Source organism: Thalassophryne amazonica, chromosome 2 (genome assembly GCF_902500255.1).
Source record: "Thalassophryne amazonica chromosome 2, fThaAma1.1, whole genome shotgun sequence".
Taxonomy (NCBI): Eukaryota; Metazoa; Chordata; class Actinopteri; order Batrachoidiformes; family Batrachoididae; genus Thalassophryne; species Thalassophryne amazonica.
In genome coordinates, this window is record NC_047104.1 from 100,547,214 (window position 1) to 100,829,519 (window position 282,306).

Genomic DNA, 282,306 nt, shown 5'->3' on the forward strand with positions numbered 1-282,306 from the left:
TGCTCTTGACTGTGCTTCTATAGAAGTTCCTGAGTTCCAAAAGTATGCCATTTTAGAAAAGCAATCTGTGACGCAAGGAATGCAACTTTACCCCTCAGAGTTAGGCAACCTGTTGACAAAGTCCACTGACAGGTGGGACCAAGGGCAGTTCGGAACCGGGAGAGGGTGGAAGTTTGGAAGTTTTCGTTGTGGCAGAAACTGGACAGGCTTTGACATACTTGTCTACGTCCTTAGACAAGGTGGGGTCACTAAAATCTCTATAGGATAACGCTTTCTATTATGACAACTCCAGAGTGGAAAGTCAAATTGGCAGCAAGATCTGGGAGGGCTGGGCCCTGAGGATGAACAACCGCTGTGTGTCTCCCTAAGTAACCATTCCTTTGACAAAGTCATTTTAGCAGTATCCAAGTATCCTCCAGCGAGACTTATGCTAAAAAACCTCCAGTCATTGCCTTGGAACACTGGTTAGTATCCATGTCTCGCAACTATACACTAAGGTAGGAAGTACTAGGACTTTCATTGTTTTGCAAAGGTATCAGCTCACCAAACTCTCTGTTCAGCCACCTTGTGACTTCATGAACTCTTTCCAGGCATCAAAGGCTGAAGTTCTAGAGACATGAATTTCTTTACGGAGATAAGTAAATCTCTTAACACAACACTTTTACCACAAACAGGTACATTTCTGACGGCTGAGTCATAAAGCCTGAGTGTTAAGGAACTGGGACTGAATTCTGTGATGGATACAAATACACTCAAAAAAAATGGCTCTTTGGATGAACTCAATTCAAATATGTGCAGAATTTACATCTAATAAATATGTGTAGTCCCAACTAAATTAAATTACATTATCTTGCATGGATGTGTTTTATTTGAGTTGGGGCTACATATATTTATTAGGTGGAATCCAATCCAATGACTCAATTTTTTGAGTGCATCACTCAAACAAATGACTCATTGGATGAACTCGATTCAGTTATGAACAGGATTTCCGTTTAATAAATATTTAGCCCCAACTCAAATAAAGTGTATCCATGCAAGATAATTTAATTTAATTTAGTTGGGACTGTAAATACAGGAGAAAAGCATCATTACCTGCTTTGAGAACTTCAGCCCTGATACCACAGATCCCTGCAGCTTTACCCACCCTTTGCTGTTTCACCACATTTGCAATGCCATGAAGTTTTTATGGGTTGCAGCAGTAATCAGTCATTAGATCAGTCATGAGATCTCTGAAATCAGAGATGTCTGAAATCTTGGAAAGTTGATCTGCCTCATACCATTGCTCAAGGTAGCCAGGCCTGTCAGACAGAACAGCTGAGTCATCACTGGCCCATCTCTTGTCCTCTTGTCATAATTGCAAATGGACAAGATGTATGTTTGGAGGAACATTACTTTGATACCCCTCTAAACTAAACCATGTTACCAATTAATTTTTTTTAGAGTGGATCAGGGCTTGGAATTTAGTTTATGCTTTAACTTAAAGTGGATTGTGGGGCTTTTGTCAAGGCATGTCCTCTCTGAAAGTCCTTCTAATGAATAAATCTGATATTATCATCTGCACAATACCCATGGATGAGTGCACTCTAATATAACCATTCTCCAAAACAAAAATGTTTCCAGCTGGTCACATTAATGGTCACCACTGCAGGTCAGATATTTCTATCTGATGCTGTCCTTTGCATCTTCCTCTGTCATACCAACCACCTGCACGTCTTCCCTCACCACATCCATAAACCTCCTCTTTGGGCTCTGTCTTCTCCTCTTGCTTGGTGGCTCCATCCTTCTCCCTATATACCAGGGGTGACCAAGTTCGGTCCTCAAGAGCCACATTCCTGACACTCTTAGTTGTCTCCCTGCTCCAACACACCTGAATCCAATGAAAGACTCGTTAGCAGACTTTTAAATGAGTCTTTCATTGGATTCAGGTGTGTTGGAGCAGGGAGACAACTAAGAGTGTCAGGAATGTGGCTCTTGAGGACCGAACTTGGCCACCCCTGCTATATACAATGGGTCCCTCCTCTGTAACCTACTAAAATAGTTTGCTATTTTATATACTAATTTAATTTAATAACATCACTAAAATACATATTTCGTGCAGTGGTGGTGGTCATTAAGTAAACTTGTTTCCATGGTTCCTGGTTCAAATCCCACCTTTACCTGATCTCCATGTAATATGGAGTTACGTCAAGAAGGGTAAAGCTTGTGCCAAATCCCTGAGTAAAAACAAAGGAGCAACTGAAGGGTTTTAGTAAAACATTTCTTTTAGTGAATGATTTCTTGAATCATTAGCTTTTTTTAAAGCAGCAGGGAAAATACTAAAAAACATGTTCCAAGATCCTTCTAAATTATTTATACACTCAACAAAAATATAAATACAACACTTTTGGTTTTGCTCCCATTTTGTATGAGATGAACTCAAAGATCTAAAACTTTTTCCACATATACAATATCACCATTTCCCTCAAATATTGTTCACAAACCAGTCTAAATCTGTGATAGTGAACACTTCTCCTTTGCTGAGATAATCCATCCCACCTCACAGGTGTGCCATATCAAGATGCTGATTAGACACCATGATTAGTGCACAGGTGTGCCTTAGACTGCCCACAATAAAAGGCCACTCTGAAAGGTGCAGTTTTATCACACAGCACAATGCCACAAGATTTGAGGGAGCGTGCAATTGGCATGCTGACAGCAGGAATGTCAACCAGAGCTGTTGCTCGTGTATTGAATGTTCATTTCTCTACCATAAGCCGTCTCCAAAGGTGTTTCAGAGAATTTGGCAGTACATCCAACCAGCCTCACAACCGCAGACCACGTGTAACCACACCAGCCCAGGACCTCCACATCCAGCATGTTCACCTCCAAGATCGTCTGAGACCAGCCACTCGGACAGCTGCTGAAACAATCGGTTTGCATAACCAAAGAATTTCTGCACAAACTGTCAAAAACTGTCTCAGGGAAGCTCATCTGCATGCTCGTCGTCCTCATTGGGGTCTCGACCTGACTCCAGTTCGTCGTCGTAACCGACTTGAGTGGGCAAATGCTCACATTCGCTGGCATTTGGCACGTTGGAGAGGTGTTCTCTTCACGGATGATGCGAAGGAGATGTGTTACACTGCATGAGGCAAATGGTGGTCTCCCCCCCCCCCCCAATAAAACAAAACTGCACCTTTCAGAGTGGCCTTTTATTGTGGGCAGTCTAAGGCACACCTGTGCACTAATCATGGTGTCTAATCAGCATCTTGGTATGGCACACCTGTGAGGTGGGATGGATTATCTCAGCAAAGGAGAAGTGCTCACTATCACAGATTTAGACTGGTTTGTGAACAATATTTGAGGGAAATGGTGATATTGTGTATGTGGAAAAAGTTTTAGATCTTTGAGTTAATCTCATACAAAATGGGAGCAAAACCAAAAGTGTTGCATTTATATTTTTGTTGAGTATATTTAATCCAATTGTAATTCATAATTGGGAAATGCTCTTACTGGGTTGCAGCACTGTTTCCTTTGTTAGATAATATCTGTGCTAATTCTTTATTTTATGTTAGCTATCAAGTATTTGTCTGTGTTAGTTGTTTGGAAGTTCTGAGAAATCTAAGTTAAGTTTCACTTCCATTATATGTCCAAGTTTCAGACACAGGGACAGCTCCCCCTGTTGGTGAGAGACAGTAACATTAGAAATGTGAGACTAAACCACACCCATTGTTAACACCCACATTGTATAAAAATGTTGTACAAGTTACTTCGTGGGCCTTCACAAGATGGACACTGTCTGTGAAGGACACAGACCTGATTTTTGTCATGACCTTTAATAAACTAAAAATGAGGAATACAATAGTTTGGTTCTTGGTAAAGGGCAGTAAATTACATCAAAGAAGTGAGTAGAAATAATACTTTGTTATATCTTAAAATTACAGTCTTTATGTAACATGTTGTATAACTGGCTTGGTACTAGCTTGGCATTAGTTGCAATGTCAGTGCGTTCATATTGCACTGAACTTTAGAATGAGCTGAGCGCCTCCATTGTGAGCAACAGGATTTACAATGTGCTTAAAAATATATACATACACGCATAAAGACATACATGGTGTGATTCCTAGCATTGGCTAATGTTAGCATAAAATTTCAAAAACAGGCAAACGCTCACATGAAAACTCGCTAGAACCACATAATGGAGTGATAATGGGCTGACATTAACATGAAAATTCACTACCATCACATAACATGATACTAAGGAGCTGTTAGCGTGATTTGAGAGGTAGTGGGATTTATAATGTGCTTAAAAATACAACTACAGTTACAGCTTAGCGTTGAAAAAAAATTACTGCACATCTTCAGGTAATTTTACTTGTTGCTTGAAAAAATAAGATAATCTATCTTATATGTGATTTGGTGATGACACTAGCATATAACAAACACACAGATTTGGGCCATAGAGATTTAAGGTATCAATAAAAATAATAATTACAACATAATATTATCTACTACTTGGGAAAACTGACAAATAGCAAAAATGTAAAATTCATAGATTATATTCCTCTCTATAATCAACATATATGAATAGTAATGAAGGAGAAACTGACTTGTACTGATTGGCCAGGCAAAGGGACAGAGCTGGAAAGGATGTGCAGCAGGTTAGGGTGGTAAAAGATGCAGATGGTAATGTGCTGACAAGCAAGGAGTGTGTGTTGAGAAGGTGGAGGGAATATTTTGAGGAGCTGATGAAGAAAATGAGAGTTTGAGAAAAGGCTGGATGATGTGGCAAGAGTAAATCAGGAATTACAAGAGATTAGAAAGGATGAAGTGAGGGCAGCTAAGAAGAGGGTGAAGAATGGAAAGGCAGTTGGTCCAGATGACATTCTAGTGGAGGCATGGAAATGTCTAGAAGAAATGGCAGTGGAGTTTCTAACCAGATTGTTCATAAACATTACATAAATTATTCAAGTTTAATCCTTCAGTTGTTTTCAGGTTGGAAAAAGTGTTTCACCAGTTGTAGAATAAATGTTTATAATTACAATGTTTGGCACAGAATCACAACTATATTTGTTGAACCAAATATACACCAGATTACACACAGTTCCTCTGTGCAGCAATTATTATCTCCTACATGAAATGTGAATAGTCATTTATATAGACTAATAAGGACTCACAAAAACATTTAAGTCACCCATGACAAACAAAGCACAAGTATTAATGTACTTATTATTGTTATACTTGACTGTAGTACAGCATAATAACACATAACATGAACATATTAACCATCATTAATATTTCCAGGAGAAATCAGTCCATTACTGGAAGCAGCTGTTTTCTCACTGAGACTGTTGCCACCTTGATTTTTACATTTGATCCCAAACAAACAGCAGAGTTTCATCAGCATCAGGTCCACAATTTCATCTTCTTCTGATGGCTGTAAAACAGCATTTACATAAAAAAAAATGAATAACACACAAATATCACATCCACAACATAGTTGTGTAGTTTTTCCACATAGTACAGAAGTGACATCAGCAACATTTAGACAAGACATATCCTGTGTGTGCAGTCTACCTTGTGATGTATCTGCTCTTGACTGAATGCCACCAGGATGACAGAAATGAAGAGGTTCAGTACCACAAAGGTCATGAAGATAATGCAAGACCCAATGAGGAAAGCACCAAGTACTGGATTGTAGTTTAGAACCTGAAAAATCGAGAGGCACGCTGAAGAACAGCAAGCTGGTGTGTCTGCTGTGATCACAGAGTTATATTTCTCTCACACTAACCTCTTCGTAGTTAAAAATGCCAAGCTGCAAGCTGATCATAGTCTGAGCAGCATCCAGCAGAGTCCGATAGGAGTACAACTTCCACCCATACATCAGGTTAGACTGGAACATCAAATATCAGAAAATTATCTTTGTTAATAACCACTTATGTATTTAATCCATTGATGACAGTAGGATGATGCAGAGTATGGGAAATTCTCTCACAGCAATGGAGTAGGCCAGGAACATGATGGTCATGACCACCAGGAAGCCTGAAATATCTGTCCATGCTCGACGCAGTGTAGCTGTGATCATATGCAGTTTAGGGTTCAGTCTCAGCAGGTGCCACAGTTTGACTGTAGCCAGCAGCACAAGGAAGGCTATCAGATACCCCAGTACAGCATCTGCACGGGCTGTTTCATGGAAACTGGCATATCTGGACACAGCATGAGATAACATGCTCATGCTGTTAAAAAAGTCACTGAAATTTTAAGGTTGCATGTTACAATATTTTATTTCTGCTCATAGCAACATACATACAAAATGACTTCCCATTACTTATTGTTACTGACCACAGAGTGTATACGAGGTCTGTCCAAAAAGTAACAGACCTTTTTATTTTTTTCAAAAACTATATGGATTTGAATCACGTGTGATTGCATCAGCCAAGCTTGAACCTTTGTGCGCATGCGTGAGTTTTTTCACGCCTGTCGGTTGCGTCATTCGCCTGTGAGCAGGCTTTGTGTGAGCACTGGTCCACTCCTTTCGTCGGATTTTTATTGCGAATAAATGTCTGAACGATTTGGAGCTTTGCTGCATCAATTTTTTTTCCAGAAACTGTGAGAGACCTCCAGGTGGACACCATTCGGAAAATTAATATGGCTTTCAGGGACGATTTTATGGGGATTACACAGATTAAGGAGTGCTCCAGACGGTTTAAAGACCGCCCACAGCGTCTGAGAGCGCGCCGCGCTCCGAGCGCCGATCGACAGGCTCAAACCCAGCTGAAACAACCAGATCATTTTCAATGTGAAGGCTTTGTTGATCCGGGACGTCGTCTGACTTTCACAAAAAGGCAGAAGGCGTGGACATCAGCACTTTTTCAGCACATTCTACTGTTACAGGAGTTTTTTTCATGGAAAAAGAAGCGGAGGATTGCGCCACCGTGCCGCTCATGGCGCGGGACAAAACCACCTCCTTGTTGGTCTCACAGGATGGCTTTCAGGTGGCTTTCAGACGGCTTCCGGTTGCTTTTCAGTCGTGTGAATATCCGAGAAATTGAGCATGAGCTGGACATGCCCCAACATGTCCTGTGAGGCTTCATCACGGCGTTGCTTTGCACTATGCGGCTCCGCCGCAACATGCGGAATTCCTCCTCTCCTCTTTCCATGACAAAAACTCCTGTAACAATAGAATGTGCCGTTCATTTCTAAACTGGACGCTGTCTTGATCCGGTATGTCGTCTGACTAGCACAGGAATTGCGGAAGACGTGGACATCAGCGCATTTTCGGCACATCAGGATGGAGCCACATGGCGCAAAGCAACGCCGTGATGAAGCCTCACAGGACATGTTGGGGCATGTCCAGCTCATGCTCAATTTCTCGGATATTCACACGACTGAAAAGCAACCGGAAGCCGTCTGAAAGCCGACCTGTGAGACCAACATGGAGGTGGTTTTGTCCCGCGCCATGAGCGGCACGGTGGGGCAATCCTCCGCTTCTTTTTCCATGAAAAAAACTCCTGTAACAGTAGAATGTGCTGAAAAAGTGCTGATGTCCACGCCTTCTGCCTTTTTGTGAAAGTCAGACGACGTCCCGGATCAACAAAGCCTTCACGTTGGAAATGATCTGGTTGATTCAGCGGGGTTTGAGCCTGTCAATCAGCGCTCAGAGCGCGGCGCGCTCTCAGCAGCTGTGGGCGGTCTTTAAACCGGCTGGAGCACTCCTTAATCTGTGTAATCCCCATAAAAGCGTCCCTGAAAGCCATATTAATTTTCCGAATGGTGTCCACCTGGAGGTCTCTCACAGTTTCTGGAAAAAATTGATGCAGCAAAGCTCCAAATCGTTCAGACATTTATTCGCAATAAAAATCCGACGAGAGGGGTGGACCAGTGCTCACTCAAAGCCTGCTCACAGGCGAATGACGCAACCGACAGGCGTGAAAAAACTCACGCATGCGCACGAAGGTTCAAGCTTGGCTGATGCAATTACACGTGATTCAAATCCATATGGTTTTTGCAAAAATAAAAAGGTCCGATACTTTTTGGACAGAACCTCGGTATACTGGACAAAGCCTGTGTGACATCACCCATAGAGAGAAGCAGAATAGCCTATAGGAATCCCAGAATTTGCTGCTGTGGACGTTGCATTGTTGGCAGCGCCGCCATTACTTAAGCCTCCACTTAAGCCTCCACTTAAGCCTCCACGTAACCCCTTTCACACTTGGCCTGCGTAGAGTTGCATTGCGCTGTAAATCTGTTAGGAAGGCAAGGCTGTGTATGTTGCATGCAGGGGGAAGCTTTCTGTGGTTTTGGCCCGCCTCTTCTTCTTCTGTGGTTTTGAAGCTTCACTGCCAGCAAAGTTCAGCAGAGTCCAGCTAGTCCATGGGCCAAGCAGGTTTTCGGTACCACTTGAGGGGGAAAAAAATGATACTTAGAATCCAGCCTCAGTGTATCATGGCCTACACAAAAATGTATGATAGCCATCCCAGGGTTGTAGCTATAGCCAGGTAGGGGTCAATGAAAAATTACACAGAGGTCAAACTTTAAAAATGCGCTAATCATGTTGAAAACTATATCACATTACTTGTCTGATCATAAAGATTCCAAAAAGGTATAGTTTGGACTATTTATGATGGAATGTTCTGGAGTTATGGGGTCAAAACAGCAAAAATAGAGACAAAGGTCAATTTCACTTTGTACAGGGGTCAAATATTAAAATTGCTCCAATTTCAGTAAAAAATTATGCAAATGACTTCCGGTTATGGTGCGCCTCTCAGCAGACGTGGAACAGAGCCACTCTGAGAGACTTTGAATTAAACCACCGATACAATTCATATAACCTCCCAATTTCCAGTGTACTGCCTGTGCGAAACAAGACCTTATCATCATGCCAGCAAGAAGTTCGAAGCAAACACAAAAACATCAGAAGTCGGACCCTCCATGTGAGTCTGAACCGCCAGCTAGCGAGGGAGCTATAGCTATGCTATTGGAAGATGCTAGTGAAGCTAATGAGGCTAACCAGGCTGATGAAGATGCTGGAGTTGGGAAACCAGGTTTAGCTCCTCCTGACGTTATGTCGGCTATTAAGTCACTGCAGGTTGACTTGCTTCAAGATTTGATGGCCTACTTCACGCAATACAGGGCGTGCAGAATGAGATTCAATCAATTGCTACCCGCGTATCGCAGGCAGAGGACAGAATAGGGACCAATGAAGACGACATCGCGGTGCTAAAGGCTGATAATAGTACTTTTAAAAGTGAGCTGGAGGCAATAACATGTAAAGTTGACGACTTGGAGAATCGCAGCAGGCGCTCCAACCTGCGTCTGGTGGGCCTCCCTGAGAAGGCGGAGGGCGGCGATATGTGCACATTTCTGGCCAAATGGATACTGGAGGTGTTTGGGATGGGCATTTTTCCAGGACCGCTGATAATCGAGAGGGCACATAGAATGGGGAGGCCCCCTGGGGCGAATGCGGCTGCGACAGCTCGCCCCAGAGCAGTGGTGATGAAGTTTTTGAACTACGGGGACAAGACCCGCGTGATGAGGGCTGCCAGGGAGATGGGCACTGTGCTCTACAACAACAACACGAAAATCATGTTCTTTCCTGACGTCTCATCGGAACTCCTCAAGCAACGTAAGACCTACGACGCGGTCAAGAAGATGTTGGTGTCCCTCTCTATTCCGGATCTGCGTTTTGGTATTATCCACCCTGCAAAACTATTTGTAATATACCAAGGGAAACGACATGTGTTTGACAACGCGTTGCAGGCTAACAGGTTTGCTCAGCAACTGAAAGACGGTGGATGCCAGTGAGTATGGCAGGATTCGATAAATATTGCCACGTGAAATACTCCTCCTAAAACCTGACTGGTAATTAGAGTGTGTGGTTGTTACAAAATTTACTTTTTACTTTTATTTTTATTATAATTTGTTTTACTTTTTTCTATTACTTTCACTAAGGAGGTGACGTACAGTGAGTATTTATACTTATATATACATATACTTATTTTGACAAGAGTTTATTTTAATATTTTTCTAATTTGGTGGTTTAAGTTATTAATGTAGCGGGATGAAAGTCCCGGGTCCCAATTGAAAAGACGTTCCCGCTAGCTTGGCTAACGGGGAGTTCCCCTTTGGCTGACCTGGTAGAGGAACGTTCTTTTGTGCGAGCCGCGTGGGTTCGATCCCCCACCGTCGTCCCGGCCATGAAGGTCCTGCTGCTTCGATCTGGCGTCACGAACAGGATGTGGGTCACAGAGTATGCTAACATGCACCTGTGACTTCGAGACGAAGTCAAAAATGGTGGGGAGATGTGTAGCGGGATGAAAGTCCCGGGTCCCAATTGAAAAGACCGTTCCTCTACCAGGTCAGCCAAAGGGGAACTCCCCGTTAGCCAAGCTAGCGGGAACGTCTTTTCAATTGGGACCCGGGACTTTCATCCCGCTACATTGATAATAATATATAGGGCTCTGTTTGTTGACTGTTAGTTTTACGCTGTTCCTTGTAGGATGATAGTGGACCAGCTTAGCCCCATGGCTTGGCCCCCTTTTGGGTCTTTAGGAAGTGTGTATTTGGGATGGGGTAGGTGCATTTTAATGGGAGTTGTGAGTGCACCTTGGTTTACACTGTTCTATTGTTCTGATGTTATCTCTCGGTTACTGGTGTTGTTGTTGGGGTTTTTTTTTCTCTCTCCTCTTCTTTCTCTTCTTCCTCTCCCCCTTGTCAGGCGTGGCACAAACAGAGCAGGACACAAATGCAAAATGCTCACAAACAGACTGGTGTAAGAATTACAAGCTGGAATTTGGTACACAGGAGGTCCAGTAGCGATGGCAAAGGTACAGACAGACGTGAGGCTGAGGCTTGGGCCAAAAAACAGGCTGTGGTCAAAAAACACTGCGTGGAGGTAATCAGAGGCAAAGACAAGTACAAGGTCGAGGGCAAAACAAGGTCAGATACCGGCAGGCAAAACAAGACAAGGACGTGAGTGCTGGAAAGTGAAATCATTCAACAATCGAGCAAGGGACTGTGAGACTGTGAGGGCTTAAATAACTGGTGATGTAATTAGTGGAACAAGACAGAAGTGTCAGGGAAGATAAAGGTAAGTGCAAGAGAGCGAAGGCAGGAAAACACAGTGGAGTGATGAAAGTAACAAAGACACGTGAGCAAGTGCAAGAGCGGGAGTGAGTGAAAATACAAAGCAGACAAAGTGTGAGACAAAAACACAATGGCTGGTGCAGTGATATGGAGTGGGAACATATTTGGGCTGGCATGAAAGAAACAGAAGAATGAACAGAGCTAAAACAGAATCATATAAACCAGACCTGACGGAACTAAGATGGCAGTAAACAAAGAAATCAATTATCTTAACTATAACCGGAGTGAGATGGATCAAAATATAAAAGTGAATGCAATAAACAATGGTGAGATGACAGTATAAACTAAGACTGAATAATGAACAGAATGACAGCCAGTGACTATAAGATATAAATAAAAGGACTTAACAGATAAATAATAAATTGAACATAATCAGAGATAAATAATGACCAATACCTGTGACAAAAGCAAAATACCAAAAATGTGATAAACCGAACTGTAGACCAAAGCATAAATGAACAGAAACAAACTAGGACTGAAGTGACTAAGTGAACATGAATGACAAATACCAGGATAACAGAAACAAAACTATTGATAACATAAGCATGACAACCTGACATGAACATGAAACAAGACCAGACATAACCTAAGCGGGACTATACATGACTAAAAGACAAAAGGCTCAGAACATGAAAAAGGAAAAAACAAAGTCCAGAATCAGAACAGCTGGCCCAAATGGGCCAGATCATGACACCCCTTTGTATTCCCCAAGCAGACTTTACACTATGCACTTCTGACTTAGATGCCCTACTTGCCTGATCTTCAGTTAACTTCTTGGAATGTAAGAGGGTTGAATAGACTAGTTAAGCTGAAACAAGTTATGTCCCGGATTCGTCAATTGAAAGCTAAAGTGGTGTTTTTACAGGAGACACACTTGTCTATGGAAGATATTATTAAAATAAAAAGGAGATGGCCAGGCCAGGTGTTTCATGCTCCATACAACTCTCAATCTAGGGGAGTAGCCATACTTGTGCACAACTCTGTTCAGTTTCACCTAATTAACACATCTATAGATCGATCTGGTAGGTATATTGTTATTGAATGTGAGATTGCGTCAGTCCGATTCAATTTAGTCAACGTGTATGGATGTAACAATGATAACCCCTCATTTTTTAGGAATTTGTTTTTACAACTTGCACCACTTCCTGGTTACCTAATTTTGGGGGGCGACTTAAATTGTACGCTTCAGCCTGAAATTGACAGAGCATCAGGGGTGGACACCACACACCAGCATACAAGGAAGGAATTGTTGCAGTGCATGGCAGATTATAATTTGGTTGATGTATGGAGAAACATGCACAAAGATAAGGTGGCTTTCTCCTGTTACTCTAATACCTATCATACGTTCTCCAGAATTGACTATTTTTTGGTTTCTGTTATGTGTCGGACGCAACCCGGAGAACCGACCAGCGTTTGAAGTACCCAGTATAAAATAAGCAGAGCACGGTACAAAGGATAACAGAGTTTAATAAACATAACAGTGATGTGAAAAAATAGAAAAATGCGCGGTCTGGCGTGGTGGTTTTGCGGTGCGCTCCCAGCAGCGCCAACGGTCCGGAGCCAGAACCAATTCGGACCCAAGGACCCCGCCGACACCCCCCAGGTGGCCGCGACAAACCGAGTCTGTGAAAGAAGGAATCATTATGTGAGTCCACACTCAACACACAGAGAGAACGCTCAAAGGTGCACAAACAGCAAACACTTCCTGGCTTAATTACTAATCAGCTTCCCACCCTGCAGGCATGGAACATCCAGTTCACAAAACTCCACTGCAGAGGAAGCTGATTACACGACCAACATACAGCTCAATATAATAAAGGTGTGAGGGACACCGCATTTACTGACTGTATAAATGTTAGTCACAAAATCTAATGTACCTCAGGAAGTGTGCTGACGAGCGTGAGACCTCACCCCCTCCTCTTTCACAGACCATGCATCAAACCTGGACGTTCTCTGCATCCACTGATGATGAGATGGCTCCCGAGACGACGATCTCACCCGTCTGGTCACAAGGTCGAGTCTCTGGCAAATACACACTGTGTACTCCAGTCTTAAATGCCACCATGTTCCAATCCATGTAGATGCACCATAGCTGTGAGTCCTGACGAGCTGCAGGTGATCAGCCTCAGGTGATCAGGGTGAGGTCCTGATAAACTCAGCTACACAGCCACTCAGTCCCAAATGCAAGCCACCTGGAAGGAAAAACAAAAGACAGAAACAAAAAGGCAGCCAGGCCCCCCCAGCCATACAACAGTTTCTGCAGCTTTGACTCCTTTGATATCTAACTCCTGGTATGATGGCATAGTAATCTCAGATCATGCAAGTGTATCTTTCCAGTTAAATTGACCAAACCGCCCACCTCTCACCCCTAGATGGCGTCTTCAGTCCTTTTGGTTGAAGGACCCAGAATTTTTAGACTATGTAGGAAAGCAAATTGACTACTATTTTCAATATAACACTGACCAAACATCTGCAAGTATAAGGTGGGAGGCATTCAAAGTTTTTTTAAGGGGGCAGATGATTAGCTGTACTAACTTCAGATATAGGACATCTAGAACAGAAATGGAGCAACTGGAAATTAAAATTAAAGATGTGGAAGAGGAAATTCACAGGAGCCCTTCTGACTCACTATTTTCAGAACTTAATAGACTTAGAGCTAAATATAATATCTTGTCAGTTAACAAAGCCACATAAAGCTTGCTCAGGCTAAGGCAGTCATACTATGAGCAGGGTGAAAGAGCCAGTAAACTTTTAGCCTGGCGCATTAAGCAGACGCAAGCAATAAATTCAATTACCACAGATAATGGCTGTGTTACCACAGACTTAAAAGAAATTAATGACACTTTCTCATTTTTTTTATCAGAACTTATATAAATCGGATTATTCCAGTGTAACCCCATTACAACAAAATACATTCTTGGAACAATTAGACTTTCCCACTCTGAGTGAAGACTCCTTAGATAATCTTGATCTTAATATCACTACTGATGAAATTGCCCAAGCCATAAAGAGCATGCAAGGGGGTAGAACCCCAGGCCCTGACTCCCTCCCAATAGAAATATTCAAAATTTTCAAAGAGAAATTAGTTAAACCCCTTTTAGATATGTATCTGGAATCGTTTAGCCGCGGATCTCTCCCTCCTACACTCAATACTGCAACAATTATTTTACTACTCAAACCAGATATACCAGAATCTCACTGTAGCTCGTACAGACCAATTTCACTGTTAAATTATGATTTTAAGATACTCTGTAAACTTCTGGCGAGGAGGTTAGAACCTCTTCTACCTCTCATGGTTCACCCTGACCAAAATGGTTTTGTTAAGGGTAGGCAGGGTTTTCACAACATACGGAGGGTGTTGAACATAAGTCACGAGAAAGGTTGGCATATTGGTAATGCTTTACTGTCAATGGATGCAGAGAAAGCATTCGACAGGATAGAATGGCAATATGTATTTGAAGTTTTGAGGAAATTTGGTGTGAAGGAGACATTCCTAAAATGGATTCAACTGCTCTATTCCAACCCTCAAGCTGAGATATTGACTAACAGCCTTCTCTCAACACCAATCAGCCTTCATAGGGGGACCCATTAGGGGTGCCCCCTCTCCCCCCTCCTGTTTACTCTTGCAATCAAGCCGTTGGCTATGGCTGTTCGCACTCATGGTGGTATATCAGGCATTAAAATTGGCAGTACAGACCATCGTATTGCTTTGTATGCAGATGACGTGATTATGTTCTGCTCTTCTTTGGACACCTCGTTACCTTCTATATTGAACTTAATAGATGTTTTCAGTACATTTTCTGGTTATAAAATAAATTACAGTAAATCAGTTTTATTATTTTTAAATGAAAATGAAAGGCGAAACCCCCCAGTTCAAACACCCTTTTTAGTGTCGGACACGGGCTTGTTTATTTGGGAGTAAAAATTACCCCTTCTGTTGACAGACTTGTTGAAGCTAACTATGACCCTATGACAGAGACAGTAACACAGCTTATAACTAGATGGATGGAACTACCTATATCTTTGATTGGTCGTATTAGTATTTTAAAGATGTCTATCCTGCCTAAATATCTTTACCTTTTCCAGTCAATTCCTCTATCCCCACCAACTTCTCTTTTTCAGACCTTAAGGAAATTGTTTTCAAAATTTATTTGGAATGACAAAAGGCCCAGACTCAGACTTTCCTTATTGTATCTTCCATATGATAGAGGGGGATTAAAATTACCTAACCAAACTTGGTATTTTTGGGCTGCTCAAATCAGAGCTGCAATGTTCTACTTTGTTACAGACCAGACACCTGCATGGGTTTTATTGGAGCCTTCATCTGTCAACATTCCCTTAAATTTGTATTTTTACTCGGCCGATAAGAAACTTATTAAAAAGACTACAAACCCATTTCTAAAGAATACAATAAAGATCTGGTATGAGGCTCAAGCATATTTGGGAGACTCACAACAACTGTCCCATTTTACCCCAGTTTTTGGTAATGATAATTTTCCCCCTGGTAGGGCAGATCTGGGTTTTAAATTTTGGTTTAATCAAGGTATAACGAAGGTGTCTGATCTGTACAAAGATGGTACCTTTATGTCTTTTGAGCAGTTAAAAGAATCTTTTGGTATACCATCGAAACACTTTTTCAAATACCATAAAATAAGAGCTTATGTTGTGACCAAACAGGGGTCCAGCTTAAAAGCCCCTTTGTTATCCACTCTTGAAAGGATTATTATAAAGCATTCAAATGGAAGGGGTCAGGTGTCTGTATTATATAAACAATTTGTGGACAGTTATAATGAAACAACACAGTCAATATTGGAGGCTTGGAAAAGTGACTTAAAAGTGGATGTGTCAGAGGACGATTGGCGCAGGACGTGCTCTTTAGCTCAAACTCAAACTATAAATCCCCACTCTAAACTTTTGCAATATAAGTGGCTAACTAGACAATATATTACACCAGCTAAATTGCATCGCTTTAATCCAGATATTCCAGATACATGCATTAAAAGTGGGGTTCAGAAGGGCTCTTTCTACCACTGTGTGTGGGAGTGCCCCAAAATTGCTTTCTTTTGGAACAAAATATTGAAAGTGTTAAGTCAGGTTGTTGGGAAAATTGTACCGCTAGATCCTACTTTGTGCCTTCTTAATGGTTATCCTGATCAACTAGAATTTCCCGAAAAGACAAAAATGTTATTAAACATTGGGTTTCTTGAGGCAAAGCGCTGCATTGCAAGAGCCTGGAAGGACCAAAAAGTGTGTGGACTGTCACAGTGGTTGAGTGGACTAACATCAATATTGGATTTGGAAAAAATCACCTACATGGCAAGAAACAAACTTGATACGTTTTGGGACATTTCAATCAATCAATCAATTTTTTTATATAGCGCCAAATCACAACAAACAGTTGCCCCAAGGTGCTTTATATTGTAAGGCAAGGCCATACAATAATTATGTAAAACCCCAACGGTCAAAGCGACCCCCTGTGAGCAAGCACTTGGCTACAGTGGGAAGGAAAAACTCCCTTTTAACAGGAAGAAACCTCCAGCAGAACCAGGCTCAGGGAGGGGCAGTCTTCTGCTGGGACTGGTTGGGGCTGAGGGAGAGAACCAGGAAAAAGACATGCTGTGGAGGGGAGCAGAGATCGATCACTAATGATTAATGCAGAGTGGTGCATACAGAGCAAAAAGAGAAAGAAACAGTGCATCATGGGAACCCCCCAGCAGTCTACGTCTATAGCAGCATAAACTAAGGGATGGTTCAGGGTCACCTGATCCAGCCCCTAACTATAAGCTTTAGCAAAAAGGAAAGTTTTAAGCCTAATCTTAAAAGTAGAGAGGGTGTCTGTCTCCCTGATCTGAATTGGGAGCTGGTTCCACAGGAGAGGAGCTGAAAGCTGAAGGCTCTGCCTCCCAATTCTACTCTTACAAACCTAGGAACTACAAGTAAGCCTGCAGTCTGAGAGCGAAGCGCTCTATTGGGGTGATATGGTACCACGAGGTCCCTAAGACAAGATGGGACCTGATTATTCAAACCCTTATAAGTAAGAAGAAGAATTTTAAATTCTATTCTAGAATTAACAGGAAGCCAATGAAGAGAGGCCAATATGGGTGAGATATGCTCTCTCCTTCTAGTCCCCGTCAGTACTCTAGCTGCCAGCATTTTGAATTAACTGAAGGCTTTTAGGGAACTTTAGGACAACCTGATAATAATGAATTACAATAGTCCAGCCTAGAGGAAATAATGCATGAATTAGTTTTTCAGCATCACTCTGAGACAAGACCTTTCTGATTTAGAGATATTGCGTAAATGCAAAAAAGCAGTTCCTACATATTTGTTTAATATGCGCTTGAATGACATATCCTGATCAAAAATGACTCCAAGATTTCTCACAGTATTACTAGAGGTCAGGGTAATGCCATCCAGAGTAAGGATCTGGTTAGACACCATGTTTCTAAGATTTGTGGGGCCAAGTACAATAACTTCAGTTTTATCTGAGTTTAAAAGCAGGAAATTAGAGGTCATCCATGTCTTTATGTCTGTAAGACAATCCTGCAGTTTAGCTAATTGGTGTGTGTCCTCTGGCTTCATGGATAGATAAAGCTGGGTATCATCTGCGTAACAATGAAAATTTAAGCAATACCGTCTAATAATACTGCCTAAGGGAAGCATGTATAAAGTGAATAAAATTGGTCCTAGCACAGAACCTTGTGGAACTCCATAATTAACTTTAGTCTGTGAAGAAGATTCCCCATTTACATGAACAAATTGTAATCTATTAGACAAATATGATTCAAACCACCGCAGCGCAGTGCCTTTAATACCTATGGCATGCTCTAATCTCTGTAATAAAATTTTATGGTCAACAGTATCAAAAGCAGCACTGAGGTCTAACAGAACAAGCCCAGAGATGAGTCCACTGTCCCGAGGCCATAAGAAGATCATTTGTAACCTTCACTAATGCTGTTTCTGTACTATGATGAATTCTAAAACCTGACTGAAACTCTTCAAATAGACCATTCCTCTGCAGATGATCAGTTAGCTGTTTTACAACTACCCTTTCAAGAATTTTTGAGAGAAAAGGAAGGTTGGAGATTGGCCTATAATTAGCTAAGATAGCTGGGTCAAGTGATGGCTTTTTAAGTAATGGGTTAATTACTGCCACCTTAAAAGCCTGTGGTACATAGCCAACTAACAAAGATAGATTGATCATATTTAAGATCGAAGCATTAAATAATGGTAGGGCTTCCTTGAGCAGCCTGGTAGGAATGGGTCTAATAAACATGTTGATGGTTTGGATGAAGTAACTAATGAAAATAACTCAGACAGAACAATCGGAGAGAAAGAGTCTAACCAAATACCGGCATCACTGAAAGCAGCCAAAGATAACGATACGTCTTTGGGATGGTTATGAGTAATTTTTTCTCTAATAGTTAAAATTTTGTTAGCAAAGAAAGTCATGAAGTCATTACTAGTTAAAGTTAATGGAATACTCAGCTCAATAGAGCTCTGACTCTTGTCAGCCTGGCTACAGTGCTGAAAAGAAACCTGGGGGTTGTTCTTATTTTCTTCAATTAGTGATGAGTAGAAAGATGTCCTAGCATTATGGAGGGCTTTTTTTATAGTGCAACAGACTCTTTTTCCAGGCTAAGTGAAGATCTTCTAAATTAGTGAGACGCCATTTCCTCTCCAACTTACGGGTTATCTGCTTTAAGCTACGAGTTTGTGAGTTATACCACGGAGGTCAGACACTTCTGATTTAAAGCTCTCTTTTTCAGAGGAGCTACAGCATCCAAAGTTGTCTTCAATGAGGATGTAAAACTATTGACGAGATACTCTATCTCCCTTACAGAGTTTAGGTAGCTACTCTGCACTGTGTTGGTATATGGCATTAGAGAACATAAAGAAGGAATCATATCCTTAAACCTAGTTACAGCGCTTTCTGAAAGACTTCTAGTGTAATGAAACTTATTCCCCACTGCTGGGTAGTCCATCAGAGTAAATGTAAATGTTATTAAGAAATGATCAGACAGAAGGGAGTTTTCAGGGAATACTGTTAAGTCTTCTATTTCCATACCATAAGTCAGAACAAGATCTAAGATATGATTAAAGTGGTGGGTGGACTCATTTACTTTTTGAGCAAAGCCAATAGAGTCTAATAATAGATTAAATGCAGTGTTGAGGCTGTCATTCTCAGCATCTGTGTGGATGTTAAAATCGCCCACCTATAATTATCTTATCTGAGCTAAGCACTAAGTCAGACAAAAGGTCTGAAAATTCACAGAGAAACTCACAGTAACGACCAGGTGGACGATAGATAATAACAATAAAACTGTTTTTTGGGACTTCCAATTTGGATGGACAAGACTAAGAGACAAGCTTTCAAATGAATTAAAGCTCTGTCTGGGTTTTTGATTAATTAATAAGCTGGGATGGAAGACTGCTGCTAATCCTCCGCCCCGGCCCGTGCTACGAGCATTCTGACAGTTAGTGTGACTCGGGGGTGTTGACTCATTTAAACTAACATATTCATCCTGCTGTAACCAGGTTTCTGTTAGGCAGAATAAATCAATATGTTGATCAATTATTATATCATTTACTAACAGGGACTTAGAAGAGAGAGACCTAATGTTTAATAGACCACATTTAACTGTTTTAGTCTGTGGTGCAGTGAAGGTGCTATATTATTTTTTCTTTTTGAATTTTTATGCTTAAATAGATTTTTGCTGGTTATTGGTAGTCTGGGAGCAGGCACCGTCTCTACGGGGATGGGGTAATGAGGGGATGGCAGGGGGAGAGAAGCTGCAGAGAGGTGTGTAAGACTACAACTCTGCTTCCTGGTCCCAACCCTGGATAGTCACGGTTTGGAGGATTTAAGAAAATTGGCCAGATTTCTAGAAATGAGAGCTGCTCCATCCAAAGTGGGATGGATGCCCTCTCTCCTAACAAGACCAGGTTTTCCCCAGAAGCTTTGCCAATTATCTATGAAGCCCACCTCATTTTTTGCACACCACTCAGACAGCCAGCAATTCAAGGAGAACATGCGGCTAAACATGTCACTCCCGGTCCGATTGGGGAGGGGCCCAGAGAAAACTACAGAGTCCGACATTGTTTTTGCAAAGTTACACACCGATTTAATGTTAATTTTAGTGACCTCTGATTGGCGTAACGGGTGTCATTACTGCCGACGTGAATTACAATCTTACAAATTTACGCTTAGCCTTAGCCAGCAGTTTCAAATTTCCTTCAATGTCGCCTGCTCTGGCCCCCGGAAGACAATTGACTATGGTTGCTGGTGTCGCTAACTTCACATTTCTCAAAACAGAGTCGCCAATAACCAGAGTTTGATCCTCGGCGGGTGTGTCACCGAGTGGGGAAAAACGGTTAGAGATGTGAACGGGTTGGCGGTGTACACGGGGCTTCTGTTTAGGGCTACGCTTCCTCCTCACAGTCACCCAGTCGGCCTGCTTTCCCGGCTGCTCGGGATCTGCCAGGGGGTAACTAACGGCGGCTAAGCTACCTTGGTCCGCACCGACTACAGGGGCCTGGCTAGCTGTAGAATTTTCCACGGTGCGGAGCCGAGTCTCCAATTCGCCCAGCTTGGCCTCCAAAGCTACGAATAAGCTACACTTATTACAAGTACCATTACTGCTAAAGGAGGCCGAGGAATAACTAAACATTTCACACCCAGAGCAGAAAAGTGCGGGAGAGACAGGAGAAGCCGCCATGCTAAATCGGCTAAGAGCTAGTAGCTACGCTAAGCTAGCGGATTCCTAAAACACGCAAAGTGAATAATGTGTAAATAATTTAGAGGTGATTCAGCAGAAGGAGTGCTTTAGTTAAGGCACGTAAAGATTACACTGGGAAACAAATCGTAATCTAGATAACTAGATCAATCTAACTGCGCAGATTAAACAGCTAACAGATACAGAAAAACACCGCTGTGCTCCGGAACAGGAAGTGATACAATACCGCAGTGAGAGCCAACCACCAGTAGAGGCAAGCAAGAACCTTCATTTGGACAGCTTTCTACGCATTCCTTGATACTTATGACCTTACTGAAGATAATGTAAATGCTGAACAACTGTAATATACATTGATGTCAATATCTGCTGACCCCCCCCTTTCCCTTTTTTTTTTTTTTTGCCTATATGACACTGTTGATTTGTGTTAACTTGTTCACAAAACAATAAAAATATGTTTTAAAAAATTATGCAAATTATTGTTTGAGTTAATAGGGTTCTAAAAAGGAATAGTTTGCACCATCTGTCATGCTTAGTTATCACATGTCATAGAATTCAATGGATGTTGACCTTGTTTGACCTTCACGTAGGAGACAAAGCATTCAACACAGTCAAAACTATTCCATTTATTGATCCTTTTATTTCAACCAATAATTTGCATCATTTTTTGCTGACACTGGAGCAACTTTAACTTTTGACCCCTGTACAAACTGAAATTGACCTTTGTCACCATTTTTGCTGTTTTTACCCCATAACTTCAGAAAATTCCATCATAGATAGTGTCAGGGTGGGTCTTGGCTTGGCCAATGTTATGGGGTTGGACCCTATAGTCATCTGCCTCTCCAGATTTGATCCTTTGGTTGCCTTTTTGATCATTTTGTATTATGTTTTCTCTGGTTGTGTTTATTATGTATCTTTGGCATTTTATTATCTTGTTGTGTTCTTTTTGTTTTTGGTATTGTTTTCTGTGATCATTTGTTCTAGTCATTCCATTGTTTTGCTGTAGGTTCTGGTTTTGTTTCTGTTCTTTCTTTATTTTCTGTGATGTTATTAGTTATACTTCAGCCACATTCTGTTCTACTTCTAATCGGTTCTATCTTATTTACTGTGTCTGTGATGTCAGATTCAGATTTGGTTCAAGTGGTGTTTTTAGTCTTGTGCTATTTTTAGGTCTGTTACTCTGTTTCCTAGTTTACCCTTTATTTTATTCATGTTTCCTTTTGTTGGTCTGTGGGCACGTTATACTTTCACCATTGGTTTTCATTCACTGACTCCTTTTCTTTTGATCTGTGTCGTTTTCACTCACAGTCACTCTCTCTCTTGCTTTTCATCCCGTCTCTTTGTTTCACCAGACCACACCTCCTTCCAGAACCCTCGATCACATGTGCACCTTGTTACACCACCTGTTATTTAAGCTCTCTTTTCCCTCACTGCGGTGCCAGCTCATTGATTTTCATGTCTTCGTTCCAGCCCTGATCTTGCCTTGTTTGCCTCAGTGTTTTTTGACCTCGTTCTGTTTCTCTGGATTTTGCCTTCTGCCTTTGCCTCCGATATTGTGTCTCTCCGTGCCTTTGACCTCAGCCTGTTCCTGACCAGGTATTTTTGCCTTGCCCTCATCTGTGCCTTTGCTATGCTGCCTGCCTTTCTGTATACCAGACCCTGGACTGTTTGTGAGATAAAGTTTATTATTACATTGTACGTATTGTCTGAGAGTTTGCATTTGTGTCCACCCACCTTCTGTGCCACACGACCACGTATCTTGACAGATAGTCCAAACTATACCTTTTTGGAATTGTTATGATGAGACAAGTAATGTGATATAGTTTTCAACATGATTGGAGCATTTTTACAGGCTACAGCTACCACCCTGGGATGGCTATCATACATTTTTGTGTAGGCCATGATACACTGAGACTGGATTCTAAGTGTCGTTTTTTCCCCTTAAGTGGTACCGATTAGATCAAAATTCATGACCGGCTCATGGACTATATGTACTGATTAAAAAAACCTAAAAGGATTTTTCACCAGACTGGTGTACGGTAGCATACAATTGTGGCGGCAGCGTGTACAGTAGCACAGTGTTGCGGAGACTTGTATACAGTAGCGGAGTGTTGTATAGACTTGCAGTGCTCTATGCTGAATGTCTGCGAAAAAATTAAACGTTTAATTTTTTGCGTCCATTTTGCGGACCCCTTTGCATCCCTCAGTGTATTGCCACATAGGGCTGCATAAACTTGGTGTAGTCGGTACACTGCATTACGCAACTTGTTGGCCCGGTATGAAAGGGGAGCCCCGGGTGTACATGCTGTAATAAGGAGCAGTGAAAGATGGTCTGACAGGTTCTGATGTGGGAGAGATAGTGCTGTATCACCATGGTTTAAGCTGGAATAGACATGGTCTAGTGCTGGCGTGCCCAACCATTCGATCACAGGCGACAGGTCGATCGCCGGCCGACTTCCAGTCAATCGCATGGGGGGGGGGGATCTCACGTGGTTCTTTATATCTGTGCATGTGCAGAGTCAAGAGGTGGTGAGGAGTTACAGTGGAGAGCGAGGCGAGCGTACAATGGCGGAAGCCAAAAAATCCAAAATTTATCATTTTTCATTCCAGAGTGGGAGGAGGATTATTTGTTCATTTATTTGAACTGCAAATCCATCTGCCTTATCCTGCAATGCAAATGTGGCATTACCGAAGAAAGGGAATTTGGAGCGCCCATTTTAAGATGATCCACAAGAGCTACGATTGCTAGCTTCCCACTAAATCACCTCTTCTTTGCCTGAAAAGTGCAGGGATGAAAAGTAAGCTATCAGCACAACAGGCTGTTTTTACCCGGCCAAATAGCACAAATAAGGCTGCAACCATAGCTTCTTATCGTGTCAGTCAGTCCTGTTCTGCAAAGGAAAGAAATCTTTCAAGGATGGTGAGATTGTGAAAGAAGCACTTATGGAGCCACGATATGCTCTTTGCTGATTTTAAAAATCGAAAGGTGATTGATTGGTGTCTGCTATTCAAGTTGTGGATGTTGTGAAAGTGTAGGAACACGGACCCACAACAGGGGGCGCAAATGAACGGACAATGGAGTAAGTCAAAATAACAACGCTTTACTGTTGTGAATGTGCACAACGGAATACAACCAATCACGGAATGAACAACAGTCAATTCACAAAAGTGTCGTGTGTGCAGGCTCGAAGATAGGAGACGCCTCTCCAAGGTAAGACCGGAACCACACGGCTTCCTCCGCCACAGGACCCCGGGAATACTGGAGCCGCCACGTCCCGAACTCCCAGGTGGCCACTGCCTCCGCGTGTCGGACCTGGTACTGCTGGCGAGGAACAAAGGACAGTTAGATGGGGGCGCGTTGTACCCAGGACTCCGAACAGCAGGAAGTTACCTCCACCTCTCGTTGGAACAGTAATCCACAAACTAGCATAATCCAAAAAGATACCACTCCGTTAGCTTCGATACGTTACCTCTCCCGGTAGAAACGATATCTCGGCAATGAGGTGGAGGTGCCGTCCTGCTGATATACCCACTGATGATTGCCGTCAGCTGTCTCAGGTGATGGGTGACAGCTGTCACCGTAGCTGCTCCCGTGAGGCGGCGGCGCCTCTGGTGCCTGGAGCCCGCACTCCAGGCAGGGCGCCCTCTGGTGGTGGTGGGCCAGCAGGTACCTCCTCTTCAGCGGCCCAACAACAGTGGAGCTCTCAAGAAATTCTGCTACACTGCGATGCAAGGGAATGGCGGAGGATGTTGATGGCACCTGAAGAATGATACTGAGACGTGAGTGTTTTCTCTGCAATTCGATGAATCCACTGATGATGTCGATGTGGCTCAGTTATGTGTTTTTATTAGAATGGTTTTTGACAACATGAATGTAAAAGAACAGCTACGGACCATTTTGCCTTTGAAAGGGCACACGAGAGGCACAGACATTTTTCAAGTTTCTATGGAATTTGTTAAGAGCCAGTTGCCCCTCTTCAAATTCATTCATTTCATTCATTGTTATTGATGTGACCAACAAATTGCCTGTCTCTGTTCGAGCCAGGAGTCTGCAGAGGCAATTACTTCATGCACCGCTGGGGGAGACGGGTGCAGAACCACACAGATCTGCTTCCTGCACACAGATATTCGATGGCTCAGCCGAGGGAAATTTCTGGAACGGTTTTCTCAGTTGTTGCCCGAAATTGAAGAATTTCTGAAATGTTCAAACCGTGCTGAATATGCACAGCTAGAAGATGGATTTAGCCTTTCTTACTGATCTGACTGACAAGCTCAATAACTTGAATCTAGAGCTGCAGGGTAAAGACAAAACACATCATCAAACATGATCAGCTCCGTGAACACATTTAAAAACAAGCAACATCTGCTATCAAGCAGGTTACAGCAGTGTGATCTACGGACCTTTCCACACATGGACCTAGAAATTAAGCGCCAGAACAGAGACTGTGCTGAGCTTGAGAGTGCACGTTATGCTGAGCAAGTGCAGAGCATCTTGTCAGAATTTGACAGGCGCTTACTGACTTTGCTCAAGTCAAAATACAGAAACCAACTAGGACTGCAAGCAGTCATATACGCGGTCCTCGTTCCGCGCAAACCGCCTACCCAGGTCAGCGTGTCCCCTTGTGACCTGATGTGGGCATGTGCATACATGGGGGGCAACCACTCATCACACAGTTCAAATTTCAAGCAAATCACACAATGCATGAAGGAGTTATGACATGTTGATAGTTCATCCACTAGGGGGTGCTCAGTGTACAAACAGAGGGGCAAGGTGTGTTAATGGGCTGACCCTCATTACACATGTGAAGTTTCAAGTCAATCAGGTAAAGCATGGAGGAGTTATGACTAGTTGATGTTCATCACTAGGGGCACTCAGAGCACAAACAGAGGGGCAAGGTGTTAATGGGCTGACCCTCATTACACATGTGAAGTTTCAAGTCAATCAGGCAAAGCATGAAGGAGTTATCATGACTTGATGTTCCATGGCGAAGGGACAAAATGGTGGCGCCATAGCAGCCACACCCTTCGACATAGAGAAAAGCGTTTGATAACTTTTGATCAGTATCATCTCTGGATGCTGTGAAAGAAATTTGAAGTGCATTGGACAAAATCCCTCGCAGGACTTCGTTCAAATACAACTTGTGGAAATCACGCCAAAATGAAAAGAAAATTTGAAATGGCCGACTTCTCAGCTTTTTTTTTTTTTCTTTTTTGCTGTGCAGGACATATGCAGGACTTGCATCTTCTACGTCTATAAAACAAACACAGTGAAGCAGCTCCATGAATCATGCAGTGCAAAACATAAGATTAAAAATTATATATAAACTAGAAGTACTCAGAGAGTGCAAATCTCCGCCAAGGCCATGGGGTCACTGACGCCATAACATCTACACGCTGTGGAATCATTGAACCTAAAAAAGTCTAACAATGATGTTTGCTCAGTAGTAAAAAAGTTTCATCTGCTGTGACTGGATAGCATGTATCCTTAGCGCTTGGCATCACAGTTTATTGCAACTTGCACCTTTCCCAGAAGCTACTGTCATCTGAGCACTGATATTGATATTGCGTGTGCTTATAGACAAAAACAAATAGACAAAATTCAATTTATTATTCAACTAAACTGCAAATATATGATTTTTTTTAACATTTATGAAACACTTCTCTAAACAAGGCCATAGGGTCACTGACCCTAAAGAGATTCCCTCCTTGGCACAGTGATCTATTCAACAATTCAGTGTTACAACCAAAACTATGATACAACCCCTGGCAAAAATTATGGAATCACCGGCCTCGGAGGATGTTCATTCAGTTGTTTAATTTTGTAGAAAAAAAGCAGATCACAGACATGACACAAAACTAAAGTCATTACAAATGGCAACTTTCTGGCTTTAAGAAACACTATAAGAAATCAAGAAAAAAAGATTGTGGCAGTCAGTAACGGTTACTTTTTTAGACCAAGCAGAGGAAAAAAATATGGAATCACTCAATTCTGAGGAAAAAATTATGGAATCACCCTGTAAATTTTCATCCCCAAAACTAACACCTGCATCATATCAGATCTGCTCATTAGTCTGCATCTAAAAAGGAGTGATCACACCTTGGAGAGCTGTTGCACCAAGTGGACTGACATGAATCATGGCTCCAACACGAGAGATGTCAATTGAAACAAAGGAGAGGATTATCAAACTCTTAAAAGAGAGTAAATCATCACGCAATGTTGCAAAAGATGTTGGTTGTTCACAGTCAGTTGTGTCTAAACTCTGGACCAAATACAAACAACATGGAAGGTTGTAAAGGCAAACATACTGGTAGACCAAGGAAGACATCAAAGCGTCAAGACAGAAAACTTAAAGCAATATGTCTCAAAAATCGAAAAATGCACAACAAAACAAATGAGGAACGAATGGGAGGAAACAAGTCAATGTCTGTGACCAAACTGTAAGAAACCGCCTAATGGAAATGGGATTTACATACAGAAAAGCTAAACAAAAGCCATCATTAACACCTAAACAGAAAAAAACAAGGTTACAATGGGCTAAGGAAAAGCAATCGTGGACTGTGGATGACTGGATGAAAGTCATATTCAGTGATGAATCTCGAATCTGCATTGGGCAAGGTGATGATGCTGGAACTTTTGTTTGGTGCCGTTCCAATGAGATTTATAAAGATGACTGCCTGAAAAGAACATGTAAATTTCCACAGTCATTGATGATATGGGGCTGCATGTCAGGTAAAGGCACTGGGGAGATGGCTGTCATTACATCATCAATAAATGCACAAGTTTACGTTGATATTTTGGACAATTGAAAGGATGTTTGGGAATGATGAAATCATTTTTCAAAATGATAATGCATCTTGCCATAGAGCAAAAACTGTGAAAACATTCCTTGCAAAAAGACACATAGGGTCAATATCATGGTATAGGGTCAATGTCAACGAGCAAATCTGATTTGATGCAGGTGTTAGTTTGGGGGATGAAAATTTACAGGGTGATTCCATAATTTATTCCTCAGAATTGAGTGATTCCATATTTTTTTCCTCTGCTTGGTCTAAAAAAGTAACCGTTACTGTCACAATCTTTTTTTCTTGATTTCTTATAGTGTTTCTTAAAGCCAGAAAGTTGCCATTTGAAATGACTTTAGTTTTGTGTCATGTCTGTGATCTGCTTTTTTTCTACAAAATTAAACAACTGAATGAACATCATCAGAGGCCAGTGATTCCATAATTTTTGCCAGGGGTTGTACATACACTTTTCTTTCCTTTATATTTGACATCCTTGACCATGAAAACATACCACTAGAACTTGGAATCACTTTTATGTCTTTATTAGTTCAAAAGTTATTGTATAAAAACGATTTTTCGGTAATGGCGGTTTTCTTCTGGATCTAACTCCATAACATTTGAAGCTACATCAAATCTGATGACACCTTACTGAATCAGTACAGATTCAGCTACAATTTGGTGTTAGTTGTGCATCTCTAGCTTCATTTGTCACCCCACACTGACACATTTTCTATTTTCCCTATATTTTTGCATATTCTGGATCACCAGATCCGGGATCCGGATCCGATCATCACCAAACTTTGTTGTTTGATAGAACATTTGACTATGTTACACCCTAATTCTTTTCAAGCCTTTCTGCCTTGTTTTTTTGGAGTTAGAAACTAGAATGTCAAAATTCCCCCTATCCCGCAATGGTGAAGAATCCTTTAAAAAATTCCTGGATCCGGATCGTGATCCGGATCACCACTAAAATTGAATCACTTGTTCCTCTTGTCATTTCCAAACACTCCACAAAAGTTCATCAAAATCCGTTCAAAACTTTTTGAGTTATCCTGCTGACAAACAGACAGACAAACAAACAAATGCGACCGAAAACATAACCTCCTTGGTGGAGGTAAAAAGGAATAGCATCAAAAAAGTAGCTGTAACATATTTAAAACATATTTCAACTCTTAAACAATCAGTGTGTGCTAATCAGAAAAACATTACCGGTCTTTGTTACTCTGGTAGTAGGCCATGTCCCGCATCCCCAGAAAAGTCCTTTTGATGAAGACAGACAGTGCGCTCCAGCTTAGGATGATGATGGTCAGCTCCAGCAGGTTCCATTTACTCTTGAAATAGGCCCATCTCTGCTGTTTCATGAGCTTTCCCTGTCAGCACAAGCACTGGTTGTGACAGAGACACCTCACCTTCACTTTTACTCACAGTAACTCTGATGGGCCTGTCACACCATGACGATTTAGCCAGCGTATGCTGACAGTCCCAATTCCACCGATAGTCCGGGTCAGTACAGCACTGTATGGTACAGGTCAGAATGGTTAAGTCTGGCTTGGTTTACGTTTCCACCACCAGCAGTACCCTTTTGTTTGGTAGGCAGAGCATGTAAATGTCAACATGCACACCATCGAGCATGCGTATGCTTTTGTGCGGCCTCTCTCCTCCACACGGCCAAACAGGGTGATTTAACACTTTTTTAAATTTAATTTTATTTTACTTTATTTTATTTTTGTCTTTGGCTCATGAGATTTATTTTCATCTCGTGCAGAATGCTAAAGATAAACGCTGACGTGAATGAATGAATGTTGTGGCACAAAGCACCAGTGTTCTCTAGTTCAGGCTGAGAAACGCACAAAACACAGAGGGACTTCTTTTAAAATGCTACTTTTCTTCAGCTGTGACAAGGCCATTTTCAGACATCGTTTCCAAAATCAGGACGCTTTATGTGGATAAGTTTTTATCAGGCTGTGATGATGAATCCGACTAAAACGAACAGGCAAGATTAAGACTTTATATTTATTCAGTGTGTGGTTTTAATATTTGAAACAATCTGAAGTGTTCGCATGATGACTGCAGCTTTCAGTTGTTGAGCCAATCAATGGACAGCATCAATGGATATATTTTGAATTATGAGTAACTTACAAGAAACATGTGTCAACAATCGTATAACTTACTTATAACTTATAGCCCGCAAATGTGGGATGTATGAGACATATGCTGGCATGCTTTGAAAATACTGTGCATGCCCCAAATTTTTTTGATGAACTCGCCATACTACACCGTATACCAGCATGCTTCAACATGCTCTTAACTTATACAAAACTTGCCCATAGCTTATTAGACATACGCCAGCATATTCGGCATATTGTTCATAAATTGGCATAAGATGGCTAAATCATCAAGGTGTGACAGGCCTATAAGGTGTAATAAACATACACAGGTACCTGAACAAACATATAATAGATAATGAAGAGGAAGTAGATAGCTTCCGAGGCCACAACAAAGATGTGAAGACCACCAGTTGATTGGTAAAGTCGCACATTTTGAATCTCACTGCGGAATTGGAAGGCTCCTGTGAGGAACACGTTGTTACAGAATGCATTGTGTTTTTGAGATTTATGTGAAACTGAACATGGACAACATACCAACAGCTGTGGTCTCAAGCAGAAGTGTCACTATGCAGAAAAGGTTGACGTTGGCATTATATACTGTGAACTCAACGAAGAGTGCTTGAGTGTACATGTCAAGCCAGGTGTTATCATATAGGTACTGAAGAGCTCTAAAGGAACAAAAACATTGACACATTACCCACTTTACACAATTTAGACCGTGACATATTTCACTAAATCATCATTGTAATAAAAATGGTTGTTACCTATGTGGGTGCAATTTTCTGCTAATTGACTGTCAGAACTTTAATAATTTATGATGACTCATTGGTTAAAAGCCAGTGAAATCATGTTTACGAAATGAAAAAGTAGAGAAGACATGGTATTGAGCTCTCCGGACAGAGATGGTGCACGATGTGCAGCTGTGGTGCAATACCAACTGCTTATGCACCATCAGCAATTGTTCAGTTATCCAGCTTTTACAGTTGTATGTAAAAGTTTGAACACCCCTGATGGTTTGAATGATTTTCCTTTATAAATCATTGGTTGTGTGGATCAGCAATTTCAGTTAAATATATCATATAGCAGATGAACACACTGATATTTGAGAAGTGAAATGAAGTTTCTAGTATTTACAGAAAGTGTGCAATACTTATTTAAACAAAATTAGGCAGGTGCACAAATTTGGGCACCCCAACAGAAAAAATACATCAATATTTAGTAGATCCTCCTTTTGCAGAGATAACAGCCTCTAAATGCTTGCTATAGCTTCCAATGAGGGTCTGGATTCTGGTTGAAGGTATTTTGAATCATTCTTCTTTACAAAACATCTCAGGTTTGTTGGTTTCCGAGCATGGATAGCCCGCTTAAAATCACACCACAGATTTTCAATAATATTCAGGTCTGGGGACTGAGATGGCATTCCAGAACATTGTACTTGTTCCTCTGCATGAATGCCTTAGTAGATTTTGAGCAGTGTTTAGGGTTGTTGTCTTGTTGAAAGATCCAGCCCCGGCGCAACTTCAACTTTGTCACTGATTCATGAACATTTTTCTCAAGAATCTGCTGATATTGACTGGAATCCATGTGACCCTCAACTTTAACAAGATTCCCAATACCTGCACTGGCCACACAGCCACACATCATGGTGGAACCACCTCCAAGTTTTACTGTAGGTAGCAAGTGTTTTTCTTGAAATGCTGTGTTCTTTTTCAGCCATTCATACCGCCCCTTACGTCCAAATAACTCAATTTTAGATTCATCAGTCCACAGCACCTTATTCTAAAATGAAGCTGGCTTGTCCAAATGTGCTTTAGCATACCTCAAGTGACTCTGTTTGTGGCCTGTACACAGAAAAGTCTTCCTGTGCATTACAGCATGATACAGCATCTCCTTGTGCAAAGTGCGCTGTATAGTTGAATGATACACAGAGACACTATCTGCAGCAAGATCATGTTGTAGGTCTTTGGAGCAGGTCTGTGGGTTAACTATGACTGTTCTCATCATACTTCGCTTCAGCTTATCTGAGATTTTTCTTGGCCCGCCACTTCGGGCCTTAACTAGTACTGTACCTGTGGTATTCCATTTCCTCACTATGTTCCTCACAGTGGAAACTGATAGCTGAAATCTCTGAGATAGCTTTTTGTATCCTTCCCCTAAATCATGATGTTGAATAATCTTTGTTTTCAGGTCATTTGAGAGTTGTTTAGAGGTTTCCATGTTGCCACTCATTAGAAGCTATGCAAAGGGGGGAAACATTTATAAATGTCACCTTAAATACGCTTTTTTTTTTTTTTTTTTTTTTTTACGTTGGATTCACCTGTGTAAGGAGGTCAAAGGTCAGTGAGCTTACCAAACCAATTTTGTGTTCCAATAATTACTGCTAAATGTATTCAAATCAATACAATGACAAATTTATGCACCTGCCTAATTTGTTTAAATAATTATTGCAAACGTTCTGTAAATACTAGAAACTTAATTTCATTTCTCAAATATCAGTGTGTTCATCTGCTATATGATATATTTAACTGAAATTTCTGATCCAGACAACTAATGATTTATAAACAAAAATCATGAAAATTATCAGGGGTGCCCAAACATTTGCATACAACTGTATTTAATCTCGTTGTTAACAGGCTTAGGAGAAGGTGATTCGGTGTGTGATGTGTGTTTGATGACCAGCTGAACCAAAACATACCAGTACGAAGCTCTTAAAGTGATATTTTGATTTATTCAGCCAGCCATTTTCTAAACTGTTTGCTCCAGTTAAGAAATTGTGTCGGGGACTGTGTTGGATTTATTCTGTGTATGTTAATAAACCTTGACATGCCTCGTGTAATTTGTCTGTGTCTGCTTCAACCCCAATTGTGAGCTAAGCATCATCATCATAATAAGGGGCTCATGGTGGTTTAGTGGTAGCACTGTTGCCTCACAGCAAGAAACTCATGGGATTGCTTCCTGCCTGGCTGGGCATTTCTGTGTGGAGTTTGCATGTCCTCCCCTGTTTGTGTGGGCTCCCTCTGGGTGCTCAGGCTTCCTCCCACTTCCAAAGACATGCTAAGGTGAATAGGTAAGTCTAAATAGACTGTAGGTGTGAGTGAGAGTATGTTTGTCTCTTTATATATGTGGGCATGTAGTAGACTGTCCAGGTGGACAGGATGCCTCTCGCCCCATGTTGCTGGGATAGGCTCCAGACCCCTTGTGACTCTTGATTGGAGTAATTGTGTACAGAAAAAGAATGAATGAAATAATAATAATAACTTGAGTGTTGCCCGTGGGATCCATGGGCTCTAGATTGGGTAGTGTTTATAAAATAGGTAGCTGACATTTTCAAGGATGATAAAAACTATTATAAGTTTCTATAAAGAGTTGGACTGGAGTGTGTCCAGAATGTTTTTAGACCTTAGACTTCAACAGTTTTTAGAATAAGAACTCAACCTTTTTATTTCTTGTTACTGACATAATTTTGTTAAAAACAAAAAAGTTAATTCACTATATTTATAAATTGTTTAGGTTCTTGTTATCATCCATCCATCCATCCATTTTCTTCCGCTTTAGCCGGAGTCGGGTCGTGGGGGCAGCAGCTCAAGCAAAGCCGCCCAGACCTCCCGATCCACACACACCTCCCCCAGCTCCTCCGGGGGAACGCCGAGGCATTCCCAAGCCAGCCAATACACGTAGTCCCTCCAGCGTGTCCTGGGTCTTCCCCAGAGCCTCCTCCCAATGGAACGTGCTCAGAACACCTCTCCAGCGAGGCGTCCAGGGGGCATCTGGAAAAGATGCCCAAGTCACCTCAGCTGGCTCCTTTTGACGAGGAGGAGCAGCGGCCCGACTCCGAGCTCCTCCCGAGTGACCGAGCTCCTCACCCAATCTCTAAGGGAGCGCCCAGCCACCATGCGGAGGAAACTCATCTCGGCCACTTGTACTTGCGGTGTTCACACTGTTCTTGTTATCATATACACATTATTATTATTATTATTATTATTTTTATTTTATTACTACATCCTTTGATTTTTAAATGGACCACAATGGAAATAAGTGTTTCAGTTTCTTGTGTCATCCATGTATTTTTAACATATTTACAATTATATTGTGTACTTACATTGAATTTACTAAATAAAATCATGCATGCATGCACACTTTTAATATATAGATGATTTACTGGATTTACACGCTGGAATGGCGTGTGAGTCCAGAATATAATTATCAACATCCATTGTTCAGTGTTGTGAGCTAATATCTGTAGTTTCTCCAAAAAATAAATCCTATCAATGTTCTGTTTAGATGGCATTCATCCTTCACCCAAAAAACATGAGCATACCAAACGGAAAATGCCAGCTCTCCCCAGTTTCTCTGTGATTGAAGTTACACACATGTACACACACACACGCAAAACATTTTGTCTTTCCTGCATTCTGCTGCAAGCAGGTACTTTTATTTTTACACACCCACAAACAGAGACTGTGGGGGAAGACATCAAACGCACTACACTTCTTACTCATGGTATGGCAACATGACACTGAACTAAACTGACTAAACCAATTAAACTACAAAGAAACTAATAACACGGACAACACTGTTAAACTAACATGATTCCCAATAACATTTAAAACTCCAAAATACTGAACTCCCATGGTGCATTGCAGCACAAAGTCCATTGTTCACTGCTGTTAGCTAATATCACTAATGACTCCAAAAAATATTTGTCCTATCAGCTTTCTGTTTTTTGCAGTGTTCATCCTTGATCAAAAATACATAAGCATACCACATGGGAAATGTCAGCTCTCCCCAATTTCTTTGTGATTGAAGACATACCCACTCACGCACACAGAGGCCACTTGGCTACTATAATATGATTAATAATAATAATAATAATAATACGAGTGAAGCGCCGCACAGTGGCATAAAGCTCACTCATGGTACAGGCAGTCCCAAGCAGGAAGTGTCAAATTTTGAGCCCACAGTGAAACAGGAAATGTCAAATGTCAAACACTTCTTGGATCGACACTTCCGGAATCTCGCAGGAACTCAGTGGCAAGTTCACACTGAAACAGGAAGTGCCAAATTTTGAGTTAACAGTGAACAGGAAATGTCAAATGTTGAATACTTCCTGGCACGGGTGGAGCTAGAGCAGAGGCCAGAGTGACACACATTACGGCATCGCATGTCTGGTTGAAAAGAGCTGCATTTTGAAATCAGTGAGTCACACTGACTGCTGGGTTCCTCTTTTCCAGTAGTTGGTGCTGTGTACCACAAAAGTTCTAATCCACCTTAGAAGAAGAAGAAAAATGTTTGCCGCAGATGCTTTTGATACTGTTGACCATAAAATTTTATTACAGAGATTAGAGCATGCCATAGGTATTAAAGGCACTGCGCTGCGGTGGTTTGAATCATATTTATCTAATAGATTACAATTTGTTCATGTAAATGGGGAATCTTCTTCACAGACTAAGGTTAATTATGGAGTTCCACAAGGTTCTGTGTTAGGACCAATTTTATTCACTTTATACATGCTTCCCTTAGGCAGTATTATTAGACGGCATTGCTTAAATTTTCATTGTTACACAGATGATACCCAGCTTTATCTATCCATGAAGCCAGAGGACACACACCAATTAGCTAAACTGCAGGATTATCTTACAGACATAAAGACATGGATGACCTCTAATTTCCTGCTTTTAAACTCAGATAAAACTGAAGTTATTGTACTTGGCCCCACAAATCTTAGAAACATGGTGTCTAACCAGATCCTTACTCTGGATGGCATTACCCTGACCTCTAGTAATACTGTGAGAAATCTTGGAGTCATTTTTGATCAGGATATGTCATTCAGTGTGCATATTAAACAAATATGTAGGACTGCTTTTTTTGCATTTGCGCAATATCTCTAAAATTAGAAAGGTCTTGTCTCGGAGTGATGCTGAAAAACTAATTCATGCATTTATTTCCTCTAGGCTGGACTATTGTAATTCATTATTATCAGGTTGTCCTAAAAGTTCCCTGAAAAGCCTTCAGTTAATTCAAAATGCTGCAGCTAGAGTACTAACGGGGACTAGAAGGAGAGAGCATATCTCACCCATATTGGCCTCTCTTCATTGGCTTCCTGTTAATTCTAGAATAGAATTTAAAATTATTCTTCTTACTTATAAGGTTTTGAATAATCAGGTCCCATCTTATCTTAGGGACCTCATAGTACCATATCACTCCAACAGAGCACTTCGCTCTCAGACTGCAGGCTTACTTGTAGTTCCTAGGGTTTGTAAGAGTAGAATGGGAGGCAGAGTCTTCAGCTTTCAGGCTCCTCTCCTGTGGAACCAGCTCCCAATTCAGATCAGGGAGACAGACACCCTCTCTACTTTTAAGATTAGGCTTAAAACTTTCCTTTTTGCTAAAGCTTATAGTTAGGGCTGGATCAGGTGACCCTGAACCATCCCTTAGTTATGCTGCTATAGACTTAGACTGCTGGGGGGTTCCCATGATGCACTGAGTGTTTCTTTCTCTTTTTGCTCTGTATGCACCACTCTGTATTTAATCATTAGTGATTGATCTCTGCTCCCCTCCACAGCATGTCTTTTTCCTGGTTCTCTCCCTCAGCCCCAACCAGTCCCAGCAGAAGACTGCCCCTCCCTGAGCCTGGTTCTGCTGGAGGTTTCTTCCTGTTAAAAGGGAGTTTTTCCTTCCCACTGTCGCCAAGTGCTTGCTCACAGGGGGTTGTTTTGACCGTTGGGGTTTTTACGTAATTATTGTATGGCCTTGCCTTACAATATAAAGCGCCTTGGGGCAACTGTTTGTTGTGATTTGGCGCTATATAAATAAAATTGATTGATTGATGTTTGCCTGGCTTCCCTCCTGGTGCTCAAGCTTCCTTCTATTTCCCAAGACATGCAGGGTGTGTCCTGCCTCTCACCCAATAGCTGCTGGGATAGGGTCCAGCACCCCCTTTGACATTTAACATTGAGTCAGGGGGTTTAGAAAATAAATGAATGTAATTAAACTGAACAACGCTGGATTTTTTGTTAGTTTGTTAGTTTGTTTTGTTTTAATTGCTTTACCTAAAATATATTACACAATTAACAATACATGTTCAATAGAAGTTGATTAACTGAAAAGTGAAATTTGTAATTAATATCGCTAATCATGAGATGAAGAGAATTTGTGATTCCTCATTCCACAAACATTTTGCATTTTTATTTTTGCTTTGGAGGTTAAGTATATTTTCTCTGGAATTTGGCTGTCTGTCTATTTGTTATTTGCTCGTACATTATGTAGCTCAGTGGGATAAGTTAAACTGCTAATATGACAACCGGTGCTTGATTCCTGGTCATTCTACCTGCCTGTACAAGTCATTTGTACTGTTGGTCCACCCAGCTGTAAAGGGGTAAGGTTTTCTGAATGCTTTGACACTGTTTTGGCAAATCAGATGAATGAAAATATAAAAAAAATATATCCTGGACTTGGATTTAAACTTCACGTCTTCACATACAGTCACAGAAGTCTATCCTTATTTTTTGAGACGTCTTTCTGGCAAAGTTTGTGTATTGGCAGACATATGTATGCATGGGAAACTACTGACAAAACTATTAATGAGGTTGATACAATTTGAGCAAGTTCAAGTATTAAAATACCTACCTGCTGGAATTTTGTAAATCTGGCCCCAGATCAACAACAAAACCACCTCCTCTGTAGAGGACCACACTGCCCCAGATGGGATAAGACTTGAGTTTGGCCTGGGACTGGTACATCCATGCACTGTGAGGGTTCTGTGTGCTTCTATTGCCCACAGAAGCACTCCAGCCAACACCGTAGGTGCCCGTGTCCTCCACCTCCCATGAGTACGTAGCATGACAGTCTGGTACAGACTGCTGCATGGACCGTGCAATGCTGCAAGACTTTCTCTGCACCCTCAGCTGACGAAGATGAGCGTTACCCACAAGCTTGGAGTTTCCATCAGTGATGAATCCTGTTGCAAATATTTACATCAAAACAAAACACAGATGAAAATGGAAATCTTTATAACTACACTGAACAAAAATATAAATCCAACACTTTTGTTTTTGCTCCCATTTTTCATGAGCTGAACTCAAAGATCTAAAACATTTTCAATATTCACAAAACACCTGTTTTTCTCAAATTTTGTTCATAAATCTGTCTAAATCTGTATTAGTGAGCACTTCTCCTTTGCCGAGATAATCCGTCCGACCTCACAGGTGTGGCATATCAAGATACTGATTAGACAGCAGGATTATTAGGATTGAGGGAAATATGAATGCAGCAATGTACAGACACATCCTGGATGAAAACCTGCTTCAGAGTGCTCTTGACCTCAGACTGGGGTCAAGTTTTATAAATTTGCAAAAAAAAAAAAACCCACAACAACCTTTTTTTCACATTGTCATTATGGGGTGTTGTGAGTAGAATGTCAAGGGAAAAAATGAATTTGCTCCATTTTGGAATAAGGCTGTAATATACCAAAATGTGGAAAAAGTGAAGCTCTGTGAATACTTTATGGATGCACTGTAAATCCTTGAAAAAAACGTTCACAGCCATTTAACGCATAAATTTAGAATGGTTTGAGTCAATTTTCCAATTTTACTGCATGTGGGTTAAGGAGGAGATAAAACTGATCAAAGCTGATACTGTATGATTAACAAAACTATTTTTAAACCTAATAGGAAATAACATCAGATACATGACATTGTGACATATGGAGTCTACATTTAAAGAGTTTCTTTTTTGGGGGAAGTTGCACAGCTCATAGTCATCTATCTGCTGCAGTCAGGTGAAATGTGGGCATGTCATTGCCATTTTTTAGTAGCTGGGGTACTCAACACTGAGGCAACTGCGTGCTGGATCGTATATGTAAGAAATATTAGCTAGCCTTACTGTATTGCAATAGTTTCAGGATAATGACAACACAACATACAAACCAACCTGGGTGTTCTCCGAAGAGGCTGCTCAGCAGAGTTGTGTTTGCCCAGGAGAATACATCTTGAATGGTCATGCTGTCTGAAATCCCTTTGCTGAAGCTCTGACGAATATGTTGGGTCAAGAAAAAAGCATTTGGGTCTCTCTGGCCATATGCCACCAGGAGCAACATCCACATGAATCCCATGTACGCTGCAATACAAGTAAGTATATGCTGGCATGAAAAAGTGAATTGCAATACAACCCAAAATGATATTGTATGTCAATATGCACCCCCCCCCCCCCCCCCCACACACACACACACAAAAAGAATAATAATTGAAAACATACACTGCCATTTAAAAGAGGAAAGAGCGAAGGACTGATGGTATGAACAGTGTGAATCGGATATGTGCGATGGGGAAAGTTTGGGGTGGAGGTCTGTGCTAAGAGATGAGGTGTGTGTGCTGCTGTGCTCCATTGGTGATGGAGCAAAATGCCTGGTACCCTGACAGGATATTGGCAATGGGTGCCTTTGATTCAGTCGGTCCTGCTAGTGTGCATTTCTGGCACCTTTGCTGGATACAGGTTTGTGTAGTTGCTTTGGGGAATATGTTGGGCCAAATTACTGCATAAACACAACACTGCTGAATCCCTGTGGCCATGGAAAAAAAACAGGTCCACCACAATTATGAAATAATATTACTTTTGGTGTTTGCTAATTACAAAATTTAAGGTAATTGCAACTTGCTTCTATGATCAGTTTTCATTTTCATGTCTTTCATGACAGGACTTTGTCATGATTGCAGAAAATTCTAAAAATGATGGGATATTTTCATGGGTGATAGTATATAAATCACCCATGAGTTTCATGGGTTTTTAAATTCTTGTTTAGGTTGACTTTGGACAGGGTTTATAACTCAGTTTTAATTATTTAATCGTTGTTTTTTCTGTCTTTTGTGTTGTCTCTCAGTTTGCATTGCTCTGCAGCTGTTGCACCACTTTTTGCCCAAGAAAAATGTCATTGCAGGGACAACAAAGCATATTATATAACGGCTGAGTAGATCCTTTTCATTTGATTAATGGCTTGTATGTCATGTGACATGGATTATTCTTACCATTTGCCATTGTGTTTCATTTACAGTGCAATAGTATACAAATACTGAATGTTTATGAGTTCAGTGGTACGCCTCGTTGAATGGTACATTTCACCTCTTGAAACCTTCATTCCATTGAAAGAATGGAAAAACATTCATTATTTCTCTGCCATGTTTAGCTAAACGCCACCCCCAGTAGTGGGCACTGGGCAGTGGTCACAGCGGGCAGTGGTACAAAACATATGGAACCAAATTTGCACGCTAAATGGAACCAAATATGGATGCTAAATGCAACTCCACATAAATGGGATGAATAATCCATGTCACATGTCATACAAAGCACCAATCAATTGACAAGGGTCCACTCAGCCGTTATGTTTTTTTTTTTGTATGCAATTTTGGTACTACATGAAATGTGCTATTGCACACCCCAACCACTGCGTATGTTCACACTACCAAGGACAGCGTTTAGCTAAACATGGCAGAGTTTGTTTTGCTGGCGGACAATTTGAAGGAGCGAACTGATGGTACTAATTCTTTGAACACAAGAAAACAAATCCACTACGCTGTAAGCCATCTGGAGGCATGAAGAGCTGTTAGGATGAAGAGGATGAAGACAGGATGAAAAGCTGGACAAATTTCTGATGCGATTTTTCACTCGAGTGAGGAAAGCAGACGGCAGTCTGTACACGAAGTCAGTGCACAGCATCATGGACTACATTGTCAGAACTGTTTTTTGCAAGTTGACTGAGAACAACTTTGGAAAGTTGAAAGTTTGTGTTGGACTGTTGATGTCAAAGCACCGGTGACACACCAAAATGTAAGCCCCTTTTGTTGTTTATAAATTAATAAAATATCAAATGACAAGGATCTATTTTCGCCATTATATCAAACAAATAATGAATGTTTTTACATATTTTCAATGGAATGAATATTCATACCATTGAACTCGTAAATATTCATTATTTGTATAATGTATATGACTGAGTTGATTTGAATAGGTGACAGTGTAGGTGAGGAAATTTAGAGGGGATATAGCCAAAGCCTCTGCCCCAACTCCATATTCACTACCTTTTCATGCAATCATTTTTAAAGACCTTTTAAAATTATGTATTGTTTTGGTAACTACTGTCAGTTTAACTGTCTTTACTTAATATAGCTTCTTTGTGGTGGCAGGCAAAGACTGTAAATTACAACTTTTACTCCACAGTCTAGTCCTTCCTCGAGGATAAGTGCATGGCCTAGCACATGTACTAGCACACACACACACAGAAAGAGAAAGAGAGGGAGGCAATATGTCAGCTGCAACATTTAAATGTACAGTGCATCCAGAAAGTATTCGGGGCTTCACTTTTCCCACATTTTATGTTACACCCTTATTCCAAAATGGAGTAAATAAAATTTTTCCCCCCTCAAAATTCAACTCACAACACCCCATAATGATAACTTGAATTAGTTTTTTTTTTTTTTTTTTTTGCAAATTTATTAAAAATAAACTAAGAAATCACATGTACATATATATATTCACACCCTTTCCTCAGTACTTTGTTGATGCACCTTGGCAGCAATTGCAGCCTCAAGCCTTCTTGAATATGATGCCACAAGCTTGGTGCACCTATTTTTGGGTAGTTTGGCCAATCCTCTTTACAGCACCTCTCAAGCTCCATCAGGTTGGATGGGGAGCGTCGGTGCACAGCCATTTTCAGATCTCTCCAGAGATGTTCAATTGGATTCAGGTCTGGGCTCTGGCTGGGCCACTCAAGGACATTCACAGAGTTGTCCTAAAGCCACTCCTTTGATATTTGGGCTGTGTGTTCAAGGTCATTGTCCTGCTGAAAGATGAACAGTCACCCCAGTCTGAGGTCAAGAGCGCTCTGGAGCAGGTTTTCATCCAGGATGTCTCTGTGAAGTGCTGCATTCATCTTTCCCTCATTCCTGACTAGTCTCCCAGTTCCTGCAGCTCTAAAACATCCTCACAGCATGATGCTGCCACCACCATGCTTCGCTGTAAGGATGATACCTGGTTTCCTCCAAAAATGATCCCTGGCATTCTGTCATGATTGAGCCCCCCCCTTTTGTGTTGTTCTCTCCAGCTTTGATTTATTAGTTGTCTATTTTCATCATGGTTCATTCGGTTATGTTCTACGTGTCACTTTGTTTTCTTTGTTACTATTTACTTTGGCCTTTCATTCTGTTGTAGTTTTCTTCAGTCAGTTGTGTTTTCATTTATTGTTCATTAGGTTATCACTTGTTTATTTTGCTGTTGTCGCCAGTTTAGTTTTGCTTTAGTATTTATGCTCCATGTTTCCTGATCAGTTCTCATGTCCATGCCTAATTCTCGTTATTGTCATAGTTATATATTCTGTGTTTCTTCTGTTCATTATTACGCTATTTCTCACACCCAGCTTCTTATGTTCACTCCACGCCCTGCACCTGCCTTTTTGTCTGTGTCCCTCACGTTGATTCAATCTGTTTAGTATTTCCATTCACTCTCACTCTTGGCACCTGTTCACACATCTTTGTGTATTACATCACTCCACCTTGTGCACTCCTCTCCTCACAATCTTGCCTGTGTATAATCTTTGTTCACTAGCCACGCCCCCTTCTAGGTCTTTTCTCACGTGCACTTCGTTAACGCCACCTGTTCCTCATCTCACATCCTGATTAATCCACCTGTATTTAAACCTCACAGTCCTTCACTTCCCTGCCAGATTGTTGTCTCCGTACACTTTCCAGTGCCCATCTTTCAGTCCTGAGTTTGCCATGCCGTGTTCCGATTTCTGCTCTGTTCTCCTCGACTATGCCTCTTGCCTTTCCCCGGATGTCCATGTTTGCTCGTGCCACAGAACCCTGCTTGTCCATGACTGCGTCTCAGCCTGACCCTGCTTGTACCTCTGCCTCACTGACTGATTACATGTGTACCATACCCGAGCCTGGAATAAAGACCATGAATTCCTCCACACCTAAGCCTAGTCTGGGAGACTGTATTGCAGTCCAGGCACTCCTGGTGCCGGGCTGCCGCCCGTCCTGACACATTCAGGCCAAAGAATTCAATCTTTGTCTCATCAGCCCAGAGAATTTTGTTTCTCATGGTCTGAGAGTCCTTCAGGTGCCTTTTGGCAAACTCCAGGCAGGCTACCATGTGCCTTTTACTAAGGAGTGGCTTCTGTCTGGCCATGCTAACATACAGGCCTGATTGTTGGATTATTGCAGAGATGGTTGTGCTTCTGTAAGGTTCTCGTCTCTTCACAGATGAATGCTGGAGCTCTCACAAAGTGAACATCGGGTTCTTGGTCACCTCCCTGACCAAGGCCCTTCTTAACCCGATCACTCATTTTAGATGGGCGGTCAGCTCCAGGAAGAGTCCTGGTAGATCTGAACTTCTTCCATTTATGGATGATGGAGGCCACTGTCCTCACTGGGACCTTCAAAGCAGCAAAAATGTTTCTGTACCCTTCCCCAGATTTGTGTCTCAAGACAATCCTGTCTCAGACGTCTACAGGCAATTCCTTTGACTTCATGCTTGGTTTGTGCTCTGACTTGCATTGTCAACTGTGGGACCTTATATGTAGACAGGTGTGTGTCTTTCCAAATCATGTCCACTCAACTGAATTTACCCCAGGTGGACTCTAATTAAGCTCTAGAAACACCTCAAGGATGATCAGTGGAAACAGGAAACACCTGAGCTCAATTTTGAGCTTCATGGCAATGGCTGTGAATACCTATGTATTTGCTATTTCTAATTTTTTTGTTTTTAATAAATTAGCAAAAATCTACCCCCCCCCCCCCCCCCCCACATTGTCATTATGGGGTATTGTGTGTACAATTTTGAGGAAAAAAATAATTTCATCCATTTTGGAACAAGGCTGTAACATAAAATGTGGAAAAAGTGCACCACTGTGAATACTTTCCAGACCTACTGTTTAAACACAGATTAATGGTGTGCAACCGTATGACTCACCCTAGGGTGAGATATAAAAAGTAGCTTGCCTACCAATAATCTCTCTGATGAGGGCAAAGACCTTCTGCTCTTTAATCATGTTGTTTCTTATCCTCTCTATGTCGGTGGGAGGCGGTGGCTGATAGAAACTACATGAGCTGTCCCTCCTGGCTGCTTGGACTGCATCGGGATCATCTGGGAGTGCATTTTATAGTCACAGTTATTGTATTTCATACACACACACACACACACACACACACACACACACACACACACACACACACACACACACACACACACACACACACACACACACACAAAAAACATGAAAATAAATTAGAACCCGAGTGTCTGAGGCTGGGGGGTATCTGCGGTTCTCCGTATTCCTCTTGGTCCACATTTTTTAAAACCAGAGCAAAGAATGCAGCAAAACCAAGAACCTGTGAAAAGAAAGTATGTCAAAGGTCAGCACAACCTTGCATCATATATAATCTAATAATTTGTAATAAATTTCTTTTGTTTTAACATGACTGCTTAAATGACAATAACAACATCAAACTTCAACAGCATCATTAAATGGTGAGTTTTAAAACATTTCTGTGGTTCATATTCATTAGACATGCTTACATAGCCTAACAAAGTAAGAAAAACATGCTCTGAAGCACCTTAACAGTTTATAGCAGTTCTACAGAGTGATGGTTAAACACAAGGTTTGCCACTGGGAGGAACCCTTTCTGCAGTGGTTATATTCTAAAATACAAATAACAGTCATACCTCAGACAGGGGGGAAGGAATTTATATGAATTTAACCATGAGACAGAGAGAGAGAGAGAGAGAGAGAGAGAGAGAGAGAGAGAGAGAGAGAGAGAGAGAGAGAGAGAGAGAGAGAGAGAGAGAGAGAGAGAGAGAGAGACCGGGTGTCTGTCCGAGAGAGAGAGAGAGACCGGGTGTCTGTCCGAGCACGTCCCTGTACTTGGCATTTTTATGAAGACCTGCCACCCCTCCTTTCTGGATTTCAAAGGAAATCCTATTTATGACCTGAAACATGTCCAGGACACATTTCCTAGTCCAGGACTCGGGATGCACTGATCCACAATTTTTGGCTTCCAAGCCGATCCCGTTACCTGAATTTGGGTATCTACCCATACCGATACTATTCCAATACCAGAGCTCTGTTTGCTTTAATATTATTATTACAATTATTGTTGATTTTATATGAGGATATTTTGTATTACAGGTGTATTACAGGTGTATTGTAATACACCTGTAATACAAAATGTATACACCTTCATGATGAAGTGTTTAGAGGAAGATTTCCACACAGAAATTTGTCACACAGAAATTTGGTAAACAAGCTGTGATTTTCTGATTGTTAAACCAAAGTTACATTTTAAGAACAAGAATAAGAACAACTTTATTAATCCAAAGGAAATTGTTTAAAGCTCAAATAACATTCTACACAAGTCCATAAAAGTCCACACAACCCTGTAGCAGGGATTTTGTTTCAGTGTAGATGCTGCTCTCTCTCTCTCTTTCTCTCTCTCTCTCTCTCTCTCTCTTGCTCTCTCTCAACATATGTGTGTAGCCTTACGTGATTCTGTTTGTCTTTTATTTCTAAAGTCTCGGTCTGGTGGCCACCAAGGCCACCACTGCTTGTTATATACCATGACCATGTGTTGTCAGGTTCCTCACCTTGAGAGGCTGAGTGATAAAGAGACTCTCGAAGAAGGAGACTACCATGGAGATAAGCCAGCTTACAGAACGCTCTTTGCCATATGTCAGCCCATACATCATGGTGAAGTATCCTGAAACGCCACTGGTTGCAATCACCAGCGTCCATCCAACAAAGACAAACCACCATGGAAGCCCTCCTTTCTTGTAAGTTTCTCCACTGATGCTCTCTTCTAAACTGGAAGTGCAGTCTAGCTCTTCTCCTTCTTGTCTGGATGTCAAGAGGTGGTTTTCGAGAAGACCCTTCATTCCGTGTACTTGCTGCATAGCTCGGTTGTAGCTATCTGGGCTAGGAAATCTGGATGGTCCCAGCAAACCCAACTCTTTCTCCACATGATGCAGCTGTCTGTACAGATACCGACTGTTGCTACTTCTCTTCCGAACCTCATCTGAAGTTCTCTCAGGGCTTCCCCACACACTGTTTTCTGTCCACACAGGAAAACACTTTTGTCAGGCTCTGAAACCTCGAAGTCAGAAGCAACAACATATTTCAGGTTGTTTGTGCTGTTTTGTTAAAAGGGAAGAAAAATTTGCATTTGTACTATTCTACTGTAGAATGATTTAGCTATATGTCTAAATTTATTTTCCCTCAAGTGTATTTGTTCTTTCCTTCAGCAATCTTTTTCCACAGTACGCAGCCCAAAGTACATATAAAATAAAAAGGCATTATTATACACATCAACCAGTCACCCTACTTGTGTGGCACAAGGTGAGTTGCTTGACAGACCATAATTATGTACACTGAAAAAAGAGAAAATCTAATTAAATTACTTCTGATAACTCTTCTGATAACTGATAACTCTCAATTTAAGTTTGTCCAAATTGACTTAACAAGTTTGCCTAAATGTTACTTGTTAAATTCATTTGGCGCAACCTCATTTATCTGAGTTTTTACCAACTGAAGAACTTTATTAAGTTGGTGCAACGATTCTCTTTTTGGGTGTACGCTCAAAAAAATGACTCATTGGATTGGATTTCCATCTAATAATAGTCCCAACTAAACTAAATTAAATTATCTTGCATGGATGTGCTTTTTGAGTTGGGGTTACATACTATATTTATTAATTGGAAATCCTGCACATAACTGAATTGAGTTCGTCCAATGAGTAATTTTTTTTGGGTGTATGCAGAGAGGTGAATACTGGTGCATTAGGCCAAAGTTTAATTTGATATTGGATTTAAGACAGATCCACATTAGGATTTGGCACAAGTTTTACATTAGATGCCCACCCCAACAACTCCAGTTCTACATGGGGAAAATATTATCTCTCCATACTAAATGTAATATGAATTAAATCATGGCCATGCTGAAAAAACCTTCTGAAATAAAATACAGTAAAATTAATAACTGAAAACAAAAGGCCCTGACCAATAAAACAAGGTGATTTATAAATATATATTTGCATTTATTTATTTATTTTTTAATATTTGTTTTATTTTAATCATCATACACAATGCAAAATAGCAGTGGTGGGCACCGATACCCAAAAAATTAACTTTGATAACAAATAATCAGATAACTGAAAAGTTATCTTTCATAAAGATAAAACAATAAACCACATAGTTGAAGCTACTAACATGCTGATTTTGAGCTTTAACACCGCGATCGCTTCTGGAAGCATTAAAAGCCACAATAGACCCAAACAATGTCTTTCAGCATCTTGCTCCCTGCTGGAAACACCAATTTATTACATGGCTTCCAGCATAGATCCAACTGAGAAGAGTCAGAAAGCTCAATTCTAACCAATCACAGTGCAGCCATCAGGCCGAGGTCTTGGAAAATAAAGCCCTCCTGAGTTATGGTTTGGTGTATAAATAAAATGAATACTGATAGAATCACTCCATTAATGTCAATTCTGTCATTTCTGTAAAGTTAAGATATAACATATATCGTTTAATGTTGATTAATGCACTAATTCTGAAGTTTTGTAACAAACACAGACAGATGGCATTCTGGGTAAAATGTGACTCCGCTACACTGATTGGTTGATTAATTCTATGTAAACCAACGCGTTAATGTGAGGTGTGTCGTGTGTTGGTGTTTACAGATAAATGTGCTTTTGTAAAATATGCCATTTTTTATTTGTAAAAAAAAGGCATTTTCAAAAACAAAAACAAACAAAAAAAAAGCCAAATTGTAATTAGATAACTGTCTGATATAACCGGTGTCAAAATAAATAGGACACTGCCAACTACTGGTGCCAGTGCGAGTTTTGGCCCTTTTTCAGATGATTTTTCATTTGTGTGAGAATTTTTTGGATCGCACCGAGTTTCAGGTTAATCGCGCGTCCTGCATCGTTTAGTATACAAGGAGTAACAAGCTGCGTTTAACATCTCACGACCACCTCCTGATTGGCAATCATATGGTCAGAGGAAAATCAAACCTGTTTGATACTCTTGTGCCTGTGCAAACACTGCAGAGCTGTCTTGCAATGTTTTTTTTGTTTTGTTTTTTTTAACTTTGATGTCTCCCATCGAGAGTTTTTGTAAATTAAGTTTGAAAAAAAAGCTTACGTTTACGTCGACTCCGACGTGGTTTTTGAACGTACGTGTGTGAGAGCATAAATTGGGCGCTCTGAACTTTTACACCGTGTGGTTCTGTGGTACAGTGTCTGCTCAGTGTCTGAGCACTGCCATGAACACTACTGGCCAGTAGATGGCAGTAGAGACCTTGAAAATGTGCTAAAACAAAATTCCAGATAATCTGTGTTGCTATACTTGCTATGTTTAAGATGAGTGGAATTTAATAAAAGCAAACACAAAAACGTCTATAAACCCAGAGAATATATTCACGAGAGTTTTAGGCACTAGAGTTTAATGCTGTTGTCTTGATCAAAGTGTCTCAAATGCATTCTCCTGTCGAGAACATACTGAGATTACCCTATCCTACCCATAATGCACTGCTGGACACAGCATGCCCACACTAAAACCTTAAAAATTAGCACATTACTTTAAAACTAAAACATCCATCCATCCATCCATCCATCCATTTTCTTCCGCTTTATCCGGAGTCGGGTCACGGGGGCAGCAGCTCAAGCAAAGCTGCCCAGACCTCCCTATCCACACACACCTCCCCCAGCTCCTCCGGGGGAACCCCAAGGCATTCCCAGAGATGTAGTCCCTCCAGTGTGTCCTGGGTCTTCCCCGGGGCCTCCTCCCAGTGGGACGTGCCCGGAACACCTCTCCAGCGAGGCGTCCAGGGGGCATCCGGAAAAGATGCCCGAGCCACCTCAACTGACTCCTTTCGACGTGGAGGAGCAGCGGCTTGACTCCGAGCTCCTCCCGAGTGACCGAGCTCTTCACCCTATCTCTAAGGGAGCGCCCAGCCACCCTGCAGAGGAAACTCATCTCGGCCGCTTGTACTCACGATCTCGTTCTTTCGGTCATGAGCCAAATCTCATGACCATAGGTGAGGATTGGAACATAGATCGATCGGTAAATCGAGAGCTTTGCCCCCCTACTCAGCTCTCTCTTCACCACGACGGTCCGATACAGCGACCGCATCACTGCAGATGCTGCACCGATCCGTCTATCGATCTCACGCTCCATCTGTCCCTCACTCGTGAACAAGACCCCGAGATACTTAAACTCCTCCACTTGAGGCAAGGACACTCCACCGACCTGAAGAGGGCAAAGCACCTTTTTCCGGTCGAGAACCATGGCCTCGGATTTGGAGGTGCTGATTTTCATCCCGGACGCTTCACACTCGGCTGCAAACCGCCCCAGTGCACGCTGAAGGTCCTGATTTGACGAAGCCAACAGAACCACATCGTCCGCAAACAGCAGAGACGAGATTCTGTGGTTCCCAAACCAGACCCCCTCTACACCCTGGCTGCGCCTAGAAATTCTGTCCATAAAAATAATGAACAGAACCGGTGACAAAGGGCAGCCCTGGCGGAGGCCAACGTGCACTGGAAACAGGTTTGACTTACTACCGGCAATGCGAACCAAGCTCCTGCTGCGGTCATATAGGGACCGGATAGCCCTTAGCAAAGGACCCTGGACCCCGTACTCCTGGAGCACTCCCCACAGGGTGCCCCGAGGGACACGGTCGAACGCCTTCTCCAGATCCACAAAACACATGTGGACTGGTTGGGCGAACTCCCATGAACCCTCGAGCACCCGATGGAGCGTGTAGAGCTGGTCCAGTGTGCCGCGACCAGGACGAAAACCACACTGCTCCTCCTGAATTCGAGGTTCGACCATCGGTCGAATTCTCCTCTCCAGTACTCTGGAATAGACCTTACCGGGGAGGCTGAGGAGTGTGATCCCCCTATAGTTGGAACACACCCTCCGGTCCCCTTTCTTAAACAGAGGTACCACCACCCCGGTCTGCTAATCCAGAGGCACTGTCCCCGATTGCCACGCGATGTTGCAGAGGCGTGTCAGCCAAGACAGTCCCACAACATCCAGAGACTTAAGGTACTCAGGACGGATTTCATCCACCCCAGGAGCCTTGCCACCGGGGAGCTTTCTAACCACCTCGGTGACTTCGGCCTGGGTAATGGATGACTCCGCCTCTGAGTTCCCAGTCTCTGCTTCCTCTTCGGAAGATGTGACGATGGGATTGAGGAGATCCTCGAAGTACTCCTTCCACCGCCCGACAACATCCCCAGTCAGAGTCAACAGCTCCCCACCGGCACCGTAAACAGTGCTGGTGGAGAGCTGCTTCCACCTCCTGAGGCGTCGGACGGTTTTCCAGAATCTCTTCGAGGCCAACTGATAGTCCTCCTCCATAGCCTCCCCGAACTCCTCCCAGACCCGAGTTTTTGCCTCTGCGACCGCACGGGCTGCGGCACACTTGGCCTGCCGGTACCTGTCAGCTGCCTCTGGGGTCCCACCTACCAACAAAGATAAGTAGGACTCCTTCTTCAGCTTGACGGCATCCCTTACTTCCGGTGTCCACCACCGGGTTCGGGGATTGCCGCCGTGACAGGCACCAGAAAAAACATAAAAAAAAACAAAAACAAACAAACAAAAAAACAAACTAAAACATATATCTGATATTTTCACTTTATAAAAGTTCAGAAGTGATGTTAATTTAAATAACTTGTCCGAAATAAGTTTGGTTAAAATTTGAACCATAAGTTAAAAATGTATGCCTCTGGATGACTTGGGTGATATTGGCTGCGTTTCAGTATGGTGTTAAAAGAAATGTTTCTTTTTTGGTGACTACTTCTTCTTTGCTTGCAAAGGATAGAGTGTTTTTTTACAGAAATAGTTCTTGACTGTTTGCAGAGGACAGAACTGCAACTGTTTACTTTTGTTTACCAAGTTAACGGTCTAAAAATTATCGGAAAAAAATGTATCAGACGATAATTAGTCTGATAATGGTTTTCAAAATTATCTGAAAAGATAATCTGATAATGAAAACTTTATCTTGGATAATTATCGGTTATCTGATTATCGGTTATCTGATTATTGGAAGTGTGCCCACCACTGCAAAATAGTACATCCCCAGGACAACAAGGTCCTTTTTGTGTTACAGTGTAGTTCACCTTGCAGATTGACTGCACCTAAAGTGAGGATCATGGAGTGTTCTTTTTTGCTGATGTCTGTGTAGAAGTCTCCCCGGTTTTGTTGTCTGATGATGTCCTCCACCAGTGACAGCAGAGTGTTAATATCAGCCTGGTGACCTGGCCGGATATCCAGTGGGTGTCTCATGGCCTTTGACAGTGACTGAGCAATTCTCTTGATGTCCTGAGGCAAAAATCGTAACAAATGCTGCAGACATGCAGATTAGAGTAATTGCTATTTCCAAGTTTATGATATGTCTCAGCCCACCTTGAGCACAGTATCTGGTGTAATGTCCTTCAGTTGTTTCTGAGGGGACGAGGCCTGCGAGGGAGACACTCGAACAGACTTCCCTTGCTTCGATGCATTGGGACTGACAGCCTTCTCTTGAGGACGAGTGTTTCTGAAGATACTCACAATGAGGAGATTGATAGGAAACATGATGACTGAACTTTGAATTCCAATCATAATCTGTTGCCAGGTGAACTCGATATGACCTGAAACATTCAGATTAGCAAATTAAGACACATTTAAAGGACTGTTATTTATATGTTATTTATGGATAATTCCTTTTGTGTGAATATTTTAGTTACTGTATATATGGGAAACGTATTTGAAGAACTGAACTTGTTAATCCTGTAGTGGTAAAGGGAAAGTAGCTCCCTTCAGATTCTCCTTTAGGGTACACAGAGCAAATCCAAGGTGGACCTGCATGTTGATTCTGCATATGTTTTACACCAGATGCCTTTGCTGACACAACTCCACATTACATGGAGACTTGGCAGGGGTGGCTTGAGCCAAGAACTTTCCACACTCCAAACAAGCACACTTAACTGCTTAGCCACCATAGAATGACTGGGCCATTTATATATTTGTGACCGTATGACCTTTGTGGCCGGGCCGGTGGTTGGATCGAACCCCGGATGGCTCGCACTAAAGACCATTCCTCTACCAGGTCAGCCAAAGGGGAATTCCCCGTTAGCCAAGTTAGCGGGAACGTCTTTTCAATCAGGACCCAGGACCTTCATCCTGCTACATACATATTGAAATTACAACTATAAGGGCAGTCATTGTCCTGATACCCTGCATAGAGACAGAGCCCTTTAAAACTGTCACGCATGTCATTGCATGACACGGAGTTACAGCTGTGCAGCTGCATAAATCAGGCTTTAAATTAATTAAATAAATCATTATAAATTGTACATTTATGCAAATTGTATAGCGTAACTATTTTTATATTTATTTTGATATCACCTGTACCGGGATGTGTTGCTGTATGTGGTTAGATGATTTAAAAAAATGTTGAAAACATTAAAGGTTCATTCAGTAGTTCAGCGCAGTTGGAACCAAAATGGTGCCATGTTCTGAGTTGACGCCACTCTCTCTAATCAAGGCACTCTAGGCCACCACCCCCCCCCCCCCCACCACCCGACGCACGTGTGCTCTCACTCTTTCTCTGTGTCACTCCCTCTGTCTCTCCTCTTTGTTGTTCATTTTACTGTATTTATTCACCCCCTCTCTGTCTTTTCTCTTTGGTTCCTGTTGTACACCTGGTTTTTCAACATGCCCCTCTGTCCAGACCAGCAAAGTAATCACATGAATGAGCTCACGGCTTTCCCCTCTCCAGGATGTGGGCCAATGAGCTGGCCACACTGGGACACACGTGTGTCCTGGCTGTTAGTTAATGCTCCACATGACAGACTGACTGTGTGGACATTGCAATCACATGGTATGTGCCATGACGCCCAGCGGCCGTCGCACTGTCTGATGGGATGGCACACCGGCCACGGAACGCAATGTCATATGGGATTTATATGTCGTGATGGGCGACGCTTTTGTGAGCTGATGCTGGGAGCTGAGTGCTGAGTGGGAGAGGGTGTTCAGCACAGGCTGCTGCGTGGTTGGTGTTCACCCAGCACTGTGACACGCACCCGGAGGCATTCCACAGCTGTTTTTTTTTTATTTTATTTCTGTTGTGGTGGCCTGGCCATGCTGTATATGTCATGATGGGTGTATTACAGCTGTCATATCCCAGTCAGCTGTGTTGTAGTACGCTGGGCCTGTGACACGCATCGACTCGCAGCACATGCACATGCACTTCGTGTAACAGCTGTGATGTTCATAATGTCTCATGCCTAATGGACGCATCGCTGGAGAGGTGTTCCGGGCCCGGGAAAGACCCAGGACACGCTGGAGAGACTACATCTCACAGCTGGCTTGGGAATGCCTCGGGGTTCCCCCAGAGTAGCTGGGGGAGGTGTGTGTGGATCGGGAGGTCTGGGCGGCTTTGCTTGAGCTGCTGCCCCCGCGACCCGACCTCGGATGAAGAGGAAGAAAATGGATGGATGGATGGATGGATAGATAATTTGCATTTTGTTGCATGAAATAAGTATTTGATCACCTATAAACCAGCAAGAATTCTGGCTTTCACAGATCTCTTAGTTTTTCTTTAAGAAGTCCTCCTATTCTGCACTTTTTACCTTTATTAATTCCACCTGTTTGAACTCATTACCTGTATAAAAGACACCTGTCCACTCACCCAATCACACTCCAACCTATCCACCATGGCCAAGACCAAAGAGCTGTCTAAGGACACCAGGGACAAAATTGTAGACCTGCACAAGGCTGGGATGGGCTACAGGACAACAGGCAACAGCTTGGTGAGAAGGCAACAACTGTTGGCGTAATTATTAGAAAATGGAAGAAACACAAGATGGCTGTCAATCTTCGATGGTCTGGGGCTCCGTGCAAGAGATTGCCTCATGAGGTAAGGATGATTCTGAGAAAGCCCAGAACTACATAGGGGGACCTGGTCAATGACCGGAAGAGAGCTGGAACCACAGTCGCAAATATAACATTAGTAACACACTACGCTGTCATGGTTTAAAATCCTGTAGGGCACGCAAGGTCCCCGTGCTCACGCCAGCACATGTCCAGGCCCATTTGAAATTCACCAGTGACCATCTGGATGATCCAGAGGAGGCATGGGAGAAGGTCATCTGGTCAGGTGAGACCAAAATAGAGCTTTTTGGTATCAACTCCACTCACCATGCTTGAAGGATGAGAACAACCCCAAGAACATCGTCCCAACCATGAAGCATGGGGGTGGAAAGATCATTTTTGGGGTGCTCTTCTGCAAAGGGGACAGGACAACTGCACCGTATTGAAGGGAGGATGGATGGGGTCATGTATTGCGAGATTTTGGCAAACAACCTCCTTCCCTCAGTAAGAGCATTGAACATGGCTCGTGGCTGGGTCTTCCAGCATGACAATGACCCAAAGCACATAGCCAGAGCAACTAAGGAGGGGCTCCATAAGAAACATTTCAAGGTCCTGGAGTGGCCGAGCCAGTCTCCAGACTTGAACTCAATAGAAAATATTTGAAGGGAGCTGAACCTCAAAACCTGAAAGATCTGGAGAAGATGTGTTGCTCCCAGTGTGTAGTGGGCGCCTTGCATGGCAGCAGTCTGACAGTGGGGTGAATGTGAGGCATTGATGTGTAAAGCGCTTTGAGTGCTTGATGCAGATGGAAAAGCACTATATAAATACAGTCCATTTATCTGTATGGAGGAGTGGACCAAAATCCCTGCTGCAGTGTGCAAACTTGGTCAAGAACTACGGGAAACGTCTGACCTCTGTCATTGCAAACAAAGGTTTCTGTACCAAATGCTAAGGTCTGTTTTTCTATTGTATCAAATACTTATTTAAAATTAATTATTTAAAAATTAATTATTTAAAAATTAATTATTTAAAAATTAATTATTTAAAAATATTACTTAAAAATTTTTTAGATTCTGTCTCTCACAGTTGAAGTGTACTTATGATAAAAGTTACAGACCTCTCCATTCTTTGTAGGAGGGAAAACTTGCAAAATCGACAGTGGAACAAATATTTATTTGCTGCACTGTAACAGCCCGTCCAGATGTGCGTGCTGCAATGAACAGCAATCGTACAGTACTCCCATCACCGTTCGAGCTTTCGCCACCTCAACCACACCTTGACTATGGTGTCATGTGTGCTACATTCGGGCTGGCCATGTGAATGGGCCTGGCTGTTGTGGGTGCACTGCAACTGCTGTTGGACATCTTTGGATTGCACCTCAACTTTGGTCGACTGTGGGTTGAATGGCCATTCCCCCGTCATTCGCCCTCATTCGGCCTGTAGTGTGAAGGCTGGCTTGGTCGGCATATTCAGCCAGGATTCAACGTGGCCGAACATTTCGTATGGCCCCTTGACTGCAGTCTGAATGCTCCAACTTGCATCCAACTTGCCATATGAATGTTGCGACTGCAGTCAGATAACGGTACGACTGCATCTCGATGGATGTTCGATTGGGTTTCCAACGTGAGCGCGATGCGAATGTGGTGTGCATGTGCTGTGGCTGAACAGATGTGCCGACTACTGCTTCAAATTTGCACGACTGTCGTCCGAATCCTCCTTCGTGCGCCATTTGGCCTTATTCGTGCTATGTGTGAAGGGGCCTTTAAAAACATTTCATTGGGGAGCAAAAGTACCTTAATGAATATATTTTATGCAAGTCACTGATGTGACCTGTATTTTCTTTACTGATTTGAATCATTTCTGATGTGTTACATACCCAGATCCATGGTCTGCTCAGAGGGGTCTGTAGGGATTCCCCAAAACATGATGCTTGTCAGCATGGTACACAGCAGCAGTGAAAAACAGCATGAAACTCGCTGCACACGTGTGAAGGTGCTGCATGGAGGCCGGCTGATGACAGAGAACCAGATGTGGCCATCTCTGAAATCTTTAGCTGTCTTCATGAAAAAAAGATTACTGCAAATTATCAAAGAAAAGCAAGTTTAGGATCAACAAAAGTGATTAGAATATACACAGCCAAATTTATAGGTACTGCATTGTTGTAAGATGCAACACTGTTGTTACCTAAATGTCTTCAAATCTATTTCTGTTGCAACTGGAAAAACCTTATCAAGAGTGCATTCTCCCACATCCACGGCGAGCCAGGAATTACACAGAAAGTGCCATTTTTGACCGCTCTCCAGATCTTGCACCATTACTTTGTTGACATACCTGTACACAAAATAAATAAATAAATAAAACCCTAAAAAATTGTGTAAAAGTTAAATACTTTTTGTCTTGTATTTCAGAGAGCAAAAACTTTACATATTCTAGTTTCAATACATAGAAACCAAAATGTTTTAGTCATTTTTAAATTGTAATTATTACAGCTTCCTGCTGCAAAAAATACAAAAAATGCATATCTCAAAACATTAGAATATTTAATTTCAAGTCACTATTTATGCAGTATGAATAGCCTGAATCTCTCCAATCTGTTTCAGTTCAAATAACCACAATCACGGGGAAGACTGCTGACTTGACAGATGTCCAGAAAACACTCACAGACATCGTCCACAGGGAGGTTAAGTAACAGAATGTCATTACTGGCTCTGGCAGCTCTGGCTGTTGACAGAGTTCTTGATCAAAGCATAATCATGGAAAGTTGACTGGAGGGCAAAAGTGTTGTCAGAAACGATGCACAAGCAACAGGGATGACTGCAGGCTTGAGAATATTCTCAAGCAAAGCTGATTCTGGAACTCGGGGGAGCTTCAGAAGGAATGGACTTGGGATGGAGTCAGTGCATCAAGAACACACACAAATATGCTAAAATAGGCTAAAAGTTTTAATTGTGGTGCTAAGAAACTCCTGAACCAGGGGCAATGCCAGAAACACCTTACCTGGAAAAAAGAGGAAAAGAACTTTGCCGTTGCTCAGTATTCCAAAGTCCTCTTTTCATATGAATGTAAATTTAGCTTTTCATTTGGAAATCAAGATCCCAAAGTCTGGAGAAGGAGTGGAGAAGCACATAATTCAAGCTGCTTGAAGTTCAGTGTGACGTTTCCACAGTCCATGATGATTTGGCATCATGCCATCTGCTGGTGTTGGTCCACTGTCTTTTATCATGTCCAACGTCAACCCAGCCTTCTACCAGGAGGTTTTAGAGCACTTCATGCTTCCATTTGCTGACAAGCCTTATGGAGATGCTGATTTTCTTTTCCGTTCAGGAATTGGCACCTGCCCACACTGCTAAAACTACTAGCAACTGGTTAGTAACATAGTGATACTGTACCTGATTGTCCCCGTAGACAATCCCTCAGATTCTCTGTGGGGTATTGTCAAGGTGAAGACTAGAGACACCAGATCCAACAATCAAAATGACTTGAAGGCTGCTATCAAAGCAACTGTGGCTTTCAGAACACCCAAGCAGTGCCATAGGCTGATCAGCTCCATAACACACTACACTGATGCAGGAACTCATTCAAAGGAACCACAACCAAGTACTGAGTGAATGCATAAATGAAAATACTTTTCAGAAGTTAGACATTTCTGTATTATAAATCCTTTTTTTTTTTTAATCTGATCTGCTGAAATAGTCTAATATTTTGAGTTAATACGTTTTGTACTTCCTGGAGCTGCAGGCTATAATTATCAAAATTAAAATTAAAAAATGATTGAAACATTGTAGTTTCTACACATTTAAAGAATATTTTAAGAATATGTACAATTTTCATTTCATGAAATTCCTGACAAAAAATATTGAACCTTTTTCTCCATATTCTATTTTTTTTTTCAATGCACCTGTGTGTGTGTGTGTGTGTGTGTGTGTGTGTGTGTGTGTGTGTGTGTGTGTGTGTGTGTGTGTGTGTGTGTGTATATATATATATATATATATATATATATATATATAATATAATATGGAGGCCACTGTGCCCATTGGGACATTCAAAGCAGCAAAACAGTTTCTGTACTCTTCCCCAGATTTGTGCCTCGAGACAATCCTGTCTCGGAGGTCTACAGACAATTCCTTTGAGTTCATGCTTGGTTTGTGCTCTGACATGCACTGCCAACTGTGGGACCGTATATGCAGACAGGCGTGTCCATTGTCCAAATCATGTCCAATGAACTGAATTTACCCCAGGTGGACTCTAAGTTGTAGAAACATCTCAAGGATGATCTAACCAGGTTTCACAGCAAGTCATGATTCAGCAGCACGAAATATACATTAATCTATTGGTTCGTGATATTGTGACAAAAAGTGCCTCATTTTCGTCACGGCAGCACGAATTCATTCTAATTTGTTCCGTGATGGCTGCACGAAATTAAAAGTGAAGCAAGGGGATAGGGGTGGTTATGGTTAGGGTGGGGGGAAAGAGTAAAATTAGGTTATGGTTAAGGTTAGGGTCAGGGTAGGAGTAGGATTAGGAATAGCGAGTTAAAAAAAAAAAACCATCACGAAAATTTGACTCATTTCGTGTACGAAAAAAAAATGTGAGACTGGGCTGGGATGATCAGTGGAAACAGGATGCACCTGAGCTCAATTTTGAGCTTCATGGAAAAGGCTGTGAATACTTACGTACATGTGAGTTCTTAGGTTTTTGTATTTTTTTTAATTTTTAATAAATTTGCAAAAATCTCAGAATTTCAGTGTTTAGGGAAAAGTTTATTTTATCCACATTGGAATACAGCTGTAACATACAAAATGTTGAAAGAGTGCATTGTTGTGAATACTTTCCAAATGCACTTCCCGTTTCTAATTTCATGCATAGAAATGTCATATCCTGGAGATCAATGACCTTTAGCTGACCCCAGAGGACAAACTGAGAATGCCTCTACATCTTAAATTAAAGCTTATGCTATCAAGAACAAACCCTGAAAGTTTCATGCTTCTTTCATTCTGTGCACAGTTGTCATGCTTAACAAGCCCACTATCTCGTCCGTACCATGCAGGGTGTTTCCCTGAGTTGTCGTGCCACAATCTGATGCTCTGCAGCTCTCCAAGGGAAAAATGTGTGGTCAGTAGGAATATGTCCACCCCACCTCTTTCAAACATCAGCTTCTCTGGGTCTGTCAAATGATGTGGCTCACTTTCTCCTTCTGTACCCATCAGCGTTATTGTCACCTAAAACAATACAGATCATTCAAAGCAGAAATGCTGATGTTCAGCAAAGGTTCTGCATTGCATAGCTTGTGCACCAGAAACAGCAAGCAGGATGTGATTCTGTGGGTCTCTTTAAACTTGGAAAAGGCTTAAAGTGGAACAGACATCGCTGACCTGAGAGGACGTCGCTGCACCATGGCGATGCCCTGTGCTAATGTTCAACATATAGCGATACTCAGCCAGTGGATCATTATCCCCAAGCACTGTTATCTTGACCTTCAAATGAATGGAAAAAGACAGTGTTCAGGTTAATTTTTTTTAAATTTTATAAACTCACCATCCTTATATCTGTACTACATAACTGTATATCAAATGAAGGTATGAAATGTGGAAAATTTATTTGTTGAATCTAAATTCTACTACCTTTCTACAATGCATATGAAATAGTACAAAGATACCAAGTTATTCAGTTAATTATGTCAGCGTGTTTTGTAAACAATGCTGACAGTTCAGTGGTAAAAAAAAAGGCATACAAAGATACAGGTCCCTTACCAAAAAATAGTACTGATAAGTATATAAAAAGTAAACTGGAAGAAGGCATACAAAGGTACAGGTGTTATTGAGTCATTTCTGACAGAGCACATTTGCAGGCACAATCATAACAAAGAAATCAATCTTCACATTACTCCTATAAAGTCAGGGCCATAAATAGTTGAACAGTCATTTGTACTGTAATTTCCCCCGGTTCTTTATGTAACTTACTGCCCCTTACAAAGAACCACATCAATATATTTCTCATTTTGAATTTAGTGAAAGTGACGTTGAAACTGGACTGGGGTCCCCACAGACAACGTCCATCTTGTGAAGGGACCACGAACGCAGCTCGCACAACACTTTTATACACTGTGGGCATTAGAGTGGGTGTGGTTTAGTCTCACAATTCTAATGTTACTGGCTCTCACAGATAGGGGGAGCCCTCCCTGTATCTGAAACTTTCACATGCGTGATGGAAGTGAAACTTAACTCTTATGTTTTGTCTTATGTTTTTATGTTATGGATTAAGGACCTTGCCCAAGGGCCCTTAATGATTTTCCGGTCAGGCTGGGATTTGAACTGAGGATCCTCCGGTCTCAAGCCCAACGCTTTAACCACTAGACCTTCACCTCCCTCAAAGAAAAAATGAACTAATGAACGACAGGTGTGTGAAATCAGGGAGCGCAGGAACAACAGAGACACATGTTTAACAAAAGGAACACAAAGTGACTAATAAAAACTAACGTGGAACTCAAGTGGAGAAGTGTAGCAATGGAAAAACTGACATGAAGACTAAAAACAAACAACAAGGCAATCAGAACACAAGCTACGACAAAAACTAAACAATAATCAAAAACTAAATCAACAAACATACACAGTAAAGAATCATGGACCTCAAAAGTGAACAGAGTGCAACATGAAAAACCTAAGAACACATAATGAAACCTAATGAGCAAAAACACCAAGACAAGATGAACTTGACACAGGGGAAACATAAGGACAACACAGACAAGACTGAACACAAAGACACAGGAGAGACAGACCCAGGACATAGCCAAAGCACAAACCACAAGAGGGATCCACATGGATGACTAACCAGGGAGGACACACACTGAAAACAAAAGGGGCGCAGGCAGAAGACAATCAACACATAACTGTAGACATAAAAAAAAGACAGAGGACCAAATACAAACACACAAACATAAGGCACAGCAGCCCAGTCTCACGTTTTGTTTTTGTTTTTTTTGTGTTCCCGTGATGAAATGAGTCAAATTTTCATTTAACTCACTATTCCTAACCCTACTTCCCACCCCCAACCCTAACCTTAACAATAACCTAATCTTACTCCTTCCCCCCACCCCAACCATAACCACCCCAACCCCCCCGCTTCACTTTTAATTTCGTGCAGCCATCACGGAATGAATGACAATGAATTTGTGCTGCCGTGACGAAAATGAGGTACTTTTCGTCACAATATCACAAACCAATAGATTAATGTATATTTCATGCTGCTGAAGCACGACTTGCCGTGAGACCAGGTAGGGCACAGACATGGCTTACAAATGCACATGTAGCGGCTGAACTCTACGTTGTGTTGTTATGACTCCGCCCATTCACTCCCCTTGGGATGCAAACTCACGATCCTCGGCATGGGAGTCGACTCTAACCAGAAGGCTAAAACCCAGGGCTCTGGCCTTGTGACCAGAAAATCCTTTTGAGCTGTTGGGAGTGAGGTTTACGAACTACATCTACACAGCGACACCTGGATTGCCTCCGTTAAACTCACATAACAAATATTGTGTTAACCATTTTAAAATTACAGACTTTTTTATTCTCAGATGCCATATTTTCAAAAGTCATAATTAACTGGGCAAACTAAATAAGGTCATTCTTAATACAAATCACAGATTTTCTCTGTGTGAGTGTGTGTGTGTGTGTTAATGCTTGGCAGGTGATGGATACCAGAACATTTCCAAGGCACTGAATATGTCTTCGACTTCAAAACAAACAGTATAGTACTGTAGGGTAAATCTGTCTGAAATAACTGAGTAACAGTGAAGGAAAACAGTGAAGGAAGCCACCAAGACGATGCTGAAGAAGGTAGAGGCTTCTTTGAATGTGACTGAAGAAACTGTGCATCATACAACTTTTGTCTGCTGCATCATACAGCTTCATGGTGGTGTTGGGCAGAGAAGGATTAAAAAGAAGATGAGACACTTCAGCTGCAGTTTTCCTCAAGGTACATGGGAGCGTCAAGCCAATATTTGATCTGTATTCTTGTGTGAAAATTCACATCTGCACCACTGTACCATGAAGTTGTGAGTGGTGGTCCAACAAGCAACAGTTGCTCCCAGCACAGTTTCTCACAAATTAAAAAAAAACAAAACCTTTTAGATTATTATCTGTTATTAGTTTAAAGAGGGTTGTGTACTTGAACCTGGCACACTGTCATTGTTATTTAGCTGGTGGACTCAGAAATGAAAGGTTCTGGTGAGGAAATAGATCTGCACCCAAACATTAAAATTTCAATTTATTTTCAATTTATTTAGTTTATATAGAACCAAATCACAGCAAAAGCTGCCTCAAGGCACTTCACACAAGTAAGGTATAACATTACCAACCCCTAGAACAAGCACACAGGTGACAGTGGTAAGAAAAAAACTCCCTCTGTGTCATGCTCTGCCCCGGCTCAGGGCTTAGGTCTGGATTCTCTGCATAATTTCCTCTGTGATTTTCTGTTTTTGCTTTTCATAAGTTTTTACTTAGTCATGTAAATCTCAGTTTGGTTCTGTTTATTGCTTTTCTTTGTGTTGCACTTTTCATTCTTTGGTTATTGTATTCTTTCACTCTTGGTCCCTTTAGTTACTTTAGTCTTAGTTTAGTTCTGTTTATCACATTTATTGTATTATGCTTTAGTCACAGCCAGGTTTTGGTTATTATTCATCTGCAGTGTTCCTTATCCGATTATGTTCCACTTGTCATTTATTGCATTATTTATTACACTATTCTGTTGTCACCAGTTTTGTTTATTTTCTGTTTAACCAATAGTTTGTTTTACCATCATCATTTATTGTATTCACTTTTGTCTCAGCCAGTATCTGTCCTGTCCTAGTTTTGGTTTATTATTAGGGTTCCTGTTTTTCCCCTTTTTAGACTAGTCACATTATTTCTTAGTTTTGCCCCTTTTGTTTGCTCACGCATTATTGTTTGTCTGGAACATGTTATTCACAGTTAGTTTTTTCTGTCACTTACTTCTCTTGCATTGCACCACTTTGTTTTTCACTCCTGCACGCTTGCCTTTCTTCCCTCTTCTTTGATTCTCAAAACCACACCTCTTTCCAGAACCTTGCGTGCACCTGCTTCACATCACCTTGATTAGTCTCCCCCTTATTTAAGCCCTCACAGTTCCACAGCTCACTGCCCAATTGTTGACTTTGTTCACTCTCTCACCTCTCATTCTTGTCCTGTTCCTGCTCTTGTTTTTTTTACCTTGCTTGTGTACTCTGGCCTCTGCCTCACTGTCACCCTGAAGTCAGCCTGTTTTTTTGACTCTGCCTCTGTTTTGCCTGGTTTACTCTTCGATGCGGTTTGTATGAACTCTGCTTGTTTCTGGACCACGACCCAGCCTGTACCATGTCTGATAACTCTGCCTGTATGACTGACTACCTGTGTACCGAACCCATTGCCTGGTCATCTGATAAAGCCTTTTATCCATCTAAACCAACCATGGCTGTGAGTCTGGTCTTGATACTCTGATAATATTGAGGAAGAAACCTCAAGCAGACCAGACTTAAAGGGGTGACCCACTGCTTAGCCCATTCTACCAAAAAGGTTTACAATACAGAACACAACACGACAACATTATGGGTTAAAAACGGGCAGCTGCAGTTGACAGAATAATTTGTAAAAAATACAGTAAAAATACATGTTTACAATTTACAACCTGTAGATTTTACAATATAAAGCTGTTCTAAGTTACATAAGAGACAATAAATAAATAAATAAATAAATAAACAAACCAATAAATCCAACAGTTATTTTTTTGCTAAATTATTATCATGCAGTTTTTAAAATGATTATTTCTGTGGAATTTAAATGCACCTGTTACGTATTGTACACTGAGTCCCTTTTTCTCCACAGGAACATGGCCTAGGATCCACATGTAGATGTGGGTTTTCCAAACACAACTGTGGGAGTAGCAGCTTCCGGGAGTAAAACTGCTACCATGTGTTGCTTCTACCTGTGTACCTAAAACAAGTGATTTTGGTGATAAGCTCATGTACCTGCCTAAAGAGATGAACAAATTAGAATCAGCTGGTTTAATGGGTTGATGGTACAAATGTGTGGTCAGACTTTTACTCACTGAAGCCAGGATACTGCACCTCTGCACAACTTAAGCCCTGGTCCCACCAAATAATGAAGGATGAATAATGAGTCACGCAGCATATGTTTACTTTCTTTTTTTTTTTTCTTTTTTTTTGCTATGAGAGGGTTTCTTCAACGACAGTATCGTGGGAGAATAGTGGCTAATGAGGCTCATCTCCAAGCGTGGCGCCAATTTCAAGATGTTCAAAATTTAGCAACAACAGCGCGAGGCAGTTTGTGTACGAGTTACTGCGAGGACTAATGAGGATTATAGAGGCATGTGTGTGGTGTGGAGGAGGCTGCTAAAAGCCTATTATCCGAGCGCCTGGCAGCTACGTGGGACCTGAGAGGCTTCGGAGCGGCTGGACTCTTGCGCACACAATTCCACCTGCTCTGTGCGCCAGACACTGTATATAAAATAATTATTTTGTAGTGGATTAATAATTTTCTGTCAAACCTTGGATGTTGAAAACACCTCTAATCGCTTCTGGAATCACAGAAGACTGTTTCTGTTGTGTGGGCCGCCAGAAGAGGAGGTACTGCTGGCCCACCACCACCAGATGGCGCCCTGCTTGGAGTGCGGGCTTCAAGCACGAGAGGGCGTCGGAGCAACGGAGAGTGACAGCTGTCATTCATCATCTGCACCAGCTGTCACTCATTCACCACATCACCATAAAAGCCGGACTACAACTCCACCTCCCCGCCGAGAAATCAGCAACCAAGAGGTAACCTTTTGTAGTGGATTAATAATTTTCTGTCAAACCTTGGATGTTGAAAACACCTCTAATCGCTTCTGGAATCACAGAAGACTGTTTCTGTTGTGTGGGCCGCCAGAAGAGGAGGTACTGCTGGCCCACCACCACCAGATGGCGCCCTGCTTGGAGTGCGGGCTTCAAGCACGAGAGGGCGTCGTTGCAACGGAGAGTGACAGCTGTCATTCATCATCTGCACCAGCTGTCACTCATTCACCACATCACCATAAAAGCCGGACTACAACTCCACCTCCCCGCCGAGAAATCAGCAACCAAGAGGTAACCTTCTCTGTGGTAATTTTCTCTGCTAACGTAACTCTTCCTTGCAGCCGTTTGCCCTGTGGTGTCCTTATCGGAGCTGGAGTAATAGCGTGACCGCGACGACTTCGCATCACGCTCCATAGCAGATAAGTGGTTACACAGGAGCTGCACGAGTGTGTGATTGGAGGTGGAGGCGCTCCCTCCTTAAAGAACATTGACTGTGAGTGGACTACTGAGTGTGCGGATTCACACTCACCTGGATTTTCTCTGTTCTCTGCCAGCAGTACCAGGGTCGACAGCCGAAGGCAGAGGCCACCTGGGGACTCGGGACTTGGCGGCTCCGGTGTTCTTCAGGCCCGCTGGTGGTGGAAGCTGTGTGGGAATCAGCTCATCTCTTGCCAGAGGTCTCCTATCTTCGAGCCTGCCCACACGTCACCTGGTGTCTCATTGGCAATCCATATCTCTGTCTGTATTCCGTTGTGTGTTTTCACAACATTAAATTGTTACTGGTTGGCTTATCCATTGTCCATTCCTTTAGCGCCCCCTGTTGTGGGTCCGTGTCACGACACCTTCCCAACAGTTTCATCTGGACGCTTTTTTCGTCTCTTTCCTGCTCAATGAGGAACATATTTTGGAACAGCTTAAAGGTAACTATTTTTAATGTTTTTATAGCTTGTTCATTCCTAGCTGTAAAAGTATGTCTATGATAGATTTAATATCTTGTTAATGGATCAGATTGAGCTCCACTGTGTGTGCGCACTGACACAATGACTCATGCTCAAAACAAGCATTTAGACACAACACCTGCTCGCAAAAGAGTGGTTTTGCAGTCAATGATGGATGAACAAAGTTAAAAGTTGGATCACAGTGTCAAAGTGGCTGTGTGTTTAACGCCACGGAAGAAATAATGCCAATGAAGCCGCGAGAAGGAGCTCAGCGCTGTCCAGGAACACAGAGTGCGCAAAAGAACGATTTTGCACACCTAACACAAAGTTAAAAGTTGTATCACGGTGACTGTAAGCCATGGAAGGAATAAATTTTTTTTTTCTTTGGAAGTGATCCACAGTTGCGGCAGTGTGCACTCACTCAGTGCAGCATCTTTTTTTGGGACTGCGTTTAATAGTGAATTGAAAACCCACACTTTAAAGGGACCAAGTGTGGGAGGGCTGGAGGTTTGGACCAAACCCATGCCTAAATCTGCACCAACTTCACGTTATCATGGCGTTACATGGATCATATGTGGATTGACGTGGATCATATGCGGTGAAACGAGCCACTTGAGGCTGGACGGGGCTCAAATGACAGGTCAGTCGTGGCTCACTAGAGGCACATGTAAGGTACAAAGAGGCACATAGAGGTGCCTTAGTAGTGGATATGTGATGGAAACGTGGATCATTCTTCAAACAATCGCTGACACACCCATGCGTGGTTCATTATTCATGGATTATTATTCGGTGGGACTGAGGCTTTAGGCTGTATAAGCAGAAAGAGACTCACACAGACTTAAACCTGAGATATTTTGCTTTTAAGACAAGCACGCTTACTGTTTATTAATTAATTATTTATTTATTTTGCAAATTACAATAGTTTAGTTTACAACAGTAAAACTTGCAGTATTTTCTGTAAAGGTATTTACATATTTTTTACAGAATTATTCTGACAATCACAGCTGCCTGTTTTTTTGTTGTGGGTGTGAGTCCTCACAAAAACAACATAATTTTTGGAATTTTTTATACGTGAGGTGAAGCAGCTGCAAATGATAACTGAGTCATCATTACTTAGATGTTTCAATCAACTGTGTGGCGTCAAACAATGTGCCAGTACCAAATAAAAAATATAATACAATGCTAAAATACCCTCGGCCGTATGGGCATAAAAATAAGAAACAGAATGTGACTTTTTAACCTCTTAAAATAGGTCAAGGTTATCCATCTTTGAACTTGTCCAAGGTCTGTGTCCCAAGAATGGTCCCTGTGAATTTGAAGACCCTGGCAGTAATAGGACTGGAGTTATGCTGAGCACAGACAGATGGGTGGATGGATGGATGCAAAGTCTTCGCAATACCAGATGGCCATAATTTGGCCTAAGTTAAAACTGTTCTACAAACCCTTTTTTAGGTTAATTAATTAAAGAGGGCCATGTAATTGCACAGGTGTTTTCAGTCTTATATGTGTGTGGAGCAAAGCAGGTATGTGAGCCCACAATGTCTGGCACAGAATTAAAAGCAGTACTGCGATGAAGTCTTTGTTGAGCTTTACCTTAGCTGAGTCCTGGATGTCTTTCCTGCGTGCCCATACAACCACCAGAAGGTAAGCCGCAAAGACGGCTCCAACAAAACACACCACCACAGGATTGTTTGTGAAAGTGGCAAAAAGTTCTGCAGTGCGTGACACGTCAACCAAGTTGGGCATGACAAAGAAAGTGCTCCCAAAGAAAGTTAAGTGGTTGCAGAGACACTGCGTCAGCAGTGGTGTACTGAGAGGGCCGACCTGTAGGGGACAATGATGATCGACTGACATGTCACACTTCGAATGACACGTTGATGCAGCAACAGTGTTGCACTCACCCTGCAGCCATCTTCACTCCAAGAAGACTTCATTTCACTCCAGTACTTGCACTGGGCGGCGAAGGAAATGACCGATACGGTTGCGTTGATGGATTTAACACCTGATTCAACAATTGGTTTTATAACAAGGTAGTGCCCGCCGACATCTCCTGTTCTATCTTTGGGAGCTAGCACCCAGGTGTACTGTTCATCTGTATTCAAATAGTAAAACACACATTCAGGCACATGCAGTCGATGGGAGAAAACCATCGGGTGTGGTATCTGTGAACTTGTAGTTAAAATTCAAATGTTTTGCTCAAGGACGGGTCATTAACCATTTGGTAAAAGTTTGTCCTTGTCAAGAAATCAAACTTAAATGTGTTGTTTTTACAATGTACTTTATATGTGCCATGCCATTGTCTGGTGGCCAAGAGAAGCCACAACACTTCCAAATTAAGACAACAGTAGCAAATGCAAAAAATACTAGCAAATGCAATAACCACCTGCATCGATTCAACAAGCGGTTGCATCAAAAAACATCTTTCGAAATCTGAAAAACAAAAAGAATCCAAGCAAACATAACCTACAGTACAATTAATTTGATATCACGGCTGCTGCAAATTCACACAACACACACAAAACACAGACGCGTTGCAAAGATCCACAACACATCAGAAGTATAAAGAACACAAAAGAGTTTTCTGCCTGGAGGACTTTAACTGATGGATCTCTCAATGCATTGTGGATAAAATTATTACAAAATGGAGCTCAGTTAAGAGTAAAATCATCATTAAAGTAGATAAAAAAAACTTACTAACTAGGTATGTGCTATAACCCAAAGTTAATAGTGTTGTACTGCCTTGGTGTTTGTTCTGCTCCCCTTCCCTTCCAGTTTCTCCAGGTGCTGCACCACGGAGCTGATTCATCACACCTATCTGCAATCAACTACACCTGTATTTAAACCCTGGTTCCTCTCCACAGTCACCAGAAACTCAGCTCAGCCTAGTGGTACCTGGCCTACGTAGATCTGTTTTTTTTTTTTATTTAGTCCTCTGCAGATTTTTATGGCTCAGTGTTTCCCTGTTTCTGACATTTCTCTTGTGCTCGTTGCTTCCAGCGTTCCTGCCTCCTGTCAGCTCCGATGCTGCTAATGGGTCAGCTGATAATGTCAAAGATGAACTGGCAGTCCTAGACAAACCTAACACATTAGACAAATTAATATCTCTCGCAATTAAAATAGACAACGGGTTGAGGGAAAGATGACAGCAGAGAGGCAGAAGGGCTGAACGCGCATCTACCCCTCAGATTGCTTTGTGACTTGGTTTTGCTCCTTCTTCCTCGTGCTCCACCAGCAATGCACTCCACGCAGTGACAGCACCCCCTGCCGATGAGCCCAAGCAGCTCAGCAGGGTTTGTGAGGGAACCTCGGATCATCAATGCTGCAGTTGTCCAGCTCCATCTTCCCCAGTCTCTACACATCCATCCTGTATTCCATGTATCCCGGTTAAAGCTTGTTCATACTAGCTTGTTGTGTCCTCCGGCCAATCACCCTCTTGCTCGGCTTGTGTATGGCCATCTGGTCTGGACTGTGTGCCAGATTCTGGATGTGTGGCGTCTGGGTTTCCAGTATCTGGGGGACTAGGAGGTTTTTGGACCTGAGGCTCCTGGGTGTCGTGGGGCCTCATCCTGGACCCCTCCCTTCTCCAGGACTTCTAACAGGCCCACCTGGGCCGGCCTGGTAGGTCACCTGGGGGCTCCCATTGAGGTGAAGGGGTACTGTTTGTGCTGCCTTGGTGTTTGCTCTTCTTCTCCTTCCTTTCTGTTTCTCCAGGCACCACGCCATGGAGCTGATTCATCACATCTGTCTGCAATCACCTACACCTGTATTTAAACCCTAGTCCTTCCTCTCTCAGTCACCAGAAACTTAGCTCTGTTCCTGGCCCCCATAGATCTGTTTTTGGATTTAATCCTCTGCAGATTTTTATGACTCAGTGTTTCCCTGTTTCTGACATTTGTCTTGTGCTCATTGCTTCCAGCATTCCTGCCTCCTGTCAGTTCTGATGCATCTACCTGGTCCTGGCTCAAGATCCACCACACATCCTGGTCAAGGCTGTGTTTCCCTGCTCTGTTGCCTCCTCCACAAATTATTCTAATATTCTGTTATTCCAATAAATTGTTATTTTGTTTCATCACAGCTCTCTGCATTATGGGTTCTTTTCTTTCATTAGTTCAGCCTAAACAAATAGAGTGCCATGATACACCAAATGATCCGTCAGTGGAAGTTATCTGGGCAGAAGCACATTGATGTTACTTATACTTACTTTATGCTGCTGCTATTTGCAATGCATCTGGGTTTTTGCGAACATTGTGTGATTTTTTTTTTTTAGCAGACATGTTATCAATGTAACTTGCTGTTTTAATTTAATTTATTTATTATTTAATTTAATTTATTTATATACAGTTGTATGCAAAGGTTTGGGCACCCCTGACAATTTTCATGATTTTCCTTTATAAATCATTGGTTGTCTGGATCCGAAATTTCAGTTAAATATATCATATAGCAGATAAACACACTGGTATTTGGGAAGTGAAATGAAGTTTCTAGTATTTAAAATCTAATCATGAGAAAGGTGGCCATTTGCAAATGTTTCCCCTCTTTGCATCTCTTCTAATGAGTGGCAAAATGGGAGCCTCTAAACAACTCTCAAATGACCTGAAAACAAAGATTGTTCAACATCATGGTTTAGGGGAAGGATACAAAAAGCTATCTCAGAGATTTCAGCTGTCAGTTTCCACTGTGAGGAACATAGTGAGGAAATGGAAGACCGCAGGTACAGTACTAAATAAGGCCTGAAGTGGCAGGCCAAGAAAAATCTCAGATAAGCTGAAGCAAAGGATGGTAAGAACAGTCATAGTCAATCCACAGACCTGCTCCAAATACCTACGACATGATCTTGCTGCAGATGGTGTCTCTGTGCATCATTCAACTATACAGCGCACTTTGCACAAGGAGATGATGGATGAGAGCGTAATGCAGAGGAAGCCTTTTCTGCATACACGCCACAAGCAGAGTCGCTTGAGGTATGCTAAAGCACATTTGGACAAGTCAGCTTCATTTTGGAATAAGGTGCTGTAGACTGATGAAACTAAAACTGAGTTATTTGGACATTACAAGGGCAATATGCATGGCTGGAAAAGAACAGCATTCCAAGAAAAACACTTACTACCTACAGTAAAATTTGGAGGTGGTTCCATCATGCTGTGGGGCTGTGTGGCCAGTGCAGGTACTGGGAATCTTGTTAAAGATAAGGGTCACATGGATTCCAGTTAATATTAGCAGATTCTTGAGAACAATGTTCAAGAATTAGTGACAGCTGAAGTTGCGCTGGGGCTGGATCTTTCAAAAACGACCCTAAACACTGCTCAAAATCTACTAAGGCATTCATGCAAAGGAACAAGTACAACGTTCTGGAATGCCCATCTCAGTCCCCAGACCTGAATATTATTGAAAATCTGTGGTGTGATTTTAAGCGGGCTGTCCATGCTCGGAAACCAACAAATCTGACTGAACTGGAACTGTTTTATAAAGAAGAATGGTCCAAAATACCTTCAATCAGAATCCAGACTCTCATTGGAAGCTATAGGAAGTGTTTAGAGGCTGTTATTTCTGCAAAAAGGATCTACTAAATATTGATGTATTTTTTCTGTTGGGGTGCCCAAATTTATGTACCTGCCTAATTTTGTTTGAAGAATTATTGCACACTTTCTGTAAATCCTAGAAACTTAATTTCACATCTGAAATATCACTGTGTTTGTCTGCTATATGATATATTTAATTGAAATTGCTCATCCAAACAACCAATGACTTATAAAGGAAAATTATGGAAATCATCAGGGGTGCCCAAACCTTTACATACAACTGTAGCACCAAATCACAAGAAAGTTACCTCAAGGCGTTTCACACAAGTGAGGTCTAACCTTACCAACCCCTAGAGCAAGCACACAGGCGACAGTGGTAAGGAAAAACTCCCTCAGATGATTTGAGGAAGAAACCTCAAGCAGACTATACTCAAAGGGTTGACCCTCTGCTTGGGGAATGCTCCCGACACAATTGACAATATGAATATACAGGAAATTTTGGGAATCCATGCTGGTGCACAAAACAGGAGGCCTGCATAAGAAGACACCCACTCCCATCTCTGCATGGAGCCGCACCTCAAACAGAGAGAAAAAAGAGAATCAGGTGGCACAAAGACAACAAATACAGTTGTGAGCATTAAGCTACAAGAAAAACAAGAAATACTAAGGTGATTGCCGGCTGCTAGCCCTAAGTTTCACTTAAAGACCCAGACTTTAGATAAAGGTGAGGCTGTACCCCACTCTCTTTAGTAACAGAATGAATTTAAAAGGGTAAAAAGCGTAGTAACATACTATGCCAGTATGCTAGCCATACGAAAGGGAAAATAAGTGCGTCTTAAGTCTAGAATTGAAAGTCTCTACAGAATCTGACTGTTTTATTGACGCAGGGAGATCATTCCACAAAGCAGGTGCATGATAAGAAAAAGCTCTGTGACCTACAGACTTTTTATTCACCCTGGGGACACAAAGTAGTCCTGCACCCTGAGAATGCAAAGCCCGGGTCGGTACGTAGGATTTAAGTAGGTCAGCTAAGTAGGGAGGTGCCAATCCATGAACAATTTTATAGGTTAGTAGCAGAACCTTAAAATCTGATCTCACAGGGACAGGAAGCCAGTGAAGACATGGCAAAATGGGTGTAATGTGATCAGACTTTCTGCTTCATGTCAAAAGTCTGACAGCAGCATTTTGAACCATTTGGAGACCCCTAATGCTGGACTGCAGTAAATCAGAAAATAGAACATTGCAGTAGTCCAATCTAGAGACAAATGCATGAATCAGGGTCTCAGCATCAGCCATAGACACGATGGGATGAATCTTTGCTATATTTCGCAGGTGGAAGAAAGCAGTCCTTGTAATTACCTCAAGGTTCCTCACTTTGTCAGTGTGATGTATGACACGTGAGCCTAGGCTAAGCATTAACCGGTCAAATTGATACCAATGTCTCGCTGGACCAAGAACCATGATTTCAGTTTTGTCAGAGGTTAAAAGTTGGAAACTGCTAGACATCCAGCTTTTCACTGATGCAAGGCAGTCTTCTAAGGATTTTATGTGGATGAGATTACCAGCAGTTATCAGCATGTATCATCAGCATAGCAATGAAAGGTAATCCCAAAATGCTGCAATATGTGCCCAAGACAGACCCCTGTGGAACCCCAAATTTCATGTCACTAAGGTTTGAGGTAGTTATTGTTTCCATGTTTGCAAAGATCTCAAGTTAAAAGATTTTTTTTTATTATTTTTAAATGCAACTACCTATTGTAGAATTGATCCAGGTGTTTTTTTATTATTATTTTTGGATTTGTGTTTTTTACATTTGCAAATGATGTGGCCTTTCTTGGCCACCAAACTCATCTGACACTGATGTACTTGTAAAATGTCAGATCTGTTCCAAATAGCTGCAGTTTGAAGGAAATGCATCCATAACAAAACAAAATATTGAACATCACTGTCATGCAGATGAAATAACTGAAATCAGCAGCAGCAGAATCAGTGTGCAATAATGACAGAATAATGATTGTGGTGATGACACTAGAAATGAGAAACAGGACTAAACATGTCCAAAGAACCTGGAACTGGTTTGTGGTTGGACAACCACATTACAGTCTGTTCATATATTCTCTGTCTGCCTCCTTCTTGTCTTCAGAAGCAAACACTATTCCATTTATGTGAAATGATTTCCATTGTTTTTACTCCAGTGTCAGTCTGGCAGTGCTAAAAATAGATACATACCTTTGTTGGAATTCTCCCGAGGTACTGTCGTCTTGGCTACATAGTTTTTATCACTTGGATAATCCTTATATCCCAGGAATAGTGTGAAGGAAATATCCTCAGATGGTTCCAGTTTCAGTACCAGTGTTACATCAGGTGAGGGAATGTCAATTATTAATGTGCTGAAATTGGCCAGGTCCAGAACTGTAGAGTTCTGCTGCTCTATATCAGGCCTTGGTAAGAGAATCTGAAACCCAGAGAAAATTGTTTATTTTGCACAATTTTCTGATCTCATCTAAAATAACTAAAATGTATGTTACCTCAATCTCACTGGGCAGGTTCTCCACAGGAATGACTGAGCCATTCATTCTGGTGAGAGATACAGATCCTACAGTTCCCGTAATCATGTCTTTGTTCCAAGAATACGGATTCTTCTCAAAACTCATCATCTGCAAGAAGTGACACAGAAGCTGTTATGCATTAAAATTAAAGTTAGGGTTGCATGAAGTAACAAACATACTTCCAATAAGGCAGAACAGATCCTTTGGTCATATTAACCTGAACCCTTTGATTGTATCTAGTTTTTTAATTGATGTTGAGACATTATTTCATGAGAAATTGATGAAAATGCAGAAATATGTGTTTTCTTGCAAGATTAAAGAAGAGTCAGAGGAGATGATGTATCCTCCCGGTCCCCACAAATCAGCAATACAAAGTGTTGGGGATCACCCAAGTACACCCTTATGTTAAATATGACTGAAGTTGGCAAACTGATTCTTGAGATATCGCACAAACAAGGGTGACAATGGCAATATCTTGAATATCTCACTGTGACCTCAAAATTGACCCCAAGGTCACCGTATCGACTGAAATCGGGAGATCACCAAAGTACACTCTTATGCTAAATATGAATGAAATTGGTCCGCAGGTTCTTGAGCTATCACACAAACAAGTGAAAACTGATGGATGGATGGATGGATGGATGGACATGCTGTTTGCTACAGTATTTCATACTGGGGGACTATACAAAAAGAGGAGGACTACAACATTCATTGTACTTCGCACTGCCCTCGTATGGACTGTGTGAGACAACAAAAACAGCAACAGCAGATTAGCTGGGGTAAGGTGTTGTGTGGGCCGCCAGAAGAGGAGGTACTGCTGGCCCACCACCAGAGGGCGCCCTGCCTGAAGTGCGGGCTTCAGGCACGAGAGGGCGCTGCCGCCTCACAGGAACAGCCGAGGTGACAGCTGTCACTCATCAACTATGACAGCTGTCACCGATCATCTGCACTTCACCCCAGATAAAAGCAGGATGACACCTCCACCACGTCACCGAGATATCGTTCTTCTAAGGAGGTAATATTCTCAGCCATAAACTAAACTGTATCTTAGTCTGAACTCTTTTTGCAGCCGTTTTCCTGTGGAGCCTTGTCCGCTGATTGATGGTTTGTGAGAGTGCCGACGTCTTCGCCTCTCACTCTTTCCAGATAAGTGCTGAAACAGGAGCTGCACGAGTGTGTGATTTGAGGTGGAGGTGGAATTCCCACTGTTGTTGTTACTTGTTACTAGGTGTACACACACCCACACTTGACTGTCTTTGCTCTTCGCCAGCAGTACCAGATCCGACACGCGGAGACAGTGGCCACCTGGGGGACTCGGGACCTGGCGGCTCCAGTATCCTTCGGGTTCGGTGGCGGAGGAAATCGTGTGGTTCCGGTTCTTCTTTAGACGGACGTCTCCTATCGTCGAGCCTGCCCACACGACACCTTTATCCATTGACTTTGTATCATTCTATAATCTGCTGTGTATGGTTGTGGCATTCACAACAGTAAAGTGTTCAAATTTGACTCCTTCTATTGTCTGTTCATTTGCGCCCCCTGTTGTGGGTCCGTGTCACTACACTTTCACAACAGGATATCTCGGCCAGCGTCATGGACACCGAGGGGCGTCACCCAGCGATTGAACGGCCAATGGGAGAGCAGGGTGCACAGGCGTCTGCAGGAGGCGTGATTGGTGAGTTGCAGCACATCCTCACCGCCTTTACGGCTCGGTTGGATCAGATGACCGAGCAAAACATCCTCCTGAACCGCAGGGTGGAGGCTCTCTCCGCACAGGTGGCAGCGAGCGCTCAGGGCGCTGCTGCGGCTCCTCCTCCTGCCGACCCTGTGCAAGATATGAATGTTCCAGTGGTCGTTCAACAACCCCTCCCACCATCCCCTGAAGCATACATAAGCCCCCCAGAGCCGTACGGAGGTTGTGTGGAGATGTGCGCGGACTTTCTGATGCAGTGTTCGCTCGTCTTTGCACAACGTCCCGTCATGTACGCGTCTGACGCCAGCAAGGTGGCTTATGTTATTAACTTGCTTCGTGGTGAGGCACGCGCTTGGGCTACAGCGCTTTGGGAGCAAAACTCATGGCTCCTTACCTCTTATACTGGGTTTGTGAGGGAGTTCAGAACAGTGTTTGATCACCCTAACAGAGAAGAGACCGCTTCAACAGTGCTGCTGTCAATGCGACAGGGGCGCCGGCACGCAGCTGAATATGCAGTCGACTTCCGCATCGCGGCTGCGAGGTCCGGCTGGAATAACGTTGCGCTCCGCGCCGCCTTCATAAACGGACTGTTGTCGGTCCTGAAGGAGCACCTGGTAGCTAAGGAAGAACCGCGGGATTTAGATGGGCTTATCGATCTCGTTATACGGTTAGACAATCGGTTGGAGGAACGCCGTCGGGAGCGAGGCGAAGGACGTGGCCGGGCACACGCCGTCCCTCTCCCTTCCGGGTTCAAAAAGGTTCCGCCCTCCCCACACTCCACAGCCGCAGCGCTCCGTGGGGCAACAGCTCCCCTTGCTGACATTGCTAGGGAAACGCACAGGGCCAAAATGAGAACAGCTGACAGAATGAGGAGGCTGGTCTGCGGGGAGTGTTTTCTCTGCAGCTCAAAAGAGCACATACAGAAAAACTGCCCCAAACGGCCAAAACGACAACACCCGCCCTTAGAGACTGGGCTAAGGGGGGGTCATAACATTCACGTGGGACACACACATATTGCCACACGACTCCCAGTTACAATCCTGAGTGGGGATTTAACCCTTCAAGCCCCAGCATTGGTGGACACGGGGTCCGAAGGGAATCTGCTAGATAGCAGGTGGGCAAGAGAGGTAGGGCTCCCTCTGGTGGCGCTTCCTTCGCCATTGCAGGTGCGGGCACTAGATGGCACCCTTCTCCCTTTAATCATGCACAAGACACAACCTGTAACTCTGGTGGTGTCTGGGAATCATCGGGAGGAGATCGAGTTTTTTGTGACTCCTTCTACCTCCCGCGTGATTTTGGGCTTCCCGTGGATGTTGAAACACAATCCCCAGATTGATTGGCCGTCTGGGGTGGTGGTTCAGTGGAGCGAAACCTGCCATCGGGCGTGTTTAGGATCCTCGGTTCCTCCCGGTTTATATGCTAAGGAGGAGGTCAAAGTCCCTCCCAATCTGATGGCGGTGCCGGTTGAGTACCACGATCTTGCTGATGTCTTCAGCAAGGATCTGGCACTCGCCCTTCCCCCGCACCGTCCATACGATTGTGCCATTGATCTGATTCCAGGCGTTGAGTTCCCGTCCAGCAGGCTGTACAACCTCTCACGACCTGAGCGCGAATCAATGGAGACCTACATCCGGGACTCATTAGCTGCCGGGCTGATCCGGAACTCCACCTCCCCGATGGGTGCAGGTTTCTTTTTTGTGAGCAAGAAAGATGGCGGACTCCGTCCATGCATTGATTACATGGGGCTGAATGAAATCACGGTTCGCAACCGATACCCGTTGCCGTTGTTAGATTCCGTGTTCACCCCCCTGCATGGAGCCAAAATCTTTACTAAGCTGGATCTTAGGAATGCGTATCACCTGGTTCGGATCCGGAAGGGAGACGAATGGAAGACGGCATTTAACACCCCGTTAGGTCACTTTGAGTACCTGGTCATGCCGTTTGGCCTCACCAACGCCCCCGCGACGTTCCAAGCCTTGGTTAACGACATCTTGCGGGACTTCCTGCACCGATTCGTCTTCGTATATCTGGACGATATACTCATCTTTTCTCCGGATCCTGAGACCCATGTCCAGCATGTACGTCAGGTCCTGCAGCGGTTGTTGGAGAACCGGCTGTTTGTGAAGGGCGAGAAGTGTGAGTTTCATCGCACCTCTTTGTCCTTCCTGGGGTTTATCATCTCCTCCAACTCCGTCGCCCCGGATCCGGCCAAGGTCACGGCGGTGAGAGACTGGCCCCAACCTACGAGCCGTAGGAAGCTGCAACAGTTCCTCGGCTTTGCCAATTTTTACAGGAGGTTCATTAAGGGGTATAGTCAGGTAGTTAGCCCCCTGACAGCCCTGACCTCTCCAAAAGTCCCCTTCACCTGGTCGGATCGGTGCGAAGCCGCGTTCAGGGCGTTGAAACAGCGCTTCTCGACTGCACCCGTCTTGGTGCAGCCCGATCCCAGTCGCCAGTTTGTGGTTGAAGTGGACGCCTCTGACTCAGGGATAGGAGCCGTGCTATCCCAGAGCGGAGAGACCGATAAGGTTCTTCACCCGTGTGCCTATTTCTCCCGCAGGTTGACCCCAGCAGAACGGAACTATGACGTGGGCAATCGAGAACTCCTAGCGGTGAAAGAGGCTCTTGAGGAGTGGAGACACCTGTTGGAGGGAGCGTCTGTGCCATTCACGGTTTTCACTGACCATCAGGAACCTGGAGTATATCAGGACCGCCAGGCGGCTGAACCCCAGGCAAGCCCGCTGGTCACTGTTCTTCAGCCGTTTTGACTTCCGAATCACCTACCACCCTGGGACCAAGAACCAGAGGTCGGATGCCTTGTCCCGGGTGCATGAACATGAAGTCAAAACCGAGCTGTCGGATCCACCGGAACCCATCGTACCGGAGTCCACTATCGTGGCCACCCTTACCTGGGACGTGGAGAAGACCGTCCGGGAGGCCCTGGCACGGATCCCGGAACAGGGCCAAAGAACAGACTATACGTCCCACCAGAAGCCAGGGCTGCTGTCCTGGACTTCTGTCATGGGTCCAAGCTCTCCTGCCACCCAGGGGTGCGTAGGACCATGGCAGTGGTCCGGCAGCGCTTCTGGTGGGCGCCCCTGGAGGCTGACATCTGGGCTTACATCCAGGCCTGCACCACCTGCGCCAGGGGCAAGGCAGACCACCAAAAGGCACAGGGACTCCTTCAGCCGCTTCCTGTGCCTCATCGCCCCTGGTCCCACATTGGTCTGGATTTTGTCACGGGTCTCCCGCCGTCCTGGGGGCACACCACCATCCTCACGATAGTGGACCGGTTCTCCAAGGCGGCCCACTTCGTGGCCCTCCCGAAGCTCCCGTCGGCCCAGGAGACAGCGGATCTCCTGGTCCACCATGTCGTATGCCTGCATGGGATACCAACAGACATCATCTCAGATCGTGGTCCCCAGTTTTCCTCGCAGGTTTGGAGAAGTTTCTGCCGGGAGCTGGGGGCCACCGTGAGCCTCGTCTGGGTATCACCCTCAGACCAACGGACAGGCTGAACGGGCTAACCAAGAGCTGGAGCAGGCCCTGCGATGTACCACATCTGCACACCCGACGGCTTGGAGTGAACACCTGGCCTGGATCGAGTATGCGCATAACAGCCAAGTGTCCTCTGCCACCGGCCTCTCCCCCTTCAAGGTGTGTCTGGGGTACCAGCCCTCTTTGTGGTGGAGGGAGAGGTCGGTGTACCCTCGGTCCAGGCCCACCTGCGGAGATGCCGTCGGGTGTGGCGCACTGCCCGTTCGGCCTTGTTGAGGGGGCGGACAAGGGCAAAGACCCATGCAGACCGTCGACGGTCCCCGACCCCGCATATCGCCCCGGGCAGGAGGTGTGGCTATCCACAAGGGACATTCCCCTCCAGGTGGATTCCCCCAAACTGAAGGACCGGTACATCAGGCCCTTCAAGATCCTCAAGGTCCTCAGTCCCGCCGCAGTGAGGCTCCAACTCCCGGCCTCACTGCGGATTCATCCAGTATTCCACGTTTCAAGGTTGAAACCACGTCTCACCTCACCCCTCTGTGCACCCGGTCCGGCGCCGCCTCCTGCCCGTATCATCGACGGGGAGCCAGCTTGGACAGTGCGCCCGCTCCTGGACGTCCGTCGAATGGGCCGGGGTTTCCAATATTTGGTGGACTGGGAGGGGTATGGACCCAAAGAACGCTCCTGGGTGAAGAGGAGCTTCATCCTGGACCCGGCCCTCCTGGCCGATTTTTACCGTCGCCACCCGGACAAGCCTGGTCGTGCGCCAGGAGGTGCCCGTTGAGGGGGGGGTCCTGTTGTGTGGGCCGCCAGAAGAGGAGGTACTGCTGGCCCACCACCAGAGGGCGCCCTGCCTGAAGTGCGGGCTTCAGGCACGAGAGGGCGCTGCCGCCTCACAGGAACAGCTGAGGTGACAGCTGTCACTCATCAACTATGACAGCTGTCACCGATCATCTGCACTTCACCCCAGATAAAAGCAGGATGACACCTCCACCACGTCGCCGAGATATCGTTCTTCTAAGGAGGTAATATTCTCAGCCATAAACTAAACTGTATCTTAGTCTGAACTCTTTTTGCAGCCGTTTTCCTGTGGAGCCTTGTCCGCTGATTGATGGTTTGTGAGAGTGCCGACGTCTTCGCCTCTCACTCTTTCCAGATAAGTGCTGAAACAGGAGCTGCACGAGTGTGTGATTTGAGGTGGAATTCCCACTGTTGTTGTTACTGGGTGTACACACACCCACACTTGACTGTCTTTGCTCTTCGCCAGCAGTACCAGATCCGACACGCGGAGACGGTGGCCACCTGGGGGACTCGGGACCTGGCGGCTCCAGTATCCTTTGGGTTCGGTGGTGGAGGAAATCGTGTGGTTCCGGTTCTTCTTTAGACGGACGTCTCCTATCGTCGAGCCTGCCCACACGACACCTTTATCCATTGACTTTGTATCATTCTATAATCTGCTGTGTATGGTTGTGGCATTCACAACAGTAAAGTGTTCAAATTTGACTCCTTCTATTGTCCGTTCATTTGCGCCCCCTGTTGTGGGTCCGTGTCACTACACTTTCACAACAGTAAGGTATGGTAGGGCTAATATATTTTATAAATGTTTTACCAAATAATATTCTAACATTTAATGACATTAAACAGAGCCACTGAACAGACATTTTGTGTGTTCACTGGCCACAAGAAGCAGTTCAATCTAAAATATTTGTGTCTGCTGCAATAACATTAACTCGCTCTTTGGCTTCTGCTTGCTAACAGTGTTTGTGTTATAAACAAATAATGCATCCATTAAATTCATTTTGTTTCTTGTTACATAAAGCAGTATCAGATATGTTTTCTTTCCTCTTGATGACTGATTTATGGACAGATGGGACTAATATTCCAGTGTGACTTACAGTCCGGAAAATACTGCATGTTTTACTGTACTTTTAGTTATCATTTTACACAAGCCATAAGTGCACACAGATGTACAGATATATGCAATGAGAAGACATGTTATAACAGAATTAAGTACAGCTCAAAACACACATACAGAGATATTATATGTTCTTAATATTCTGCCAGCATCAGCTCCTTACTCTCACATCCACTGGCTCCTCTGGAGAAAGGACATCAGTGGGGAGCACAGGGAAGGAAAATCTGCAGGAGCTGTTCTTCTTGACATTTATGGTCTGCATTTGCATGCTTTCTGGAGACACTCTGCAGAGAATACAATCCAAACCATCACCAGGGCTTAAGTTTTTCTGTTGAGTGCATGTTACAGCTACTGACCAGTGTTGTACTCAAAGGCAAAGGACTGGACCACCAAAGCCCAGGCTACGAATTTGACTACCAAGGCCCAGGCCAAGGCTCTAGAGATGGAAAACCCCAGCTTCAGTGAATAAAAGTCCTACCATGTATTGATCTTCCTGTGAACCCAATATAGGTGAGTTTACTGAAGTCAGGGTTCTCCACCTCTCCAAGACTCCCAAGACTCAGTCCAATGATTTGACTCCTTGTGGCCAAGGTATAAATGAATATATAAAAAAGAAATAAAAATAGATCATACAAAAGATGGAGGTTCACACAAAAAAGAGACAAAAAAGATGGACTTTTATGTTCAAAATGTACACAGTAAATTTTGCAGAGTAAAAAAAATACTCTGCCGGGATAACATTTGGTCCCAGTCTAAATAGAGTAAAATACACTAGTATAGCGTAAAATCACCTCTACCATCTTGTCAAATCAAGTGTTTCTACTCCAATAAGAGTTGATTTTGACCAAATGTTATCCAAGCAGAGTAAATTTTACTCTGCAAAATTTACTGTGTATGTAACCTTAAGAACAGCAGTTCCTATTAAAAGTAGTATTCTGTATTGCACAGACTGTTTAGTTAAATTGCAAATTGTATTTAAAATGAGCACAATTCCATATGCTTTGAATTTTATTGATATGGCCAAGGTCATGCATTCAACAACAAGACAAAGGCCTGGAAAAGATGGGCGCGATGGTGCTTTAAGGCCAAGGTCCAGCATCAAGGTGCTACGTTTCTGCCACTGACTCTCTTACCTGTTGACATACACACTGATCTGTCCGGAGTCAATGATAGCAGGATCTCCATTCATTGCTCTTCCATTCAACAAAGCACTCTGAACATTGTTTATTCCAGTGAAAAGAAAGTCTGAGACCTTTTTCTGAGGAACATAAATTGAATCTCGTTTAACAAAAAACCTGAATGAGTTGAGGAAAAAACCAAGCAGGTACAACTTTTCCTCTTACATTTGATGAAACATTCAGAATATTACTGGCTGCTGTTACTATTGGCGTGGCAGCGTGGACAACTTCTTCATCATCTCCACGGTCCTGGTTGACACTGATAGAGTGGAGGGAAGAGCTGAGGTCTACTAATAGTGAGCTGGCTTCTTCCTGGAGAGGGAACATAAATGACCACTGCTCATCAAACTACTTCATACTGATCCATGATCATGAATTTAAAAGAGCAAACCCGTGGTATTAATTACTGGAAATATTTTGTTACTGCATTTACAATTCAAATCAAGTTAATTTGTTTGATGATATTGCTGAAATGATCTAATGTACTTGTGCAAATGGACTAAGCTCATCATGGCACTGGGTGAGTCCAGCTACTGCACCAGCGGTCATTTGGACTTCCTGAGTCGTGTTACTGGGGGAATTCAGGAGAACTGTGGCCATTTTGGTCAGCATCTGCTCTCTTAGCTGAAAAAGAACAAACATCAACAAACATGTGCTTTATCACGATGCTAAAAAAAGTGAAGTATTACAAATCGCAGCAGTAGTATGCCAAAGAGCTACCGTGTCAACTCAGACTTCTACCTTTGTCTTTGCCTCCTTCTGATCTTCTCCAGACTCTGTGTTCAGCATGTCAGACACAGAAGTAAATATTTGTCCCAGTGCTTCACCAGACAGCAGACCTTGGTGTTCCAACTGTGTCACAGTATCGTCCACTGCAGACTGGAGAGCCTCCACAGAGGGGCTGGAGTCACTTTTCCGAACCTTGAAGAAGATTAACAGACACTCTGAATGAAGGAAATGGACTTCTTGATTTTATAATACAGTGGTCCCCCTCATTAGTGCCCCCTTTCAAGAGAAGCCACCCCTCAAATGCAGTCAGCAGCCCACTCAAAAGGATGAAAACGCCTCAACAACGGCCAGTCCGTGGAAATTCCCAACTGGGTTTTCCAACAGACGTTGCGTGAAAACTCTCCCGCGAACGTGAGCTTGCGAGATTACTCCAGTAAACAAAAGAACAAAGAAAAAGGGCTCCCATTGGCAAAACTTTTGTGTCTTAGAAAAGAGAAGCTTTACCGTTAGAAGAAAATGTAAAAGTAATTTGTTTCAGTGAGAAAGGAGATGGTTCCCAAAAGTTAGCTGTTGATTTCAGTGTTGGTAAAACGCAGCTCAACAACATTTATACAAACGCTGAAGATGCACTACAGAGAGAAACTCTTGCATCATGTCCTGATGGTAATGGATGACGTTCACAAGGCATCAGATGTTGCCATTAAAGATTTTATGTGCATAAGTGTTTTGTGGACTGATCTTGTTTTGATTTTACATCATTTTTGTGACTGTAAAGGATACAATTCTCGTGCTGTGATGTTTTGAACTTAGACTGAGTGGAAGACATGGTTTGTCTCTGACTGTACAGTATGTTGTGTGGGCCGCTGAAGAGGAGGTACTGCTGGCCCACTACCAAAGGGCGCCCTGCCTGAAGTGCGGGCTTCAGGCACGAGAGGGCGCTGCCGCCTCACAGGAACAGCCGGGGTGACAGCTGTCACTCATCAACTATGACAGCTGTCACCAATCACCACGTCTTCAACCATGCACACAAAAGCCGGACGACATCTCCACCTCGTCGCCGAGATATCGTCTACCTCTACAGTAAATTCTCAGCCATTTGACTGTGCCGTTACGCACATGAATTCCTTTTCTGAGTGTTTGCAGGAGTTGCTGTAGCTGCTGTCAGCTGGGTGCAGCGTTTTGTGGTTCCGTGAAAGAGTGACGTTCTTCACCCTCACGCCAAAACGCTAAGTAGCTCTTGGCTCTGCTTACTTGTGTTCTGTGTTAAAGGTGGAGGTGTTGTTTCCCACCTGGAATAACGAATTGCTGACTGTTTACTGAGTGTATTGTCACACACTCATCACATCTGTTCTTCTGCCAGCAGTACCAGATCCGACAGTCGGAGACGGTGACCACCTGGGGACTCGGGCCTTGGCGGCTCCAGTATCCTTCGGGTTCGGTGGCAGTGGAAATCATGTGGGACCCGGTTTTTCTCGGGACAGACGTCTTCTATCCTCGAGCCATGTACATCACCTTGTACAGTTTGATTGTGATCCAAATTCTGCATTTGTCTGTATTCTCGTTGTGCATTTTTCACAACAGTAAAGTGTTATATTTTTGACTCATCTATTGTCCGCTCATTTACGCCCCCTGTTGTGGGTCCGTGTCACTACACTTTCCCAACACAGCAGTCATTAAATCTGTGATGTTTTCCCCATACTTTATGCTTGTAGCAATATGTTTTCGAGTACTGTATGTACACATATTGGATATTTTGTCTCCCCCTCAACAAAGGCCACCCCTCTGTGTGGTCTACAGTTCAGGTGGACTTAATAGAGAGGGACCACTGTATGTGTGTTATGTGATTGCTGGTGAATGACAAACCTGTGTGTTGACGGTTGTGGTAATGATCTCATATTCATTTTTCACGGTTACCACAACAGACACACTGTAATTGTTGTTCTTATCTCCAAGAGGCAGGAAGACAGATTTCACTTCATTTGCACTACTGCAGCGCAGAGGTTTGCCTTAAAGACAAATCAAATCATTTAGTAAAACAGCAATGACAGATTCTCATTTAGTGATATTTTCAAAGGCCTCAAAATGGCCAAAGCATCAAAATGAAGTGGATTTTGTTTTCTTTTCTTTTTTTTGTGACAACTCGTGCAGATCAGTATTTCCTCTCTGTGTAATTTCACCTCCCTAACATCTCCTTTGGGATGGTGATCCATCCCAATTCACTCCTTCCTGCCAGACTCTTGAAAGCAGACCAACACCTGTGTTCAGATCATTATCCACTTAGTGCACATCTGTTCGGACCAGATTGCATTGCATTCCCGGTCAGCTGGAGCTATGTCTGAAACAGACGTGAGCCTGGACTCTGTCTGTGTGTCACACTTTGATCAGACATAAGTAACTTGTGGTCTTAATCATTGGGGGAACCACTTATGGTACCATATAGCACCTTTATAACACCTAACTGTACGAGGGGCCACTGAGAGGTTTTGAGCCTGACTCACACACATTCGGGTGCGGTTGTCTATCTTTTGCATTCTGAGAAATCGATATTTCTCAACATTGCACCCAGTGAGTCAAAACTTAACATGTTCTTGAGAAATGTTGGTTTCTCAGAATGCAAAAGATGGAGAACTGCACCCTACTTTATCTGGGTCAAGCTCAAAACTTTTCAATCACCCCTTGTACTTTACAGCACCAATTGGCACCATTTTGGTTTGTATGTATGCTACTAAGAGATGCATCAAATCACATAGCGGTGGACACGTAGTGATACCCCTCAGTGACAATGATGCATCCATGCTGATCACACAGGCCTTTTTTTCCATATATTTTTCCAGTAGTCACTATTGTGGCGCTCTATATAATTACACATCCTCCTTCTGACTCACTGGTATCACCATCAGAGTGTAAATTACACTATAGTATGTATCATTAAAAGTGAATGAATTTGGTGGTGTTTACAATTTGCTACAGTCTGATTTCTGTCAGGTGGTAATGTCACATACAGTATCAGCAAAAATGTCACTGCAAAAAGTGCCTTAACACCTGAAATAGCATGACAGTGAAGAGTGTTTTTTTTTTTGCTGTTGTTTGTTTTTTAACCTCTGCCAATGAAGTTGGCGGAGGCTATGTTATCGTCCCAGATTGTTTGTTTGTCTGCTTGTCTGATTGTGAACAGCCTGGAGCCCATAATTTTTCATATATCATTCTGAACATTTTACTGAAGATTCATATCCCGATAGGCAAAAAGTGGTCCAATTTTCAAGGTCAAAGGGCAAAGTCAGGAAAAATCTTGGAAAATTGGAAAAATCCCTATCCTTTAACAATGAATGAATTTTCAAAGATTCATAAGTCTGTCAAAAAAAATCAAATCTCTTTCATATTTGAGAGTGTTATGTAGGATGGTATCCTCTCACCTATGGGCATGAGGGTTGAGTCATGACTGAAAGAACTAGATCGCAGGTACAAGCGGCCAAAATGGGTTTCCTCAAGAGGGTGGCTGGTGTCTCCCTTAGAGATAGGGTGAGAGGTTCGGTCATCTGTGGGGAGCTCAGAGTAGAGTCGCTGCTCCTTCACATTGAAAGGAGCCAACTGAGGTGGTTCAGGCATCTGGTAAGGATGCTCCCTGGGTGCCTCCCTAGGGAGGTGTTCCAGGCATGTCCATCGGGGAGGAGACCCCGGGGAAGACGCAGGACTAGGTGGAGAGATTATATATATATATATATATATATCGGGATCCACCAGTCAGAGGTGGTTAATGTGGCCCGGGAAAGACAAGTCTGGGGTCCCCTGCTGGGGCTGTTGCCCCCATGACCTGAACCCGGAAAAACGGTTGAAGATGAGTGAGAGTGAGTGATTCTTTTTACATTGAAAAGCCCTTTTGATCTATATTTTGAATTATAATTTAACTTATGAAAACCCACTTTTAACAGGACTTTGGCCTTGAAATTTTATCCAAGGTAAAAATTTGTGGAATTGGAAACTAGTGTTGGTGGAGGTTTGCACTATACAAGTGCGGTGCTCAATTTTTTATTTATTTATTTATTTATTTTGTAGTTTGCAATACTCTCAAGTGAAAAAGCAGATTTTAACACTGAGCCTAGTCTACATCATATACTTGCTCATGATGTTACATTTGGATGTTGTGATTAATGCCTGCACCACACTTTATTTGGCTTCCTGAGACACAGAGAGGCCAAGGCTGCTTACAAGGAAAAGACAGAGGACCACTTCGCTGTAAATGATCCCAGAAGGATGTGGCAGGGAATAAATCATATAATCAACTACAGAAGCAGCAACCCAGGAAATGCTAGGTCTGATGCCTCGCTGGCAGAGGAGCTGAACTGCTTCTTTGCCCGCTTCGAAGCAGACAGACCAGCAGCAACTCCACACCCACCACCCTCCAGCACTAGCGCGCTAACACTTCAGGAACACAAAGTGAGACATGTGCTGAAGGCGGTGAACCCCAGGAAGGTGGCCGGCCCCGATGGTGTACCTGGAAAGGTACTCAAAGTGTGTGCTGACCAACTGGCTGGAGTTTTCACCTGCATCTTCAACCTGTCCCTGTCGCAGGCCATCATTCCACTCTGACGCAAATCCTCCACCATCATTCCAGTCCCAAAGAAATCAGCAGTGGAGAGCATAAATGACTACAGGCCTGTTGAACTTACGCCTGTGGTCATGAAGTGCTTTGAAAGACTGGTCTCTCAGCACATCAGAGCCTGTCTGCCTCCCACTCTGGACCCCCACCAGTTTGCCTACAGAGCAAACCGCTCCACAGAGGACACTATCACCACAGCTCTCCACACCGCGCTGAGCCACCTGGAGCACCAGGGGAGCGATGTGAGGATGCTCTTCCTGGACTTCAGCTCAGCCTTCAACCACATCATCCCGGAGATCCTGTCCAGAAACTGACACATTTGGGCATCTCCACCCCCATCTGCCAGTGGATCAAGGACTTCCTCACTAACCGCCCACAGTTCGTGAAACTTGGCCCCCACCTTTCCTCCACCATCACACTCAGCACTGGTTCGCCTCAAGGCTGTATACTGAGCCCCCTCCTGTTCACCCTTTACACACACGACTGCTCTCCGACCCATCCCACAAACACCATCATAAAGTTTGCGGAGGCTCATCTCTGGGAGATGAAACCGACTATAGAGACGAGGTCTATCGACTGACAGCGTGCTGTTCAGCTAACAACCTGCCGCTGAACACCACAAAAACAAAAGAAATAATCCTGGACTTCAGGAAGAACAGGGCTGACCCAGCCCTGCTCTACATCCAAGGGGACTGTGTGGAAAGGGTCAGCTCCATCAGGTTCCTGGGAGTGCAGCACTCTGACAGCCTCTCCTGGACTGCCAACACCACAGTGGTGGTGAAGAAAGCACAGCAGCAACTCCACTTCCTGAAGGTGCTCAGGAGAAACAATCTGGAGGAGAAGCTGCTGGTGTTGTTCTACAGAGCCACCATCCAGAGCATCCTGACGTACTGCATCACAGTGTGGTACGGGGATGCAACAGCAGCAGTCAGGAGAGTGCTGCAGAGGGTCATCAAAACAGCCCAGGGGATCACTAGTTGCTCTCTGCCCAGCTTGGAAGACACTGCCAGCCCTCACTACCTCAGCAGAGCTGCCAGCATCAGCAAAGACACATCCCACCCCAGCAACCACCTGTTTGACGTACAACCCACTGGCCGACGGTATAGGTCAATCAAAACTAGGACAAACAGACTCAGGGACAGCTTTCTCCCCAGAGCGATCACTGCACTGAACAATAACAAATCACTGTAATCCGCACCTTCAAGTTTCTTGTGCAATATCTGTAAACCATGTGCAATATTTTCGTGCAATATGATTCCACAGTTGTATATAGTTCTTGTTTTACATTTTACTTGGTCAACATTTCATTTTATTTTATTTTATTTTACCTTATGTTTATATTAGTTGCACATATACGGTACTCTGAATAATTTACTGTTAAATTTCACTATCTTTATTTGGCTAAAAATTACTCGCACTACGGAAAGCACCTTTTTGGAGCTGCACTCAAATCTTGTTGTAATGCAAATTACAATGACAATAAAGGCGATTCTGATTCTGATTCTGACACTGCCTGGGCATGCCTTGGCATTGGACAGGATGAAAGAAAAGAGGGGATGAACCAATCAAATGGTTAGGTAAAAATAATCATAAAAATAAAAAAAAAATCCTTTTATGGTCATAAATTTGCAGCTTCACTAGTTAATTATATAAAAAAATGAAAGGCTACTGTAAAATGCAGATTAACTATTAGTTTAATTAAATGTAGTTCAATACTCCCCAACACTGTTAACACATGAGAATAAATATGCAAAAAAGTTGGTTCTGACCTGTAAATTTTAATGACTTAATTTGTTGATCTTAAATTATGTTCCATTATTTTTTGACACTGCAAGACATGAGTATGGTTATGTTGTGAGAAGCCACCCTTTCCCCTTCTTTGATTATAATTAACATTTATAAGGGAAATATCATAATCTTCTGATTTGAGTCAAACATGATAATCAAACTTCCTGCCACTCAAACCTTGACGTCTTTGTGTCTAGCACCCAGAAACATTGCTCTACCACATGCCCTCAGCTCGCCAGTTTACCCGCCTCCGTTTCTTTTTAAAACACCAGTTTGTAGAAATGTATGTAATGAAAAAAATAAATGTGTAAAAAAACAAAAAACAGCCCACTCATTCTCACCATCATCTGTCCTGAAGCAGTAAAAACATCCCGCAGAGCAGAAAGAACTTGTTTCACAGCTGATGTCAAAAGCATCGAGAACAGTTCCCGACTGTGGAGAGACACTACATGAGAGGCCCCTCGGGGTCGCAGGGGTCTCTTCATTTGGCTCTGCACCTGGTGCCAGAATAGTGTATTTGGCAAAGCCTGGCTCCTTTTTACCTGCAAATATATAATAACACTTTTCAGTTTTTGTAATTCTGAAGATGAGGGAAACAGCACGAGTAACACACTCAGGTCCAATATCTGTTTGGACAGTGACACAATCTGTCTATAAAGCAAGATGCGTCTGTGTGTGGTTATGTGGCTCACATTGCTCTGACTGTTTGTCAGATCAGCCTCAGCTTTCAGATATGGTTTGCACATGACATGATGATGTACATTATTTATTATGACATTTTTTGGGGGATTAATTTTCAAAACCTTTATTTTGAAGTCATCATCATTATTAGTACAAGGTGGAACATTCTCACACACCAGCTTTTTTTTTTCATTTATATAGCGCCAAATCACAACAGAGTTGCCTCAAAGCATTTCACACAGGTAAGGTCTAACCTTACCAACCCCCAGAGCAGCAGTGGTAAGGAAAAACTCCCTCTGAGGAAGAAACCTCAAGCAGACCAGACTCAAAGGGGTGACCCTCTGCGTGGGCCATGCTACAAACATAAATTACAGAACAATTCACAGAACAATTCACGTACGAATATACAAGAAATGCTATTGGCGCACAGGACAGGAGGATCACCAACACAAATACAACTCCCATCTCTGGATGGAGCTGCACCTTAAACAGAGAGAAAAAACAGAATCAGGCATCAGAAAGACAAAAAAAAAATACCGTATAATTTGCCAGCATTAAACAACAAGAAAAACAGAGAAATACTAAGGTGATCGCCGGCCACTAGCCCTAAAGTTCACTAAAAGACCCAGAATTTAGGTAAAGTTGAGGCCGCGGCCCGCTCCAATTACTAATAAATGAATTAAAAGAGTAAAAAGTGTAAAACAAAACTGTACCAGTATGCTAGCCATATGAAAGGGAAAATAAGTGCGTCTTAAGTCTGGACTTGAAAATCTCCACAGAATCTGACTGTTTTATTGACGCATGATATTTTCTAAAAGCAGACTGCAGTGGCTCAAAGAGATTATTCTCAGTAAGATAGTCTACGAGCTGCCGTGACACCACTTTTTCCAGAATTTTAGAGAAAAATGATAGATTTGATATCGGCCGATAGTTTGTCAATACACTAGGGTCAAGATTAGGTTTCTTAAGTAATGGTTTAATCACTGCAGATTTAAAACATTTAGGAACAGATCCAGAAATGAAAGAAAGATTAATAATTTCCAGTACAGTCGGCCCAAGAGTGGACCACAGGTCCTTAAACAGTTTTGTTGGTATAGGATCAAATAAACAGGTTGTGCTTTTTGTTGACATTACGAGTTTTGTCAGCATGCCTAGTGAGATACTGTCAAATTCTGTAAATCTAGGTAATACCTCAGTAGTGGCACCCACATCAATAGCAGGGTGTAGTGGCTGGATTAAGGCATGCCGGCCCTTACCAAAAAATATTACTGATAACTATATAAAAAGTAAACTGGAAGTATACTTGAATCATACTTGCATGTACTACTTTTGGTAAGGGGGATATGTTTAACCTGATGTCTTCTATTTTCTTCTCAAGTAATCCAGGAAATTTTGTGCTGTAAAAGGACAGCTTGTTTTTGTTGTTCAAATCAGAGTAGTAAGTCCACTTGTAGCCATAATGCATGCTTATAGTCTAAGATAGCATCACGCCAGGCAAGGTTAATACTTCTAATTTTGAAGGACACCATTTCCGTTCTAGACCTCTTGCTTTATGCTTGAGGTCACGCAGATAATCATTGAACCAAGGTGACTGTGATTTGGGGGAGTGCGGTTTTAACACAGGTGTTGCAAATCATGTCGAGTGTAGTTTTGAGCACTGAGTTTAAACTATCCACAAGTCTGTCTACTGACTGGGTATTTGCAAATGTGAAGCTAAGACATCAGGCAGTCTAGCGTCGAGTTCAGTCTTAGTTGAGGAGTTGATGCATCGCCGTAATGATATATAAGGTTGTTGTTCCACTAAACACAGCAGTGAAACTGTAAACTTAATAAGTAAGTGATCAGACACCACTGAAGGCTTATTTATATGAATGTTAAAGTCACCAATGATCAGAATGTTATCTACACTAGTTGACAAGTTAGAGATGAACGCACCAAATCATCTAAGAACTCAGAATAGGGGCCCGGAGGCCTATATACAGTGACAAAGGAATACGACTGATTTTATTCTTCTGACCTTGGCAATGTGTAATATCCTGAGCAGAGTGGAGACTCAGATGCTCAAACGAGTGATATTGTAACCCCCAACAGCTAATAAGCTAAACCTAGATTTCTAAAAAGAGCAACACCCCCGCCTTGCTTCGCATCACGTGGGACGTGACTAAATGTATCTGCTGGTGGGCAGGCCTCATTTAAGGGGAGGACAGCTGTAGGTTTAAGCCAGGTTTCACATAGCCCATCATATCTAAGTGATGATCAATAATTAGATCATTGATCAACAATGATTTTGAGGACAGTGATCTTATGTTAATGAGACCCAGTCTAAGACCTCAGTGGGGTTGACGGTTTGAACTGTTTGGGTTTAGGGGTGGTTCCAGAGTAGCATATATAAGATGCCTAGAAGTAGGTTTAGGTTTAAGACATTCCACGCGCGTTGTAGGTAGCAGACATGAAATCTTTGCTTTTGCTGGAACAACCACTGGGCCATCCTCAATTTCAACATCATCCAATACAGCAATGGGTATTAAGTTTGGAAAGCATATCCCTCAGCAGGCCACAGTCTCAACTTGTTGAAATTCCCTCCCTGGCAAATAAACTACACTATCACCATAGTGGATTTTCTGCACTTGACAAAGTGCTTTGACAAAGATCACCAACAAAGACGAGTCACTGTCTGCCTTAAACAGATGCCTATCTCTAACGCCTTCATTCACCCTATTGAGGTTTCAAATCCCCCAAAATCTCACAAAACATCAGAGAGTTCGCGAGATGTCTGTAACATTGAGAAATGCATTGAGACCCTCTGATCAGGCTGCACTTTAACCGCTGCACACAGACAACATTAACATTGCAACATAAAACACTTTGTATTCTGCTAAAACTCTCGTGAATATATTCTCTGGGTTTAAAGATGTTGTTATTGTGTTTGTTTTATGTAAACACGCGAGAAGCTCAGGTTGTTTCTCCATTATTTTCAATGGGAATCGCTGTGATCTGCGATCACTTCCTGCTGTCATTCTGGAAGAAAATGAAGTTTGCCCTTTATCGTCCTGATTATTGTCCTTTACAACACTGTTTGTCCTCTTTGTTCCAGAGTAATATATAGGATGTCTGAAATTCATTTTGCATTCATGAAGTTGCACGCAGGTTAAACGTAGCAGACATGGATTATTTGGAATATTTGCAAGTTTTCAGGGTCTCATGCATGCAGTCTCTTATTAACGTGATGAAAAGCATAAAAAAAAATACATTTTGGTTATTTAATGTTCATTTGCAATTGTCGTCATGTGGTTTCTCTATGTTATTTAGACTGCAGCAACTCTCTGGAGTGCAAGGGAGTATGAGATATCTCAATAAGGCGAATGGAGAGACACAGAAGAAATAAATTAAGGAAATAAATAATACTGAAACATTCCGACAGATATGCGAGCCACAGACACACAGATACTTCAGACTTTATTATCACAAGGCGGAACGTTGTCACGTGCCACCTTCGACAAAGATCATCCACAAGGCTCTCAATTTTCTATAGGAATATATACTTTCTACAGGCACTGCACTAGTTTCTAAGAAAAACAAAACAATGACCTTTAAAAGAAGCACTCCAGCTCCATTTCAGATTTAGTAACTTAATCATCTACATCTTCTTCTTTGTCTTTCGGCTGTTCCCGTTAGGGGCCGCCACAGCAGATCAATCATTTCCATCTCACCCTGTCCTCTGTATCTTCTTCTGTCACACCAACCACCTGCATGTCCTCTCGCAGCACATCCATGAACCTCCTCTTTGGTCTCCCTCTTCTCCTCCTGCCTGGTGGCTCCATCCTCAGCATCCTTCTCCCTATATACCCTGGGTCCCTCCTCTGCACATGTCCAAACCATCTCAATCTCGCCTCTCTGACTTTGTCTCCAAACCGTCCCACCTGAGCTGTCCCTCTGATATGTTCATTCCTAATCTTGTCCATTCTTGTCACTCCCAAAGAGAATCTCAACATCTTCAGCTCTGCCGCCTCCAGCTCTGCCTCCTGTCTTTTTGTTAGTGCCACTGTCTCTAAACCATACAACATAGCTGGTCTCACTACTGTTTTGTAAACTTTCCCCTTCACTCTTGCTGATATTCTTCGGTCACAAATCACTCCTGCCACCTTTCTCCACCCACTCCACCCTGCCTGCACTCTCTTCTTCACCTCTCTACCACACTCTCCATTACTTTGAACAGTTGACCCCAAATATTTAAACTCATCTACTTTCACCACTTCTACTCCTTGTAACTGCACTATTCCACTGGGCTCCCTCTCATTCACACACATGTACTCAGTCTTGCTTCTACTGACTTTCATTCCCCTTCTCTCCAAAGCATATCTCCACTTCTCCAGACTGGACTCAAATTGCTCTCTACTCTCACTACAGATCACAATGTTATCTGCAAACATCATAGTCCATGGGGACTCCTGTCTGATCTCATCCGTCAACCTGTCCATCACCACTGCAAACAGGAAAGGACTCAGAGATGATCCTTGGTGTAATCCCACCTCCACCTTGAATGAGTCTGTCATTCCGACTGTGCATCTCACCGCTGTCACACTATTCTTATACATGTGCTGCACTACCCTAACATACTTCTCTGCCACTCCAGACTTCCTCATACAATACCACAACTCTTCTCTTGGCACCCTATCATAAGCTTTTTCTAAGTCTACAAACACACAATGTAACTCTTTCTGTCCTTCTCTGTACTTCTCCAACAGTATTCTTAGAGCAAACATTGCATCTGTAGTGCTCTTTCTCGGCATGAAACCATATTGCTGCTCACAGATCTTCACCTGTTTTCTAAACCTAGCTTCTACTACTCTTTCCATAACTTCATGCTGTGGCTGATCAGCTTTATGCCTCTGTAGTTACTGCAGCTCTGCACATCACCCTTGTTCTTGAAAATAGGAAGCAGCACACTTCGTCTCCACTCCTCAGGCATCCTCTCACTTTCCAAGATTTTATTAAACAATCTGGTTAGAAACTCTACTGCCATCTCTCCTAGACATTTCCATGCCTCCACTGGAATGTCATCTGGACCAACTGCCTTTCCACTCTTCATCCTCTTCATAGCAGCCCTCACTTCTTCCTTGCTAATCTCTTGTACTTCCTGATTTACTCTCACCACATCATCCAGCCTTTTCTTCTCGCTCATTTTCTTTATTCATCAGCTCTTCAAAATATTCCCTCCACCTTCTCAGCACACACTCCTCTCTTGTCAGCACATTACCATGTGCATCTTTTACCACCCTAACCTGCTGCACATCCTTTCCAGCTCTGTCCCTTTGTCAGGCCAATCGGTACAAGTCCTTTTCTCCTTCCTTACTATTCAACTTCTTGTACAGCTCGCAATACATTCCTTTATTTTTATATACAATAAGATGACAATAAAGAGATTTTAATCCCCAAACTCTGTGTGTTTCTTACCCTTTGTGCTGCTATACAATGTTGCCGAAACCTCAATTTCCCTGAGGAAGTCTTCCCAAGGGATCAATAAAGTTCTGTCTAATCTAATCCAATCTAATCTAATCTAATCTAATCTCTAATCTAACACACACAATGCATGCTATAATAAAACAAGAATTAAAAGAAAACGCACCATAAACAATCACACTGATGTTGTGTGAAAAATCCCTTGAATCTTTCAGACGTTGACTATGTACAACATATTCAGTGTTGCCATCCTGATTATCAATGAGTGGCTGTTGTCCTATTTTGTTGTAACAGTTTTCAAGATCACCCTGGACAGAAAAAAAAAACAGTAATTCATTGATAAACTGCTGCATTTTAGACACTTTCATTTCATGCATGAGATTCAAATCTAGTGAAGTCCTGTTTCAGACTCACCCTCACAGGTTTGGGATCCTCAATGTACCAAACTACTTCTGGACAAGCTGTCTCACAGGTTAACCGTAGTTTGGCATCACTGTTTATATTGAACAATGGGCAATTGTCACAGCTGTAAGAGAGTAAATACACAAACTCAGTACATGACAGTAATGACATGGTAATTCTTTATGGCAAAATTTGTCAACTTTTTCTCAATGCTGACTTCAGCAATAGCTCCCTAAAAACACATTTTGCCAAAATATACAGAGTTGTCATATAATGTGAATCTGAGTAGTGAAGACTTATACTGAGAACAAGTTTTAAATTTTGATATGTGTGGCATTTTATTTATTTTTTAATATAACAACATACTTACCAGTTTTCAATGTATTTATATAGCACCAAATCACAACAAATCTACCTCAAGGAGCTTCACAGGGGTCAGGTCTAACCTTTCCAACCTCCTGAGCAAGCACATAGACGGCATTAGTGAGGGCCCCTTCACACATGCGAATAAGTACAACTCAGGGTGACTCACAGCGAAACAGCCCGTATGAGTGAACCGCAAAAACATCGCACCGACGGGAAGGCGTGCACGATCCCAGTGCAACAGTTTGTGCACGCAATGGTGTCTTTCAAGCAGGAACACAGTGCAAGCAGCTGCATCACATCATGCCACTGATGTGGAGAACAATGAAATAAAAACCAGCTATATAATTAATGAATATCACTGTGTTGATATAAATAATACATAAAAGGGGACGTAATACAGAACCCCATGGTTAAATAACCCTGGTTAAAAAAATGCCACTCAAGGGATTCAACCCCATAAGCTCTGATTACCAGACGGAAACTTTACCACTGTGCTACCATCGCTGGCCTGTAATCAGTGTGGAAAAAATGCCCAAAATCAACAAAGACATAGACGTGCTGTGCTGTGTGCAGACGCTGCAGCCTGGCGCAAAGGCAAAAAATGTTTTATATATTTCCATGTGAGGACAGCAGGCAGAGAAACACACCTCACAGAGGAATGTTGGAAGTTCATGTCCTTCCAAACATGGAACGTGTTCTCAAGCTGGGACATCCAGGAGCAGAGCTCTTTACAGCCATGGCTGTGAGGGAACACGCCCCCTGTCCATTCAGCACCCTGACCAATGTGTCTCTGTGTTATGTGGCCATTCATTTTCATTATTTGTTATGTAATTATTATTATTATTTGTTATGTAATTATTGTAACAATTTATATGACTGTCCTGGTGGTGGTGTCTGTGTTTGTAACGTGTGCACTGAGCTGTCATCCAGCTGTCAGTGTGCTGTGACCAGATCTGTACAAATATATGAGCATTTTATGCAAGTGTGGTTCCCCCCCCACCTGGCATGTCAAATGTGTTGGGGGGGGCGACACGTGTGATACACATGCACCACATGTGTGGCTTTTTGCAACTCCACACTCATGGAGGCACTTAGACAAATTTCACATCCAGCTCCACAGTGATCGTCTGCTAACTGTTTTCGTGATGATAATGCGAATGGCCACACATTTTCTAAGTGCCAAACGAGTGGTGTTAGATGTTAGTGTGTGTCAGCTGGAATTTGGCCAGAAATACAAAGCATATATACACATTGGTATTTATGTGGCTAGAAATCAAATCAGAGAGCTAGGGCCTATCCCAGCAGTCATAGGGCACAAGGCAGGGTACACCCTGGACAAGACACCAGTCTATCAAAGGGCCAGATATACGAGGTCTGTTAGAAAAGTATCCGACCTTTTTATTTTTTTCAAAAACCTGATGGATTTGAATCACGTGTGTTTGCATGAGCCAACCTTGAACCTTCGTGTGCATGCGTGAATTTTTTCATGCCTGTCAATTGCGTCATTTGCTGGTAAGCAGCCTTTGTGTGAGGATGGGTGTAGTCTCTCGTCTTTTTTTTTGCAAGGAAAATAGCGGAACGACTGGAGCAGCACGACTGCATCAAATCTTGCCAAAAACTGGGCGACAGCCAGGTGGAAACCATTCGGATTATTCAGATGGCTTTCGCTGATGATCCTATGGGCATCACACAGATTAAGGAGTGGTACAACCAGTTTAAAGACGTCCGCACAATGGTGCAGAGCGAGCCACGCTCTGGGCAGCCACCAACATGCTGAAATGACCAGATAATTTCCAAAGTGAACGCTGTGGTGATGTGGGACCGTCGAGTGACTATCCGAGAAATTGCGGAAGAGGTGGACATCAGCACTTTTTTGGCACATTCCACTGTGACAGAAGATTTGGCCATGAAAAGAGTTGCAGCGAAATTCATGCCGATGGCTTGGGCATGAAGCTGATGGAACAAAGCGCCACCATGTTGAAGTCTCACAGGACATGTTGTGACATGCCCACCTCTTCCACAATTTCTCGGATAGTCACACGACTGAAAAGCCACCGAAAGCCGTCTGAATCTTCCGAATGGTTTCCACCTGGCTGTTGCCCAGTTTCTGGCAAAATTTGATGCAGTCGCACTGCTCCAGTCGTTCCGCCATTTTCATTTGCAAAGAAAAAAGGACGAGACTCCACCCATCCTGACACAAATGCTGCTTACCAGCAAATTACGCAATCGACAGGTGTGAAAAAGGTTCAAGGTTTGCTCATGCAAGCACACGTGATTCAAATCCATCAGGTTTTTGAAAAAAATAAAAAGGTTGGATACTTTTCTAACAGACCTTGTATACAGACACTTATTGCCAATATAGAGTCACCAGTTCTCTTCATCTGCACGTCTTTGGAAGTGGGAGGAAGCTGGAGCACCTGGAAGGAACCCACGCAAACAATGGGAGAACAAGCAAACTCCACACAGAAAGGACCAGGCAGGAAGCCATCCCACGACCTTCTTGCTGCAAAACAACAGTGCTAACCACTAAGACACCATCCTGCTCATGCAAAGACACTATTTTCTGAAAATTTCTTTTTTTGCAAATTTATAACTGTAATCTTACAGAATCTCTAAACTTGAAAAATTAGTGTTATATTGTAAAGTTAGGAGTTTTTGTCTCTCTAATCGCTCTGTAATTCTTGTTCCATCAGTGGCGATAATACACTATCATACTAATGGAATGTTGCAGGCAACAATATGTGTTGTGCTTGTTGGCACAAACTAATGTCACTGGAAACAATACAGTATGTGCCACGAATGCTGCCATATACTGCCACCAGCAAGTAGTGTACACAGCACGTGCATAGATAGCCTGCTTATGTAATGTATGTCTGAGTGCTGTGCTCTTTAAACTCCAGAAAAACACTGAGTTGATCTTTAAGAACACAATTTTACTGATCTGTGGTGCCAACACTTTCTACTTCCAAGCAATAGCAATCCACATGCACTGCACAGATTACTGACAATATGTAACCCAACTCACCTCCAGCACCTCAAACATCACCTCTAGCCTGCAACTTTAACTGTCACACAAACTAAAGAACATCACAATGACCATGTCACTCTGCAGGAACCTGGTTTGTGAATTCAGCTGAAGAACTAATTTTCTTTTCAGAAGCACTGGATTTGAAATTAACTGTATCAGTACAGTTTGGTGCACTTTTTTCTGAAATACGTGTTGGTCAGCATGAATTATGAGTGACCGTGACATGAAAATACATGATACAGTGCTGCAATGGTTAAATCATTATACAGTTTACTTCAACTTATATTTCCAAGTTCTGCTACCTTAAAATTTTTATGGCAGCCCCAACACAAACTTTTTAAAGTAAAAAAAAAAAAAAAATCACTTTTTTAAAACAGTATATACTAAAGCTATAAGCATATTTTTTTTTTCCTTTAAAAGCCACATCATAATGTCATGTTGGAGGTTTTGCAAATTCTATTTGCGTAACAGTCGAGTCATTTTACCTGATGGCGACATCTGTAAATTGTTTTGGATTAACAGTGATGCACGTAGAAGCTGAAGCAAGGTCAGTCCATTTTCTAAACCATGCTGCTTTCATCACACTTAACCTGTAGGTGATTACTTCAAATGGATTTGGAAGACAGTCTTTCTCAATGACATGGGTTTCATCCTTTGTTTTGTTGTTGCATTTGCAGTTTCCAACTGTATGGACAAAGACACAAGAAAGTCTTAAAAAAAATGTCAGCACATGAATTAATCATTAGTGTATCTATATTTGGTATTGCATGTTCACAGGGCAGGTCAGGTCCTGGAGTATACCCTAGTGCTGCCGCACATCCCACCACCCCACTAGAATCCTAGTTGGCAACCTCCCAGACAGAAAACCAGTCCATCTGTGCCTCCTGAAAGTTGACATGTATCTGACACAATCTGGTGATATGTGAGCATTCCCTTGGCCTCTTCAAGTTGCTGGGATCCTCAGCATGCTGAATCCTGCTCAGGGAAAATGCCACATGGCCATAGTGTTGTAGCTAATGTTCCTTCACAGTGCATTTATTACACCTCATCAGAGTGTCCCTGAGTAACTACGTAGTCCTTTAATGCAAAGTCATTCTCTGCAGAATTTTCCAGTCAACCAGTTCAAATGGTTCACTCTTTGTGAAAATCAGCACAGGTTGCAAAGAAATGAGTACTCAAGCAGCAGTCAGCTGAGACAGGAATTTGTTGCGAATGACAATTGGCAGTACCTTGTCCTACACAAAGAGCAGTGTCATATCCCTGTGGTTGCTGCAATCTGGATGACTGCCTTTCCAGTGAGGAACAACAAAACCTCTCCTTGAGTCTGTTGGTAAGACACCTGTCTCCAAAATGAAAGCAAGGATTGTTTGCAATGTCAGGAGAACAGTATCTCCACCTGGCTGAAGGAGTTCAACTCTGATACCACAGATTCCTGAAATTTTAACTGCCCTCAGCAGTTTCATTGCCTTTTGAAATACCGCTGAGATTCAGTGGTTCGCATCTGACTAACAAACCAACCCCCCCGGAAATGCACAAAATTCAAGCAGCGGGACAGGACTCCGGCAAGTGCTCAAAGTAGCCTGTCTAAAGGGTCAGCACACCAAAGTCACCTCTAAGGACCATGTCATCACTACATTGGGAGGAGGTATAAGTTTGAAGGTATGCAATAGTTCAATTATTCTGTGAGCAGGCTGAGGGTCACTAGATCCCAGATGATGTGTCATCTGCTCACAGAGAACTCCAATACATGCCTAGCTGTCATCCCCCCCAGTTTGCTTTATCAGCTTTCAAAACAGGCCATGCACTCTGATTCCTCTGGATGATCCAAGTGTCTTCAGAGATGAAACACCTTCTCCAGCAAAGCTTGATGACTCCACTGCAATCAGCTTCTACAGTCTTGTCATGAGAGAACGCCCACATTCCATTTGGGCCATTTTATTGTTTCCATGTTTGCACGTCTCAGATTACATTCCAGCTCCTGCAAAACAGCCTCATCCTGAAATTTGTCAAAACTATATCTCTAAGACTGAGCACTCCACAGGAATCTGAATCTTTACGGAAGTTACAGCAAGTTAATGGTCACAAACTGGGAACATCTGTAGTATCTGCAGCTCTGCAGAACTCCCCAGCATCTTCACAGGAGAACATCATCTCTTTATCTATCTCACTGGTATGAGAGTTCCATGTCCAAAAGTGCCAGTCTGGACACTGAACCCAAGATTCAGAAAATTGTAGTCCCCATAGTTTTGCAAAGTCAAGACCATTACTAGCCATTGCTCAATCAATGGAGAACAATATCATCCTAGTAACCAGCCCTGTCAGTGCCCGTGATTGTATTAACATTAGTAATGACCAGAGGAGTGTCACTTATGTGTCACACTCTTTACCACATTGACCAGGATGATCCTAAACTTCTAATATTCACAGGATGGGGGCAACATAAACAAAACCTCTCACAACATAATTCAACCACACACACCACCATGAATGATTCAGAAATGACCACTGGGTTGGTTCAGCACTGTTCTATGTTAAAAGCTGTAGTCTGTTTTCAGTTTTGTAACCAACGCTGTATTACAGGGGTGATAATTTGATAAAAATAACATTAAATAATCAGAAGTATGAGAATTTTTGTGGTACTTACTACACTCCCATTCAAATGTGATTCCTTTGCTGGGTAATGATTCAGTTTCAGTCAGCCCCAGTGTGACAGTCTGTGTGTAATCAACCAAAGTGTCTGGAGTAGCAATGACTGTCAAATTATGAGGCCCTTTCATATTACCTGTCTTAATAAAAAGAAAAAGAAACAAAAAGTCATGCCAATGTAATAAGAATATATGAAAAATCTATATTACAAATCAGTGCAATATACTGCACAAACTGTTCTCCATACTGCATTTCGACGTTTCTCTGATGAAAAGTTTGAGTTGTTCTGGCAAACCTGCAGAATGTTCTGCAAGTCCACAGTCACATCAGAAGCAGAGACATTGTTGATCGCTTGTATTTTCATACCAAAAAATCCTTTACCAAAACACAATTAGCATTTTTAAGCATTGAGTCTGAGCAGTATTTACTATAGTAGTCAATTTTGATATGTAAAAGTAAAGTTTTGGGTACCTCTAACTGGAGAGGAGAAAGTATAAGTTTGTAAACTCCCATTGGGCATTTCCCTTGTCTCCGACAGAGTGTCATTAAGTCCAGAGAAAGAAAAGATGAGCTGCACAGGAGTACCATGCTCCAGGGAGACACTAATGATGAGATCAGTGGAGTCTGGACACTCGTCTTCCTGTGCTATTACTGAGGCCTGCAGGCCTTCAACGGGCTCCTGCAGGCACAGCCGCAGCTCAGAGGAAACTCTGTGTGATGTGACCTCATTAGACGCAGTCAGAGTCAGGTCGCTGCAGCCATTTCCGAGCCGCTCCACCGCACTTTTCATCACAGTAATATTGTACGATGCCATCCCTCTGTCTGCTGAACCGTTTCCAATCAGATTGCCACCATGATGAACCATGTAGGTGACGTTTGTACCTTGAATATGACAGAAACAAATCTAGTAAGCCCATAGATCTTAAGAATATGTCAGAAACAAGATTCTGTTTATTACCTGTGATATTTGACTCACCTGTTTCTAAGGCAACCTGGATGTGAAGAGGCCTGCCATGAAGTGCATAGCATTTAGTGCTACCTGTTGATATGTTCCCACTGTAGCACTTGATGTCACCAAACTCTCCAACAGGCTCCTGAATGGTTATAGCTTTCTGGGCTTTTACATGCCAGTCGCTGGTGTTGCACTCCACTTCAACCACAAAAACACCAGGCGAATTGAATTTATGCATCACAGTGCTCTCCAACCTAACAGAAATATACAGATAAGGTTTGACTCCCAAATAAATAAAGAAGGGCTTCAAACCAGAGGTTTTTTCAGTTGATTTCTTCCTGGCTAATGTGGTATTTCAACATTTCCAGTTGAGGGCTTCACCTTAATCCTCACCAGTACACATTGTGAAACTTACTAATCTGTACACATACGATCTATCCCCCCCACCCCAACATCCATTTTCTATACCCGCTTACCGCAATTAAGGGTCATGGGGGGGGTAAGGCGGGGTACACCCTGGACATGACACCAGTCTGTCGCAGGACCACATACACATTCAGACAAACACGTTCACACTTGCACACACAGCTACGGACAATTTAAATTTTCCAATCCACCTAACCTCCATGTCTTTAAATGTGGGAGGAAGCCGGAGTACACGGTGACAACCCATGCAAACATGGGGAAAACATGCAAAATCCACACAGAAAGGCCACAGGTGGGAATCAATCCCACCACCCTTCTTGCTGTGAGGCAACAGTGCTAACCACTAAGCAACCATGCTGCCCCTCATCAGAACATCTTGTTTTTTTAATACTGTTGACATCTTTTTACTTTTTGCCATTTTTACAGATAGTGTCACCATGCAACTATTTTTAAAAATGACTGTTAACTATCTGTTAACTATCTCCGTTTAATATTTATTTTCCAGTTTTTCAGACAAGACTTCCATCCATCCATCCATCTTCTACCGCTTAGTCCAATTAAGGGTCGCGGGGGGCTGGAGCCTATCCCAGCAGTCATAGGGCGTGAGGTGGGGTACACCCAGGACAGGACGCCAGTCTGTCGCAGGGCCACAAATAGACAAACAAACACAGACACACCCACACACCCACCTAAGGACAATTTTAAAGATTCCAGTCCACCCAACCCACATGTCTTTGGATGTGGGAGACAACCGGAGCACCCGGAGGAAGCTCATGCAAACACGGGGAGAACATGCAAACTCCACACAGAAAGGCCACGGGAATTGAACCCATGACCTCCTCGCTGTGAGGAAACAGTGCTAACCACTAATCCACCGTGCTGCCCAGACAAGACTTTTCAATAGAAAATTCAATACATGCACCTTCCTCCTGCAGTTGCTTTGATGCAAATATCCTTCATGAAAACTTCTCTAACTGCTCAATAGCTATGAAAAACTGACACAAAGCTCAAAATTTTGCTATAGAATCCAACCAGATACCAAACTGGGTTCCAAATAGACCCACATTAAAAATTATTGTGGAACCTACAGTATTTAACTGAATATGATCAAAATAAATGAATTTGAAAACAAGTATAGGTAACAGTTACATAAAATTCCAGGTGAATAAGTATATCAGTTCAGAAAATATGTCAAAGAATTCTTGTTGCTGACTCCCACTGCCTTTCTGTGCACCTTGAACCTTCTTTGCCAACCATCAAACTTTTTGCCTGGTATGTTTCGATATCAAGATTTGACCCTCAGCCTGAGTTGCTGGTTTTTCTGACTTTTGCTTCCCTCACAGATATTGTTACCTTTTGGACTGCCTACCAGTGCACCGAACCCTCGCCTGTCTCCACGGTTAACCCAACAGATTGCTTCTTGATTATAAGTGTATTTTATACAATCTGCCTTATACAATCTGCCTTCAAATAACAGCTGTATCTGTCTGTCTAGTTAAATGCCAGGCATTGCCAGGTATTTCTCACTTCTCTGGGCTGTATGAATCTATGGTGTGTCCGTCTCCTGCGTTCACTGTGCATGTAAGGTTTCCTTGAAAGGGGTGAAGGAGCCATTTCATAGTGATGGTGATATTATCAAAGACAGCCGCCAGCTTCCTTATCAGCATTTGGAGACCTGAGTGGGAAACATGACAATGTACAGTTAGGCCCATATATAGTAATTGGTAATTGTGAAAGTCTGTAATTCTCAATCAGTCAGGCTGCACCTGAATGTGAGCACAGCCTGTGGAAAAACTGGGCTCTGGAGAGCAGCTTTTCCACAAAAGCCACATTGATCGATGAAAACTGTGATCATATCCAGATAAAGGCAGTTTTTGAATAAACTTGATTTACTTAAAGTGCACGTAGAGCAGAGCACAGCTAGCAGACCAAACCGTGTGTTTTTAAAAATAGACAAACACACTGCTTCGCTTTGAATGCGCAGTCTATGTCAGATGATCAGCATGGACCCTCTTTCTCTTAAAAGGCTTAATTTTACTATGTGTGTCATGTTGGAAAACTGTAGCTTTTGGTGTTACACTGATTAGCTCTTACACGGCTTATACGCATGCTCTAGTCTTGTTTTTTTTCTGGGGACGTTACAGCGCCACATACAGGTCTGGCATATGTACTACAACATTAAACGGAGCTTCGAGACACAGAATTTGCCTCAAACTTTTTTGTAATGGAATTATTTGAGTTACTCAAGTAACCGTTTCAGCCCTAGCTACATTATTTAAGTAGTCACTGGATACGTCATCACCTTTTTGACTAAATAACAGAATCTAAAGAACCTCTAATGTCTTCTGACAATGATATCTCATTTTGCCCTTCTTCCGGCACTCTGCATGGTTGGATGGCTCAGATGGACACAGAAATGCTAGCAATTGAATGTTTGTGGTCTGATGTCTGTTTTGTATGGAGCAAATTGTATGGAGCACGTTTTCTTGATGTCCCCAAAAAAACTTGCCATGAACTCTTAGGCCCTCAATAGTTTTGGGTTTGCTAGGACAAGAGTGATCTACGTACCTAATGATGGGAACTTGTTTACTTGAATGTGGACTCGTGTCTTGATGTTAGCGGTTATCCACTCATCCGACACAACTACAAACTCTCTAACAGTAAGTTAGTGATTTGTATCAGTTGTCCGGCATTGTGAATAAATTAAGGGATGTCTTGATCATAATCTACCCAATAAAAGCCTTGCTGCTGAGTGTAACACAGAACTGCAATGCATGTTTTAAAAGTACAAGAACTCAGTGATTCACTTTAAATATGAAACAAGTCTATTTTATTCATACAGATGAACAGTGTGTGTCAGTCGTGGTCTATTTCATAGTGCAGTGCCAATGCAGGAAAAACAGCCAGCGAAGTTGTGGTGCAAGTTTAAAAGGACATTAATTACTTGCCTTTAAATACACATCTATTTTATTCAGAAAGCTCATCAACAATGTCCGTCATGAATGTACAGCTTGCAGATTGACAATAGCAGGTGATGTAAACAATGTATAGCCATGGTGAGTTTGCTCTGCCACAAAAATGGCCATGATGTGCCATCACCAAGTAGCCTGGCTGTTCGGGCAGCCCTATAGGTAATGAAGATAAGGTGATATGAATAAAGTAATATAATGTGATAATATGCACCAAGTAATAATGTGCAAAAGCCTTTAAAATGTATGGTGTATGATGGGAACAGGAAGGATAAGACGTGCAGCTGACCATGCTTGCAGTGATACTCCACAGACAGGTAACTTCCCAGTGCAGGGCAAGGTTCACTGAAAGAGCTTGTGTCCACTCCAGCCTGGCAAGCTTGCCGTCCACGACAATGCGCTGCATCAATACACAAACATGTTCGATAATATCAGGCAGGAAAATCACCCAGAGTGTTTCCAAGTTGACTGACTGCAGAGTTCCTAAAACTGCAACCTTTGCTATTGCATAAATTTAACTATCGCACTGGCATTTTGATAACCTTCTAATGAGAACTTCTTAGGAGAATCACAAATACTGTGTCTCATACCTGAGGGAACTCTTCCACATTAATAATCCCAGTTTGACATAAATGTGTAAGCATACATAAAGTTATCCCAAAGTCCATCCATTGTGTTCCGAGGAATAGATTTGCTTCACGGCTTTTCTGGCAGTCTGAAGCTAGTATCTCACTGGGTTGTGACAGCTTGTGAACAAACATTGGTGAGGGATTTCTTGAAGTTTCACACGACTAATTTATTTTTATTGAGGACCACAATGTAAATAAGTTAAATGCTTTATTGTGTTATCCTCTACAGTTTTATATACCATATTATTTTATGTACATGTATGTTATTACAAAATAAATCAAATCAAAAGATACACAACCCCAAAGTGCTGCTGGACATCACGGCATGCCATGTCATGAAGACATGGCAGATGCAGCGAGTCGGGGAGCGCTTTGAGCAGATGCGCGTGTAGAGTAGCACTTCCGGAAAATCCCAGAGCCTGAGGAGGATCATACAACCCCTGGCAATAATTATGGAATCACCGGCCTCGGAGGATGTTCATTCAGTTGTTTAATTTTGTAGAAAAAAAGCAGATCACAGACATGACACAAAACTAAAGTCATTTCAAATGGCAACTTTCTGGCTTTAAGAAACACTATAAGAAATCAGGAAGAAAAGATGTCAATTGAAACAAAGGAGAGGATGATCAAACTCTTAATAGAGGGTAAATCATCACGCAATGTTGCAAAAGATGTTGGTTGTTCAGTCAGCTGTGTCTGAACTCTGGACCAAATACAAACAACATGGGAAGGTTGTTAAAGGCAAACATACTGGTAGACCAAGGAAGACATCAAAGCGTCAAGACAGAAAACTTAAAGCAATATGTCTCAAAAATCGAAAATGCACAACAAAACAAATGAGGATTTTTTTTCCTGATTTCTTATAGTGTTTCTTAAAGCCATTCAGTCTTAAAGCCAGGGGTCCCCTGGCAAAAATTATGGAATCACCGGCCTCGGAGGATGTTCATTCAGTTGTTTAATTTTGTAGAAAAAAAGCAGATCACAGACATGACACAAAACTAAAGTCATTTCAAATGGCAACTTTCTGACTTTAAGAAACACTATAAGAAATCAGGAAAAAATTGTGGCAGTCAGTAATGGTTACTTTTTTAGACCAAGCAGAGGGAAAAAAAATATGGAATCACTCAATTCTGAGGAAAAAAATTATGGAATCATGAAAAACAAAAGAAAGCTCCAACACATCACTAGTATTTTGTTGCACCACCTCTGGCTTTTATAACAGCTTGCAGTCTCTGAGGCACGGACTTAATGAGTGACAAACAGTACTCTTCATCAATCTGGCTCCAACTTTCTCTGATTGCTGTTGCCAGATCAGCTTTGCAGGTTGGAGCCTTCTCATGGACCATTTTCTTCAACTTCCACCAAAGATTTTCAATTGGATTAAGATCCGGACTATTTGCAGGCCATGACATTGACCCTATGTGTCTTTTTGCAAGGAATGTTTTCACAGTTTTTGCTCTATGGCAAGATGCATTATCATCTTGAAAAATGATTTCATCATCCCCAAATATCCTTTCAATTGATGGGATAAGAAAACTGTCCAAAATATCAACATAAACTTGTGCATTTATTGATGATGTAATGACAGCCATCTCCCCAGTGCCTTTACCTGACATGCAGCCCCATATCATCAATGACTGTGGAAATTTACATGTTCTCTTGAGGCAGTCATCTTTATAAATCTCACTGGAACTGCACCAAACAAAAGTTCCAGCATCATCACCTTGCCCAATGCAGATTCGAGATTCATCACTGAATATGACTTTCATCCAGTCATCCACAGTCCACGACTGCTTTTCCTTAGCCCATTGTAACCTTGTTTTTTTCTGTTTAGGTGTTAATGATGGCTTTCATTTAGCTTTTCTGTATGTAAATCCCATTTCCTTTAGGTGGTTTCTTACAGTTCGGTCACAGACATTGACTCCAGTTTCCTCCCATTCGTTCCTCATTTGTTTTGTTGTGCATTTTTGATTTTTGAGACATATTACTTTAAGTTTTCTGTCTTGACGCTTTGATGTCTTCCTTGGTCTACCAGTATGTTTGCCTTTAACAACCTTCCCATGTTGTTTGTACTTGGTCCAGAGTTTAGACACAACTGACTGTGAACTACCAACATCTTTTGCAACATTGCGTGATGATTTACCCTCTTTTAAGAGTTTGATAATCCTCTCCTTTGTTTCAATTGACATCTCTCGTGTTGGAGCCATGATTTATGTCAGTCCACTTGGTGCAACAGCTCTCCAAGGTGTGATCACTCCTTTTTAGATGCAGACTAACGAGCAGATCTGAGTTGATGCAGGTGTTAGTTTTGGGGATGAAAATTTACAGGGTGATTCCATAATTTATTCCTCAGAATTGAGTGAGTCCATATTTTTTTCCCTCTGTTTGGTCTAAAAACGTAACCATTACTGACTGCCACAATTATTTTTCCTGATTTCTTATAGTGTTTCTTAAAGCCAGATAGTTGCCATTTAAAATGACTTTAGTTTTGTGTCATGTCTGTGATCTGCTTTTTTTCTACAAAATTAAACAACTGAATGAACATCCTCCGAGGCCGGTGATTCCATAATTTTTGCCAGGGGTTGTATAAAGGCCGAGTAAATGGTGCTTGACATTTACTAGAGTCCTTTGTGAGATTTGAGCAGAACTTGTGCACTATGTATGCGAACTGCTCGCGGTTTTTGGCCCTATTTTTGCCACCAGTTCGTGCAACATTTGGCCAACATTCAGACAACATGCGCTAACGTGTCGTTAGTACCACTTCAGTGAGATTCCAACTGAAAAAGTATCACTAATTTGCATGTTTTGTCGCAATTTTGTGTTTTCGACTGCTCTTCAACATCCAGTGAGATACTAGCCTAAGCATTTCATCAGCCATCACAGGATCGCAACATTTTTCTTCTTTGACAAATGATACTTTGCGGTGATGTTAAGTGTACTTTTTGATAAAGCCACTGACAAAGTTTGATTGATCCGGATTGTGGATTTTGTGGACATTTGAATTTAATATTGAAAAGCCTATTTGGTGTACATTTTGCATTTTATCTTAATGAAAAGTGCCTCAATCGCTCTCATTTGTGACAGTGAGGTGCCAACTGGCACGCTCATTGAATAGACTAAGTTTGATCCACATCTGATCCATATTGCAGATTTAGCAGATATTTGATTTTAACATTGAAAAGCCCTTTTGATCTATATTTTTGTATTATATTTTAGATTATGAAAAGCCACTAATAACAGAACTTTGACCTTGAAATTTTTTTCCAAGGTGAGGGAAAGGGAAGTGTGGGGTCCCCTGTTGGAGCTGTTGCCCCAGCGACCCGATCCCGAGTAAGCGGTTCAAGATGAGTGAGTGTAAAATTTGTGGAATTGGAGACTATAGTGTTGGTGGAGGTTTGCGCTCTCAGAGCGCAGTGCTCTAGTTGGAGTAAGCAGTTGAAGATGAGTGAGTGAATGAGCCATAATTGCTGCTGGTTGGTTGTTTTTGTGGAACATACACTGAGCTGTAAACCTACAAAACAATCAGATTGTATTTCATTTGAAAACTTTTTTAAATACACTACTTTCTGTAAAGAAAGAGAGACAAATTTCTCTGCAACAACATATTTTATTTAATTTTATTTCACTTAAATTACTACTTGGAAAATTTTTAATCTAATCTTAAAATATGCCACTTTGAGGTAGTTTATAACTGATATATTTTGATTTCATTTCATTTATGTACACATTTTAAGCTTTACAGTGTGTATATAGTGGGTGTTTTTAAGTTACTGAATTTTATTTCTAATGTTTAACATGAGATGTTTTGATGTGAATTTGCTGATGTAAACCACTTTGATATGTAACAACCTGAAAGGGCTATACAAATAAAGTATTTAGTATGTACATTTTAAAATTTGACCTTTTATCGATATACTAATCAAGAAAAAAATTTTTTTCTGCATATAGATACTTTGTGGTTTAAAATTTTGCATATGTTCTTGTAAGTTTGACAAAACTGCCAGTATTGATCAATATAATTATGGTTTTGTTAAATTCTCCATCTCGCATATGTCATCAATCAGCAGCAGCCACATGCATAATTAACATTTTCTCCCTTTTATCATACCCATACTTATGTTTGCAGAACACAGCACATGGCAGAATGTCTTCACATTTCAAAGTGACATGAATGACACAATAAGTTGATAATACCTGTGACTGAATCCATGACGTCTATCCAGCTGCACTCCTCCTGGGGGGCTGTGGGGGAAGCAGTAAGCCTGGATCGGCAGTAGTGAATTGTTTTGCGGCCATAGAAGCTGTCATCTATCTCTATAATGTCTCCAGAACCACACTGCAGTGTGACATTTTGGTCACCACATGCAATAGATCTTGTAGAATCTAAGAAAATGAGACATATAAAGAATCATCATGGTGTGCTAACATAATACAGCTTTTACACCAATTTATTGTGCAGCTCATACCAAACTGGCATATGAAATAGAATTCTTGGCTACAGTTCTTTGTAGCTTCCCACTGAAAGCCTGAATTTCTCAGGACGTGTCCGCAGCCTGCTTCTGTATCTGGCAAGCTCATCCAGTTACTATAGCTGACATCTGAGCCATCCAACCACGCAAGAGCACCTGGAAATGGACAAAAAGAGGCAGACATCAAGTGTGGTGACACTTTAGATTCTGTTATTTAGGTAAAACAGTGATGAACAGTAAGGCCAGTTCATAGTAAATATCTTTTAAGTAAGAGTTCATTCATTGTTGGGTTACAATTTTTCCTCAGACAACAAAAAATATATCAATCAATCAATCAATCAATTTTTTTATATAGCGCCAAATCACAACAAACAGTTGCCCCAAGGCGCTTTATATTGTAAGGCAAGGCCATACAATAATTATGTAAAACCCCAACGGTCAAAACGACCCCCTGTGAGCAAGCACTTGGCTACAGTGGGAAGGAAAAACTCCCTTTTAACGGGAAGAAACCTCCAGCAGAACCAGGCTCAGGGAGGGGCAGTCTTCTGCTGGGACTGGTTGGGGCTGAGGGAGAGAGTTATAACATGGAAGGATGTAGACTCAGTCGTCCTCAAGAGAAACAAAGACACATTCATATATTTGTCATTTGCCAGCAAGCTGACAAATACTGTACCTTGTATTATGCTACAGCTCGAAGGAAATGAGTGATTTTCCCTGCAATTAGCAGAACAACCAGAGACCATAGTGAGTCAGTCAGCAAGTCAGAGTGTCTGTGAGTGAGTGGGTCCACAAAATGTCTACCAGTAACTGTAAAAATGAGTGCATAATTCAGCTTTAAAATCTTGGATTCTGATAGATGGCCTTATGGCCTCAGACAGTGGACTCATCTCTGTGCATGTTCTGTTAGACCTCAGTGCTGCTTTTGATACTGTTGACCATAAAATTTTATTACAGAGATTAGAGCATGCCATAGGTATTAAAGGCACTGCGCTGCGGTGGTTTGAATCATATTTATCTAATAGATTACAATTTGTTCATGTAAATGGGGAATCTTCTTCACAGACTAAGGTTAATTATGGAGTTCCACAAGGTTCTGTGATAGGACCAATTTTATTCACTTTATACATGCTTCCCTTAGGCAGTATTATTAGACGGCATTGCTTAAATTTTCATTGTTACGCAGATGATACCCAGCTTTATCTATCCATGAAGCCAGAGGACACACACCAATTAGCTAAACTGCAGGATTGTCTTACAGACATAAATTTCCTGCTTTTAAACTCAGATAAAACTGAAGTTATTGTACTTGGCCCCACAAATCTTAGAAACATGGTGTCTAACCAGATCCTTATGTTGTGAAAGTGTAGGAACACGGACCCACAACAGGGGGCGCAATGAATGGACAATGGAGGAAGTAAAAAACAAGATTTACTACTGAAACAAGCACGAGTAGTATAACAAACACAATGTTTAGGGTCGAATCCGCTGGTGTCGTGTGGGCAGGCTCGAAGATAGGAGACGTCCGTCTCAGTCGAACCGGAACCACCCAGATCTCCACTGCCACCGAACCCCGGAAATACTGGAACCGCCAAGTCCCGAATTCCCAGGTGGCCACTGCCTCCGCTCGTCGGATCCGGTACTGCTGGCAGGAGAGAGCAAGAACACACAGGAGTGGATGAACGCACCCAGTACAGAGAGGGAGAAGCCGCCTCCACCTCTTGGCAAAGTTCAGCAGGAAGGTGAGTACTTATCCAAAGAAGGAGGGTCTCAGTAGTCACCAGTCCTGAAAGGTTTAACAAGTTTATCAATCACAGAATATGCTGCAGAGAATGTTACCTTGGTCTTAGGCGATATCTCGGCACTGAGGTGGAGACGCCGTCCTCCTGATATACCTCGGTGCTGAGTAGAAACAGCTGTGTTTGGTGATGGGTGACAGCTGTCACCCAGATTACTCCCATGATGCGGTAGCGCCCTCTGGTGCCTGGAGCCCGCACTCCAGGCAGGGCGCCCTCTGGTGGTGGTGGGCCAGCAGTACCTCCTCTTCAGCGGCCCACACAACACCTTACTCTGGATGGCATTACCCTGACCTCTAGTAATACTGTGAGAAATCTTGGAGTCATTTTTGATCAGGATATGTCATTCAAAGCGCATATTAAACAAATATGTAGGACTGCTTTTTTGCATTTACGCAATATCTCTAAATTAGAAAGGTCTTGTCTCAGAGTGATGCTGAAAAACTAATTCATGCATTTATTTCCTCTAGGCTGGACTATTGTAATTCATTATTATCAGGTTGTCCTAAAAGTTCCCTGAAAAGCCTTCAGTTAATTCAAAATACTGCAGCTAGAGTACTAACGGGGACTAGAAGGAGAGAGCATATCTCACCCATATTGGCCTCTCTTCATTGGCTTCCTGTTAATTCTAGAATAGAATTTAAAATTCTTCTTCTTACTTATAAGGTTTTGAATAATCAGGTCCCATCTTATCTTAGGGACCTCGTAGTACCATATCACCCCAATAGAGCGCTTCGCTCTCAGACTGCGGGCTTACTTGTAGTTCCTAGGGTTTGTAAGAGTAGAATGGGAGGCAGAGCCTTCAGCTTTCAGGCTCCTCTCCTGTGGAACCAGCTCCCAATTCGGATCAGGGAGACAGACACCCTCTCTACTTTTAAGATTAGGCTTAAAACTTTCCTTTTTGCTAAAGCTTATAGTTAGGGCTGGATCAGGTGACCCTGAATCATGCCTTAGTTATGCTGGTATAGACAGACTGCTGGGGGGTTCCCATGATGCACTGAGTGTTTCTTTCTCTTTTTGCTCTGTATGCACCACTCTGCATTTAATCATTAGTGATTGATCTCTGCTCCCCTCCACAGCATGTCTTTTTCCTGGTTCTCTCCCTCAGCCCCAACCAGTCCCAGCAGAAGACTGCCCCTCCCTGAGCCTGGTTCTGCTGGAGGTTTCTTCCTGTTAAAAGGGAGTTTTTCCTTCCCACTGTCGCCAAGTGCTTGCTAACAGGGGGTCGTTTTGACCGTTGGGGTTTTTACGTAATTATTGTATGGCCTTGCCTTACAATATAAAGCGCCTTGGGGCAACTGTTTGTTGTGATTTGGCGCTATATAAAAAAATTGATTGATTGATTGATAGATGCAGGTGAGGACCAGCAAACCTCTCAGGCCATCTTTTCACATTGTTTTATATATTATCTTTAATAGGAATGTTGGCACAACAGGACATGTCTGGAGTTGTTCAGGCAGGCACATGTAAATGTGACCCTGTTTTTGTGACAGAGATGACTGTGGGATTCGAACATCAGCTTGCTTGCGCTCGAGACCAAGACTCTACCAGGTTAGCCAAAGGGGAATTCCCCACTAGCCAAGATAGCAGGAACATCTTTTCAATCCAGACTTCACCTTGCTACATAAAGAAGGTCTTTTGTTTGCATGCAGATTTTGAAGACAGTAATCACAGTGTTGATGTTTGTGTAATCAACATCATAAAACAGGCGTAGTTTTGTCTCGAGCCGCCCCAAGAGACATAATTGCGAATGAGCTCAACGACTTTTATTTGAGATTGGAGACTCAGGATTTTTCTTTGGATTGTACTAATATTTTAAATTCCATTTCACCTACTGATTTGTGCACTAGGTTAGTAGTTGATCCAGGCAAAATCAGGTCACTTTTTAGTAGGGTTCAGAAAAATAAGTCTGCTGGCCCAGATGGCAACTTCTGTTACAGGTCTCTCTCTGTATTGGTGATCATACCCCTCTGGTAATCCATGATTAAGAAATCAATCAGGTCAGCTTTTACAGGTATCTAGGCATTTACTTAGATAACCAGTTTAGTTGGGAAACACATCAATAATTTATCCTCCCGTTTACAGCAGAGGTTATATTTTCTGTGCAGAAGCAGGGTGTTTGGGGTTGATCGGAACATCTTGTTTCTGTTTTATCAGGCTGTTTTGGAAACCATTATCAGATATGGGATGTCATCTTGGTACGGTAATCTCTCTGTCCAGTTAAAATCTAAGCTTGCTCGTCTGGTGAAGACTGCTATGAAAGTTGTAGGTAGGGCTGGAAACTCTTCCCTGCAGTCCATGTATGAACAGTCTGTTCTCAAACAAGTACAGCGAGCTTTGTCGGATCTTTTCCACATCCTCTACCCTGAGTATGAACTCCTACCGTCTGGTAGGCGATACAGAGTCCCTCAGTGCAGACTGAATCACTTTAAAAACTCATTCGTGCCCACGTCAATTAGAGTTTTAAATAATTGTTCCTGGGATAGGTAGTAGGATTGTGCATTAATGTCATGGTGGCATTGTTATTCAGTGTTATTTATTCATTGTCATTCATAATATTGTCAGCATTTTCCTTTTAATCATATGTGGGAGATGACTGTGCAACGGGTTTGTGTATTAGGGATATGTGCAATATTAGGGATAAGTGCAAGACTTTTGTGCAAAAGGGGTATGTGCAATATTGGTGTATGTATTAAGTTATGTGCAATATGCATGAGTTATGCAATTATGCAATGGCAGTTTTATTTGTGCAGCTCTTGGAGTTCAAGACAAATTTCCTGGAAGGGACAATAAAGTGTATCGTATCCAGTGTTGCCACAGTTACTTTGAAAAAGTAATCAAATTATTGATTACTGATTACTCCTTGAAAAAGTAACTTAGTTACTTTACTGATTACTCAATTGTAAAAGTAACTAAGTTAGATTACTAGTTACTTTTTTAGTTACTTTTCCCAGCTGCCGACAACAACCCTCTGGCACCTCAACATGACAATGATACCTGTTTTGCCAAAAGTTACTTTATAGTCACCCTTTCTTGACTTCAATGAAAATAAATACTTGTTTTATAAAAAGTAAAATAAAGACCTCTTTCTTGACCTCATATTTAACTGTTGACAGCACTGTAACAGTAAAACTTGCAATTTCGAACCTACATTGTTTATAAATGTAACTATTAAATTCATTCTAGCATTTTTCTAACATTTAAATTCTCTCTAAATATTTTACTTGTCGAAATTAATATTATTTTAAGTAGTATTAGTAGTTGTAGTAAAAAAAGGCTTCAAAACTGGACCTTTAATCTAGGGGTGTTGTGGGGGAGGGGGGCACATCCCTGCCCCACGCCCCCATTCCACCTGGATTCGCCCCTACTTTGGCGTTTGAGCACAAAGAAAGGATAACATTTATTTATGCAGAAAACGTGACCAGATTTACAGGTAAGAAAGTTTTATTGTGTTTTCACATCATGTGGTCCTCAGAAAGAGAGTTTAGGTGCATTTGAGTGGAAAATAGTGTTAGTTGTTGACGCGTCGCGGAGGATCAGCTGTTTTAACGTGCAGATACGGAGCGGCTCAGCTCAGCTCTAAATAAAGGAGGAAAAAAAGTATAAAAATGTCTTTGTAAAGCTCAGTGCAGCTGTGCTGATCACCGCGCTTTAAGAGGTGACGACGAGTCGAGCAGCTGCAAAAAAAACCGCGGATGAAAAGCTCACAGCTCACTGAAAGTGGGCAGTTCAGTCGAACCCCGACCTCCTGCCCACAGACCAAGTTTAATGCTGCTATCGACCCACAATGAAAAATAATAGTAACGCACAGTGACATGGAGAAGTAACTTTAATCTGATTACTGATTTGGAAAGATTAACGCGTTAGATTACTCGTTACTAAAAAAAGTGGTCAGATCACTGATCGTATCGTATCGTATTGTATAGTAATCATTTCTCTTCTTTATTAAGTTATCAAAAGGTGAAAGATAGACAGCCAACTGTGACTATTGTTATTCAGTTTATTTCTAACCGTGTTTGACCTTACTGCAGCAGATAGATGATTCATTTCGAGAGGTGGGGATGAACCAGTTGTGTGTCTTGATTGTAGGAAAGAAAGTAACAGGAAAAAAATAACGTACAAAAAGTAACTGGAAAAAGTAACATACAAAAAGTAACAGGAAAAAGTAACGTACAAAAAGTAACAATAAAAAGTACAGCTGTGTTGTGGCAATGGAGTATATTGGTGTGTTGAGTTTGTTACATAGTTATGATGGGTGTTTTACTGATTAAGAAATTGATGGCATGTATGAGGGAACACCTTAATGAACCCTAACCCCTAACCATAACCCTAAACACCTTCCATGTAAATAATTATGTGAAAATAAACTTTTATATGGTAAATAAATCCCAATGTTATTTCCTTTCTTGTTGCTTTTTTCCTAGCCAAATCTATTACTTTTCTCCATTACTATTTTCCTGTTACTTTGTTTCCATTCACTGGTTTTTACAATCTGGAACCCAAGGCGGTTCTGTAGTGTGGTGGCTGTGCGCTGCCATGCCGAAAGACTTGGAGTCTTTGCATACTTTAAACCCAGTATCTGCTTTCTAGCCTCAGTAGTTAATAAGAGTCGAGTACACAGCAAAATCAGCAGTATCTATGTCCACTCTTTTCAGTGTTAAATTAACACTTTTTAACTGTTACTTTAACAATATCAGTATTCAATTAAAGCTGGTGGTGTCATGGTTAACAATAGAAAAGTGTTAATATAACATTGAAAATAGATGCATATAGACACTTTCTGGTGTTAATGTAACACCAGCGATTTTGCTGTGCAGTTTACAGCTGTTACCACCATGTTAACAAATAGCCAATGGACTGTATTTCTTAGAACTTTACATTGCTTTACATTGATGCCTCACATTCACCCACTGAGGCACACACACACACACACACACACACACACACACACACACACACACACACACACACACACACACACACACACACACAGAAATTGCTCTCTCTTTTTCTTCATGCAAAAGGTTTTAGCAATGGAAAGACCATTAAGAGATTTACTGATCTATTATAGAACTTCTCCAGCAGAAACCAGCCTCGACAGACATTAAATATACATTAAATCTGTTTAAAGTCTGTTGTTTGCAGACCCTCTCACCATCAGTAGCAGAGTCGAGTGTGAGATTTGGAGAGGCGGGCGCCAACCCGAGCCACCAGTCCATCTCTGGCTTCAAGTGCCTCTGAAGAAACTGCTGCGTTTCATCATTCAGGATAAAAGCAAGGTGCCCTCCACCTTTCTCACACCAGCCCTGGGCACTGAGAAAGGGTCGCTGCAGACCAACAAATTCATAACAAGAGTCATCCAATCCTTGCTGATATTCTGGGCAGGGTAGACCCTCTGCATGTTCCTCAGCAGAATAACTTCTGCTGAGTAAGAGAAGCATCAAAGTGAGTACAGGCAAAGTGGTTGTGTCCATGTCTGGGAGTGCACCCGCTGCAGTAACAGCATGTTTTTAAAGGGCACTGACGTCACCAAACTAAATGATAAAAAACACTGTAGGATTACCTCTGAGATCTTCTTGACAGGTCAGCTTTGTGTTGTGCCCATAACTCTTGTACAAAAACAAAGCTTCGGCGTGGAGTCAAAGGCACTGAGAGAACACAGCCCACAGCCTGCAGAGACAGATAAGCATTTTATTTAGGCCTCTTCCTGCCATGAAAGTGTCCATGTGAGTTTTGAAAGCTTGTTGTACTTAAAGCCACATGGCCTTAGCTGTCCCATTAGCCTGTTGTTACTGAGATTGATGTGGAACAGTGAAATTACCGGCTGAAACAATATGAGGTCATGTGATCCTTGTCAAAACTGCAGCATCAATCCATTGTGGGACACTTTAATGTATGACTGACTCTATTTCTGATTTCATATTGTCATTGAGACAGTGGACCAACATGTGCCTCGCAACCTACTGCTTTCTTAGAATTTACACCAAATTCTATTCAAATCAATTCAATTTCACCCACAGTGCCAATTGCCAAACCACAACATAGGTCACCTCAAGATCTGACACATGAGCAAGGTTTAAGCCTTACCCACCGCATGAGCAAGTGCACTGATGATGGTGGGAAGGAAGAACTCTTTCAGGCATTTTTTGATTATAGGAAGAAACCTCAAGCAAACCAGACTCAGTGGGGTGACCATATGTTTTAACCCTTTCATACATAGTGGTCACTACAGTGGACAGCTATTCAAAAGCTGTTCTTTTGTATATGCATGGGTTTTGTTGTTATAGTTGCATATCAGCAAACACAGTTAACACTTGCGCACCATCCCATACATTGCCACCTAATGGCAAGTGATGGTAAGTGCATTTTTAATGCAAAACCAAGATGGCCAACAGGAAGCCAGAAATGCTGAATGCTCAAGGAATATCTTGTAAATTTTATATAATTTTATTTTATTTTTTAATTTTTATTTGGCACACGCACACAAAAACTTAAAGAAATCTCTCCCAAGACCAAACAAAGAAAAACAAAAGCAAACAAAACCTCAGACAATTTAAAAAAAAAACAATTTCCCAGTTGTGTGCAGCCAAAAGGGTGTGGGCTGAAGCAATGGCTTATGAATGCCCACCCCTATCACGAGTTGCCACATACACATACATATATATGCACTCATAACAACAAGTACAACAAGGAAAAAGACGAAGACGAGCAAAGGTTTTGTAGATTAATACGCCAACCATCCAAACATAGCAGAAAGATTAACAGTATGATGCACAGATTAAACAGAAGAACAGAACGAAAACAAGCAATTTTGTTATTTTTACAAGATTTTTTCAGGCCAGCCAAAGTACCAGATAATTTAATACTATCAGGGCAGTCATTACAGATTTTAACCCCTTTAACAGATAACTGACTTTTTATAGTTGTAAGATACTTTAAGCAGTCAAATACTGAATTTCCTTTCAGATAACAGGAATCCCTCAGTCTAAACAATCCCTGGACATGTTGAGGCAATAGTTCATTATTAACTTTATACATCAACTGTATCATGAAATAATCAACCAAGTCCCAACATTTCAAAATGTGCAAACAAGCAAACAGTGGATTTGTTGGCTCCCGATATAGTTTTTTACTTATAACTCTTACAGCTTTCTTTTGTAACAGAAATATTGATTTATATGTGTTTTATATGTATTTCCTCATACCTCAATGCAGTAAGTCATATATGGAACAAGCAAAGAATGATACGAGGGCTGTCCATAAAGTATAGGTCCTTTTTATTTTTTTCAAAAACTATATGGATTTCATTCATATGTTTTTACGTCATACATGCTTGCACCCTCGTGCGCATGCGTGAGTTTTTCCACGCCTGTCGGTGACGTCATTCGCCTGTGAGCACTCCTTGTGGGAGGAGTCGTCCAGCGCCTCGTCGGAATTCCTTGTCTGAGAAGTTGCTGAGAGACTGGCGCTTTGTTTGATCAAACGTTTTTCTAAACCTGTGAGACACATCGAAGTGGACATGGTTCGAAAAATTAAGCTGGTTTTCAGTGAAAATTTTAACAGCTGATGAGAGATTTTGAGGTGATTCTGTCGCTTTAAGGACTTTTCACGGTGCGAGACGTCGCGCAGCGCTCTCAGGCAGCGTCATCAGCCTGTTTCAAGCTTAAAACCTCCACATTTCAGGCTCTGTTGATCCAGGACGTCGTGAGAGAACAGAGACGTTTCAGAAGAAGTCGGTTTCAGCATTTTATCCAGATATTCCCCTGTTAAAGGAGATTTTTTTAATGAAAGACGTGCGGACGGGTCCACGCGTCGGGACGCAGCTGACGCGGTGCGGCGGCACAGGAAAAACACCTCCGTGTTGATAACCATTTGTTAAAATCCAGTTGGCTTTTGATGGCTTTCAGTGGAGTGAGTATATGAGAAATTGTTTATCAGCTGGAGATGTTCCAACTTGTCCTTAAGGCTTCCAGCAGAGGTGTTTTTCCTGTGATGGAGCGTCGCGGCGGCTGCGAGCCGACGCTGCAATCCGCCCGCACGTCTTTCATTAAAAAAATCTCCTTTAACAGTGGAATATCCGGATAAAATGCTGAAACCGACTTCTTCTGAAACATCTCTGTTCTCTCACGACGTCCTGGATCAACAGAGCCTGAAATGTGGAGGTTTTAAGCTTGAAACAGGCTGATGACGCCGCCTGAGAGTGCTGCGCGACGTCTCGCACCGTGAAAAGTCCTTAAAGCGACAGAATCACCTCAAAATCTCTCATCAGCTGTTAAAATTTTCACTGAAAACCAGCTTAATTTTTCGAACCATGTCCACTTCGATGTGTCTCACAGGTTTAGAAAAAAATTTTGATCAAACAAAGCGCCAGTCTCTCAGCAACTTCTCAGACAAAGGAATTCCGACGAGGGGCTGGACGACTCCTCCCACAAGGAGTGCTCACAGGCGAATGACGTCACCGACAGGCATGGAAAAACTCACGCATGCGCACGAGGGTTCAAGCATGTCTGACGTAAAAACATATGAATGAAATCCATATAGTTTTTGAAAAAAATAAAAAGGACCTATACTTTATGGACAGACCTCGTACAACATAACCAACGAATGCTGGGGGAGAAAGTTTTGTACTTTGTACAAAATCGCAATGACGTTTGAGATTTTGGATTTAACATAATTTATATGAGTTTTCCAGCTTAGTTTGTCATTGATAAAAACACCAAGAAACTTAGTTTCAGTTACCATTTCAGTTTCGACATCATTCAATAATAAATTTCTACTTAAGTTCCTGGGCTTATTTCCAAATATAATACACTTGGTTTTACCCAAATGAAGCAATAACTTATTTAAATCAAACCAATGTTTACATTTTTGTAGTTCCCTCTCCATCATGTCCAGGAGCTGTCCCAAATGATGCCCACTACCAAACATGTTTGGTAGTAGAGGTGGGTGGGAGGTGGGCTAGTAGAGGTGGGCGGATCAATCCTAATATTGATAATATCAATACCAATGCTGGTATTGATATTGAGCGATCCTTGTGTAAAAAGATCGATACTCAAGCTTTTTTTCTCTCCCGCACGCACACAGATTCATCAAAGTCTGCTCTCTGTCTGTAAGAGCAGTGCTGCGCTGTGTCACACAACACGGAGCAGTGCACCCTTGTATTGTGGTTTGTCAGACCTCTACCTCAGGAGATTTTAAGTTGTGTTGAGTGATATTTTTTTAAACAAAAATGTTGATTGCGATAATAAAGTATTTTGTTGTCATGTATAATGTATGGCAAAATTCTATCCTAGGTCTTTTGGATCCTTTGGATCTATGAAGCTTAAATATGAAAAGGTATCAGTATGGATATCGGTGCTACTGGGCCTGTATTTACTTGGTATCGGATCAATACCAAAATTCCCGGTATCGCCCACCTCTAACAGCTAGCATCAAGTATCATCTAAGTTAGCATCAAGTATCATCATATATGCTAGCATCAAGTAACATCTAAGAATTAATATAACTGTTAAAATTTGCAGATGTTTATTTTGTATTGGGAGAAATTTGCAATTAATCACATGTCCATTAAATTGGATGCCATGCATCATGGGCTATATTTCAACTGCAATACATGTACAAACTTTGCTGTCCTTGATAAAGCTGGTCTGATGTTAAATTTTTGGGGGTAAATCATTTGGTGTTTGTTATTATGATGTAAATTAATGATTGTTCATAGTTTTCACACAATATATCATTTCTGTTACTGTTTTGTTGAATACAAATTTCTGTGGATCAAAGATCAAACGCATGGTGTCCAGCTGAGTGGACATGTTTGTAACTCTGTGAAAAATATGTACACAAGAAAAATTACAATTGCACAGTTAATTTCATGCCTAAAGAGAAATAAAAACACCTTGGAAAAAAATTCTTGAATGAGGTTCTCATAATTCATGCATGAAAGGGTTAACCATACTAATGAAATACAGCAAAATTCTAGATTGCTAACTGAAATGTGTAGAATGAGGGCTTCTGTCAGGTTGCATGTCTATAATGTCCCATGCAACGTGCAGCATCCAGACAGTTGTATAAAAGTTTTACAGGCTGTCACGGGTCTCTCTCTCGTGGAAAAGGGGAAGGAATGTTACGCATGTTATGAGAAAAATTCAACAGGCAGCTAATGTGATTGAAAAATGGTTGAAATCCTCCAATTTGTTCTTTCTGGTTGATTCTGGCCCACATTCCAATACAGTAGGTGGCGGTAATGCGTCCAAAGCCTGTTTGCCACCACCTGTATGACGGAGCAAGGAAGAAGAACCTGAGTATGACTCGTCTCCGGTCAAAAGTGACATTTTTTACGTAACCACATCTTCGTCACTATGATTCCAGCGTTTCGGATTCTTCGCAGTAACACAGTAAGACGATGTAAATGCTGTGTTGCATTAGTTTGTTGTCGGGGCGGTGTGTGTGTGTGATCGTTTTGTGTCCCCAGGTTGTCTTGTGTGCACAGCAGAGACTGTGCACGAAGACAGACGGGGAGCTCCGCATCACAAACAAACTCAAGGAGAAGTTTCCTTTAGCTTCGTCCCTCAAAGTTGTGGACATTTCAGGTACGACTGCATCTGTCAGTTCTTTCAAGGCTCGTGTCTGTTTCACCGGATCCAACAAAGTCCGTGAAGGTCGGAGTGTGTTTTTAAATTACGGAGCAGTTCTATTTGGATGCAGCGCTTCTGATTCGTCTAACTAGGTCACGTGATGATGTAATAGGAAAAATCTATTAATCTGTATTTATGGCGGAAATGACGTTTTGAAATCACACTTTCTCTAGTTACAAAATATTGTTGATTATCTATGGTTATGATGATTGTCATGTCTGCATTTTACACATGGAGAGAGAAAAAAAAGGAAATGCTGAACATGACTGGGATTTGTACTATTTAAGTCAGTACAAATAATAATAATAATAAAAATACCAGGAAAATGAACAATTAAAGGATCAGTTAAAAACTTAGTTGGGTCTTGCTTTGGTACAGGCCATTTAGGAAAAAATAGAAGAATTTTCAGTCCTGGGATAGGCTACTGTTTTGCTATATTTTACAGAACAATGAACCCTAATGCCGCATTCACACCGGGCACGACACGAGCGACTGCAGCCACAGGTTGCCATGTAATCCTATGTAAGGACGCGTTTTGGCGCCAAACCGCGCAGCGCGACGCGATGGATGCAAGTGAAGCGATTTTGAGCGTTTTGCGCATTTGTGGCGCGATATTGCGTCGCATCACATCGCGTTGCCCTCCTCCCCAAGTTGGAAAATCTGAACTTTTTCGTCTCTTCGCGCCACGATGACCAATCAGGGACTGAATATGTAGTGATGTGGAGATGTCTGGAGTTTGACTGAAGATGTGAACATGTCCTGTCTCTGGTAGCAGCCTGTGAGCAGGACTTATGTCTCTTTTGTCCTTTATTTCACAATCATGACGGAGTTTTTGGAGTGAGCAGCAGCAACACAGCAGCGGGGAGCGGAGTTTCTTTCTCTTTTTATTTTACGTGAATCGTCCGTGGAGATTATTTTACTTATTAACTACACAGATGTATAATAAAGCAAATGGTGACTGGTTTCTAAACACAATTATGACAGAGTTTTTTTGGGAAAGAGCGAGGAGCAGCCCTGCAGCAAGCAGCAGAGTTTCTTTCTTTCTTATTTTTTTTTTTCCTTTACGTGCGTGCGCCAGTGAATCGTCTGTGGAGAATATTTTACTTATTAACTACACAGATGTATAATAAAACAAATGGTGACTGGTTTCTAAACATAATTATGACAGAGTTTTTTGGGGGGAAGAGCCAGCTGCAGCAAGCAGCGGAGTTTCTTTTTTTTTTTAATTGTTTACATGTGCGCGCGTGAACGGGACAGGAGGTCCTCAAACTGGGTCCCGCAGAGGTGGAAGGACCACTGAATGCGGCCGTCATCCAGACGCAGCTCCTGCAGCAAATAATGATACTCTCTGTATTGGGAGCTTTTCACAACAACTCGCTCCGTGTGATCAAGGTCCGCCATGATGACTTGACACCGAGCGGAATGGAAGCTCCTTCTATTTGATGACGCATTGGAGCGAATTTTCGCAGCGAAAGTCCACCCAAGCAGAGCGACACACCGGGCGAAGGAGGCGCTTCCGTCGCCACGCGACCCCGCAAATTTGTAGCGTCTGATCGCGCCCGGTGTGAAAGTGGCATAAAAGCAACAGGTGGGAGGTACGTTTGTCTTAGGCCCCATTTAAAAAAAAAAACAAAAAAAAAAAACAAAAAAAAAAAACAGAACAAACATTAGTTTATCATCCTTGACATCAGAAAAAAAAGTGATGAGGGAGGGTGGATTTTTCTTTCTTAGAAATAGGTACTTACAATGTTTCAATTTTAATGCAACCTTTATTTAACCAGGTTAGTCCCGTTGAGATCGAGATCCCTTTTACAAGGGAGACTTGACAATTTTTAAAGTTTCCAGTTCACCTAACCTGCATGTCTTTAGATGTGTGAGGAAGCCACGCAAACACAGCAAGAACATGCAAACTTCACACAGAAAGGCCACAGGTGGCACTTGATCCCATAACCTTCTTGCTGTGAGGCAACAGTGCTAACCACTAAGGCACCGTGCTGCCAACATCATTTCAAACCTGAAAAACGACACATACAGCACCTGCATACCAAGTGAGGAAATTAAAATATCAGTTCCTCATGTGCCCGTTCTTGCACCAGCTGTACTGCTGTCAATGAAATTGGCCAAAATAAACAATTAAAAATAAAAATTAATGTGGGCCTTATTTCAGCATATGGGTGGGGATGACAAACTGTTTTTTATGGGACCTTAAAGGAACGCTTTACAATTGCTGATATAGTCAGTGGAATCAAGGATAACCTCAAGCTAAATCAAGAATAAATTGATGTGAACTTCATGCCCCTATATCTTCTGACCTACTGAGATAGTTGTCATCTCAAGAAAACATGCCCTAAACTGAATCTCATTTCAGACATATATGAAACCCAGGTTCCATGTGCATTTCAGACATATATGAAACCCAGGTTCCATGTGATGTAGGACACTCAAACTTGTTTTTGCACAAAGATTAGATGGCTTTGTGTAGTGATAATGTTTTTTTGTTGTTGTTTTTTTGTAATGCTGTTCTGCTTTAGGTGGCTGTGGTGCCATGTATGAAATCCACATAGAGTCAAGTGAGTTCAAAGGTAAAAGGACCATTCAGCAACACCAGTTAGTCAATCAGGTAATATAACATTTAGCCCAGTGTACTGCATGTGTCACAGTGTAGTAAGCTTAAATTATACAGGCTGTACTACAACTTTTTGTCATTAAATGTCTGACTCTTACACTTGTATGTTTGTGCTTTGATTAGTAATTTTACTGGTAAGTTATTTGACAGAAAAATAATTTCCTTATATTGTGGTCAAATAATTAAGTCTGGTTTATAATGGAAAAAATGCCAGAATTTGGTCCCGACCTCTCCGGAGTGAGGATATGTTCCTTTCCTCTCTTTTAAAGCAATGTAAAATGGACATGTTTGAGTTTTAGACTGAAGCAGACAAAACAGGACACTTGACAACGTTGCCTTGGGCTTTGGAAAATTACAACAATTTTATTTCTATTTTCTGGCATTTTATAGACAAAATGAGTTGGTAAAAATAACAGTTTAAGTGATCATGAAAAGAATTATTATCATCACACATATTATACATAAAACAATTGACTTGGAATATCTTACACTTTGTAAGGAACTGCAGGGTTGAACTTTGTGATCTCTGTCTCCTGTCATGTGCCTGATTCTCACATCCTCTTATGTCAAGCGATAATCTATGTGAAGTTAAGATAATATGCAGTGATCTGGATTGAATGATTTCCCTGGATCTGATGGTCAGATACTTATTTCCATGCTTGTTTTCCAAATCTGTCTGCTAGGAAATGGAAAGCATCTTGCTGAAAAAGTGTAGCAAAGATCATCAGGACATTGGTCTGAAAGATATTTCTTGTTTTGCTTAGTGTTACTCAATAACTGCCGCATTTTTCTTCTCCACAGGCACTCAAAGAAGAGATTCAACAAATGCACGGACTACGAATATTCACTGACGTTCCAAAGCATTAGAGAAGTGAAGACGGTGACAGTTTCATCAGCTGTGTGAACAGTGTAGTGAATGTAAAATTGTACAGAATGAATGTGTACTTTCTTTAGTGAAACCTCTTGTACACAGAGGTTATTACATGAAAGCTGAGATACGCACAATGTACGTTTCATATTCCTTTAATAAGGTGACAAGTCACACAGGGTTTTTCCCAGGTTGGATTCTCCTCATAGTTCATGTTAGTTCAGCACGATGCAGGTCTGCTAAGTGTTCCTGCAAAGAAATACCGCTGTAGTGATCATTAGGAAAATCATTACAGACAGTTTATTTCAGCAGAGCTGGGGGGGGGATCTGTTGCACTGTAACTGTAATTTATTTTTAACCTCTTTTAGGCTTGCAGACATGAAAATTAATCTTTCATCTGTAAGGTCATTGCATTGATAATCTAAGCTTTGCAAAAAAGCAGTTGTTTCACCACATTTTTAAACTTTTGTCAGATTTTTATGATAAAAGTCTGTCATAATCAAACTAGAAAAAAAATATTTCCAACAGTAAGCCAAATCAGCATTATCAGCACGTATGTGTTGTGAACTCAAATATTCTGGTCAAAGTTCACGGTTACCCACTTTAGTAAACAAAGCCACGTTACTCTAGTAGTGTGTGATCTATTTATATCTTGCCCTTAAAGTTAAATTAAAATTTTTAAGCGGTGCTAAAGCATCATGCCAGGTCCACATTGTTCAGTGGATGGTTGTCACAACAGTATGCGTGGGTTGCAAAAGTGGACACAGCAAATTTGACAACCATCAACTTCAAACATCAGTAAAGACTTGTAGTATTTCTGAACGGCCTCCTGTTCGTCTTCTTTGGTTAGTACTACGGGGGTGTTTTGTAGTGCATAAGATAGGGCCACAAGTTCTCTCCACCTATTTTGTAGCCCTGTTTTTTGCAGAATTCTTTCAAAACATTGACTTTCCAGAGGTCAAAATCTTCAGTATTTATGTTGCTGTCTGCCCTTGTCGTGTGTTTTAGGTAGTCGTGAACTTTGACCTGGCCCAGCATACACCACGCATACTGAGAGGCTGAATTGGCTTATTACCACATGTGATTGCAGTGGTGGGCCGTGCATTTTACACCTTGGCCTTCATAGCTATCCTCAAGGAAACGCAGTGTCGCATGATGAAAAATCACATATATTCCAGACTTCCCTCATTACCAAATGTTATAAGAGTAGCATGGCTCTTTTAGGAGACGGTGCTGTGCAGAGTGGGTATGGACAAGCGAGATGTGAGTCAAAGTGGCGTGCCCCTAATTATGAATATCTTTATGGCTTAAAATGTCTTGAACTGAAGAGTTAGGAAAAAAATGACCCCCTGTGCCGTTGTTATGAAAGGGGAATCTAGCTATCGAGACCAAAACAATTTTTTTTTTGTTCTTTGGCACCAGGCTATAAACATGCTTATTTCTGCTCTAAAGTTGGATATTTTAACATGGGCTTCTATGGATACCTGCTCTTTTTGGAGCTAACTTCAAGCATCCTCGGCCTCTTTTAGCAGTAACGGTACTTGTAATAAGTGCAGCTTATTCGTAGCTTTGGAGGCCAGGCTGGGCGAATTGGAGGCTCGGCTCCGCACCGTGGAAAATTCTACAGCTAGCCAGGCCCCTGTAGTCGGTGCGGACCAAGGTAGCTTAGCCGCCGTTAGTTCCCCCCTGGCAGACCCCGTGCAGTCGGGAAGGCAGGCTGACTGGGTGACTGTGAGGAGGAAGCGTAGCCCTAAACAGAAGCCCCGTGTACACCGTCAACCCGTTCACATCTCTAACCGTTTTTCCCCACTCGACGATACACTCGCCGAGGATCAAACTCTGGTTATTGGCGACTCTGTTTTGAGAAATGTGAAGTTAGCGACACCAGCAACCATTGTCAATTGTCTTCCGGGGACCAGAGCAGGCGACATCGAAGGACATTTGAAATTGCTGGCTAAGGCTAAGCGTAAATTTGGTAAGATTGTAATTCACGTCGGCAGTAATGACACTTGGTTACGCCAATCGGAGGTCACTAAAATTAACATTGAATCGGTGTGTAACTTTGCAAAAACAATGTCGGACTCTGTTGTTTTCTCTGGGCCCCTCCCCAATCAGACCGGGAGTGACATGTTTAGCCGCATGTTCTCCTTGAATTGCTGGCTGTCTGAGTGGTGTCCAAAAAATGAGGTGGGCTTCATTGATAATTGGCAAAGCTTCTGGGGAAAACCTGGTCTTATTAGGAGAGACGGCATCCATCCCACTTTAGAGGGAGTAGCTCTCATTTCTAGAAATCTGGCCAATTTTTTGGGATCCTCCAAACTGTGACTGTCTAGCGTTGGGACCAGGAGGCAGAGCTGTGGTCTTATACACCTCTCTGCAGCTTCTCTCCCCCTGCCATCCCCCTATTACCCCATCCCCGTAGAGACGGTGCCTGCTCCCAGACCACCAATAACTAGCAAAAATCTATTTAAGCATAAAAATTCAAAAAGAAAAAATAATATAGCACCTTCAACTGCACCACAGACTAAAACAGTTAAATGTGGTCTATTAAACATTAGGTCTCTTTCTTCTAAGTCCCTGTTGGTAAATGATATAATAATTGATCAACGTATTGATTTATTCTGCCTAACAGAAACTTGGTTACAGCAGGATGAATATGTTAGTTTAAATGAGTCAACACCCCCGAGTCACACTAACTGTCAGAATGCTCGTAGCACGGGCCGGGGCGGAGGATTAGCAGCAATCTTCCATTCCAGCTTATTAATTAATCAAAAACCTAGACAGAGCTTTAATTCATTTGAAAGCTTGTCTCTTAGTCTTGTCCATCCAAATTGGAAGTCCCAAAAAACAGTTTTATTTGTTATTATCTATCGTCCACCTGGTCGTTACTGTGAGTTTCTCTGTGAATTTTCAGACCTTTTGTCTGACTTAGTGCTTAGCTCAGATAAGATAATTATAGTGGGCGATTTTAACATCCACACAGATGCTGAGAATGACAGCCTCAACACTGCATTTAATCTATTATTAGACTCTATCGGCTTTGCTCAAAAAGTAAATGAGTCCACCCACCACTTTAATCATATTTTAGATCTTGTTCTGACTTATGGTATGGAAATAGAAGACTTAACAGTATTCCCTGAAAACTCCCTTTTGTCTGATCATTTTTTAATAACATTTACATTTACCCTGATGGACTACCCTGCAGTGGGGAATAAGTTTCATTACACTAGAAGTCTTTCAGAAAGCGCTGTAACTAGGTTTAAGGATATGATTCCTTCTTTATGTTCTCTAATGTCATATACCAACACAGAGCAGAGTAGCTACGTAAACTCTGTAAGGGAGTTAGAGTATCTTGTCAATAGTTTTACATCCTCATTGAAGACAACTTTGGATGCTGTAGCTCCTCTGAAAAAGAGAGCTTTAAATCAGAAGTGTCTGACTCTGTGGTATAACTCACAAACTCGTAGCTTAAAGCTGATAACCCGTAAGTTGGAGAGGAAATGGCGTCTCACTAATTTAGAAGATCTTCACTTAGCCTGGAAAAAGAGTTTGTTGCTCTATAAGAAAGCCCTTCGTGAAGCTAGGACATCTTTCTACTCATCACTAATTGAAGAAAATAAGAACAACCCCAGGTTTCTTTTCAGCACTGTAGCCAGGCTGACAAAGAGTCAGAGCTCTATTGAGCTGAGTATTCCATTAACTTTAACTAGTAATGACTTCATGACTTTCTTTGCTAACAAAATTTTGACTATTAGAGAAAAAATTACTCATAACCATCCCAAAGATGTATTGTTATCTTTGGCTGCTTTCAGTGATGCCGGTATTTGGTTAGACTCTTTCTCTCCGATTGTTCTGTCTGAGTTATTTTCATTAGTTACTTCATCCAAACCATCAACATGCTTATTAGACCCCATTCCTGCCAGGCTGCTCAAGGAAGTCCTACCATTATTTAATGCTTCAATCTTAAATATGATCAATCTATCTTTGTTAGTTGGTTATGTACCACAGGCCTTTAAGGTGGCAGTAATTAAACCATTACTTAAAAAGCCATCACTTGACCCAGCTATCTTAGCTAATTATAGGCCAATCTCCAACCTTCCTTTTCTCTCAAAGATTCTTGAGAGGGTAGTTGTAAAACAGCTAACTGATCACCTGCAGAGGAATGGTCTATTTGAAGAGTTTCAGTCAGGTTTTAGAATTCATCATAGTACAGAAACAGCATTAGTGAAGGTTACAAATGATCTTCTTATGGCTTCGGACAGTGGACTTATCTCTGTGCTTGTTCTGTTGGACCTCAGTGCTGCTTTTGATACTGTTGACCATAAAATTTTATTACAGAGATTAGAGCATGTCATAGGTATTAAAGGCATTGCGCTGCGGTGGTTTGAATCATATTTGTCTAATAGATTACAGTTTGTTCATGTAAATGGGGAATCTTCTCACAGACTAAAGTTAATTATGGAGTTCCACAAGGTTCTGTGCTAGGACCAATTTTATTCACTTTATACATGCTTCCCTTGGGCAGTATTATTAGACGGTATTGCTTAAATTTTCATTGTTACGCAGATGATACCCAGCTTTATCTATCCATGAAGCCAGAGGATACACACCAATTAGCTAAACTGCAGGATTGTCTTACAGACATAAAGACATGGATGACCTCTAATTTCCTGCTTTTAAACTCAGATAAAACTGAAGTTATTGTACTTGGCCCCACAAATCTTAGAAGCATGGTGTCTAACCAGATCGTTACTCTGGATGGCATTTCCCTGATCTCTAGTAATACTGTGAGAAATCTTGGAGTTATTTTTGATCAGGATATGTCATTCAAAGTGCATATTAAACAAATATGTAGGACTGCCTTTTTGCATTTACGCAATATCTCTAAAATCAGAAAGGTCTTGTCTCAGAGTGATGCTGAAAAACTAATTCATGCATTTATTTCCTCTAGGCTGGACTATTGTAATTCATTATTATCAGGTTGTCCTAAAAGTTCCCTAAAAAGCCTTCAGTTGGTTCAGAATGCTGCAGCTAGAGTACTGACGGGGACTAGCAGGAGAGAGCATATCTCACCCGTGTTGGCCTCCCTTCATTGGCTTCCTGTTAATGCTAGAATAGAATTTAAAATTCTTCTTCTTACTTATAAGGTTTTGAATAATCAGGTCCCATCTTATCTTAGGGACCTCGTAGTACCATATTACCCCATTAGAGCGCTTCGCTCTCAGACTGCGGGCTTACTTGTAGTTCCTAGGGTTTGTAAGAGTAGAATGGGAGGCAGAGCCTTCAGCTTTCAGGCTCCTCTCCTGTGGAACCAGCTCCCAATTCAGATCAGGGAGACAGATACCCTCTCTACTTTTAAGATTAGGCTTAAAACTTTCCTTTTCGCTAAGGCTTATAGTTAGGGCTGGATCGGGTGACCCTGGACCATCCCTTGGTTATGTTGCTTTAGACGTAGACTGTGTTTCATAATTATTGTATGGCCTTGCCTTGCAATGTGGAGCGCCTTGGGGCAACTGTTTGTTGTGATTTGGCGCTATACAAGAAAAAAGTTGATTGATTGAGTTGATTGATCCAGTCAAGGAACTGCAACGTTTTCTTTCGGGTGTGTCTCATTTTGGACCATTGGAGTGTACCTCTTGGTAGGAACACAAAAAATAAATTTACCAAAGCTGACCATGACGTGTAGACAAAATTCATCAGCTTTTCTTTAAAAAAAAAAAAAAAATGTTCAAGACCATAGATGGTTCATCCACAGCTGCCCAGTAAATCCATTTCTTCTCCTCCTTCAGTCATTATCCATTGAAAAACAAAGTTAAGCAAAAACCTGGCAAAAAAGCAAATTCAAAAACACTAAAATCAAAATGCCAAGAAAGAGTTTAAATTAATTTGGGTATCAACTTAAAGACGACATTATGTGTTATCCTTATTTCAGTTAGCTAAAAAAAGTTAGGCTGGCATGGAAAATGGGAACCTCACACATGCCCCCTGCAGTTACAGTAGTGTTCAGAATAGGAGTGCTATGTGACTAAAAAGATTAATCCAGGTTTTGAGTATATTTCTTATTGTTACATGGGAAACAAGGTACCAGTAGATTCAGTAGATTCTCACAAATCCAACAAGACCAAGTATTCATGATATGCACACTCTTAAGGCTATGAAATTGAGCTATTAGTAAAAAAAGTAGAAAAGGGGGTGTTCACAATAATAGTAGCATCTGCTGTTGACGCTACAAACTCAAAACTGTTATGTTCAAACTGCTTTTTTAGCAATCCTGTGAATCACTAAACTAGTATTTAGTTGTATAACCACAGTTTTTCATGATTTATTCACATCTGTGAGGCATTAATTTTGTTAGTTTGGAACCAAGATTTTGCTTGTTTACTAGTGTGCTTGGGGTCATTGTCTTGTTAAAACACCCATTTCAAGGGCATGTTCTCTTCAGCATAAGGCAACATAACCTCTTCAAGTATTTTGACATATCCAAACTGATCCATGATACCTGGTATGCGATATATAGGCCCAACTCCAAAGTAGGAGAAACATGCCCATATCATGATGCTTGCACCACCATGCTTCACTGTCTTCACTGTGAACTGTGGCTTGAATTCAGAGTTTCGGGGTCGTCTCACAAACTGTCTGCGGCCCTTGGACCCAAAAAGAACAATTTTACTCTCATCAGTCCACAAAATATTCCTCCATTTCTCTTTAGGCCAGTTGATGTGTTCTTTGGCAAATTGTAACCTCTTCTGCACATGTCTTTTATTTAACAGAGGGACTTTGCGGGGATTCTTGCAAATAAATTAGCTTCACACAGGCGTCTTCTAACTGTCACAGCACTTACAGGTAACTCCAGACTGTCTTTGATCATCCTGGAGCTGATCAATGGGTGAGCCTTTGCCATTCTGGTTATTCTTCTATCCATTTTGATGGTTGTTTTCCATTTTCTTCCACACATCTGAGATCATTGTAGATCAACAGCCTATAATTTTTTACACCTGCGTATAAGTTTTCCCCTCTCCAATCAACCTTTTAATCAAACTATGCTGTTCTTCTGAACAATGTCTTGAAGTCCCATTTACCTCAGGCTTTCAAAGAGAAAAGCATGTTCAACAGGTGCTGGCTTCATCCTTAAATAGGGGACACCTGATTCACACCTGTTTGTTCCACAAAATTGACAAACTCACTGACTGAATGCCACACTACTATTATTGTGAACACCCCCTTTTCTACTTTTTTTTACTAATAGCCCAATTTCATAGCCTTAAGAGTGTGCATATCATGAATGCTTGGTCTTGTTGGATTTGTGAGAATGTTGAATCTACCGGTACCTTGTTTCTCATGTAACAATAAGAAATACATTCAAAACCTGGATTAATCTTTTTAGTCACATAGCACTATTATTATTCTGAACACTACTGTATTTTTGCATGTACTTTGACTCATGTTGCATTGCAGACAGTATGACCCCAAGATACTTCATTTTTTGTGTGGTCAGCTTTATTTCATTTGTTAATAAAGATCCGTTCCTACATCTCACAACACTTCAAAAAAGTTGGGATGGGGCAATTTAGTGCTAGTAATGAGGTTAAAAACAAAGAAAAACATTCACACTCGTACTCTTAATTTGAATAAGTGGGTTTAGAAAATAAATAAATGAATTTCACTCAAGTAATGTGAACAAGTGATTTTAGTCATGATTTGGTACAAAAGCAATATTTATGAAATGCTTAGTGTTTAAGAAGCAAAGATGGGCAGGGATCTCCCATTTATCAATAAATGTGAGAATTATTGAATTGTTTAAAACAGTGTTCCTCAAAGAAAGATGGGAAGAGATACACGTATTTCTCCCTCTGCAGTGCACAATATCAGTAAACAATTCAAGGAATCTGGAGCAATTTCAGTGCATGAAAGACAAGGGTGTACTAGTGATCTCTGATCCCTCAGATGGCACTGCATCAAGAACTGTCAGTCATCAGTAGCTGATATATCTACATGGGAAAGAGACTACTTTGGGAAACCTTTGTCAAGCACTATAGTATAGTTATATTCACAAATGCCACTTAAAACTTCACTATGCTCAAAAGAAGCCTTATGTTAACTTTATGCAGAAGTGGCATCAACATCTCTGAAATGAAAAATGCGACAATGACGAGCTCATGCTGTTACACACCTTAAGATGTGTTTGCAGAAAGAATGGGACAAAATACCTCAAACACTTCATCACTGGTATCCTGAATGCCAAAAAGTCTTTTCAGTGTTGTGAGAAGGAATGACATTACAAAGTGATAAATGCTTTAGCATCCCAACATTTTTTGGAACGTGTCGCAGCCCTGAAATGCAGGAATAGATGGACATTAAATGAAATGAAGTTGACCACACAAAACATGAAATATCTTTGGTTTATACTGCCTGTGTGCAATGAAATAGAAGTCAAAGTAAATGGAAGGATCACTGGGAGTGTTTTTCCTCTTTCATTTTCCATACTGCCTATAAGAACATGCCCAACAGCGAATCTGATTGGTTAAAGAACATGACAAGTCACACCACCACCCACATTTGTTTAAACAGTAGAGGGAATCACTGATATTCTGAAGGCCTCACAGAAGATTTTTCACCCAGAGACAGCAGGGAGAAATTTGATTGGACAAGACAGTTTCCTTTATTTGTGCTGTCTGGAAAGAGCACAACAATGTGCACGTGGAATATATTTCATGACTATAAATACATAGATGTCAATAATAAATGAATGATTGGAACAATTTTTGTAAAATGCATGTAACATGAATGAAAATAAATGTTTTCACCCGGACAATGTTTAGTCCAGCACAGAAGGCCTGATTGGTCCTGATGACCCACCACTGTGTGATTCATTGAATTGTGCACTACATTGTACATACAACACAAGCTGTTGCTTTAATTTTTTATTCAGTTACTAAATCTAATCAGCAGTACCTGTTACTTTTGAGAGAATAAAGGAGTTGTCTGACTGGCACCAACATACTTCCTGAATTCAGAGTCTGGAATGCGTGTTTGTGATTGTGTAAAAGTGGGAGCTAAACTGCATGTCTTCCAGTGTTGGCACTGATGGAGATATTTGAAAAGACAACACGCTGTAAATTGGGAGTCCCAGTAAAACAGACTGTTAGTCAGTGATTGTATTAATACCAGATAAGTCACTGAAGCAAAAGATCTCCCCCAGGTCACCCCAAACCAGAAGGGTTGGGGTGACCCAACTCCTCCATAAAGAGCCCATCATGCAGCAATATGTGTTCCTTACTTCTAAAGGTTCCAATGCACTGTGCACATGTTGGTGGCTGAGATAACCATGAATCTTTCAACATCAACGCTCATTAAAGTGACTAGCAATGATCCAGAGAGTAATGTTCAGTTACACCAGAGCACATTCGCAAGGATATGCCCATTTGATTTGGGACATCTGCATCATCCAGTTGCAGCAGATAGTCACTCCATCCCCACCAGATAGGAGCTCAAACAGAACAAAATTAACTATCGAATGACCAATCTGTCTTAACGTCAGTTTAACATTTAACATGGAAGAAAAATAATTGAATGACCAATTCATCTTAATGTCAGTTTGACATTTAACACTAACATGCTCTTTGACAGGAGAGTCCATTTCGCACATACCCACCAAGAATTAAGAACTGAATGAGACTGAATCCTTCCACATGGGTGATGAGACTAAAAGAAGTGCAAACCAGTGATGGAATGCCTAAAGTAATTACAAATTACAATAAGATGAGTCTTTAGTCTGTATTTGACTCAACAGCACAAAGGGTTTGTAAGGCTGTAGTTCTCATGTATGAGTGTGACTCCTGGACCTCTTACAGCCTTCACATCCATCACAAGAATGAGATGACAGCAGAGAATTCTAGACACAGGTGTTCAAGAAGCCTAAAATGTCCAGCATTAGTGATAGAGGCACTGCTGAAGGGGCCTGGCCTCTGCCTCTGGGCAGGATATCTAATGGAGCCGCAAAAACCTTTTATACTCAGAGCAAAATCAGGGCAAGTGCACTTAAGGTAGACAGTTGCCAACCTCAAGAACTGTAGTATACTAGTCACCAACTGGGAACTAGCTATTTGAAAGTGGTCAATGATGCAAGGGTGTCAAAGGGTACAGAAGGAAACGAGGATACATTCAGCTCAGAAACAAAAGGCAAAAGAAAGGCACAGAGGCCATCACGTTTGCAGTCGAGATTTCTAAGCCTAAATACAGCAAGGTCCATAAGTATTTGGACAACTACAAACTTGATGTAATTTTGTCTATGTAAAGGAGGCCAGCAGGTGTCGCTGTGCAGATGTAGTTTGTAAACCTCACTCCCAACAGCTCAAAAGGATTCTCTGGTCACAAGCCCTGGGTTTTAGCCTTCTGGTTAGAGAGTCCGACTCCCATGCCGGAGATCGTGAGTTTGCATTGCGAGGGAAGCGAATGGGCTGAGTCATAACACAACGAGGACTGCAGCTACTACATTGGTGCCGTGACCCGGATGGGAGTGAGTTTAGGGGGGTGAGTGTAACGGAGGCCAGCAGGTGTCGCTGTGCAGATGTAGTTCATAAACCTCACTCCCAACAGCTCAAAAGGATTCTCTGGTCACACGGCCAGAGCCCTGGTTTTAGCCTTCTGGCTAGAGAGTCCGACTCCCATGCTGGAGATAGTGAGTGTGCATCCTGAGGGGAGTGAATGGGCGGAGTCATAACACAACGCAGACTGGAGCTGCTACATCTACACCAGCAAAATTCAGTAAAAAGTAAGATATGTTTGTAGTGTATAGTTTTAGTTTTATTTCAAGGGGTTTAACAACAACAATATAACAATTACAGGTGTTTTTATACATAGTCCCTTTGTTTTCACTATCCATCAGTCATAAGGCAAATTAGACATAGCATTTGTTAACATGAATCATCAGTTTTATAGCCAGTTTATTTCAGACAAGTGGGACGGAAGAAACATTTACAAGTCACTTAATATGTCTTGGACTTCATGTCATTAAGAAATGCAAAATGTATGGTGAATCTGGAGCAGTTGTAAAAACTGAGTGACTGTACAAGATACTTGTGAAGGTAGCCACCAACTAAAACATTTCTCAAGGAGTGATAGGCTTTTGTGTTTATGAGTGGAGAAACTGTATGTTGCAACATTGGTATGTTGCAGTTCCAGTCATAACTTCATGATGGAGTGGCACATAGATGGATTTTCCTACAACATAGTAGATCAGACCAAGGCTTCTGGCAAACTGACTGAAATTTGACATCTTGGTCGTTTCGTTTTAATTCCATTATGGTGGTGTACAGAGGTAAAATTACACAAATTGTTATTGCCCAAAGAAGTCTTATTGACCTGACTACAGGCCTTCACATCCACTTGAGTGTGTCACACTCAGTACATAGAACATGACAAACACCATACCAGGTGTTCTACAGTATATGTCACTATGCTCACAAAGCAAAGTGATTCAGTCATTTTCTATACCGCTTATTCTAGTTTAAAGGTCATGCTGGGGGTCTCCCAGCAGTCATTGGGTGAGAGGCAGGGTATACTAGAGGTGGGCGGATCGATCCTAATATTGATAATATCGATACCAGTGCTGGTATTGATATTGAATGATTCTCATGTAAAAAGATTGATATTCAAGCTTTTTTCTCTCCCGCACGCAGTAACTGCTGTGCACGTTTGTCAGCCCTCTACCTCAGGAGATTTTGTTTTAAGTTGTGTTGAGTGATATTTTTTAAACAAAAATGTTGATTGTGATAAAGTATTTTGTTGTCACGTACAATGTTTGGCGAAATTCTATCCTAGGTCTTTTGGATCCTTTTGATCTATGAAGCTTAAATATGAAAAAGTATCGGTATAAATATCTGCGATACTGGGCCTGTATTTACTTGGTATCAGATCAATACCAAAATTCCCGGTATCGCCCACCTCTAGGGTATACCCTGGCCAGGCCACCAGTCTGTCACAAGGCCACACATAGACATAAGAACTCTTATGTACAGTCAATTTAAAGTTGCAATTTACCTAACCTGCATATCTCTGGAAGTGCGAGGAAGCCAGAAGGAACACACACAAAAAGGACCAGGTGGGAAGTGAACCTTCTCATGCCCCTAAAGCAAATTACCAGTCAAAAAAAAAAAAAAAAAAGCTTTTACTGACGTTGGTTCACTCTCCAAAATTAATAGGTCTTGGAATCAGGCTACCAAACTCAGCCAGGTCTTATAGCAGTCATTTATTTACACCAAACATTATTATTATGTGTGTAAAGTGTGTGTGTGTGTTAGTCAACTGAGTAATCAATCATTAATTGGCCAAAGGGGGCCTGCAACGCAGCCCAATTTGTGAACCATTCAAATTCTAACGGACGTGAAGGCATCATCCTTCGCTAAATAAACTATTTCACCAACAGACGGCGCGGTTTAGCTCACTGAACGAACATTATCAAAACCCAGGGGCGAAACTTTGATCAAACAGTGGTTATCGTCATAAAAGTAACAGTGTGCGATGGATTTGTCCAGAGGAGTGTTGGCTTAATTTGCCTGAAGAACGATAAATTTATAAACGGTGAAGATTCGGACGGCGGGCGGGCGCGCGCACAGAGGGCTGCGCACCTCCGCTGCACAGCGCGAGGAGAGAGGAGCGAAAGGAGGAGCAAAATAGAGGAGCGGAGCGCCACTGCAGCGGCTCTCCGACATGGCGAAAGAAGGAGCGGATAAAACCGAGGAGACGGAGTACATGATAGAGAAGAATCCGGGGAAGGAGACGAGCAGCGCCGACTCTGGCGCCGAGGCCAGAGACATGCGCGCGGTGACGCTGTCGGGATTCGGAGGTCTCAGCAAACTCAGGGTGACCAAGAAGGCGATGCCCGAGCCGCAGGGTGGCGAGGTGAAGATCCGCGTCAAAGCGTGGTAACAACCCGTCACACACACACACACACACACACACATATATATATATATATATACACACACACACCGCGCGCGCGCACGTCCTTTATTCTGGCCCACTCATTCAGCGCCCACTTGTCTTCACCCCAAAATCTGCCAGTGATGAATCCACAGGTCTTTTCTAGTGCGTCAGTTTGTCTCTATACCAGCAGCATTTACGCTTTTTATTAATTATTTGAACACTACATTTTAAATATTTGATGCTGATAATTCAGTGTAACCTGGTGCATGAATAATGACTTGAATATGTTATTTTTATGGATGGATTAATACTTTGGTGTTTTTTTTTTTTTTTTCTTGGTTTAAGACGAACCCCTCCCCCTCCAAATGGCACTGGACCCCACTATTTTTCACAGGAATAGAGGGAATCAGTGAGTCACAACAAGAAGCTTAACAAGCACACAAATTGTTCATTTCTGCGTGCGCACACACATCAGGAGGTGGTGGGGGCAACAAGGCTTATATGAAGAAGAACCTGAAGAAATACGTGAGGTAATCCCTGGTCACCCAAGTGCCCAGGAGGTGCATCTTGAAGAGAGCCCTCAGATACAATGCCAGCAATGTTTAGGATGCAACTATAGATCCTGGGTCTGGGGCCATTGCATTCTATAACAATAAATCCAAGAGAAATAAATAAAAAAGACAGGAGGTTTTTTTCTAGGCTCTACAGGTGAGTCAACTTAACTGGAGAAGTGGCATTAACTCAGTCAAAAGTTGAAATAACCTTAAAAATCTCTAAATTGTTACATCTGTCTTTCTCATTGAGACAAAGATCTCCAGGAAAGCATAAGAAGAAAGAGGTTGGCAAAAACGAATTGGGATAGTCAGAGAGATGAAGAAAGTAGACAGGAGTACAAGGAGATGTGGTCTAAGATGAAAAGAGAAGTGGCAAAAGCTAAGGAAATGGCATATAGCAAGCTGTACAAGAAGTTGAATAGTAAGGAAGGACAAAAGGACTTGTACCGATTGGCCAGACAAAGGGACAGAGCTGGAAAGGATGTGCAGCAGGCTAGGGTGGTAAAAGATGAAGATGGTAATGTGATGACAAGTGAGGAGAGTGTGTTGAGAAGGTGGAGGGAATATATTGAGGAGCTGATGAATGAAGAAAAAGAGAAAAGGCTGGATGATGTGGAGATAGTAAATCATGAAGTGCAAGAGATTAGTAATGATGAAGTGAGGGCAGCTCTGAAGAGGATGAAGCATGGAGAGACAGTCAGTCCAGATGGCATTCCAGTGGAGGCATAGAAATATTTAGGAGAGATGGCAGTGAAGTTTCTATCCAGATTGTTTAATAAAATCTTGGAAAGTGAGGAGTGGAAATGAAGTGTGCTGGTTCATATTTTTAAGAACAAAGGTGAGAAGATCTGTGAGAAGCAATATGGTTTCTTGCTGAGAAAAAGCACTACGATGCAATGTTTGCTCTGAGAATACTGATGAAGTATGGAGAAGACCAGAAGGAGTTACACTGTGTGTTTGTGGATTTAGAAAACGTTTATGACAGTGCCAAGAGAAGTGTTGCGGTATTATATGAAATAGTCTGGAGTGGCACAGAAGTATGTGAGGGTAGTGCAGGACATGTACAAGGATAGTGAGACAGCAGTTAGATGCACAGTAGGAATGACAGACTCATTCAAGGTGAAGGTGGGATTCCTTTCTTGTTCACAATGGTGATGGACAGGTTGGCGGACGAGATCAGACAGGAGTCTCTACGGACTATGATGTTTGCAGGTGACATTGTGATCTGTACAGAGCAACTTGAGTCTTACCTGGAGAGGTGGATATATGCTCTGGAGAGAAAAGGAATGAAAATCAGTCAGAGCAAGACTGAGTATGTATGTGTGAATGAGAGGGAGCCTGGTGGAATAGTGAGGTTGCAAGCAGTAGAAGGTGATGAAAGTAGATGAGTTTAAATACTTGGGGTCAACTGTCCAAAGTAATGGAGAGTGTGGTAGAGCGGTGAAGAAGAGAGTGCAGGCAGGGTGGAGAAAGGTGGTAGGAGTGATTTGTAATAGAAGAATATCTGCAAGAGTGAAGGGAAAGTTTACAAGACAGTATTCAATTTATTTCAATTATGTAGTGCCAAATCACACCAAAGCTGCCTCTAGGTGCTTCACACGAGTAAGGTCTAACCTTACCAACACCTCGGCCAAGCACACAGGTGACAGTGATAAGGAAAAACTCCCTGTTGATGTTGAGGAAGAAACTTCAAGCAGACCTGACTCAGAGGGCTGACCCACTGCTTAGGACATTCTAACAGTTACAAGCTTTTTACAAAGTTTTTACAAAGCTAAAGAAACAGGAGACAGAAAACAGAGTAACATCAAAAACATTTAATTTTTGAGATGACCACACAAGCAATTGCGTTGCAGGCAGGCGGTCATCCAGCACCTGGGATGCAGGGCCAGCGTCCATCAGTGCGCCCATCCTCCTGGTAGAATCTATTCCAAAAACAGACTGCAGTGTGCTGTGTCAGCTTCAGCCATGACATCTCGTGGTCAGTCCAGCACCCTGTGGTGTGTGCAGCTGTCAGCTTTGAGACATCACCAGTACCTCGGACAGAGAGAAAAAGTGCAGAATCAGTCAGCTGGAATTGTTTGGGTTAATAGGGCTCTAAAAAGGAAGTTACCATGTTACAGGGTAACATATGTCACATGTCATAGAATCCAATAGACATCGACTTTGTTTGACCTTTACTTTGGAGATGAAACATTCAGCACATTCAAAACTATTCCTTTTATTAATCCTTTTATTTCAACCAGTAATTTGCATCATTTTTTTTACTGAAATTGGAGCAACTTTAACTTTTAACCACTGTACAAACTGAAATTGACCTTTGTCACCATTCTTGCTGTTTTTACCCCATAACTCCAGAACATTCAGTCATAGATAGTCTAAAGTATACCTTTTTGGAATGGTTATGATCAGACAAATAATGTGGTATAGTTTTCAACATGATTGCAGCATTTTTACATTTTGACCTCTGTGTAATTCTTCATTGACCCCTAGCTGCCACCCTGGGATGGGTGTGCTACATTTTTGTCTAGGTCATGGTACACTGAGGCTGGATTGTAAGTGTTGTTTTGTCAGCTTAAGTGATACCGATTAGGCCAAAATTGATGATTGACTCATGGAATAATTAATGAAAATTACTTAACAGGTTAATCTATGACAAAAAAAAAAAAATTCTAGTTGCAGCCCTGGCTGACTCTTTAAGTATCTTGTTCTTTTGTTTTGTTTTCCTCCAAATAAATTATCAGCATTATTTTTAGTGATGTTTTCATTTGTTGCTGTGGCAAACACCTCACAACATCCCTGCATCCAAATACTCTGTGTGTAATAATGTCAGCTAGGAACCTACTACCTAACTGTTACCATAGTACTGTACATACTAAGAAGTAGGCAAGGTAGTACTCAGGACATAATTCAGAAGTACTGTGCTGCTGCCATCTTAGCTGTCCTTTGAACAGGATGTTCACAGATGATTCATATGTGTATACCCAAGTGTGATGGGAAAATCTCTATTTTACAATGGTAGACTTCAGAGAGGGCCGGGAACACGGAAAACATCCATCTGAATACATAACCACCATGCTCAAACAGTCACTGGGTCTGGATAAGCTGCCGTGTCTGGACAGAGCACACAGGACCACCCGGGCGAGACCAACTAACGATGACTCCCCTCCGCGTGCTTTCGTGATCAAATGCCACTATTTCACTGAGAAAGAAATGCTTCTGAAGAAGGCCACGGAGGCTGGAGTGATAACGACCACGGATGGAGATCGCACTCGGGTCCTGCCCGACTTCACTCAGGCCGGGAGTAAACAGCGCGCAGCATTCACAGAAGTGAGGAATCTGCTTCGTGGCTGTGTGGGAGTCCGCTACGGCTTAATGTACCCTGCCATACTAAGGATCACTACGTCGGATGGCCGTGAAAGCAGATTCAAAGACTCCAAGACAGCAAAGGAATTTGTCCTGAAAGAATGCAAGACTGCTTGACTGGGACAAAAGGTGAAATTTCCAATTACTTTGGCTTTGTTTTAATGCACCTTAGTTTCCTACTATCCATGGCCAGGTGAAATTGACTGCTGAAGTCATATTTAATGTTGTTGGTTGGGCTCTACATGTATGTATAGCAATATATATTTTTATTTAGTGCCCGGTTCCATTAGAGTAGTTATATTTTTATTAGCATTTCACCTTCCTGATCAAGAAGGATGTCTACCTTTTTATTAACATTGTTGTTATCGAAGTTACATTAAAATTACATTATACATTAACGATTAAAGTAATAGTAATTTAATAATGTAATTATTAATAATATGGCTAATAAGGCTACAATCTGTCCCTTATGGGGTGACATGGTAAGCATTTTGTTACTTGTTATGGAGTGTGATTTAGAGTTTATACACGGGAAGTATTTCGGTCCATCTCTAGGACTAGACCCGATTCGTTTTTTTGTTTTTGGGGTGTCGTTTTCCCCCGGCGTGTGTTTTGGAAGACAGGTGCTCTCTCGCTCTCTTTTTTTTTTTTTTTATTGCAGATGTTACTTTTCTTTACACTTTCTTATTTACCCATCGTCAATGCCCTTACATTGGACTGTCACAATGTTGTCTGGTAAAAGTGTAACTCCTACCACTGTGGTCAGCTGGAATGTTCGTGGACTGAATCACCCAATCAAACGCAACAAAATATTTTCACATTTGAGTAAATTACACAGTTGCATTGTTTACTTGCAGGAGACAAATTTGTTGAACAAGGATAATTCTAGACTTCTTAGAGGAGGGTTCACTCAGTGTTTTCACTCAAATTTTAACAGTAAGAGCAGAGGAGTAGCTATTTTGCTCCACAGAGATGTACAGTATATGGAGACCAAAACCATAAGAGATAAAAACGGACGCTATGTTATTACGCAAGGAAAATTATTTAATAGACCTGTTATTCTGGCAAATGTCTACGCCCCAAATTGGGATAATGCAAAATTTTTTACAAGCTTATTCTCCCTCCTACCAGATCTTGATTCACATGACCTAATACTAGCTAGGGACCTGAATTGTGCCTTACATCCAATTTTGGACCGCTCCAGCCCTAAAGTTATCACACCAAACAAATCAGCCCAATGTATTAATGAGTTCTTAGATGCTTATGGAATAATAGACGCGTGGAGATTCAAGCACCCAACATCTAAACAATTCTCCTCCTTCTCCCCAGTGCACCAAAGCTATTCTAGAATTGATTATTTTCTTGTTGACCAAAAATTACTACCCTTGATTTCTAACATAGAATATGGCAGCATTGTGATTTCTGATCATGCAGCTGTGATTTTGAAAATAAATTTTCCAGATAATGTGACCTCATCCTTTCCATGGAGACTTAATCCCAGATTGTTGTCAAACCAGAGGTTTGTTGAATTCATCAATTCGCAAATAGATCTCTTCATGGAGTTCAATGAATCCCCAAAGTTATTCTATACTCTGGGAAACCCTAAAAGCTTATCTAAGGGGACAAATAATCGCTTTTGTTGCAGGGGAGAATAAAAAAAGAAATAAACGAGCCTCAGAATTAATTGATTGCATTAAAGAAATCCATCAACTACACTCGATATTACCTTCTGATGATCTTTATAAAAAGAGAACTCTACTCCAGAGTGAACTTGATGAGGTCACCAACGTTATAGCTATTGAGCTCCCGTGCAACATACTATGAACATGGAGACCGAGCCAGCAAGCTTCTGTCACACCAATTAAAACAATCAACAACAGCTGGCTTTATAAATGCAATTAAAGATGAACATGGACATGTACATACTGACCAGAAAAAAATTAATTTAAAATTTAAATCATACTATGAAAAACTATACACCTCCGAAACCAATGATATAACACAGATAGAGAATTTTTTCAATGAACTATCATTGCCCACTGTAGAAGATTCGGACAGACATAGGCTAGAGTCAGACATATCACTATTAGAAATAAGCAATGCCATCAAAAAGATGAGGTCTCAAAAAAGTCCTGGCCCAGACGGTTATCCAATAGAATTTTTTAAAACATTTGCCCTCAAATTAGTCCCTCTGATGTTAAAAGTTTTCAGAGAAATATTGGTCAAACAAGCTCTTCCCACAACGACACAAGCTTCAATTTCCCTATTATTGAAAAAATCTAAAGATCCACTGCTTTGCGAATCATACCGTCCCATTAGTCTTCTCAACTGTGACTATAAAATATTAGCAAAGGTGTTGGCAGGAAGACTTAAGACTGCTCTTCCAAAATTGGTACACCCAGATCAAACTGGGTTTGTGGTGGGAAGGCAAATATCAAGTAATCTCCGATGGGTATTCAATGTTATCTATCAACGCAATGAAGCAGTTCCAGAAATAGTGATCTCCCTAGATGCGCAAAAAGCATTTGATAGGGTTGAATACAATTTTTTATTTACTACACTAAAAAAGATGGGATTTGGTCCTAATTTTTGTTCTTGGATCAATATCTTATATTCGACACCTCAGGCATCTATCCGAACAAACAAAATTGTGTCTGACTTCTTTTCCCTCACTTGTGGGACAAGACAGGGATGCCCATTGAGCCCAATCTTGTTCGATATTTCTATTGAACCTATGGCAATTATGATTAGGGAGTCTGTGCAGTTGGCTGGGATTCAGAGAGGAGGACAAATTCATAAATTAGCCCTATATGCTGATGATCTCCTTCTCTTTTTGTCCGACCCACACACTGCTATTCCTGTTGCTCTTGAACTTATAAACAGATTTGGGCAAGTATCGGGGTATAAATTAAACATGACTAAAAGTATACTCTTCCCAATAAATAAAAAAGCTCAACAATTAAATTTCCAGGGCTTCCCCTTTACAATTAACAAGGACGACTTTAATTACCTAGGTTTACCCAGGCTCTGGAAAAAGCTAGGCAGGACATGGATAAATGGTCAAAACTTCCCCTATCACTGGCAGGAAGAATCAATTCTGTTAAAATGATAGTCATGCCTAGACTTCTGTATCTATTTCAAACGATACCAGTATTCAGTCCTAAAGCCTTCTTTAAAGAACTAAATAAGCATGTGTCCATGTTCATCTGGAATAAAAACATTCCCCGAATCAGAAAGGAATTTCTAGAAAGATTGAAGGAGGATGGTGGGCTATCTCTACCTAATTTTCTATATTACTATTGGGCAACTAATATCCACAAACTTCTGTTTTGGGCCGCAGATGGATTGGGTGCTGAATCTCCATCATGGGTGCACCTAGAGCAACACTCTTGTAACCTGGTCTCACTCTCGTCCCTCTTATGTAGTCCACTTTCATTGAGTAAGCGCATGCTGACTAACAATGTTATTGTCCAGGGTACTTTAAAAATATGGTCTCAATTTAAAGCCCATTTTAAACTCAGACAGTCCCTAATCTCAGCCCCTATTCAGCAAAATATCAACTTCACACCTTCCTTAATTGACCCATCTTATCAACAGTGGCATAGAAGAGGACTAAGATGTGTCAAAGATTTATTCCAAAATAATATATTTATATCTTTTGAACAGCTAAAGACTGACTTTGACATCCCACAAACAGACTTTTTCAAATACCTTCAATTACGTAGTTTTGTTAAGAAGTTCTTTTCATTAACCATGCCTTCAAAATCATGGCTTGAGTGCTTCGACCTGGATCCATTTGAGAAAGGTCTGATGTCAGTCATTTATAATAAAATACAATGTGAAGCGTCCCCATCCCTTGTCCACCTAAAAACTCAATGGGAAGAAGAACTTGGTGAACGCTTAACTGAAAATACCTGGCAAAAAGCCATTTCAAAAATTCATTCCACATCTATTTGTGTTAGGCATGGTTTACTACAGTTTAAGGTACTGCACAGGTTACATATGTCACCAAGTAAGATAGCCAGACTTTACCCTGAGGCTGATCCTTCCTGTAGGCGTTGTGGGCATAATTCAGCCAATCTTAGTCATATGTTTTGGCTCTGTCCAAAGCTAAGCGAATATTGGGAGAAAATATTTAAGGTAATTTCACATATGTGTAAAAGAAATATTTTGCCAAACTCAGCTACTGTTTTGTTTGGGATTGTTCCTTCAAATGTGTCAGTGACCCCCCATCAAGCAGATGCAGTAGCCTTCATGACATTGCTTGCAAGACGCATAATACTGTTTGGTTGGAAAAATGCAACTGCACCATCTTTTAAACGTTGGGTTGAAGATATTATGTCTCATTTGAAACTTGAACACTTTAGGTATACTGTGAATGGATCAGAGCAAAAGTACTACAAGATTTGGCAGCCATTTATTCTTTATTTCAAATCTGATCTGTAGTTTCTTTTCATTTTTTTTCTTCATTCAGCAAGCAGCCAGTATTGATATACTAAAATGCATCTTTTCATGGGTCTGACAACTAATATTTAACATTTTTTTTTCATTTGAACCACTTCAGAAACATTTGTATTTTTGTGCCTGTATTCCATTTGTTTTGTGTTTGTATGTATTGTATATGTTTTGAAAAACCTTTTGAAAATTCAATAAAAAGAATCTAATATATATACAATGGTAGACTTTTTTAATTGTTCCTGATACTTAATAAATGCATGTTTGTACAATGCCATGGCTTCTTGGACTCTGCTACCATTTTCATGAATTCAATGTCTTCTTTTAACTCTCCCGGGAAGTTCTTATTTTCTGGTAACTAGGTTCCAGCTGCCTCAGGAAACCATTTATAGCTATGTTTGCTATAAATTACACTAATGGTTTATCATGAAAGTATTCTTTATTAGCTTTTGTTATTATATACAGCCATAAACAGCCATGCCTTGATATTAAGTGGTGATATGTGTATATGATATGTATATAGTTGTTCCATTGAAAAGATTTATAAATATTTGAATGTGTGTAGTTTCATTCATCCATTATTTTGAACATTTGTGTTAACGAAATATGAGTCCAAGCATTGACCTGTGTGTCACGTTCTTTTATTTAGATCTTTCATGGTCAGTAAATGACTGGTTAAAAGAAGGGTAGTTTGTGCTAAAGATTTCCATCAGACCCAGAAACATGAGCTAAATGTCATCAGCAGTGACAGCTTTTTGGACTTCCTACCGACAGTTAACAACAAAAAATCCAAATACAACATTTGAAATCAACACTACACATTTTTCTGATTACTTGTTAATTACATAATGAGAAAATAAGACACACAAAACAGCTACATTTGGACTTTTAAAAATAAGGGACCAAACCCAAAAGTCCTAGAACTCCTACAAATTAAAACTGAAACTCTGTATATTTAGTATATTCATTATTTGCTTCAAACTCAGATTTGTGGTAACAGAAAGCTAAAGTCACAGTCTTTTTCAATGTCCAGATATTTACTCAGTCAACAGTCTTAGACAATCCTAAATCTGTCAGCAGCTCACACCAAATATATCTGCTTGTTTAAAAATAACAATGAGAGTTAAGTTCTGCTTTATTTCTATCCAGATATCCTGAATTAAATTATATCCTTTAAATGTCATTATTGCTGCTGTTGCAGTGGCATGAACTTCTTGGACCTGATGGTGCGCCAGGGTACAATTGATAATCCTCCAAAGCCTCCTCTTGTCCCCGGATTTGAATGCTCTGGAATAATCGAGTCAGTGGGTGAAAACACAAAGGAATTTGAGGTGAGTGAAATTATGCGTTGCCAAGACGCCTTAATGACCGTGTGGCTGATAGAACTGTGATTACACTGTGACTTATTTTTACTAATAATTCTTTAAGTGTTCAGTTCATAAGCTGCCAGATATTTGTAAATGGTTTCCCAAAGATTCCAAAGTTTATTCAGACAGTTATTCCTTTCATCACTAGCTGTAATGACAGTATTGACTATGCAGACAAACACATCAACAGCACTTTTTTTTGTTTTAGTCAACAATCTTCCACATTCTGCATGGTTGTCACAAGATTACTGATGTGCTTATCTGTTTCTTCCAGATCGGTGACAGAGTTATGGCGTTTGTGAATTACAATGCCTGGGCGGAGGTGGTTTGCACACCGGTGGAGTTTGTGTATAAGATGCCAGAGGAAATGAGTTTTGCAGAAGCTGCAGGGTTCTCCCTAAACTTTGTGGCAGCTTACATGATGCTGTTTGAGGTCGCCAATCTGCGAGAGGGGATGTCAGTGGTAGTCCACTCAGCAGGAGGTGGTGTTGTAAGTCCATCATTTCATAACCACATAGTGGGCCTCATGAAAGAACACTTTCCTATTCTTATCTTAAATTTGTCATATGTTTTTAACCAATGATCCCATACAAGTGTGGTTCATCAGATTCGCCAAATGGTCATAACTTGAGGTAACTATGCAAATGAGCTGTGTAAACATGATGGATACTGACTGTGTGCAATTACGTCCACAAAGGATGTAAAAAAATCATTGGCATTTGTTTACTTGTCTGTTAGCAAGATTACGTCATAACTACTACACGGATTATGATGAAATTTTCACCAAAATGGAAGACTTCGTTAAATTTTGGAGTTGATCCGGATGTGGATTCTGGATCAAGATTTCACTTCATATAGGCTTTGAAGGATTACTGTTAGCAGGATTATGTCAAAACTACTGCTTGAATGTTGGCAAACCTTTCACTACAGATACATATTAGACCACGGAAGACTCCTTTAAATTTTGGAGATGATGTGGATGCAGATTCTGGACCAAGATCTCACTTTATTTATATAGGCTTTGAAGGATTACCTCAAAAAATAATTCACTGATTCTCACCAGATTTGCACCTCAGATAGATAATAGGGCATGGAAGACTCCATAAAATTTTGGGGGTGATGTGGATGCGGATTCTGGACCAAGATTTCACTTTATATAGGCTTTGAAGGATTACTGTTAGCAGGATTACGTCTAAACTACTGCTCAAATTTTGACAAAATTTTCACTACAGATACATATTAGGCCACGGAAGACTCCATTAAATTGTGGAGGTGATCTGGATGTAAATTCTGGATCAAGATTTCACTTTATATAGGCTTTGAAGGATTAGCTCAAAAAATAATACACGGATTGTCACCAAATTTGCACCACAGATAGATAATAGGGCATGGAAGACTTCGTTAAATTTTGGAGTTGATCCGGATTCTGGATCAAGATTTCACTTTATATAGGCTTTGAAGGATTACGTCAAATCTACTGCTCGAATTTTGAAAAAACTTTCACTACAGATACATATTAAACCACGGAAGACTCCATAAAATTTTGGAGGTGATCTGGATGCAGATTCTGGATCAAGATTTCACTTTATATAGGCTTTGACGGATTACCTCAAAAAATAATTCACGGATTCTCACCAAATTTGCATAGCAGATAGATAATAGGGCATGGAAGACTTCATTATATTTTGGAGTTGATCCGGATGCGGATTCTGGCTCAAGATTTCACTTCATATAGGCTTTGAAGGATTACTGTTAGTAGGATTATGTCAAAACTACTGCTTGAATTTTGGCAAACGTTTCACTACAGATACATATTAGACCATGGAAGACTCCATTAAATTTTGGAGGTGATGTGGATGCGGATTCTGGACCAAGATCTCACTTTATTTCTATAGGCTTTGAAGGATTACTGTTAGCAGGATTACGTCAAAACTACTGCTCGAATTTTGACTAAATTTTCACTACAGATGATATTAGGCCACGGAAGACTCCATTAAATTTTAGAGGTGATCTGGATGTGGATTCTGGATCAAGATTTCGCTTTATATAGGCTTTGAAGGATTACCTCAAAACTAATTCACGGATTCTTACCAAATTTGCACCACAGATATATATTAGGGCATGGAAGACTCCACTGGATTTTGGTGGTGATCTGGATCTGGATTGGTGGACGTCAGAAATCTCTGATTGCTCCTGTTCATAATGTGTTCATGAGGATTGTGAATTAGTATAACCCTACTGTCAGATCAGCTACAAAGGAGGGTGACAAGCAATTGCCGTTTGTCGTTTGATGGGCGTGGCCAGCTCATGGTTACTTGGCCTTACTGTTGCACAATGTTTAATGACTGATTATAAAGGGCAGGAAAACTCGAAAATGTCACTGAGTTTTTCCTCCATGCTTGACTGCATAACAGAACCAAAGGCCACTTGATGTGTTTCAGGCCAACATCCTGTATTGCTAGTTAGCATGCAAACATCTCCTGAAGATATCTTGTAAATCACTCCAGAGGTATTGCAAAAACAGCATTTTCAGATTTAGAAGTGTTAGTTCTTGCTAACTTTTAAATATATGTATGAGAAAAATGCCAAACGCATTTACATTGAAATACATCTGTTTCGGAGCGTGTTCCACCATCTTGAACTATTTTATTTGAATGAGCACTCTTCTGATCTAATGCTACCTTCTCTTGGATTGGCAGTCACCATGTCGTGTCACTCAGTAATTGCATAAAATATACTTACCATTTTGGCCATGCCGAGTTGGCAGCGTAGAGACCACTCGTCTCTTATCGCTGTAAAACACCCACTATGATTGAAAATGAACGGAAGCTTGTCGCTTTGCCTCTGTCGCTTGTAGCTAATCTGAAAGTCGGGTAAAAAAAGCACTCCAGATTCATATAACGCTGTGTGCCCCACCCATTATGTCAGAGGTGTTCATTCAGTACACTGGCATCCAATACAAAGAAGAAAAAATTATGAGTTTTGAGAAATTCTCTCAGAGATCCACAACAGAATATTTGTAATTTTTTGTTAACAGTGGAATTAAGGGACTTGCTAAATCTGAGGAATGGGAAAATGCTGTACTATCACTGATATAAATAACTAAGGGTTTGATGTGATTACTTCATTAAAAAAAAAAATCCCACCACAGCGATGCAGTTGATGATTACAATGGGAGGGGGTCAAGGATTAGTCTCCATCACAGACAAATAAAAGAATACGTACATGCCATATGTGGTTTACAATTTGAGATTTTCATATTGATTTTGTACTGTTACCATATAGAGCCAATTTAACTGAATAACAAAGCGATGTGAATACATTTAGAATTATATTGCCATTCATATTGTAGTTAAACTGGATAATGTCACTCTAATTATGAAGTGCAGTTTATAAGTTTAGAAGTCTGTTTGTACGTGTGGGTCTTACCTGAGGCCCAAAAAGTACTGCCATTACTTATTACCATTACCGTATTTTCTGGAGTCTAAGTTGTACCGGAGTATAGTCGCACCTTTTTCTGTGTTATCAGTACATCAGTACACCATTTCCCTCAAATGTTGTTCACAAACCAGTCTAAATCTGTGATAGTGAACACTTCTCCTTTGCTGAGATAATTCATCCCACCTCACAGGTGTGCCATATCAAGATGCTGATTAGACACCATGATTAGTGCACAGTTGTGCCTTAGACTGTCCATAATAAAAGGCCACTCTGAAAGGTGCAGTTTTGTTTTATTGGGGGGGGATACCAGTCAGTATCTGGTGTGACCACCATTTGCCTCATGCAGTGCAACACATCTCCTTTGCATAGAGTTGATCAGGTTGTCGATTGTGGCCTGTGGAATGTTGGTCCACTCCTCTTCAATGGCTGTGCGAAGTTGCTGGATATTGGCAGGAACTGGTACACGCTGTCGTATACGGCGGTCCTGAGCATCCCAAACATGCTCAATGGGTGACATGTCTGGTGAGTATGCCGGCCATGCAAGAACTGGGACATTTTCAGCTTCCAAGAATTGTGTACAGATCCTTGCAACATGGGGCCGTGCATTATCCTGCTGCAACATGAGGTGATGTTCTTGGATGTATGGCACAACAATGGGCCTCAGGATCTTGTCACGGTATCTCTGTGCATTTAAAATGCCATCAATAAAATGCACTTGTGTTCTTCGTCCATAACAGACGCCTGCCCATACCATAACCCCACCGCCACCATGGGCCACTCGATCCACAACACTGACATCAGAAAACCGCTCACCCACACGACGCCACACATGCTGTCTGCCATCTGCCCTGAACAGTGTGAACCGGGATTCATCCGTGAAGAGAACACCTCTCCAACGTGCCAAACGCCAGTGAATGTGAGCATTTGCCCACTCAAGTCGGTTACGACGACAAACTGGAGTCAGGTCAAGACCCCAATGAGGATGACGAGCATGCAGATGAGCTTCCCTGAGACGGTTTCTGACAGTTTGTGCAGAAATTCTTTGGTTATGCAAACCGATTGTTTCAGCAGCTGTCAGAGTGGCTGGTCTCAGACGATCTTGGAGGTGAACATGCTGGATGTGGAGGTCCTTGGCTGGTGTGGTTACATGTGGTCTGCGGTTGTGAAGCTGGTTGGATGTACTGCCAAATTCTCTGAAACACCTTTGGAGACGGCTTATGGTAGAGAAATGAACATTCAATACGTGAGCAACAGCTCTGGTTGACATTCCTGCTGTCAGCATGCCAATTGCACGCTCCCTCAAATCTTGTGACATCTGTGGCATTGTGCTGTGTGATAAAACTGCACCTTTCAGAGTGGCCTTTTATTGTGGCCAGTCTAAGGCACACCTGTGCACTAATCATGGTGTCTAATCAGCATCTTGATATGGCACACCTGTGAGGTGGGATGAATTATCTCAGCAAAGGAGAAGTGCTCACTATCACAGATTTAGACTGGTTTGTGAACAATATTTGAGGGAAATGGCGATATTGTGTATGTGGAAAAAGTTTTAGATCTTTGAGTTCATCTCATACAAAATGGGAGCAAAACCAAAAGTGTTGCGTTTATATTTTTGTTGAGTAGCTGCCCAACAGATACTTGTCCAGTGTAATAAAACAAAAAAACGAATTTGAGGTATTTTCCTCTTTCATGTCAGAAATTAATTAGTAATCAAGCTGAAACTTAATTTATGAATAACTTAAAGATAAAATATTTAATGAAAAATATTTAATGCAGGTGTAATAATTGATGAGGTGTAATAATTAATAAATGAGAACACAAAGATACTTGCAGCCCAGTTTTCTAACATATTGCAGGTGACAAAATAAAGTAAATAGTGAAAAATGAACATACATTTGCTTATTACCTCCGCCAAACAGAGGATTCCTGATAGGCAACAACTGATTCAATTTTTAAGGTCAAAGTCAGTAAAAATCTTGAATCCATATCCTTAAACATTGAACAAATTTCAAAAATTCATAACTCTGTTAAAAACATATGTAGGATGGTATCCTTTATTGACTGACAGAGTTGATCCGGGTTACAGATTTTATGGCCATTCAAATTTAACATTGAAAACCCCATTTAATGTATATTTTACATTACAGTATATCTTAAATGGACTACATTTATATAGCACTTTTCCACCTGCATCAGACACTCAAAGCACTTTACAATAATGCCTCACATTCACCCCGATGTGAGGGTGCTGCCATACAAGGTACTCACTACACACCGGGAGCAACTAGGGGAGTAAGGACCTTTCCCAAGGGCCCTTAGTGATTTTTTGGTCGGGCTGGGATTTGAAATGAGGATCTTCTGGTCTCATGCCCAACACTTAACCACGAGACATCATCTCCCCATCTTCATCAAACATGCTCCAATCACTCTCATATTTGAAAGAGAGGTGCTGACTGGCTCTCACTATCACCTGACAAAATTTGATCCGGATCTGGGGCCTTATGCATAAAGCGCGCATACGCACAAAGGCGTGATATATGGCCGTCTCAGTGCCAACATTCAGATGTATCAAAAGCAAAATGACCGTGGAAATGTGTAGTGCGTCACGCAAAAATCCTGGCTGGCATACACACGTTTCTACAGCTATTGTTCCATTGCTACCACATACTACGGGTGATGCTGGGAACTGTTAATAGTGTGAAAACATGAAGTTATCAGAGTGATTTGCACATCAGCAACACACTGATGAGCAATTAAAATACCCATGTGTTTGCAATTATGTGGGTGGATGTAAAAGCATGGGCAGAATGACGCATGAAACAGTGACTGCATTATAGGACCTTGCAAATGGTGCAATCCGATGTAAGTAGAGAAGCTTGAATCTTCGACTGGACTGGGTTGCTTGACGCAAGGACGTTTCGCTTCAAATCGCAGAAGCTTCCTCAGCTAAAATTCTTGCTCTGGTGGTCTGACTTCTGTCTTGACTCTTGTAGAGAAGAATAATCAAGATGTCACAAAGCTGGAGTTTTAAACCTAACCAGACACCTCCTACCGAGAGGCAGACTGCTATAGGCCAGTGACTAAACAATAGCTCTAATTAGCACGTATTGTGCTCTAGTTAGCACCCTCCTAATGACAGGGCAACTGTCCCCCCTAATGATGGGACGGACCCTATCTTGATGGCTCCCTTGATGACTCTGCTGATGACGTGAATGACTCATTACCATGAACAAAAGACTGAAACTGCTTTGACCTGAGTACCCCATTATAAACAGGGGACAAAGCGTGTCTGAGACCCCCTCCCCTGTTAAGGCTAGGTTTCAACTGTTTTACAAAGAATGCTTCCTTGACCCCTCTCTCAAACCATTTCTTCTCTCTGGCTAATAATTTAACTTCCTTGTCCTCAAACGTGTGGTTAGTGTCTTTAAGGTGGAGATGACCTGCAGACTGAGGTCCACTGGCGCCCTCTCTGCGGTGCTGGTATAGCCTTTTGTGTAAAGGTTGCTTAGTCTCACCTATGTAGTGTTCATTACAGTTTTCCTGACATCTGATAGAATACACTACATTGCTCTGTTTGTAACTAGGGATCCTGTCCTTAGGGTGAACTAATTTCTGTCTCAAGGTGTTAACCGGTTTAAAGTAAACTGGGATTTTGTGCTGTCTGAAGATCCTCTGTAGTTTTTCCCCTACTCCTGCTAAATAAGGGCGAGACACTCCTCTTCTTCTTGTCTCCGTCTCCTGTCTATCTGATCTCTTTGTTCTCTGGGATTTCTGCACTTTGTCCAGGGACCATCGTGGGTACCCACATACTGTGAGGGCAGAAACAACCATTTAGCCTTCTTGGACTGTGATGTTATGATTGGAGAGAACAGGCAGCTCCAGACAGGGGTTTACAGAAAACCAACTCACACTGACCAATATCTGTTCTTTGGCTCAAACCACCCCCTTGAACACAAGCTCGGGGTGATCAGGACGCTTCAACACAGAGCCCTACAGGTGCCCACAACTGCAGAGGGAAGGGCTAAAGAACAACAACAACTTGTCCGGAAAGCCCTCACAGGTTGTGGGTACCCACGATGGTCCCTGGACAAAGTGCAGAAGTCCCAGAGAACAAAGAGATCAGATAGACAGGAGACGGAGACAAGAAGAAGAGGAGTGTCTCTCCCTTATTTAGCAGGAGTAGGGGAAAAACTACAGAGGATCTTCAGACAGCACAAAATCCCAGTTTACTTTAAACCGGTTAACACCTTGAGACAGAAATTAGTTCACCCTAAGGACAGGATCCCTCGTTACAAACAGAGCAATGTAGTGTATTCTATCAGATGTCAGGAAAACTGTAACGAACACTACATAGGTGAGACTAAGCAACCTTTACACAAAAGGCTATACCAGCACCGCAGAGAGGGCGCCAGTGGGACCTCAGTCTGCAGTTCATCTCCACCTTAAAGACACTAACCACACGTTTGAGGACAAGGAAGTTAAAATATTGCCAGAGAGAAGAAATGGTTTGAGAGAGGGGTCAAGGAGGCATTCTTTGTGAACGTTTGAAACCCAACCTTAACCGGGGAGGGGGGTCTGAGACACGCTTATTCCTGTTTACAATGGGGTACTCAGGTCAAAGCAGTTTCAGTCTTTTGTTCATGGTAATGAGTCATTCACGTCATCAGCAGAGTCGTCAAGGAAGCCATCAAGAGAGGGTCCGTCCCATCATTAGGGGGGACAGCTGCCCTGTCATTAGGAGGGTGCTAACTAGAGCACAATAGGTGCTAGTTAGAGCTATTGTTTAGTCACTGGCCTATAGCAGTCTGCCTCTCGGTAGGAGGTGTCTGGTTAGGTTTAAAACTCCAGCTTTTGTGACTTCTTGATTATTCTTCTCTACAAGAGTCAAGACAGAAGTCAGACCACCAGAGCAAGAATTTCAGCTGAGGAAGCTTCTGCAATTTGAAGCGAACGTCCTCGCGTCAAGCAACCCCAGTCCATTCGAAGATTCAAGCTTCTCTACTATGGAAACCACCTGGACAACTGAGAGCCTACACAGAAAATCCGATGTAAGTGTGTATTCAGGGAATGCAAGGATTTTGCAAATGAAGATAACTGGCTTATAATCCGATTTCAATTACCAAGACCACTGTGATTGGAGTTGTGCACAGACTTGCGGCCCACCCAGTGCACAATATGGCGAGGAGCCGGGTGGGCCAGCTGGCAACAAGGGCATTCCAGCGAGAGCTGGCTGAGTGTGCCAGTCAACCTTGAGCTGAACCATGTCAGCAGTGTGGCACGCAATCATCTCTCTGTCATCCAGGTACATCACATTCCCACATTACAGTGCAATTTGCAGCGAGAGCCAGTTTCCCTAATGTAATCGGATTTGTTTTTTGGCAATAGGGAACAAATTCATTCCATCATTGTTCAAACCACATGTGATGCGCAAATGCAGCTAATTAAATCGTGGCTGGGTGGCCTAGTTCAACGCATGACTCATTCATCCTGACTAACAGAAAGGCATGAGACTGGGCTGCCCCAACCACTCTGTCATGCTCCTGTCACGAATTGAGTGACATTTCCATGACACAGATTTTTATTTTACTAGTCTAACCCTAACCCCTTCTCCTAACCATGACACTGCCCCCCCGTGTCATCCCGCATTTCATGCCCCCTTCTGAATAGTTCATTCTCGTAAAATGGGCCGAATGGATCCAGCGTGGGCACATATGGGCATGTGCACATTAAATTTTTTTCCATTTTTTGTTATTATCATTTCCTTTTTGTTTCTTGATCATGAAATGAGAGCTTCTTAACAGTCCCCCGATTGTCCCCCTACGTTTGTCAATAAACACGTAGTGCCCCTCATGTTTTAACATCAGAGTGTGTGTGTGTGTCTGTGTGTGTGTGTGTGTGTGTGTGCCGCTACCCTGAGCCGACAGTGTTGCGGCCTCACACACACATGCCCCGGCTAACTTTTTTACAGTTTATTCCGTGTGACAGGGTAAAAAAAAAACTATCTCTGTGCGTCTCCACATCATGTCCAGTCATCTGTACCTTATGATCCACTCCGTATGATTTCTTTTCTGTGTTCATGTTGACTGACGAGACGGCACGGAGTATCCCAGCTCCAACGGCCTATTTGCATGGATTTGCATATTTAAATAGGGCGTGGCCAGGGCACAGTTTGGTGCGTGTGCGCTCAATTCCACATTCAGTGGGATGTACAAATGGAACATGCGTGGATCCATGCTTACGCACACTTTGACACATCTGGAAATTTTTGTGCTTACGCCAGTTTCTGCGTTTTGGCGTACGCCGTGTTGTAGGAGGAAATCCATGCAAGTCTTTAGACATGAGACCCTTGATCCAGATTGTGGATTTTGTGGACTTGATATCAGGTGTTTTCCTGCACCTTTTACAGGATAGCGATGGTAGCTCAGTGGTAAAGTTCCTGGCTGGCAATCAGAGCTTTTGGAAAGTGCAGGTTCGAATCCCGTGGGTGACATGTATTTTTTTTTTTTTCACAGCAGCTGTGCAATGCGGTTACACATGGCGCAGCTGCTCGCACTGTGTTCCCGCGTGCACGAAACTGTCGCAGCATGTATTTTTTTTTTATTATTTATTTATTCTTCACAGCTGCTCCCGCATGCACAAACCATCGCAACGGCATTGTGCATGCCTGCCTGTTGGCCCAATGTTTTCATGGTTCGCTCATACAAGCTGTTCCGCCGTGAGTCACACTAAGTCACCTTAACTAAGGTGCATTTTGTCTGTTAAAACTATGTAAGAGTAAGTACACCTCTTTGTACATCCCACCTTCAAACACAGCCTCATACGACCATTCATGAAAAATCTACTTAAGCTTCCAATTTTCTATAGGAATACTAACTTCCTACAGGGACTGCACTAGTTTAGTAAACAACCATTTAACAACAATATGAAAACATTAGCAAAATTTCATTAAATTAAAATTAACACGGGCTATGTTATACTATGTTTAGTTGTATATGAATTTTTTTCTTTCATGGTGGATTGTGTTTGTTTGTGTGTTGATGGTACATTTGCAGTCAGTAGATCTTGTCTTTGTATTTTCAGAGAGCGATACGATGTTACAACTGTTTGTTATTTTCAGGGTCAAGCTGTGGCTCAGCTGTGCTCCACTGTGCCCGGTGTTACTGTCTATGGGATTGCCTCATGTTTCAAACATGCAGCCATCAGAGACTCCGTGACTCACCTCTTCGACAGAAACGCTGACTACATACAGGAAATCAAAAAGTAAGCATACAAGCTTTGTCTGTGCTGTACCTTGTGCGCTCACTAAATGATTAGTTTAAAGCTGTTAGTTGTGAGCCTCCCATTTTCCCAACAAGGCCCCAGTTTTGTTGTAGCATGTGATAAATGTGAACAAACGCAATAATGTGGGCCGTGCGCTCTGCGTGGATGCAGATGCTACCTGTTGCCTTATTTGGTCTCGCATGGCTTTGGTCACTATGACAACACAGCTCATCTCAGTGAACCGCAGCATCGTGTCGGGTGGAGGTCTGCACTGGCAACGGAGCTGGGCGGTTTGTTTTCCTTCCTCTCAGTGCCGGGGGCGATAATCATACAGTGGGCATAACTACACCCTCATACACCCATGGTGTTCGAAAACATTAACTTGTCATTGATTCTTTATGGTAATTCCTTCTTCTGTGTACAAATGAAGCTTAATTGCAAGTATGTCCATGGACACTGTAGATGCAAAATATTTTGTTGCTCAGGGCCTGGAAATTACACAAGGGCTGCACTTCCACCTGCTCTTCATGTCAAATCGGGCATCATTGATTAATTTATGTTCTGTGATGTACAGGAAATGGGGCAAACTGGAAGTTTTTGTGCTTCCACCAATGGCTGCCATGTCCGAAGTCTGGAAGTCTTGCACAGTAGTAGAATTCTGAAGTAGTTAACTTCCACTTTCTTATACTGCGTGAAACGTTTGCAACTTCAGTTTTCAATTTCATTTTATTTTCCTTTATATAGCGCCAAATCACAACAGAGTTGCCTCAAGGCGCTTCACACAGGTAAGGTCTAATCTTATCAACCCCCAGAGCAACGGTGGTAAGGAAAAACTCCCTCTGAGGAAGAAACCTCAAGCAGACCAGACTCAAAGGGGTGACTCTCTGCTCTCTTTCTCTCTGATTGTTCTGTCTGAGTTATTTTCATTAGTCACTTCCTCCAAACCATCAACATGTCTATTAGACCCCATTCCTACCAGGCTGCTCAAGGAAGCCCTACTATTAATTAATGCTTTGATCTTAAATATGATCAATCTATCTTTATTAGTTGGCTATGTACCGGCTATGTTGGCTATGTCGGCTATGCTTTTAAGATGGCAGTAATTAAACCATTACTTAAAAAGCCATCACTTGACCCAGCTATCTTAGCTAATTATAGGCCAATCTCCAACCTTCCCTTTCTCTCAAAAATTCTTGAAAGGGTAGTTGTAAAACAGCTAACTGATCATCTGCAGAGGAATGGTCTATTTGAAGAGTTTCAGTCAGGTTTCAGAATTCATCATAGTACAGAAACAGCATTAGTGAAGGTTACAAATGATCTTCTTATGGCCTCAGACAGTGGACTCATCTCTGTGCTCGTCCTGTTAGACCTCAGTGCAGCTTTTGATACTGTTGACCATAAAATTTTATTACAGAGATTAGAGCATGCCATAGGTATTAAAGGCACTGCGCTGCAGTGGTTTGAATCATATTTATCTAATAGATTACAATTTGTTCATGTAAATGGGGAGTCTTCTTCATGGACTAAGGTTAATTATGGAGTTCCACAAGGTTCTGTGCTAGGACCGATTTTATTCACTTTATACATGCTTCCCTTAGGCAGTATTATTAGAAAGCATTGCTTAAATTTTCATTGTTATGCAGATGATACCCAGCTTTATCTATCCATGAAGACAGAGGACACACACCAATTAGTTAAACTGCAGGAATGTCTTTCAGACATAAAGACATGGATGACCTCTAATTTCCTGCTTTTCAATTCAGATAAAACTCAAGTTTTGTACTTGGCCCCACAAATCTTAGAAACATGGTGTCTAACCAGATCCTTACTCTGGATGGCATTACCCTGACCTCCAGTAATACTGTGAGAAATCTTGGAGTCATTTTTGATCAGGATATGTCCTTCAATGTGCATATTACGCAAATATGTAGGACTGCTTTTTTGCATTTGCGCAATATCTCTAAAATTAGAAAGGTCTTGTCTCAGAGTGATGCTGAAAAGCTAATTCATGCATTTATTTCTTCTAGGCTGGACTATTGTAATTCATTATTATCAGGTTGTCCTAAAAGTTCCCTGAAAGTCTTCAGTTAATTCAAATGCTGCAGCTAGAGTACTGACAGGGACTAGAAGGACGAGAACATATTTCACCATATTGGCTTCTCTTCATTGGCTTCCTGTTAATTCCAGAATAGAATTTAAAATTCTTCTTCTTACTTATAAGGTTTTGAATAATCAGGTCCCCTCTTATCTTAGGGACCTCATAGTACCATATCACCCCAATAGAGCGCTTCGCTCTCAGACTGCAGGCTTACTTGTAGTTCCTAGGATTGTAAGAGTAGAATGGGAGGCAGAGCCTTCAGCTTTCAGGCTCCTCTCCTGTGGAACCAGCTCCCAATTCGGATTAGGAGACAGACACCCTCTCTACTTTTAAGATTAAGCTTAAAACTTTCCTTTTTTGCTAAAGCTTATAGTTAGGGTTGGATCAGGTGACCCTGAACCATCCCTTAGTTATGCTGCTATAGACTTAGACTGCTGGGGGGTTCCCATGATGCACTGAGTGTTTCTTTTTATTCACCTATTTTTGCTCTGTATGCACCACTCTGCATTTCATCATTAGTGATTGATCTCTGTTCTCTTCCACAGCATGTCTTTTTCCTGATCTCTCCCCTCAGCCCAACCAGTCCCAGCAGAAGACTGCCCCTCCCTGAGCCTGGTTCTGCTGGAGGTTTCTTCCTGTTAAAAGAGAGTTTTTCCTTCCCACTGTCGCCGAGTGCTTACTCATAGGGGGTCGTTTTGACTGTTGGGGTTTTTCTGTAATTATTGTATGGCTTTTGCCTTACAATTAAAGCGCCTTGAGGCAACTGTTTGTTGTGATTTGGCTCTATATAAATAAAATGATTTGATTTGGGCCATGCTACAAACATAAATTACAGAAATAATTCACAGAACAATTCATGGACGAATATACAAGAATTGCTGTTGGTGCACAGGACAGGAGGGTCGCCAACACAAACACAACTCCCATCTCTGGATGGAGCTGCACCTTAAACAGAATCAGGCATCAGAAAGACAAAAAATACTGTATAATTTGCCAGCATTAATCAACAAGAAAAAACAGAAGAAATACTAGGTGATCGCCGGCTGCTAGCCCTAAACTTCACTAAAAGACCCAGAATTTAGGTGAAGTTGAGGCCGCGGCCCGCTCCAATTACTAATAAATGAATTAAAAGAGTAAAAAGCGGGAAAACAAAACTGTACCAGTATGCTAGCCATATGAAGGAAAATAAGTGCGTCTTAAGTCTGGACTTGAAGTCTCACAGAATCTGATTGTTTTATTGACGCAGGGAGACCATTCCACAGAACAGGGGCACGATAGGAGGAAAGCTCTGTGACCTGCAGACTTCTTATTCACCCTAGGGACACAAAGTAGTCCTGCACCCTGAGAACGTAACGGCCGGGCCGGTACGTTAAGGTTTATTACGTCAGCTAGGTAGGGTAGGTGCAGTCCCTAAATAATTTTATAGGTTAGTAGCAGAACCTTAAAATCTGATCTCACTGGGACAGGGAAGCCAGTGAAGAGACACCAAAATGGGGTGTAATGTGGTCGAACTTTCTGCTTCGTGTCAAAAGTCTGGCTGCAGCATTTTGAACCAATTGGAGAGCCCTAATGCTAGACTGTGGTAAACCAGAAAATAGAACATGCATAGAGATGAACGCATGGATCAGGGTCTCAGCATCAGCCATAGAAAGGATGGGACGAATCTTCGCTATATTTCGCAGGTGGAAGAAAGCAGTCCTAGTAATATTTCTAATATGGAGGCCAAAGGACAACGAAGGACCAAAAATTACCCTAAGGTTCCTCACTTTGTCAGTGTGATGTATAAAACACGAGCCTAGGCTGAGTGTTAACTGGTCAAATTGATGCCGATGTCTCACTGGACCAAGAACCATCATTTCAGTCTTTTCAGAGTGTAAAAGTAGGAAGTTTCTACACATCCAACTTCTCACTGCTGCATGACAATCTTCTAAGGATTTTATGTGAACGAGATTACTAGCAGTTATCAGCATATATAACTGAGTATCATCTGCATAGCAGTGAAAGGTAATCCCAAAATGCCGCAATATGTGCCCAAGGGGTGCTATATAAAGGGAGAAAAGCAGGGGGCCTAAGTCAGACCCCTGAGGAACCCCAAATTTCATGTCACTAAGGTTAGAGGTAGTGTTACTGTACAAAACACAGTGAGAACAACTGGTTAAGTATGACGTCAGCCATGCAAGGGCACTCCCAGTAATCCCAAAATGATTTTCCAGCCTATCAAGTAGAATATGATGACCCACTGTATCAAATGTAGCACTGAGATCTAACAGCAACAGAACTGTAGTGGTGTCCGAGTCCAATGTAAGCAGAAGATCATTCACCACTGTAGTGAGAGCCGTCTCTGTGGAATGATATTTTCTAAAAGCAGACTGCAGTGGCTCAAAGAGATTATTCTCAGTAAGATAGTCTACGAGCTGTCATGACACCACTTTTTCCAGAATTTTAGAGCAAAATGATAGATTTGATATCGGCCAATAGTTTTTCAATACACTAGGGTCAAGATTAGGTTTCTTAAGTAATGGTTTAATCACTGCAGATTTGAAAAGTTTAGGAACAGATCCAGAAGTTAAAGAAAGATTAATAATTTCCAGCACAGGTCCTTAAACAGTTTTGTTGATATAGGATCAAATAACCAGGTTGTGCTTTTTGTTGACGTTACGAGTTTCGTCAGCATGTCTAGAGAGATACTATCAAATTCTGTAAATCTAGGTAATACCTCAGTAGTGGCACCCACCTCAATAGCAGGGTGTAGCGACTGGGTTAAGGCATGCTGGGATATGTTCAACCTAATGTCATCTATTTTCTTCTCAAAGTAATCTAGTAAATCTTTGCTGTAAAGGAGAGCGAGCTACAGGTGGTTGTCCATGAATAAGTGTTGCCACTGTGTCGAACAAGAACTTTGAGTTATGCTTGTTTTTGTTGATCAAATCAGAGTAATAGGTCCGCTTTGTAGCCAGTAATGCATGCTTATAGTCTAAGATAGGATCACGCCACCCAAGGTGGAATACATTGAACAATGCCATTTCCGTTCTAGACCTCTTGCTTTATGCTTGAGGTCACGCAGGTAATCATTGAACCAAGGTGACTGCAATTTGGGGGAGCTTGGTTTCAACACAGGTGGTGCAATCATGTCGAGTGTCATTTTGAGCACTGAGCTAAACTATCCACAAGTCTGTTTACTGACTAGGTATTTGTCAAAAGTGAGGCTAAGACATCAGGCAGTCTAGCTTCTAGTTCAGTCTTAGTTGAGGAGTTGATGCATCGCTGCAGTGATAAATAAGGTTATTGTTCCACTAAACACGGCAGCGAAACTGTAAACTTAATAAGTGAGTGATCAGAGACCACTGATGTAAGAGGCATGATGCCAATATTCGTGACAGCAGTACCATGTGCGAGAACCAGATCCAGGGTATTTCCACTAATGTGCGTCGAATCCCGAATGCATTGCAGAAATCCTAATGCATCCACAATTTCCATAAATGATTTGCAGAGGGGATCAGAAGGCTTATTTATATGAACCTTAAAGTCACCAATGATCAGAATGTTATCTGCACTAGTTGACAAGTTAGAGATGAATGCACCAAATTCATCTAAGAATTCAGAATATGGGCCAGGAGGCCTATATACAGTGACAAAGTAATACGGCTGATTTTTATCCTTCTGACCTTGGCAATGCGTAATATCCTGAGCGGAGCGGAGAATCAGATGCTCAAACGAGTTATATTTGTGACCCCCAACAGCTAATAAGCTAAACCTAGATTTAGAAATAAGAGCAATACCCCCGCCTTGCTTCGCATCATGAGGGACGTGACTAAATGTATATGCTGGTGGGCATGCTTCATTTAAGGGGAGGACAGCTGTAGGGTTAAGCCAGGTTTCACAGAACCCAATCATATCTAAGTGATGATCAATAATTAGATCATTAATCAACAATGATTTTGAGGATAGTGATCTTACGTCAATGAGACCCAGTCTAAGGACCTCAGTGGGGTTGACAGGTGAAACTGTTTGGGTTTAGGGGTGGTTCCAGAGTAGCATATATAAGATGCCTAGAAGTAGGTATAGGTTTGAGACATTCCACGCGCGTTGTAGGTAGCAGACACGAAATCTTTGCTATTACTGGAACAACCACTGGTCCATCCTCAATTTCAACATGATCCAATAAAGTAATGGTATTAAGTTTGCAACGCATATCTTTCTATGACTTCCATGAGAGAATGACGCTAGACTATCTTTGTCTGTGTGTGAGAGAGGGAGAGAGAGAAACAACAGTAGAAAATTACGAGAATGACAATCAGATAGCATTTTCTTCTCTCTAAGATTGATGATGTCAGTAAATAACTGTAACATTAAGCTTGCTTCCAGTACATTCTTGAAATCTGCCTTGTCTTCCACAACCATAGCAACCAGCACCAAGGGTAAAACAAATAACTGCACAATACTTCTCCAAAATGCTTGTTAATGGTATTTTTGTGGTTTAATTAAAACTGTTGTATTGCTGATTGCACCAGCAATAATGTTAAAAGTGTTACCATACATCCGGAAAGTATTCACAGCGCTTCACTTTTTCTACATTTAGGGTTAGGGTTAAAATGAGTTAGGGTTAAAATGGAATAAATTGTGTAATTGTAAATTGTGTAATAATTGAGAAATCACATACACATAAGTATTCACAGCATTTGTTCAATACTTTGTTGATGTACCTTTAGCAGCAATTACAACCTCAGGTCTTCCTGAATGTGATGCCACAATCTTGGAGCACCTATCTTTGGGTAGTTTCACCCATTCCTCTTTACAGCACCTCTCAAGCTCCATCAGGTTGGTAAATCTGTATGGAGTAGATAGTTCTGAAAAACTGAGGATTTTCAAAAGAAGCCCTGAAAGTACAGCTACATTGTGTTAGAAGGTACATCTGACATGCAATCCTAGATTTGATCTGTTTTGGTGAAAGAAAATTCTTCTCCAGTCACAGCCACAGAAGCCTTCAAGTCCTTCTGTGTTGTCTGGGTGTCTTGGTGGCTTTACTCACTCTTTTCGTTCCTGCACAGTCACTCAGTTTTTGAGAAGTAGCTACTCTATACGGATTTACCTTAGAGTGCCATACTGTTTGTATTTCTTCATAACTGATGTAAATAAAGTCCAAGACAAATTCAGTGACTTGGAAATTTTCATGTATCCATCCCCTGACTTGTCTGAAGAAAACTGGCAATAAAATTGATTATTTACAGGTATTATACAACACGTTCCATTGCTTATGCAGCCCATCTTATTGCTTTCTATTTTTAATTAATTTATATCAAGTTGTAGAGATTTGCTTTCAGTTTGACTTTAATAAACATCATTTTAGAATTTTTTATTTTTTGTGTTTAAAATGGCATGAACAAATTAAATAGTGTGAAATACCAAGTGTTCCAATACTTTTGGAGGGCACTGTACATTTATTTATGGCTATGGTGGTGAGTCTTCTAAGCTAGGCACGTCTGCTCAGAACAACTGAACCCATCAGGACATAAAAACCAGAGATATATTGTTTTTATGAGCTGTTATTGTTTCTTGTTTTCTGCCCACATGCCAACAGTGGCAGTGCATTATTGTGGCTTTCATCTGTGGTCTACACATTCTTTTCGGGATCAGCAACAAAGTACAATTAAGTGAATGGTTTTTCTTTTTTTAATAAAAAGCAAGAGCACAGGAATCACAAGACCTCCAAGCAGTTTAGCCACACGGGTGTCCATGGCCACATGGCAGAAAGTAAGGAATTATGTTCCCCATGATAAGTACATGCCTTTCATTCTTTCACATTCATTCCTTTCTCATTAAGGCTTGAGCTTGTGGTTGTCTGATCTAGTCCTCGTGCAGTAATGAAAACATTTTCGAACATGAAATAACGTGACACCAAAGAGAAATAATGTGGTAAATGCTGCTTTTTTTAGTAAATTGTGTTATACTAACAGCATAGGGGATCCAAAGCAAAAAAAAAAAAAAAAAGTTATATGCTGGAAGGTATTTGCATTGTGTGCAAATAATCAGTGCTTAGTCAGATAAAACCTCAGCGCTGCTCCAGAAGGCATCTGATTTAATAGAGTCACACAATTTAGACTGTACTGGGCAGTTTCATGATAACAGACATATATCTTTCTGCATATGGACGCACCTGTGCCTATGAAACGTGACCCTCATCTTGACTTTGGTGTTAATGTTTTAGGATCTCCCCTGATGGAGTTGACATCGTGTTGGACTGTCTGTGTGGAGAAACCACAGGAAAAGGCCTGAGTCTGCTGAAACCCTTGGGAACGTACATCCTCTATGGTAGTAACGATAATGAATGAATGAATGGAATGAATTTATTCATCCGGCACACAGATTAGCAACAATAAAGACACAACAAAACATCAAAGGAACAATGTACAGAGAACCCGTGTGGCTGAAAGAGTGAAGACAGAAGCAAGGTTTATAAGTACCCTCCCCTTATACCATTAAAAATAAAGACTGTATACATATATAAATATATATATACTAATGACAACTATACAGAAAAAGAGGAAAAATCATATGAACAATTTAACTTAATCACTGAAATTTCAAAACACAACCAAACAAGTAATAGTGAACAATGACAAAAATGATAAACCTAATCCTTCAGATTATAACAGGTAAATATATTCTTTTTGTAAAGCCTTTTAAAACTAACCAATGTACCAAGTATTTTAATATCAGGAAAATTATTCCAAATATTAACACCCCTGATGGAAACACAATGACATTTAACAGTATGGATCTTCAATTTCTCAAATAATAATGTTCCTTTCAAACTGTAATTGGAATCCCTCATTTTAAACAGATCCTGGACATGTAGAGGCAAAATCTTAGTTTTGACTTTATACATAGTCTGTATTGTAATATAATCAACCAAGTCCCAGAATTTTAAGATTTGCAGACATCAAATAACAGATTTGTTGGCTCACCATATGGTTTATTACTGATAATTCTTATAGCTTTCTTTTCCAATAGAAAAACTGGTTTAGTATTAGTTCTATATGTATTTCCCCAAACATTGACACATTGTCATTTATAAAATGGTTAATGCATGTTGGGAGAGGAAGTCCTGGGCTTTATGCAGAATTGCAATGGCTTTTGACATTTTAGATTTAACATAGTTAATATGTGTTTTCCAGCTTAATCTATCGTCAATATAAACACCAAGAAATTTTGGATCTCTTTCAATATCATGTAATAATAGATTTTTGCTTAAATTCCTGGACTTATTCCCAAATATGATGCACTTAGTTTTACCAAAATGGAGCAATAATTTATTTAAATCGAACCATTGTTTAAATTTATGTAATTCGTTCTCCATCTTGTCCAGGAGCTGTCCCAAATGATCCCCACTACAAAACACAGTCGTATCATCTGCAAATAAAATACAATTTACGTACTTGGAAACCAAACATATATCATTGATATACAAAAGAAACAATGGCCCAAGGACTGAACCCAATCTTCAAGAACTCGGAATTTGTCCCACCAATGTAGACACACTGATACCTATTGTCTAAGTAGCTCGCTATCCAGTCATGTGCCACTCCCCTGATACCATACTTCAGTAATTTGTCCAGTAGCAAGGTATGATCTATAGTATCAAATGCTTTCTGTAACTAAAAAATACCCCTACAGTATATTGCTTATTTTCAGTCGCATTGGAAATTTGTTCGACGAAAGCCATTACAGCCAAAGAAGTAGTGTGATTCTTTCTAAAACCGTATTGCTGCTTGCTAAGGATATGATGTTTAGTTAAAAAAATCATTTAACCTCATAAAAAAAATAATTTAACCTCATTACAAATACCTTTTCCAAAATTTTAGAAAATTGTGGTAAGAGGGAGATTGGCCTATAATTTGAAAAAACATGCTTGTCACCAGATTTGAACAATGGTATCACTTAAGCCATTTTCATTTTGAAAGGAATTTTCCAGTCATTAATGACAAATTACAGATATATGTTAAAGGCTTAACAATGCAGTCAATAATATTTAACCAAAAATGGTCACTATCAGTTGATTTTCTTTTTCATCCGTTCCTTTAATGAACATTGAATCCAGAACTGTTTCTATTGTTTTGCTGTGATCTAAGGAGCATGTTTTAGAAGATACAATTGAATTTGCTAAGTTTTTCCCTACCTTAACAAAATAACCATTAAAATGATCAGCTATAGGTTTCTTTTCTTTAACAATTGTGTCAGTTTTTGTATAAAACTAATTAACTATACTTAGGGACCGCAGTGACTGTTTTTATGCTTAAGTCCAATTTATTGAATTAGCATGCACGTTAAATCACTGGCAACCATTTTCAAAAGCGTAGAACTCGAACTGGGAAGTGAAAAACACTTTTTCTGGTTGCCACTGGATGTGATTCACTATTAAAATCAACACTATGAAAAGTAGGAGTGCGACCAATTGGTGCAAACCAGTATTTTAGTATTGGCCCGATATTGGCCAAAATTACTGTAAGTTCTTTCGGCTTCTCTCTTTTTGCTCGGAGTCACCACAGCAGATTTGATATTTAAAACACACAAACAAAATCCAGTCTGTGTCTTCTATTGCATATCTCAGTCATTTTGTGGGCTATGCTCATTTCTTATAGGGGTACAGAGAAGTAACCATCAGAAGAGGGACTTTCTTGATCGCTGCTTGTGTTCCATCACAGTGATTGTCTGTCTCTGTCTTCAAATGATGGACTTTGTAGTGGTGGCAAGGTGCCACTTTCTACTGCTCACAGCTTTCAGGGCCTACTGGGCTTGCTGGGAGGCTGTGTGGTGGCATTAAAACATTGTTGAAACGTAAAAAAAAACAAAAAACAAACGTGAATGAACTAGTATCCCAGTGATTCATGAAAAACACTTAAGTAATAATAATAATAAAAAAACCCCTGAAAGTTACATCTTTAATTCATCCATCCATTTTCTATACCTGCTTATTCCAATTAAGGGTCACTGGGGGGAGGGGGCTGGATCCTACTCCAGCAGTCATAGGGTGTGAGGCAGGCTTTACACTCTGAACAGGACACCAGTCTATCACAGGGCACATTCAATTCAATTTAATTTATTTACACAGCGTCTAATCACAATAAAAGGCCCCTCAAATTGCTTCATAAGGGTAAGATCTAACCTTGCCCATCACCCTGAGCAAGCACTTGGCAACAGCGGTAATGCATGAAAATGAAAATTGGGCTGAATGACAAAATGTGTGTGCCACAAAACATGCTTAGCCCACAGCTTGTACACATGCTTTACTTTCCCCGGTCACAGCAGTTTGACTGACACAAAAGTTTGAGAAGCACCTCCTGTGTTTGGTATCTACTATTGATGCGCAGGTCAACATGTAACCCACAGGTTGACCCGCAGGTCAGGCAGGTCAAAAAGTGGAAAACTTGCAGTACCCACTAAGTAATTAATAATTGAGAGATATATTACAGGCTTTCTAAATGACAAACAACAGATTAGATGTGAATACTTTCACCTTCTCTTTTCTTCTTCTTAAACACATGCATGCCAGACTGCTCTGCTTGATGTGCTGCCTTTACATCACCAGGCTGAAAGCAGTGACGCTTAACTATATTTGCATTTAGTCTGAGGTCCATTTTACGTTGTCAGAAACAGTGAGCATCAAGACCGGACCTCCGGGTCCACCACCCGGTCCAGGAATTGACCAAGAAACCATCTTCCTCTCCACCAAGGGATTGCCATGGTGACGACGTGTAATACGTGTGCCGAGCTGATAGACTAAACTCCAATGAATGCTTTCTTTTCCATTCTCTCCACAGTAGTATGTTTCAGTTGCAGCAGAAATTCCACGATGCAGCAAATAACAGCACAACACACTTACCCATTGGAGATAATGGCAATAATAACAATTACAGAAAAAATAGCTGGGGCACACTCAATGTTTTTCATCTCCCTGATGAATTGGTTTGGTATTTTACCCTACCTCTGTGTAACAAATGAGACCCAGTTTGGTGGACTCATATGCAAGAGGCAGTGGATTAAAATACAGAAACGTTTATGAACAAAGAGAACTTTGCTGGTGTTCACAAGAGCACATGTTAAGGCAGGGAAGGAGGAGGCACCCATGGTCTGGAGAGAGGTCAGGAGCACAGAAGCCAGGGTGAGCCACTGGAGTTGGTGGTGGCAGTAAACTTAAAAAACAAACAAACAAACAAAAAAAAAACAAGGACTAACAGGATTATAACAAAACACAGAAGCACTGACTGAAAAATGCAGGAGACAGCGTTCTATAGAGTCTTTAAAGGACATGTCGCACATTATTTAATGTCTCAGTTAGCAACACAACATCAAGTATTCTCTGCTGTATTTTACTACTAATTATTCCTCTCACTGAACGAGCTAACTGGTGCATTTCAGGAAAATGTCTTATTCTGCAATTCTCAGCATTTCTCGATGTGTGATGTGCATTTTAGGATAAGCTGAAACATCCCGATGGCTGTCAGATGGAGCAAAATGAACCCTGCTACATCCAATAATGAAGCTTCTGAGCTTTCACTTGAAAGTGATGGCTCGGATTTACAGAGGAGACAACACACTTCACAGCGAAATGCTTAACTTTTTCCAGAGTCTGTCGGATTTTGGAACCTAACACTGTGAAAATTTCAGTTTCAATTTAGTCAGCTTATAAAGCACCAGATCACAACAAAATCAGTCTCAAGGTGCGTCACACAGAGCAATTCAACATAAAAATTAAAATAAATAATAAAAAAAATTCAAATACATAATTAAAAACAGAAGTAAAAGATTAAACAGATAAAAAATAAAAACTATTCATAAGAAAGAGAATAAAAATAGGTTTGCGACACACACAGACTGCGCTTTTTGTGTCGCAGGATGCTGTTTTACTGCCGCTGTGAACATGGATGTGGAATGTCTCCACGATGCTATCTTTACAGACTGCCTGAGACCTCAGATGCATTTCTTACATTAGAAAAAGTGAGAAGATGTTATTTTCAGGAGATAATGAAGTTTCTATCTAATGTGCCAGAATTGTGACAGAATTTGAGACAGCGGGGATGCAATCAGGCATTATTCTCCGACTGGCGATCACGCGCAATCCATGCGTGAGGACTTATAGTGGACCTGGACACAGTCTCCATCTGCTGATTGCACATGCAATCCGTGCATGAGGACTTCTTTAATGGTGTCAGGGCTGTAAAACCTCCGTTTGTATATGGATTTCCATCAAAATGGTTTTCCATTGTCACATAAAACTGCTAACATATACAGTGAGGAAAATAAGTATTTGAACACCCTGTGATGTTCACTGGTGAACTTCAAACGGTTCTGGACATGTGCTGGCTTGAGCAGGGGGACCTTGCTGCCCTGCAGGATTTTAAACCATGACCGCATTGTGTGTTACTAATGTAATCTTTGTGACTGTGGTCCCAGCTCTCTTCAGGTCATTGACCAGGTCCTCCTGTGTAGTTCTGAGCTTTCTCAGAATCATCCTTGCCCAAAAAAGTGAGATCTTGCATGGAATTCCAGACCGAGGGAGATTGACAGTCATCTTGTGTTTCTTCCACTTTCTAATAAATAATTATAACAGTTGTTGTCTTCTACCAAGCTGCTTGCCTGTTGTCCTGTAGTCCATCCCAGCCTTGTGCAGGTCTACAGTTTTGTCCCTGGTGTCCTTAGACAGCTCTTTGGTCTTGGCTATGGTGGACAGGTTGGAGTGTGATTGATGGAGTGTGTAAACAGGTGTTTTTTATACAGGTAACAAGTTCAAACAGGTGCAATTAATACAGATAAAGAGTGCAGAATAAGAGGGCTTCTTAAAGAAAAATTAACAGGTCTGTGTGAGACAGAATTCTTGGTGGTTGGTAGGTGTTCAAACACTTATTTGCAGCAGTAACATACAAACAAATTATTAAAAAAAAATCATACATTGTGATTTACGGATTTTTTTTTTTAGATTATGTCTCTCACAGTGGACGTGCACCTAAGATGAAAATTTCAGACCCCTCCATGATTTCTAAGTGGGAGAACTTGCAAAACCGCAGGGTGTTCAAATACTTATTTTCCTCACTATATATATATATATATATATATATATATATATATATATATATATATATATATATATATATATATATATATACATACACACACACACACACACACAGTTGTATGCAAAGGTTTGGAGACCCCTGATAATTTTCATGATTTTCCTTTATAAATCATTGGTTGTCTGGATCAAAATTTCAGTTAAATGTATCATATAGCACACAAACACACTGATATTTGAGAAGTGAAACGAAGTTTCTAGTATTTACAGAAAGTGTGCAATAATTATTTAAACAAAATTGGGCAGCTGCATAAATTTAGGCACCCTTGTCATTTTATTGATTTGCATACATTTAGCACTAATTATTGGAACACAAAATTGGTTTGGTAAACTCACTGACCCTTGACCTCCTTACACAGGTGAATCCAATCATGAGAAGGGGTATTTAAGGTGGCCATTTGCAAATGTACTGTACAGTACATTGCAATGTACAGTACTAGTTAAGGCCCAAAGTGGCAGGCCAAGAAAAAAATCATCGTTCAACTATACAGCGCACTTTGCACAAGGAGATGCTGTGTGATGCTGTAATGCACAGGAAGCCTTTTCTGCATACATGCCTCAAACAGAGTCACTTGAGGTATGCTAAAGCACATTTGGACAAGCCAGCATCATTTTGGAATAAGGTGTTGTGGACTGATTAAACTAAAATTGAGTTATTTGGACATAACAAGGGGTGGTATGCATGGCTGAAAAAGAACACAGCATTTCAAGAAAAACACTTGCTACCTACAGTAAAATTTGGAGGTGGTTCCATCATGCTGTGTGGCTGTGGGGCCAGTGCAGGTACTGGGAATCTTGTTAAAGTTGAGGGTCACATGGATTCCAGTCAATTATCAGGAGATTCTTGAGAACAATGTTCATGAATCAGTGACAAAGTTGAAGTTGCGCCGGGGCTTGATCTTTCAACAAGACAAGACCCTAAACACTGCTCAGAATCTACTAAGGCATTCATGCAGAGGAACAAATACAATGTTCTGGAATGGCCAGCTCAGTCACCAGACCTGAATATTATTGAAAATCTGTGGTGTGATTTTAAGCGGGCTGTCTGTGCTCAGAAACCAACAAACCTGACTGAACTGGAGATGTTTTGTAAAGAAAAATGGTCCAAAATACCTTCAACCAGAATCCAGACTCTCATTAGAACCATAAAGGAAGTGTTTAAAGGCTGTTATTTGTGCAAAAGGTGGATCTACTAAATACTGATGTATTTTTTCTGTTGGGGTGCCCAAATTTGTGCACCTGCGTAATTTTGCCTTCTAAGCCTGTATATCCCATTGGTGGGAAATTCCACTTTTTATTTGTGAGATACTGACAAGCCAAAATGAGGCAGGTGGTAGGGGGTTAAAGAATTATTGCACGCTTTCTGTAAATCCTATAAACTTCATTTCACTTCTCAAATATCACTGCGTTTGCCTGCTGCATGATATATTTAACTGAAACTGCTGATCCAAACAACCAATGATTTATAAGGAAAATCATGAAAATCTTCATGGGTGCCCAAACCGTTACATACAGCTGTGTATATATATTGACACGAAACGTGCTTCTCTCAAAACGTGACCCTGTGGGGAAAATCAAGCGCACCCCTCTATTCTGTGGCATTTAATGGCTTCTGGTATCATTATTGTTGCATTGCTTCTACATCAGTCCATTATAGCAGTTGTAAATCCTCTCGATGAGTCGACTGTCTTTCAAGTATTTAAAGCCAACACTTCTTCCACTTACTTACTTATACTTCCTTACAGAACTTCTTTCAGGCCTTACAATTGATTTCTTTCAGTTTAATCTTAATAGATAACCCATTCAAAAATGATGAGCTATATTTAGTAAAATAAAATATTTTGAGGTAAAATTAAAGCACTGTGCTAAATATTGTACAGGTATATTCATAGGTTATTATTTTTATTACAACTAGTGGCATTTGAAAGCGCTGAATTCTGGTGAAGGCGTTTTGCAACAGTTTATTTAGAATTGGTCTGGTGGTGGTATTTGGAATTATTATGCGGTATCGATCTGGTTATGATCTTTTTAATACATTTTTTTTTAAACTATTACATCAATTTTAAATGACTTACAAGTGGCAACACACTTCATTGCCAAAGGTTATCCTGTCTTTAAGTATTAATTACTTAAAGCAGAAAGGGTGGAATTGATTTATTTTATAAGACACATTAGAATTTGATAAATGTAGAATGAAAACATGAAAGCAGGAAGTTAGTTAATGCAGAGTCAGTCCATTTGTGGAAGTTATTACAGACAATACATACAACCCAATTCCAATGACGTTGGGATGTTGTGTAAAATGTAAATAAAACAGAATACAATGATTTGCAAATCCTCTTCAACCTACGAGGGCTGTCAATAAAGTAACGGTCCTTTTTATTTTTTTCAAGAACTATATGGATTTCATTCATATGTTTTTACGTCAGACATGCTTGAACCCTCGTGCGCATGCGTGAGTTTTTTCCACGCCTGTCGGTGACGTCATTCGCCTGTGAGCACTCCTTGTGGGAGGAGTCGTCCAGCCCCTCGTCGGAATTCCTTTGTCTGAGAAGTTGCTGAGAGACTGGCGCTTTGTTTGATCAAAATGTTTTCTAAACCTGTGAGACACATCGAAGTGGACACGGTTTGAAAAATTAAGCTGGTTTTCAGTGAAAATTTTAACGGCTGATGAGAGATTTTGAGGTGATTCTGTCGCTTTAAGGACTTCCCACGGTGTGAGACGTCGCTCAGCGCTCTCAGCCGCCGTTGTCAGCCTGTTCAAGCTGAAAACCTCCACATTTCAGGTTCTATTGATCCAGGACGTTGTGTTGTGTGGGCCGCTGAAGAGGAGGTACTGCTGGCTCACCACCACCGGATGGCGCCCTGCTTGGAGTGCGGGCTTCAAGCACAAGAGGGCGCCAGAACCACTGGGAGTGACAACCGTCAATCATCCTCAACACCAGCTGTCACTCATTCATCTCATCATCATCATCACCATAAAGGCCGGGCGGCGACTCCACCTCCTCGCCGAGAAATCTCCTACGATTCAGGTAAACCTCTTGCTGTAATTATTGCGAATAATAATCTGATCTGTTTTGCAGCTGTTTTTCCTGGTGATATCCCTTATCTGGAATTTTTGGTGTTTTGGTGTGACTGCGACGACTTCGCCTCACATCCCAAAACCAATAAGCGGTAAACCGGAGCTGCACGTGTGTGTGATTGGAGGTGGAGGTTCTCCCTCCAAGAAGAATCATTAATCAAGGTTGTTGGGTGTGAGGATTCACACTCACCACCTTCTGTTTCTGTCTGCCAGCAGTACCAGGGCCGACAACGGAGGACAGAGACCACCTGGGGGACTCAGGGCTTGGCGGCTTCGGTGTTCTTCAGGCCGTTGGTGGTAGAAGCGGTGTGGGTCCGGCTCTTCATTCATCCGAGGTCTCCTATCTTCGAGCCTGCCCGCAGTCCTCTTGTGTATGATTGGCAGTACCCTTGTTTATATTACGTTGTGTTCTTATGCAACATTAATTGGTTACTCCTTCCCTTATCCATTGTCGTTCATTAGCGCCCCCTGTTGTGGGTCCGTGTTAGCGACACCTCCCACAGGATTTCTCGGCCATTCGTCATGGATCCCGAGGGGCGGTCAACCACAGCTTGAACAGCCAATGGGAGAACAGGGAGCGCAGGCGTCAGCAGGAGGCGTGGTAAGTGATCTGCAGCAATCCTTACCGCTTTCACTGCTCAGTTACAGCTGGTAACTGAGCAAAATGCAAGCCTCAATCAGAGGATGGAGGCTCTCACCGCCAGAGTGGAAGCACGCGAGTCAAGCGTCGCTGCAGTGTCTCCTCCTGCTGGCCCGGGGCCTAATGGTAGATGTTCCACTGGCCGTTTCAACTACCCCCCCCCACCGTCCCCTGAAGCTTACATAAGTCCCTCCTGAACCGTACGGAGGCTGTGTGGAAACGTGCGCAGACTTCTTGATGCAGTGTTCGCTCGTTTTTGCACAGCGTCCAGTCATGTACGCAGCAGACGCCACCCGGGTGGCTTATGTAATTAATCTGCTTTGAGGTGAGGCACGCGCTTGGGCTACAGCGCTCTGGGAACAGCAGTCATGGCTTCTGACGTCATACGCTGGGTTTATACGGGAATTCAAACAGGTGTTTGATCATCCCAACAGAGGCGAGGACCGCCTCGACGTGCTGCTGTCACTGAGACTGGGGCGTCGGAGCGCGGCCGATTACGCTGTCGACTTCCGCATCGCGGCTGCGATGGTCGGGGTGGAATGACGTTGGCGCTCCGCGCCGCCTTCATAAGCGGACTGTCTCCAGTACTGAAGGAGCATTTACTGGCTAAGGACGAACCGCAGACTTTCGACGGGCTTGTCACTCTGGTTATACGCTTAGACAACCGCTTGACTGAACACTGTCGGGAGCAGGCCGGGGGGCGTGGCCGGGCACAAGCCGTCCCTCTCTCTTCCGGGTCTGACGGGGTGACGTCGTCCTCACGCTCCATTGCCGGTGGGCCCCGTGTGGCAACAGCTCCCCCTGCTGACGAAGCTATGGACACGAGCAGGGCTAAAGTGAGATCAGATATCAAACAAAGGAGACTGGCCCGCGGGAATGTTTTTACTGTGGCTCATGTGAACACATGTTAAAGACTGCCCCAAACGGTCAAACACCAACGCCCGTCCTTAGAAACTGGGCTAAGGGTGGGCCATAACATGTGCACGGGAAGTTCCCGCAAATCAGCACGAATCCCAGTGGTAATCCTGAGTGGGGATTTAACCCTTCACGCCCCAGCACTGGTGGACACGGGGTCCGAAGGGAATCTGTTGGACAGCAGATGGGCAAAGGAAGTGGGGCTCCCTCTAGTGGCTCTGCCTTCGCCCTTGAAGGTACGGGCACTGGATGGCACTCTACTCCCGCTAATCACACACCGGACCCAGCCTGTGACCCTGGTTGTGTCTGGGAATCATCGGGAGGAGATGGTGTTTTACGTGACACCTTCTACCTCCCGAGTGATTTTGGGTTTTCCTTGGATGGTAAAGCACAATCCCCGGATCGATTGGCCATCTGGGGTCGTGGTGCAGTGGAGCGAAACCTGCCACCGGGAGTGTTTAGGATCCTCGGTTCCCCCCGGAATCACGGCTAAGGAGGAGGTTAAAACCCCTCCCAATCTGACGGCGGTGCCAGGGGAGTACCATGATCTGGCCTGACGTCTTCAGCAAAGATCTGGCGCTCACCCTTCCACCGCACCGACCGTACGATTGTGCCATCGATTGGTTCCGGGCAGTGAGTTCCCGTCCAGTAGGCTGTACAACCTCTCACGTCCGGAACGCGAATCAATGGAAACCTACATCCGGGACTCCTTGGCCGCCGGGTTGATCCGGAACTCCACCTCCCCGATGGGTGCTGGTTTCTTTTTTGTGGGCAAGAAAGACGGCGGACTTCGTCCATGCATCGATTACAGGGGATTGAACGAGATCACGGTTCGCAATCGATACCCATTGCCCCTCTTGGATTCGGTGTTCACACCCCTGCATGGAGCCAAAATATTCACCAAACTCGATCTTAGGAATGCGTACCACCTAGTTCGGATCCGGAAGGGAGACGAATGGAAGACGGCATTTAACACCCCGTTAGGTCATTTTGAGTACCTGGTCATGCCGTTCGGCCTCACTAACGCCCCCGCGACGTTCAAGCCTTGGTTAATGACGTCTTGCGGGACTTCCCTGCACCGGTTTGTCTTCGTGTATCTGGATGATATACTCATCTTTTCCCCGGATCCTGAGACCCATGTCCGACATGTACGTCAGGTCCTACAGCGGTTGTTAGAAAACCGGCTGTTTGTGAAGGGCGAGAAGTGTGAGTTTCACCGCACTTCTCTGTCCTTCTTGGGGTTTATCATCTCCTCCAACTCCGTCGCCCCGGATCCGGCCAAGGTTGCGGCGGTGAGGGAGTGGCCCCAACCAAAGAGCCGTAGGAAGCTGCAACAGTTCCTCGGCCTTTGCAACTTCTACAGGAGGTTCATTAAGGGTTACAGTCAGGTTGTTAGCCCCCTGACCGCCCTGACCTCCACTAAGTCCCATTCACCTGGTCGGACCGGTGCGAGGCCGCGTTTAGGGAGTTGAAACGCCGGTTTTCCTCTGCTCCAGTTCTGGTGCAGCCTGATCCTACTCGCCAGTTTGTAGTAGAGGTGGACGCCTCAGACTCAGGAATAGGAGCCGTGCTGTCCCAGAGCGGGGAGTCCGATAAGGTTCTCCATCCTTGTGCCTACTATTCCCGCAGGTTGGACCCCGCTGAACGGAATTATGACGTGGGCAATCGAGAACTCCTCGCGGTGAAGGAGGCCCTAGAAGAGTGGAGACACCTGTTGGAGGGGGCTACGGGGCCTTTCACGGTTTTTACGATCCACCGGAACCTGGAGTACATCCGGACCGCCAAGCGGCTGAACCCCAGGCAAGCCGCTGGTCCCTGTTCTTCGCGCGCTTTGCTTCCGGATCACCTAACCGCCCCGGGACCAAGACCATCAACGATCCGATGCATTGTCCGGGTCCCGAAGAGGAGCCAAGGCCGGGTTGTCCGGACCCCATCGACACCATCCTTCCCGAGTCCAATGTCGTGGCCACCCTCACCTGGGACGTGGAGGAGACCGTCCGGGAGGCCCAGGCAAAGAACCCGGACCCGGGAGACGGTCCGAAGAACAGACTCTACGTCCCACCAGAGACTAGGGCTGCCGTCTTGGACTTCTGCCACGGATCCAAGCTCTCCTGTCATCCTGGAGTGCGTAGGACCGTGGCAGTAGTCCAGCAGCGCTTCTGGTGGGCGTCACTGGAAGCCGACGTCCGGGACTACGTCCAGGCCTGCACCACCTGTGCCAGGGGCAAGGCGGACCATCGCAAGACCAGGGGTCTCCTCCAACCCCTGCCTGTGCCTCATCGCCCCTGGTCCCACATCGGTCTGGACTTCGTCACGGGCCTCCCGCCGTCCCAGGGCAACACCGCCATACTAACGATAGTGGACCGGTTCTCCAAGGCGGCCCACTTCGTGGCCCTCCGAAGCTCCCAACGGCCCAGGAGGACGGCAGACCTCCTGGTCCACCACGTCGTGCGTCTGCATGGGATACCGTCGGACATCGTCTCGGATCGTGGTCCCCAGTTTTCCTCGCAGGTCTGGAGGAGTTTTTGTAAGGAACTGGGGGCACCGTGCGTCTCTCGTCCGGGTATCACCACAGACGAACGGCAGGCAGAGCGGGCGAACCAAGGAACTTGAACAGGCTCTTCGTTGTGTCACCTCTGCTCACCCGGCGGCCTGGAGTAACCATCTGGCCTGGATCGAGTACGCTCACAACAGCCAAGTATCCTCTGCCACCGGCCTCTCCCCCTTTGAAGCGTGTCTGGGCTACCAGCCCCCGTTGTTCCCACTTGTGGAGGGAGAGGTCGGGGTACCCTCGGTCCAGGCCCACCTGCGGAGGTGCCGCCGGGTGTGGCGGGCCCGCCCGCTCTGCCCTGTTGCAGGCCTCGGACGAGGGCAAGGCCCATGCAGATCGCCGGCGTTCCCCGGCCCCTACATACCAACCAGGGCAGGAGGTGTGGCTATCCACCAAAGATATCCCGCTCCAGGTGACATCCCACAAACTCAAGGACCGCTTCATCGGGCCGTTCCCCATCGCCAAGATCCTCAGTCCGGCCGCAGTGAAGCTAACACTCCCGGCTTCACTGCGGATCCATCCGGTTTTTCATGTTTCCAAACTCAAGCCATACCACACCTCGCCGCTCTGCACCCCCAGACCCGACCCACCTCCTGCCCGGATCATCGACGGGGAGCCGGCATGGACTGTTCGTCGGCTCCTGGACGTCCGTCGGATGGGTCGGGGTTTTCAGTACTTGGTGGACTGGGAGGGTTACGGACCCGAAGAACGCTCCTGGGTGAAGAGGAGCTTCATCCTGGACCCGGCCCTTCTGGTCGATTTCTACCACCGACACCCGGACAAGCCTGGTCGGGCGCCAGGAGGCGCCCGTTGAGGGGGGGGTCCTGTTGTGTGGGCCGCTGAAGAGGAGGTACTGCTGGCTCACCACCACCGGATGGCGCCCTGCTTGGAGTGCGGGCTTCAAGCACAAGAGGGCGCCAGAACCACTGGGAGTGACAACCGTCAATCATCCTCAACACCAGCTGTCACTCATTCATCTCATCATCATCATCACCATAAAGGCTGGGCGGCGACTCCACCTCCTCGCCGAGAATCTCCTACGATTTAAGGTAAACCTCTTGCATGTAATTATTGCGAATAATAATCTGATCTGTTTTGCAGCTGTTTTTCCTGGTGATATCCCTTATCTGGAATTTTTGGTGTTTTGGTGTGACTGCGACGACTTCGCCTCACATCCCAAAAACCAATAAGCGGTAAACCGGAGCTGCACGTGTGTATGATTGGAGGTGGAGGTTCTCCCTCCAAGGAAGAATAATTAATCAAGGTTGTTGGGTGTGAGGATTCACACTCACCACCTTCTGTTTCTGTCTGCCAGCAGTACCAGAGCCGACAACGGAGGACAGAGACCACCTGGGGACTCAGGGCTTGGCGGCTTCGGTGTTCTTCAGGCCGTTGGTGGTAGAAGCGGTGTGGGTCCCGGCTCTTCGTTCATCCGAGGTCTCCTATCTTCGAGCCTGCCCGCAGTCCTCTTGTGTATGATTGGCAGTACCCTTGTTTATATTACGTTGTGTTCTTGTGCAACATTAAATTGTTACTCCTTCCCTTATCCATTGTCCGTTCATTAGCGCCCCCTGTTGTGGGTCCGTGTTACGACACCTTCCCAACACGTTGTGAGAGAACAGAGAAGTTTCAGAAGAAGTCGGTTTCAGCATTTTATCCGGATATTCCACTGTTAAAGGAGATTTTTTTAATGAAAGACGTGCGGACGGGTCCGCGCGTCGGGACGCAGCCTTCGGGACGCAGCCGCCGCGACGCTCCGCCACAGGAAAAACACCTCTGTTGAAAGCCTTAAGGACAAGTTGGAACATGTCCTGCCTGTTAAACAATTTATCATATACTCACTCCACTGAAAGCCATCAAAAGCCGCCTGGATTTTACAAATGGTTATCAACACGGAGGTGTTTTTCCTGTGCCGCCGCATCGCGTCGGCTGCGTCCCGACGCGTGGATCCGTCCGCACGTCTTTCATTAAAAAAATCTCCTTTAACAGTGGAATATCCGGATAAAATGCTGAAACCGACTTCTTCTGAAACTTCTCTGTTCTCTCACGACGTCCTGGATCAATAGAGCCTGAAATGTGGAGGTTTTCAGCTTGAACAGGCCGACGACGGCGGCTGAGAGCGCTGAGCGACGTCTCACACCGTGGGAAGTCCTTAAAGCGACAGAATCACCTCAAAATCTCTCATCAGCCGTTAAAATTTTCACTGAAAACCAGCTTAATTTTTCAAACCGTGTCCACTTCGATGTGTCTCACAGGTTTAGAAAAATTTTGATCAAACAACGCGCCAGTCTCTCAGCAACTTCTCAGACAAAGGAATTCCGACGAGGGGCTGGACGACTCCTCCCACAAGGAGTGCTCACAGGCGAATGACGTCACCGACAGGCGTGGAAAAACTCACGCATGCGCACGAGGGTTCAAGCATGTCTGACGTAAAAACATATGAATGAAATCCATATAGTTTTTGAAAAAAATAAAAAGGACCGTTACTTTATTGACAGCCCTCGTATATTCAATTGAATACACCACAAAGACAAGATATTTAATGTTCAAACTGATAAACTTTATTGTTTGTCTGCAAATATTTGCTCATTTTGAAATGGATGCTTGCAACACGTTTTAAAAAAGTTGGGACAATGGCAACAAAAGACTGGGAAAGTTGATGAATGCTCAAAGAACACCCAGTTGGAAACAGGTTAAGTGTCATGATTGGGTATAAAAGGAGCATCTCTAAAAGGCTCAGCTGTTCACAAGCAAAGATGGGGCAAGGATCACGACTTTGTGAACAACTGCGTGACAAAATAGTCCATCAGTTTAAGAACAATGTTTCTCAATGTTTAATTGAAAGGAATTTAGGGATTCCATCACTACAGTCCATAATATAATCAAAAGATTCAGAGAATCTGGAGAACTTTCTACACATAAGTGGCAAAGCCGAAAACCATCATTGAATGCCCGTGACCTTTGATCCCTCAGGCGACACTGCATTAAAAACCGACATCATTTGTTGGGAAAGTGTAAGTACACGGACCCACAACAGGGGGCGCAAATGAACGGACAATAGTATAGGTCAAATAACAACACTTTACTGTTGCGAACGTGCACAACAAACACAACAGATTCCACAATAGATCAAAGGTCAAATTACAAGGTGTCGTGTGGGCAGGCTCGAAGATAGGAGACGCCTGTCCAAAGCAGAACCGGAACCACACGATTTCCTCCGCCACCAGACCCCGGGAATACTGGAGCCGCCAAGTCCCGAACTCCCAGGTGGCCACTGCCTCCGTACTGCTGGCGAGGAACAAAAACACAATTAAACGTGGGTGCGTCTGCACCCAGCAATCTGCACGGCAGGGAAGCTACCTCCACCTCTCGTTGGAGAAAAAGTCTGTTATCACTCACAAAAATCACAACAAAAAGGCTTTCTATCAAGCAGTCAGGCTGAGGATATTACCTTTCAGGTAGAACGATATCTCGGCAAAGAGGTGGAGATGACGTCTTGCTGATATACCGATGCAGATCAGATGAGTGGTGACAGCTGTCACAGGTGATGAGTGTCAGCTGTCACCCCGGCTGCTCCTGTGAGGCGGCAGCGCCCTCTGGTGCCTGGAGCCCGCACTCCAGGCAGGGTGCCCTCTGGTGGTGGTGGGCCAGCAGTACCTCCTCTTCAGCAGCCCACACAACATCATTGTGTAAAGGATCTTACCGTGTGGGCTCAGGAACACTTTAGAAAACAATTGTCAGTTAACACAGTTCATCACTACATCTACAAGTGCAAGTTAAAACTCTACCATGCATACCAAGCGTAGGCCATACATCAACAACATCCAGCAACGCCGCCGCCTTCTCTGCTCCCGAGCTCATTTGAAATGGACAGATGCAAAGTGGAAAAGTGTGCTGTGGTCTGATGAGTCCACGCTTGAAATTATTTTTGGAAATCATGGACGTTGTGTCCTCCGGACAAAAGAGGAAAAAGACCATCCAGATTGTTACCAGCGCAAAGTTCAAAAGCCAGTATCTGTGATTGTATGGGGGTGTGTTAGTGCCCATGGCATGGGAAACTTACACATCTGTGATGGCACCATCAGTGCTGAAAGGTACATCCAGGTGTTGGAGTAACACATGCTGCCATCCAAGCAACATCTCTTTCAGGGACGTCCCTTTTTATTTCAGCAAGACAATGCCAAGCTGCATTCTGCATGTGTTACAACAGCGTGGCTTCATAGTAAAAGAGTGCGGGTACTAGACTGGCCTGTCTGCAGTCCAGACCTGTCACCCAATGAAAATGTGTGGCGCATTATGAAGCGCAAAATACGACAACGGAGACCCCAGACTGTTGAACAACTGAAGTCGTACATCAAGCAAGAATGGGAAAGAATTCCACCTACAAAGCTTCAACAATTAGTATCTTCAGTTCCCAAATGCTTATTGAGTGTTGTTAGAAGGAAACGTGATGTAGCACAGTGGTAAACATACCACTGTCCCAACCTTTTTGAAATGTGTTGCAGGCATCCATTTCAAAATGAGCATATATTTGCACAAAAACAATAAAGATTATCAGTTTGAACATTAAATACCTTGTCTTTGTGGTGTATTCAGTTGAATATAGGTTGAAGAGGATTTGCACATTATTGTATTCTGTTTTTATTTCCATTTTACACAATGTCCCACCTTCACTGGAATTGGGGTTGTACAAGAGAATACATCAATTTTAATTACATCAAGACTTGAACCATATTTTGTTCCAGTATAAAAGTCAAATGTCACTGTTTTAAACCAAGAAAAACTGACCAACATGCTCTCAGAATGCACCAAATTGCACAATTTTTTCCAAATTTCCAAGGGGGAGCATGCTCCCGGATCCCTCGAGGAGATTTCACGCCTGCAGCAATCATGCTGTGTGGCTTCACTCACAGAACATGTTCCGGCCAAAAATTTTCAGTTGCTTGCAGCAATGTGGTGTGGACTTTATATATTTAATCTGGGAAATTATGCCACAAGTGGGTGAGTGCCTTGTTTGTTTTTTCCCCCTGCTTTTGTTTTTTGTTCTCTGCAGTGGAGCTGGTAGGCTTTATTATTATTTTACTTTGATGGAGCCTATTGGATCTTGGATCTTGATGTCTGCGGAGCACCACACTGTTTTAACATGCATGCAGACCTCTCCACTGTTTTTCAGGCTTTCTGATCACACAGATGTATTTTTTTAGATTTTTCACAGTTATATCAATGACACTTATAAGTGTGCACAATGCTGAGCCTCTCAGAGAGTGTTTTTAACAGGCTACGTTAAATGCTGCTTTTACCATGAATGCATCAAAATGAACAGTCATCATAACACGACATCACACTTATGTGAACTTTGGAATTAATCTGTGGCTTCGTTCTTAACATTAGCAGCTACCTTCCATGCAAGCGTGCGCTGGGACCTCTCTAAAAGCTACATCACTGCTGTCAGATAGACACAAGTCCTTAAGGGTACTTTGTTGTGAATACTTTGAAACCGGTCACAGAAGTGCACAAAGTAATCCTGGTGTATGGTGGATTGTCACTAACAGCCCAAATCTAAATTCGTAGGATTTAAGTGCATATGTCCTTTAAGACAACTTACCACACAGAGGAATACAAAAGTCTGGTGAGGATGGAGTGAAGAGCTGGGGTACTGTGAGGAGTGACTAATTCCAGGTGTTGCAGCTGCCACAGGTGTGTCCTATAATCAGCAACACTCACAAAACAAGGAGGGAAGGAAGAAAGAACACAGCCACAGAGCCCAATCACAACACTCTGGTCCAAGAAATAGCTGTGCTCCAGATTACAAATGCAAATGTAATACTTGAAATCAACTTTAGACCTTATATCTGTTTACTTTTAAATGAAATGGGGAATAATGCACACCGCAGGCCATGAAACAACTGAGCTGTCCATTTAGTTTGGACACTGAAAATGTGGAAGCACACAAAGTGCTGTAGATCATGCCCTCGTCACCAGATTTGTAGGAAAACACCATCAAATTAACCTGAAAACTCTGTACTATGAGTTAACTTTCATGTAACATCCTCTTACAGCAGCTGCATTCTCTGTTACACAGGGAGGTTCAGTCCTTCATAGGCTGTCTGTTTATTTATCTGCCCTCATCTGATATTGTAATTGTTAAAACATTATGAATTGAGCAGTAGCATTAAAGGTGCCATGTGACACATTTTGATGTTTGACAGTTTTGTTTTACCAAATACCCCCTTCCACTATATATAGAACGTACTGCAATCCCTTTATTCTTGTTTTTTTCAGGTGCGTCAAACATGGTAACTGGGGAAACAAAGAGTTTCTTCAGCTTCGCAAAATCTGTGAGTCACAGATGCAGTCTGTCATCAGTCAGCATGTGTAGGAAACATGACCCTGTGATGACCCATTCAGCATCATTTTTAAATCAAGTGCAAGTAAGTCACTCAGGATAAATTTGTTTGTTTTTTCCTTTCTCCAGTGGTGGCAGGTTGAGAAGGTGAACCCTATTAAACTGTATGAGGAGAACAAAGTCATAGCAGGATTCTCTCTCCTCAACCTCCTCTTCAAACAGGGGAGAGGCAGCCTGGTGAAACTGGTCATGGACAAACTCCTGTCACTCTATAAGCAAAAGAAGATTAAACCAGTAGTGGACTCCCTGTGGGCGCTGGAGGAGGTAAGACAATGAGGAGTGAGATGACTTTACTGGGCAACTGTTGAGAAGATATGATGGAAACAGTGCACAAAATAATCTCTTGTTTAACACAGTTATTTCTGTGGGACACAGTGCCATCTGTACTTGGACATTATTCCACAGACTGTGGGTAGGATGCCGCGTCATGTATTATTTTGCACCCACACAAAACTCAGTATGCACTTACCTACATTTTGCAACTGCTCCTGTGCTGGATACAATTTTTTTATGAAGCTTATTTCACCCAGACCTGACTTGGAGTCTGTTGTTAATGTGGATTATTATGTAAAAGCATTTTTAGTCAGGCTTAAATTCCCACAGAGCACAGATTACATTGTTTTGCAAGCACTGATGATTTTGGAGAAGCACACAGTTGAGCAGATGTATCATCAGTCATTCCTATCTTAAAGGAACATTATTTTTTAAAATAACCATGGCAGCTGAGCTGAATTCATGTAATTTTGACAGTTTATTCTTCTGGATATGTGTTGATCACACGACAATTTGCTGCAAGGATACACTGCTGTGTCTATATCATAATTAGATTAGATTAGTTTAGATAGAACTTTGTTGATCCCTTGGGAAGAGTCCCTCAGGAACTTGCAAAATCGCAAGGTGTTCAAATACTTAGTTTCCTCACTATATATATATGTATATATATATATATATATATATATATATATATACACACACACACACTCACATCTGTTACGGATGTTTCTACACACACATGCCACGTTTGTCTTTTGCAGCAGGTATTTAGATTTTTATACTCACTACTGTAGAGTCAGAAAAGTAAAACCGTAACTCTGTCTTTATGGTTTTATTAAAACTAAGTACCTGCATAATCTACATGTAGTATGCCATGAGATTTGAAGTTGCAACAAGTTTTAAATTGTTTAACTATTCAGTATTTGTTGTGTGGGCCGCCAGAAGAGGAGGTACTGCTGGCCCACCACCAGAGGGCGCCCTGCCTGAAGTGCGGGCTTCAGGCACGAGAGGGCGCTGCCGCCTCAGGAACAAGCCATGGTGACAGCTGTCACCCATCATCCATGACAGCTGTCACTGATCATCCAATCCACATCTGGAATAAAAGCAGGAAGACACCTCCACCACATTGCCGAGATATCATCTTCTACCAGAGGTAATATCCTCAGCCTTTTGTGGTATTTTCTAAATCTGTTTATTGTGAGTGTTTGCAGGAGTACCGGTCCTTAGTTTTTGGAGGCTGTGCAAGACGGCACTTTTTTTTCCTCTGAGGGATCGCTGCAACATATTGAGTGAGAGGTGGAGGTGGAATTCCCACCAGGTTTGTTACTGGGTGTTCACACACCCACCCTTGACTGTCTTTGCTTTCTGCCAGCAGTACCAGATCCGACACGCCGTGACGGTGGCCACCTGGGGACTTCGGGACTTGGCGGCTCCAGTATTCCTCGGGTTCGGTGGCAGTGGAAATCGTGTGGTTCCGGTTCGTTTCCAGACGGGCGTCTCCTATTGTCAAGCCTGCCCACACGACACCTTTATTGATTGACTTGTGCACATTCTGTAATCTGCTGTGTTTGGTTGTGTCATTCACAACAGTAAAGTGTTATAATTTGACTCCTTCCATTGTCCGTTCATTTACGCCCCCTGTTGTGGGTCCGTGTCACTACACTTTCCCAACAGTATTTTCATCATTCAAACACAACAACCTGTAAAGGCAAGTGCAATCTTTGGAAATTGTTTCGCACCCTACAATACATACATAGGTACATATACAACAAAATGTATAACATGAACAGAAACATGAAAGAAGGCTCTGATAGCAAGTCACCCTTAACTTCAGAGTTACAGTCAGAGAGAGCATCTGTTGATTGAAATTTCTTTTTGGATTTTAATTTTTCATGGGAAGCTTCTCCTGTATTGTTTTCATCAAACTTTGGCACAATACTTCAGCTATTCACTGAACCAACTACCCATTAAAAATCTCATTACAGGGAAGATTTGGTGTGCAATGGGGCCAACCTCATTTGTTTGTATGCATGAACAATTATGTGAGTGTTGGTTTGCATACTGACCAAAGAAACTTTTTGCTTGGAATGAGAAGTTAGAGAATGTACATCACTGTGTTTATGGTGGCTTATTTTACCAAGCGTAACGCTATTTAGCAAAGCACAATAGCAAAGTCTTATAGCAATTATTAGAGATTGAACACAAAATAGTAGACGCATTAGCCACATTGTTAGTGGGTCTTCTTGATCTATTTTTGAAAAGTGAATGTCTATTCAACAGTAGTTTCCTCACAGAGAGTTACAGTCTTTGTCTTTGCCTTTGTTTGGACTGTAATGACACAGGAAGATCTGACATGCTGAATAATCTTTTGTGATGTGTGAACCTTTGACCACATAATTGTAAAATTGAATCAGGTACTTGAGTGAATAGCATCAGTGCTTTATTGTTAGCTGTTTGACATTGCCATTTATTAAATTTGGTGTTTTCAAACTTTAAGATCTACAATAATAGCATGTTTCTCAGGAATAAAACATACATATATTTTGAGTCGTAACTTTAAGAACTTTGAGCCCCTCTCACACATGCGACGTGTGGCTTTTAGACACCGATCTCACCATTTTCCGACACAAACACGCCACTTCTTACGACAAACATCACACAACGCCACATGGAGCTGGCACTTGGTAAGTTGTAGCAATTGTTTTGTGCATGTTCAACACACTCGTCACTCAGATTAATTTGTTGCGCCGTCACCCCTTACATGCTATTAACTGTACTGAACATCTACTGAACATCATCGACAGGTGGTGGCCACAGACTGCGCACATGCAGCAGTCACATGTTGGCAGTTGGCGGTATTGGCATTGAGTGCAAGCATAGTGCACCAGTGGTTACAGCTAACACACCACGCACATGCCTTCTATGTAAGAGGGGCTTTTGTTGTATTAAAATATTGTAAGCAACCAAGCGTCTGGGTGCTCAGTTGCATCATATAAAAAAAATCCCTTTAAAAAAAAGCTGTAAAAGGAAATACATAGGTATCAATGGGGCACAGGCAGCAGAGCTTTAAATGGACCTAAATTGAAGTTTTCTAAACTATATAATTGCATAGTGCACGGGTTCACAAAGTAGAGGTATGGCCGGGGGCTAGCAAGGCAAATTAATTTGGTGTATTTATTGTCTTTCATATATCATCATCACGTTCATTCTCACGTTAACTAAAGCCCAGTTATCCTTCACACATTAGGACCCCTCCACACATAGTGTGAAGTTTGGACTAAGTGCACACTTATGTCGCAGGAGTCGTGTACAAACTGTGTAATGTCGTCCCTGCGTCCAGCACCTCGTACACCTGTTGCTACAACTATTTGTGCACACAAGCGCCTGAAAGACAAAGTCCGCTGTGCAAACCCATCGCATCCTCTCACGGCAGGTGCCGGCCAAATTCCAGGTGGCACGCACAAATATCTAAAACCACTTGCATGGCAGAATGTGTGCCCAGTCGCACTCTTCACACAACAACAGACTGCAGACGACCACTGTAGTGCTGCTGTGAAATTTGTCTAAGTTCCCCACGAGTGTGATTTTGCAAACACAACTGACAGATGGGTGTGTGCGCTCCAGACGTGGCTTCCAACAAAAGCAGCTGTGGTGATCTGTCATTCTGGACATTCCAGCTGGACAACACATGCTGTGTTTGGACAGTCATGGACTAACAACTGTCCACTGTGTGGCGCGTGTGTCTGCTTGCTGTATTTATGTGGACATAAATAAAAACATACCTCGCCACAACTGTCATTGTGTGTTCCTGCCCAAAAGACACCGCCGTGTGCAAAAACTCTCACACCGCGTTTGTGCACGCCTGCCTGTCGGTGGGATGTTTTGTGCGCTATTTTCGAACTGTTTCACGCTGTTTTGCTGTTTTCATCCAAACACCGTCCAAATTTCGCACTATGTGTGAAGGGGTCATTAGGGACGTGACAGCTACTGTTGATGCTTGGTTTTTGGGGGGGGTGGGTGGGTTGTTTTTTTTGTTTTTGCTGTTGTGTTGATGCTGAGGCCTCCAGACAGCTAGCTATTACCATTTTATGATAAATATCTGTAATAAGGTTGCTTGTCATGTGGTTAATTCCCCAAAGGGATCATCTAACGTGTGTGCGCCGTATTTGCATTGAGTGAGAATTAGATGCTAACGGTCTTAGTGTTTGTAGCAGCCCTTAGTAGATTCATGACATTATGTTGATAATCCATGATTACTGAGGAAATAAGCAGGTCATAATTTTTAATGCCTACACCAAAGCTAAACCATTATCAGAAGTACCACTTGACAGATGTTTGCAGTTTTAAGATGATTAGATAGGTCAGAGTTCAAGGTCAAGCACAACATAGCCCCCCAAACCACATTTACCATAATTGTCTCACCTACCTCTGTGGCTAGAGATTTGATCAAAAACGCATTTTGATCATTAACCCCTTAACACCCATCGTGGCATATATGCTACAATCTCTGACTCAAATATGCAACTTACCAAACTGACCTGTATGCCTGTTGTCGCAAATTTGCAACATACCATCATTAATTATTATTATAACATAAAGTCATTACCAGAATACCCAATATTACTATCAAGTTTTTGTGCAAAAGTGAAATTATTAATCTCAACATTATTTACCATCTACTTAAAGGCAAAAACACACACAAAACATTTTTTTATATACAGCTATATAAATTCGGGCGTTAAGGGGTTAAATCATCAAATATTTGTGATTGATTGCTGTAAGTGACTTCATGATGAAGTCACAATCGTATGAAGTCATACACAGAAGAAAAACACCTTATCTGACTACATATGTGTGGTCCCTCAAAGGTCACCGTGTGTATTGATAACAATAATTATTCATAATTCATAATATATATTGTCATAAATTCTGTATTCATAATATAAAGTATGCAGAGCATGCAGGGTATGCATCAGCCCTCTGATGCTTTTCATTTTATGTCCTTTGGACAGTCAGGACAATATTACAGTTATATTTAAGTGATGAAATATTGCTTTTTCTTTTTTGCTAGTCATATTGTTCATTGTTCATAATTCATATTATTTGATATTAGAATTCATTTTTATTTGTTGTTAGTATTTCATATTATTTATTTGTTGTTAGTAATTAATTTTGTTTGTACATTGTGTGTAATTCATGTTATTTGTTTGTTACTTGTAGTCCATATGATTTGTTGTTCGTCATTTGTGATGTTTATTTGTTGTTAGGAATTACATTTATTTATTTGTTAGTAATTCATATTATTTAATTTTGTTTGTAATTCATTCATTTGTTTGTTGTTAGTACATTGTTTCATGTTCTTTATTGTTTGTAATTCATGTGATATTTATTTGTTGATGGTAATTCAAGTTATTTGTTGTTAGCAATTTTATTTTTGTTGTTTGCAATTTATGTGGTTTGTTGTGAGCAGTTTGTTGTTAGTAATTCACATTATTTGTTGTTTGTAATTCATGTTTTTATTTGTTGTGAAATCATGTTATTTATTTGTTGTTAGCAATTCATTTCAATAATTTGTTGTTAGCAGTATTTTCAGCAGTTGTGGTGTGTATTTTGTTTGTTAGTTATTCATGTAATTTGTTGTTAGTAATTCATGTTATTTGTTTGTTGTTAGCATTTAATGTTATTTAATTGTTTTTAGCAATTGTGGTATGTATTTATTGTTAGTCATTCATATTTGTCTGTTGTTAGTAATTAATGTTATTTATTTGTTCTTAGAGCACTCTCCTTCCTGAGAGCCTAAATCTGTCAATCACATCTCCCCTGTAAATGCATCCTGTGGCCAGTGTGAGCACAGCTAACCAAAAGCTTCGATAGCTGGTAATCAGCTAAATGAAAAGTTATCTTTTTTAACGCTAAACCGATAAACTGTCTAAAAACGTATTGGAAAGCTACAGATAACCGATAACTTTCAATTTTGCCTCCCATTCACGCTCAGCTACTAAGAAGCGGATTTTGAGTTTAAACACTGCTAAAGCGTCCAATAGAACCAACGGTGATCACAAACCCAAACAGCAAATGAGCCAGCGCTTCTGTGTTTGTGCTCTGCCCCCTCCTGTAGGAAAGCATCATTTACCTTGACAGAATACAGTGGTCCAGTGATGAGGCAGAGGTCTTGAAATGGAAAGCAGGTTTGAATTATGGTTTTGCTTTATAAATAAAATTATTCCGGATAGAATAACTACATTAATGTAAACGCTTAAAATGTACAAAGTGATATATAACACATAATCTGTTAATTTTAAAATAATGCACTAATTTTGAAGATTTGAACATTAACACACCAAAGGGATTATGGGTAAACTAAGCCTCCGCTCATAGTTGATTCATTCATTCTATGTAAAAACCAACACAAGTGAATAAGTGTAACATGTTGGTGTTTACAAATAAATGTGCTTTTGTAAAATGTGTCTTTTTTCTCATTTGTATACAAAAAAAGAAAATTTTCAAGATCAAGCTAGACAGTGCCTAAGCGCACGTGATGACATCACAACTCTATCCGGTTAGCGAGACAAGGTTTCTTTCAGTAAGAACAACTATCAAAAAACTTTCTCGTGTGTGGTTGCTGGAATTGTGTGGCGATAGGAATTGCCGTTTGCTTGAATAATGATGTCAGCCGCGCAAAGAAATCAAATAATAGTTAAAACATGTTCGGTGCGGTCTCATAACTCATTGATCAGTCGCTCCGTGAGGCGTCATAACATCCGATCGGTTAGCGGCTTGGTGCGGTGTTATAAAAGATCAATCAGTCGCTCGTTGAGGCGTCATAACACCAAGCCTGGTTCACATGGCAAGATAATTAGGCCGATATCAGACCCAATCTTTCCGTTCTGACAATCTTAAGGACGCCCCGACAATCGTGATGATGCTAAATATAATCTTATCAGATATTCCTGCCATGTGTGGTGTGTTAAGAAGGGCATGAGGAGCTAAATGTGACATACAGCCAATCAGAAAGCAAGGTGCTTGACCTGGGAGGGTTCGTGTGTGAAATCTGTTTGTGCGTGTTGTTTTTACCGTGTGGCTGACACCACACACTGTACAGCTAAACCTGTCAGATGTATGATTTTTTGTTTTATCTCCACGTGTGTGGCCTCTCAGTTTTTGGAAACCTACAGATAATTTTAAAATCCTGTGGTCGACAACACTGTCATATAACTGGTCGCCAGTAGATGGCAGTGTTCTATGCATTTTGACGCCGGTTGTATCACACGGCCTGAATCACAATTTAACAGACTTTTTGGCTTTTGGAGAAGCAACCTGGGCTTCTTCTGGAATTTTTACATAAAACAAACACAATAACAACGTCTATAAACCCAGAGAATATATTCACAAGAGTTTTAGGCACAATATACAAAGAGTTTAATGCTGTTGTCCCTGTGGAGCCTGATCAGAGTGTCTCACATGCATTTCTTCTGTCGTGAATACCCATAATGCACTGGGTACAGCATGTCTACACTAAAACCTTCAAAATTAGTGCATTACTTTAAAACTAAAACATATATCTGATATTTTCACTTTACAAAACTTCAGACGTGACGTTAATTTAAATAACTTGTCTGCAATTAGTTTGGTTAAAATTTTAACCATAAGTTAAAACTGTATGCCTCTGGATGACTTGGGTGCTATTGCCAGCATATTAGTATGGGGTCAAAAGAAATGAGCTTTTTTCTTGTCTATGACCAGTTTTTCTTTGCCTGCAGAGGATAGAGCAGTTTCTTCTAGAACCAGCTCGTCTCTGTTTGTAAAGGATAGAACTGTGCATCTACTACAAAAAGCTATGTCTGCAAAAATGTTAGCAGTCTAAAAATTATCTGACCAAAATTTATTGGAAGATAATTGGTCTGATGATTCTTTTCAAAGTTATCTGAAAAGCTAATCCGATAATGAAAACATTATTTTCGATGATTAGCGGAACTGTGGGTCTTGCAGTCAAAGCAGAAATAAAACAGTACACGTCTTCGCTGACTATAAACCTCCACAGCTCATTTGTAGAGTCGGTTAAGGGCTCAGTGTGATGTCAGCACAGCCAAGTAGAGTGAGTCAGCACTTAAATTTAACCTTTCTTATTTAGCATACATGGATTAGAGCAGTTCTGGCAAGGCTGAGCTTGTGGTAATTACCAATCTTTTGGCCCTGATGGTCAGATAGGTGACTATATTCCTGTTTTTATACAACCTAGCAGTGTACAGGAGCATCAACGCTCTGTCCCAGCCTCTGTCCATCATAAATGAAATGATGGACTGATGTATTTGTTTAATGTGCAATAAACACATTTTAAATACATCTACACTGTTGTGTGGCCGCCAGAAGAGAGGGTACTGCTGGCCCACCACCAGAGGGTGCCCTGCCTGAAGTGCGGGCCTATCAGGCACGAGAGGGCGCTGCCGCCATGGACACAGCCAGGGGTGACAGCGGTCACTCATTATCTCATGACAGCTGTCCCCTCTACACTTCATCATACCACTCCATAAAAAACGGACGTCATCTCCACCTCGTTGCCGAGTATCATCGACCTGGAAGGTAATATTCTCAGCTTTAAAACTAACTGTGTCTTAGTCTGACTGCGTTTTACAGCTGTTTTCCTGTGGAGTGCCTTATCTGGGAGACTGGCATAATCGCGACGACTTCTCGCTCACACCCCAGCCAGATAAGTGTTTGAGACAGGAGCTGCATGAGTGTGTGTGAGAGGTGGAGGTGGACTCTCCACCATTGTTGCTACTGGGTGTGCACACACCCACATCTTATTGTTTCTGCTCCTCGCGAGCAGTACCAGATCCGACATTCGGACACGGTGGCCACCTGGGGACTCGGGACTTGGCGGCTCCAGTATTCTCCCGGTTCGGTGGCGGAGGAAATCATGTGGTTCCGGTTCTTCTCAGGACAGACGTCTTCTATCCTCGAGCCTGCCCACACGTCCACCTTGTGGATTGACTGTTTGCAAAATTCTGTATTCCTCTGTATTGTGGTTGTGCTCATTCACAACAGTAAAGTGTTCATATTCAACTCTTTCATTGTCCGTTCATTTACGCCCCCTGTTGTGGGTCCGTGTCACTACACTCTCCCAACATACACATTAAATTCGATCAAGATAGGATTAAAACTAGATTTCTATAGCCATCTCTCTCATTCACGCACACACACACACACACACATAATTATTTTTAAATATAAAACTACTGATAGTGTTAAATGTTTAAGCTACTGACTGACTGTCTAAGATGTGTGATTTTCCCAGAGTGGGTGTAACTTCAGCGCCTTGTAATCATTTTTAATGGCCCCTTCACACATAACATGAAGTTGGGCGAAAGAAGCAGGAACCGGCCAAAAAAAAAAACGAAATGGGAACCACAAAACATTCCATGTGAGGACAGCATGCTCACGCATGTGCCTCACGGTGGAGTGTTGTCAGGTCAGATCCTTCATGGCACGGTATGTGTTGTCCAGCTTGTGAGCCCACAGATCTCAACAGCAGCGGCTGGCACGGACACGCCCACCTGTTTGGTGCAAGTCACAGTGGAAGAACACATATCTGCCATCAACTCATAACGTGCCACAGCAATGCACATGTGTGGCTGAGCTCTCATGGCATGCTTACAGTGTTTTATTAGTAAGTATTTATTGTTCTTTGTTGTAATTTAACACGTTGTGTTCACCCTGTTAGTGTCAGCTGCGAGAGTGATTCTGAGCTGGACATGCCCCTGTATCTGCAGAGTGAAGCAAAGCCATCACACATGAATGAGCTCAGGCTGTTGTCCTCATTGCTTGTATTTTCATTTACCACTGTTTCTTTTAATCGAACACCTCGCTGTCACTGGCACGCTCACCTGACAAGGTATCATCTGATAGTGTCGGTGAGCCTTCGCTGACATGATCTGAGTGAGACGCCCCCTTGGGCTCACTGTCACTCAAAGCCCCACATTGCGACTGTGTGCTACGTGGCTGCTCGATGGCCACGGTGGCCATGGACCAGGCGTTTTTTATTTGTAATTCTGTAGTGCTGGCATGTGTGCACTGCTGCGTGGTGATCCCACCTCCAGAGCAGCATGCACTAATTTGACATGTTGGGCGTTCCATAGCTCTGACATGCCGGTCAGCTGTGTGCGTGAGCCTCTCACATGCATCACCTCACGTGAGCACACAGCTGAATGTATCTGAAATGATCATAATGTCCCATTTTGTGTAATGGGAGGGAATGTGATACATAACGTGCAATCATGGAAGTGACAGGCCATCCAGATGTGCACACTGTGCTGGACAGCGATCAAACTGCACTCTGGCCGCTGTTGGAGCATTTTCCACCTCAGCCACACCTCCACAGCATTGGATTGTGGTTTGGGGGGCACATATGACACACTGGCAGTGTTGCTGTGGGGGACCGCACATTCGCACGCCATTTTTATTTGTGTGGCGGTGGGGGGTTGAGGCTACTGCATTCATTTTAATTGTTGCTTGGGGGTAGGGGGGGGGACATGGCACACTCGTGGGGAAATGAGGAAATATGGGGCCGTTCACACATCCAGCTTGATAGTGGTCGCCTGCTCTCTACTCTCGTGCTGGGAGCAGGAATAGGCCCGCCTTTTCTAAGTGCCCTGCGAGTGGTGTTGGATGTTTGTGGGTGGAACCTGGATTCCACCCGATTCCAGCCGAGAGTGGGTCGAATGGCTACTCGCAAGGTGTTCGACAACTTTCAGCTGCTACTCAGGGTGCATGTGCATCCACTTTTTTCATCAAAATTTAACTCCAGACGCCCCGGTAAAGCATGTTCACATGAAAGGATGCCAGGCCAAATGTGGTCCACACTGTAAAACCTGACAAGTTGACTTTACTTTTAAAAAATGCTGCTGTCTGTAAAACATCATGCAACGCATTAAGAATCACAAAGTTTTGTACTTTTTTCAAATAACCCTTTGGATTTAGCAGCACAGATGTCTGGTGTGAATAGGATTTACAATATTGACAAGGAGTTTTAACAGTACCAAAGGATGAGGTGAAGGAAGAGCATTTCATGAACAAACGTCTGCAGAGCTAAAAATATATTTGCTGAATATGTATATGTGTATGTATTATGTGTTTGTATATGCGTCAAAGAGTTTGTTTTAATCCAGTTTAGACCAAGCTTGATGGGATGAGTGAGGATCAGTCAAAGAAAAAGTGATTTAATTTTTAGGTAAAATGGGTTTAAAAATCATGACAAGTATGAAAATTTGGGCACAGTGTTTGCTTTTGTAAACACAAAAACAACACATAAACACAAATACGAAGTTGTATATCACATGATCTTTAACCTTGAGTGAGTTTGAAGGTCAAACCCATTTAGATGGGTTACTTTGAGGAATTGGTTAGATACACCCCTGTAGTTACTATTACACTATATCACATTTCTGTTGGTCCCTTGACCTTTGACACTGAGTGACCTTGTAAGGTCAACTTCAGTTTTACAAGTGTTTAACTCAAGCCGTTTGGAGGCAATATGGATTTAACATGATGTAAGAGTTCTGTGTTTATCAAGAATAAAGTGGTTTCAGCAGAACTGATCAAATGGCAAGACCACACAGAACCGTATATTATGAAGTCACCGAATCACAGAAAAATCATTTGCGTGGCTGTGCATCAAGTGTGGGTGTTGCACACTCTGAGGATCCCATCTTCCTGTGTTGTAATGGTGTAAAGTGTTTTGGAACAGCATATTTTAATGTGTAAACAGCATGATTTATTATTGAAAATGATATAATTTCTTTATGAAATTTATTAACAGTTGATGATTGTTGTTGTGCTGTACCAGTGTAGCATCTTTTAATTATGTTAATTCTTATGTTTTTACCATCAGGTAAAAGAGGCCATGCAGAGAATCCATGACAGAGGAAATATAGGGAAACTCATTCTGGACGTTGAAAAGTCACCTACTCCTCTGGTAACAAACTATAACACACTGTAGCTTTAAATGTAGTGGATATGTTTAGTGAGTTCATATGTCACTCAAACCTCACTGTGCAGGATTTTTTAAAGCAGTTATTTCTATGCTTATCTCATCGTCAAATATAGAAAAACTGTCATCTGCTCACATGCAAATCCTGCACACACTGTAGCTGCCCATTAGCAGTGGAAACATTTCTGGAATTCTGCATTTCTGACTGTACTCCATGATGGCTTACATGCCCTTTTTGGTGCTGTTGTTGTTGTTGTTTGTGTGTGTGTGTGTGTGTGTGTGTGTGTGTGTGTGTGTGTGTGTGTGTGTGTGTGTGTGTGTGTGTGTGTGTGTGTGTGCGTGCGTGCGAGGGTTCTCAGTGTCCACCGTGATTGATTGATTGATTGAATTGATTAAAATCTTTATTTCGATTGAAGAAATTATGCACAGTGCAAATTCTGCATTTTGTATCTCCAGTTATATAGCTTCATGATGAAGTGGTACAGAGAAGGGTCTTCTTTCACTAAAACATAAAATCTAGGCTTGCATCTCAGATGTACTTTCTGGCAAATTGTAGGTGAACTTTCAGGTCTTCTTTTTAAGAAAATCCTCCTCTGCTCCACTTCATCATGAAGCTGTATAACTGGGGATATAAATCCAAACTTGCACTGTGCACAATTTCTCCAATCACAGCCACAGAACCCTAAAACCTTTTCTGGGTTTTCTGGGTGTCTTGGTGGCTTTCCTCACTGTTCTCCTTCTTTCACAGTCACTCAGTTTTTGAGAACTGTCTACTGCACACAGATTTACCATAGAGTGCCATATTGTTTGTATTTCTTCATAACTGATTTAAATGAAGTTCAAGACATATTCAGTGACTTGGAAATGTTCATGTATCTTTCTCCTGACATGTCTGAAGAAAACTGGCAATTAAACTGATTATAGGTATTATACCAAAGGGGCTGATTACTTATGCAACCCATCATCTTGACTTTTATATTTTAATTAATTTATGTCAGTTGTAGAGATTTGTTTTCAGTTTGAGTCAAAGGAAGATAATTGTAGAAAGTTTTATATCGAGAAGCCTGATTTACTTTTTGTATTTGAAACGCCATAAACAAATTAAAATGCATGAAATATCAAGGGGCTGAATACTTTTACAAACCACTGTATGTTTGATATGTGGTTTCCAGCTAATTTTGTCATCTATAATTATCCCCAAAAATTTATTTTCATGAACTCTCTCAATTTCTGCGTCCTCTACTTTTATCTTTACCTGTGTGTTCATTCTACAATTTCCAAATAACATTATTTTTGTCTTACCTAAATTTAATGATAGTCTATTACTGTCAAACCATATTTTTAATTTATTCATTTCTGTAGTTATTTCCTCATGCAGTTGTACTATGTTATCCCCAGAATGAAAAATATTAGTATCATCAGCAAACAGTGCAAAATGCAGTAGCTTAGAAACCTTATACATATCATTGATATACCAAATAAAGAGTTTTGGGCCCAATACTGACTCCTGGGGGACACCACAAACAATGTCCAGACATGATGAGGAACAATTACCCAACTTTCCAAACAGCTCTCTCCCACTTAAATAACTTTTGACCCAATCAAGCACATGTCCCCTGATGCCATTTCTTTCCAGTTTACTGATTAATATATAAGTGGTTGATTGTGGCAAATGCTTTCTTCAAGTCTACGAACACCCCTGCAGCATATTTCTTGGGGTCTGTAGCATTTGTGATTGGTTCTGTTGCTTCTGTTATTGCCGGTGTTGTTGATCTATTTGACCTAAATCCATACTGATTCTCTGCAAGTATGCTGAGTCCAATCTGTTGTTAAAAAGTTTTTCCAGTATTTTTGAAAATTGTGGTAATAATGAGAATGGTCTATAATTAGTGAAATGATGCTTGTTCCCAGTTTTGTATATTGGTATGACCCTGGCTATTTGGCTATTTTCATTTTATTTTGAAATGAACCAGTTTGAAATGAAACATTACATTTGGTAATGATTTAATGGTTTGGAAATGCCCTCAATTACCCTTTTCATTAGTGACATGTCAATATCATTACAATCTGTAGATTTTTTTATTCTTGCTTTTAATGCACAGTATAAATGATTGCTGGACTTATTTTACCACTAGATGGCCTGTGACAGCACAGAGACCAGTGAGGCGGGGGAGGAGGAAGAGGAGCCTGAGGGAGACGACAGTAAGGAACGTATGCCTTTCATCCATTAAAGCCAGTCCACACACAGCAACACGCCTGAAGAGGCCGCACAGAGGATCACCACGACACGCGCGCTCTAATGTGTTTGTATTTATTGTATGGATGTGTGTCTTTTTGGTGTGTTTGTGTCTGTTACCTATTATTTCTTAGTAAGGTGTTCACATAAATTTATGCATAAATGAAGCTTTAGTGCTATTTTTAAGAAACAGTATTATTAGTATTAGTTTATTATGAACTAATGTAATTCCAGCCAATAGTGGGAAATATTTTGTGTTGACGTTTTTCGACCGCTGTTTCGAATTTTAAGTGCAGTATTTGGTTGAATTAACACTGGATTGAGTGCACATGTAAACTTGCTGATTTGCTGTTCCTGATTTAAAATTACTGACCCTAAAAATGTTAGTGTCATATTGCAACAGGTATAATTCAAGTTCATATTCAAGCACTTGAAAAGTACAACATTACGTTGTGCCATGTCCTCAGTGATGGCGCTTTTAATAATGATGTGATTTTATTTATTTAAGAGTGATTTAATTTGGTGGTGTTTTTTACAGCCGGAAGAAGTACAGTAGTTGGTGAGTAGATATTTGTAAGTCATTTATTCTTCTGTGCCAACCTTTTATTATGATGGGATCACCAGTGCCTTTGAGCTACAAAAGCTTCACCACACACAGCGGTTTCATACTTGAAATGCATTTAGTATCGCTTCCTCTTATGATTCCAAAGATGAAAAAAAATAATAATAATTTTAACTGGAATATGAAAATGGATGTCTTTAGGCAAATTACTTAAAAATCATTTGGAGCCTGATTCATGACATGTAAAGTAACAGTCGTTTGTTTATGCGAGTAGTCTGACATTCTGCAGCTTAACACAAATTTATGTACAGGTGACAGAAATTCATATATTTCTCAACATTGAGCTAAAAACAGCAGTATTTCATAGACAAAAGAGTGAGTTAATATCTGTGAGACACTGCAAAACCATAAAATCTTACCAAGTATATATGTGTAATTTCCAGTCAACATAACTCGTTACACCTAATATAAAATACGAGGGCTGTCCGTAAAGTATAGGTCCTTTTTATTTTTTTCAAAAACTATATGGATTTCATTCATATGTTTTTACGTCAGACATGCTTGCACCCTCGTGCGCATGCGTGAGTTTTTCCATGCCTGACGGTGACGTCATTCGCCTGTGAGCACTCCTTGTGGGAGGAGTCGTCCAGCCCCTCGTCGGAATTCCTTTGTCTGAGAAGTTGCTGAGAGACTGGCGCTTTGTTTGATCAAAATTTTTTCTAAACCTGTGAGACACATCGAAGTGGACATGGTTCGAAAAATTAAGCTGGTTTTCAGTGAAAATTTTAACAGCTGATGAGAGATTTTGAGGTGATTCTGTCGCTTAAGGACTTTTCACGGTGCGAGACGTCGCTCAGCGCTCTCAGGCGGCGTCATCAGCCTGTTTCAAGCTTAAAACCTCCACATTTCAGGCTCTGTTGATCCAGGACATCGTGAGAGAACAGAGAAGTTTCAGAAGAAGTCGTTTCAGCATTTTATCCGGATATTCCACTGTTAAAGGAGATTTTTTTAATGAAAGACGTGCGGGCGGATTGCAGTGTCGGCTCGCAGCCGCCGCGACGCTCCGCCACAGGAAAAACACCTCTGTTGGAAGTCTTGAGGACAAGTTGGAACATCTCCAGCTGATAAACAATTTCTCATATACTCACTCCACTGAAAGCCATCAAAAGCCAACTGGATTTTAACAAATGGTTATCAACACGGAGGTGTTTTTCCTGTGCCGCCGACGAGGGGCTGGACGACTCCTCCCACAAGGAGTGCTCACAGGCGAATGACGTCACCGACAGGCGTGGAAAAACTCACGCATGCGCACGAGGGTTCAAGCATGTCTGACGTAAAAACATATGAATGAAATCCATATAGCTTTTGAAAAAAATAAAAAGGACCTATACTTTACGGACAGACCTCGTACAATAACTTCCATCCATCCATTTTCTATACTTGCTTACTCCAATTAAGGATCATGGGGGGGGGGGGCTATCCCAGCAGTCAGGGTGTGAGGTGGGTACAATCTGGACAGGACAGCAGTGTGTCACAAGGCCACATGTTGAACACACACCTACGTATAATTTAAAGTTTTCAATCCACCGAACCTACATGTCTTTGGATGTAGGAGGAAGCCAGAGCACTCGGAGCAAACCCACGCAAACAAAGGGAGAACATACAAACTCCACATAGGAAGGACCCAGGTGGGAATCAAACCCACAACCTTCTTGCTGTAAGGTAACAGCACCAACCCCTAAGCCACTGTGCTGCTAGGTATATGTAATAACGTAAGTAAAATTTCAGCAAGCTATAAAGCCTTGTTTTCATATTTAAAAAAAAATCCACAGATATGACTCAAAACAAGATGTTTTCAAGACTCATTTAACAAAATTTTCAGGCTATAGTTTCTAAAAACAAGGTGTGTGAACTTGCAACAAGCTGGAAAAAAAGCCAGTGGAACAAGTGAAATTTAATTTAAGAATTCTTGAAATAAGTCCTGAAATTAGCTGAGAAACATCTTTTTGAGTTATATTTTTACTCGTATATATGCAAGTTTTACATCTATTACAAGTAGCACAGCATCTTCAAAACTTTATGGTGAGTCAAAATGGTAAATGGACTGCATTTATATAGCGCTTTTCCATCTGCATCAGATACATAAAGCGCTTTACAAATAATGCCTCATATTCACCCCGTTGTGAGGGTGCTGCCATACAAGGTACTCACTACACAGTGGGAGCAACTTGGGGATTAAGGACCTTGCCCAAGGGCCCTTAGTGATTTTACAGTCAGGCTGGGATTTGAACCAAGGATCCTCTGGTCTCAAGCCCAACGCTTTAACCACAAGACATCACCTCCCCTGTTTCATCTCAGATACGGATTAAAACGATGTTTAAAGTCGCTTTCACTTAACAAGAACAAGACGTATTATCGTTAAACAAGTCATTATATCATTTACTGAAATTGACTTGTAAACTCTTTTTTTTTTACATTAAGTGTAGATTATATACGTTGACACAAAATGAGACAGTTATACTTGGCAAGATTTTTCATTTTTGCAGTGCAGATATGAGGAACCTGTGATAGGACAGACTGAGTCAGTAAATTGTGTCTGTGAGCAGTGTGAGGTTGTGAAATCTCTGATGTGCATTTTACTTGTTTGTGCCTCACAATTAAAGTGCCATACAACTCAAAATACATGGTATACTATTTTTAAAGTAAATTAGTTTCCTTTAATTAAAACTGAGAATCATTGTGTTTTAATGTAGGTCAGTGCACTTCCCGCTTTCCTCCAAATGCAGGAAAGGGTGGGAGACAAAAAAAATTATGTTTGCCATGACTGATCAAAATGCATTGTATTTATTTTCATCATTTCTTCTGGTTTGTGTATTTGGCCTTATGTAGGTCAGTCATCTCAATTATTTTAAACTTTGCTTGTATTATTGAAACAGAATATATATTACATTCAAGTATTTTCTCAGCAAATAAAGCAAATATTTTATTATAGTACAAAAATATGTTTGTGACAAACAAAATAAAGTATAAACTCAATAATAGCAAAGGTGGACAGGAGTAGATTTTTAATGATGATGAACTAAATTATTTTGAAATTAATTTCTGGAATTAGGAGGATGGGCGATATGTAGATACTTCAGAAATACATCTTTAGTTTTTATGCCTTTAATGATGCGTTTGTGTGTCTGTGTGCACGTGTGAGACACAGTCTACATATTTGTGTGCTCAGATTGCCTTGTAACACTACAATTGATGTTCTGCTTTTAGAATGCATACCTTCATCACGGCCACAATAGAAAATTGATTGGGGGGGGCATTGGACCTGGATGAATCTGCAAAATGATCCCAAACCAGTCCTGCAAAATATTTTATATACGTCTTCCCCAACTATGTCAGGTACCTGTTTACAGACAGACAAACTGTTTAACTTCTTTAGAGGAGGATATTCAAAAACAAAACAAAACCCCACATGATTGAAGACATTTTTAGAATTGTACTCTGAACAGAAACTGTTTGCTTCCCACAATGGTTTTACCTGTAGTCATATTTTTGTGCTGTTTTTTTTCTGCTGTTGTGTATGTTGTATATGGATCTCTTTACTTGAATAAATTAATCTGCGACATATTTGTAAGGATCATGTTTTTATGTAATACGCTTATTTTATTTGGAAGCAGTGACCTTCACAAACCAGGTTGTATCTACATATACTCAACAAAAATATAAACGCAACACTTTTGGTTTTGCTCCCATTTTGTATGAGATGAACTCAAAGATCTAAAACTTTTTCCACATACACAATATCACCATTTCCCTCAAATATTGTTCACAAACCAGTCGAAATCTGTGATAGTGAGCACTTCTCCTTTGCTGAGATAATCCATCCCACCTCACAGGTGTGCCATACCAAGATGCTGATTAGACACCATGATTAGTGCACAGGTGTGCCTTAGACTGTCCACAATAAGCTGCATAAGCTTAGCGTAGTAGTCGGTACGCGCATTACACAACTATACATTGGCCCGGTGTGAAAGGGGCTTAAGTAAAGCTGACCAGCCGCCCGTAATGTCCTACTGTAAGTGCGAAGAGTCAAAATTTCAGACATGTAGGAAGGTGCAAGGCCATTAATAGCCTTAAAAACAAACATTAAAATCTTAAAATCAATTCTGAAACGAACTGGAAGCCAGTGGATTGAGTACAGTACAGGTGTAATATGCTCACGTCTAAAAGTGTTCGTTCAAAGATGAGCAGCAGCATTCTGCACCAATCTGGTTGTTAAGCTCTGACATAACGTATCACGTGATGAATTTGTTTCCAGGTCCAAAGACCTGCAAGTTTACAATTAAAGTTACATTTGTATGATCCTTTTAAAGATCTACAGTTTATGTTTACAGTGTGCGCAAACCTCCGTCCCTCCCTTCCGCCTCCGTTAACTGCATTTGTCTGTTTCTAAGGTAAGAACACTTAATAAAACTTTTTTCTTTTACTTTATATATTTTATTATGGACAGGTAAAATATACGTCTGTTTGTTAATAAAAATAATTTATTTTTTCATAATTTAGAGTGATTTGGGGATGTTTTACAAGGCTGGAATGGATTAAAACTATTTTAGTTATTTTCAATGGGGGAAATTGGTTTGAAATATAAGCAGATTGGCTTACGAGCTTGGTCACGGAACAAACTAAACTCGTAAATCAAGGTTCCAATGTACGACTGAAATGTAATTTTTTATGCTTTTCATCACGTTAATAAAAGGCTGCATCCATGAGACCCTGAAAATTTGTAAAACAAATATTACCAGTGATCCGTGTCTGCTACGTTTAACCTGCATGAAATTTAATAAACGTAAACCGAATTTCAGACATCTTATATATATTACTCTGGAACAAAGGACAAATAGTGTTGTAACACTCATCACTCATCTTCAACCGCTTTTCCGGATTCGGGTCACGGGGCAACAGCTCCAACAGGGGACCTCAGACTTCCCTTTCCCGTGCCACATTGACCACCTCTGACTGTGGAATCCCGAGGCGTTCCCAGGCCAGTGTGGAGATATCATCTCCCACCTAGTCCTGGGTCTTCCCCGGGGTCCCCTCCCAGATGGACGTACCTGGAACACCTCCCTTGGGAGGTGCCCAGGAGGCATCCTTACCAGATACCTGGACCACCTCACCTGGCTCCTTTCAAAGCGAAGGAGCAGTGACTCTACTCTGAGCTCCCCACGGATGACCGAACTTCTGACCCTATCTCTAAGGGAGACACCAGCCACCCTCCTGAGGAAGCCCATTTCAGCTGCTTGTACCTGCGATCTAGTTCTTTCGGTCATGACCCAACACTCATGACCATAGGTGAACGTAGGAACGAAGATTGACCAGTAGATCGAGAGCTTCAGCTTTTGGCTCAGCTACTTTTTAGTCACGACAGTATGGTAGAGTGAATGCAATACCACCCCTGTTACGCCGATTCTCTGGCCAATGTCACACTCCATTGTCCCCTCGCTCGTGAACAAGACCCTGAGGTACTTGAACTCCTTCACTTGGGGCAAGAACGTATTCCCTACCCGGAGTAGGCAATCCATCGGTTTCCTGCTGAGAACCATGGCCTCATATTTAGATGTGCTGATCCTCATCCCAGCCGCTTTACACTCGGCTGCGAACCAATCCAGTGAGTGTTGGAGGTCACCGGCCGATGAAGCCAACAGGACCACATCATCTGAAAAAAGCAGTGATGAGACCCTGAGCCCACCAAACTGGAAACCCTCCTCCCCCCGACTACGCCTCGATATCCTGTCCATGAATATCACAGACAGGATTGGTGACAAGGCGCAGCCCTGGCGGAGGCCAACCTCCACCGGAAATGAGTCCGACTTACTGCCAAGCACCGCCGGACTTTCGGTCGGCACCAAGGTGCTCCTGGTGGACCGTGAGGCACCTCAGGAGGGGAAAACAGGGAACCATCCAAGCTGTCTACAGTAAGGATGCTACTCTGTTGACCTCAATTGAGGATGTAATCCGGCGCTGGAAGGAACACTTTGAAAAACTCCTGCATCAGACCGGAGTGTCCTCTATAGTAGGGGCAGGGCTGGAAGCTGATGGAGGATTTTCATCAATTTCCCTGGTGGAAGTCACTGAGGTAGTCAAACAACTCCGCAGTGTCAAGGCCCCGGGGGTTGATGAGATCTGTCCAGAAATGCTGAAGGCTCTGGGTGTGGAGGGACTGTCTTGGATGAGACGTCTCTTCAACATTGCGTTGAGGTCTGGGACAGTGTGTAAGGAGTGGCAAACTGGGGTGGTGGTCCCCATATTTAAAAAGGGGGACCAGAGAGTGTGTGCCAATTACAGGGGCATCACACTACTCGACCTGGTAAAGTCTACTCCAGGGTGCTGAAAAGGAGGGTTTGGCGTATAGTCAGACCTCTGATTGAACAGGAACAATGCGGGTTCCGTCCTGGTCGTAACCGACCGACCAAACAGTGTTGTAAAGGACAATAAACAGGACATTAAAGTGCAAACTTCACTTTCCCCCCGAACGACATGAACAGGAAGCGATCACAGCTCACAGCAACTCCCATTGAAAATAACGAAGAAACGACCTGAGCTTCTGGCGTGCTAGAGAAGACTGGTTAACACCAGCATAAAGTCCATTAAGCCTCTGTTCCACCGAATAATAAGCCATGAATAATGAGCCATACATGGGTGTGTCAGCGATTATTTGAAGAATAGTTCACGTTTTAAGCTGTCACATATCCACTACTAAGGCACCTCTGTGTGTCTCTCTGTACCTCGCATGTGCCAGGTATCAGCATCTAGTGAGCCACAACCAACATGGCATTTGAGCCCCGTCCAGCCTTGAGTGACTCGTGTCGCCGCATATGATCCACATTAAGCCACATGATCCATATAGTGCCATGTTAACGCAACGTTGGTGTACGTTTAGACATGGGTTTGGTCCAAACCTCCAGCCCTCCCACACTTGGTCCCTTTCAAGTGTGGATTTTCAATTCACAGCATCCATTCAAGATCTCACATTTTTTAAACGCAGTCCAAAAAAAGACTGCACTGTGAGTGCGTGCTCCCATGCCAGGGGATACAAATTCTGACGGGGTAACTACGTACTTTGGCACGACACTGGCTGGTGTGCACTGTGCGTCAGGCTGCTGTTCACCAGTGTTCCAGAGTCAAATGCAGCAGTTCTGTGTGTTCACCCAGCTCTCTGTGACAAAAAAAGACACCAGAATGAGGTGGCTGCTTTAACAATATACACCCGCTGCCGGAACTGTGTGGATCACTTCCCCCCCCCCAAAAAAAGAAATTCTTTATTCCTTCCATGACTTACAGTTACCATTATCCAGCTTTTAACTTTGTTATGTCTGCAAAATTGCTCTTTTGCGTGCTCTTGTTCTGCATTCCTAGAGAGCTCTGTGCTCCTTCTCGCTGGCTTCCTTTCCATCCGCGGCTTCACTGGCTTTATTTCTTCCGTGGCTTTAAACACACCCACTTTGACACTGTGATCCAATTTTTAACTTTATGTTCATCCATTATTAACTGCAAAATCACTCTTTTGTGAGCTGGCATTTTGCGTAAATGCTCGTCTTGGGTGCCAGTCATTGCATCAGCGCGCCCAGAGTGTGCCTGATCTGATCCATTAACAGGATGTTAAATCTATCATAAACATACTTTTACAGCTAGGAATCAACATGTAACTGTTTTACCAAGCCATTAAAACATTATGAATAGTTACCTTTAAGCTGTTCCAAAATACGTTCCTTGTGGAGCAGGAGTGGGGAAAAAAGCGTCCAGATGAAACAGTCTTCTGTGATTCCAGAAGTGATTAGAGGTGTTTTCAGCATCCAAGCTCTGACAGAAAATGATTAATCTGCTACAAAATAATGATTTTATATACAGCGTCCGGTGCACAAAGCAGGTGGAATTGTGAGCAAGAGGGTTGAGCCGCTCCAAAACGGTCCTCGTAGCTGCCAGGTGCTCATAATGGGCTTTTAGCAGCCTTGTCCTCACCACACACATACCTGTATAATCCTCGTTAGCCCTCGTAGTAACTCGCACACAAACTGCCCCACGCTGTTTTTGCAAAATTTTGAACATCTTGAAATTAGCGCCACGTTCAGAGATGAGCCTCATTAACTGAATATACTGCCACTAAGAGCCTCTCAGAGCCACTATTCTCTCACGCTAATTAAATACCTCCTCTCGTACCAAAAAAAACAAAAAAAAAAACATGCTCATTATTCATCCTTCATTATTTGGTGGGACCAGGGCTTTACAGTAATCAAGTCTGGAGCTGATGAAAGTATGAATGGCTGTCTCAAGATCACGTCTATTAAGAAAGTGCTTTACTTTGGCCAGAAGATGTAGCTGGAAAAATTTCCTTTGACAACAGAGTGCATCAGTTGATCGAACCTCAAACAGCTGTCTAATATCACTCCCAAATTCTTGACAGCTGTATTTACATAATTAGAACACCAAAGTTTGATGGTACTGCATGCCAGAATGTCCAAACACAATGGTCTCTGTTTTACCCTCATTCAGATAAAGGATGTTTTGGGGCAGCCACTGCTTTACATCATGAATACAATTAAATAATGATGACAAAGCATCGCTCTCATTCGTCCTCATGGACAGATAGATTTGCAGATCATCTGCATAGCAATGAAAGGACAGGTTGTGCTCGGCTGTAATTGACCCCAGTGTCAAAATGTACAAAGAAAATAGAATAGTGCCAAGAACAGAACCCTATGGCACTCCAGAACACAGGGAAGCAGTTGATGAGGAGAGGTCAACAATCACAATAGAAAAGTTTTTTTCAGCCAAATATGATTTAAACCACTTTTACCCCATAACTCCATAACATTCAGTCATAGGTAGTCCAAACGATCCCTTTTTGGAATCTTTGTGATCAGACAAATAATGTGGTATAGTTTTCAATATGATTGGAGCATCTTTTAATTTTGACCCCTGTGATAATTGTTCAATTGACCCCTATCTGGCTGCCTATTTAAGTTCAAGTGGCCAATCTTTTTTTTTTTTTTTTGTCAAAAGAGTAATGTCTTAGGAGTATTTGTGCTGAATTTGGTGCTTCTGTTACCATTTGCAGGATTCCTCTGTAAATATTCTGTTATTTGCTGCACTAATAAAATGGAGGAGCAGAAAGAGCTGCTGGAATGAGGCACTTGATTGCTTCACTTCAGGGAACTTTGGTGGATTGTTGCTGCTCCCATAAGTGCTCACGTTTTGATGCTTTGTACTCAAATCCACTCCCTTGCAAATACCTGCTCATTTCTGTCACCCAGTGAGTCCCCCATCTAAGTATCATTGCACCAGGTTCTCAGATACTTCAGATGCTCTGAATAATGTGCAGTCTGGTCCATAGGTATTTGGACAGTGACAATTTACCTGGGTTTTTCTCTTTGCCCAACTACAATGGAGTTGAAATAATCAATGTGAAGTGAAGTGTGAAGTGTTGTGTGGGCCGCCAGAAGAGGAGGTACTGCTGGCCCACCACCAGAGGGCGCCCTGCCTGAAGTACGGGCTTCAGGCACGAGAGGGCGCTGCTGCCATGGACACAGCCGGGGGTGACAGCTGTCGCTCATTACCTCTTGACAGCTGTCACCCATCTACTCAACATCATCTCACTCCATAAAGACCAGACGTCATCTCCACCTCGTTGCCGAGATATCATACTTCATAGGAGGTAATATCATCAGCCTTTTGTAAATCTGTTTATTGTGAGTGTTTGCAGGAGAACCGGTCGCTTTTGAGGAGGCTGTGCAAGACGGCGCTCCTTTTCAGCTGAGACCGCTGCAAGTATTGAGTGAGAGGTGGAGGTGGCATTCCCACCGTTGTTGTTACTGGGTGTACACACACCCACACTTGACTGTCTTTGTTCTTCGCCAGCAGTACCAGATCCGACAGTCGGGGACGGTGATCACCTGGGAATTCAGGACTTGGCGGCTCCAGTATTCACCAGGTTCTGGGGCGGCGGAAATCGTGTGGTTCCGGCTCTCCTCAGGACAGACCTCTTCTATCCTCGAGCCTGCCCACACGTCACCTTTGTGTATTGACTGTTGTGATATTCTGAGATTGTCTGTATGTTCGTTGTGCACATTCACAACATTAAATTGTTACTTTTTGGCTCATCTATTGACCGTTCATTTGCGCCCCCTGTTGTGGGTCCGTGTCACTACACTTTCCCAACAGGATATCTCGGCCAGCGTCATGGACTCCGAGGGGCGTCACCCGGCTGTTGAACGACCAATGGGAGAGCAGGGAGCGCAGGCGTCTGCAGGAGACGTGATTGGTGAGCTGCAGCACATTCTCACCGCCTTTACGGCTCGGTTGGATCAAATGACTGAGCAAAACATCCTCCTGAACCGCAGGGTGGAGGCTCTCTCCGCACAGATGGTGGCGAGTGCTCAGGGCGCTGCTGCAGCTCGTCCTCCTGCCGACCCTGTGCAGAATATGAACGTTCCAGTGGTGGTTCAACAACCCCTCCCACCATCCCCTGAAGCATACATAAGCCCTCCTGAGCCGTACGGAGGTTGTGTGGAGACGTGCGCGGACTTTCTTATGCAGTGTTCGCTCGTCTTCGCACAACGTCCCGTCATGTACGCGTCAGATGCTAGTAAAATAGCTTATGTGATTGCTCTGCTTCAGGGTAAAGCACGCGCCTGGGCTACGGCGCTCTGGGAACAGAACTCACGGTTGTTATCAGCATACACTGGGTTTGTGGGGGAGTTCAGAACAGTGTTTGATCACCCTAACAGAGGAGAGACCGCTTAAACCGTGCTGCTGTCAATGAGACAGGGACGCGAGAGCGCAGCCGCTTATGCAGTCAACTTCTGCATCGCGGCTGCGAGGTCCGGCTGGAATAACGTTGCGCTCCGCGCCGCCTTCGTAAACGGACTGTCGTTGGTTCTGAAGGAGCAGCTGGTAGCTAAGGAGGAACCGCGGGATTTAGATGGGCTTATCGATCTCGTTATACGGTTAGACAATCGGTTGGAGGAACGCCGTCGGGAGCGAGGCGAAGGACGTGACCGGATACGCGCCGCCCCTCTCCCTTCCGGGTTCGATAAGGCGCCGCCCTCCCCACGCTCCACAGCTGCAGCGCTTTGTGGGGCAACAGCTCCCCCTGCTGATGTTGTTAGGGAAACGCACAGGGCCAAAATGGGGAGGCTGATCCGTGGAGAGTGTTTTCTCTGCAGCTCAACTGAGCACAAACAGAGAAACTGCCCCAAACGGCCAAAACGACAACAACCGCCCTTAGAGACTGGGCTAAGGAGGGGTCAAACCATTCAAGTGAGACACACACAAATTGCCACACGACTCCCAGTCACAATCCTGAGCGGGGATTTAACCCTTCAAGCCCGAGCACTGGTGGACACGGGGTCAGAAGGGAATCTGCTAGACAGCAGATGGGCAAGGGAGGTAGGGCTCCCTCTGGTGGCGCTTCCTTCGCCATTGCAGGTGCGGGCACTAGATGGCACCCTCCTCCCTTTACTCACACACAAGACACAACCAGTAACTCTGGTAGTGTCTGGAAACCATCGGGAGGAGATTGAGTTTTTTGTGACTCCTTCTACCTCCCGCGTGATTTTGGGCATCCCATGGATGTTGAAGCACAATCCCCGGATTGATTGGCCGTCTGGGGTGGTGGTTCAGTGGAGCAAAACCTGCCATCGGGGGTGTTTAGGATCCTCGGTTCCTCCCGGTTCACAGGCTAAGGAGGAGGTCAAAGTCCCTCCCAATCTGACGGCAGTGCCGGTTGAGTACCACGATCTTGCTGACGTCTTCAGCAAGGATCTGGCACTCACCCTTCCCCCGCACCGTCCGTACGATTGTGCCATTGATTTGATTCCAGGCGCTGAGTTCCCATCCAGCAGGCTGTACAACCTCTCACGACCTGAGCGCGAATCAATGGAGACCTACATCCGGGACTCATTAGCTGCCGGGCTGATCCGGAACTCCACCTCCCCGATGGGGGCAGGTTTCTTTTTTGTGGGCAAGAAAGATGGCGGACTTCGTCCATGTATTGATTACAGGGGGCTGAATGAGATTACGGTTCACAACCGATACCCGTTGCCATTGTTAGATTCTGTGTTCACCCCCCTGCATGGAGCCAAAATCTTTACTAAGCTGGATCTTAGGAATGCGTATCACCTGGTTCGGATCCGGAAGGGAGACGAATGGAAGACGGCATTTAACACCCCGTTAGGTCACTTTGAGTACCTGGTCATGCCGTTCGGCCTCACCAACGCCCCCGCGACGTTCCAAGCCTTGGTTAATGACGTCTTGCGGGACTTCCTGCACCGATTCGTCTTCGTATATCTGGACGATATTCTCATCTTTTCTCCGGATCCTGAGACCCATGTCCAGCATGTACGTCAGGTCCTGCAGCGGTTGTTAGAGAACCGACTGTTTGTGAAGGGCGAGAAGTGCGAGTTTCACCGCGCGTCTTTGTCCTTCCTGGGGTTTATAATCTCCTCCAACTCTGTTGCCCCTGATCCGGCCAAGGTTGCGGCGGTGAGAGATTTGCCCCAACCAACAAGCCGTAGGAAGCTGCAACAGTTCCTCGGCTTTGCTAATTTCTATAGGAGGTTCATTAAGGGCTACAGTCAGGTAGTTAGCCCCCTGACCGCCCTGACCTCTCCAAAAGTCCCCTTCACCTGGTCGGATCGGTGCGAAGCCGCGTTCAAGGAGTTGAAACGACGGTTCTCTACTGCGCCAGTTTTGGTGCAGCCCGACCCTAGCCGCCAGTTCATGGTTGAAGTGGACGCCTCTGACTCAGGGATAGGAGCCGTGCTGTCCCAGAGCGGAGAGACCGATAAGGTTCTTCACCCGTGTGCCTACGTTTCCCGCAGGTTGACCCCGGCTGAACGGAACTATGACGTCGGCAATCGAGAACTCCTTGCGGTGAAAGAGGCTCTTGAGGAGTGGAGACACCTGTTGGAGGGAGCGTCTGTGCCATTCACGGTTTTCACTGACCATCGGAACCTGGAGTATATCAGGACCGCCAAGCGGCTGAACCCCAGGCAAGCCCGCTGGTCACTGTTCTTCGGGCGTTTCGACTTCCGGATCACCTATCGCCCCGGGACCAAGAACCAGAGATCGGATGCCTTGTCCCGGGTACACGAAGACGAAGTCAAAACAGAGCTGTCGGATCCACCGGAGCCCATCATTCCGGAGTCCACTATCGTGGCCACCCTCACCTGGGACGTGGAGAAGACCGTCCGGGAGGCCCTGGCACGGAGCCCGGACCCTGGAACCGGTCCGAAGGACCGTCAGCACGTCCCACCAGAGGCCAGAGCTGCAGTCTTGGACTTCTGTCACGGTTCCAAGCTCTCCTGTCATCCAGGGGTGCGAAGGACCGTGGCAGTTGTCCGGCAGCACTTCTGGTGGGCGTCTATGGAGGCCGACGTCCGGGAATATATCCAGGCCTGCACCACCTGTGCCAGGGGCAAGGCAGTACATAAGAAAGCCCAAGGACTCCTCCAGCCGCTGCCGGTGCCTCATCGCCCCTGGTCCCACATCGGCCTGGATTTCGTCACGGGCCTCCCGCCGTCCCAGGGCAACACCACCATCTTCACGATAGTGGACCGATTCTCCAAGGCGGCCCACTTCGTGGCCCTCCCGAAGCTCCCAACAGCCCAGGAGACAGCAGACCTCCTGGTCCGCCACGTCATCCGTCTGCATGGGATACCCTTCGACATCGTCTCTGATTGTGTTTTGCTGTATCTGTTAATTTTGGCTCTCTGTTGGGACTGTTTACACAGAGACTGCTACCTGCTGCTTTGGACTTTGAACTAATAGTCTTTTTCAAGACTTTTTTACTTTTTTACCTTTTTATTTTTTTTTTTTTTTTTTTTTTTTTTTTTTTTTTTTTTTTTACTTTTTTACTTGACTCTACTGGTGGTCGGCTCTCACTGCGGTATTGTATCACTTCTTGTTCCGGAGCACAGCGGTGTTTTTCTGTATCTGTTAGCTGTTTGATCTGCGCAGTTAGATTGATCTAGTTATCTAGATTACGATTTGTTTCCCAGTGTAATCTTTACGTGCCTTAACTAAAGCACTCCTTCTGCTGAATCACCTCTAAATTATTTACACATTATTCGCTTTGCGTGTTTTTAGGAATCCGCTAGCTTAGCGTAGCTACTAGCTCTTAGCCGATTTAGCATGGCGGCTTCTCCTGTCTCTCCCGCACTTTTCTGCTCTGGGTGTGAAATGTTTAGTTATTCCTCGGCCTCCTTTAGCAGTAATGGTACTTGTAATAAGTGTAGCTTATTCGTAGCTTTGGAGGCCAGGCTGGGCGAATTGGAGACTCGGCTCCGCACCGTGGAAAATTCTACAGCTAGCAAGGCCCCTGTAGTCGGTGCGGACCAAGGTAGCTTAGCCGCCGTTAGTTCCCCCCTGGCAGATCCCGAGCAGCCGGGAAAGCAGGCCGACTGGGTGACTGTGAGGAGGAAGCGTAGCCCTAAACAGAAGCCCCGTGTACACCGCCAACCCGTTCACATCTTTAACCGTTTTTCCCCACTCGACGATACACCCGCCGAGGATCAAACTCTGGTTATTGGCGACTCTGTTTTGAGAAATGTGAAGTTAGCGACACCAGCAACCATAGTCAATTGTCTTCCGGGGGCCAGAGCAGGCGACATTGAAGGAAATTTGAAACTGCTGGCTAAGGCTAAGCGTAAATTTGGTAAGATTGTAATTCACGTCGGCAGTAATGACACCCGGTTACGCCAATCGGAGGTCACTAAAATTAACATTGAATCGGTGTGTAACTTTGCAAAAACAATGTCGGACTCTGTAGTTTTCTCTGGGCCCCTCCCCAATCAGACCGGGAGTGACATGTTTAGCCGCATGTTCTCCTTGAATTGCTGGCTGTCTGAGTGGTGTCCAAAAAATGAGGTGGGCTTCATAGATAATTGGCAAAGCTTCTGGGGAAAACCTGGTCTTGTTAGGAGAGACGGCAGCCATCCCACTTTGGATGGAGCAGCTCTCATTTCTAGAAATCTGGCCAATTTTCTTAAATCCTCCAAACCGTGACTATCCAGGGTTGGGACCAGGAAGCAGAGTTGTAGTCTTACACACCTCTCTGCAGCTTCTCTCCCCCTGCCATCCCCTCATTACCCCATCCCCGTAGAGACGGTGCCTGCTCCCAGACTACCAATAACCAGCAAAAATCTATTTAAGCATAAAAATTCAAAAAGAAAAAATAATATAGCACCTTCAACTGCACCACAGACTAAAACAGTTAAATGTGGTCTATTAAACATTAGGTCTCTCTCTTCTAAGTCCCTGTTGGTAAATGATATAATAATTGATCAACATATTGATTTATTCTGCCTAACAGAAACCTGGTTACAGCAGGATGAATATGTTAGTTTAAATGAGTCAACACCCTCGAGTCACACTAACTGTCAGAATGCTCGTAGCACGGGCCGGGGTGGAGGATTAGCAGCAATCTTCCACTCCAGCTTATTAATTAATCCAAAACCCAGACAGAGCTTTAATTCATTTGAAAGCTTGTCTCTTAGTCTTGTCCATCCAAATTGGAAGTCCCAAAAACCAGTTTTATTTGTTATTATCTATCGTCCACCTGGTCGTTACTGTGAGTTTCTCTGTGAATTTTCAGACCTTTTGTCTGACTTAGTGCTTAGCTCAGATAAGATAATTATAGTGGGCGATTTTAACATCCACACAGATGCTGAGAATGACAGCCTCAACACTGCATTTAATCTATTATTAGACTCTATTGGCTTTGCTCAAAAAGTAAATGAGTCCACCCACCACTTTAATCATATCTTAGATCTTGTTCTGACTTATGGTATGGAAATAGAAGACTTAACAGTATTCCCTGATAACTCCCTTCTGTCTGATCATTTCTTAATAACATTTACATTTACTCTGATGGACTACCCAGCAGTGGGGAATAAGTTTCATTACACTAGAAGTCTTTCAGAAAGCGCTGTAACTAGGTTTAAGGATATGATTCCTTCTTTATGTTCTCTAATGCCATATACCAACACAGTGCAGAGTAGCTACCTAAACTCTGTAAGGGAGATAGAGTATCTCGTCAATAGTTTTACATCCTCATTGAAGACAACTTTGGATGCTGTAGCTCCTCTGAAAAAGAGAGCTTTAAATCAGAAGTGTCTGACTCCGTGGTATAACTCACAAACTCGTAGCTTAAAGCAGATAACCCGTAAGTTGGAGAGGAAATGGCGTCTCACTAATTTAGAAGATCTTCACTTAGCCTGGAAAAAGAGTCTGTTGCTCTATAAAAAAGCCCTTCGTAAAGCTAGGACATCTTTCTACTCATCACTAATTGAAGAAAATAAGAACAACCCCAGGTTTCTTTTCAGCACTGTAGCCAGGCTGACAAAGAGTCAGAGCTCTATTGAGCTGAGTATTCCATTAACTTTAACTAGTAATGACTTCATGACTTTCTTTGCTAACAAAATTTTAACTATTAGAGAAAAAATTACTCATAACCATCCCAAAGACGTATCGTTATCTTTGGCTGCTTTCAGTGATGCCGGTATTTGGTTAGACTCTTTCTCTCCGATTGTTCTGTCTGAGTTATTCTCATTAGTTACTTCATCCAAACCATCAACATGTTTATTAGACCCCATTCCTACCAGGCTGCTCAAGGAAGCCCTACCATTATTTAATGCTTCGATCTTAAATATGATCAATCTATCTTTGTTAGTTGGCTATGTACCACAGGCTTTTAAGGTGGCAGTAATTAAACCATTACTTAAAAAGCCATCACTTGACCCAGCTATCTTAGCTAATTATAGGCCAATCTCCAACCTTCCTTTTCTCTCAAAAATTCTTGAAAGGGTAGTTGTAAAACAGCTAACTGATCATCTGCAGAGGAATGGTCTATTTGAAGAGTTTCAGTCAGGTTTTAGAATTCATCATAGTACAGAAACAGCATTAGTGAAGGTTACAAATGATCTTCTTATGGCCTCGGACAGTGGACTCATCTCTGTGCTTGTTCTGTTAGATCTCAGTGCTGCTTTTGATACTGTTGACCATAAAATTTTATTACAGAGATTAGAGCATGCCATAGGTATTAAAGGCACTGCGCTGCGGTGGTTTGAATCATATTTGTCTAATAGATTACAATTTGTTCATGTAAATGGGGAATCTTCTTCACAGACTAAAGTTAATTATGGAGTTCCACAAGGTTCTGTGCTAGGACCAATTTTATTCACTTTATACATGCTTCCCTTAGGCAGTATTATTAGACGGTATTGCTTAAATTTTCATTGTTACGCAGATGATACCCAGCTTTATCTATCCATGAAGCCAGAGGACACACACCAATTAGCTAAACTGCAGGATTGTCTTACAGACATAAAGACATGGATGACCTCTAATTTCCTGCTTTTAAACTCAGATAAAACTGAAGTTATTGTACTTGGCCCCACAAATCTTAGAAACATGGTGTCTAACCAGATCCTTACTCTGGATGGCATTACCCTGACCTCTAGTAATACTGTGAGAAATCTTGGAGTCATTTTTGATCAGGATATGTCATTCAAAGTGCATATTAAACAAATATGTAGGACTGCTTTTTTGCATTTACGCAATATCTCTAAAATCAGAAAGGTCTTGTCTCAGAGTGATGCTGAAAAACTAATTCATGCATTTATTTCCTCTAGGCTGGACTATTGTAATTCATTATTATCAGGTTGTCCTAAAAGTTCCCTAAAAAGCCTTCAGTTAATTCAAAATGCTGCAGCTAGAGTACTGACGGGGACTAGAAGGAGAGAGCATATCTCACCCATATTGGCCTCTCTTCATTGGCTTCCTGTTAATTCTAGAATAGAATTTAAAATTCTTCTTCTTACTTATAAGGTTTTGAATAATCAGGTCCCATCTTATCTTAGGGACCTCGTAGTACCATATTACCCCAATAGAGCGCTTCGCTCTCAGACTGCAGGCTTACTTGTAGTTCCTAGGGTTTGTAAGAGTAGAATGGGAGGCAGAGCCTTCAGCTTTCAGGCTCCTCTCCTGTGGAACCAGCTCCCAATTCAGATCAGGGAGACAGACACCCTCTCTACTTTTAAGATTAGGCTTAAAACTTTCCTTTTTGCTAAAGCTTATAGTTAGGGCTGGATCAGGTGACCCTGAACCATCCCTTAGTTATGCTGCTATAGACGTAGACTGCTGGGGGGTTCCCATGATGCACTGTTTCTTTTTCTTTTTGCTCTGTATGCACCACTCTGCATTTAATCATTAGTGATCGATCTCTGCTCCCCTCCACAGCATGTCTTTTTCCTGGTTCTCTCCCTCAGCCCCAACCAGTCCCAGCAGAAGACTGCCCCTCCCTGAGCCTGGTTCTGCTGGAGGTTTCTTCCTGTTAAAAGGGAGTTTTTCCTTCCCACTGTAGCCAAGTGCTTGCTCACAGGGGGTCGTTTTGACCGTTGGGGTTTTACATAATTATTGTATGGCCTTGCCTTACAATATAAAGCGCCTTGGGGCAACTGTTTGTTGTGATTTGGCGCTATATAAAAAAAATTGATTGATTGATTGATTGGTCCCCAGTTCTCCTCACACGTCTGTAGGAGCTTCTGCAGGGAACTGGGGGCCACCGTGAGCCTCTCGTCCGGGTACCATCCACAGACGAACGGACAGGCAGAGCGGGCCAACCAGGACTTGGAACAGACCCTCCGCTGCGTCACATCCGCGCACCCGATGGCCTGGAGTAACCATCTGGCCTGGATCGAGTATGCGCATAACAGCCAGGTGTCTTCTGCCACCGGCCTCTCCCCATTTGAGGTGTGTTTGGGGTATCAGCCCCCGTTGTTTCCCGTGGTGGAGGGAGAGGTTGGTGTGCCCTCGGTCCAGGCCCACCTGCGGAAGTGCCGTCGGGTGTGGCGCTCCGCCCATTCTGCCTTGTTGAAGGCCCGGACGAGGGCGAAGACCCATGCAGACCGCCGGCGATCCCTGGCCCCTGCTTACCAGCCCGGGCAGGAGGTGTGGCTTTCCACGAAGGACATCCCCCTCCAGGTGGACTCCCCTAAACTTCAGGACAGGTACATTGGCCCCTTCAGGATCCTCAAAGTCCTCAGTCCTGCCGCAGTGAAGCTCCAACTCCCGGCTTCACTGCGGATCCATCCGGTTTTCCACGTGTCCCGCATCAAACCTCACCACACCTCACCCCTCTGTGCTCCCGGACCGGCGCCGCCTCCTGCTCGGATCATCGACGGGGAGCCGGCTTGGACGGTGCGCCGGCTCCTGGACGTCCGTCGGATGGGTCGGGGGTTCCAGTACTTGGTAGACTGGGAGGGGTATGGACCCAAAGAATGCTCCTGGGTGAAGAGGAGCTTCATCCTGGATCCGGCCCTCCTGGCCGACTTCTACCGCCGACACCCCGACAAACCTGGTCGGGCGCCAGGAGGCGCCCGTTGAGGGGGGGGGGTCCTGTTGTGTGGGCCGCCAGAAGAGGAGGTACTGCTGGCCCACCACCAGAGGGTGCCCTGCCTGAAGTGCGGGCTTCAGGCAGGAGAGGGCGCTGCCGCCATGGACACAGCCGGGGGTGACAGCTGTCGCTCATTACCTCTTGACAGCTGTCACCCATCTACTCAACATCATCTCACTCCATAAAGACCAGACGTCATCTCCACCTCGTTGCCGAGATATCATACTTCATAGGAGGTAATATCATCTTTCCCACCGCTTAAATAACAAAGTGCTCTCGGACACACCCCAAATGGGTTTGTGCCTTCTGCACAAGTCCATTTTGTGTCCACTGTGAAAACAAGAAACAAACAGAGTATTAATTCATGTTGATCAGCACAAACAGAGTTAACTTACACAATGATAGAGTTGATTTAACACTGATGGAGTTGATGTGACACTTCTGAGACCACATACACTCACTTCAGTGTTAATTTAATTCATTTTCTACCACTTAACTGAGTCCTGGTTGTGGTGGCAGCAGACAGACAGCTCATTCCACAGTTCTCCATCCTTGGCCAGATCTTCAGGGATCCCTAGGTGACCCCAAGTCAGCTGGGAGTTATAATCCCTCCAGCATGCTCTGGGTCTTCCCCGGGACCTCCTCCCTTAGTGTGATGTCCCTGGAAAACCTCCCTCAGGAGGTGACCATGGGACATCATCACGAGATGGTTAAACCATTTCAGCTAGATTGTTTTGATGTGAAGAAGCAGTGGCACTATGCTGAGTCTCTCCCAGATATGCAATCTTCTCATCCTGTCCCTCAGTAGAAGTTTGGATATCCTACTGAGGGACCTCATTTCTGCCACTTGTATTTATGACCTTGTCCTTTTAGTCACTACCCAAAGCTCATAACCACAGGTGAGGAATTGACTGGCAAATCAAGAGTCAGAATCACATTTCTAGAATTACTGGTAATATTTGCTCACCATCTTATATTTATATGCCAGTATTCCCTGAAAGTTGTTGACATATTTTTTGGTTTGGATTAACAGCATGCAGGAGGCACAGTGGCTTAGTGGTTAGCACTGCAGCCTCATAGCAAGAAGGTCCCGCGTTTGCTTCCGACCTGATCCTTTCTGTGTGGAGTTTGCATGTCGTCCTCATGGTTGCGTGCTCTGGCTTCGTCCTGTTTTCAAAGACATGCAGGTTAGATGAACTGGTAATTGTTGTGTGGGCCGCTGAAGAGGAGGTACTGCTGGCTCACCACCACCAGAGGGCACCCTGCCTGGAGTGCGGGCTCCAGGCACCAGAGGGCGCTGCCGCCTCACAGGAGCAGCCGGGGTGACAGCTGACACTCATCACCTATGACAGCTGTCACCACTCATCGGATCAGCATTGGTATATCAGCAAGACGTCATCTCCACCTCTTTGCCGAGATATCGTTCTACCTGGAAGGTAACGTACCTCAGCTGTCTGCTTGACAATCTCCTTTGTGACTTTTGTGCATTATCTTTTGGACTGCTTTTCCAACGAGAGGTGGAGGTAGCTTTCCTGCCGTGCTGATTCCTGGGTGCAAACGCATCCTCATTTACTTGCTTTTTGTTCCTCGCTAGCAGTACCAGATCCGACACGCGGAGGCAGTGGCCACCTGGGAGTTCGGGACTTGGCGGCTCCAGTATTCCCGGGGTCTGGTGGCGGAGGAAATCGTGTGGTTCCGGTTCTGCTTTGGACAGGCGTCTCCTATCTTCGAGCCTGCCCACACGACACCTTGTGAATTGACTATTGTCTATTGTTGCAATCTGTTGTATTTGTTGTGCACATTCACAACAGTAAAGTGTTGTTATTTGACCTACTCCATTGTCCGTTAATTTGCGCCCCCTGTTGTGGGTCCGTGTACCTACACTTTCCCAACAGGATATCTCGGCCATCGTCATGGATCCCGAGGGGCGTCAACCGGCTGTTGAACGGCCAATGGAAGAACAGGGCGCACAGGCGTCCGCAGGAGGAATGATCGGTGAGTTGCAGCGGATCCTCACCGCTTTCACGGCTCGGTTGGATTTAATGACTGAGCAGAACGTCCTCCTTAACCGCAGGGTGGAGGCTCCCGCCGCGCAGGTGGAAGCGCGCCCTCAGGGCGCTGCTGCGGCTCTCCCTCCTGTCGACCCTGTGCGTACAAGTGACGTTCCACAGGTCGTTCAACGACCCCTCCCACCTTCCCCGGAAGCATACATAAGCCCTCCAGAGCCGTACGGAGGTTGTGTGGAGACATGCGCGGACTTCCTTATGCAGTGTTCGCTCGTCTTCGCACAACGTCCTGTCATGTATGCGACTGATGCCAGCAAGATAGCTTATGTAATAAACCTGCTTCGTGGTGAGGCACGTGCTTGGGCTACAGCGCTCTGGGAGCAGAATTCACAGCTCCTTCAGACATATGATGGGTTTGTGAGGGAGTTCAGAACAGTGTTCGATCACCCAAATAGAGGAGAGACCGCTTCAGCCGTGCTGCTGTCAATGAGACAGGGGCGCCGGAGCGCAGCTGCCTATGCAGTCGACTTCCGCATCGCGGCTGCGAGGTCCGGCTGGAATAGCACTGCCCTCCGCGCCGCCTTTGTAAACGGACTGTCGTTGGTCCTAAAGGAGCACCTGGTGGCTAAGGATGAACCGCGGGATTTAGATGGGCTTATTGATCTCGTTATATGATTAGACAATCGGTTAGAAGAAGGCTGTCGGGAACGAGACGAAGGGCGTGGCCGGGCACGCGCCGTCCCTCTCCCTTCCGGTTCCGAACGCGTCCCGCCCTCCCCACGCTCCACGGCCCCTACGCTCCGTTTGGTCACAGCTCCCCCTGCTGACGAAGCTATGGACACGAGCAGGGCCACATTTAGGGCACCAGATAGACAGAGGAGGCTGGCCCGCGGAGCGTGTTTTGTTTGTGGCTCGATAGAGCATCAGGTAAGAGACTGCCCCGAGCGGTTAAACACCAACGCCCGCCCCTAGAAACTGGGCTAGGGGTGGGCCGAGACATTCACGTGGGACACACCCACATTGCCACTCGACTCCCAGTTACAATCCTTTATGAGGATTTAACCCTGAAGGCCCCAGCACTGGTGGACACGGGCTCTGAAGGGAATCTGTTAGACAGCAGATGGGCCAGGGAGATAGGGCTCCCTCTGGTGGCGCTTACCTCGCCTGTGCAGGTGCGGGCACTAGATGGCTCCCTACTCCCTCCAATCACACATAAGACACCACCAGTAACTCTGGTGGTGTCAGGAAATCACCGGGAGGAGATCGAGTTTTTTGTGACTCCTGCTACCTCCCGTGTGATTTTAGGGTTCCCCTGGATGTTAAAACACAATCCCCGGATCGATTGGCCGTCCGGGGTAGTGGTTCAGTGGAGCGAGACCTGCCATCGGGTATGTTTAGGTTCCTCGGTTCCTCCCGGTTCCCAGGCTAAGGAGGAGGTCAGAGTCCTGCCCAATCTAGGGACGGTGCCGGTGGAGTACCATGACCTTGTGGATGTATTCAGTAAGGATCTGGCGCTCACCCTTCCCCCCCACCGTCCGTACGATTGTGCCATTGATTTGGTTCCGGGCGTTGAGTTCCCGTCCAGCAGGTTGTTGTACAACCTCTCACGACCTGAGCGCGAATCAATGGAGACCTACATCCGGGACTCTTTAGCTGCCGGGTTGATCCGGAATTCCACTTCCCCGATGGGTGCAGGTTTCTTTTTTGTGGGCAAAAAAGGATGGCGGACTACGTCCATGCATTGATTACAGGGGGCTGAACGAAATCACGGTTCGTAACCGATACCCATTGCCCTTGTTGGATTCAGTGTTCACGCCCCTGCATGGAGCCCAAATGTTCACCAAGCTCGATCTTAGAAATGCGTATCACCTGGTTCGGATCCGGAAGGGAGACGAGTGGAAGACGGCATTTAACACCCCGTTAGGTCACTTTGAGTACCTGGTCATGCCGTTCGGTCTTACAAACGCCCCCGCGACGTTCCAAGCATTGGTTAATGATGTCTTGCGGGATTTCCTGCACCGATTCGTCTTCGTATATCTGGATGATATACTCATCTTGTCTCCGGACCCTGAGACCCATGTCCGGCATGTACGTCAGGTCCTGCAGTGGTTGTTGGAGAACCGACTGTTTGTGAAGGGCGAGAAGTGCGAGTTTCACCGCACTTCTTTGTCCTTCCTGGGGTTTATCATCTCCCCTAACTCCGTTGCTCCTGATCCGGCCAAGGTCGCGGCGGTGAGAGACTGGCCCCAACCCACCAGCCGTAGGAAGCTGCAACAGTTCCTCGGCTTTGCTAATTTTTACAGGAGGTTCATTAAGGGCTACAGTCAGGTAGTTAGCCCCCTGACAGCCCTGACCTCACCAAAAGTCCCCTTCACCTGGTCGGATCGTTGTGATGCCGCGTTCAAGGAGTTGAAACGGCGCTTCTCGTCTGCACCCGTTCTGGTGCAGCCCGATCCTAGTCGCCAGTTAGTGGTTGAAGTGGACGCCTCGGACTCAGGGATAGGAGCTGTGCTTTCCCAGAGCGGGAAGACCGATAAGGTCCTTCACCCGTGTGCCTACTTTTCCCGCAGGTTGACCCCGGCCGAACGGAACTATGACGTCGGCAATCGAGAACTCCTTGCGGTGAAAGAGGCTCTTGAAGAGTGGAGACATCTGTTGGAGGGAACGTCCGTGCCATTCACGGTTTCACTGACCACCGGAACCTGGAGTATATCAGGACCGCCAAGCGGCTGAACCCCAGGCAAGCCCGCTGGTCACTGTTCTTCGGCCGTTTTGACTTCCGGATCACCTACCGTCCCGGGACCAAAAACCAGAAATCGGATGCCTTGTCCCGGGTACATGAAGATGAAGTCAAAGCGGAGTTGTCGGATCCACCGGAACCCATCATCCCCGAGTCCACTATCGTGGCCACCCTTACCTGGGATGTAGAGAGAACCGTCGGGAGGCCCTGGCACGAAGCCCGGACCCCGGAACTGGGCCGAAGAACAGACTCTACGTCCCACCAGAAGCTAGGGCTGCAGTCCTGGACTTCTGTCACGGCTCTAAGCTCTCCTGTCATCCAGGGGTGCGAAGAACCGTGGCAGTCGTCTGGCAGCGCTTCTGGTGGGCGTCCCTAGAGGCCGATGTCCGGGATTATATCCAGGCCTGCACCACCTGCGCCAGGGGCAAGGCTGACCATCGCAGGGCTTCGGGGCTGCTCCAGCCGCTGCCTGTGCCTCATCGCCCCTGGTCCCACATCGGCCTGGATTTTGTCACGGGTCTCCCGCCGTCCCAGGGCAACACCACCATCCTCACGATAGTGGACCGATTCTCCAAGGCGGCCCACTTCGTGGCCCTCCCGAAGCTCCCGACGGCCCAGGAGACAGCGGACCTCCTGGTCCACCACGTCGTCCGGCTGCATGGGATCCCAACAGACATCGTCTCCGATCGCGGTCCCCAGTTCTCCTCGCAAGTCTGGAGGAGCTTCTGCCGGAACTGGGGACCACAGTTAGTGTCTCATCCAGGTATCATCCCCAGACCAACGGGCAAGCAGAACGGGCCAATCAGGAGGTGGAGCAGGCCCTGCGTTGCGTGACAGCCGCGCACCCGGCGGCCTGGAGTACCCATCTGGCCTGGATCGAGTATGCCCATAACAGCCAGGTGTCGTCAGCCACCGGCCTCTCCCCTTTCGAGGTGTGTCTGGGGTACCAACCTCCTTTGTTTCCGGTGGTTGAGGGAGAGGTCAATGTGCCCTCGGTCCAGGCCGTCGGATGTGGCGTGCCGCCCGTTCTGCCTTGCTGAAGGCCCCGGATGGGGACGAAGGCCCATGCAGACCGTCGGCGGACCCCGGCCCCTACGTACCGGCCAGGGCAGGCAGTGTGGTTGTCTACCAAGGACATTCCCCTTCAAGTGGACTCCCCGAAACTGCAGGACCGGTATATCGGTCCATTTAAAATCATCAAGGTACTCAGTACAGCCGCAGTGAGGCTTACAGCTTCCGGCCTCACTGCGGATCCATCCCGTTTTCCACGTGTCCCGGATCAAGCCCCATCACACTCACCCCTCTGTACTCCGGGTCCGGCACCACCTCCTGCCCGGATCATCGATGGCGAGCCAGCTTGGACTGTGCGCCGGCTCTTAGATGTCCGTAGGATGGGCCGGGGCTTCCAGTATTTGGTGGACTGGAGGGGTACGGACCTGAAGAACGCTCCTGGGTGAAGAGGAGCTTCATTCCTGGACCCGGCCCTCCTGGCCGATTTCTACTGCCGCCACCCGCACAAGCCTGGTCGGGCGCCAGGAGGCGTCGTGAGGGGGGGGGTCCTGTTGTGGGCCGCTGAAGAGGAGGTTACTGCTGGCTCACCACCACCAAGAGGGCACCCTGCCTGGAGTGCGGGCTCCAAGCACCAGAGGGCGCTGCCGCCTCACAGGAGCAGCCGGGATGACAGCTGACACTCATCACCTATGACAGCTGTCACCACTCATCGGATCAGCATCGGTATATCAGCAAGACGTCATCTCCACCTCTTTGCCGAGATATCGTTCTACCTGGAAGGTAACGTACCTCAGTTGTCTGCTTGACAATCTCCTTTGTGACTTTTGTGCATTATCTTTTGGACTGCTTTTCCAACGAGAGGTGGAGGTAGCTTTCCTGCCGTGCTGATTCCTGGGTGCAAACGCATCCTCATTTACTTGCTTTTTGTTCCTCGCCAGCAGTACCAGATCCGACACGCGGAGGCAGTGGCCACCTGGGAGTTCGGGACTTGGCGGCTCCAGTATTCCCGGGGTCTGGTGGCGGAGGAAATCGTTGTGGTTCCGGTTCTGCTTTGGACAGGCGTCTCCTATCTTCGAGCCTGCCCACACGACACCTTGTGAATTGACTATTGTCTATTGTTGCAATCTGTTGTATTTGTTGTGCACATTCACACAGTAAAGTGTTGTTATTTGACCTACTCCATTGTCTGTTCATTTGCGCCCCCTGTTGTGGGTCCGTGTACCTACACTTTCCCAACAGTAATTCTAAATTTACCATAGGCAAGTATAAGTTTGTTAGTGCGGTGATAGACTTGCAGCCTGTCCAGGGTGTACCCTGTCTCTCACCCAGTGACTGCTGGGATATGCTCCATCCCCCTGTGACCCTTAACTCGAATATGTGGGTTCAGAGAATGTTTGGATGGATTAACAGCATGCTTAATATTTAATGACATTATTTTTCAGTTGTCACAATCTGAGAGGTCAAAGGTGACATATGCGGGCATGCTGCAAAATACTGTCCAATAGTGCAGCTGTCAATGAATTTCCAGCCTGTTTTTGAAATGGCAGAGAATACTGTTTCGTGTGCCTTGTCCCAAGTAAATATTTATCAATAGCCAGACACAAGGAAATCATTATTTGACACTCCACCCATATACCCCTTTCACCTCCTCCTGATGTTTGGAGAAAACAGTATGAGCCAATGAAGCGTTCCTACCCAGAAAGGCAGACAGACGGCCAGTATATATTGAGCAGCCCCACAGAGGTTTTGGTTCCTGTCATTGCAGCACAAGGTGTGCTACTGTGTCCGCTGACCACAGACATGGTACGTCTGGCCCTCCCCAGTCTTCATCCTGCTCTGCCTCTCTTTGCTCCACTCCAGCTCCAGTCACCCGTCTCGCTCCAGGAAGGCTGTGTCAGCTCATCAGTCTGGTAACTACACACAAAGCACATGGTTCCTGACACCAATAATCTGTGGCTTACCCCATGTTCGCCTGACCTGAATCTGTTGTTTCTTCATTGACTTGCAGCTGCAGATGACGATGATGTAAAGGCCCAGCTGGAGAGGCGTTGGCAGGAGGTGAATTCACTGAAAGAGATGCAAGCGCTGCAGACAGGTACACTGCTCTCACCGTGTGAAGTGGATTTTGACAACAGAAGAGTTTTGCATTACTAAACTTAATGCTTTATTTAGAATGACTACATTTTTTTCATGGCATGTGCAGAAGTGTTAACTTAAAAATAATAATAAAAAACTGCTAAAAATCAAAGATTTAACTTTTGTGCAGTATTTAATGACCATTGCTCTTCTTTAACTGATTTATATACTCCTTGGCTGATTTGCAGACAGTACTGTTTTGTTGACTACAGTTTGAACTTTTTCAAGTGCCAAGGTCACCAGTAGGGGGCACTCTGTAATGCCTGACACATGGGAAAAGGGGGGATGGCAAGAAATTGCAAAACAATTTAAGCTTTAAATTGTCTTGCAATTTCTGCCAGATGTCATTCCTTAAATTTTAAGGAATGACATCTATTTTAACAATAAAAATCTACTGTATGCTGTTGATTATATGTGTATTATAATTATGATAAAATAGTATTGACACCTTATTTGATCATATTTGCAATTCAACACATGAAACAAATACTTTCTGTTTTCAGTCTGTCTGCGTGGCATCAAAGCCCATAGAAAATGTTATCTTACAATCGAGGAACCAGACATTACCACGAAGCAAATGAAGACTGTATTGCACAAGGAGGAACTCTTGCAACACCACGAGACATGACGGAAAACAATGAACTGAGAGACTACGTAAAAGAAGTACTCCTGGATCCAAGGACTTCTGGATAGGTGTGGCAGACATAGTGAAAGAGGGCCAGTATGTTGATGTGAACAGTCTGCCCATCAGCTTCTTTAACTGGGACGGCTCCAAGAGGCAGCCTACAGGAACCAAAAGGGAAAGCTGTGTGGCTCTGTCTGTGGGTGCACAAGGAAAGTGGCACGATGAAGTGTGTCGCAGCCTGAAAAGGTACATTTGTGAATATGTCATTCCATGAAATGCTTTTTGACATATGAAAAGTTCATTTAATGAAAGCTGTCTCTGCCTGTCCATGAACTGGCCTTGCAAAAAAAATTATTAAATAACTGAAACAAATGGATTGTCTATTATATATATGTGCATATATATATATATATATATATATATATATATATATATAAGAATGAAAGATGATTAAAAATGTAGTTAAAAATGACATTGATTTTCAGTATTGTAATAAAGATTAAAAATGACCTAAAATATTTGATTATTTTTAATATGTTATCAGATGTAATAAAATAAAGCCATGGGATTTAAATTATGTGTCATTCTTCTATTTTCGTGACCTAGTTTAACACATAGCCACACACACACATATATATATATATATCAATATCTATATAACATATATATATATATATATACATATATATATATATATAACATATTATATATATTATATGTATATATATATATATATATATAATGTATATATACATATATATATATATATATATGTATACGAGGACTGTCAATAAAGTAACGGTCCTTTTTATTTTTTTCAAAAACTATATGGATTTCATTCATATGTTTTTACGTCAGACATGCTTGAACCCTCGTGCGCATGCGTGAGTTTTTCCACGCCTGTCGGTGACGTCATTCGCCTGTGAGCACTCCTTGTGGGAGGAGTCGTCCAGCCCCTCGTCGGAATTCCTTTGTCTGAGAAGTTGCTGAGAGACTGGCGCTTTGTTTGATCAAAATTTTTTCTAAACCTGTGAGACACATCGAAGTGGACACGGTTCGAAAAATTAAGCTGGTTTTCAGTGAAAATTTTAACGGCTGATGAGAGATTTTGAGGTGATTCTGTCGCTTTAAGGACTTCACGTGCGAGACGTCGCTCAGCGCTCTCAGGCGCGTCATCAGCCTGTTTCAAGCTAAAACCTCCACATTTCAGGCTCTATTGATCCAGGACGTCGTGAGAGAACAGAGAAGTTTCAGAAGAAGTCGGTTTCAGCATTTTATCCGGATATTCCACTGTTAAAGGAGATTTTTTTAATGAAAGACGTGCGGACGGGTCCGCGCGTCGGGACGCAGCCGACGCAGTGCGGCGGCACAGGAAAAACACCTCCGTGTTGATAACCATTTGTAAAATCCAGGCGGCTTTTGATGGCTTTCAGTGGAGTGAGTATATGAGAAATTGTTTAACAGCAGGACATGTTCCAACTTGTCCTTAAGGCTTTCAACAGAGGTGTTTTTCCTGTGGCGGAGCGTCGCGGCGGCTGCGAGCCGACGTGCGACCCGCTTAATTTTTCGAACCGTGTCCACTTCGATGTGTCTCACAGGTTTAGAAAAAATTTTGATCAAAGACGCGCAGTCTCTCAGCAACTTCTCAGACAAAGGAATTCCGACGAGGGGCTGGACGACTCCTCCCACAAGGAGTGCTCACAGGCGAATGACGTCACCGACAGGCGTGGAAAAACTCACGCATGCGCACGAGGGTTCAAGCATGTCTGACGTAAAAACATGAATGAAATCCATATAGTTTTTGAAAAATAAAAAGGACCGTTGATTTATTGACAGACCTCGTATATCCATCCATCTTCTACCACTTAGTCCAGTTAAGGGTCGCGGGGGGCTGGAGCCTATCCCAGCAGCCATAGGGTGCGAGGCGGGGTACACCCAGGACAGGACGCCAGTCTGTTGCAGGGCCACAAACAGACAAACAAACACAGACACACCCACACACACACCTAATGACAATTTTAAAGATTCCAATCCACCTAACCTGCATGTCTTTGGGTGTGGGAGGAAACCCACGCAAGCACGGGGAGAACATGCAAACGCCACACAGAAAGGCTACGGGAATTGAACCCACGACCTTCTCGCTGTGAGGCAACAGTGCTAACCACTAAGCCACCTGCTGCCCTATATATATATATATATATATATATATATATATATAGTGCATCCTGAAAGTATTCACGGCGCTTCACATTTCCACATTTTGCTATGTTACAGCCTTATTCCAAAATGGAGTAAATTCACTTTTACCCTCAAAATTCAACTCACAACACCCATAATGACAACATGAAAAATGTTTTCTTGAAATGTTTGCAAATATCATACATACATAAGTATTCACACCCTTTACTCAATACTTTGATGATGCACCTTTGGCAGCAATTACAGCCTCAAGTCTTCTTGAATATGACGCCACAAGCTTGGTGCACCTACCTTTGGCTAGTTTTGCTCATTCCTCTTTGCAGCACCTCTCAAGCTCCATCAGGTTGGATAGGGAGCGTTGGTCCACAGCCATTTTCAGATCTCTCCAGAGAAGGTCAATCAGATTCAGGTCTGGGCTCTGGCTGGGCCACTCAAGGACATTCACAGAGTTGTCCTGAAGCCACTCCTTTGATATCTTGGCTGTGTTCTTTGGGTCACTGAGCTGCTGAAAGATGAACTGTTACCCTAGTCTGAGGTCAAGAGCGCTCTGGAGCAGGTTTTCATCCAGGATGTCTCTGTACATTGTGTAGAATAATTTTTAGGTCCATATTTGAACTGTGATGAACTATCAAGTGTCCTGATCCGAACTGTATGTCCTCTGGTTGAACTAGCAGGTGTTCAACCCAAAAAAAGGGCTCTATTAGTCATTCAGTCTGTCAGGGGCTTTCCAAGGCCTTTTAGGTGCTTTCCCGCAGGCCACGTGCAGGGGCCTCAGGCCAGCTGCACGTGGCTGAGGCCACGTGCGGGGGGGGCCTCAGGCCAGCTGCACCTGTGGCTGAAGGTCTTTTAAAAAATCAGTTGTAAATCCTTCATGTTTTAATGGGAGCGTTTGTCACATTGAAATAATGGCCTAACACCTGCTTAGGGTTCACTAGAGGACGCTTCCAATAGAAAACCATGTTGGGAATGAAATAAATAAAAAAGTCGAAGGAGGAGCGATGCCCGCGGGTCTCCAATAAATAGACGAGCGCGGTTGTCATATTCAGTCTCTCTAGAGGACTCAGTTTGTCTAAGCTTTGTGTCGAAGGCTTAAATAAACTTAAAAACTCTGTGCATTTTATCTTGCTTAAGGCTGAATTATTCTAAAGTGTTGTGTCATTTTCTAGCATATCACTTGCAATTAGTTTGTTTTATCTAAAAGACGACATCCTGAGAAGACTAAAGACGAGCCGCGACAGAACTTGGCGAGCCAGCTTCAGGAGGGTCCAGGGGCATTCCGGCAGCCTGGGGCAGTCCAGCTCATCCCTCCAGACCGTAAATAACAGTGATCACGACTAAAAGGTAAGTAGAAACCTTTTATAACTTCTGCACGATCTGGAGGAGTGAGTCGGGATTTCCGCCCAAGTTGACAGGTGATATTTTTAATTGCCTCTTACCCAAAAGAACCTGGACTAAGAAAATTGATAAGAGACTAAAAAAAAAAGATAAGATTGAAAATTATCAGGCCTTGTAGATAAAATGCTCAGAAGGTGTGTGTGTTCCGGGAAAAAGAATGTCTGTGTGAGTGAAAGGTCAGGAATGTTCATGAACTCTGGTGCGGAAAGAGTGCGTGAAGAACTAACCTGGATGCTTGGAGAATAATTGGTGTTGAAATTCGTTACTAACGTGCCGGCTGATAGCATGCGCTGTAGGGGTTAATTTAGGGGAGTATACTGACAAATAGATACAAGGTAATACAAGGTTGTTTAAAGAGTTTAACAGAGACTGAAGTGAAATAAGTGAGAAAAAGAGTTTAACAGAGAATACGTGCAGAGGAAGCACAAGATAAGCGCCTGGGGGCGCAGTAGAGATACCGTACGTGATAAAGAGATTTAAAAGTGCAAAGTGGCACAGCTGACAGTAAGTAAAAGAGCTCAATAAAGGACGTCATTTTTTAAGAAAAGAGAAAAACTATAAAAAAAAAATAAAATGAATGAAGAGTTAGTGCAGAATACATGAGAATTAATGAAGCAGAAAATAGTGCAGTAAGGCACCAGATACACGCTTGTGGGGCGGGGGAGAAGAATAAGTAATTAAGTACACAGTAATATGAGTTTTTTATAAGACAAGAAAAAGAGTATTTTCAGTGCAAAGGCACCTTAAGCTCATGAGGAGCTCAGTAAGTGAAAAAAAAAAAGGTAGAAGAAAGTGCAGAAAGGCACAGGATACGCACGCGAGGCGCGGTAAGGCGTAGAAATAAATGAAATATGTATGCTCAGAAAGGAGCTTGTGAAAAAATATAGAAAGCACAGGATACGCACGCGAGGCGCGGTAAGGCGTAGAAGTAAATGAAATATTGTATGCTCAGAAAGGAGCTGGTGAAAAATAATATATTAAGCACAGGATACGCACGCGAGGCGCGGTAAGGCGTAGAAGTAAATGAAATATTGTACGCTCAAAGAGGGCTTGAAAAATGTAATATATGAAGTTGCTGACAGCGCCGGAGAAGCTGTCTAACGTGAAGAAGAGATCATGCTTAAACAGAACACATTGGTGTTAAGTGAATAAAAAGGTTGTTTAAAGCCGCGGAGTGAAAAGTGGCAGAAGTCTAGATAGAGATATATAGAAAGTGTTTTCCGCGCCACCCGATGGCCTGGAGTAACCATCTGCCTGGATCGAGTATGCGCATAACAGCCAGGTGTCTTCTGCCACCGGCCTCTCCCCATTTGAGGTGTGTTTGGGGTATCGCCCCCGTTGTTTCCCGTGGTGGAGGGAGAGGTTGGTGTGCCCCGGTCCAGGCCCACCTGCGGAAGTGCCGGGGTGTGGCGCTCCGCCCATTCTGCCTTGTTGAAGGCCCGGACGAGGGCGAAGACCCATGCCAGACCGCCGGCGATCCCTGGCCCCTGCTTACCAGCCGGGCAGGAGGTGTGGCTTTCCACGAGGAATCCCCCTCCAGGTGGACTCCCCTAAACTTCAGGACAGGTACATTGGCCCCTTCAGGCTCCTCAAAGTCCTCAGTCCTGCCGCAGTGAAGCTCCAACTCCCGGCTTCACTGCGGATTCCATCCGGGTTTCCACGTGTCCCGCATCAAACCTCACCACACCTCACCCCTCTGTGCTCCCGGACCGGCGCCGCCTCTGCTCGGATCATCGACGGGGAGCCGGCTTGGACGGTGCGCGGCTCCTGGACGTCCGTGGATGGGTCGGGGGTTCCAGTACTTGGTAGACTGGGAGGGGTATGGACCCAAAGAATGCTCCTGGGTGAAGAGGAGCTTCATCCTGGATCCGGCCCTCCTGGCCGACTTTCTACCGCCGACACCCCGACAAACCTGGTCGGCGCCAGGAGGCGCCCGTTGAGGGGGGGGGTCCTGTTGTGTGGGCCGCCCAGAAGAGGAGGTACTGCTGGCCCACCACAGAGGGTGCCCTGCCTGAAGTGCGGGCTTCAGGCAGGAGAGGGCGCTGCCGCCATGGACACAGCCGGGGGTGACAGCTGTCGCTCATTACCTCTTGACAGCTGTCACCCATCTACTCAACATCATCTCACTCCATAAAGACCAGACGTCATCTCCACCTCGTTGCCGAGATATCATACTTCATAGGAGGTAATATCATCTTTCCCACCGCCTTAAATAACAAAGTGCTCTCGGACACACCCCAAATGGGTTTGTGCCTCTGCACAAGTCCATTTTGTGTCCACTGTGAAACAAGAACAAACAGAGTATTAATTCATGTTGATCAGCACAAACAGAGTTAACTTACACAATGATAGAGTTGATTTAACACTGATGGAGTTGATGTGACACTTCTGAGACCACATACACTCACTTCAGTGTTAATTTAATTCATTTTCTACCACTTAACTGAGTCCTGGTTGTGGTGGCAGCAGACAGACAGCTCATTCCACAGTTCTCCATCCTTGGCCAGATCTTCAGGGATCCCTAGGTGACCCCAAGTCAGCTGGGAGTTATAATCCCTCCAGCATGCTCTGGGTCTTCCCCGGGACCTCCTCCCTTAGTGTGATGTCCCTGGAAAACCTCCCTCAGGAGGTGACCATGGGACATCATCACGAGATGGTTAAACCATTTCAGCTAGATTGTTTTGATGTGAAGAAGCAGTGGCACTATGCTGAGTCTCTCCCAGATATGCAATCTTCTCATCCTGTCCCTCAGTAGAAGTTTGGATATCCTACTGAGGGACCTCATTTCTGCCACTTGTATTTATGACCTTGTCCTTTTAGTCACTACCCAAAGCTCATAACCACAGGTGAGGAATTGACTGGCAAATCAAGAGTCAGAATCACATTTCTAGAATACTGGTAATATTTGCTCACCATCTTATATTATATGCCAGTATTCCCTGAAAGTTGTTGACATATTTTTTGGTTTGGATTAACAGCATGCAGGAGGCACAGTGGCTTAGTGGTTAGCACTGCAGCCTCATAGCAAGAAGGTCCCGCGTTTGCTTCCGACCTGATCCTTTCTGTGTGGAGTTTGCATGTCGTCCTCATGGTTGCGTGCTCTGGCTTCGTCCTGTTTTCAAAGACATGCAGGTTAGATGAACTGGTAATTGTTGTGTGGGCCGCTGAAGAGGAGGTACTGCTGGCTCACCACCACCAGAGGGCACCCTGCCTGGAGTGCGGGCTCCAGGCACCAGAGGGCGCTGCCGCCTCACAGGAGCAGCCGGGGTGACAGCTGACACTCATCACCTATGACAGCTGTCACCACTCATCGGATCAGCATTGGTATATCAGCAAGACGTCATCTCCACCTCTTTGCCGAGATATCGTTCTACCTGGAAGGTAACGTACCTCAGCTGTCTGCTTGACAATCTCCTTTGTGACTTTTGTGCATTATCTTTTGGACTGCTTTTCCACGAGAGGTGGAGGTAGCTTTCCTGCCGTGCTGATTCCTGGGTGCAAACGCATCCTCATTTACTTGCTTTTTGTTCCTCGCTAGCAGTACCAGATCCGACACGCGGAGGCAGTGGCCACCTGGGAGTTCGGGACTTGGCGGCTCCAGTATTCCCGGGGTCTGGTGGCGGAGGAAATCGTGTGGTTCCGGTTCTGCTTTGGACAGGCGTCTCCTATCTTCGAGCCTGCCCACACGACACCTTGTGAATTGACTATTGTCTATTGTTGCAATCTGTTGTATTTGTTGTGCACATTCACAACAGTAAAGTGTTGTTATTTGACCTACTCCATTGTCCGTTAATTTGCGCCCCCTGTTGTGGGTCCGTGTACCTACACTTTCCCAACAGGATATCTCGGCCATCGTCATGGATCCCGAGGGGCGTCAACGGCTGTTGAACGGCCAATGGAAGAACAGGGCGCACAGGGTCCGCAGGAGGAATGATCGGTGAGTTGCAGCGGATCCTCACCGCTTTCACGGCTCGGTTGGATTTAATGACTGAGCAGAACGTCCTCCTTAACCGCAGGGTGGAGGCTCCCGCCGCGCAGGTGGAAGCGCGCCCTCAGGGCGCTGCTGCGGCTCTCCCTCCTGTCGACCCTGTGCGTACAAGTGACGTTCCACAGGTCGTTCAACGACCCCTCCCACCTTCCCCGGAAGCATACATAAGCCCTCCAGAGCCGTACGGAGGTTGTGTGGAGACATGCGCGGACTTCCTTATGCAGTGTTCGCTCGTCTTCGCACAACGTCCTGTCATGTATGCGACTGATGCCAGCAAGATAGCTTATGTAATAAACCTGCTTCGTGGTGAGGCACGTGCTTGGGCTACAGCGCTCTGGGAGCAGAATTCACAGCTCCTTCAGACATATGATGGGTTTGTGAGGGAGTTCAGAACAGTGTTCGATCACCCAAATAGAGGAGAGACCGCTTCAGCCGTGCTGCTGTCAATGAGACAGGGGCGCCGGAGCGCAGCTGCCTATGCAGTCGACTTCCGCATCGCGGCTGCGAGGTCCGGCTGGAATAGCACTGCCCTCCGCGCCGCCTTTGTAAACGGACTGTCGTTGGTCCCTAAAGGAGCACCTGGTGGCTAAGGATGAACCGCGGGATTTAGATGGGCTTATTGATCTCGTTATATGATTAGACAATCGGTTAGAAGAAGGCCGTCGGGAACGAGACGAAGGGCGTGGCCGGGCACGCGCCGTCCCTCTCCCTTCCGGTTCCGAACGCGTCCCGCCCTCCCCACGCTCCACGGCCCCTACGCTCCGTTTGGTCACAGCTCCCCCTGCTGACGAAGCTATGGACACGAGCAGGGCCACATTTAGGGCACCAGATAGACAGAGGAGGCTGGCCCGCGGAGCGTGTTTTGTTGTGGCTCGATAGAGCATCAGGTAAGAGACTGCCCCGAGCGGTTTAAACACCAACGCCCGCCCCTAGAAACTGGGCTAGGGGTGGGCCGAGACATTCACGTGGGACACACCCACATTGCCACTCGACTCCCAGTTACAATCCTTTATGAGGATTTAACCCTGAAGGCCCAGCACTGGTGGACACGGGCTCTGAAGGGAATCTGTTAGACAGCAGATGGGCCAGGGAGATAGGGCTCCCTCTGGTGGCGCTTACCTCGCCTGTGCAGGTGCGGGCACTAGATGGCTCCCTACTCCCTCCAATCACACATAAGACACCACCAGTAACTCTGGTGGTGTCAGGAAATCACCGGGAGGAGATCGAGTTTTTTGTGACTCCTGCTACCTCCCGTGTGATTTTAGGGTTCCCCTGGATGTTAAAACACAATCCCCGGATCGATTGGCCGTCCGGGGTAGTGGTTCAGTGGAGCGAGACCTGCCATCGGGTATGTTTAGGTTCCTCGGTTCCTCCCGGTTCCCAGGCTAAGGAGGAGGTCAGAGTCCTGCCCAATCTAGGGACGGTGCCGGTGGAGTACCATGACCTTGTGGATGTATTCAGTAAGGATCTGGCGCTTACCCTTCCCCCCCACCGTCCGTACGATTGTGCCATTGATTTGGTTCCGGGCGTTGAGTTCCCGTCCAGCAGGTTGTACAACCTCTCACGACCTGAGCGCGAATCAATGGAGACCTACATCCGGGACTCTTTAGCTGCCGGGTTGATCCGGACTTCCACTTCCCCGATGGGTGCAGGTTTCTTTTTGTGGGCAAAAAGGATGGTGGACTACGTCCATGCATTGATTACAGGGGGCTGAACGAAATCACGGTTCGTAACCGATACCCATTGCCCTTGTTGGATTCAGTGTTCACGCCCCTGCATGGAGCCCAAATGTTCACCAAGCTCGATCTTAGAAATGCGTATCACCTGGTTCGGATCCGGAAGGGAGACGAGTGGAAGACGGCATTTAACACCCCGTTAGGTCACTTTGAGTACCTGGTCATGCCGTTCGGTCTTACAAACGCCCCCGCGACGTTCCAAGCATTGGTTAATGATGTCTTGCGGGATTTCCTGCACCGATTCGTCTTCGTATATCTGGATGATATACTCATCTTGTCTCCGGACCCTGAGACCCATGGTCCGGCATGTACGTTCAGGTCCTGCAGCGGTTGTTGGAGAACCGACTGTTTGTGAAGGGCGAGAAGTGCGAGTTTCACCGCACTTCTTTGTCCTTCCTGGGGTTTATCATCTCCCCTAACTCCGTTGCTCCTGATCCGGCCAAGGTCGCGGCGGTGAGAGACTGGCCCCAACCCACCAGCCGTAGGAAGCTGCAACAGTTCCTCGGCTTTGCTAATTTTTACAGGAGGTTCATTAAGGGCTACAGTCAGGTAGTTAGCCCCTGACAGCCCTGACCTCACCAAAAGTCCCCTTCACCTGGTCGGATCGTTGTGATGCCGCGTTCAAGGAGTTGAAACGGCGCTTCTCGTCTGCACCCGTTCTGGTGCAGCCCGATCCTAGTCGCCAGTTAGTGGTTGAAGTGGACGCCTCGGACTCAGGGATAGGAGCTGTGCTTTCCCAGAGCGGGAAGACCGATAAGGTCCTTCACCCGTGTGCCTACTTTTCCCGCAGGTTGACCCCGGCCGAACGGAACTATGACGTCGGCAATCGAGAACTCCTTGCGGTGAAAGAGGCTCTTGAAGAGTGGAGACATCTGTTGGAGGGAACGTCCGTGCCATTCACGGTTTTCACTGACCACCGGAACCTGGAGTATATCAGGACCGCCAAGCGGCTGAACCCCAGGCAAGCCCGCTGGTCACTGTTCTTCGGCCGTTTTGACTTCCGGATCACCTACCGTCCCGGGACCAAAAACCAGAAATCGGATGCCTTGTCCCGGGTACATGAAGATGAAGTCAAAGCGGAGTTGTCGGATCCACCGGAACCCATCATCCCCGAGTCCACTATCGTGGCCACCCTTACCTGGGATGTAGAGAGAACCGTCCGGGAGGCCCTGGCACGAAGCCCGGACCCCGGAACTGGGCCGAAGAACAGACTCTACGTCCCACCAGAAGCTAGGGCTGCAGTCCTGGACTTCTGTCACGGCTCTAAGCTCTCCTGTCATCCAGGGGTGCGAAGAACCGTGGCAGTCGTCTGGCAGCGCTTCTGGTGGGCGTCCCTAGAGGCCGATGTCCGGGATTATATCCAGGCCTGCACCACCTGCGCCAGGGGCAAGGCTGACCATCGCAGGGCTTCGGGGCTGCTCCAGCCGCTGCCTGTGCCTCATCGCCCCTGGTCCCACATCGGCCTGGATTTTGTCACGGGTCTCCCGCCGTCCCAGGGCAACACCACCATCCTCACGATAGTGGACCGATTCTCCAAGGCGGCCCACTTCGTGGCCCTCCCGAAGCTCCCGACGGCCCAGGAGACAGCGGACCTCCTGGTCCACCACGTCGTCCGGCTGCATGGGATCCCAACAGACATCGTCTCCGATCGCGGTCCCCAGTTCTCCTCGCAAGTCTGGAGGAGCTTCTGCCGGGAACTGGGGACCACAGTTAGTGTCTCATCCAGGTATCATCCCCAGACCAACGGGCAAGCAGAACGGGCCAATCAGGAGGTGGAGCAGGCCCTGCGTTGCGTGACAGCCGCGCACCCGGCGGCCTGGAGTACCCATCTGGCCTGGATCGAGTATGCCCATAACAGCCAGGTGTCGTCAGCCACCGGCCTCTCCCCTTTCGAGGTGTGTCTGGGGTACCAACCTCCTTTGTTTCCGGTGGTTGAGGGAGAGGTCAATGTGCCCTCGGTCCAGGCCGTCGGATGTGGCGTGCCGCCCGTTCTGCCTTGCTGAAGGCCCGGATGGGGACGAAGGCCCATGCAGACCGTCGGCGGACCCCGGCCCCTACGTACCGGCCAGGGCAGGCAGTGTGGTTGTCTACCAAGGACATCCCCCTTCAAGTGGACTCCCCGAAACTGCAGGACCGGTATATCGGTCCATTTAAAATCATCAAGGTACTCAGTCCAGCCGCAGTGAGGCTTCAGCTTCCGGCCTCACTGCGGATCCATCCCGTTTTCCACGTGTCCCGGATCAAGCCCCATCACACCTCACCCCTCTGTACTCCGGGTCCGGCACCACCTCCTACCCGGATCATCGATGGCGAGCCAGCTTGGACTGTGCGCCGGCTCTTAGATGTCCGTAGGATGGGCCGGGGCTTCCAGTATTTGGTGGACTGGGAGGGGTACGGACCTGAAGAACGCTCCTGGGTGAAGAGGAGCTTCATCCTGGACCCGGCCCTCCTGGCCGATTTCTACTGCCGCCACCCGCACAAGCCTGGTCGGGCGCCAGGAGGCGCCCGTTGAGGGGGGGGTCCTGTTGTGTGGGCCGCTGAAGAGGAGGTACTGCTGGCTCACCACCACCAGAGGGCACCCTGCCTGGAGTGCGGGCTCCAAGCACCAGAGGGCGCTGCCGCCTCACAGGAGCAGCCGGGATGACAGCTGACACTCATCACCTATGACAGCTGTCACCACTCATCGGATCAGCATCGGTATATCAGCAAGACGTCATCTCCACCTCTTTGCCGAGATATCGTTCTACCTGGAAGGTAACGTACCTCAGTTGTCTGCTTGACAATCTCCTTTGTGACTTTTGTGCATTATCTTTTGGACTGCTTTTCCAACGAGAGGTGGAGGTAGCTTTCCTGCCGTGCTGATTCCTGGGTGCAAACGCATCCTCATTTACTTGCTTTTTGCTCCTCGCCAGCAGTACCAGATCCGACACGCGGAGGCAGTGGCCACCTGGGAGTTCGGGACTTGGCGGCTCCAGTATTCCCGGGGTCTGGTGGCGGAGGAAATCGTGTGGTTCCGGTTCTGCTTTGGACAGGCGTCTCCTATCTTCGAGCCTGCCCACACGACACCTTGTGAATTGACTATTGTCTATTGTTGCAATCTGTTGTATTTGTTGTGCACATTCACAACAGTAAAGTGTTGTTATTTGACCTACTCCATTGTCTGTTCATTTGCGCCCCCTGTTGTGGGTCCGTGTACCTACACTTTCCCAACAGTAATTCTAAATTTACCATAGGCAAGTATAAGTTTGTTAGTGCGGTGATAGACTTGCAGCCTGTCCAGGGTGTACCCTGTCTCTCACCCAGTGACTGCTGGGATATGCTCCATCCCCCTGTGACCCTTAACTCGAATATGTGGGTTCAGAGAATGTTTGGATGGATTAACAGCATGCTTAATATTTAATGACATTATTTTTCAGTTGTCACAATCTGAGAGGTCAAAGGTGACATATGCGGGCATGCTGCAAAATACTGTCCAATAGTGCAGCTGTCAATGAATTTCCAGCCTGTTTTTGAAATGGCAGAGAATACTGTTTCGTGTGCCTTGTCCCAAGTAAATATTTATCAATAGCCAGACACAAGGAAATCATTATTTGACACTCCACCCATATACCCCTTTCACCTCCTCCTGATGTTTGGAGAAAACAGTATGAGCCAATGAAGCGTTCCTACCCAGAAAGGCAGACAGACGGCCAGTATATATTGAGCCGCCCCACAGAGGTTTTGGTTCCTGTCATTGCAGCACAAGGTGTGCTACTGTGTCCGCTGACCACAGACATGGTACGTCTGGCCCTCCCCGTCTTCATCCTGCTCTGCCTCTCTTTGCTCCACTCCAGCTCCAGTCACCCGTCTCGCTCCAGGAAGGCTGTGTCAGCTCATCAGTCTGGTAACTACACACAAAGCACATGGTTCCTGACACCAATAATCTGTGGCTTACCCCATGTTCGCCTGACCTGAATCTGTTGTTTCTTCATTGACTTGCAGCTGCAGATGACGATGATGTAAAGGCCCAGCTGGAGAGGCTTTGGCAGGAGGTGAATTCACTGAAAGAGATGCAAGCGCTGCAGACAGGTACACTGCTCTCACCGTGTGAAGTGGATTTTGACAACAGAAGAGTTTTGCATTACTAAACTTAATGCTTTATTTAGAAATGACTACATTTTTTTCATGGCATGTGCAGAAGTGTTAACTTAAAAATAATAATAAAAAACTGCTAAAAATCAAATATTTAACTTTTGTGCAGTATTTAATGACCATTGCTCTTCTTTAACTGATTTATATACTCCTTGGCTGATTTGCAGACAGTACTGTTTTGTTGACTACAGTTTGAACTTTTTCAAGTGCCAAGTCACCAGTAGGGGGCACTCTGTAATGCCTGACACATGGGAAAAGGGTGGATGGCAGAAATTGCAAAACAATTTAAGCTTTAAATTGTCTTGCAATTTCTGCCAGATGTCATTCCTTAAATTTTAAGGAATGACATCTATTTTAACAATAAAAATCTACTGTATGCTGTGATTATATGTGTATTATAATTATGATAAAATAGTATTGACACCTTTATTTGATCATATTTTGCAATTCAACACATGAAACAAATACTTTCTGTTTTCAGTCTGTCTGCGTGGCATCAAAGCCCATAGAAAATGTTATCTTACAATCGAGGAACCCAGACATTACCACGAAGCAAATGAAGACTGTATTGCACAAGGAGGAACTCTTGCAACACCACGAGACATGACGGAAAACAATGAACTGAGAGACTACGTAAAAAGAAGTACTCCTGGATCCAAGGACTTCTGGATAGGTGTGGCAGACATAGTGAAAGAGGGCCAGTATGTTGATGTGAACAGTCTGCCCATCAGCTTCTTTAACTGGGACGGCTCCAAGAGGCAGCCTACAGGAACCAAAAGGGAAAGCTGTGTGGCTCTGTCTGTGGGTGCACAAGGAAAGTGGCACGATGAAGTGTGTCGCAGCCTGAAAAGGTACATTTGTGAATATGTCATTCCATGAAATGCTTTTTGACATATGAAAAGTTCATTTAATGAAAGCTGTCTCTGCCTGTCCATGAACTGGCCTTGCAAAAAAAATTATTAAATAACTGAAACAAATGGATTGTCTATTATATATATGTGCATATATATATATATATATATATATATATATATATATATATATATATATATATATATATATATATATATATATAAGAATGAAAGATGATTAAAAATGTAGTTAAAAATGACATTGATTTTCAGTATTGTAATAAAGATTAAAAATGACCTAAAATATTTGATTATTTTTAATATGTTATCAGATGTAATAAAATAAAGCCATGGGATTTAAATTATGTGTCATTCTTCATTTTCGTGACCTAGTTTAACACATAGACACACACACACATATATATATATATATATGTATATATATATATATATATATATATATATATATATATATATATATATATACATATATATATATATATATATACATATGTATATATATATATATATATATATATGTATATATACATATGTATATATATATATATATGTATACGAGGACTGTCAATAAAGTAACGGTCCTTTTTATTTTTTTCAAAAACTATATGGATTTCATTCATATGTTTTTACGTCAGACATGCTTGAACCCTCGTGCGCATGCGTGAGTTTTTCCACGCCTGTCGGTGACGTCATTCGCCTATGAGCACTCCTTGTGGGAGGAGTCGTCCAGCCCCTCGTCGGAATTCCTTTGTCTGAGAAGTTGCTGAGAGACTGACGCTTTGTTTGATCAAAATTTTTTCTAAACCTGTGAGACACATCGAAGTGGACACGGTTCGAAAAATTAAGCTGGTTTTCAGTGAAAATTTTAACGGCTGATGAGAGATTTTGAGGTGATTCTGTCGCTTTAAGGACTTTTCACCGTGCGAGACGTCGCTCAGCGCTCTCAGGCGGCGTCATCAGCCTGTTTCAAGCTTAAAACCTCCACATTTCAGGCTCTATTGATCCAGGACGTCGTGAGAGAACAGAGAAGTTTCAGAAGAAGTCGGTTTCAGCATTTTATCCGGATATTCCACTGTTAAAGGAGATTTTTTTAATGAAAGACGAGCGGACGGGTCCGCGCGTCAGGACGCAGCCGACGCAGTGCGGCGGCACAGGAAAAACACCTCCGTGTTGATAACCATTTGTAAAATCCAGGCGGCTTTTGATAGCTTTCAGTGGAGTGAGTATATGAGAAATTGTTTAACAGCAGGACATGTTCCAACTTGTCCTTAAGGCTTTCAACAGAGGTGTTTTTCCTGTGGCGGAGCGTCGCGGCGGCTGCGAGCCGACGTGCGGACCCGCTTAATTTTTCGAACCGTGTCCACTTCGATGTGTCTCACAGGTTTAGAAAAAATTTTGATCAAATGACGCGCCAGTCTCTCAGCAACTTCTCAGACAAAGGAATTCCGACGAGGGGCTGGACGACTCCTCCCACAAGGAGTGCTCACAGGCGAATGACGTCACCGACAGGCGTGGAAAAACTCACGCATGCGCACGAGGGTTCAAGCATGTCTGACGTAAAAACATGAATGAAATCCATATAGTTTTTGAAAAAATAAAAAGGACCGTTGATTTATTGACAGACCTCGTATATCCATCCATCTTCTACCACTTAGTCCAGTTAAGGGTCGCGGGGGGCTGGAGCCTATCCCAGCAGCCATAGGGTGCGAGGCGGGGTACACCCAGGACAGGACGCCAGTCTGTTGCAGGGCCACAAACAGACAAACAAACACAGACACACCCACACACACACCTAATGACAATTTTAAAGATTCCAATCCACCTAACCTGCATGTCTTTGGGTGTGGGAGGAAACCCACGCAAGCACGGGGAGAACATGCAAACGCCACACAGAAAGGCTACGGGAATTGAACCCACGACCTTCTCGCTGTGAGGCAACAGTGCTAACCACTAAGCCACCCTGCTGCCCTATATATATATATATATATATATATATATATATATATATATATAGTGCATCCTGAAAGTATTCACGGCGCTTCACATTTCCACATTTTGCTATGTTACAGCCTTATTCCAAAATGGAGTAAATTCACTTTTACCCTCAAAATTCAACTCACAACACCCATAATGACAACATGAAAAATGTTTTCTTGAAATGTTTGCAAATATCATACATACATAAGTATTCACACCCTTTACTCAATACTTTGATGATGCACCTTTGGCAGCAATTACAGCCTCAAGTCTTCTGAATATGACGCCACAAGCTTGGTGCACCTACCTTTGGCTAGTTTTGCTCATTCCTCTTTGCAGCACCTCTCAAGCTCCATCAGGTTGGATAGGGAGCGTTGGTCCACAGCCATTTTCAGATCTCTCCAGAGAAGGTCAATCAGATTCAGGTCTGGGCTCTGGCTGGGCCACTCAAGGACATTCACAGAGTTGTCCTGAAGCCACTCCTTTGATATCTTGGCTGTGTTCTTTGGGTCACTGAGCTGCTGAAAGATGAACTGTTACCCTAGTCTGAGGTCAAGAGCGCTCTGGAGCAGGTTTTCATCCAGGATGTCTCTGTACATTGTGTAGAATAATTTTTAGGTCCATATTTGAACTGTGATGAACTATCAAGTGTCCTGATCCGAACTGTATGTCCTCTGGTTGAACTAGCAGGTGTTCAACCCAAAAAAAGGGCTCTATTAGTCATTCAGTCTGTCAGGGGCTTTCCAAGGCCTTTTAGGTGCTTTCCCGCAGGCCACGTGCAGGGGCCTCAGGCCAGCTGCACGTGTGGCTGAGGCCACGTGCGGGGGGGGCCTCAGGCCAGCTGCACCTGTGGCTGAAGGTCTTTTAAAAAATCAGTTGTAAATCCTTCATGTTTTAATGGGAGCGTTTGTCACATTGAAATAATGGCCTAACACCTGCTTAGGGTTCACTAGAGGACGCTTCCAATAGAAAACCATGTCTTGGGAATGAAATAAATAAAAAAGTCGAAGGAGGAGCGATGCCCGCGGGTCTCCAATAAATAGACGAGCGCGGTTGTCATATTCAGTCTCTCTAGAGGACTCAGTTTGTCTAAGCTTTGTGTCGAAGGCTTAAATAAACTTAAAAACTCTGTGCATTTTATCTTGCTTAAGGCTGAATTATTCTAAAGTGTTGTGTCATTTTCTAGCATATCACTTGCAATTAGTTTGTTTTATCTAAAAGACGACATCCTGAGAAGACTAAAGACGAGCCGCGACAGAACTTGGCGAGCCAGCTTCAGGAGGGTCCAGGGGCATTCCGGCAGCCTGGGGCAGTCCAGCTCATCCCTCCAGACCGTAAATAACAGTGATCACGACTAAAAGGTAAGTAGAAACCTTTTATAACTTCTGCACGATCTGGAGGAGTGAGTCGGGATTTCCGCCCAAGTTGACAGGTGATATTTTTAATTGCCTCTTACCCAAAAGAACCTGGACTAAGAAAATTGATAAGAGACTAAAAAAAAAAGATAAGATTGAAAATTATCAGGCCTTGTAGATAAAATGCTCAGAAGGTGTGTGTGTTCCCGGGAAAAAGAATGTCTGTGTGAGTGAAAGGTCAGGAATGTTCATGAACTCTGGTGCGGAAAGAGTGCGTGAAGAACTAACCTGGATGCTTGGAGAATAATTGGTGTTGAAATTCGTTACTAACGTGCCGGCTGATAGCATGCGCTGTAGGGGTTAATTTAGGGGAGTATACTGACAAATAGATACAAGGTAATACAAGGTTGTTTAAAGAGTTTAACAGAGACTGAAGTGAAATAAGTGAGAAAAAGAGTTTAACAGAGAATACGTGCAGAGGAAGCACAAGATAAGCGCCTGAGGGGGCGCAGTAGAGATACCGTACGTGATAAAGAGATTTAAAAGTGCAAAGTGGCACAGCTGACAGTAAGTAAAAGAGCTCAATAAAGGACGTCATTTTTTAAGAAAAGAGAAAAACTATAAAAAAAAAATAAAATGAATGAAGAGTTAGTGCAGAATACATGAGAATTAATGAAGCAGAAAATAGTGCAGTAAGGCACCAGATACACGCTTGTGGGGCGTGGGAGAAGAATAAGTAATTAAGTACACAGTAATATGAGTTTTTTATAAGACAAGAAAAAGAGTATTTTCAGTGCAAAGGCACCTTAAGCTCATGAGGAGCTCAGTAAGTGAAAAAAAAAAGGTAGAAGAAAGTGCAGAAAGGCACAGGATACGCACGCGAGGCGCGGTAAGGCGTAGAAATAAATGAAATATTGTATGCTCAGAAAGGAGCTTGTGAAAATAATATAGTAAGCACAGGATACGCACGCGAGGCGCGGTAAGGCGTAGAAGTAAATGAAATATTGTATGCTCAGAAAGGAGCTGGTGAAAAATAATATATTAAGCACAGGATACGCACGCGAGGCGCGGTAAGGCGTAGAAGTAAATGAAATATTGTACGCTCAAAGAGGGCTTGAAAAAAGTAATATATGAAGTTGCTGACAGCGCCGGAGAAGCTGTCTAACGTGAAGAAGAGATACATGCTTAAACAGAACACATTGGTGTTAAGTGAATAAAAAGGTTGTTTAAAGCCGCGGAGTGAAAAGTGGCAGAAGTCTAGATAGAGATATATAGAAAGTTGTTTTTAATAATTTTTGTGTATAAAGCTGTTGAAAATTGTGTGTGGGAGAGTGGAGAGTAAGCGGGGAGGTGCAAGCAAAGCTGTGAGGGCTTGCAAGCTGGCTGACATACAAGATTAATGTGAAAGAGTACGAGGGGGAGGTATTTAGACCCAACAGGAGGACTTGGGAGGTGCATGACAGGCAGAGAGGAAAGTGTGAAACAGAGACAGTGAAGAAAAAGACAGGAGAAGAGTGCTATGTAAATACGGAGAAGGTAGATATTATTTCAAAGAGAGAAAACTAATAAACAAATATAGCAGAAAAAGACTAGAAGCAGAAAGTTAAAAAAATTAGAAGGAAAATAGAAAGTCGGGAGCAAAGACATTAGGAAGTGTTAGGGTTGTAAGAGGATTAAATAAATAAAATTGGTTATAAATCAAAAGAGATAAAGCTTAGATTATAGTGAAAAAGCTGACAGACTGATCAATGCTTGGGACAGTCATTGATGGGAGACTTAAGTGATGATGAAATAATACTCCCAGAACATTACTTGACTGACGGAGACATCGAAACCCAGGGAATCAGGACACATTTTTGGCTGGAAAGGACCTATTTTGACAGGGTAGGAGCAGAACATTGGCAGGACGAACAAGAGATCAATCAGAAATTATGGCAGATTACTAAGGTAATCAATCTGAAGCAAAAGAAAGAACAATTCCCTCTAATTAATTGGGAGCTGCTGATAAGACGTCTGTGGCATCAGGGTTTAACCCCGTGGCTGGAGCTGCTTTGTGCTGACCCTAATAAAGAACTTAGCATACCATTAAATCATTTAGTAACACTACCAACCGATCCAGGTGAAGAACTGTTTCCTAGGTTGACTCTGACTGTGGTCCCAAGGAAGGTTCGGTGGGAAACAGGTAAATTTTCATATTTAGTTAAAGAAAAAGAAGACGGGCATAACAGTTGGAAATTTAATCCTTTTAAGGGTTTAAAATACAAAACAGGTGTTACAGCCAGCAAGTTATTGGTCTGGATCAGGACAGCCCCTGAGGGACTACCAGAACACCATAGAAACACCTCACATAGCGTTTGTCAGGGTTACATGGGTAACTCTCAAGGTCAAGGTCGGGAAAGTACCCCGCTAGACTTAGTACTAAGAAAATATCCAGGAAAACGCATTAAGGCCAACCAATGTATGAAAAAGTGGCACAAAAGGTCACATGGGGGCAGGCAATGGCCTTTGGAGGGATCATTTGATCCGGTGATGTGTGAAGCAGTTGCGGTAGAAATACAGAAAAAAGAAATTAAAGATCAGCAGAAGAACGTAAATAACAACAAAAAACGCACTGAAGAAAAAGAAGTTTTGGCGTTGTTCAAGCAGGAAGCACAGAGGCTACAGCAGAAAAGAGAAAAAATGACAGAGGAAAGATCCAAAGAGACTAAAGCCAGTGCACCGAGCTGGGAAGCAGAGCCACCCCCATATAAACGTCATGATATGGGGAAGACAGCTGGACAATTTGTATTAGGAACTCGTGAAGAGGACCAAGGCATGGATGTGGAGGGCAAATTCACACTGACACTAAAAGCTCGAGAGCCACAAGGAGACAGGTCCTCAGTCTGTCAAATGGATCATACAAGGTCTCCAAGTCCGAAAGTAAGTGGTCGCACACCACGACCAGCAGGGGGGGCCACAAATAACAGTGACACGGAGGCAGACGAGGATAAAGAGAGAGACCTGAAGGCTCCGCCTGCACATCGAGGTCCACTGAAAACCGTCCCCTCCCACCATAAGTCAGCCGACTGGACCTTCACAGGCTATAGAGGCTCCGAAGAGTGGCACAAGAGCTTCTGTGACACACTGGATCTGGCCAGAAGAGATAATGAAGAACTAGCTGAGCAACTTCGGCTAGCGAAGGAAAGAATACAAAGACATAGGGACGCCGAGGAAAGAAGAATATTACAACAATCGACGCCCAATCAAGGGAATCACATTATAGAGCCACCCACCCGAAAAATTTCTGGTGAGATCGTCATTGAGAGTGCAAAAGAGGCCCGACTCAGGCAAAGACAACAATGTGTAGCCAAAGACATAGCGGCTTTAGAACAGGATATAACCAACTGGATAGACTGCCTGGAACCAGTCAGTCGCACTCGATCTGGAAGACAGTATGGAGCCCCCACAGAAGAAGAGGAGGACGAAGACCTCATATGCCCATTGGTGGTTAGAAATGGTCATCATGTGTATACCCCATGGAGCTGGACAGACATGGTGGGGCTGGCCAACAGGCTGCCAGACATCACCCAAGGAGCTGGGAGATGGATAACTGCCTTAGAAGAGGGCACTGCAGGGGTAACCTTGTCTTTAGGTGACATAAAAGCCTTGCTAATGCATGTCATGGGAAAACATGACACTGAAGAATTAGCAGGAAAGGTTGGACTAACACAAATGATGGGCACTAATCAACATGATGAAGTCCCCTTTAATCGCTATAGAAACTCCATGTGGGAAGGACTGAGAAGAAAGTACCCTGAGGTCTTGGATCCCTCTAAATTGGATGATGAGGAATGGACACCTGAAGAGTGCCCAAAGAAGTTCCTGCACCGATTCCAGAAAAGATGGGCGGAGGAAACAGGAAATGCATGGAACCATTCTCCAGCAACTGAAATCCTGTTTAAAATAACTGTAAAAAAGGCTCTACCAGATGAGGTTCAGAAAGCCCTAGATGGAGTTGTGGGACTATCAAAAATGAATTGGGCTTTATACTCTGAGCATATTTGTCACCATCTTGAAATCTACAAGAAAGAAAAACAAAAAGAAGAAGATGCAGCAAAATCCCTGACGAAAAAATTGGTGCAGATGCAGTTGGGAGAGCTAACCAAAGTCAAGAAAGAAAAAACAAAGACCCAGGCACCAATGATGACCCCTGTTCCTTCTGAGTCGGCAAGCCTAGCCCCTACGACAAACACTGCTGCCACCATACAGGCACCTGTGGTAACAGCCACACAGAGCCCCCAAGGAGCAGCAGGGAGCACTGCTGCAGGAGAAGTCTCGGCACCAGTGGAGCATCACTATCACTACCATAGCACTGGCACACCCGGAAATGGACCCACCTACAGTCATGGGTGGAGAGGAGAGTCACGGAACTTTCAAGGTCAAAGAGGAGGGTGGCGAAGAGGATCTCGCCAACCTTCATTTGGAAGCAGATTCCAAAACTCAGCTCCCAGGAACAGTCAAGCGGGACCGCCTATGGGACCAACACCCCCAATAGGGGATCAACCCTCTAATGAGTGTTGGAGCTGTGGACAACCTGGACATCGAATGAGAAATTGTCCGGCCCGACCTTGGGTTGGACCCTCTGCCTATTGGCAATAGGGAGGCCTAGAGAAGACAGAGGGGGAAACGGTGGCATTGGCTATTTCGATGATACCTAAGGAAGAGCCAACCGTCACTGTTAATATACAAAACAGAGATTTCCCTTTCATGGTGGATACAGGGGCAACATACTCTTGCATAGGGAAAATGGGCGCTCATCTCCCCCTCTCTGGGTCTGTAATTAAGACCATCGGCTTCTCTGGGAAAACTCAAATAATACCTTTTACACGCCCACTTCCTGTAACGATTGCAGAAAAAACAATTGAAGCACCCCTGTTATACTCACAAAATACACCTGTGAATTTGCTGGGAAGAGACATTTTATGTAAGCTACAAACCCAGATAGTGTGTACCCATCAAGGACTGCAAATACACTTTCCTGACGAAGCACTCGCCAACATTATGGTGCTTATGGACATGGAAAACAAGGTCCGACCTGTGCAACCCATGGTATACTGGCTGAAGTTACAACCAGAAAATTCAAATCTTCAACTGCAATGGGAAAAATGGAAGCCCTGGGCCGAACAACACTATGAAGCAGTATGTACACCTAGTTTACCTTTACATGTCACCCTGATGTTCGATGCCAAACAAGAACAAACTGACTATGCATGCTGCTGGGATGCATTGATGAATCAACGGCTGTTTCACATAACCACCACAGAAATTTATTTAGGCCCCCAAGGGGCCGCAGCTTCTGTCAAGCTAACTTCAGCTGAACAACAATGGTATCAAGTGCCGAATGCCACACCTCATGTGACCCTTTTAGTCTCAGAAAAGTACGAATCCCATGACCTAGGTCCAATGGTAAAGACAGCCTCAGAAGTTGAAGAATGGCAAAACATGGAAAGTCCACAAGTACATCTGTCAAAAGACCAGCAGTTTATACGAATTAATTTAAAAGTAAATGATGAGGCTATAGCTCAAAAAGTGGAGCTCAATCCTAGACCAGAGGGACAGATGGTGTTATCGGCCCAACAAGAGAAATTGTTAGAGCAAATACCACCAGTGGTGTGGTCCAAAAGCAAAACAGATGTAGGACTAGTAAAAACAGCCTTACCAGTAAAAATAAAAGTAAAACCGGGAGCAAAACTGCCTCACCAAAGGCAGTATCCATTAAAACCTCAGGCTATTGAAGGCATAAAACCAGTAATTAAGGGACTAATGGCAGCTGGAGTTTTAATAAAAACTGCAAGCCCATGCAATACTCCTATCTATCCTATCCCTAAAAACAATACCAAAGAGTATCGGCTGGTACATGATCTGCGTCCTATCAATGCAATAATAGAAATGGATGCACCTATAGTACCTGATCCGCATACTATACTATCAAGCATCCCTGCTGGAGCAAAATGGTACACAGTAATAGATCTGTGTTCAGCCTATTTCAGTGTGCCTGTGCACCCAGACTCACAACATTTGTTTGCATTCACATTTCTGGGACAACAGCTAACGTATACACGGCTACCTCAGGGACTGAACCTGTCCCCAGCCATCTTTAACAAAGTCCTGGCTGAAGATTTACAACACCTTGACATACCCAGTACATTGGTGCAATATATGGATGATCTCCTTATTGCATCAGAGACTCAAGAACAGTGTGAAAAAGATTCATTAATTGTATTGCATGCATTGGCAGATGGAGGTCATAAAGTAAGTAAGGACAAATTGCAGTTCTGCAAACAACAAGTAGAATACTTGGGAAGACAGTTGTGTGGGACCACGCGATGTATAGCCCCAAGCCAAGTGGAGGCTATAATCAAGGCTCCCAAACCCCAAACAGTGGGACAGATGCTTTCATTCCTTGGGATGGCAGAGTACAGTCGGCCGTGGATTTGTGATTATGCTATAAAAACTGCACCTTTGCGTGCCATGATTAGAGCAGTGGGGCAAACAAGCAATGCAGCTCTCCTCGTCTGGACAGATCAGGCAACGGGAGCTTTTGAGGCCCTAAAAACAGACATGCAATCTGCTCCCGCGTTAGGTAACCCAGATTATGGGAAACCTTTCCATTTGTATGTTACTGAAAAAACTGGATATGCTTGTGCTGTACTAATGCAGGAAACAAATGAAGGAAAACAACCATTGGCCTATTATAGTACAAAGCTTGACAACATTGAAACAGGATTGCCACCATGCTATCAGGGTCTAGCAGCAGCTGCCTTTGCATTTCAAAAAGCATCATCCATAATCATGGGACATGCAGTAACGTTGTACACGTCGCATCAGTTACATGCCCTGCTAACCAGTCAATGTTTTGTCTTAACACAAGCTAGACGCACTGGATATGAAGTTGTGTTGTCCGCTCCAGAAATAACAATACAACGTTGTCACACGGTGAATCCCGCCACCAAATTGACCACACCGTTAGATGGTACTCCACATAACTGTGTGGCAGAGACAGAGAAATTTTTGAGAGCCAGAGAACATTTGTATAATCACGCCATAGATGCAGATCTAACCCTGTTCGTGGACGGCTCATGCTTTCGGGATGCCGCGGGATTGCATGCGGGTATGGGGATTGTTAAACTAAACACGGATGGCGAAATCTTTGAATTACTGGAGTCCCAAGGAATTGATCAGCCTTGTTCAGCCCAACTGGCAGAAATCAAAGCCTTAACTATGGCTTGCCAGATAGCTAAAGATCAACGTGTTAATATCTACACAGACTCAGCCTACGCTTATGGCGTATGTCATGTACATGCAAACATTTGGAAACAAAGGGGATTCCTGAGAGCAGATGGCACCCCTGTCACTCATGGAGAAGCGATTTCCCAACTGTTACAAGCTCTCCAATTACCGTCTGAGGTAGCCATCATTAAATGTGCAGGTCATCAAAAGAATAATAACATCATAGCTCAAGGTAACAATCTAGCAGATGACGCAGCGCGCAAAGGAGCACAAGGAGAAAATATGTTTCCCCTGCTAACCATCCAAGATTGTGCCCCACTGGTTTCACTTGACGCACTGATAGTGGCTCAAAGTAGGGCCAGTGGAGAAGAAAAACGAATGTGGGTTAAACGAGGCGCTATTGAGACACGCAGTCAGGGGCCAGCGGACAAGCTGTGGCGCAGTAGTCATGGACATTTTGTGTTACCCACCAATTTATTACGACATGCAATCATTTGGGCCCACGGACCCGATCATTGTTCGCGAGTCCAAATTCTGAACAAACTAAAAGCTGTCTGGTGGTCACCATATATGGCAGCAACAGTGGACCGTTTGTTGAATGAGTGTGAGGTATGTGCACAGTACAATGTCCGGAAATCATTCACAGCCCCTTTAGCCCACATTCCGGTCCCTGATGGGCCATTCAGACATCTTATGATGGATTTCATAGACATGGGAGCTGAAAATCGAGTTAAACGAATGAGATATGTTTTGGTAGTGATATGCAGATTCAGCCGATGGATTGAGGCAGTAGCCTCTGCAAATCAAGACCATAAAACGGTAGCCAAATTCTTGTGCCGAGATGTCTTTCCAAGATTTGGCATTCCAGATACTATCTCATCTGACAACGGTAGGGCTTTTGTAGCCAAGGTTACACAAGAAACATTCAAACAATTGGGTATCAAACAGAAGTTTGGGTGTGTTTATCACCCTCAATCAAATGGGGCAGTGGAACGGGCTAATGGCATTTTAAAGAACAAACTAGCAAAAATCATAGCAGACAGCAATGGCAAACTAACCTGGCTGGATGCGTTGCCGCTTGCTTTATTGTCAATGCGCTCACAAACTAACCGACTAACCCATTTGACACCATTTGAAGCTCTTACAGGTCGGCCGATGCCTATTCCATACCTGAGAGGACCCTACGAAGGACCATCGCTGGAGCAGCTACAAGACGAATGGCATAATTATCTGAGACAGTTAACCCAAATACACAAAACTATCTTTTTGCAGGTCAAAGGTGCTACAGAAGACAGAGAAGCAGAGATTCCACTTGAAAATCAGAGCATCCAGCCTGGTGATCTGGTTTACGTCAAGGTGTTCAAAAAGAAGTGGGACAGGCCCCGCCGAGAAGGTCCTTTCAAAGTTATTCTTGCCTCACGTACAGCAGTCAAAGTAGACGGTAAGGACACTTGGTTTCATTTAAACCACTGCTGTAGGGTTGGTGGCCCAGCGCCCCTGCGGCCTCGGCAAGCTCGTCTTGGCAGGGCCGCCGGGCCAAGGGGGGAAGCAGGAGAAGCCAGAGACCCTACAGCAGCACCGAGGGACGGCCACGCCTCCCTGCAGCCAGAAGAAGCACAGAGGGAAGGCCACGCCTCCCTGCAGCCAGGCGAACACTGGCCAAGGCGCTCACAGAGACTGACTGAACAAAGACGACGCACAGCTTCAGAGAGTAGTGGATCCCTGCCAGATAGAGCAGCGACAGACTCAGATGCAGACTCAGAGACAACTGGAGACGCAGGCCAACAGACAGACAGAAATACAGACCGACAGATAGACAGGCCACAGGAGACATCAGACTCGGACAGCAACTCAGTAGATTTACCGACAGAAGAACCGCAGGAAGTACAACCCAGACAAAGCACAGATACACCACACATCCCTAGTGACAGCTCATCTAGTGACGGCTCACTTAGTAGCACATCTAGTAGCACATCTCAACAGTCATCAGAGCAATGATTAAGGAATTATTCAAGGGATTGACAATACTACTGGTGGTCAGTATGGGAGAAAATAGACATCCAAAACATACAACGGACTGTGCCGTGGCCATGGCCGCAATAGCAGCTAAACAAGGCATTCTAAACACAGGAAAAACATATAATTTGGTATACATTAAATCAAAAGCCTACAAGAACATAGGAATACAGGGAAAGCTGGGGGATTGCATATTAGGCGAAGCCATTAGCATCAAATGTGAAGAGGAGGGAACACTCAACATAGAGGTAATTTGTGATAAAAGAGGATGCAGGGAAACCAAGCAAGACGTAACTGTTACAGTACATGAAGCCACAAAATGGGTAAAAATCAAACCAAGGAAAAAGAGGACAATTAGAAGCCTAGAAACAAGCAGTCACTTAGGGAGATGGGATCCCAGTACAGACCTAGCCCGCACACAAGGGTTGAAGACCAATTTATTTTACCAATGGTTGAAATTTTCGGCTAGGCAGGTCAGTGAAAAGCCTTGCATAGCCTGTCACCGGAAAGGTGTGATACCTCAGGCTAAACCCCTACCTGATATCAACAACTGTTATAGGAGCCCCCAACATAACTCAGACCAAGCAGAATGCTATACACAATGTGTTATGAAAATGGCAGTAGGTGATGAAAAATATGCTGCCGACAGTAAACTTTGTCCAGTGCCCCTAAGTACAGAAGGAACCGTTCCACCTATGATTAAAATAGAGAAAGGGATGATACACCCATTCTGTATAGCTAAAGGCTTAGTAGCACAATACATAAGCGATTGGCAGGTAGGGACGACCCAGCCAAAACACCACATACAGTGTATGCAAAAGCAGCAAGAATACAAACCGGCCAAAACAGCATGGAACATTACCGTCTGTCACACCCTGCCAGCAGCAGGCATACAGTGTGAACAAATAGTACCGGCCACAGGGGGGTCTGTAATTGGACTGAATCTCACCCATGCTTCATGGGTATCTACTCCAAATTTAGCTAAGGGAACGGTACCCTTAGCTGACATCTTTTGGATATGCGGACAAAGAAGGAAACTCCTGTCATCGCTGTCCCCTAATTGGAAGGGCCTTTGTGCTCCTGTGATGCTCACAGGAGCTATAACAGTAATTGAAATGCCAAATTCAATACAACCCATGCCACAGAAACTTCGTAAGAAGAGAGGAATAATGACGTTTAAAACAGACTACAACATCACAGTAAGAAACGGGATACCAGAAGGGATACCCCGACAGTTAGAAGCCATAGACAGTAGCAGAGTTAAAGCAGATGAAGATGCGGATAAATGGGGATGGGCATTGGCTCTGTTTGGGGTTACTTCAAAAATCCGTTCTAGGTTTCAGGAGGTGCAGTGGATTAATTACTTGTGGTATAATCAGCAAAGATACCTGAACTGGACATTGGCAGCAGTAGGAGCCTTAACCGAACAACTGCACGCCACCTCGCTAATGACAATGCAAAATAGATTAGCTATCGAGATGATGATGGCTGATGAACAAGGAGTTTGTATTATGATCAAAGCCACCGAATGTTGCACAGCTATTCCCATGCGTACAGGGGAAGACGGAAATTTGACAGAGCTCTTAATCACACTTGAGGAGATGCAACAGGAACTGTTAAGTAACTCCATAGGAGGGAGAAATGAAACTGACGATTCTGGATACATTGTAGGGAATGGAATGAATATTGGCCCACTATTTTCACTGTTTGGGACTCTAAGGAGAGGGTGGATATCATGGAAAGACTGGTTATACCAGATAGGTGTAATCTTGGCACTAACAGGGGTGGCGGTCTTGCTGGTAATATGTTGTGGTATTCCCTTGATAAAATTTCTGGTCAATAAATTGCTTTCATCCACAGTAGGACAGCTCCCACTGTTAGCCATCCGAGCCCTAGAAGAAAGCACAAACGAAACAGACAGAGAACCAGAATATATGGAAATGGATGAAATACCAATTATCCTCCCCGACAGCCCCCAGCTCCCTAATATTGTGGCGTACACCCCAGATAGGGAGGACTGGGATGGACCGTGCTTGGTGATATTGTAGACGAGGAAGAAGACATGCACGCACATTTACATTCACACACATGCACCCACAAAAATGAGGGATAGGATAGACAATATCTGAAAGAATGACATGGAGCTGTAATAATGAACGTATATGTATATTACTAGGACACAGGAGTATGGCTGAGAGACCAGACTCCTCTGATCAGGGACCTATGCCTGATCTGCCTCTATCAAGTCTGATTGGACTCTCAGAACTGTTTGGAGAAGAGGATATACAGGAGGGATGGTCGAGACATGATTGGTCGCCACAGCCGCCATCCATCCAGCAGCTAAACCAGTTGGCAACAGAAGGATCTTCATCGTTCCAGCACCTGGCGATGACGGCTTCACAGAATCTGCCTGCAGCAAGAGTCGGCCCGAGGACTCCACCATCACCTGAAGGACCCTTTGGACTCAGGAACACACCCCTTCCGCAGATGCCATGGAGACAGTCACATGTGCCAGTGGCAACGATACCCTCCAGGGGAGGCAGCCAAGGTCGGCCATATGCAGCAACCACCCGAGTGCATCCTAGACCCAATTCACTGCTAGGACCTGTCCCCAGCTTTCCACCCCCAAGGCAGGAGAGATATTCTGATCAGCCCAGTACCTCTGGAGGAGGATCAGCAGGGGTAGACCTTAGCCGAACTCACCCACCAGGACAGAGGGGAGCTTTGTACAGGCTGCTAAATGCCCAGAGTGTCCCACCCACTTGCCTGTGCGACATCAACAATACTCCCCCCACACACGAAATGCCTTCCCCCTTGTACTTCCTGTCCCCTGGACTGCACAACCTTAATCTGGTCATGGTCACCCCACAGGACATGGCAATCTTGGTTCGAGAGCTTCGTCTTCCACAAGAGTCTGTTCCAAAAACCTTGGAGCAGCTCCTGCCCCTCACAAATCACATTCCCCATGAGCTATTTGAGGAAATCATGCCACAACTAAGTCAGACAGCTGCATACCTGTTCAGGATACACCGTGACAATGCCAACATCTCTTGTGCTCAGGAGGGCCTCCATACTCAACTGTGTGGTCTTCAGTCTAGTATGGACATGCTAGCCTGCATGATGGAGCATATGGAAAGGGAACAGCTAGGGCTGGCCACCACCACCCTGAATGTGGGCAAAAATTCTCTGGGGGCCCTGTACAACCTGGCCAAGCAGCACAAGGAGCTGGAAAGATCCATCAGAGAACTGCACGACTGTCTGAAAGCCAGAATTCCTGATCCTCCCCCCACTACCCCTGAAAGGCCAACCTCCCCATGTTCCCCAACTTCTCCCAAAACTTCAGATGCTGAGTAAATGCTGAGGAGCGCGGACTGACGTAATGGCACTGAACACGGACTATGATCTTGGTTCTTGAGTTTGAATTGCGGACTGGTTTCAGAAATCTGAGTGTAAATAAAACAAAGAAGGATATATGTTAGTAACGAAGGTTGGGTAAATGTCTGTCCTTACCATCATCTGCGTAACACAGATAAAGCTAAATGCATACACATAGATATCACATTGCAAAGTTATAAAAAGGGGACCCTTACACGGCGTGTTTGTAGATTTAGTAGTAAAGATGCACCATAGGGACCCCTTTTTCTTAAATTATAGCATGCCTCAAGAGACATGCATCACCTAAATTTGGCGTCTGGCCAAAAAGGGCATTAGAAAACAAGCTGAAAAAGAAGAAAAACAAAGTGGAGAATGTTGAGAAATGGCCTATAATGAAAACCATTATATGATTGACTAAGGCAAATGACTTAAGGACGGACATGAAGGGAAACCATTTATTGTGTTTATCATTTAACTAGACATAGCTGCGCTAACCTTAGAATAGTTTCTTGATTGGTTGACTAAATAGTGGTAACATAGGGGTTATTTGATGCATTTAAATAATAAATGTGTGACGCTTTAACAAAATAATATGTAGAACCAAGTATAATGGGTTGGAGCCTCTGGTTGAGTGAGTCAATAGATGCCAGAAGATGATTGGTTGCACTGATGTCAATGTAAAGCCTTTACTTTGCCATGATTAAGAAGTTGCTGTAACTTGTTTTATGTGGCCATTTTAAGTGCCTTGAATTACACCAAAACTCATTGTTTGAATGTCACCTTGCGTTGATATAATCCGGCTAATTGCTCACCTTGTGCCTTAGTATGTAGGTTAACCTGCACTGCAATATATTTACCGTGTGAAGTATCACTGATATTCATATCCGCACCAGAGTTATCAGTAAGTCGAGTGATGTGTTTTTCTTTTTTATTGCAATGCACAAATGAGGATGTCTTGTCAGTAAACAACCCAAGAGTATAGTTGATGTAATGGGACTCTTTCGAGTCCCAGAGGAGGGACTGTAGAATAATTTTTAGGTCCATATTTGAACTGTGATGAACTATCAAGTGTCCTGATCCGAACTGTATGTCCTCTGGTTGAACTAGCAGGTGTTCAACCCAAAAAAAGGGCTCTATTAGTCATTCAGTCTGTCAGGGGCTTTCCAAGGCCTTTTAGGTGCTTTCCCGCAGGCCATGTGCAGGGGCCTCAGGCCAGCTGCACGTGTGGCTGAGGCCACGTGCGGGGGGGGGCCTCAGGCCAGCTGCACCTGTGGCTGAAGGTCTTTTAAAAAAATCAGTTGTAAATCCTTCATGTTTTAATGGGAGCGTTTGTCACATTGAAATAATGGCCTAACACCTGCTTAGGGTTCACTAGAGGACGCTTCCAATAGAAAACCATGTCTTGGGAATGAAATAAATAAAAAAGTCAAAGGAGGAGCGATGCCCGCGGGTCTCCAATAAATAGACGAGCGCGGTTGTCATATTCAGTCTCTCTAGAGGACTCAGTTTGTCTAAGCTTTGTGTCGAAGGCTTAAATAAACTTAAAAACTCTGTGCATTTTATCTTGCTTAAGGCTGAATTATTCTAAAGTGTTGTGTCATTTTCTAGCATATCACTTGCAATTAGTTTGTTTTATCTAAAAGACGACATCCTGAGAAGACTAAAGACGAGCCGCGACAATTGCTGTATTCATCTTTACCTCAATCCTGACTAGTCTCCCAGTTCCTGCTGTTGCTGCTGCTGTGTGTGTGTATACACACAGGTAAGTATTGATGAATCAAATGCAAACAAAATGGGTACTATACAAAATCCTGAAATAGCTTCACACATAAAAATAAAAGAACAGAAGGGGGTTATTGTAAATTAATTATATGCAATAAAAAAAAAAATATATATAGGACAACCGAACAATTACAGATCCAATTTTACAATAAAAGAAGCTAATCTTGAGGCATTATTGGAATCAGTCAAAGACAGATAGATAGATACACAGTAAATTTTGCTGAATAAAATATACTCTGCCAGGATAACATTTGTCCCAGTCTAAATAGAGCAAAATACACTGTATTATAGAGTGAAATCAGCTCTAACGTCTTGTCAAATCAAGTGTTTCTAGTCCAGTAAGAATTGATTTTACACCGTGATAGAGTGATTTAGCACTGTGATAGAGTGTATTTAACTTTATTTGGACTGGGACCAAATGTTATACCAGCAGAGTAAATGTTACTCTGCAAATTTACTATGTAGATAGATAGATAAAACCTACCTGGCTGAGGAGCTGAATGGTTGTCGTGTTCTGTCATCGCAGCTGAAACTGCTATGTCCTCCACTTCGGCCTCACACAGTAAGGGCAGAGTGAATGTCATGGCTGAAGCTCTCACCTGTTTCCTTCAGAGACTTTTGTCACTCAGGAATGAGTGAAAGGTGAGGTACTGTGTTTGCTGTGTTTGTTTGATGGAATTGCAGAGTGGCACAGAGCAGTGACACCGTGAAGTTGCTTCAGTCATTGTTGACAACTGACCGGAAGTCCGAATACACAGCAAACTTTTACCTTGCATAAGAAACCCAGAAACGTGAAAATCCCCCATTACTGTGTTCATACACTTACAAGAAATAGTATAGCTTGTGTTTGCTGTTTTCTTTATTTTCTTAAAAAAACAAGAAACGAGCAATAAAGTGTACAGAGATGCTGGGGAAGTGTGTGTGTGTGTGTGTGCGCGCGCGCGCGTGTGTGCGTGTGTGCGCTCACGTAACAGCACCATCTGGCTCCGCCCCTGTGTTTTAAACAAATTTGTTATTTTCATTCTCTGGCATTTTAAAAACATCCAAAACACGTCATCAACCTGTCACCGCACGTTCGTTTGGGCTTTTGTGACGTCAAAACTTCGAGAGTGAAGTCTCGCGTAGTAACACCGGCCATTTTTCTCCATTTATAGCAGCAGGATACTTTCGTGTTTGACAGCGATCACTTTAAGTTTCTGTAAGTTTACTTTTGTTATTTTGGCGTCCAAAGTGGAGACAGACAAACACAAGTCATGCTTGTGTTTGCCGCTGTGATGTTTTTCCGCTGACATTCTGATCCGGACAGATGCTGCTTGTGTAAACTGTCGCACTAATGGAAATGGTGCCTAGCGAAGAGAAGCAGTTCGTACCCACAGAGGTAAGAGGCTAACACGGACCCAGCCCAGCCAGTACAATGTGCCACAAATAATGACCAAACCGTTACACTTTTCTCGGAATTTGTCGTCTTGGTGGCTGACAAAGAGGTTAACTATATTAGATGCTAGCGTCAACATTTCACTCAACGTGAGATTGGACGGCCTACAGTTAGCTAACAGTTAGCTAAAACATCTCAGACAAAGTGAATTTAGGTCACTGAAGCTCTTTACGTTAAAATGAGAAGTTACACTTTGGGTCGAAAATACACCTGTTGCGGTTACGTAAACGTTGCTGCTTATGTTGGTGAACTTCCAAGCAGCATTAGTTGACAGGATTTTGCTAGCTGGTGTTAGCGTGTGGTGCTAGCTTGTAAGCGCTGAATAATGTCAACAACTTGCTAGTTATTTTTTTATTAAGATTACCTGAAGTGCAAGTGTGTATCAGGTTGTCAGCTTTGAAGTAATGCTATCATTAAATACACCTGGCTACTTTGTTCTTTTTTTGCTACATTTACTGGTGGTTTCGGTTACTTAAGGATCTTGCATAATCTGATAGACTGTTTCTAACTTGTGTATGTCAGTAACATCTGAAACTCTGAATGCTGAAATAATAAGCTACTTGTTTCATATCATGAGCTCAACAACTATGAGACCGTGGGTTTTTTATTAGTCTTATTTATTTTGATTTGAGTTAGTAGTGTAATTTTTAACATTATTGTAGAACAGGGATCACCTTCCCTGTTTGTTTCCTATTCGTACCTCCTAGTGATGGGCGAATCTATTCAAATATCGATACCAACGTCGGCATCAATACGGGTGTAATGAGGTGTACTTTCAGTTTCTCTCCTCTAGGCACTGCTGTATTTACAAAAGAAGAGCACTAAAGGGGAGAAATTGAGTTCTATTTTTTGCATTTTATTTCCTGAACACACACTCTACTTGAAATTCCACTTGTTTTATAATATTTTTTGTGGAGTGATAATTTTATTCACTTGAAGAAAAAAAATTGACAATGTATGACATGACCATGTATGATGAAAATTTTGTTGCTGTATTATTCCTGAACAAAAACTTTTATTATGATAACTAGCATGTTGCCTGTGGGGATCCACGGGCTCTAGCTTGGGGAGTGTTTATAAAATATATAGCTGACATTTTTGAAGGGTGATAATAAATTTTGCAAGGTTTCTATAATGAGTTGGAATGATTTGTGATTCCAGAATGTTTTTCGAAACTTAGATCTGAACAGTTTTTAGAAGAACTCAACTTTTTTTTTCCTGTTAATTATGTATTTTTTAATGTTAATTTACTCTTAATGTATTTATACATTGTTTAGGTTCTTGTTATCATATACATACATTATTATTATTTTAGGTTATCTTCTATTTTGTCATTTGATTTTTACGTGGACCACAATGGAAATAAGTGTTTTCACTTTCTTATGTTAACCATGTATTTTTTTTTAAACATATGTACTAGGGATGTGAATCGTACAACAACTCACGATTCAATTCAATTCTGATTCTTGGGGTGATGATTCGAGTCAGAATCAATTTTCGATTGAAAGAGCTCTGAGAAATAGTTATATTACTTAAAAAATGTTTATGTTTAAGAAAATGCAGCTTTACAAGGTTAATCAAGTGATTCAAAAGATGTAAATTTACTTATCTGCTTTGCTCGTTCAGAGTTGGCTGGCAGTTTAGTGAAGCGCTGGTCAGTAGTCGGCAGAGACCACTGCTCCCCTCTTTTAGCGCCGGGTGATGATGTAGCATGTGGGCTTGCGGATTTGAAGTGTTTCCGAAGTACTTGACTTTCATTTTGCAGATTTTGCACACTGCATAAGTCATGTCAAGCTCCTTCTTACGCAGCAAATAATAAAATCCAAAATGCGCCCAAACATTTGCCTTCAGCAAAGACGGTGCTGGCTGAATTAGCTCTTCATCCACCATGCTAAGCTTCAGCTCACAAATGTTTGAAGCACACTGGACCCTCCCCTCGCGGGGACGGCGGAGGCAACAGAAGCCGTTGCCTGACAAACAGTACACGCAGCGAGTAAGCAAGAAAACGTTTAAAAAATGCTTTTTAAAAATCGGTTCTTGGACATTTTGGATCGATTCAGAATCGTAATAAATAAGAATTGCGATTTGGACATGAATCGATTTTTTTTTTTTTTTTTTTTTCCGGCACCCCTAATATTTACACTTATGTTATGAACTTGCTAAATAAAATCACGCACTCATGCTTTTAATATATAGATGATTTACTGCCCCCTGCTGTATTGGCTTGTGTGTCCAGAATATAAATATCATTGTCCCTTTTTCAGTGTTGTTGGCTAATATATGTAGCGTCTCAAAAAATATTAGTCCTATCAACGTTCGATTTTGGAACTGTTCATCGTTGACCCAAAACACATAAACATACCAAACGGCAAATGCTAGCTGTCTCCAGTTTGTGCGTGATCAAAATTGCATGCACGAATGCGCACACATAGACACACACAGAGCTTTTTGTCTTTTCTGCATTCTGCTGTAAGCAGATGCTTTTAATGTGACAAATGGAGACTGTGTCGGAAGACATTAAAACCACACTTTTCACTTATGGTACCAGGAGCATGACGCTTTAGTCACTCATGGTAACAGCAACATAATACTTAACTAAACTGACTAAACCAATTGAAGTACAGAAACACAATAAATCAATAACACTAACAACACTGTTAAACTAACATGAATCACAATAACATTTAAAACCCCAAAACCGGAAATCCCATGGTGCATTGCAGCGCAGTGTCCATTGTTTACTGGTTAATTAAAATCCCTAATTTCTCCAAAAAAATTTGTCCTATCAACTTTCAGTTTTCGCAAAACATTCATCCTTGACTCAAAATACATAAGCATACCAAACGGAAAATGTCAGCTTTCCCCGGTTTTCCTGTGATTGAAGCCATACACAGAGACCACTTGGCTATTATAATATAAAGTATCTATTTACCTATAAACTTATTTTGCCCAAATTCTGTCCAGGGTTTTTACTAATTATCTAAAGGTGGAAAAACACTTAAAGATAATGAAAATTCATTCAGATTTAGTAATTTGATAATGCATCCACCTTCATTATTAAAAAATATTGGTCTTGGCATTACTGGCCCTGTATTTACTTGTTATTGGATCAATACCAAATCTTGCAGTATTGAACACCACTAGTACCTGCTGCAGCCACAGCTGTTTAGTCAAATCTGTTGTTTCCAAACTTTTGATTGCTTGAGCACAACTCTGTTAGTTAATTGGCTGTAGGTGGCACAAGGAGAGTAGGGAAAACATGCACGTAAGCTTGGGTTCATGTAGTGGTGGGTACAGTTCTGCTAATCCGCTGACTGCTAATTATCAAAGATAATGTTTTTATTATTGGATTAGCTTTTCAGATAACTTTGAAAACTATCAGCGGACCAATTAGCATCCAGTAAATTTAGGTCAGATAATTTTAGACCACTAACATATTTTGCAGGCATAGCAAATAAAGCTTAACAGTTAAAAACATTTGTAGAACATTGGAACGGAAATGGCGTAGTTCTAAATTAGAGGTGTTCCACTTTGCATGGCATGATGCTGTCTTAGATTATAAACATGCACTACTGGCTACAAAGCGTGCCTATTATTCTGATTTGATCAATAAAAACAAGCATAACTCAGAGTTTTTGTTTGAAACTGTAGTATTTCTCATTCATGGACGGCCACCTGTTATTCACTCTCCCTTTTCAGCACAGGACTTCTTGGACTATTTCGAGAAGAAAGTTGAGGATATTAGGTTGAGCATATCTCAGCAGGCTTTGGTCCAACCACTGCATCCTGCTATGGAGGTGGATGTGCCCACTGAGGTGTTACCCAGATTTACAGATTTTGATGGTATCTCGCAAGGCGCGCTGACGGAGCTTGTGACGTCTACTAAAAGCACAACCTGTTTATTTGATCCTGTACCAACAAAACTGTTTAAGGACCTGTGGCCAATTCTTGGGCCAACTGTGCTGGAAATTATAAATCTCTCATTAACTTCTGGATCTGTTCCTAAATGTTTCAAGTCTGCATTGATTAAACCATTACTTAAGAAATCCAATCTCGACCCTAGTGTATTGAAAAATTATAGACCGATATCAAATCTATCATTTTGTTCTAAAATCTTGGAAAACGTGGTTTTGCGACAGCTCGTGGACTACCTCACTGAGAATAATCTTTTTGAGCCACTGCAGTCTGATTTTAGAAAACATCACTCCACAGAGATAGCACTTACTAAAGTAGTGAATGACTTTTTGTGAGCAATGGACTCATACCACTACAGTCTTGGTGCTGCTGGATCTTAGTGCTGCGTTTGATACTGTGGATCATCATATTTTACTCAATAGGCTGGAGAATCTCTTTGGGTTTACTGGAACTGCTCTTGCATGGTTGACGTTATACCTGTCCAGTCGTTCTTACTGTGTATTGCGTATTGGCACCTCCTACTGTTCTTAGGGACATGAAGTTTGGGGTTCTGCAGGGATCCGTTTTAGGCCCCCTGCTTTTTTCCCTTTATGTAGCACCCCTTCGGGAATATACTGCGGCGCTTTGGGATTCCCTTTCATTGCTATGCTGATGACACTTAATTGTACATGCCAATAACTGCTGGTAATCTCATTCACATAAAATCTTTGGAAGATTGCCTTGCATCAGTAAGAAGTTGGATATCCAGTAACTTCCTACTTTTAAATTCTGATAAGACTGAAGTTATGGTTCTTGGTCCAGCGAGATATCGGCATCAATTTGATCAGCTAGCGCTTAGCTTAGGTTCGTGTGTTATACATCATACAGACAAAGTGAGGAACCTTGGAGTAATTTTTGATTTTACATTGTCCTTTGAGAGAGATGAACATGCCCTGACATGTCCAGCTTGTCCACAATTTCTCGGATAGTCACACGACTGAAAAGCCACCGAAAGCCTTCTGAATCTTCCGATTGGTTGACGAGCTGGGCATGTTACAACATGTTCTGTGAGACTTCAACACAGAGGCGCTGTTGCTGCGCCATCAGCTTCGTGCCAATGAATTTCGCCGCCACTCTCTTCATGGCAAAATCTTCTTTCACAGTGGAATGTGCTGAAAAAGTGCTGATGGCCACCTCTTCCGCAATTTCTCGGATAATCACACGACGGTCCCACATCACCACAGCGTTCACTTTGGAAATGATTTGGTCATTTCAGCGTGTTGATGCCGATCGGAGCATGGCGCGCCCTCCACCGTTGTGCGGCCGTCTTTAAACCGGTTGTACTACTCCGTAATCTGTGTGATGCCCAGGGGATCATCACCGAAAGCCATCTGAATAATCCGAATGGTTTCCACCTGGCTATTGCCCAGTTTGTGGCAAAATTTGATGCAGTTGCGCTGCTCCAGTCGTTCCGCCATTTTCCTTGCAAAGAAAAAACGACGAGAGACACCACCCATCCTCACACAAAGGCTGCTTACAAGCAAATGACGCAACTGACAGGCGTGAAAAAAATCACGCATGCGCACGAAGGTTCAAGGTTGGCTCATGCAAGCACACGTGATTCAAATCCATCAGGTTTTTGAAAAAAATAAAAAGGTCCGATACTTTTCTAAGAGACCTCGTAAATTAATAAATTTGATTTGATTTGTGAAGTCTGAAGCCCTTTCACATTGGCGTTTTCGTAGAGCTGCTCATTGCAGCGTATTGTCTACGCTGAGTTGAGCAGTTCTACACCCACTTTTAGCAGCTCTACGTTGAGTTTTTGCGCTCTACGCAGCAGTATGTTGAAGGCTACGCGTGTAGGACGGAAGAAATTAAACATGTTTAATTTTCTTCGGCGTAGAGCGCTGAACACACTTTTAAGCAGGTCTGCGCAGCACAACGTTACTGCATGCAAGTCTGTGCAACACTGCGCTTCTGTACACAACCAAAACTGAGTGCTGCACCCAGAGTGATTCAGCTGAAAACATGATCACGCAGCCCACAGCGCCTGCCTGTGATCAGAACAGGGAATCGAACCTCAACTCAGAAATCCAGAAACACAACAGAAACAGTAGGTCGGTCTCTCTCTCTCTCTCTCTCTCTCTCTCACGCGCGCACTCTCCGTCTGTCTCTCTCTCTGTGTCTGATCGAACCTGTGACTTTAAAATAAACGCTCACTTGTTGCATGTATGTGCGCTCATCAAACGCCCTGATCGATCAGGTCTGATCAGACCTGAAAAGAGCTGGGACTCTTTAAACGCGCACTCGCTGCATGTCGGTGCGCTCATCAGACGACCTGATCGATCAGGTCTGATCAAATCAGCGGACCTGATCGGAGCAACCGGAGGTTTAAAAGTTTAACGGGTCACAGTGTTTCGTTCAGGGCAGCCTTTACCACAGCCAGACTCAGCAGCATCTGGACACAATGAAAGTGATCCACCAAGACAAAAAAATTTTAAATAAATCATAATAATGTTAAATGACTGTGTTTTTGAGCCGCACCACACCTGCAGTAGAGAACAGAGCACATTTCCACAGAGGCAGAAAATAACACTGAACTGGTTTAATAGCGGTATGGTTCACGCGACTGTGTGCACACATTAAAAAGCGAACACAACTTATGGTTAATTTTAACCAAACTAATACCCGTCTGGTGTTTTATAAAGTGGAAATATCAGCTATATGTTTTAGTTTTAATGTAATGCAGTAATTTTGAAGGTTTTAGTGTTTGGACCACACATGCTGCATTGCATTATGGGTAAAGGTTCACAACAGGAGAAATGCATTGAGATGCGCTGATCAGGGTGCACTTTAACCTCTACACACAGACAACAGCATTAAACTCTTTGTATATTGTGCCTAAAACTCTTGTGAATATATTCTCTGGGTTTAAAGATGTTATTGTTTGTTTTATGTAAACATGCCAGAAGAAACTCAGGTTTATTAAAAGTTTTCATGTCACTAAGGTTAGAGGTAGAGCTGCCACAAACGACTATTTTGATAGTCGACTTGTCAATGATTATTTTTGCGAATAGTCGACTAGGTGGATCATACGGAAATTGTAGTTTATCGCATTTTATCGATATTGATACAATTATCGATTCCGCTTATCGATACCTCCTGTGAATTTTCTGTGTGCTAAAAGTAGGCTTTACAGGTTTTCTATGTCAACAACATTTTATTGAGTCTTAAAGTAAATAAATATGAAATTGGTCACTGGATCCTTGATCTCTGGACATAAATAAACTCTACATGGTAGATCCTTGATCTCTGGGCATAGATAGAAAAAAATCTGTATTTTAAATCTATCTATAATTTTAAATCTGTATTGACAAAAATCTGTTTTTATCAAAAGCATTTCCTTTCAGACATTAACGGCATGAATGTCACTCCATACGTCTGAACTTAGCTCTGCTGGCTGCTGGAGTCTGCAGGTCTGCAGCCATACAGTCTTGGGCCATTGCACGTCAGCCAGGACGTCTCTTTTTGGGAGGAAAATAAACATTTTGATCGATTGCAGTTTATTTGTATTACAATGTTTGGAAAGAGGTGTTATTTGATTTAAACGGCGATTCACTTTGAAGTTATTAATTCTGAGCAGACTGCTTCTGAAGAGGAGCGAAGCAAAGATCCAACGAAGCAGCAGATCGAAGCACTACTTCATTGGTTCAAGGTTCAAAGCAAATGACTCGTCGACTACTAAATTAGTTGTCGATGGTTTCAGTAGTCGACGTAGTCGTGACTAGTCGTGGCAGCCCTAGTTAGAGGTAGTGTTATTGTACAAAACACAGTGAGAACGACTGGTCAGGTATGACGTCAACCATGCAAGGGCTCTCCCAGTCATTCTAAAATGATTCTTCAGCCTATTGAGTAGAATATGATGATCCACAGTATCAAATGCAGCACTGAGATCCAACAGCACCAGAACTTTAGTGGTCTGAATTAATTGCAAACAGAAGATCATTCACCACTTTAGTGAGAGTTGTCTCTGTGGAATGATATTTTCTAAAAGCAGACTGCAGTGGTTCAAAAAGATTATTCTCAGTAAGGTGGTCCATGAGCTGCTGTGAAGTGAAACCACGTTTTCCAGAATTTTAGAGCAAAATGATAGATTTGATATTGACCTATACTTTTTCAATACACCAGGGTCAATCATTTAGGAACAGATCCAGGAGTTAATGAGAGAGTGTTGGCGCAACAAGTTGAAAAAGTCACAGCGCCTCAGTAACATCTCATTTACTGCAGCCTCCATGCGATCCTGGCTGCACACGAGATGAAATCTCAAGAAAAAGTTATAAAAGTACTCAGTTCTCCGTGTGGAGCAGGGACACCGTGCGCGCGCTGGATGACGTGCGTATCAATATTTACGTGTAACACTTAAAGGGGGAAAAAAGCATTTACGGTACGTATTTAATTAAAAGTTAAAAAATCTTTCTAGCATCTTTCTGTGTAAATATCTCATGTTACAACGTGGAGACCCACGACTTATATACAAGTTCAGCTTATTTATGTACGGTTTCTTTTTTCTTTTTAAAACTGGTGGGTGTGGCTAATATTCAGGTGCGCTCTATAGTCCAGAAATTATGGTAAACACACGCAACGCGAACTCACCCGTGCACAGCCCTGTACCGAACCGAACGTCCCGTACCGAAACGGTTTAATACAAATACATGTATCTTTACACCCTTAACAATATTAGAATGGGAAGACTTCACAAAATGTGTATCATTGTAATGTGCTACCTGGACTTGAAGTATCAACAGCTTTTGGTATATTGTGATGATTTTGTGCTGAAACACTGAACTGTTGTGAACTCTGTCAAGACGGTAAACTTTAATTATATAATCCTGACTAGCAAATGAATGTTAAATATAATGAAGTCCAGAACATTATATTTTCACAAAATTGAGTGACACAAATAAGATCAAAATGAATAAAACTGAACATTTTAAGTAAAGTGAGGTGCATTGCAAGATTGCAGTGTTGTTCAGTTGATAATCCAGTTGACTTTTAAGATTAGTGACTCATGAATGGCGTGGCTGATGCAGCTTTTGCACCGTTAATGATAATGAATCTTGCTGTTACAAATGTATTAAGTTAAAACTTCCTTAAGGAAAATACATTTTTTTTGCAGTTGCAGAGAGAACTGCAACATTAGATCCTGTGTAAATTCTCCTGAACTGAGTATTGGTAATCGTAGAAGTTACATTTTGTTTTCATATTACCACCTTCTGAATTGTTTGCTGTTCCAGAGCAAGACTATATTAAAAATGGGAAATAATAATGAAATGATGAAGTGCGTGCGTTTCTAAATTGTATTGTAATGTTTATGAAAAATAATTAAAAAAAATCAGAAAACACTTGGATAATATGGAAAATGTGGTGGTGGGGTAGACTCATAATGTGGCATTTACTTTGACTTCTATTTCATTACACACAGTATGACCCCAAGATATTTCATGTTTTGTGTGGTCAACTACATTTCATTTGTTAATATATATATCTAGTCCTGCATTTAAGGCCTGCAACACATTCCAAAAATGAGGTTGGGACTGGGTAATTTTTCTAAATATAAGAATTAAGTCATCACTTATACAGCCAGTTTTCTTGAGCCAAGTCAGGGATGGATACATGAACATCACCAAGTCACTGAATACTTCTTGGCCTTCATTTACATAAATCATTCAGAAATACAAACAGTATAGTACTCTGTGGTGAATCTGTTTCAAGGAAGCAGGATACTTTGTGGTGAAACTGTTTCAAGGAAGCAGGATTTTTTTTTTATGATTTGAACTTTGTTTTTTTTTTTTTCTAAAACAAACATTGTAAAATATGCAATCAAAGACACAAAACACAGTGAGCAAATATGCAATGACAATAAACATGGAAAAGATGGAACATTAAATCAACCACAACGTAAAAAAAAAAAAAAAAAGTTCACTCAGTGACAGGATCTAAAGCAAACAACTGGTCTTACGAATTTACACCACCCTATTTATACTGGCTAAATAGGAGTCCTACTTCAAATAAAAGTAAGACCCTTCAGCTGCTCCCTTGTTTGCACTCGGGGTTGCCACAGCAAATCCAAGGTGGATCTGCATGTTAAATTGGCACAAGTTTTATGCCGGATGCCCTTCCTGACGCAACTCCACATTACATGGAGAAATGTGGCAGGGGTGGGATTTGAACCGGGAACCTTCGGCACTGAAACCAAGTGCATTAACCACTTGGTCAAGGAGTCCTACTTCAAATGATCCTTCCTATCCAGGAGTTTAAATGACAAGCTCTCTGATGCAGCTACTTTACCAAGCTCCTGGTGGAGCAGAAGGAGATTTCCAATGTGAAGTTTACCCCTCACCAACAGAGCCATCTGAACCCATTCTGGATCATGTGAGGGAAGGGAATCAAGAATAGGTTGCCCTACAGTTTTTACATTTTGCAGAATCCTGGCCCACTCGGCATCGGTAAAGATTGTCTTGAGGTCCATAGTAAACTGAAGCCCTATAGCCCTTGCCAAGCTAGTCCATGTCAGGGGGAGAGGAGGTAGGCGATCCACAGGTATAGCACAGCAAATGTCAGAGTTGAAGGAATCTCCAGAGGTGATTCTGAGGTAGCTCAAACTAGGCTTGGAGGTCCGCAAATGATTTAAGACCTCCCCCTGCATACAGATCTCTCAGTTTCAGAATACCCTTGTTCACCCAGGAGTCCCAAATGAATGGGAACCGATCGATACAAAAACTTGGGTTATGCCAAACTGAGGCCAATGTATGGAGATTGGGATCAAAGCCTAATAGTGTGTAGTCCTCTTCCATACATATTGCAGAAAAGACACAACAGGACGAGTTTTTGATGGAGGGAGTTTTACTGTGGCAAGATGCAATAAAGGAAGTGGACTGCATAAGTAGCTTTGAAGAGCGTGCCAGGGGGTGACTTTTTCAGGAGGGAAGGCCCAGTGCATGATATGTTTAGGGCTAGGTTTGGACCCCCAAGTCCACCCATATCTGTTTGCAGTCTCTGTAGCTTCACCCTGGGGTGCTTACCGTTCCAAATAACATAATTATAAAGTCTGTTGAATAATAGCCAAGCGGGATCTTTACAGGAAGAGTCTGTAGGAGATGATTAAATCTTGGGGCATCTGTGTAAATCCAGTAAAAGGTCACAATGAACACAAATTAAATAAGAAAGAGAGTGGGGAAGGTATTTAAGCTCTCTTTGTGGCCAGGTGAAATTACCAAGTGTGAACAGTGTCTTAGGGCAGTAAGGCGTGATGGTAGGAGCCTACGATTTAAGCCAGATAAGTGAGAAAAAAAAATGGTTAATTGCTTTAAAAAGTGCAAGTGTAGTCCTTTGCGGCCTTGTAACTGGTATAAGGGCATCATCAGCAGCATACAACATAATCTTGTGGATGTTTCCGTGAACTTGAAGGCCAGGGAAATTTGGATTACAAATAGAGGCTGCTAATGGTTCCAATGCCAGGGCAAAAAACAAGGGGTTCAAAGGATAGCCCTGATGCATACCCCTATAGAGCTTAAAGGGTTGTAATATAACGAGGGATGGGTATCAAAAACCGGTTTCTGTTAAAAATCTATAAAAAATTATTTGATCCACCAAAATCAATAGCCTTTTTGTTTAACGATTCCCTTATCTGTTCAGTTCACATTATGTGAGAGTGGCTGTTGTTTTTGAGGGTGTGTATCGGCAAATTGATAATTTCTCTACGTTGATTTTAGACCTGTTGTTCCTGCAGTGGGTTGCAGTGCTACTTCTCTTTTCAGAAGCAGCAGATCTGCAATTTCTTCATTACCTGTGTCATTTAAAGATGTCAATTGTGACTCATCTTTGTGCTGATTAAAGTCACTAACTGGGGCTCTTGTCTTCTTGCGGGCTAGTCATAAGAATCATCCTCCATTCCACACCAGAGATTTTATTTGTTCCTCATTAACTTTTTGTGGGGCAGCGCACGAGATGGTTCTCTGGCGTGAACTGGACCCTCTTCGCCGGTTTGTAAACTGAAGTTATTGGCCCTCAAGTAAAAGAAATTATATTATTATTGTTATTATAATTATTACTGTTTTGTGGGACTAACTGCAGCTCCAAACGTAGGGAAGATAGATTCCAGTCAGAATTAATAACTTCAAAGCGAATCGCCGTTTTAAATCAAATGACACATCTTTCCAAATGTTGTAATACAGACAACAAACTACAATAGACCAAAACTGTTTTTACCCTCCAAATTGAGACATCCTTCTTTCTTTTATTAATTACATTGATCTTGATTTGCAGTGCAGCCAGTTCCAAGACTGCAGCTCAAAGGCTATGGAGTTAAATTTCTCTCATTAATCCATGAAAGGAAATCTTTTGACAAAAACTACAGATTCTGATTATTTCTATTTATGTCCAGAGATCTAGGATCCAGTGACCATGTACATATTTCATTTTTATTTGTGCCCAGAGATCTAGGATCCATTGACCATGTACAGATTTTATTTATTTTTATTTTTTCTGTCCAGAAATGTAGGATCCAGTGGCCATGTAAAGATATGTCCAGAGATCAAGGAGCCAATGACCATATACAGATTTTATTTATTTTTATTTATGTCCAGAGATCCAGGATACAGTGACCATGTACCAATTTTATTTTTCGCGGATTTCATCAAGGGGGGTGGGGAGGGGTGTTAATGTTGTACTCTGTAATAGTGATCGTCACTGAGTTTTTAAAATACCTATCTCAAAGCATTTCTTTTTTTCTATGATATCGTGCAAGTTTTATAAGTCCGTGGACACTGATCTTTGTGTTACAGATACAAATCATTTAAATTGGCACTTCTTTTGAGATTTTTTTTTTCTTCTAGGAGATGCTGAAAATGTCATTAGATACCAAATTAATTTGGTTTCTGGGGCCCCATGGGCCCTAGACCCTGGCTCGACCCTGCAAATTTTCCTCGGATTTCACAATTTTCATTTCACAGCCCTGATTTTTATTTATTTCCAGAGATCTAGGATCTATTGACTGTGTGCATATTTTATTTTTTATGTCAGAGATCAAGGATCTAGTGACCAATTTCATATTGTTTACTTTAAGACTCAATAAATGTGTTGATGTAGAAAACCCACAAAGCCTACTTTTAGTGCAGAGAAAATTCACAGAAGGTATTGATAAGGGAATCGATAAAGAATCGGATCGATAAGCGGAATTGATAATGACCTCTATCGCTAAAATCTTATCAATACCCATCCCTAGATATAACTCTGTTTGTTGTTACAGAGGCTATGTGATCATTATATAGAAGCTTAATCCAGGAAATAAATTTTTGGACAAAACCATGAGCCTCCAAATAACTAAGAGCCAAAATTTTTGAGAGACTCTTACAATCACAGTTAATTAAGCTAATTGGCCTATAGTTTTTACATTCTAGAGTAGGGGTGGCCAAGTTCGGTCCTCGAGAGCCACCTTCCTGACACTCTTAGATGTCTCCCTGCTCCTGAGTCCAATGAAAGGCTCATTAAAAGTCTGCTAACGAGTCTTTCATTGGATTCAGGTGTGTTGGAGCAGGGAGACAACTAAGAGTGTCAGGAAGGTGGCTCTCGAGGACCGAAATTGGCCACCCCTGTTCTAGAGGGTCCCTATTACTCTTTAATATAAGTATAATTAGGGCCCCGATTCTCGTTTCTCCACTGCAACAAGACAAGAGTCCCATTTAGTGACTTTAATCCACAAAAAAGTGACTCATGATATTTTAATGGCTTTCAGAGGGGTTAAGTAGCGGACTTACCGCTTCTGAAGAGCAGCAAATCAAAGAGCCACAAGCCATAGAATCGAAGCATTGCTTGGATTCACGCTTCAAACTGGAGTTGCGATGAAACGGTTGATTACAGACGCTGTATTGAAAATCGTAATGGTCCAAAATAAGCGTAACGGTCCAAAATTATAGCGTAACGGGCCGTAACGCAAGTTTGCGCTAGCTAGAACCCTGCTATCTCTTCCCTAGTGAGTGGGGAATCAAGCGAATCTGCTTTCTGCTTCGAAAGAGAAGGTAAAGAGAAAGAAGACAAAAAGCTGTTGAACTCTGTGAGGTTCTGCCTGCATTTCAGATGAGTAAAGTGCAGTGTAAAAATCATGGGAGTTTGGGGGTTTTAAATGTTATTGTGGTTCATGTTAGTTTAACAGTGTTGTTAGTGTTATTGATTTATTGTGTTTTTGTAGTTCACTTGGTTTAGTCAGTTTAGATTTAAGTGTCATGTTTGCACCATGAGTGAAATGTGTAGTGTTTTTAATGTCTTCCGCCACTGTCTCCATTTGTTAAATTAAAACACCTGCGTACAACAGAATGCAGAACACACAAACAGCTGTGTGTGCATGCTTGCAATTTTAACCACACACAGACTGGGGAGAGCTGACATTTGCCATTTGGGTCAAGAATGAATGCTGCCAAAACTGAACGTTGATGACACTAATGTTTTTAGAGAAGCTACATATATTAGCTAACAACATTGAAAAATGGACACTAATATGTACATTCTGGACTTGAACGCCAATCCTGCATGGGGTAGTAAATCATCATCATTAAAAGCATGAGTTCGTGATTTTATTTAGTCAGTACATAATATAATTGTAAATACATTAAAAATACATGGATGACACAAGAAAATGAAAACACTTATTTAGGGCTGAAATGATTGAGTAATTCAACTATGAAAAATGTTTGAGGCAAATTCTTTGCCTCCAGGCTTCATTTAAAGCTGTAGTACATATGCCAGGCCTGTAGGTGGCGCTGTAACGCTCCCACAAAAAAACAAAAGACTGTAAAGCATGCCCATAACTAATGTAAGCACTAATCAATGTAGCGGGCGACACTACAAATTTACAAAGCCATACGCTGAGTAAAATAAAGCCTTTTAAGAGAAAGGTTCCGCGCTGATCGTCTGAGATGGACTTATGTGTGTGTTTGTATATTTTTTTAAAAAACACTGTTTGCTCCACTGGCTGCTCTCCACCTCCACAGATGAAGCGAAAGCACGTGCACTTTAAATTAATCATGTTTAACTATTCCAAAAAAAAAAAAAATGCCTATAATCAGATTTGATAAGAGTTTTTTATCAACAGGCTGTACAGTTAATTTATCAGTGCAGCTGTTGTGGAAACGCTGAACTCCACAGCCATTTTTCAAAGACTTTGTTATTCGCCAAGTATCCACAGAAAACAAGGAATGTGACTTCGGTTTGAACTGCACTCTGTACGGCATGTATAAATATACATTAAACACTGATTAAATCACAGTAATAAAAAGTGCAAATGAAATGTGCAATAAGTGAAAAAAAAAATGTCCTGTCCGCAGACTGAAGATTTCACAGACCGCCTGGGCTTATGGTTTGGCAAAGCTCCAGAACTCTTAATAATACGAAAAATGTTTTCATTACCTGAGAAAACAAAGAACAAGGGAGGACCCTAAACTTAAAAATCTATATGATGGCACAGCAACAGTGTGCCATGGCATAGGGAGAGCCCTGCCACTATTGATATTGTTTAAAAACACAAAAGTACTTTTTATCCGATTACTTGATTAATCGATGGAATACTCGATTCCAAAAATATTTGATAGCTGCTGCCCTACACTTATTTCCATTGTGGTCTATTTAAAAATAAAATGACAAAATAAAGTAAAAACAAAACATTAGTAATAATAATAATAATAATGTGTATTATAACAAGAACCTAAACAACTTATAAATACATTAAGACACTAAACTAACAAGAAAAAATTACATATTTAAAAGGAAATAAAAGGGTTGAGTTCTTCTTCTAAAAACTGTTAATGTCTGAGAAGGGTAGGTAGAGTTTCTTATTTAACATTGGTAGTGAACTAAAACCTGAAATTTGTTTCCAGAAGGGCTCACGGCGCCTGTCTCCCACTCCTCCCCAGCACTCTTGTTGAAAGTGCCAATTGGGGGCGTGGCTGCAATCGTGAAGCAAACCTGGATCGCTGGTGTCCCAGTTCAACCTGAAAACCATTACGCCACCACCTCTCTATCAAGGGCCCATCATGCTGAGAAAATTGCTGAGAAACCCATGTCACCCTTTTGAAATATAAATCTCTTTCTGGTCTTTAGCAAAGTCCCACCCACAGATCTGATTTGTTAGCCATCACAAGTTCAGCCTGTCAATGCTGAAGGCTGCTGTCCCGCAGAGAAGAAGAATGTGTGCCGACTGGGTCTGTTTCTGCTGTATTTATTTATTTATTTATTAATTAATTTGTTTGTTCATTTGTTCAACTTCATAATAATGTTACCCTGCACCTTTTGTATTAAGGTCATGTTGAAAGAGTCTGAATTAAAGATGTGCTGGAAGGCATTTCAGGAAAGTGTTTTTTTCCCCCCGTTTCTTTTAAATTTATTAAGAGTTGTTGTTGTTCTAAATTTTGGCTTTTTTTTTTTTTTTTTTTTTTTTTTTTACTGTTTGGTTATCTGTCTCCGTCACTTACTAATCTGTATCGGCCATGAAAAAGCCATATCAATTGATCCCACCTTTCTGTAAAGGCATTCTGGTGGTTGTGGTTGTGTTCATGTATACTGGCATTTCATGGCATCATATGCCATTATGTATTGCTTTTATAAACAGCTGCAGCGAAACCAGTAGTGCCTTTGCTTTGCTGTACCTGTGGCTTCATGTCAGTGCCTTGTGATTATATCCATGGTAAAAATAACCTTTAATCTCATAATACACTGTTGTCAGCTGCTGCCTGTTTATAGGACCTGTCAGTCAGATTTTGCCAGGCCAGGATCACAAACCCTGTGGAGAGGTTAGGAAAACCTCAATAACTTGAAATTATGTGTAATTGTCATTCTTTGACCAAGCCATGAGGAAGGTGGTGGATTTGTTAGCCGAACTATGATTGAGCTAGACCAACCAGCTGGCTTTGGTTACCCGAAATGTTGTTGTACAGGTAACGAGTAGGCAGGCACATTATATACAATCTGTTTTCCCTACTGTATGTTTTTTTTTTTTTTTTTTTTTCTTCATCCCAGCTGTCTCTGTATGTTGTCAGGGTTTGTTTTGGAGTTGCAGACAGAATATTTTTGATGAGATGAAGAGGCTTTCTCAGGTAGCTTTGTGTATGTGGGTGTGGGTGTGTGTGCGTGCCATGTCTGTGTATGAGAAGTGCACAGTGAGCATGGTGTTTTTTGTTGCATGAAGCAGCACAGGGATGGTCATTTTATTTTGGCAATGTTTAATCTACCAAACTAAGTAACATTACTTCTGATGCTTGTTTTGCTGTATGAAATGCATGTGTTTGTTCACAAAATGAATTTTCTCCTTTCTAAAATAAATTGATAGCTATAAGGGAACATTGATTTAATAGTGGGCTGAACTGTGTGGGTTTCCTCCTTTTGTGTCTGTGTGGGCAGCTTAGTGTGCGGACCTCTCTTTTCTCTCCCTCTCACATCCCACCTGTGGACATTAATTTAGATTTACCAAACATCAAACCAAAAAGAGTGAAAATCTCAGGATAGTTCACCTATGCAGCATGTAGCATATCCAGTTACAGCTCTTTTGTGTGGATCATATCTATATGACCACTAACCAAGAAGTGCATGTGGACATTTTATGATAATAATCAGTCAGCTTTTTCATGAATGTCAAAGAATAAATTAACATGAAACATACCTTGTGGAGTTAAGAGGCATAAATTTTAAATGAATAAATAATTGGTTAGGAAGTGTTCGGAGTCATTTAAAAAATGTGATCAAAGTGTGTCTGACCCAGATATCATTTTCTAATAAAAATTTCTTCAGTCTGTCA

The 282,306-nt window shown here is 42.9% G+C and overlaps 6 protein-coding genes and 3 long non-coding RNA genes across 14 annotated transcripts in view; 7 read left to right on the forward strand and 2 right to left on the reverse strand.

Annotated features, from left to right (window-relative positions):
* Window positions 1-5,080: 5,080 nt before the first annotated feature.
* On the reverse strand, window positions 5,081-118,623 carry LOC117528020 (polycystic kidney disease protein 1-like 2). Its single transcript, XM_034190544.1, has 41 exons — window positions 117,865-118,623; window positions 110,914-111,072; window positions 110,642-110,830; window positions 106,108-106,218; window positions 104,377-104,524; window positions 102,448-102,677; window positions 101,943-102,353; window positions 101,719-101,846; window positions 101,470-101,611; window positions 99,311-99,509; window positions 95,444-95,555; window positions 95,196-95,337; window positions 89,230-89,430; window positions 84,367-84,509; window positions 82,516-82,695; window positions 82,261-82,398; window positions 81,940-82,086; window positions 81,730-81,854; window positions 80,760-80,880; window positions 73,473-73,601; window positions 73,174-73,399; window positions 67,327-67,517; window positions 67,019-67,249; window positions 59,023-59,124; window positions 58,691-58,869; window positions 55,835-55,981; window positions 55,527-55,726; window positions 51,200-51,426; window positions 50,914-51,115; window positions 45,377-45,840; window positions 44,028-44,124; window positions 43,739-43,879; window positions 38,675-38,860; window positions 37,373-37,703; window positions 30,281-30,414; window positions 30,080-30,207; window positions 28,848-29,008; window positions 5,972-6,182; window positions 5,768-5,869; window positions 5,554-5,685; window positions 5,081-5,413 (listed from the first exon to the last, which is right to left on the reverse strand). Exons 1-41 carry the CDS (start codon window positions 118,181-118,183, stop codon window positions 5,258-5,260), a joined length of 7,422 nt encoding a protein of 2,473 aa, XP_034046435.1. The 5' UTR covers window positions 118,184-118,623; the 3' UTR covers window positions 5,081-5,257.
* LOC117528042 lies at window positions 69,882-89,636 on the forward strand. Its single transcript, XR_004565658.1, has 3 exons — window positions 69,882-69,892; window positions 75,340-75,344; window positions 89,527-89,636. It is a non-coding gene; the product is annotated as an uncharacterized LOC117528042 (long non-coding RNA).
* Window positions 118,624-122,971: 4,348 nt separating the features above from the next.
* bola3 (bolA family member 3) lies at window positions 122,972-127,123 on the forward strand. Its single transcript, XM_034190550.1, has 4 exons — window positions 122,972-123,103; window positions 123,181-123,298; window positions 125,875-125,963; window positions 126,771-127,123. The coding sequence occupies exons 1-4, from the start codon at window positions 123,068-123,070 to the stop codon at window positions 126,834-126,836; spliced, it is 309 nt and encodes a 102-aa protein (XP_034046441.1). The 5' UTR covers window positions 122,972-123,067; the 3' UTR covers window positions 126,837-127,123.
* A 12,219-nt stretch (window positions 127,124-139,342) lies between these two features.
* On the forward strand, window positions 139,343-203,306 carry vat1l (vesicle amine transport 1-like). Its single transcript, XM_034190572.1, has 9 exons — window positions 139,343-139,760; window positions 149,335-149,464; window positions 149,775-149,990; window positions 160,059-160,201; window positions 168,505-168,608; window positions 187,897-187,952; window positions 188,090-188,284; window positions 200,181-200,264; window positions 202,415-203,306. The coding sequence occupies exons 1-9, from the start codon at window positions 139,546-139,548 to the stop codon at window positions 202,508-202,510; spliced, it is 1,239 nt and encodes a 412-aa protein (XP_034046463.1). The 5' UTR covers window positions 139,343-139,545; the 3' UTR covers window positions 202,511-203,306.
* On the reverse strand, window positions 183,581-206,110 carry LOC117528081. Its single transcript, XR_004565671.1, has 3 exons — window positions 205,879-206,110; window positions 188,353-188,360; window positions 183,581-183,591 (listed from the first exon to the last, which is right to left on the reverse strand). It is a non-coding gene; the product is annotated as an uncharacterized LOC117528081 (long non-coding RNA).
* Window positions 205,338-235,505, forward strand: LOC117528075. The gene is made up of 3 exons (XR_004565669.1): window positions 205,338-205,890; window positions 235,302-235,317; window positions 235,475-235,505. It is a non-coding gene; the product is annotated as an uncharacterized LOC117528075 (long non-coding RNA).
* On the forward strand, window positions 229,551-231,393 carry LOC117528069 (tetranectin-like protein). Its single transcript, XM_034190601.1, is given in 6 exon segments — window positions 229,551-230,099; window positions 230,101-230,191; window positions 230,290-230,376; window positions 230,921-230,971; window positions 230,974-231,069; window positions 231,072-231,393. Coding segments are annotated over 6 exon segments (708 nt in total). The 5' UTR covers window positions 229,551-229,961; the 3' UTR covers window positions 231,317-231,393.
* Window positions 235,506-243,623: 8,118 nt separating the features above from the next.
* On the forward strand, window positions 243,624-245,447 carry LOC117528054 (tetranectin-like protein). Of its 2 annotated transcripts, none has more exons than XM_034190584.1 (3): window positions 243,624-244,243; window positions 244,342-244,428; window positions 244,973-245,447. In XM_034190584.1, exons 1-3 carry the CDS (start codon window positions 244,015-244,017, stop codon window positions 245,368-245,370), a joined length of 714 nt encoding a protein of 237 aa, XP_034046475.1. In that variant the 5' UTR covers window positions 243,624-244,014; the 3' UTR covers window positions 245,371-245,447. The 2 variants fall into 2 exon arrangements, with proteins under 2 accessions (XP_034046475.1, XP_034046482.1); XM_034190591.1 differs by having other exon boundaries at window positions 243,625-244,216.
* An 18,802-nt stretch (window positions 245,448-264,249) lies between these two features.
* usp47 (ubiquitin specific peptidase 47) overlaps window positions 264,250-282,306 on the forward strand; it is a 60,527-nt gene continuing 42,470 nt past the window's right edge. For 3 of the 5 annotated variants that reach the window (XM_034190634.1, XM_034190624.1, XM_034190643.1), the window contains exon 1: window positions 264,250-264,515. In XM_034190634.1, coding sequence (XP_034046525.1) covers window positions 264,471-264,515 — 45 coding nt within the window. In that variant the 5' untranslated portion in view covers window positions 264,250-264,470. Of the gene's footprint in view, window positions 264,516-281,570; window positions 281,609-282,306 lie in introns of those variants that run through there. The other 2 variants (XM_034190659.1, XM_034190649.1) reach the window with 2 other exon arrangements.

Excerpts from the sequence above, each read along its gene's own strand:
- vat1l (XM_034190572.1), top strand. The coding sequence starts at position 139,546 with ATGGCGAAAGAAGGAGCGGATAAAACCGAGGAGACGGAGTACATGATA. Across the intron at positions 149,465-149,774 it reads AAAACACAAAGGAATTTGAG|ATCGGTGACAGAGTTATGGC; the intron begins GTGAGTGAAATT and ends TGTTTCTTCCAG. Across the intron at positions 200,265-202,414 it reads AAAAGTCACCTACTCCTCTG|ATGGCCTGTGACAGCACAGA; the intron begins GTAACAAACTAT and ends TTTTACCACTAG.
- LOC117528054 (XM_034190584.1), top strand. The coding sequence starts at position 244,015 with ATGAAGCGTTCCTACCCAGAAAGGCAGACAGACGGCCAGTATATATTG. Across the intron at positions 244,244-244,341 it reads TGTGTCAGCTCATCAGTCTG|CTGCAGATGACGATGATGTA; the intron begins GTAACTACACAC and ends ATTGACTTGCAG. Across the intron at positions 244,429-244,972 it reads GATGCAAGCGCTGCAGACAG|TCTGTCTGCGTGGCATCAAA; the intron begins GTACACTGCTCT and ends TTCTGTTTTCAG.
- bola3 (XM_034190550.1), top strand. The coding sequence starts at position 123,068 with ATGATTCCAGCGTTTCGGATTCTTCGCAGTAACACA. Across the intron at positions 123,104-123,180 it reads GGATTCTTCGCAGTAACACA|GTTGTCTTGTGTGCACAGCA; the intron begins GTAAGACGATGT and ends TTGTGTCCCCAG. Across the intron at positions 123,299-125,874 it reads CAAAGTTGTGGACATTTCAG|GTGGCTGTGGTGCCATGTAT; the intron begins GTACGACTGCAT and ends GTTCTGCTTTAG.
- LOC117528020 (XM_034190544.1), bottom strand. The coding sequence starts at position 118,183 with ATGGACACAACCACTTTGCCTGTACTCACTTTGATGCTTCTCTTACTC. Across the intron at positions 51,427-55,526 it reads TGAGCAGACCATGGATCTGG|GTCATATCGAGTTCACCTGG; the intron begins GTATGTAACACA and ends TGAATGTTTCAG. Across the intron at positions 44,125-45,376 it reads TTATCACTCAGCCTCTCAAG|GTTCTTGGTTTTGCTGCATT; the intron begins GTGAGGAACCTG and ends TTCTTTTCACAG.